The 239,497-nt window shown below is 40.3% G+C and overlaps 5 protein-coding genes and 1 long non-coding RNA gene across 13 annotated transcripts; 5 read left to right on the top strand and 1 right to left on the bottom strand.

Annotated features, from left to right (window-relative positions):
• The first annotated feature begins 392 nt into the window (after positions 1-392).
• On the top strand, positions 393-50,600 carry RFX7 (regulatory factor X7). Of its 2 annotated transcripts, XM_085070701.1 has the most exons (9): positions 393-720; positions 22,721-22,754; positions 29,902-29,984; positions 30,808-30,930; positions 37,006-37,126; positions 38,924-39,004; positions 39,651-39,858; positions 42,097-42,392; positions 43,296-50,600. In XM_085070701.1, exons 1-9 carry the CDS (start codon positions 572-574, stop codon positions 46,605-46,607), a joined length of 4,407 nt encoding a protein of 1,468 aa, XP_084926827.1. In that variant the 5' UTR covers positions 393-571; the 3' UTR covers positions 46,608-50,600. The 2 variants fall into 2 exon arrangements, with proteins under 2 accessions (XP_084926827.1, XP_084926828.1); XM_085070702.1 differs by lacking the exons at positions 393-720; positions 22,721-22,754; positions 29,902-29,984; positions 30,808-30,930 and adding an exon at positions 31,088-32,171.
• On the bottom strand, positions 50,193-59,930 carry LOC146432767 (uncharacterized). Its single transcript, XR_014854318.1, has 2 exons — positions 57,555-59,930; positions 50,193-55,505 (listed from the first exon to the last, which is right to left on the bottom strand). It is a non-coding gene; the product is annotated as an uncharacterized LOC146432767 (long non-coding RNA).
• Positions 59,931-60,092: 162 nt separating this feature from the next.
• NEDD4 (NEDD4 E3 ubiquitin protein ligase) lies at positions 60,093-110,632 on the top strand. Of its 3 annotated transcripts, none has more exons than XM_085070699.1 (29): positions 60,093-60,186; positions 70,138-70,211; positions 71,670-71,748; positions 72,854-72,892; positions 73,354-73,407; positions 91,597-91,647; positions 92,458-92,519; positions 92,839-92,941; positions 93,605-93,774; positions 94,291-94,408; positions 94,543-94,710; positions 96,494-96,559; positions 97,149-97,268; positions 97,706-97,912; positions 98,695-98,772; positions 99,034-99,088; positions 99,178-99,236; positions 100,082-100,147; positions 101,421-101,650; positions 102,211-102,332; positions 102,431-102,501; positions 103,518-103,613; positions 104,628-104,701; positions 104,850-104,910; positions 105,489-105,548; positions 105,648-105,755; positions 106,358-106,454; positions 108,653-108,725; positions 108,804-110,632. In XM_085070699.1, the coding sequence occupies exons 1-29, from the start codon at positions 60,142-60,144 to the stop codon at positions 108,904-108,906; spliced, it is 2,709 nt and encodes a 902-aa protein (XP_084926825.1). In that variant the 5' UTR covers positions 60,093-60,141; the 3' UTR covers positions 108,907-110,632. The 3 variants fall into 3 exon arrangements, with proteins under 3 accessions (XP_084926825.1, XP_084926824.1, XP_084926823.1); XM_085070698.1 differs by lacking the exon at positions 60,093-60,186 and adding an exon at positions 60,322-60,396; XM_085070697.1 differs by lacking the exons at positions 60,093-60,186; positions 70,138-70,211; positions 71,670-71,748; positions 72,854-72,892; positions 73,354-73,407 and adding an exon at positions 77,784-79,734.
• A 13,060-nt stretch (positions 110,633-123,692) lies between these two features.
• Positions 123,693-200,362, top strand: PRTG (protogenin). Its single transcript, XM_085070695.1, has 20 exons — positions 123,693-123,864; positions 124,456-124,758; positions 153,318-153,462; positions 154,423-154,556; positions 154,847-154,984; positions 156,101-156,259; positions 156,854-157,013; positions 157,620-157,867; positions 161,751-161,915; positions 162,947-163,252; positions 164,159-164,347; positions 188,521-188,616; positions 189,173-189,359; positions 190,998-191,125; positions 191,880-192,050; positions 195,637-195,819; positions 196,398-196,518; positions 197,450-197,615; positions 198,599-198,703; positions 199,815-200,362. The coding sequence occupies exons 1-20, from the start codon at positions 123,789-123,791 to the stop codon at positions 200,196-200,198; spliced, it is 3,564 nt and encodes a 1,187-aa protein (XP_084926821.1). The 5' UTR covers positions 123,693-123,788; the 3' UTR covers positions 200,199-200,362.
• A 14,277-nt stretch (positions 200,363-214,639) lies between these two features.
• Positions 214,640-227,977, top strand: PYGO1 (pygopus family PHD finger 1). Its single transcript, XM_085070687.1, has 3 exons — positions 214,640-214,794; positions 219,192-219,277; positions 221,038-227,977. Exons 1-3 carry the CDS (start codon positions 214,746-214,748, stop codon positions 222,157-222,159), a joined length of 1,257 nt encoding a protein of 418 aa, XP_084926813.1. The 5' UTR covers positions 214,640-214,745; the 3' UTR covers positions 222,160-227,977.
• A 91-nt stretch (positions 227,978-228,068) lies between these two features.
• On the top strand, positions 228,069-238,759 carry DNAAF4 (dynein axonemal assembly factor 4). 5 transcript variants are annotated; one of them, XR_014854315.1, is made up of 10 exons: positions 230,857-231,051; positions 231,613-231,760; positions 232,133-232,266; positions 232,697-232,937; positions 233,622-233,767; positions 234,361-234,470; positions 235,183-235,336; positions 236,310-236,415; positions 237,474-237,709; positions 238,032-238,759. XR_014854315.1 is itself a non-coding variant. In XM_085070686.1 (9 exons), the coding sequence occupies exons 2-9, from the start codon at positions 231,733-231,735 to the stop codon at positions 237,584-237,586; spliced, it is 1,032 nt and encodes a 343-aa protein (XP_084926812.1). In that variant the 5' UTR covers positions 228,069-229,392; positions 231,613-231,732; the 3' UTR covers positions 237,587-238,007. The 5 variants fall into 5 exon arrangements, 3 of the variants coding, with proteins under 3 accessions (XP_084926812.1, XP_084926809.1, XP_084926811.1); XR_014854316.1 differs by lacking the exon at positions 238,032-238,759 and adding an exon at positions 237,824-238,007; XM_085070686.1 differs by lacking the exons at positions 230,857-231,051; positions 238,032-238,759 and adding an exon at positions 228,069-229,392 and having other exon boundaries at positions 237,474-238,007.
• Positions 238,760-239,497: the final 738 nt, after the last annotated feature.

The following is a 239,497-nucleotide window of genomic DNA, read 5'->3' as shown; positions in this document are numbered from 1 at the left end:
GTGTGGCGCACGGCTGTGTGCGCCGTGACACGGGGACACGCGCGGGGACACACGCAGGGACACACACACACACGCAGAGGCACACACGGGGACGCGCACACACACACACGTGTTATTCGCGCCGCCGGGCCGCTCCGGGCGCAGTCCGCCCCCCTCCCCAGGGCGGCGGGGGTCCCGGGGCTGAGGGAGGGGCAGCCCCCCCGCTCCGCTGCGCTCGCCGCCCCCGGCCCCAGCGGCGGCCCCGTCCCCCTCGGCGGCGGCGGCGCGGGGCGGCCCGAGTGTCGGGCACGCCGAGCCTGCGCACTCGGCGGGCACGGCGGCGCGGGGCGAGGAGCGGCGCGGGGCGGGCCGGGCCGGGCCAGGTGCTGCTGCGGGGCGGGGGAGCGCGGAGCGACCCTGCGCGGGGGCGGCGGGGGCCGGGCGCCATGCGCCGAGCCGCGGGCCGGGCTCGCCATCCTGCGGCGTAGCGGCGGGACGGGTTCCGCCCGTGATGTCCCCCGGGCAGCGGGGGAAGGCGACTCACTCGAGCGCTGCGGCAGAGGCCTAGTGCGGCCAGCGCCGCTCGCGTCCCATGGCAGAGGAGCAGCAGCCGGAGGGGGGGCAGCCGCCGCGGCGGCTCGCCGGCACCCCCGCGCCCGGCGGGGCCCTGCCGGCCCTGGTGCCGGGGCTGCAGGGCGGCGAGGCCGGCGCGCTGCAGCACAAGATCCGCAGCTCCATCTGGTAAGGGCCGGGCCCCGGGCCGGGCGGCGGGGGAAGGGAAGGGCCGGGGGCTGCGCGGGCGCGGGGGGGGCGCGGCCCCTTTGTGCGGGCAGCGCGGAGCCGCGCGGCACACGCGTGTTCGCGGCGGGGGTCGCGGGCGGGCCGAGCCCGCGGGCGGTGCCCGGGCAGCGCAAACCGAGCGCCGGCCGCCAGCGGCGTGCCCGGCTGCGGTGGGCGCGGGTCACCTGCCGCGGGCGATGGAAGCGGCGCATCTTCCGCGGCCCTTCCGCCGCGCTGCCGGCCGGGTTTGTAGCACTCGAGCCCCCAGCACGGCGCTGGTGCAGCGGGGGATGCGGAGCCGGGCAGGAAGGCTGCGATTGTCCAGCCTCCTGTAAAACCCTGCTCCTCTGAGCTCCCCGTCAGTTCAAATGCAGTTTTGGCTGGAGCTTACCATGGTTTTCAAGTTTCTGCATAGGAATCCCGGTTTTTTTTTTTTTAATTTCATTTTTCCTAAAAATTAAAATTCATAGTAAAATAGCATTTTAATTAAGAATTTTATTTTTTGTGTATTGGGGGAACGAGGTGAGTCGAGTTTAGCTTTCTGCAAATAAAGCACTTTGTTGTTTTTTGGTTCTGTTTTTTTAATATCTGCAAGAAGCTGTCACCTGCAGCATTTGTATTTTATGTATGTTTTTAAAGCTGCTTTAGGCTGAGGGCACTGATAAGGAGTAGTGAAAGTTGGGAGCTGTAAATACAGGTTACTCTTATAATGTTTTCCTTTATATACACACACACACCATGTGTATTTTGTACATATACTCATCCCAATAAAAACATACTGATCTAGCTTGCATATTACGTCATATTACAGTTAGATTGTAAGGTTTGAATGGATGTCGCTAGAAAATAAAGAGAATCTAAATATAATTTTACCTTCAGATTCTTTTATTGTATGGCATACTGAAATTGCATTTATTATTGGGGTGGCAGTTGTTTTGTTTTAATTTATTTAAACAGTACATAGTAGTTAATTCTCCTTAATCCACACTTGCTACCTTTTGTTTTGGTTTTCTCTGCAATGTGACCTAGAGAAGGAATATGAACTGCAGAATTTTCTTTTTGGATCCTAAAATCTTCACACCCTCCTGATTTATTATGGTATTTAGTGATGGCCTTTTCATGTTTCCTTCTCTTTGCATGAACGTGCTGTTTGGAAATGAGCCTCAGAGAGCATGTTTACATTGCATTCAGATTAGGTATCATGTCCAAGTTGAAGACAAAATGGCTACTAAGTAAAACCTCTGCTTTTATGGTGGGTTTTCTTTTCAAGGAAAAAGAGCACGTATGGTAGTTTGTGAAATGAAAGCTGCTTGTTTGGTTCAGGTAAACTTGGTGAGTAGCCCGAGCCCACGTTGGGTACAAAGGAATGCTGCCTTTTGCCCGGGCTGAGTGGCTCGCCTGGTGCCAAGTGCCTGTGACCAGCAGAGGTTTTGCCAGCACCTTGCAGCCCTGTCTCTGGTACTTTCACAGGCGTCCCTCACCTTCACACGAGTGTTCCCTCCTGGCTACCTGCTTCCTGCACCGGGCTTCAACTTCCCTGCTGCTCTCAGGCAGCATCCGTTCCCTGCAGGTTGTGCTGTTGAAATGCACTATTTGAAGATAAGGTTTTTTTAAATAAGAAAACCTTTTCTTTTGATGTCTTCAAATCGTATGTTTCTCTCTATAGTGATCAAGCAGTCTTCATTTGAAGTTGGAGTTTAATGTTAATTTGCATCTTCCTGTAGATGCAGTGGTTCCTCTCTTGTGGAGCAGCAAGGATGAGGAGCATTGCTGGGGATCTTGTGCACACTGTGCCCCAGTAACCAATGAAAGTCTCCTTCTGTACTGGCAGTCTCGGCTCTGCTGCTCTGTTCAGTGGGTGCTGGTGATGGATAAACTGTGGGAGAGGTTGTGGAAGGCCGATTGTGAAAATGGCAGTGCACTGCTCTTAACAGAACTAGGTGTAATGTGTAGAGCAGAGCTTCCTCTTTTCTCCTTCTCTCCTCTTCCTCCCTTCTTCCTCTGCCGTGCCACTTGCATGTGCTGGCAGGTTGGTGCATTCATTTCCCCCTTTGGCTCCCAATGTGTTTAGTACATCCAGATCAGTACTCCTCTATGTTGTTTTCCCCCCACCTCCTTTTTTCCTACACGTGTTTGTGCATAGTGGATGGAGATTTTTAGTTGGTTGTGTTTGTTACAGGGTTTTTTTGTTTGTTTGGTCTTTTAAAAGGTTTCAGTCTTCAAATTGTATTGTCAATGAAAATAGTAGTGTAGCAAAATATAGCAGCTACTGAAATACTGGACTTGAGGATCACAAACAAGTCTATACTTGTCCCTTCACTTTACAGACAAATATAAATATAGAGAGTGATGCAGGCCACGAGTGGGACAATGAGCTATTCATTATCTCAACTAATTTTATTCTGTTTATTAAATTAAAATGTGGTTAAACAAAAACATATTAAGTAATTGTGTACATGTGGAGTCCCTTATATTGAAACAATAGGTTAAGTGCTGCTGGTTACATTTGCAGGCATGGTCAGTATAGGTACTGAAGACTTAGAAATATGCTTTCAAGGTGTCCAGTCTGTTGGGTTTTGGTTGTTGTCCAGTCTTTTTGGTTGGGCTGTTTTTTGGTTTATAAAGTGACCACTAGTTTGAGCTGAGGAGGAGAAGATAAAAGAGTGACTTAGCTGCGCTTAAAAACAAATCGGGAAGTATTTATTTGCATTACAACATCACATACAGGTATTTAACTGCTATTTGGTTACAGTAATTGAAGCTCATCACTGTCTCTCTGTGTCCTGCCTGCCCCACTTGAACACATGCAGCAAAGTGGTGTCTGGTTTTGTTTTGTGCTGCGTATGTGAGTTGCTGAGGCGGTTGGATGTGTTCTTACGGTGTGGGTGAAGCGGGCAGAAATAATACTGGATGTCTTTTCCCATTGACGGATTAGAAGTCTAGACAGAGAGAACACGTCTTTGGGAGCCCAGCCTGCCTGATTAGTGTCGGCATGGGCGGGTTTGTAAATTGCCCTGGTCTTCGCTGGACACTGGGCCTTAATCTGCCTGTTTTTATTTCTCTTCAGATTCATTAAAGCTTTCATATTAATAGCTTTTTGTCCAGACGTTAGAGCCCGAGGCGGGAAAACCTCCCTAGTCAGCTGTCTGAGCATATAGACTAATGGGGTTTCAATTATTTCTTCGGGTGAGGGTACTGTATGACCAAATGTGTGTTATTTGTATATGATGTTTCTGTACCCAAACATATGGTGGTGAAGACAGAGTCTACTCAGTATCACATTGACTTGCCAAGGAATATCGTACAGCTGAAGACAGCCAGCAAAGTATGGATGTAAAAGCAGCGTGGCACGAGGATTGAGATGTGGAGAAGGCCAAGGGAGGATGGTGTCAGCTGAGGGTCTGTCATCGCTGGCATAAAAGAAAAAGACCAACAGTTTTAGGCAATTTAATCCCTCCACTCACTGTATTAATCCAAAATCCAGTAGCTGTGAACATTGAAGGAACGGACAGGTTTGTTTTCTTGTTCACTGTTGCGAATAACTGGTGATGATTCTTCAATGAGCGCTTGTTTACTGTTGTAAATAGTAATCTGGTGCTTGCATCTGTGCATAGGCTGGCCCCAGCCTCTTTCACCTTGCCTATGTCTGGGTTCTTTTTGTCCTAAAGGCATCTGTTAGGATTTGAATATAGCAATTCTGCTCGAGAGATTAATTTCTCTCCTTCCCCGCCCCAGTGTCTCGAGTGTAAACCAAGCTGAGGACCAGGCAGTGTGGAGTGGCAAGCACAAAGCACTGTGCAGCCATTTCAGCTGGACGTGGGTGCAGGCTTCAGACCCGTAATTTTTGTCCTCAAATCGCTCTTCTAGCTAGAAGTTGTATTGGAAAACCACATGAGCGAGTCCAGGCAGTGCCGAAATTATATATCCTAAGGCCCAGTTTGTCTCATGTTGAAGAAGGAGTAGGAGGTGAATTGTGCCCTTGTAAGTTTTGGGCTCCCGGTATTGTGCTAGAAAACCAGATTAGCTGATGGTAACACCAGTGTTTTCCAATCTTTGGAAGGCTCCATTCTTTCTCACGACTTAAAACATTCCTGCTCCCTCCTGCAATTGCATCCATCACTCCTCATTAGGCATTGTCAGCAAGCGTGGATCGTCACTTAGCTGTTGGCAGAGCAAATGTTCTGCAACTTGGGAAATGCCATTGAGATTTTTCATAATAGGAATTGCTACTTATTTGTACAGTTAGGTCAGCAGAAAAAATGATTGACAGTCCTGATATTTTTAATAAAATGCCTGGCAATGAAGAGGGAAGCTTGAGGGGTATATGTTTCAGCAAATTTTATGTTTATATGTATATGTGTATGTTTTAGCAAATGCAGGTGCATATAGGTTTTTGGTAGTTTTCTTCTGCAGTTGAAATTCCTGTATGTACTTTTTTAAAACAAGTATTTCTTAAGTCAGGTTGGATTAATGTGTAAATCAATCCATCTATATTTTCTCTTTTTCTTGTAGCTTGGGAGAGGGAGACAGGAAATAAGAGAAAAAACCCCAACATAACCTTCAGTATTCTGTTAAGTAGCCTGCTGATAGCTATTGTAGTAGCCTAGAGAGAACTCAAAATTTCCTCTGATTACAGACTACTTGTGGTTATTCTGTGCCCCCAGCCCAAAAGGCAGTGGCCATCATTCCTTCCTTCACCCTGGTTAATTCGTTGTTGGATGTGGCACACATAAATTATAATTCTTCAATTACAGATTACTGATTTCTGTGAGGAAAATCAAATAATTATCATTGACAGGTGTACAGGCTGCACTCATTTCACTTAATGTATGCGACATCAGAAGTGTGTTTGCCTCCTTTGAAGAAGTACCTTGAGCCCCTCAGCTGAGAGATGTGTAAAACTGCAAAGATTTCTTGTCACTAACTCAGTTTTTGGTTCTACTGTTTCCAGGTGATGGTGAGGTTTGCCTGTCCTGAATGTAATTCCTGGTATGGTGTATAAGCAGTCAAATACATAGGAAAAATTGAACTGTGGACCATATTTTAGAGTAGTTCATGGTGATTTCAGGGAAGGTCACCCCTCCTTGGGCAAAGCATTTAGCAGCAAGTCATTCTCCTTCACACTCTGCTTCCCCAAATGGATAGGAACAGAAAGTGGAATTTGTTTCATTTCACTCCACCTGATTCTGTACAAATTCCCATGTAGTTATTGTGGAGGAAAAAAATGCATTTCTGAGGTGAGGGCCAGCTCCTAGGAAAGATGTGTCCATAAAACAATCCATCCGATCACTTCAGGTGCCTAATTCTCTTTGCAAACAAATTTTAAACCAGGGTGTAACTGTGTGTGTTGCAGAACTCATGAATTGGGCAAAATAAATCCTACACCACTTGTCACTTTTTCAGCTCGACTTCTTCTCCTGGAGATGTTCTCTGGGGGGTTGTTCTGAGACCTTCCACTCCTCTGAGCAAGGACCAGGTGCACCCTTTATCTGTTACTACACATTCCTGTGTACAGGAAGCTCTTCTTTTGTGGGGAAGCCATTCAAGAACATTTGCTATTCCCTGCTGAAATGCATCCCTGAGTGCCGGGAGCAGGCAGGTCAGCGGCGCAGCGATCAGTGCCAGGTCGGCGTGGGAGGAGAAGCAACTTTCCAAAACGGGGCACGGCCACCACAGTGGTGGAGTTTCTAGGTCAGCAGGTGTGGAAGCCAATTTGGTCTGCAGGCATTTTTACAAGGTTAGAAAATAAACCTGAGTAAAATGAATGGTGACCTTTATGTAACCTTTGGAGAATGGAGCTGAGGTTTTATTGAATATCCTGGCTCTGAGTTGGAGGGAATAGCTTTGCAGAAAAAAGGTCTTTATAAACTTGCTTTTAGGAAGAGTGGATTTTTCACTCTTGTTCATGTGTTTTGTTTGTCTTTGTTTCTTGAAACAATAGAATCTAAAAACTATATGGGGGTAAAAGCACTAGTCAAGTAATAAAGGATTTGGATAAGTTTTACTGCTGTACATTTGGAATGCATTGGAGTGCATGAAATTGTTGACTTCAGAACATCAAACATACGCAATTCCATGTTTCATAAACATTTTACTTTCCACTGCAGGAGTTTCTTCATTGAAGCGAGTCAGATGGTGTGACTTTGTGATTCAGAGCAGCAGTTCTAATGAGTCCTTGATAAGCGCAAAATTGCAGGATTGTCATCCCAGGCCTCTGTAGCTGGGTTGCTTGCCATTTGGGAGAGTTCTGTGTGATTTACACGTATCTGTATGCCACTGGCAAGTACGAATCCAAATCTCTGCATGAAGAGAACACTTGGAAACCCCTCCTGAAGGTTTCTGGATGCTGTATAAATTAAACAGAAAAAATCGTATAGTTGTGTGAGATGACAGTACTACTCAGGTTGGGGTGATGGGTCTTATACTGAAGCACTGATTACTCTTTTAATTAATTGGAGCTGGGGATGGTTTTGTTAGTCTTTTTCTGTGTGTGTGTGTGTGGTTTTGGGAGCAGGGGTTGAGCTTAATGTTTTTATACAGATCCCATAACTTATGTATGTTGCCTTCTCTTGTTACTCCACTCTGCCGCTTGCCAAACAGAAGTATTTGGAGAAGGGCCAGAGCTGCAAAATTCAGATCAGGATCCAAATTTGGATTTTTGGTTCAAGCCTTTCTAATATCTAATATTACAAAGCCTCATATACAAATAAGGAACTCTTTATTTTTAAACTGTGGCCATGAGGAGAGGGAGGTAGCTTTCTAGCTTCCCTCTGGAGCAGTCCAGGTAGAATGCTATACTGTATTTTGAAAAGCTATCAGCAGGTGCTTCAAAAGGTAAATTGAATAGATGAAAAAGCAATGAGTGCACTGTCACCCATAAAGAGCCTGAGCAAAAGGCCAGCACTAATTGTGCATTCAAGCCAGTAAGAAGAATCCCCTAAATTTAAAAATTCTGGAAGTGTGGGATGTTTTGCGGTGTTCCATTAGATCTTTGGGAATTTTGAGGGTTTGTTTTGTTTTGTTCTAAATGGAGTTAGCCAGTATCTCAATTTTAATGCTTTCTTGATTTAATGGAAAAAGGATTATCTCTCATCAAGTAGGATGCTTGTTATCGGCTGCTGTGCTATCAACAGGCTTTCAGTAAGCTGCCAAGTGTTTTGTGTTGTTGAATGTTTAATCATTAAGACAGTGGAAAAAAACATTCTAAACTTCCCAAATATTTTCCTTGTTGCTGTTTTTTAATTGCTTGTGGTTGCTGCGGTGATGTACCTGTGAAAGGGTGGGGAGGCTGGGCGTTGCTGCAGGCAGCACTGGGGATGGGGTGGCTCTGGGTGGTGGGACCTGCATCTGGTGCGAGGTGTGCTGTTTGTCACTCCGGCCATGTGAGCTGCTGTCCTTCCCAGCTGTAACCCACAGCCACCCTGCCCGGGCAGCGCTGGCTGTCACCAGGCCACGGCATGTGTCTGGGTTTCTGGGGCTGTGCTGCTTAGCTTTTCCCTGCAGCTGGCTGGGAGTGCTATCACTTGCCCATTGTCAGGTGCTTCACGTTTGGGAAGAAAATCTTGTTCCTGGGGAGAGCTTGTTTATTAAATGAGGCATACTTGTATCTCCCCCCGAGAGGAAGTTTGTGGTTAAATGTCAGGGTCTGTGATCGATGGCTGTCCTTTCTGATGGATGGCCTCACAGGCATGCAGGCAATCTGTATTTCGTAGTCAGAAATTCCTAAGTACCATTATAAGCTTCTTGGGACACCTGTGGGTGAAAAAGTTGGATTGCACTGGGCAGTAGGAATTGCAGTTCATTACTTTTACTGCCTATAAAGCAGTGAATTATACTGGTTTTAGAGTGGTCAGCCATACAAACTGTTGGAACTTTTTCTCAGCATGAGTGAGGTTGCCTGTAAGTGTCTACCACAAGCATCCTTTGGAGAAACAAGGATTAGTTTGTGAGCAAAGTGTGCTGGATAATAGGATGGGCAGTTTGTTCTCCTGTGTTTGCCTTACCACCTTCTTGCCCTTGCTTAGGAATCACTTCAGTTTAGAAAATACTTGGAGTAGTCTTTGGGACTTCAGTGAAAATATTCCTGTGTGCCCTCTCCCTTCTTCTTCATAACCACTGCCTCGTTAAAATACAAAATAACATGGAAAGGCAAAATAAAATGGAAAAAAAAATGGAAATAATGGAAAAAATAAAGTAAAAAAAAATTCCCAAAATAAAATGGAAAGGCAGTTATTCAGTACCACAAGTGGTAACTCTTTGAAGGCCTCTAAATTGAAATTGAATAGCTTTAACATTTATTTAATTTTTTTTTTTTCATAGGTGGAAATTTAGCCTTGTTTTTTAATCCACTCGGAAAAATGGTGACAGCTCCATCTTCCAGAACCACATGCTAGTTTTATTGCTAATTCAGGGGAGGAAGGTACTCAAGAGGCTTGGGTGCTTATTAAACCAGGGGGAGAATTGGGCAAGGGGATTCTTGATCCTTTGTGAATGTGGTGTCTGGAGGCAAATCTGAAATTGAGACTCAAGGCTTCTACTTCAGGGCTGGCCATCCTCTGGCAGGAGCAGTTAGTTGTGTGTGCTGAGGGTGTGCAGGCACTAGTTTCTTGGGAAGAACCTGCAGGATGCCCTGCCCAGGGGAGCTGTGCTCGGTGGTGCTTGGCATCACCCACTGAGAGCTCCCACACCGTGCTGGCTTCAGACGCTCTGTGCTTCGGTGCAAGGTCAGTGATTGCTCTGTGCTCTGTGCACTGGCTCTGTGGAAGTTGGTAGCTGTGGGTGAGGCATCTGTGAGGCTGTCCAGCCCTTGGTCAAAGCTGCAGCTCTTTCTGCTGTGATGGGACTGTCTGAAGAAAAGGCCAGAAGTAATTTTGAAATAATCTTGCAGGAGTCAGACTGTGCCACAGAAACCTTTTAGCCAAGCTCTGACAAAGTCTGACAAAATTGCTTTCATTAAGGGTGTATAAGAGCTTGGTCCATTTTCTTTATGGTTTGATTTTTTTAATGTATTAAGCCTTTTGGCATGATAAATGATGAGGGCCTACAGTTGCTCTTAGTGGTCATATAAACTAAATTAATTAGTTGATATTTAAAAGACAGTCAAATTACTCACTGGCAGTAATTGGAAGCTGCACACCTGGAACCACAGTTTGCTGAAGAGGTAAGCCAGCTTTTGGCTCCAAGAGCTTGCTCTGCAGCATTACCTTCATTATGCTTGATTCCAGTGGTATAGTTCAATCACTGACTCCTAAAAAGTTGAGAAATTAATTGGCAGCTGAGGGAAAAGTGTATTTGCCTCTTCCGTTCAAGAAGTGAGTGCAATGGGAATGATAGATACAGTTTTAAAACCATAGAAATATCCCTGTAAAAGGGTATTTTGAACATTATCCATCAGTTGTTGGTAGATAGCATGCTGAATCAAATAAAATATTTGGAAATGCTGGTGGTTTGTGTGTGTTTAATTACACTAGATAAAGGTTTGTCTGAATGCAGTTTATTGTGAATTTTCATTTAAAATTAATCTTGTACATCATTTTATCATGCAAAAAAATGCTAAAATGCTGACCCTTAAGATTTGGTAACCCATATAATGTCTTTGATCCATGAAGATATCCAGACACCTGTGTCTTATTGATTACTTCCAAGTAGAAGCCAGGTGTCTGATTACCCTGTAGATCCATGCCTGAATGTACTCTGAGTAGTCAGTTTTCAGTTAACAGCAGCTAAAAAATGGTAATAGTCTTGATCTCATAGGCTAGGAATAAAAATGAAACACAAAATACTTTGTCTTGTTTAGTACCAGTGACTTTAAGCAGTCCCCGTTTAGCTTTCACGGAACATATATGTATGGAGTGCATCTTTTTCTTGCTAGCAGCTTACTTCTCATGGAGGGGTTAAGAAAGAGGGTTCATATATCACCATGGTGTGTACAATCAAGCTGATGAAGCTTGTAACTTAATTGAAAAACAAAGTTTAAATTATGTCTACCAGGGTTCTGTGTGTGGAAGCCCCTCTGTGAACACTTAGTCACCCATGTATGCACTGGGATGCTGTCGGTGAGTTGCTCCACCTGTTCAGGGTGAAAATACTTGGAATGGGTGTTTGCAGTACAGAACTAATAACTGTTGTTTGTCACTTCACAGTGATTCCTGTCACTTTAGTAAAGTTCTTAATTACTGCTGAGTACTTATATGGCAGTATCTTTGTGGTAAGTGAGGCCCAGTGTAGGATCAGGAGATAGCTCAAGTGCGTTGAATTCAGGAATTTGTCAAACTCAGAAAGGTGAGTTACAGTTTTGGCTTGATTAGTTCAGCTGCTGAGCAAAGGAGTGGCAAAGCAGCATATAGTTCACCTTGAAAATTGAAATCAAACTGTGTTAATAATCAGGAAAGGACATTTTCATTCCCTTAATGCAGACATCTGCTCTCCCCCTGGAATGTTTACGCATGATGTGATTCACAGGAATGAAAATCCAGACCGATCAATTCTGTAGAGTGCTCTTAAACAATGTCTCCTTCTGGAAGGACCCATCAGACAAGTAATTGTGGGTAACATTAGCGTGAGACTTTCACAGAGACATAATTCTGTAAGTGAATTGTTAGATGCTGAAAACATGCTGTAGCCTACAGGTGGATGTTAGTGCAGTTACCTGGGTGAGTATTGCTTTAGAACTGTCTGCATACATTTTAAATATCATTCTCAGGTGTTATGATTTTTGGAAAGTCAGAAGTTCAGTGCAGCTTTTCTTAAGTCTGATCTAGATTTAATCAAGGACAGCCTTTTCTCATTTTGACCCTTTTACTATGTAAGTTGTGTTGTAACTGTGCAGTTCCCTGGGACATTTGGAATATACATACTATGAATAATGAATCCATGCAGGTGTCTGTAAATTGTCTGAATAGGGTGCTCAACTCAGCGACCTGCATGGCTGTGGCTTCAGTACTTTGTACTGGCACAGGCCACATGCCCTCTGCTGTGTTTTCAAAAGAAAACCATGACAATGTGAGAACTTCTGAAATAAATATCAAAATGCTTACGGATGATGCTGTGCCTGCAAAGCAGGTGTGTTATTTGAGGAGAAAATGGCTTAGTTGTCAGGGTTTTGGGTCCTGTCCCCCAGTCACCTGGAGAAGTAGGATGGTGAGGCAGCATACTGGCTGCACACGGTGTTCCCTGTTCTGAGGACACAGAACTGAGCCCTAAAGTTGTGGGGTATTAAATACTGATCAGATGCTTCCTGTTCATGATTTCCATTCATAAACGGGCTTTAGATGAAGCACTCTGATAGACTCACTTGTTCATTCATCACGGCAGCAGAGGCAGCCTGGCAGGGAAGGAGGCAGTGGGTGGAGTGGAGTGGATGGTGCTGGCCTGCAGTGCTGCAGGTTCTGCAGTGCTGCCCTGGAGCTCTGTGCTGCTGCTGTGCAGCTGGGCAAGCCTGAGGGTGGCAGCCCCAGAGCTGGCAAACATGATCCTGGTGGGAGCAGCCAGTCCTGCCGTGCAGGGCCACGTAGAGGGTACATGTTAGACCCTACATTGCCCTGCTACCACCTGGAAGTGAGTGCAGTTGTGTTTAAACTCGGCTTTGTAGGTGCACACTGAAATAGATGCATGCCCGTATGAACGTACACAGCTTTAGGTTAATTACATTTTGTGCAGCTTTAATTTTAAGCAAGTGCAGCTTACAGGTTTAGACAAGCTTTTGAGTCTGCGAGTAAACTAAAGTTTATCTAGTTTGTAGGCTAGGGAAACTCAAACATGTCAAAATAAATCCTTAGGAATTGGAGTAGCACGTGTTTGTAATGCTTCTGAAGGTCCTAGTTTAGGGTTTAAAACGATTTTAAAAGATGCCATATAGATGATTTTTTTCTGCCCCAGAAGCAGAGGATGGAAAGCCGATGAGTTAGGCTGCTTTAGCATTCAGTAAACTAACCTTTGAGGTAGGTAAGAGTCTTCTGGCTACTTGCAGCTTTTTATTTGCAGAGATGAGACAGTTTCTGTGGCTAGAGTGGGTTGAAGCTGATAAGCAGAGGTGAGTGAGAAATGCCTAGGTGCAGGTGCAAGATGAAGGATGGATGCCTGAAAGAACCTGTGGGAGCTGAACAAGGGGGAGAGAGGAGGCTGTATGGTCACCATCAGGCAGCAGTGCCATGTTCATCCTGCATATGCTCAGCTTTGAATTTTCAGCTGCCGAGAAAGTCAAGGACAGGAGAGGGTTCTGAGATGTGCCAGTGAGCAACGAGGCACACGTTGGAGAGAGAAGTTGCCTTTCCTGTGGCAGTGAAGCCATGTCCATCTAGCAGTTAAGAAGTGAGTAACCCTTCTAGTAGGCAGATGCTTGGAGGACGCATGTAGATATGCAGAGCATTACTCAGCACAGGGAAACCTAAGAGGTTGCAAGAATTGCATTCCGTGGGAGTCAGCAACTGGGTACAGGTTCCTCAAGTGGAAAAAAGGGGCAGAGGAGCTGTGTGGTGGGCAGCCAGGAGACAAATGGGAGCAAGGGGAAGGAGGAATGCACGTGTCCAGAAATCAGGGCAGAAGCAGGGGTAATAGGATGTTGCAAGCAGCACTGGGAGGAGAGGGCTAGATAAAAGCTGGATTTGTTTGCAGAAAAACAAGCTGGTGCCTGTGGGTGAGCTGTTCAGTGTGGAGGGGAGAGATGGGTATCTGTGGTGTGGAGGAGGGACAAAGAGTGTGCAGGGCAGCCCTGCGGGTTCAGCTGGGCCTCCTCAGAGCAATGGTTGTGAAAGGCCTGGGGCAGCCCCTGGCTTGTTTCTGCTCTTCCCTGCGTGTGCCTGGCCCGGGGAGCATCAAGGTGTCCTTCCCAGGGTGACAATGGGATGGATACCTGCAGCTGTTGGTCCTGCAGCTTTTGAGAGGGGATGGCTGTGTGTGGTGTCTCAGTGCTGCCTTGGCATGACTTGAGCGGCCTGTGGGGCTCAGCAGGACAGGAAGTCTGGTCTGCTCCTTCAGGATAAAGCCACAGAGACGGGACTGGGTTGTGGCACTGCAAACCAGATGACACCCCTCTGGATACGAAATGAATAGGGAAATAAAGAGGTGCAACCAGTAGCAGCAAATCTGTCTGATAATAGAACATAACTAGTATAGCTGTGGGTCATGAAAATGTTGAAGGAAATAAAGTGAAATGAAGAAGAAGAAACAGTTTTTATCAGCAGGTTTAAATCTGCCATCCAGGCACCTGCACCAGCATTGGAAAACGTGTGGTAGGAAAGCCTTGCTGCAGAGCTGCTGACACTGGAAGCTGTTCTGTTGGATTCAGCTGAGCTCTTGAGCTGTGTACAGTAAACACAGGCCTATGCAGACATGTACATTTATGGGTGTGTATTACATGTAAGCAGAGTGTAGAACTCTTCCTATTTTCTCACATGAATATTATTTTGCTTTGCCATCAGCTGTCTGTAGCCACCATTTCCCAAGGTGAAGGCAGTGGGTGACCAGGTCTGTGCCCTGTGGCAGGCTGTGATGCACAGCAAGATGCTGCCTTCCTCCTCCTCAGCTTGTGTCTCTGCAGGCATGGAAGGGAAACAATTTCGTGTACATGTTTTATAGGTCCACTTAATTTCCTGTTTGGTTTTTAAGTGCTGCTGAGGAGTGTCACCCCCCTTAGTTTCACTAGACATCCTTTCTGGGAGCCATGTGGGACAAAGGCTGGAGAAAAATCCCAGTGTCTCATAGTTGGCTTTACAGCACCTCCAGTTCAGACCCTTAAGTAATAATGTTGTGATGGAGCTTCTGCTGACCGTGGCTGAAAATAGCACAGCAGATCTCTTAGCTATCTATAGACTGGATTCTGAAGCGACCAAAGGTTGATTTGTTTTTTCATAATGAGTTTTAACCAAGCAGTTTTCATTGTGGAATACATGAATCGTTGCAATGATTTGCTGCTTAACCACAAACCTGCATGTCTGGCGAATGTTTCCATCTTTCTGCTTTCAGTGGGACATTCCTGAGATGAAATTTCTACTGAAACAATCTTTTTTCATGATGCCTTGTTGAGATCGTAGATTGTTAGTAATAAATATAGGATGTGACTCCTCTGAAGTCATATTATCTTCCCACATCCTGTACAGGGGGTATTGCATCCTTGGAACAGAATCTCCTGCCTGAATGTAACAATATGCACTGATTTTAATTCAGAGCAGTGCTAAAAGAACCAGGGTGAGAGCTGTGTAAAAGCATTTTCTTTGTTTCGTCTCAGAGTTCATTACAGTAACTTGTGGCAATATACTGAATTTAAATAAATGTAAAAAAAAAAAAAATCAAGCCAGCAACCCAGGAACTTAAATGACTGTCTTGTTGGAATGGAGCACCTGGCAGTGTGTGGTTGTTGCAAGTTCTTCCCAGTTATTTTAAGAATAGTGGAACAAGCCTTTAGTGTTGAATACAACCAGATTTCTTCAGAGAGCTGAAAGGGATGTTTATAGACCTAAATTTCAGATGTAGGTATTCTGATGTCTGCCGGCTAATTATTTCTTGGCAGTTCATTACAATGGGCTACATTTGAGACTTGGGCATTTCATTGGCAGCCTTATCTTCCTTCTTTGTTCAGCTGTTTGTATAGTTGGCATTATTTACACTCATAAAATGATCATAGTGTCAGAAATGGTGAAGGGATTAAATTTTTATCCTCTATGAACTATTTTAATTGCAGTTATTTTAGTAACAAGTATTGAAGTCATGCGTTTGACACATTTTAACCTGCATTAACTTCCCTACGTTTCTCAGCACTGTGACGTAGCATTGCTCCTTCTTATGTCTGATGGAAAACTGGTCTGGCTTATTTTGTCTGATGAGTGGAAGGAGGTGGATTAGGTTACAGGGAGGATGAAATAGTTGCAGCTCACCCTTCTTGTTTCACTCTTTTATTGGCACGCTGAGCTTTTGCTTCCTGATTTTGCTGAGAAGGGTGGTTTGCCTGGGATTGAGGAGGAACCTGCCTTCAAACTGAAAGAGACAATATTTACCAGTTGGTCAATACTTGCTTTGTTTGCTTTTTGAGGCCTGAGAGTTAGATACTTTTCTTCATTTCCAGTGGATACTATTCTATTTTTATACTTTAGGGAAATAATACTTTATGTGCTTCTGGGATGCAATTATGGTCCTTGTGGATTTTATATGGAATAAAAATATATCTGCATTTGAATTCTGCAAGACCTAGTTTATCTTGTATTAAATGTTTTGTCACTGTTTGGCTGTGTTTGTGCTAGGCTCAAGTGCCTGGTGTCTGGGGCATGACACTGGATTCTCCCGGGGGAGGGAGCAGTGCAGGCAGGGACAGAGCCCCTAGGTGGCATCAGAAGCCACCTGATTTTTGGCGCCTGCACGCCCGAGGGTGAGAGGTGCTGGTGGGAGGGCAGTCCTGGCCCCGGGGTGCAGGGCCATGCCCGGCTGGGTGTGCTTTCCTTTCTCAGTGCCCTGCGCTAAAGCTCTTACAGCATTAGCTGAGCAGTATGGATAGTCGTCATTTTGCTAATTCAAACATGTTTCAACCTTGTGCAGCTCTGCTTTCTAAATATTTAATTGAAATGCTTTTACAGCCATTTTACTTCTTTATCACCGTGAGCCAAGCCAGACAATGTAACATGGCATATGTTAAGATGTTAATTGAGTAGCAGTACACATAGGCGGCTGTTTCATAATTTTCTCCTTAGATGATCCTTGGCTCCAGTTTAACATTTCTTTGTGCTTCTGAGTGGAAGGTTATATAAAGATATATTTAGAGCTGTTAGTCTAAGAAAGAGAAGCATTAATTCAGTAAGATTAAGAATTAAGTGCTGATTCCTGCAGGCACTGCTGGGACACAGTGCTTGTCGTGGTAAGGATGTGATAATAGTACCTTTCTGATAGTACCACTTACTGTAATGGGGTTGGTAATCCTTTTATTGAGTGGTTCCTCACAGCATGCAGAGTAAATAGAGATTTTTTTTTTTTTTTTTTAAATGTCACCTGATGTCATCAGAGTTGTGGAATTCAGATTGAATCTTTCCAAAAGGATATATGGTCAGTTTAATAATTACCTTCCCTATTTTGACATGGCTTTCAGAAAGATGACTTTGCCAAAACTGTCACTCTGGGTATTTTGTCATGGAGTCTGACTTGCTTTCCTTGGGATCTTAAGTGGGTTTTTGCAAAAGGCAAAGAGGCAGCAGGACACTGCACAGGAGAAGCAGTTGCTGGATGCTGTCGACACCTGAATGCCTCCTGTGCCTGGGAGACACATGGCTGGCAGTGCTGCTCATGTGGCACAGGAGGAGCCTTTCCAGACTAGTCCTAAACCCTGTTGCTAAACAGTTTGACAAACAACCTGTGGGGATGGTAAGGGGGAACAGCTGATGCAGTGGGAAGTGGAGGCTTTTCAGATGTCAGTAATTTTTGAAAGGCCATGTGGCCAAGACAATCCTTCTTTGGCAGACAGCTGTAACTGCTGTCCCGGGTATCCTTCTCTTGTGGAAGGCTTGTTTTCAGATGTGAGTAAAATCCCAGGGCAGCAGCAGTGTCACCATGCAGTGTCAGGGTTGTGCGCACTGTGCCTGAGCCGCTCAGAGGTTTCCTGTGACCTGAACAGTTCTTGGTGGGGTGTTTTTGCTTCTGTTTTTTCCGTTTTTCCAAAGAAGGTTTGTTTTATAACTTTGTAAACCTCTTCTCTCTCAGATGGCTGAGAGGGTGGTTTGCAATCTGAGATGATAACTAGGTATCACACCAGTTAAACACTGGGGTTTTCCATTTTAGTTGCAACTTTTTTGCTATAGGTCCTGCATGTTGAGTAATAATGTAACTTAATACACCAGTACTGGAAATTGGGAACCCTGCAGAGGGGAACCTTTGTCATCTGGTTAGAAGTTATGCTCTGCCTTTGTGATGTATGGCTCAGCTATCAGCAGTGATGGAAAGTAGTTTGTTTTCATCAATTGCATTGTGGTTTGGCAAAAATAATGTTTTCTCTATGCTGTCCAGAAAGTGTCAAAGACATGAAACACAGCTTTACAGAGGCTGTTCTCAGGAGGATGTTTCATTTCATGCAAATATTAGCATCTTGGACTCAAGAGGATACAGAGTATTTGTGGCAATTTGACAGAATGCACCAAACTCTTAATAAAAAAATCACTCTGGGCTTCCCACATTTGAACCCCTAGTCCAACCGTTACTAAATCTTGCAAAATAAATTGTAGCTCCACATGTCTCTTGAGTTTGGTTGAACTGGATGACGTTGCTGACATCTTCCTCCATTTGAGGAATGAGTCCACTGCTTGTGCCTGAATGGTGACAGCCGTGTCCTGTGTGGCTTTTGGGGCTGGGAGGTGTCCCCTGACTGAGCAGAGCAGCGGTGTCCTGGAAGTGCTGCTGTCCTGCTTCTGCCAGGGAATCAGCCTGGAAGCCCTCTGACAGCATCCTGCTCTGCACAGTGTGTCCCAGGAGAGGGGCTGTGCTGTGGGGTGGCTGTTCAGAGTTCACTGTGCTCCCACAGTGTTGGTTGCACTGCTGCCTTTCATAGGGGCTGAATGCTCTCAACTGGAAAGCTGGTAAGGGTTAGTTTCAGTGCTGTGCTTTGGGAAGGCTCAGGGTTAACTGGGCAGCAGCTAATAAATTCAAGGGCTTTCTTTTACTTCTCCCAACCACCTCCCTTTTTCTGGTCTCATAGACATAAGGCTTCTCTTATCCCTTGTGGTTATATGGCTTCTACTATTCATAACATTAAGGAGGTACTTGGTGTGCTCAGAGCAACTGAATTCTGCCACTTTTGGTAACACAATAGTTCCATATTGCTCAGTGCAATTCAGCTGCCTATTCCTGAAAGTAAAGTATTGCTTAATTAGAAGCAGGTTGGCAGCATCTGGTTTTATGCCACTTGGAAAAAAAATTGCATCTCCTTGCCTTATCCTCCTGCTTTTTTCCCCTCTCTCCCTCAGTGCAAAGTAAACTCAGCTGCTCACCTGGGAAGAGAACACACTCCTTATTCTGCCCATGCCAAGTCAGGGCTATTCTGAGCAGAAATACATCAATAGGTCAGGGAAAACAGAAGTGCATACTTTGGCAGAAGATAGAAGAGCAGTTTGAGGAAATACTTTCATCTGATTTCTCCCCATCTCATTCTCCCAGAGATAATTTCAGGAGTTTGTCTTTAGCATTTAGAAGCTTCAATCCCTGCAGCCTTCAGAAGTTACCTTCAAGAATCCTTCAAAGGTCTTAGCCCTAAAAGTCAAAAGCTCAGACTGCTGAGGTGGGCTGGAAGCTTTCCTGTAAGGCTTTTTGCTGCAGACCCAAAGCAGCCAACACATGTTCCCTGGGAAATAGCAGGACTGGGGTTCTCCATGAAGCACAGCAGCTTTTGTGGGGAGCTGCCCTGCACTGCTTCTCCAAGCACAATCTAAGAAACCTACTTTTCTCTGCTGTTTTACTGATTAGTAGAAGCTGGGTGCATGTTTTTGAGTGGCTGATGGGTAGGTGACCAGACTGATCCACACTGGTGGTGTTCGGAGCAGAGTTGACATTTTTGAGGAGCATTGCTGAAGACAGTACAGTAGGATCCCTCTTGGGTCACTCAGTGTGCCTTAACTTGAAACACTCAGTAGGATGGTACCTACTGAATAAATGTCTCGTTAGTTGTGATAGTGTCTCTAATTTTTGGTTGGAGAGGAGCACCTACAAAGTTCTGATACAAAATTTTATGCCTCAAGGTCATTGGGCACAAGTTGGTAAATCCAAGGCAGCTGTAAAAGCAGCCACGTTTGTTATCACTCACAAGAGACAGCTACCTGTAGAATTAGAAACCTTGTCCTGGATAAAACTGCATTAAGTAGCCTGAATTAAGTTTTGGATCAAGTAAGTGAACTAGTTTAACTTCAGGGAGGCTGTCATCATGAAGGGCTAAGAAAGAGAGAGTAACATCAGCTGTGCTTCTAGATGGGGGTGAATCACAGTGAGCCCCCAGGAGCAGCTTCAGGAGGAGTAACGTTGGCTGTGGGCTTAAGGTGCAGCCTCTGAGTTTCCAATGGAATCAGGTTCCTAATAGATTCAAATGGCTATTTTCATTAGAAAGAACATAATTCCTGCTGCTCTACTGCAGTTACTCTTAGGCTTGCAGCTAAGTGTGTGGGTAATGGCCTCCAGATGTTCGAAATGGCTCTGTGTAGGGCCTGATTCAGCCTGGTTGTGGGGGTTGCTGGTTGCAGGCACGGTAATTGCAGTAGCAATTAGGTGATAGATGCACTTGGCAGAGACAGAAGCAGACTGACTTACTTGCAAATGAAACTTCAGCTTTCAAGCATGTATGCCCTGTTAGTGAAGAAGAAGCGAGGTAAAATAAATAAAGGTGGGAGGTGTAACTGGGATGGCTGTCCCTTTGCCACCTTTGCCACTTGTCCTTTTACCTCCTGATGCAATGGCGATGTGTCCTGCAGTGTCACCAAGTGGAGTGGTTCTGTGCAGTGCTCAGGACCGTGGGAAGGTCCCAGTACCATCTCAGTCAAAGGGCTCATTCCTCAGGGTTGCCACTGCTTGACTTTGATGTGAATCACCTCCACTGGAAGGGCAATAAGCATTTTTGTTGTTAGGCACAAGCTTAATAAAATAAGGCAATGTTAACCTGTACTCTGCTTAGAAAGAAAGAAACCTCAGTTTACCACTAGCAAATTTTAATTGTGTCCTCCCAGTATACTCAAGAGCATGGAGCAGGAGATGGAAAAAATTGCTTTTCAGATAGAGATCACGCTTATCCCTGCTGAAGCAGTGGGGTCTTTGCCTTTTAAAATGTCACAACATCTGCTTGCAGATCGGAGGACATGAACTTGACTGTCCTTTTTGTGCCACCAGTTGACGAAAAGGAACCATAGCAAAGCTGTGTTTACTGCTCCTCTGCTGCAGCTTCTCAACACTGTTGCTCGGTGCTGTAGGAGCAGAGGTCACAACTGGAAGAGCCTGAACTAAATTTGAGAGTTTACATTTCCTGACTTAGGCTGATATTTGGAGATAAAAGGACAGCTCTAGGGATCTCCTGCCCAGCTGCCTCCTGGCAACTTGCCTCTTTGTCTTTGCAGGAAGAAAATGTTAATGCAAATGGGCATGCTGATGCTCAGTTTGGCAGAAGGGAAGCTGTGCCGGCTGGAGTATGCTCTCCTGAAGAGCCCAGTGCATGGCGTTATCTGCAAGTCTGTAGAGGCTGTATTTGGGCTAAGGTTGCTGTGTCTGTATCCTGCATCCCCTTGCCCTTTTTGCACCCTTTTTGCATAAGCTGTCATGTGAAGCCGTTGAAGAGGTTTAGGTACAAGAATGGGTACATATGCCTGATTCCTGTTGCCTGCTGCTTTGTAGGAGAGGCTGTAGCAGCACAGGGACTGTGAGACCTTGCTAGGGGTTGGAGACAGTGGATAGGTGGAGTGTGGGGTGGAGAAGTGCTGCTGGAGCAGCTGTGTCTCCATGAATTTGGGTCAGACACGCTGGCAGCATTCAGCAGCGGCAGGTTTCCATGCTTGGTGTCTTTTGATTTTTCTGGTAAGATGTGGTTTTTGATGAGTGAGATGACATTTAGGTTCCTTCTTCAGTTGCTACAGTATATGTGAGCATCTTTCCCAAGGCAAGGAAAAGCTTCCATTTTACTGTCCTTAGCCTTCCCTGTCCTTAGAAATCCCCAGCAGCTCTGCTTTACTGTCTCCTTGGTGTTCTGAGTGTCTACCCACCTGATGGCTTCTCCTACACAAAGTCACTTGAAGTGGATGTCTGCTGATGGATCTACTGCAGTGAACTTGTCAAATATTCTTACCTGTTGAAATATTTTATTGTATTCTGTCATTAAAACGTGGGCAGTTCTTGTATGGGAGGGGACATCAGTATTAGCAGCCTCTACAAAACAGATTTTGTTTCAAAATGGAAGTGGTGTAACAAGCAGGACAACCAAACTCCTGCCTCTTTGAGCATCTGATGCAACAGTAGATGTTGGTTCCTATCACCATCAGACTACTAGAGACGTTTGTTTTGCTTGTTTCTTACTTATGGTTTTAGTAGATCCATCAGCTGCCTGACTTGGTCTAGCTTCATATGTGATAGCATCTGTACAAGAATAAAATAACTTCCATCAGGTGTTTTGTTGTGTGAGGCAATTGAATTATGTTTTATTTTACTAGGAAAAGAATTGCTCTCTGAAGTCAAAAAAATGGTTGTTTGATGCATGTTCAGTAGGTGTTCAAGAGAGGGGTTTTCTGTATGGGAAACCTCCTGCTCCTCTTCAGAGCAGTGGTAAAATGCCTTCAGCTAATCTGTCAGAGCAAGCATGTGAAGTACAGCGCCCTTAAGAAACACAAAAGCTGCTCATGGGTGTGTTTATAGGAAGTATAATGAGTTCCATACTGTTTGCCGCCTTGGCACATGCACTGAGGTCATTCCTGGCATATTTCAATTGAGTCTCCACCCAGTGTCATCTTAATAAGCCAACTGGGAGGTAGAGAGACTAACTTGGAAAACTCCAGAGTTGCCAGTGAAATAACAGTTGTGTGCCTTGTAGCAGCTCTTTGGAAAGCTGGAAATAAATGCCTTGAAGTGGTGGGATTTACTGAAGCATGGGGAGAGGGGGATGTTAATTGTGTTTACAGATAAACAAGTCAATTGCATCTGAATTGTGTAAGAGCTGCAATAAGAGTAGTGACATCCATCCTGGCTGCACTGCAGCTTGGGATAATAGCTCCCAGTTGCAATGGCATTTCATTAAAAAATACAGTTCTTATGTAAAAGAACAGAGCAGCAAGAATTCTAACAAGTGGTTAAGTTTGGGTGACTTTCTACGTAAAAATAGCTGACTGAGTATTATTCCATAGACTAGCAAGATATTTCAGAGCAAGAGAGAGAGCCTCTAGTGCACTGATAGAAATTCTAATATGTAATGTTTTTGTCATTGATTTTAGACTAATTCAATATTCCTTTTCTCTCTTTCTTCCCTCACATCTAGCAAAACTGTACAATCTAAAGTGGACTGCATTTTGGTAAGTACAACTCCAGAATACTTTTCAATATTTAATGAGCTGCAAGACCAAAATAGATGGCTCTGGAGACTGACAGCTATTATAAAGCCTTTCCTTAGCAGTACTTCAAGGTACTACCACTAAATGTGATCAAAATTAGTTACCATCTCAGGTACCTTCCCAGAAATGTGCAACTCTACAGGTCATGTTAGCTCTGCTGTGCTGCTTAGGGCAGAGAGATCATTTTTTGAAGAGGGAAAGGCCCTTGAATTGCAAAAACATCATCTTCATTTGTGCATTAAAATAACAGGATCTAGGCAGTGATAATAAATTATTTTTGGGAAGCACTAGTTCAGAAAGATTTTATTTGTTTTAATAGTGAGTAGGTTGTGAGTTTCTTTAAATCAGGGCTAACTCAAGAGTTTATAAATCTTAGGACTGGAAGGGACTGCTTATCCTGACTTTCTGCCTTCAGCACTTCATCCTGAAGTACCAGGGAATAAGAAAAAAATGATATGGACAACCATCTGGATACTATCAAATAGTATGGCTGAGCTAACTAAGAATACTCCTTGAAGTCACAATATCAGGCTAATTCATATGGTACTGAATTCTCTTGCCTTAGAGTGTCTTAATTTATTGTTGTATAAGGTTCAGAGCTATATTGTGTTGTAAACAAACTTTGGACCCCGTTTAACCTCTGTTGAAAAGTTCTTGGATGCTCCCAATGGAAATAGGGATTCAGAATGTAATTTTTGTCCACTTTATTCCTCACTGACATTTGTGATCACAAAGCAGGTGCTTGAAGATCCTAAGTGTTTTGTATATGAGTCTTCAGTGGTAAAAGGACAGATTGCAAAATTGCACTTGTAAAAACACTTTTAACACCAGGTATTTCTGTAGAAAAAAATGGGAGTTGGGGTAGGTGTTTTTAAGTAGCATTGAAGAGGGAGTAAATAAGTAGGAGGTTAACCAGTCCTCTGCTTTTGGCAATCTGTTTTAAGAAAATAGAATTACACTAGGACTATTTTTGCATTAAATTCTGCAGATTTATGGACTCTGTGTACTGAGGTAGGGATTTATCAGTTCATGTGAGGGTATTGGGTAGGTCTTATGAACTAGATTGACAAAGAAGTCTTGGACTCAAAGCAGTCTCCATGGCTTGACTTGGAACAGAGCAGCAGTGTCCTGATGGTCTAATTTTCTGTTCCAGATGCCTCCTTGTCTGTCCTGCTGATGAGTTCAGAGGAGTCGTGTCAACAGTGGAAAAGCCACTCTAGGTTAGCAAAGGTAGATCTAATGCTGTTCAGGTAGTTTAAAAAAGAAAAATCCAAGATCGGAATAGTTTGAGGAGATCAAAATTTAGCTGAATTCTGGCAAAATGGTGTCTGTGTTTCTAGGTGCTGTGAGCTGCAAGACAGAATCTAAAAGCATGTTGAACTAAAAGGCTGTGGCTGTGTAGCTCTGAATCCCTCCTTTGGTAGCACAGTCACAGCCCCAGTGTGCAGAGCCACACCCAGATGTTCGTAGGCTGCTGAGTTCAACACAGCTCAGCAAGAAGGAGAGAAGTAGGAAGAAACAGAGGTGATGGCAATGGTCTGTTGTGGAGGTGGCTCGTAGCAGAGGGCTGTGGAAAGCAGCCAGTGTAAGGGCACTGAGACTGCAACTGCTCATGCAAGAGTCCAGAGTTATCTGCCTTTAATTTGTGACACTGCACCACTCACATGCTGACATACTGTCAGTTTCTGGGAGATCATAAGAAAATCATTGTATACTGTGCAATCCAAAAAAGATAATTAGCAAGAATTGTGGTGTAAACAGTCATTAAAAATTCATTATAACATCTTTTTAACTGTAGTAAACATGTCTAGCAGTGGATTCTCTTATGACTTCGCTTGTTATATTTGTAGCCACATACTAAGTGAACTTTTGAACCCGATTTTTAAAATAGTTTGCTCCATATAATTGCTCATCAAGAAGGCCAAGGTTTCTTTCCTTAGTCCTCTGAAAAGAGGTCAGTGCTGGTGGAGAGTGCTAGATTGGTGGCCGTGGAAGCCAGAGCTGCTGCTGGTGTGAGGTGTATTGAGGCAGTGAAGGTGCCACTCGTCTGCTGGGCTCTACAGGAAACAGGCAGAAGCTCAATGAAGCCTTGGCAGCTGTGCTTGGGCACTGTCAGAACAAAGCTGCCATGTGTTTTTAGGGCTTGTTTGGAATGTTTAGCACCTGAAATATGTCCCCACTTCTGGTCAGGTAAAGCATATCAACTCTATTTATTAGCTGCTTTCTAGAATAAAAGGGTGTTTTCAGTATTAGTTATCTTCTGTCTTGGTAATAGTTCCAACAAACCATCTGACCTAGAGCAACTTATTTAACCTTTGCTTTTTGTTTCTCTATTCATAGAGTGGGGAGATGATTGCCTGACTACTTTGCTATTTTTAGTTCTGGTTGTTAAATAATAGATGTTTGTTCTGCTGAAGTATGACAAATTTTAGGGCCTTTCTGCAAGTAGGTGCAGGTTACATTGCCATTGGCACTGTCTTTTTTACTTTGATTAGAGTATAGTTGTCTATAAATACTCAAAATGTGGAAAGAAATATTGAGAGCAGTCCGGGCTTTCTAAAACAGGAGTCTTGCTTAAAGCTTGCAGAGTGCCCCTAGCCTTCAGCTCCCCTTTTCCAAACTCGAGGACAGAAATAGCCTGTAATTCTGCTTTCATTATGGAAATTTGAAATAGTTGCAATTTGAATGACATTTGCACTGTGTACATTACAGAAGTTGCAGTTCTTCTGATTGTTCCTTAGTATATTCTTCCTCTATCTTATTTAAAGTTTTGCCTGACTAGGTAAACAATCCAGAAAAAGCACATGCTTTTTTTGCTTGGAGTTTTCCTATGGTAATCCCTTTTGACAACTTTAGAATGAAGCTTGTCTAATGTTTGTGACCTGACAGTAGATCAGCAGTCAGAGAAAACCAGAAGGAGAAAACCAATACACCAAGGTCAGGAAACCTGAAAGATATTCTTTGATTTTTGGGGACTCATGTTCAAATCTCTAGGTTCTCTGGTTCAAGCAGAAACATGAATAAACTGTTTCCAAGAACACAGATTAAGTCCTTAACCTCATTCTATGCCGAATAGATCTTTGTCTCTTAGCGCTGCAGAAACTTGCAGTGGCAAGTTAGTGTCTCCCAGAACAGAAACAGATATCAAAACCTGCTATTTTCATTAAGGAAAAAACCCTACCCCACAACATAAATAAACAGGTCATCCTGGTTTATTTCACAGGTGTTTATTTTGCTCAATCAAAGTGCCTGTTAGAATGAAAAAGAAAGTTGCATCTGTTTCTATGAAAATCTTGTTCTGTGTCTGTCTTAGGCAGCAAAAGGACAGATTCATTTAGAGCAGATCTGTGTGGCCACTGATCTCTGGTTTAATTTGTTTGCTGCTTTTTTTGTGCCTTTCTGTAATTACCTGTCTATATTTGGTAACTGTCAAAACAGAAATAGCAGAGATTTCTGTTCCTTTATATGTTACTGAAAGTCTTTGCCTAGCTGTGACTTGAGGTTTCTAATTCTTTGTCCTTAGTTTTTCTGTCTCAGAATATAAGATCACTGAGATATTTTGAGTACTTGACAGATTTTTGGCTAAATTGAAGCCAGGTTGTGAAAATCAGTGTGAACACTGCCTGTTCCCATCTTCATTGAATCTTCCTTTGTTTTATATGGTTCCAGTTGCAGGAGATAAAGATAACATGTGAAGAGCAAGAGTACTAGAGGTGATGCTTTGTGCTGGCTTTACACTTCAGTCCTGCAAGCAGTTTAGCATGCTTATGCATTTTTCTAATGCAACTTCAAGAAATATGACTTATAAATAGCCTTTGGAGAATTAGACCATCTTCATCTGATGTGATAGAACCAGTCAATCAAGGTCAGGATACTTCAAGCAGGATTTTTGCTTAGATCCTTTTAAGTAGCAGAAAAGGATTCCCCAGACATTGCAGAGGCTCTGTGGTTTTTAGAACAACAGTAGCATAAGCTTTAACAGGCTGCACAAAGGGAAGTTTGTCCAAGATGGTGCCAACATCACATTCTTCCTTTTGATGCCATGACTCTCTTCCATTCTAATGACCTGTTTTTTCCACACTATGACCTATTTGGGGATTGGGGTGGGAATTTATAGTATATTTTGTGTTCTTGTTTCTTTTTATTTATTTCCATATACATCCAACCTAGGACAAAGAAAAACTCAGAATGAATGAACCTTTTTCTTCTTGGTCAGTTAGTATACCAGCTGAAGTGTTCCTCTAATTTCCCAAATTCTGTGTTTCTGATTGCATTTAAAAATTGGGAAGTTTTGATGCTTTGAACAATTGCATTAACAGTAACTGCAGTTATTACTGAATTCAGCAGACCTTTAGCATTGAGAACTGGTGGATGTCAGCTGAGATTGAAGAAGGGATTACCAAGACTGTAAGCAAGTTTTGAGGGTTTCAGAAACATGTAGAGAAAACAGCCTAAACAAAACAAGGTTTAACAAATTTTTAAACTAACCTAAATGCAGTCTTTCCTGAATCTACTTGCACTGACTGTCACACTCCATCTCCTTGCTGCCACTTCTTCAGTTTTAAGATGATTTTCTCTAAATAGATTCAGTCTCATCTAATAAGCTTAGGTTTATCTAATTATCACCCAGGTAGGATTACCTCTGTGAACTGCCTGTGGCTTCTTTTAACTCTCCCATTCTGAGGAGGTCCTCAGGGATTCCCTGAAACTGTTGCTGGAAGCTGAAGGAGTTGTGCAGAAGGTGCTGGCTAGGTCCAGGCATGGAGAGGCGTGGGGTTTGAGTGCAAACAGTGAGATAACATCACTGTCCAGCTGCCTCTGCTAAGGATGTGAGGAAGCCATAATCCTCAGCCCCCTCCACCTGTAGGGATGCAGTTTTGCTCCTGGGAGAGTCACCGGCTCCTTGCATCCTTTGGAAAAGATTCTGCTAACATAATCCCAGTTAGACTTTTTCCTTTGTTGTTGGGGCTTTTTCTTGTTTTGTTTTTCTTTAATTAGCGGGGTTAACAGGTGGGACCTGTGTAGCAGAGTGGCTCAGACAGGGCCCTTCCACACAGCCCCTTCACTCTGCCATGACGCAGAAATGGCTTCAACTGCAGCGGGCACTGAGTGTGCTGCAGTGTATCTTGATGAACGGTTTAATATTTCTTCTAAAACCTCACCTTCTGTGTTGCACTCAGGCACATTAGATTTGGGAGTGAGAACTTGTTTTCCACTTCAGTGTCAGAGTCACGGGGAGAGGAGGGGGGGCAGATTTATTTTGCCAGGGATGCTTGTGTCTCATGGATTGGTGCTTACCATGCTTACCCATGCAGACAGTGCCCTTTGGTGTGCTGCTTGGGCTTTTACCATGTAAAAAAAAAAAAAAAAAAAGAGCTAAGTTCCTTGGGCAAGAGGATGTCTAATAATGAAGTACAAATTTTCTTTTTAAATTTCTGTCTTCTCAAAAATGATTAATTTTCTCTAAATTTTCTCTTTGAAGAACATCGACTTTGCAATAATGGGTTTGCTAAAGGAAAACCCATCAGTTTAAATGCTGTGATTCCTACAGGATAGGAAGAACAGAGAATTTGACAAAAGGCACCCATTATGAAGAAATACCTCTCTGAATACTTGGTGGTTTGAGCACCACTGCTGCGTAAGCTGCTGTAGAGCCACACAGAAATTGGTGTCAGCAAATTTCAGGAGTTTGTCAGAGGAAAAAAACCCAACCAAATGTTGTGGTTTGCTGCAGCTATAAAAGCAACAAATCCAGTGTGTGTTACCTGTGTGCTGCTGGAAGTGTTTCTCTTGGCTCTGGGAAGATCTGTCGCATTGCTGGTGGCCCCATTCTGTGCGGCAGTTTTGCACTGGGGTTTGCTGGCTGGGATTATTGAGACCCTGGGCTCTCCCAGCACCCTTCCCTGGATAGTGTGTCCCACCAGTCCCTGCCCAGGGTCTGGGGTCAGGGAGGAGGAAGCAGGACCTTCCCTTTCTGGTGCTGCTGCCAGTTTTGTGCCAGCCAGGTTGGTCTGGACATGACTGGGTCTGGTAGGGAGCCCCAGTTCAAAGTGAAGTTCAGGTTTTTAGTTTCGCCACTCTCCATTCTGCTCACTGCTGAAGTGAGCCAGGTCTTCCTGCATGTTGCTCCCTCCTCTTTTCTCTGCCTTTTGGAAAGTGTTCCATTGGCAGTGAAACACCAGTAAAGACAAAGAGAATTAATCCAGAAGCTGCATTCAGACTTTAAAAAGGATCATGTCAGTCTCCAGCTCTGTACTGATGATGCTCCATCTCAGGCACTGCTTTCTGTAGCATCTTCCCAAAGGAAACTCCCTGTGCTCCTTGTTGCATGGCTTTCTTTGCACTGCTGCTGAGCAGGCCCTGAGCACATTACCACAACTGATTTTCCTTCTGTTCCTAAGTCTGTGTAGCTGATTTCAGACGACCAAAAGCTGGTCTCTGTGTAGCAATCACTGGCTGCATACACCAGGTAAAATTCCCCCACATGTCTGATCCTCAGCTGGTGTCCACTGGAGGAGTCTGGCATCACTGAGATGGATGTTAACAGAAGGGTTTTTGTGCAGTAACAGTTTCAATAACTGATTTCCAAAGGAAACAAAAAAATACATATGTATATAGATAGGGTTTAAAATTACTTCATTGAAATCTGTGACACTCAACTGTTAGTAAATATAGTGGACTGCAGGATCAGGTCTGGCATTCCGTGTTGTCACACTGTAGCTGGCTGTAATGCTGAATTCTTAGAGGTACTTCATGTGTACTCTGGCAAGACCAAATTTTCATATTACATCTGGTTACAGAAGTGGTCTGTTGTTGACATTTTTCCAGATTCTGTTTTTATTGCAAGTGAATTTTGTAATTGTAACAGGTGCTTTCTGGTGTGTGATGATGTGCAAATAAAATAGGAAATCACATTTCTAGACACATAGTGCTCACAGTCATGTTCTTTCACATAAATAAATATATTCTTGTTTGAAATTATATTATTTAGGAATACACTGTCAGATGACAGTTTTTAGCTGTCAAGCTCAACTATTCTTATTTGCTTTTTCCCCCCACCTCTCTCCACCTTTTTTTTCCCCCAAACCAAAACGCCTTTGTTATCTAGCAAGAAGTTGAGAAGTTTACAGACATAGAGAAACTCTACCTCTACCTTCAGCTGCCTTCGGGTCCCAACAATGGAGACAAAAGGTATGTGTGTGAGTGTGAAGGTGAGCAGCTAGTACTGAAAACTTGCTTTACTTCTTGTGGCACTTAACTGCCAAGGAATTGTTCACATGATTTTGGTAACAGAAGCAACCTTTATTAAACCTTAAGTACTCTTGTTTTCCTGAAGATCAGGTGTTTGTTTTTTTTTAACTTTAGCATCTTTTATTGCTTGAAAAGCTTGTAATTATAAATCTCCTAAAATGCAAAAGTCATCAGAGAAAGTGTTTCACAATCTAAGTGTAATTGTTCCTTCACTGTTTATGTATGAAGTCACAAAATAGCGACACAAATATGATGGTGGGTGAAAGAAAAAACTGATGGTATTTCTGGTAACACTTGTTTGACTAAAGGGAAACCAACCCGCAGATCACAGTGTCACAAAATAAACATGTGTTCCCTGTAGGATGGTTATAGGCAGGCAGGTGTCTATAGGAAGCCTGCTGAGCATCTGCTAGGAAAACTGGTTGTTTCCAAAGGACAGCTGGCAAACCAAGTAGGTAAAAGCTTAGAGGTGGCCAGTAAGGAATAATAAATATAAGAGGGGAGGAAGAACTCTTACCAGTCTCTGTGTACTCACAGTTGTGTATCAGACAAGAACTGGAGTGTGTAGTCTCTTTGTTAAATTGTGGATGAAAGAGGGAAAAACCACTGCCCACGGCTCAAGGAATAGGTGAATGCATGAGGTGCAGGCCGTCTTTATCTCTGATTATCTCTCCACCTGTGTAGGCAGACAGTTACTAAGTCTTGTAACTGAGGAGGAGCTGTAGAGCCATGTCTTCATGAGCACTGCTCTTTCTTTCCGCAGCGATCAGATCTCCATGTCCTCCAGCCGTGCCCAGCAGATGCACGCCTTCTCGTGGATACGCAACACCCTGGAGGAGCACCCCGAGACGTCCCTTCCCAAGCAGGAGGTTTATGATGAATACAAGTGAGTGCCATCCATGTGGCTTTAGCCAGTGCAGTGTTCTGTGTCTGACTCTGCAGGAGGTACCCCACTGGCGTGCATGGACACAAGCTGATGGACCGTGCTGCTGACCCAAGAATGCAGGAGCAACTCTGTGGCAAACTATATTCGTTGCTTCTGCCTCTGGAGATAAGACTCTGATGTTTAAATTGTGCATTACATGTACAATTGCTGAAGGAAAGGTGCAAGTATTTCTTAACAAGTAAATATCTGTGTGAATATGTTTTGTTTTGTTGGCAGAATAGCACCGGTAAAAAAGCATCAATTACTGCCTTAAAATGCATTGGTCTTCTTGTTTACATACATGTATGACTGCCTTAGCAAGGGTGAGGGGTTGAATTGTTCCCCATAGATGCAGCTATTTTGCACATACAATCTCGCCCATTGCACCTTTCTTTCTAGAATAATGCATAAATATTGGACCTTCCTGCAGCAAACCTGATTTCTACAGAGGCACAATATATCTGAATATGTATGAAACCAGTAACCAAGGCCACTGTGAGTCTGTGTTGTCAAGTCTCAAAGCTACCGTGTAATGAGAAAGCGATTAGAAGCAAGGGAGAGGGAGCTGTCTGATGAAAGTTGGATTTGAATTCATTTACAGAACATACCCCATGGGGGAGGGGGAAAGAAATAATCATCCTTAGCCCAGTTGCCTGAAGATGAATAACAGATTTATGATCTAGTATGAGTATTTCCATAATCTGAACGATTACAGTAATTTGCGCGGAGCTGAATCTCTTCACCTCCTAAGTGCCTACAGGATTCACCCCATAGTAATTGTTATTGCAGGGCTGCCTTCTGCAAATACCTCCTTTTAATTAACTCTCCGTGCTGAAGTGTTTTCCCGTGATTGAGCTGAAGCATGATGGCATTGGCTCGCCTGGGGTTGATAAACATGCACACACCTATTTGCGAGCTCGTGCCACGGCCGGCAGCGGTGACGCAGCCTGGCAGAGCAGCCAATGGCACCCACAAGCCGCCGTGGCCAATCCCCGAGCAGCAGCCGCTCGCGCAGACACAGCAACAGCGGCAGCTGCTGTGCGGGAGAGAGATGGGAGCCTTATTCTTAAATATATTTCTTATTAAATAATTTATGGCCTGCTTCAGCAACAAATCTGCTTGGCTTCCATGCTGTGCCAAGCTGCAGATGCCCGGAAATATCATCATCTACAGATTGTGGAGTGTGAAATTTGGATGGCTTTGTATGTAGCTGCATCAAGTATTTGTGTATTGTATTTTTTTCCCTAACAAAATAAGGGTGGTAAGCAAATATTCAGGAAAATATCAAATGTTTGGAATCTGTTCTCCTTTGAAAGCTTCTGTTCTGTTTTTAAAACATTCAGTTTCTTTGAATATTTTCATGAGCTATTCTTGCACACCAAAGGAGGAGTAGTCTTGGAGTAGGATGTGGGGAACAGGCATATAAATACATGAGAGTTAGTTTTGACAAGTCCTTTTTCTTTACCTAAGGGTGCTAAGAACCTCTCAAAACTCAGTTCTATTATATTCACCCATTACCATTTCTCTCTTCTGTATGCAGAGATGGATGTTGCATGAGCTCACAGTGAGCAATTTATGCACTTTGCATGTATAAATAAAAAGTACAAGGCTTCAGAAGAGTGCTGCATCATTCCTGCTGTAAATTTTGGTCAAAATAAATCTTGCAAAACTGCTGGCCTTCCACATCGCCTTCCATATGTTTTTTTTAAATGAAGAGGGAAAGACGAAAGCTTGCACTCCACATAAGTTCACCATTGGCAAGTGTTGATAGTGTTTTCAGCTCCCCCACGTTTCGGTAGCCTCTTCTCACTGGGCTTGTTCAATACAGTGACTCTTCATTCTGTTTTGTTACTCTTCAATTTAAGTGTGAATTCATATCTCTAACTGGATAAAAGTGAGTGGATTCATCTTTCTTTTGAAAGGGATAAAATAAATTTAAAATGCATCACAATACAAAGCAGTAGCACTTGGGAAGGCTGAGAGCTTGCAGCTGAATTTTAGAAAGGAGGTAGATGAGAGCAGATTCACCTCTTCTTGGTGCTGTGATGCTGCTTGCACTGACAGAATACATTGAGCTGGAAGAAGCTGGGTTTCTGTTGGGTGCTGAGAGTACCTCTGTCAGCTTCCTCTGGGAGTTATGTAGGAATACAGGCTGGAAAGTATGGGAGCTCAAGGGGAGGTGCCCAGCATGTTATCTAGCCTGCAGTGGATGGATGCTGCTTCCCATCAGATCCTTTCAATGTCTGCTTGTAAGTCAATTTTACTTGGGTATCTTGTCCCTATTAGAAAACACTGTTCTGCACACAGCCATGTATAGATTTAGCTGAGTTTAGAGAATTAGGATTTCAAGTCTAAATGCAGTCCTGCAGTACTTATGAAGGCAAAATCCCTGTTTGCCCACAAAACGATTTGTTGAGCCTTCAGTAAACAGTTGAGTCCTCTTATCTTACTTCTACTGTTGTGACGCAAGGGAAGAAAGTAATTCATATTTAAGTTTGGTGTCCTGAAGATTCACTTGATACGCCTAATATGGATTAGGAGGTCTTTGAGTCATCCTGTATCTCTTTCCTTTAGTCTGTAAATCATTAATCCTTGCTTTGCTGGATGCTGCTGGGCCACTTGGTGCCACCTGATGCATAGATTATGTGCACTGTTAAGAATATTAACCAACAAGTCAGAAGAATATTCAGAAGCTAAGACAGAAGAGAGGAGTAAGTAGAGGTACACCATGTCTGTTGAACACAGAAAGGACACAAGGCACATACTAATCTTGTTGGTTAGTGCTTATCCAGTGTTTTCATACAAAATTCCATGATAGGAATGGGATGGGACCTATTGTGTTGCAAAGTCTAGTCCCATCTCATAAGCAACTACCCATATATTCCTTTGAAAGCAAATCAAACTGCATCTAAACCAGTTTCCCACCTCTGCTGCTGCTCTTGGGAGTCTGACCTGCAATTTCATTTCTCTAATGGTTTTCAGACATCTGATTTCCATCCTACCTGATTGTTAGGACTCATTAATGCGCCAGCATTGTTTGTCAGCTTAATGAGAGCCTACCTCTGAGGTTCTTGACTCTAACCCATCTTTGAAGACCAGTTGTATTAGGAATTGGATAAACCAAGAACTCTCTTTTGTTTCATTGAATGGGTTCTTTATCATTTGCTGTTCATGCTGCTGATTTTTGCTGCCGAGGAAGCTGTGTAAGCTAGGCTGCATTGCCTGACTGTCTTCATTAGGTTTTTGGGGTTTTTGTTTGTTTGTTTGGGTTTTTTGGTTTTGTTTTTTTGGTTGTTTAATTCAGGTGCACTGCCAGTGTATTTTATGTCTGAAGTGCATTCAATTCAAAGATCTTACCGAAAAGGAAAAAAAAAGCCTTTTCTGCTTATCATGTAGGGGAGCTCTGTACAAAGGAACAAAGCAACCACGTGTCCATTGTCATTCCTGTCTCTGCTTAGACCTTCCCTGCCCCCATCTGTTTCCCACCCACCCTTCAAAGAGCAAAACAGCTCCTGGGCTCAGCGATGTGCCAAGAGTGCAAGTAGCAGAGAGAAGAGCTTCAGGGGAGAGACTCCTGGTATGTGTTGTCAAGTCAATGAGAGACCACAGATGGACATGGAGGGTTCTCAGCCAAGCCAGGAGGGGGAGGGGCCATGTGGGATGATCCGTCTGAAAACTGAAATTCCATGGTAATACTTAGAGCTCACAAACCACAAGCTGGCAGGAGCTGCCACTGTGGATACAAGGGGACCATGTAGACTGTGTGTTTTTGCTGCTACCAAGTGATTGTCTTAAACCAGATGTGCTAGACTTCAGGAATGGATAATTTTATTCCTTTTTGTTTATTAATTTTCTCCTAGGGAGGGAATAATTTTAACTCTGAAGTTAATAGATTGGTAGGTCCCTAATCCTGGTGTTTTGCTAGCTTGTTTTTTGTTTTTATTTTTTGGGGTTTTTTTTTACTTTATTTTGCTGGCATTGTTGAGTTTCAGTCAAAGATACTGCTGACTGTGGCAGAGAAATTCAGAGAGTCCTCCTCTGAATGCTATTTGAGCCTTAAAGTCTTGTAATCAGCATCAGTAAGCAACACAGACCCACCTTTCAGGAATTTTCAGACTAAAGTTTGAATCCATGGAGGCCTGGCAAGATGCAAGGGACAAAAAGCACACAGATCTATTTATTGCACATAAAGCAATGTCTGATTCCTATGAGGGTACAGTGAGGCAGGAAAAGAATTCCTTTGTAATAACTTCAAAGGGACATATCTAGAATCCAGCTTCTGTGAGTGACATACATTGAAATGAAATGTGTTGGTATATAAATTGGATATAAAGCTGCTTGATGTTCCACATAGAAGTGAGACTGATGCCTGACTCTGTACCAGGTTGTAGGCAACATCTCCTGGTTTGGGCAGAATGGCCCCAGACATGAGGGGAGGCTCTGCAGGGGAGTGTCAGTACCAAGGAACCTAAATGTTGCTGTTTGTCGTCATCAAAATCATTACATTGGTGGTGGTGCTTCCCAAGTGGAGGATACCAACATACTGCCAGGGTAAAAGCAGCAGATACTTGCTCTGTAATAACTATTATTTTTACTGAGAAAGTAAAGGCAGTGGAAGTATCTCAAGAAATACATACAGCTTTCTATAGAGCTACAGCTTGAAGACATTTTGACTGGCTCATTTGGATGCAGATTGTTACTAGGTGTTGCTGGGGATGAAGCATCTGTTTCAGACTGCTGCTTTTTCATTGCGTCTGCCTGACTTTCCAGGGCTTTGTTTTTGTGTATGTACCTGATTAGAGTAGCAGGCAAGTGTGGGGTGTGAAGTCATTGTTTTTCTGCTCTCCTGCTGATACCCACACTGGATCATGTACAGTCACCTTTTCAGAGACAGGTTGTTTTTGTGTATTGCTGGTAGGACTTCTCACGGGAAAGGAGGTCATTGCTATCTGGTGCTGATGCTGTGGCTGTTGGGAATCTCACTGAGAAGGTTTTACTGTACATTTTAGGCCACAGCACATCAACGTTTGTGCAACAGTGCAGGGCATTGCCGTCTTTGTGCAACCTTATGCACTGCTGTGCAGGTGAACCTTCCAGAGCAGGTCTTGGTTTTCTCCTTTGCTTTATGTTTCTGACTTTCTGGAACATTCACCTTTTGCAGCAAAATCAACAGTTCTTGTTACCTGCCTCAAGAATGTATTTCTTAAATGTCTCAGATGCTGAAACAAAATTCCTTCTATTTTTGAGAACTGAAGACAGATATCAGTGCTCATTTTACTAGAACAAGTAAAGTTGGTGAAATAATTACTTTTTGTTTCATTATTCCCCTATATATCATCACGTTTTATACTGAGTTGCATGATGATCTTCATTTGCAGCAGCAGTTGGAATCTCTGTTAACTTAGGACTGTTAAATAGGCTTGGATATAATCAAGCAGCTTTCCTAGTTCAGTAGGGCCACAGAGGTAGGAGGACTGGGTCCTCAGTAGGTGCTTATATTACACCTATAAAGCTGGTTCCCTGAGAAGGCATCTTTTACGTTTAGTTCTGTTAAGGTCTATTAAATTGAACTTATATATGCAAAATCTTTCTCTGGACACTGGCGCATCTCTTACCCACTGCTTTTCAAATATTCCTGCAGGACTTCAGGCCTTACCACACTCAAGCTGTGCTTCTGGCTAGAACAGGGTCTCTGCTTTATTGTGTCCTGAAATAAGTGAATTGAAACATATGCCTCAGACTGAGTTGTGGAGTAAATCTCAACTGTGCTCTAGATAATGCCACTACTTGTTATGTCTCCACATGACTTGTCTTTGAACTCAGTAGAGAACAAGGCAAAAACTATGATATTAATAGCTCTGTTTATACATTTTTAATGCATTCAATTCGTTGTGGATAGCTTCATTAATGTTAAATGTGGTTCTAAATATGGACGGGGATAAGTGTTTTCTTTTGAAAACCTTTGGAGTCTAGCATGTAGGCTGGCCTCTTGTATTAACTTCGATTCCATTCACGCTTTCTTTCTCTTTGTTGCAGGAGCTATTGTGACAATCTTGGCTACCACCCATTAAGTGCTGCTGACTTTGGAAAGATCATGAAAAATGTCTTTCCAAATATGAAGGCCCGTCGTCTAGGCACAAGAGGCAAATCAAAATATCCTTTGCTAGAATGCTTCTCAGTACTTGTTCTGCACTTGTGTGGAGAACATCTGTCGTTATGGCTTAACTACCAGCTAAATGTAGAAGTAATGTTGAATAAAAAATTCCAGCACTTTTCTAACGTTCTTTAAAAATTATTAATTGCAACAGTGTTAGGTTGCAAGATATAACTTTGGAAACAAGTACTTAAATTTAGGTTCTGACACTCAGTTGTCACAGCAGCGAGGCATCAAAGAAGTTTTATAATTTAGTGCAAAGAGGGCTATTGAAATAAAGGAGCCAAAACTGTTAGTGATTTTCAAATCAGTTTTTTCATCAGGAACAATTCTGTCTTTTCCAAGCTGAGAATTACCCCTTCCCATAAGAACCCTTAGAAGCCATGGTGAAGTAATGTGCTACCTGCTGTATTCCCCAGGGCTGGCTCTCCCTGCATCCTGACATGCTGGGTAGGCAAAGCCACTGCAGTAAGCAGGGGAGGGAAAGCATGGAAAGGCTAAAAGGCATTGAGGTGCTCGTAGGCTCTAATTAAAAACCACTCAAAAGAAGTAACAGTAATGATATGGATGTGCTGTAATACGGCCTTTGCCAGATCTCACTTGAAGCGTGCACTTAGAGAATTAAATGCTAGCAGGCAGCCCAGAATTGCTTGTCTTCCATTGAGGAAAAAACCTTCCATGTTCTAGTAAATGGAGAAGTTATGTGTCAGTTAAACTGTTTCATAAAATGCGATGTTGGATTATCTAGCAGTGAAATTCAAAACTTAGTATTCATGTTCAGGATAGAGGTAGAGAAGTGTTAAGGAAGAAATCTTACGGTGTAATTGTAGCTTCACCCAGGGGATCTCTTTAAGTTCCATTTCCACTGTTTCTAATTCAGAATGATTAAAATGTGACCTTGTTTCACACCTACTGTAATTCCCAGGGTCCTTAGATTTCTTTTACTGTAATTATGCTCCATCCAGGTTAATGTGAGCAATTGAAAATTCCATGATTTAGGAAAGAATACAGACATATTTACAGAATGTAGAAAATTAGTGATCCTGGAAAGGATTTGTGTGTCACAGAGAAAAGACACTGTATGAACTCCCAAAGTAATGCTGTGGAGAGGGGAAAGAAAGGCAAGGCTGATTTGATTTTTAGACCTATAAACAAGTGAGTACGAGTAATAAAGGGAGTATATTTTTGTGTATTGGTTTGGTGAGATCAGTGTAAGAAAAAGTCTGGGTCTTTGTGTCCATGTTTTTACAGAAAAATTATCACGGGTGAGGAGAGAGTGCCTCAAAAATTGTGTGAAGTCTTAGAAAAAATACATTCATCAGGCACTTTAACTTGTCCTGGGAAAAACTTCTGTTAGTGGAAGTCCTTTAGGAGAAGGAAATAAAGCAGAACCTAAATTTGAGAACACATTTTTTAATAGTGATTAACTTTTGGAAATCTATTCTCCCATCTTGTTTTAGAAAGAGAGTTTAGCCTAAAATTATGTTAATGATTTGAATATTGAGTAGCTAATTGAAACTGCTTGGCATGGTTTAGTGCTTGTTCTTAGTCATCAAATGAAATTCATCATACCCAGCAACTCTGCATAGATGGAGAAGCCCAATGACCTGGCCAAGAATGCAGCCCTTGATAGGCTTTTGATAGTGGCAGGCTGTCAGATCATGCTAATGACAGGAATTCTTAGATCTGTGTTGAGTTTGCTTTTAAAGCTTATGAGGGTTATCAGAGGAATTACTGCTCTTCTCTCCTATCCTCCAACTAACAAGCAGACAATTTAGACCTTAATTGTGGTTCACATATTGCTACAGTGGACTGAGGAAGAAGGCTTTTGTGCATATGCCAACACTGCCCAACCTTGACTTTCATAAAACTGGAGATGGGGTATGATATATATTTGCTTATTTATATATATTTCTGGAAGTTAACATTTATTATGCTGTTTTTCTGTCAGAACTTTTCAAAACAAAGTGAAGATCTGTGCAGCTTTTAAGAATTTTCTTTATGATTCTTATATTCTGAGGCATTGTTTGATGTTTTTTTCTGTGAAGTTTACAATGAATTGCAATTCTCTTAAACTAATTTAGAAGGTGGAGTTCGACAGTGTTCCTATCTACCATATACATGTTCTTAATTCTCATTCTGTTTGCTTTTACTGTATTTTTTTAAGTCAATGCTGGGGAACAGATACCCCAGTGAGAAAAGCAGTTCCTGGGTATCTCTTTACTCTGGATACAGGGATCATCAATTGTTGGTCATCCAAATATTAGGATTCTGTCTGTGATTTTCTTCCAGAAATATCAATTCCTTATAATGCCTTTGGAAACAACCCATAGATTATTGTTAAGACATTTGATTTTGAAAGATACTGATGTTGTGATCTCATTCTCATAACTTCATGTAAAACTGTGAACATACTACTCAACTTATTGTGTGATTCTGATAATAATTTGCTTTCTTTTTTTGTTTTTGTGCTGTAATGACCCTTGTTAATTAAAGTAACCTTTTCTCCTTTGTTTGTTTGGTTTAGTTGGATGGAGCAGAGCCATCTGGGCAGCTGCAAAGTGCTGATGAGGAAGTCGTCTCTGCAGCCTGCCGGCTTGTTTGTGAATGGGCCCAGAAAGTGCTGAGCCAGCCTTTTGATACAGTCTTGGAATTGGCTCGTTTCCTTGTCAAAAGTCATTATATTGGTACCAAGTCAATGGCAGCTTTAACAGTAATGGCAGGGGCACCAGCAGGTAATGAGATAATGCAGAATGTTGAAATGGGGGATCTTTGTACTGAGAGTACTAACAGCTTTGTTTGAGGAAGCACTTCTCTTGGGAGCAAACTTTAACACTGACTCTGAGCACTGAGCATTCATTTACCTGATTTTAGTCACATTGCTGCAAATTACTGTTCTTGCTGGTGGTCTTGGTAAAGATCTGAAAATCAGCACTGGTCTCAGGTTTAGTTGGTGATGCTCCCATTCCTCTGGTGAGGATCCTGGTCTTTTAAAGCACTTCAGGGTGTGTGAGCTTCAAGGCGTGTGGAGTACTTATGCTGAATTTATACACTTGGCTAGAACAGGAGTTTGGTGCTGCTACAATGCTGGTTTGTAGACAGGCTGCTGGTGAAGCTGTGTGTCTGTCTGATAACTTGCCCTAATTTGGAAACAATTGTCTTAATTTTCTGTCAAGAGCAGATTTTTTGTGCGGTTTCTTTCCTTCTGCATGCTCAAAATCAGTGACTTAATCATTTAAAGTGTGTTATGGTGGATAAAGTAAATTACAAAAAAGAAGGATGAGAAGGGAAATGCAGGTGCACAACATGCTCCCAGACTTGCCTCTGAGAAGTTCTGCCTAGGCCCATCAAGCAAAATGTGTTTGGATGAAGGCCAACCTCCTGATACAGGCAGTTTTAATGGGAAGCAGTGTTCAGGTGATCCCCTTCTGGATCATGTTCTTCTTCCAGCCCTTTCTTTATTCCAGCCTGGACCTGACAGGTGGCAGTGGTGGGTTTTGCCTGTATGCTCCGTTGTGACCTATTGCTTGGCTTTGTTGGTTCTGCTTGCCGTGCTCCTGGAAGGAACACTCACTGTATGGGCAGCTCTTGAATTCATGTAGCTTCTCCCCCTCACTTCCTTCAAGACAAGATGGTTTCCTTCAAGGAAAAGGGCATGCTTCTATGGCTTGGATAGTCATTTTAAACTCTTCTAAAAGAGTTCTTCCTAGCATGGCAAACAAAATGTTTCTGTTCTCTTGCAAGGAACTGTCTCTGCATTAACTGAGGAAAAAGCAGGCTTTTACCATCAAAGAAAAGGTTGAGGTTTTTTTTCTTATCGGTATTACTTACCCACATAGAAGTGTGTGCCAGTAATTGCACTATATTTGGGCATTTCACTGCTATGTGAAGAAGACATTGTGGAAGTGGAGATGTGTTGTGACATTCAACCTGTCGTGGTACGTGCAGACTGCTGCTGTGGGCTCCCAGACCACAGTTCCTAAGCTGGGCATCTAAACCCAAATACTTGCGTTTAGTATTGCAAAATTATTATCAGTAAAATAATGAAGGTAGTAAAATGGTGTCAATTAATTTATAATTAGGAGTTATTTTAAAACTGTATAATCTCAAAGTGTAAATGAAACTATGTTAAAGCATTTTAACAGGGCAGTTCAGCAAGGTTATTTGGTCTCTAAAGAGCACACTAATCCTCTTGACTGTTAATAAACAAAAGATCATAAATGTGATGTGATTTTTGTAAGGGAAATTAGTATCAGCTGCACAGAGGACACAAATTCTGTTTTCTCCTTGAAAGCAGCACTTTCTTGCTTTTGATCAGGGAAGTAATTTCTCCAGAAACAAATGTTCTCCCATTCTAATTTCCATCGTTTTTTCAACCTTTCCTTGTTACATTTCTTTTTATTTTTTTCCTGAGCATTTGTCCTTTTTTCACCATTATCCCTGATCACACAGAGGTTTTGATCCATTCTGATATTAGATGCACTGTATTTAATGCCTTGGCCATTAGATAACGTCGTCTGCTCAGAGCAGCCCCTCTGTGGCTCAGACTTACAGCTTTCTGGAAACGTTTTTCATTTAAAGCTGCCGTAGAACAGGTAACAAAACAAAACCACGGCAGATGATAGATTTTAAAGGCTCATCTGAAACGTACCCGCCGCCCTCTGCTGCTAGTTCAGTGAAGTGCACCGGGCTGAGATTGTGCAAACACACAAACGTTGCCATTTGACATTACTAGAAACAAGAGGCCCATACGGACTATTTTAGCAGCTAATGCCCAGCTTGTCTAGATTTTGTCACAAATGTGGAAATAACTGAAGTGCTGAATAGAGTTAAGCATGAGTAGATGGGAGCACCTCATGGAGGAGGTGTTCTCAGAATGGTTTTGGAGATGCCTGCCATATTCGATACAGAATTGGCACCACAGCAGGCAGGGTATGTTTGGTTGCAATTCGTTCTCCTTCTTTTGTTTTCAGGAATAAAAGGGATCCCCCAGCCCTCAGCTTTTATACCTACTGCTGAAAGTAATTCCTTTCAACCACAAGTAAAAACTCTGCCATCTCCTGTTGATGCTAAGCAGCAGCTGCAGCGTAAGATCCAGAAGAAGCAGCAAGAACAGAAACTGCAGTCTCCTTTGCCAGGAGAGTCTCCAGTAAAGAAAACAGAAGGCGCTGCAACCAACGGTGTGACCAGTATATCTAATGGAAGTCCTGCCATTCTGTCTCCTCCACCTATTGGCATTGTTGTGGCTGCTGTCCCCAGCCCCATACCGGTAATGCTCTCCAGCAATTCTCCACAGAATCCACCCTATGAGAAGGTTGTACATTGCCAGTGACTAAGCAGTGATGTCAGTGGGCTAGAAGAACAGTTTCCATTCAAAGGCTTGGGTGCCTTGATGCTTTTCTGTCTGGGCTGTGTTATACCACGTTAGTTACAGGGTTGATACAGAGGCAGCAGAATTCTGATCACATAGCATAGGCCAAGTTATCTCTGAAGTCGTTAAAGTGAACCTTGAGATGACGTTTAACCAGATGAGAGAGCTGACACCAGTTGTGTGGGTCACTGAGGCCCTAATATAGAATCTAAATTGCCTTTGATTGGCCCAGTGCATTTAGTGACAGGTGCAATTTTATTTTGAATGAATGTCCATAGTATGGAACATTTTTGTCTTTCAGCTGTATAAAATTGGACTGGGGAATACAGGAAGGTTATTTGATTTTAAAATATTCACTGTGCTGCTCATTTTGGTAGGTAAGCCAGTGTTTCTGCCTGATAGTGAATTTGTATTTAACTTGCTTTTGAAACCTTAACAATGAGCAGTATTTTGAAGACATCCTCTCCTCTTTAGCCTTTGTATGTCTGCCTTTTTGTCCCAGGTGGTGAAGGATTGTATGAGAATGACCCTTTCATTAGCAGAAGAGCAGATTAGAGTGTAGACCAGTACCTCATGTCTTAAAAATAGAAGGCATGTATCTGTCTACCAGTCCTTGGGCTGAGAAACAGAAATTGTCTTGGACAAGTAGGAGAGCTTGCTTTGTTTCAAGATGACATTCACTGGCTTTGGTGTACTGAGCTGTGTTGTCTTTCATCTTTGAAATGCTGGTGCTGAGGTGGTGTGTGGGCTTTGAGGACTTCTTGCTTTGTTGCTACACCTTTTCTTTTTCTCTATCTACAGGTGCCAAGGACCAGGCAGTTGGTGACATCTCCAAGTCCTGTGGGATCGTCTGATAGCAAGGTCCTGCCCCTCAATGTTCAGGTGGTCACTCAACACATGCAATCAGTCAAGCAGCCACCAAAGACTCCCCAGAACGTTCCCGCCAGCCCCGTGGGTGACCGCTCTGCCCGGCATCGCTACCCGCAGATCTTACCCAAGCCAGCAAACACCAGTGCTCTCACCATCCGTTCTCCCACGACGGTGCTATTTACCAGTAGCCCAATCAAGACTGTTGTGCCAGCTCCACATGTGAATTCCTTAAATGTGGTAAAAATGACAGCAATATCTCTTGCCCCAAGCAGCAGTAGTGTGCCCGTCAAACAGACGCCTTCAGTTAGCACTAGTGCAGGAGCAGTGGAAGAAGGGAGGACTGGTCCACAGATCAAAAATGGATCTGTTGTTTCACTTCAGTCTCCGGGATCCAAGCCTAGTACTGTTGTAGCTACACCTGCAGTCAAGATCAAAACAGAACCGGAAGCATTGCTGGATGAGAACTCGGTACAGGGCCAAGAGAGCTCTGACCTGTCTAAATCCATAAAGGCAACCCCTGACCTGCCTCCTGCACAGCTAATTAATTTTGAGGTTGCAGCCTTGAAGGTTTCAACGGATGATGTCATGGAGCTAAAACCAGGTAAGGGCTGTGATCAGGAAGCTGAAGAAGCAGGGACCAAGTATAAGACACAGTCTAATGAAATCACACCAGTTTCTTCAGCAGGCAATAATCAAAGCACTCTTAAGCCCACAGTTGCCAGTCAAAACTTGTCCAGCACCAGCATCAGTTCACCTCCTACTGGTGAGTCTATGATTAAAGACAAAACATGCACTAAAAGTCCAAGAAAGCGACAACCTTCCACACTTCAGGATTCCCAGTTGCCACCTGTAAAGAAACCACTAGTGGAGCAGTTTTCAGCTGGTAATGCTGTGGACAGTCAAAAAGCTAACAATGTTAAGAAGGTTCTGAAGGTTGGATCATTAGCTAACAGTGACAATACAGCAACACTTGCTCAAGTTCCCAGTAAGGTACCTGTGACGGTACCTATACCTTCTACAGCTGCAGCAAACTTAGCAACAGACCTTTCTTTGAACACCAATTTAAATGCCTGTGATCCTACTTTAGAACAGCAGCTTGCATCAGCATCATCTCCAGATATAAAAGTAAAATTGGAAGGAAACTTGTTTATCATAGAAAATGAGTCAAAATCTGATGGCAGCTTTAACCCAAATACATGGCACCATATCACCAAAAGCTCTGACTTTGCATCTGTGAATTGTGATCAGCAGCAAGATATCAGTGTTATGACTATTGCTGGGCACTCTGGTTCTAGTGACTTACAGGAATCTGCGTGGGAGCCGGTGCACTGTGAAGGGATACAGCAGGATGTGTACAGCCAGCAGTTACAGAGCCAGATCCAGGACTCCTTGGATCAAATACAAGCACAGTCTTCAAATCAGTTACCTCTGCAGTCTGAGCTGAAAGAATTTGAGCATACAGTCCCTCAGTCAAATGAAAACTTCTTTTCATTTGATGATGACCTTACCCAGGATAGCATTGTGGAGGAGCTGGTGCTCATGGAGGAGCAAATGTCCATGAATAATTCCCATCCTTATGGTGGTTGTCTAGGAATGGCACTTCAGAATCAGGCCGCAGCTCAAGGAGCTCCCGTGTCATCTCACCCAAGCAGCACGCACTTTTACCATTCGATCCATAACAACAGCACTCCGATTCACACTCCCACCCCCACGCCCACCCCGACTCCCACACCCACCCCAACTCCAACACCCACCTCCGAAATGATTGCTGGATCTCAGAACATGTCTCGAGAGAGCCCTTGTTCAAGGCTGGCTCAGACGACTCCTGTAGACAGTGCCCTAGGAAGCAGCCGGCACACGCCCATCGGCACACCCCATTCCAACTGCAGCAGCAGTGTCCCTCCAAGTCCTGTGGAATGCCGAAACCCGTTTGCATTTACTCCCATCAGCTCCAGTATGGCTTACCACGATGCCAGCATCATATCGAGTAGCCCTGTGAAGCCAATGCAGCGGCCTATGGCTACCCATCCCGACAAAACCAAGCTCGAGTGGATGAACAACGGCTACAGTGGGGTTAGTAATTCGTCGGTTGCAAACCACGGCATCCTTACGAGCTACCAGGAGCTGGTGGAAGATCGCTTCAGGAAACCTCACGCTTTTGCAGTTCCCGGCCAGTCATACCAGTCTCAGCCGCGCCACCACGACACTCACTTCGGTCGTGTGACTCCTGTTTCACCCGTGCAGCACCAGGCAGCCCCTGTCAGTAGCACTACCAAGCAGGAGGGCTTTGCTGTTCCTGCTCCTTTGGACAACAAAGGAACTGGTTCATCTCTCAACAACAGTCTGAGATGCCGGAGTGTGAGCCCTGCTGTCCATCGCCAGCGTAACCTCAGTGGAAGCACTGTTTACCCTGTGTCAAATATACCACGCTCTAATCTGACACCTTTTGGAAGTCCAGTGACTCCTGAAGTTCACAATGTATTTGCTAATATCCATGCAGACACCAGTGCCAATAACATAGCACAGAGAAGCCAGTCAGTCCCGTTGACTGTGATGATGCAGACGGCCTTCCCGTCTCTTCAGAAACAAACAAACACTAAAAAAATAACCAATGTGTTGTTAAACAAACTTGATTCTGATAGTGATGATGCAGTGAGAGGTTTGGGAATGAACAACATGCCCTCAAATTACACAGCCAGGATGAATCTCACTCAGATTTTGGAGACATCCACCGCTTTTCCTAGTGCCAACCCACAAAGTATGATCAATTCCAGCACTTCAGTTTATGAATTCCAAACACCAAATTACCTCACAAAAAACAGCAGCACCGATCAGATCAGTTTTTCTTCTGGAGATAACCAAGCACAATCAGACATCGGAGAGCAGCAATTAGATTTTAGCAGCACTGTAAAAGACCTTTTAGGGGAGGACAGTCTGCCAACAAACCAGCAGCTGGTGAATCAGGTGGCATCAGATCTCAATAATGTTGCATCTGTCTTTCCCAGCGACATCAGGTTGTCTTCCGAGCTCTCAGGCAGCATTAACGATCTGAACACTTTAGACACAAATCTGCTGTTTGATCCAGGTCGTCAGCAGGGACAAGACGATGATGCTACACTGGAGGAATTAAAAAATGACCCCTTGTTCCAGCAAATCTGCAATGAATCCATTAACTCAATGACTGCATCAGGTTTTGAGTGGATGGAGAGTAAGGATCATCCTGCTGTTGAAATGTTGGGTTAATCTTGTTTTATAATATGTATGTAGCACACTGTATCTAAAAGACAGACGTATTGTATTTGTCTTAATGGAAGTGCCTCCCGCAGCAGAAACACTTGCTATGTATTGTGGCATTTTTAAAAAAGTTTGCTGTACCTGTTGCTCATTCTTCAGTAAGGAAAAGTCAGTCTTACCAATTTTAAACAAATCTCTGAAGGTGATGGGCTATCAAAGAGCCAGTATTAAAATCTGAATTTTGGAGTGTTTCCCATTCAACATTTCTTGTTTTAGCAAATAAAGAAGTGGTTAATGGCAGCCAGCAATGACAGCTATGGTTGATGCTTTGGGAGGGTTTTAATTCAAGCTCCTTAGTAGGCTTTCCATACTTTGTATTGGTTGTTACTTCTTAGTAGGTGATCTTTACTGTCCTTTGTCATCCAGGTTTGACACCCAGGGTGCCTGCAGGTAGGTAGGTGGTGGGGGGTGGATACAAGTGGACCAGGTGACATGCAGATGCCTGATCATTGTGTAGCTGTCTGGAGCACTGGTCGATGGTGAACTTCAGGAAATCTCTGTAGCGCTGGTGCCATTGGCATCTCCAGTAAAACACAGAGATGGGAAAAGCTAACAGGAATGATCAAGGAAAAAGATGCACTAAATTTTTTTATTTAAGAGAAATAAATCTATGTAGTTCTTTTATCCATTAATATTCATGACATACTTGATATTTTAGTTCTCATGTCAATGTTTTTATATTAGGTAAAATTAATGCAAAAAGAGTTTGAGCACTGAGATTTAATCTAGGCATAACACCCTATTTCAAAGTGATAGGTACTGTTTATCAATGCTAGAGAAGGAACATTATATTTTCCTTCTTTTTTTTTTAATAGCTGCTGGAGCTCATTCAGTACTGTTTCTAAAGGTTCATTTTCTAAAGTTTGCTCTTTCCTAACCTAGTATAGGGCAGAGGAAGATGTTATTTTCTCTCTGTTTCAGTAGATTAAGCCTTTCTGTCTTTCCTGCTTGCTCTCTTTCTCTCAAAAAAAAAGATTATTAAAATATTAGAAAATGTGGTTGATCTAAAAATATTTCATATGGAGCCATAATACTGCCAGGCACTTTACAGATACACAGTAAGACATGTGATCTTTCTTTTGGTAAAACTTCTTTTAAAAGTACTTACTGTTTTAGAAGCCTGAATTCCATTTTCAAAAGTGATTTGACAGGGTTGATGAATCTAATTTTTTTTTTTTTTTTAAGAAAAAAAGCTGCCCCTCTGGAAAATGAGAATTAGACTTCTGCCTCACTCAAACCAAAAAGACATTTTATCAGCATGGCATGCATGAATCTCTCTAATGGTCAAAAAGGAGAGGTATTTAACGAGCTACAGCCTTGATCCTAGAAAGAGGACTTGCAGAGGCAGGTTTTTACAAAGGAAGTGGTGCACTGAGTATGCTACAATACCATCCCTTTAGCCTAGTATAAAATGGATTACTTTTCCAGTGACCTGACACAAAGCAGAAAATAGAGCAGGGGAAATTTTCTTTTTTTCCATTACTTTGAATGAGTGGTCTTGAATTTATGGGGGGGGAAGTGCAGTAAACCCCCACTAGATTTCTTTAAGGAGAAGATACCCAGATTTTTCATGTGATTAGTGTTTTTCTTTAAGTGTCTTGGTAGTCTTCTGTTTCTTCAGTTTTTGCAAATGACTCAAGATCCCAGTACTGGTCAATTTTTTTTGGCAGTGCTGATTCAACTTGTGCTGCTGCATTGGCACTGGACATGCTGGTATATCATGGCTTCTCGTGCCCTTGCCCCAGTTCATCACCAGTTTATGGCCTCTTCTGCAGGGACAAACAGTTGTGCCAAGCTATAGCACCTTATGGGGCCTGATTTCACTGTGCTTGCATCAGATGTTTTGCCACTTCATCAGGAACAAACTTGGAGAGTTCTGGTCCCTCCTTGAAGCACAAGGATGTCGCGATAATGTGGTTTGCTTTAAGACCAAGTGGCTCTTCCAAGACAATGGGGAGGAGACTAAAAGCTGCATAGTAACCTTCTGCTTGTTGCCCTGCCAGGTGACTGTCAAGTAAGACTTGAACCATTTTTCTTGTAGACAGAAGTTGCTGAAGGCAGGGCTTGAATCCTGTACTTGCCCATGGCCTTTTTTGACAGGGATGTGCTGAGCATCCACTCACCCTGGTGGGAGGATGGCTCTGAGAGACACTCAGCACTGTCCTGTTTCTGTTTCCTGACCCTGTGTGAAGTGCCAGCACTACTGTGAATAGGTGAAACTTGCTCGATGAAAGGGGGGAGGGTCCCTTCCAACTCAGTATTGTGTGACTGTGCCTCACCGCCAGCGCTGCGGGAGGAGCTGCCCGGGTGCTGCAGCAGCCCCTGTTCCGTGATGGGCTGGCCTCACCTCGGGTCACTGACAGTGACACTGAGGGGGGCTTGGGGGAAGGAAAGTTTAGCCTAACCACTAGTTCTTTTAAGAAGATTTCTCACACAAGCAAGAGTAGATTTAAAGTTGATTGCATTCTAAATTATGCAGCCATCACCAAAGGTTTTAAAAAGTGCATTTAAAATTATCTTTAAATGCAAATGTTACATTGGGCCTAACATGTGACTTAATTAGCAGAAGTATTCTATAATCAGTGAGTTTAAAGCAAATATGTTTAATTTTAAAAGTTTTAAATTCGATAAGAATTGTTTCAAGTAAAATCCAAGGCACAGGCACAGCTTTGTACATTGGTATGTATCATTTTAGAGATGTTTGTGTGTTGGTGTTATAATTAATGTTAGGTCCCTGTACTTAGTGCTAGTTAGTTCTTTATGATACATTGAGACAGAGCACTACTGCACACCAAAGTATGCAATACCCAAAGGAAAATTCTGTGATCCTAACAAATGGAAGCCTGTCTTTGTCAGATACTCCAAAACGATGAATTTGAGACAGTTCTGACCCCTTGTTTACATTATTGGCTTCCTACTAACATAAATAAATTATTTTGATAGCCGTTTTTGCTAAAGTATACAAACTAGTGAATTTGTACCCTGTGTACAGTATTGCAGCAAACACTTTAAATTTGATTGCTTGGTTAGTCCAGCAAACTTTCTGGGTTCATATATTGCACTAAAATTCTGTTGAACCTGTGGCAGGCACATTCCTTAGGATAAATGCAACAAATACGGCCCACAGATTAAAAAAAAGACAAAACAAAAAAAATCTTTTTAATGTGTTTCATTATAAAAAGGCAAAATGTCATTAAAAGTGACAGGTGAAATTGTCTTATGTAGCAATGTGCATTGATCTCAATGAGATATTTCTATTTTTGATTCTCTTACATGAGAATATTGCAGCAGGAAAAATTAAGTTTAGTTTGCTTCACCATGTTAATACATGATCACAAAACGTGCATGAGTGTTAATGACTTAATCTTGTACAGTACTAGATATATTCCTGTAACCACTTTTATTTTTTTTATTCTTTTGCTGTATTGAAGCTGGTTCAGTGTTAACCAGGTGAGCATAGTTATTCACAAGTTATTTACTTTTTTATGTTAACTAATTCAGCTTAGTTATTGTTGAATATGTTCCTTTCTTGGATTATTTTTTATTGTTCTGGTGTTGAAAAACATTTTTGCATCATTTTATCATGATAAGAATTCATGAAGTAAATATTTTGCAAATAATTGCAATAAGCACTGACTTCTGAACTGAAAAGAAGGAAAGCGTTTCTTGTGCAGTGCATCTGAGGATCATATAATAGTCTTGTACTATACTGTGCTTTATTTACTGCACCGTAAGGAAAGAAAAATCCCTGTTCCACATTTTCCTTTAGTGCAGGAAATCCAGTTTCTCTCCTCTTCCCCAGTGTTTTGTTGTCTGTTGTACTGCTGAAACTACAGTAGTTGAATATTGCAGTAGCATTTCAGTTATTTTTTTTATTGAAAGTGCTCAAAAATTGTTTTTTAAATGTTTTCAAAAACAATAAAACATTTTATATTAAAATTATTTCTGGAGTTTTTTCTTTATATGGAAGATGTGCTTTGGGGCTGACCTAAAATACAGAACTTTCTGGTTTGTGTGATGACAAATGACTGTTGCGCAGTTGACCCTTGCTGCAATTGCTGAGCGCAGTAAAGCTGAGTGTGAAGGTGAATGTTCCTTGCTGGGGTGCCTTGGTCAGTCTGTCTTACTTCAAGTCTTGGTGTCATGCCTGGGTGGTGGCTCTTGCTGTTGTCACATACAACATCCCGTTGCTGGCGTTGCCATCGACTGTGTCAGTGCTTGCCTGGTTTTGTTTTCCCATACTAGGAAGGCACTCCTACGAGATCGTGTTAGTGTGGCTTGACTTGCTGCCATAAAGGGGAGAATGTGTGCTTTGATCTATGGAGGCCTGTATTTGGATTGTAAAATTGCATGTGAACCCATCAGTGTACCCTGCACAGTCTGTGTGAACCGAATGGAAAGACATCTCCACAGAGCAGGAGCAGGCCATTAAAATATGAGAGAGGATGCATATGCCAAAGAGATAGCACTGGTTACAGACTACATCCCAGACTCCAGAGGTGCTGAGATGAGCTGGCAGGTGACAAGATTTGATCGTGGCACAAAATCACTTTAGGCTCATCAACAAAGAAAAAGAATTGTCAGACATGAGACAACATAAATGAAAGCAAATCAGAAAGACATGAATTTTAACACGTCAGTGGAGGAAATACTATTAATATATCTCACTGGATTCTAAGCGTGCTTTACAAAGAGTTCTCAATGAAAAATTGACAGACACTTTATGTTCCACAGTCATAAGAAATGCATATTAAAAACTTCCAAGGAATGAGATGGAATATAATGTAGGAGATGACAGAAGGATAGTTCAGATGAAGTAATAATGGGTTTTAATTGGAACCTTTCAGCTGTAAATTTGAAATAATTTGGCTAAATGGTTAATAAAAAGGATCAAAAGAAGAAAAAATCTGTGAATGGAAATGTCTTAAAAGATTTCAGAAGGTGGAAATGTTGGAACTGAAGTAATGAGCTTTTTAGGTTCAAATTACCAGATGCTTACATTGTTAATAAAGACATCCAGAGTAAGTCCTAAACAATTGCTTTCAAATATTTTTACATCTCCAGAAGTACAAATCTGTGTGTGTGAGTGCAGCTGGTTTTTTGGTAAGCAGAATTCCACCTCTGTGGTTCAGGATTGCTGTGTCAAATGAGGCAGTGGTTCATGTAGTCCATACAGTGTCTCTGGCAATACCACCATCTTCTCTGGAGAAGAAGACCTGCATTATTAGGTGGTCACAGAATAGATGGCCTCTGTGGAAGCTGTTCTAGACCGAAGAGACAGAAGCTCCATCTGAAGCTGGTGCATTAGAGCTGGAGAAGGGGGATGTGTTAGGAGACCTCTGGAGCTTCCTTACAACCTCACTTCAGCAGCATGTGCATCAATGCAAGAGGGTTGAATAAACCTAGGTAGATCTGACTGTGTAGCATGGCTGCTCTTAATCAGGTAAAGTTTAAGCATAATATTTGATGTTTATCAAATTCATTTGCAGTAAACTTGTAGTTATCTAAGCCTCCTGTGGTGCATTAAGTCAGTGTTAAACAATGCCTGGATCTTGCTGCCCTCCTTCCTCTCAAAAATCATAGAAGTTAAGCTTGGATAAGGAGACAACGTTGAAGAAAAATACATAGTGAGGCTACAAATTGGAACAACACTAGAAAGTTATTCCAAACTTAGAAGGGGCAGTGACTTGACTGTATGCTTAAGGTGTTTCTAAGTTGGGGATCCACATATTAGTTAACCATTAACCTGAATGTGCCCAGGCCTGGGCTATGCTGTCCCTGTGCTGTGTTGTTTGTCCTCTGGCTGCAGGGAAACCTTGGCCAGGTAGCCATAACAGAGGAGCCTGCAGGCAGCTCCCACTCAGTGCCAGCAATGAAGCTGCTTGTGTGTCCTTGCCTTTTATCTGAAAGTGCAGCTAGAAGTTCTCATGTGAACATCCTTTCTGCTGGACCTTTGAAATAATGAGCAGAATTGTTTTCTGGTAGGAAAATCCTGTAATAGCTCAAATAAGATGACCCTTCCACGGGCAAGATGTGGGTGTGGATTGGAGGCCCTTTCTGTGCTGCACACTTGGGAGATTGAAGGGATGTAAGACTGTGTCTACTCCAGTAAATGGCATTTTAAGTATTACTTCACAGGACCTGAGTGCCTTTATTACTGCAGTTGTAACAAACCAACACCTCCCAGTGCATAGTTAACATTACCTGATGAAATTGCAAATCTTTCAGTCTCTCTTGCTTTTCCTATCCAACTTGTTAGAAAAAAAGGTGAAATATAAACTCAGGAAAGCCAGATTAATTAAATCAGAAGTGAACTGAGGACATGGAAATATTGTTTAGAAAGCATTTAGTGCTAAAAAGACAGCTGTTTCTTGCAGATTACAGTGTTTAAATACCCCAATCAAAAGACCACCTTGATATAATGCAAAATACGTAACTGAATGATTATAGTTCGTGATAGGTCATAACATTTCTGCTCTGTGCTTTGGATATGTAGGAAATATGCTACTAGTGATGTAAATACTTGAGATGTGTTGGAACATTTGCATATCTATTCTCCCATGGCTTTGTCATGCCTCCTCCTGAGTCTGTTCTTCCTGGGCCTGCCTACCCATTTTCTATATCTGGTAATACCTCAGCTCTGAAATCATTAAAAGGGTCCTTTTTTGTCTCTGTGGATCATCTTTTCTCTGCTGTCAGCTTCCTTTTAAATAAACTGCTTCTATATGGATAATGATAAGTTATGTATCATTGGAACTTTGCCTATCCACACTACCTAATTAGATGATGCCTATTAGAATAAAATTTTCAGTGGGTCTCAAGCTGCTGGTTCAAGTAATGTTAGCAGTATGCTACTGATCCAAAGCATAAGGTGCTCTTTGTGTAGGGGGAGTTTGAGTCAAATGTTAAAATTGTGCTTGAAAAATTGTCCTAATGATGGAAATGAGCCTTAGCAAGCTTGTGAGTTTCATTTTAGCCTACCTATGCATACAAAGGGCCACTTTTTGATGGCACTGTTTTTAAAGTTGTGTATATATTATATCAAATAATCTAAACTTGCTTTTAAAGCTTTCATATGTGGTAAAGGTAGGAAGAAGAAGATGCATAGGAAGCTGAATACATTTTTATTTCCTCAGGGGTTAATAGCCTTATGTTCCCTTACAAACTTGTTGGTAGTGGATTTTTGTGATGACTAACCAGAACAGGGCATTACCTGACTGCTGCTGGGGCTGAGTCCATCTGTAGCCTCAGGCTTTTGAAGCACTGTGTGGAGAAGGTGGCTAGTAGGAATCAAGAGCAGCTGCCCCTATAGCCTTCTTCAGGTAGCCAACCTACCTATTGCTTCAAATCTCAGCATTCTTACTTCAGAGAGCTATTGAGCTCTTGTTTTGCAAATATTCTCCTTTTGTTTCTAGTATGGATGGGAAAACACAGCACTGTCATTTATACTACCTTATAAATTAACTGATTAGGACTTGGTCATCTCCTTTCCCTATCAAGAATACCCTTGAGTGTTCTATTTGCCTGCTCTGTATCAGTACTTCAAAAGGACACTTGTTCCAAGGGTTATGATAATAATTTCCCAGAGAGATCAAGACAAAGTCCTCCTTGCTCTGAGACAAGAAGAGGCTTTCTGAAATGTGTTGTTTAAAAAGCTGTGTATGAGCAATGATTATTTCTGACTGGAAAAAAATTCTCCTTAATTCTATTTGAAATTGCTTTGAAAAATTAAAACCATCTCTCCTGCTACATATGTAGAGATGAAAAGGATGATGAAGTGCCTATGTCCAAGAGGCCCTGCTCAAAGGTTCTTGGTTCTTGCACCAGTGGCATAACTAAAATCTGCTCTGACAAGGATTAGTTGTGAACAGCAAAACAACGCTGGGGCCTAAAATGGCTGTCTCTACCAAAGCAAAAGAGGAGATCTCAGTGCTTACTAATAATGAATTGCTGGAGACCTGTTATGCTGCACATACATCTAGAATTACTTTAGTGCTTTAGGAATTACCTGAGGTTACTTTTTTATCAAAAAAGGTAGCTGGATAATAACAAGAGGATATTTGCTTTTTCCTTTGCTTTTGGCAGAGGTAATACTCTTATCATAAATAAATATAATTTTACAGTATGTACAAAGTCCTACATTCTTGTCAGCCATCCTGGTTTTCAGGAGTACCTTCTTGTGGGATTACTTTCTATGCCAGCCAGACCCAAAGATATCTGGACATTTCTTGGATGGTGGGCTATTAAGCGCAGTTTGGCATTATCAGGAACTAATTCCCAGTGACAAAACTTTCAAGATCATTGGAAGTCAATCAGTGGACCAAGCATAACACATTGAAAATATGTGTACTTGAAAGTATTTGAACATTAAAACCACCTCAGAAGTAATTTAAACCAACTAATAATAGCAATTATTTACTATTCCCATTTTCCTAATGAAATAAGAGAAAAGCACTATAAGAGGGAGCATCTTGTGTCAAAATGAAATGTGGAAAGATGGGAGTGCATTAGTGATGCTCAGTTGCAATTCACATCAGAACATTGCTTCTCCTGGTCTTAGCAACATTTTAGGCACTGGCAAAGAGCATATAGCACATACTATTTCATACACATATGGAAAAGGATAATCTCAAGGTATTTAGAGAAGAAATGCCCAAATATGTAATCCCCGGAAAGTTCTTACTTCTCTAACACTATGATGGGTTGAGCTGTTAGCAAAAATATCCACAATTACCGTGTTAAACATGGGATCACTGGTGGATAATTAATCTGGGAACAGTGTGACAGCAGTTGACTGGAGCTCAGCACCTCCGGGTTTCTGTTCTGGCAGCTCTCCTCCCCCTCAAGCTGAAAATAGGGAGAGAAAGATGACATCTGAGTGGTGGTGATTCAGACAAGTGTTTACCATTTCATTCAAATGCATATGCACAAAATGAGTGTGACTTTCCACCTCCACTACAGTTGCTCTTCTTACTATGCAAGTTTGCTCATCAAGACAGAGATATTTCCAAAAGAAATTGCTTATAAACTGTTGTACTAGTCACAGAAATTAGGAAAAGCATTTTTTATATCTTTCTCTCTACCCTGTGAGCGCTGGAGATCTTGGCATCTTTCCTGGGAGACAGGGAAGATGGGAGCTAGCCCAGGGCAGGCATTGGTGCCTTGGGAACACAGGCCCACGCTTGGAGATCAGTGTGAAATTTTGTCTGTAGGTTGCCCTGGAAAGGAGCTACTTGAGTGGAGAATTTATGGTTCACATCTGGTCTGTCCCTGGGTGATGGTCACACCTTGCTGTCATCCTGCAGAAGTAAGTAGAGCTGCGGGGCTTGAGGCAGCTGGGGGTAGCAGCTTGGCTGCAGGCAACACAGAAAGCACATGTATCAAAACATGTGCTTTTAAACGAAAGAAGAAAAGCTAAGGAAAACAGAACCTGTGACTTTGGAGAACTGAGAGTGAAAAGGAGCAGGAAGGTGAAAACCTGAGCATGAGTTAATGGCAGCCCCACTTGCAATGCAATGCAGAGACAGGTGCCAGCCTGGACTGACTGCCAGACTGAAGTCTTGCTTACAAAATTTAAGCCTTCATGTTTGCATCAATTTTGCATCTTGCTATCATGGTGTTTGAAATGTAGTATTAACTGCCATGATCTAGCCCATATTTAACAGCAGAGCCAACAAGAGTTATTAAGTTTTGGGCTCTTAACTACATCTCTGCATTAGTTTGTTTACTGAGACATTGCCTTGCTAGTAAAGAAATTGAGATTATTAGGATACCAATAGGTACTTATTTCTTTTAGTCATAGCAGTGACTCATGACCAATATAATTTTTTTCTATTAATTCCCTATTGTACACAGTTTTCCATTTACCTGTCACTGTGACATTGTGAGTGGTTCATAACATTTTCTATTGTATGACTCAGTAGAAAAAAAAACAGTAGGACAAAAATCTGTTTCTGCCATTTGCCTCTGTTTTTTTGCTTAGTTGCAGTTAAAATGACTTCTATTCATTTGGTTTAAAGGAAGACTAGTGAAAATAATGTATCCAATTTGATTTAAAATCCTCTGTAGCAAAAGTGCATCCTTGATTTAGTAAGTTAAAATATACTTTGATGTTACTGGATGTCCTAGCTTTTATCACTTAACCATCACTATAGGTAACACATATTCTTGAATGAAAGACTATTTGTGATAAGCCTTTGGAATTTTGAAACAAATCTCCTTTTCCCATATAATTTTCTCTTTTAAAAACAAACACTGCTTTGTTGTTTTTGTTTTTTCAAAGTAGTTCAGTATAATGGTGTATAGATTCTCTTTGGCCTAGAAAAGCAGTTATGATAAAGGCAGACAAAAACCAAATACCATAAATGTATATAAAATTCAAACCACAAATTGGGTCTATCAGGATGAATGCCATCAGCTAAGAGATGGATTTTTTTTTAAACTTTGTAAATTTTTGATCCTTCATGGGACTGAAGGTTAATTTAGATGGTAAAAGAAGTCAAATTTGTTACCAGATAAGAACTCACAATTGGTATGGAGTAATGAAGTAAAATATTAACAGATTTTCAATGGTGTGGACATACAAAGTGTTCCACTGCACTCAGATGATCCAAATTCAGGTTATTCTATGCAACTGAAAATCAATTATTTGCTTTCAGAATAGCTCTTTTCCCCTAGTAGTTTGTAACAGCATAAGACCATAAAATATTAAATGCTGGACATATATATCTAACGTAAGAACAGAATGTTTGTTAATAAACATGTTGTGGTACATGTTCCCCTTACATGTTCCACTTACATTTTTAAGTAAAAGAGTAATTTGGATTAAGTGATAGATATCTTGCTGGAATATTGAAGATAACTATTGATCCCACTGAAAATGCACATAGACCTTACCTTAATATATGGATGCCTCTGGGTAAAAACCCAGAAACACAAGTTCTGTGTTTCAGACCTGTTCATAGCAGGCCATTTGGGCATTGACTTTGTTCTAACTCCTATTCTGGACAATCAGTGGCCTTTCCACACAAAAAAATTAGTCAGTGCTGTGTTACTCTGCTACTTAAAATACGTAATATAACAAAATTAGTATGTTAATGTCCTTTTGTAAACTTCAAAATGGCATTATTTTAAATTTCAAAGTTAATAAAATGACACATTACTTAAAATTTAATGTTTGAGTTTTGATGTCCTACAGAAAAGCCCAATAAATAATGTGCTAATAAAATATTCACAATGAAAACCTTTATTGAACAGGACTTTAGGATGATGCTTCTTATAGCCTTTCCTGTACAGAAAAGCTGAGACTGACTGCAGAAACCCTGAGAGTTCTGCCTAGTCACAGTAATGTGTACTAAGAGATTTATAGGGAGAAATAAAACAGCATCTTTTATTAGACTAACCAATACAATTCTGAAAGAAAAAATTAACAAAAAGCATCAGCCATGAGCTTTTGGGGCTCTGATGTTTTCTCTCTGACATGGTTTGTACACTCTAGCAGAGTATGAGAGACAGCCCTGCAAAACCCAGTGTTCATGTTTGACAGCCACAAACCCACATGCTTTTTCTAGCAAGCTGTAACAACAATTTGCTAATCATTGTTATATTAAATCCCAGAACAAACTGGACCTGGAAGTCATGCCTGCTATAACTTGGGCAGGTTTTCCTTCCTTGGCTGTCACCCAGAAAATTAAATTTGGACAAACCTCTTAACTTGTGCTGGAAGACTGCTGCAGGCAAAGCTGAGTGAAAGAAATTGGAAACTTTGGGTGTCCAGAGGGTCAATCCAGAAGCAGAAGAGGGCTGTTTATTTTGAAATACGCAAAAGCTTTTCTGCATTTTTTCCCCAAACGTTCTTGGTTGGTCTTTTAACAGTCACTGTTTCCCCAAGTAAATATACCAATTCATATGCAGCCACTTGCCCAAATGCCACTTTGTCTGTTTGTCAGACACTCATCTGAATTTTCACAGGTAATACTCTACATTGATTTTGGAACAGGCACAAATGGATCTTGATATTAAAACTGCCTCTCTTTGGAGCATCCAGTTCAACTCTGGGAGGAGAACATGAGTGTGTGTGATAATGGGCCCAGGTTTGCCTGAGCCCTTCTGAGGAGGTGTTACCTGGCTGTTCGGTGATCTGCTTGGGGCACAGTCCAAAGAGCTGAGCCTGGGTCTGTGTTTGTTTTGGAAAGCAAAGGGCTTCTCATCAGATGATGGTGGCAGAAGTAGGTCACCCAGGGCGTGAGGGGCCAGGTAGGATGAGTTGAAAGGTGACGAAAGACCCTGGTTCCTTGCCAGTACAGGTGCTGCTACATTTGTTCGTTGTTAGTGACCCATGATTTTCAACATGTTCATCCTAAGAGGGAGGTATGTTCTCTGCACTCCCAGACTGTGCATTGCCTGGAGGAGTTTGGCTATTCTTGTAGAAAGGCTCATGGCTACAAAGCTCAGACTAAACCACTCTATTTACAGCTTTTTTAGCACAGCTCTTGCTGTTTTCCTCTGCCTGCTGGAAAAGTGGGTGGGCAGGAAGGGACTCCTGAGGGATTGATTCACAGGCTTGAACGGGGTGTGAGGGCCAAGCAGATTTTTTTCTAGAGAAAAGTCTTGACAACATCGTTGTTTTGATTTCAGACATGGCTTTTAGAGTTTATTTTTTTCTGTCCTCTGGCATTCTCCCTGCTTGAGTGTTATGTCAGGTCATCTCCTCACACAGCTGAGACTTCCTTCCTCCCCACAGCACCCTGGAAGGCAGCACTGCCTCATCCTGGCGGGCAAAGTCCTTTTCTCCTCTCGGCTTTCCCCAGATTTTTGCAATTCCATGTTCCCTGAGTACGGGGTTAGGCAAGAGCTCCACAGCTTGGGCCTGGCTCTCAGAAGTGCAAAAACAAGCTGAGGCAGGGGAGGTCTAGATTGGACATTCGGAAGAATTTCTTCACACAAAAGGTGATTAGATATCGGAACAGGCTGCCCAGGGAGGTGGCAGAGTCCCGGCCCCTGGAGGTGTTTAGGAAGAGCCTGGACATTTGGTGCGATGGTCTAGTTGACACGGTGGTGTTCGGCCCTAGCTCGTACCCGATGACTTTAGGGGTCTTCCCCAACATAATCGATTCCCTGATTCTGTAAAGAAAGACGTCGACAATGTAAACCACCGGGAGAAAATTCAGACAGGCGGCATTATCCCGCCGAGGCCCTGGGTAGGGCTGCCCGCGGCAGGCAGGGCGGAGCACAGCGCGGCGCCCTGAGGGGCGGTGGGGCTGAGGGCGGCGGCCGCGCGCCCCCTCGGGCTGCCCGCGCGGCGCGTGTCTCCAGGCGGGGCGCGGAGCGAGACCCAATCGGAAGGCGCCGCTGACACTCGGGTGGGCGGGGCCGAGGACTGTCCCGCCAATCAGACGAGGGGAGAGGAGCGGGGCGGAGCGCGGGGCGGGCCCGGGGCGGGGCGGCGGTAAACACGGCGGCGGGGGGCGCGCGCCGCGCGGCTATGGCGGCGTCTCCTGCGGAGGTGCTCGGGCTGCCGGGCGAGGAGGTGAGCGAGGCCCCGGGTCCCCTCCCGCGCCTCCCGCCGCCCTTTTCGCGGAGAGCGGGCGGTGGCTTTTTCGCGGGGCCGAACCCCTTCGGGCGGGTGTTTTCTGCGGAGCCCGTGCGGTGTGGCGCGGCGCGGGCAGCGGGTGAGGTGATGAGGAGGGTCCCGGCGGGACGGGCGCTCCGCTGCCGCCTCCCCTCCGCCCGGGCCCCGGTAAGGTGGCGGCTGCCGTGCCGTCTAGCGCCGGCATTCCTGTCTCCTCCCGCTGGAAGCTGTGGAGCCTCCTGTATGGACGGAGGGATCCGCGTGCTCGCAACTTCCTCGTGACGGAGCGAAGCGGGATTTCTCCCCCCGCTCTCTCCCCGGTGCCGGAGAATCGCGGCTTTGTTCGGGCTTTGTCACGGGCGGTGTGACACAAGCGGTGCGTGGGTCAGAGCGGTACGGAAGGTAGCGCGGTGCCTGGGCGATGGTGCTCGTCCCAGCGTTGCCGTTAGCACGAGTGTGAATTGCTGTCTGCGTTTCAGCGTTTTGGGCGATAAAGCCGTGGGTGACTGGAAGTGATTCCTGCACGGCCTCTCTCCTGGGGTCGTAGTTCCTGAGCACGTGGGTCTGTGGAAGGTGGCTGAGGCTGGTGTAGCTGTTACTGTGTGTCAGTGGTACACAGGTGGGGTGGCTTCTGCTTTGTGACCGAGCCTTGTGCGTGGCGCAGAATATTATGGAATAGTTAACTTTAGCAAGAAGGAAAGTCAGTGGGTTTTTTTTTAATTGCAGATACAGGAAGACTAAAAGCAGTATTTCTCTGAAAGCTGTTTGGTGACCTGTGTGAAATGTCAGTAATGTTGTCTTTGAGCCAACAGGATATTTTACCAAGATTGTCTTTGATCAGCTTTTTTTGTGTGTTCAGGCAGTGATGATCTCTCTGTCAGTGCATACTTGTTGCATCCATAATAGGAATTCAGTTTGTTAAAGCTCTAAAATACTGTTCCTTGTCTTTTAGCATGACTGTTTCTCAAGTTGTGCTTTACTTCTGGAGAAGTAACTAAAAAGCTCTTAAAATATATTTTTTGTTCATCTTAGTATGCAAATTACATAGGATTTCTAATAGAAAATTAGCACTGCATACTGCAAGGGTTGCATAATACTTCCTATTGCAAGATCCTGTTTTCAGTTGCTAGTAACTTTTGGAGGTTATGTAGTTGGACTAAAAGATTCCATGCCTTAGGCTCTCTGTTTTAACTTTATTAAGCTTTGTTCAGTTTATCTGCTTCATAGCTTCCCTTGCTATGGGGAAAATATTTTGAAATCTGCTTAAAATGGAACAATTCTGATCTTCCCTCTATCTTGTTGAGCATAAATATGTTCCTTTGGAACAGCTGGGGGGAGGGGGAGAAAGCATGTAAAAAATCTATTTGATCCAACTTTTTCTGTTATTCAAAAGCTTAGCCAAACTTTTTGAAGTGACATATGTGAAAAATTCAGTTTGTTTATGTTCAGAGACTTTAATATTCAGTGAGTGTGTACTGATTCACATGTAAAGAACTTGCTCAGTTTTCTTCACAGTTTTCATGTGGAATTCTGCATGCACAAATGACAAAACAAATGATCTTAGGGTTAGCAGGAAAACTGCTCTGCTAGCTGCTTTTGCCTAGGATACTAGAAGGGAAAATAGCGTTCTCCCTCCTTGGATGGTCTTTTTCTGTATTCACAGAGTTTAAGTCTAGAAAATTGGATACACAGAAGCACAAGAAAAACATGGTCAGAAACCCAGGTCATATTGAAAGTGTCATCAAGGACTTCTCTGTTGTCCCTCCACGTTGTTTTGCAGTCTTGTCATAGTTTGTCTGCACACTGCTGCTTCCCCAGGGCTGCTCTGGGGCCTGTTCTGCAAGATGGATTTGTTTGGGGTACAAATCAGAATTGTCTGATAAAAGAAAGCAATGCTATAAGCAAAACCTCTTGTTGCAGCTTTTGGATATGAACCTATGGTAAATATAATAGGTATAAATAAATTGTTAATAAGGGAGGCAGGTGAGGAGAAATTGGTGTAATTGTTGAGACAGTTGAATGCACTGTTAGTGTGGATTCCACCACCACAACTCAAGTTAGATATTTATGGCAGATTTCTTGGTTAATGATGTATTAATCACTTGGTCTTAATACAGGATTGCTAATATGATGTTGGTGACACAAAAAGGAACCTGTAATTGAGGTTTTTGTGTGTGCAGTGGGTTCTTGTATATGCTGTATGTAGGTATCTGAGTTGCAGTGCCTGAATCCAGCAGATGCAGTTGTCCTTAATTTCTCTGGTTCAGTTTTTCTTCTGTAGAAGTATCCTGTCACCCACAGGACTTATGGCTTAGTTGAGTATTGAAATAATAAGCACTAGTAAGGTCAACAGGGAAAAAAACCAATAGTTCTGTATTCAGAACAGGGTCTCAGAAGTAGAAAAGTAGATCTCAAATGGTATGGAAATAAGAACTTGTTGCTGTTTACCCTCCTAGTAACTTTTTATAAAGGGAAAGGAATGCAATAAAGTGTACTTCCCCCTTCCCAGCAGGTCTCACAGCCTCCTCTCGCAGCACTATTTGCTGCAGGCTCCTTGGAGCCATCAGTGGGGAGCAATCCCTGCTGCAGCCCTTGGCGTGGCCTGTGCTGTGGGAGCTCTGCCTGCTCTTGCCATGCTCAGGATTCACCTTCCTTTGAATGCAGGGGCAGCTGTTGGTTCAGACCCACAGGAGCAGACTGACCCGACTGCTGCTGCCTTTCTTTGTCACAGCAGGGTTGTGGAAGAGGGGCTTTTTCAATACAAAACTTTGAAATTGTTAAGACTTGGATTTCTGTAGATGGAACATTTTGATCAAGCGTTTTCTGACAAGGTATTCACTTCCACTTGCTGTATTTTTGTGACAATTGACTGCAGTACTAAATATGGTATTTTCTAACAGTAAGTGTGGAATGCTCTTTCAAAGACTGAAGGAAGAATTGTTGATATCTTAGCTAGTGCAGTGTTATTTCTTTGGTTACAGAAGGAATTACATTTTTTTTCAGTGATTTGCTGTGTTAAAAATATAATTGCTATAGAGTTGTCTGGTATCTGTTTCTGTTTTCTATTGTAATACCTGCTTGCACTGTAGGGCTTTGGAATGGCATTCAGTAAAATTACACTGCTTGTCCTATATGCATGTCTTTCATAGCCAGTTTAATTTAAAAATGTCCATATGTCAGGGTTCTTACACTCCAGCCTGAATTAAAGACTTCTTATTTTGTTTAGCTCTTTTTATGTTGCATAAATAACATTCTAAGTTAGATAGATTTTTAGATCTTTTGTATCTATTTTGTTTGGTTGATTTCAGGGATGAAACTAGAAGTGGGAACGTCTCACAGGCAAAAATACACTTCCTACTTGGATGCATTTGCCATTTCAGCTTTCTCAGTCACTTGAGAACTGTCTTGTGTAGAGCAAGTGTTCTTGTTTACTGCAGGTCACCTAAGATTTCTCATAGGTATATGGTATTTCATTCTGGAAAACTTCAGATATATTTTTATATTCCTTTAGGATCCACTACTGGAGTAGGTTGTTTATGGTTATTTAGCTTGTATTTGGTGAACTGAATGTCTAGGATACATGGTTTGTATTCTTTACTTCTGCACACCTCACCCCACAACCCTTCTCATACTGCTGTCTTTTGGAGGTGTTGCAGATGAGTAGAAATGTTTCAGACATGACTTCAGAGACTGGCATTGACTAACCTTCCTCTGGATTGCTTCTGACAGTACCAGTAATGTCGTTTGGCTCATTTGTGCCTGAGCTTGAGGCAGCCCAGAGCTTCAGCTCCTGTTCAAAGTCTATGGTCCCGCTAGTGCCTCTGTACAAGATGTCTGCTCTGGCTGACTCTGTTCTTATACAGGCACTCAAACATGAAAAAACAGACGTGCATGTCTCTGTGCTTCAGCAGGAATCTCTTTTCTTTCTAGGCTCTGAAGGACTTCACTGTTGCAAGGCATGTCTTAGAATCCAGTTTATCTGGATCAGTCGAGACACTTGCTGAAATAGTGATGCTTGCTGACGTGTAGTCTTGAGAGGTTTCCTGATTTTGTTTTGGGTTTGTTTGGTGTCTGCTTTGGTTTTTCGAACAGCAGTGTAATTTGTGTAGATCTGGTGGTTTCCAGAAGCTATTTTATGTACCTGTGTTTGTTTGTTTTGTTTTAAAGCCTTTCTTTTACACTGAGCTAATAGGCACTGAGTGGGACTGTTACGGATACTAGGTTGCACATACTGAAAAACTGTTTGGTGGTTGGTTGGGTGGTTTTGGTTTTTTAAATTTTGTTGACATATTGGTAACTCCATTAGTGGACTTCCATTGTCTAGACTGTTTTCCTTAATGTGTAGTCAAATGCAGGTGCTAAATACAAGCTGTAGTAACAGCCAACATTTCTTGGTGGATGAGACCTTTGTATTTATGAGCACATAATGCTCATATGGTACAATTAAGTTCTTCTAGTGGGTTAGTAAGAGTGGTCTGTAATTGGCAGGAGGAAGTTAATGATTTTCATTGCTTTACTAGATCAATTAATGTAGTTTTATAATAGGAATCTTTCTGAATCTAAAACTTTGCTTATTTTGAAATAATTTCTTAAAAAAAATGGTCCAGCTCTGCTGGTGGTTGTAGAGGGGAGAGTGTTCTCTGGGTCTTGAAGCAATGGTCAAGATGGCAGTGTCTCCTTCCCATTTCCCATCTCCTGGTGAAATGAAGTGATAATGCTAAAAAAGACAATCATTTAGATGTCACCTAATGTGTATGGCTACCTCACCTGCAAGATCCGATTATTGCAGGAAGTACTTTTCTCCAGCTAAGGTTCCCCATTCTGAGGGAAATGCTTTCTTTCAAATGAGAACTGTATGCAGACAGGATAGAATTCTTAAGAAAACCTTAATATATAGTTCCTGTTACTGCCAGAATCTGTAAAGGGGATGCTGCTATACTGTTTTATTGTTGTGATAAACTTTGGTGCTCTTTTCTTGGCTTTAGTGATAGTTGATTCTTGACCTATCTAACTGGAACAAAAGAATAACAGGATGTTATTGCCTAGAGGAATTGTTTACTACCAAGTGTTCTCTGTTAGACTACTCAGTCATTTTTATATTGGCTTCCTCAGAAAAAGCTGTCTAGTAGTCCAGCAGATACTACCATTTAACGTTTTACATTACATTAACCAGCTTGGTTTTGGCTGCAGTCATCAAGAGGGCACCATTTCGTGATCTATGCCTTTTTTCTCACCCTTTCTTCCTGCTTCTGCTGCTTTCTTCATCTGTCTTCTGCTCTGTCTTGGATTTCTGTCACTAAGGCAGGACTCCTCTTTAGTGCTTTTTTCCTACCATGTGAATTTTGAAAAGGATGGGGGTGAGAATGGACAGTGTGTTAATACCTGTCCTTTGTGATTATTGACTGCAAACAACTGTAAGCCAGGCAAGACCATTCCATTCTCAAAGTTGTGAGCAAGTTTTGAACTCCTTATGAGGCTGAAATTTCTCTCCAGGTGCTGCATTCTTGCCCAAAATGTTCAAGAACTTCTCATCTTAATATGTATTCATTGACCATAGGTAGTTTCATAGAGACTTTTGTGGAAATGAAACTGTCTTCTCCAAGTGCTACTTTATTAGTTTGACAGTTGCTTTGCTGCTCTGAGAACACATTCTAACGCTATTTTAAGGCATACATAAAAAGGATTTCTGTTTTATTTTCAGTTCGAAGAATCACAAGCTGGAAAGCATTGCCTTTAAAACTTTACTGATTGTCAGCATACTGGCTCAGAAACCTTCTATTTCATCCCTTTTTTACACAGTATCTGTTAGGAAATAGATAATTTATTAGAGATGGTGAAAATGGCATAGTTTAGTAGTCCAGCTGTTTTGACCAGCTTCTTGAACATGTACTTTAGAATATACTAATATGATTAACAATAGAACAATGATAAAACCTGGAAGTTGATAATAAGGTAACTTTCTTGCTGACTCAACTCGGAAAAGGATGTTTTGTCTGACTTAACCAGACCAAGAAGTTTTGGATAGTTCAGTCTCTCTAATGTGTCATAGCCTTATTCCCCTACCCCATAGCTTTAAAGTACTGTATAACCCCTAAAAATAATTTAAGCTTGAATTCGTTGAGAGCAGATTTACTGATGTAAACGCTGTGTGCAGCCACTCCCTGGCACATTCACTAGTTTTAACAATGTTTCTTCTTCCATGCACTGTTTTTACCTGATTTATATGGGGTTACTTCCATTCTCTGAGGGAACAGCTTAACAGTTCAGTGATAACATAATTGTATTCTTTTTTTGTTTGTTTTTTGCCTTCAGCCTCTGGAATGGCTGGCAGTCAGAAGTTGTCAAAAGAAGCTGAATGTCCTTGTTCTATCTGTACAAACAATCCCTGTACAAGTCTGTGCCCAGAGCTGCTGCCTTTGGTGGGCTGTTGTGTGCATGTCTGTGTTACAGAGCAGCTGGCTACAAGGGCATTAAACCTGTAAGAGTCCCCATTTGTGCAAAGCAGCAGAGAATGCTCAGTTTCTTCAGCAGAATCAATTTTCTACAGGCAGAATAAATTCAGATTGACCCATTCAAGTTAATGTCAGGACTGCAGAAGCATGGGTAGACGTTTATATCCAGGAAGAGACTCTAGAGGAGATAGATTGGGCTCAGAGACCAGTCGCTTTAGACAAGCTGCAGTGCTGCTGGGCATAGCTGGTGTGTTCCTGTTTACTGGCTAGGTGCCTGTCCTGTCCTCTGCCATCAGAGCCACTGAAAGCATGGCAGTGGTGTAAAAGAATAGCAAGGCAAGCTTGAGAGTGTCTGTAGTCAATATGGAACAGTAAAAGAAGTACAGGCTGCAGCCTGTGTATTTTTGGACCACAAAAACACTCATGTTGCAGCTGCCTGTGGATCTACAGGAGTTACTGATCCACAATTTCTGGTATGTGGCTATGAAGGAGGCAAGTAACAATCTCCTGAGCAAGGTTAATGAAGAGGACAAGGTTCAAAATTGCCTTTCAAACCATGAAATTTTGATTTTTAATATCTTTGAATCTATTCCCTGTGGGTTCCAGAATCAAGTATCTGATGCTTTATCGCCATGCAGAGCTTTCATGGCCTAAATTTTGTCTGCATGAAATGAGCTTCAAATGGTCCTGGAGCTCTTTGGCCGTTCATTGCTTTCTGGGATCAGTGTGTTTGTGTCAGCTTTTTTGAGCTGTGGCAGCAGTTCCTCAGCAGTTGTGCCTGTCACCAGTGAGTGGGGACGAAAGGTCATATGGTCACAGCACAGCCCAGTAAGTATCCTGTCAGCAGGCTCTGCCTCTTCAGGATGTGCAGGGTCACAGCACAGTGGTCCTTCCAGTATTAGGTCCTTCTGACTGTTTGGATTGATCTGTCTGAATTTCCCCTGATGTTCTTTGCACATTGGTGTGACCAGAGAATGGGGAACCTCATCTGTTGTGATTATGTATTGCCCTTGTGTGTTAACATGGTTTTTTCCCTGAAGTTTCTAGTCTCCATAGCTTGGAAAAGGAAGAAGTGGACCCTTCAGTGTCACCTCTCAGTTTAAAATAACCCAAAAGAGCTCTGGTGGCTTTTGACGGTGAGAGCAGTTAGTCGAGAAAGTGAAAGTGAAAAAGGAGCTCTGTAGGGTAGATTGTTGTGAACAATTCAGGAATTTTTAAAATTATTTCTGTTAATCTGTAAAGGTATTTCTACATGACAGTTCGTCTGTGGATGGCACTTTGGTTAGTTATTCTGCTGGACTAACTAAAATGCTGTAGCTGTCCTAGTTTGGCACTGACCCCAAATAAATAATAACCTTTCTTTCAGCAAGGCATGTTTAAATCAACCTTCAGCACGCCAGTGTTGGGTTTGTGGCTTCTAGTTTCCTGAGGCTATGTGCAAAGCAATTTGTCTTTCTGAAAAATAGCTTTCATATCTCTATTATGATACAAGTAAACAAAGCCTGTGATTAAGCCAACTTTAAAATCTCAAGAGCACAGATCCTATTTCTGGGATCTCCCCCGTGTGGACTGCACTGATGCACTATTAAGCCTGACTCTGGGATGCCTGTGCCCAAAAGCATCTAACTGTCTTTGCTTTTCTCATGCTTGAATAATGGAGCAAATCTTGTGGTCTAAGCAACTAAGTGCAGATACAAGAAAACCTATTTGTTTTTTAGGGCTGTGTGTCCTACATCAGCATCTGCTCTTGGTCTTTTTCTGAGAAGATGGGGTTGTTTGTTGAGCTGATTTCTGTCTGTTGGGTCCCCTGGGCTGTGACTGAGGACCATCCTCCTGTCAGGAGCAGGTCGAGGTGCTCTGGGTAGAGTGCAGAGATGCTCAGGGAGAGGGGAAATGCACTCCTGGAACTCTTCAGCTTGAATCATTGCAGAAACTTGCTAATGTTGAATGTCACTGAAGCCAAGTAACTGATAGAAGATAAATTGGATGTTGTTTTAGAAAGTAAGAAGGGTGGATATGTTAGGATGTTTGTGATACATAAAAATATTAAAATAAAGCTCTTCTTAATTTGATGCCAGCATAGTTTTTTCTCATACTTTCTTAAATTTGGTCAGTTCTGTTGTTGTCATAAAACACATGATAATGTTATGTACCTTAAAAGCCTGATCATGACTAAGAATTTTTAAAACCTAGGCCACTTACTAGTGGTCAGTGCTGGGAGAGGATGTTTGTTAGGTCTTTCTTTTCTGAATTCTTAGTTTCTAGTAGGAGATAATTTTCTTTGAGTTGAAGGCAGAAAATAGACTTCTGATTTGGATGGAACTGGGTCAGACAATTGATTGTTTTGTCAGTAAGTGGACATTGTAGATGTTCATCTCAGTTCCCAGGTGGGTCACCTCTAACTGTAGAGGGTGGGAGAAACTTGCTTTATTTCTTGTTTTGTTTTTATTTAGTGGTCTCTTCTTAGTGTGACATTGTTAGGCAGTAGTTCCTGCCTCAGGATTAGAATGCAGTTCTCTCCATTAGCTTTAAGAACCATTCCAGTTGGGATTGCTTAGGGAGTCTGGCCCTGTGGTTGTATAGGACACCAATGATAAAGCATTCTGAGTGCTTCCTAGGAGTCTCCTTTAGAAAGCACTTTCAGTAGTATGTGGAGTTCAGAAAGGCCCCAGGGACAACATCTACTGCTTCACCCACTGCTCTTGGATCTGTTTAACTCCTTAACCTCCTTGATTGGATCAGCTTTCCTCACAAGTGTCTCTGGCTCACCATTGCCCACAAACAGCCCTTCAGCTGCAAAGCATTTTGCTTTCCAGAGAAACAATGCTCATTTTTCTTTCTCCTCTGATATGGTCACAGCTGTTGGGATTTTTTTTTCCCTGTTGAATTCAGTACTTTAGCAGATGAGCCATGTAAGACTGCAGCTGTATTAATTAACAGGAGAAGTGCAATTACTTATGTCACTCCTGTGAAGCTAATTTGTATAATGTGTAATTGAAATATTTTTTGGTTTCTTAAAAATATCATATCCTGCTGGCATGTCTTACCAGAAATCCTGGTATTTTGAGCATGACCTCTCTGTGCTGTTAACTAAAAATAGATGCAAGAGTTCTTTATTCTTGCATTTCTTTACAGAGTTTTTTACTGCTTTATTAATCTATTTTGATAAATTTGATAACCTTTTCATTCTGCCCAGGAAATAAATATTATCAGAGTCTATTTCACTCCCTCTGATGAATGCCAGGAAACCATTAGGTGAAAACTTGTGTAGTCCATGTGCACTTGTTTGTGTTACTGACAGAGCTATTTCTGTCAGACAAAGTAACTGCATCATTTAGTCTATAGTTTTCAGTGTAAATTCAAAATTATGCCAATAATTTCTTTTAGCTTTATTAATTGAAAATAGAGCTGAGAAATAAATCTGAATGTATCTTGAATATGTTACTTTGTTTTTAAGGAGAACACGCGAATTGTCAGAGTGAAGGTTATAGCTGGAATTGGCCTGGCCAAGAAGGATATCTTAGGAGCCAGGTAAGAATATGTTGTTGATGTATTAAGGGACAGCTGCTTCTTTATTTTCTTTCTACAACTGTTTAGTTCTGCTGTGCTTCTTGCAAACAACAAAAAAAAATCGGAAGTCTTTTCAACTGGTAACTGTATGAAATTATTAGAGACTATGTAAACATGAAGATATCTGTTTTCTTGTCCAAGAGTCACTTGGACAGACCTTATGTATTGGCAAAACAAAGTATAGGAATGTTTTATTCTCTGCATGCTAAAATAGCTCTGCCATGAAGGATAGATCCATATCTGTATTTTACTTCAGGTAGGCTGCAGCTGAAATAACTAGAGTTTAGTTACAGTCAAAATTCTCATCTGTGCTTGAAAGACTTGGAATGAACACAGTACTAAACACTGGTAGCTATAAGACTGTTTCCACTCAAATTATATGCAGAGGAACAGTGGCTTAACATTTAGCAAAGGAGAGATCAGACTTGAGAGCTGGTAATTGAAATGCTTTCAGGATCTTTTAGAGCTGGCAAGTGATAGAATACATTTTGTGCTAAAGCCACTTTTGCTTCTGGCCCTTGTACAGAGGGTCTGGAAAAGTATTGGTGGGTTTAGTACAAGTTCTGCTGTCAGCTGCTTTGGCATATGTGCAGGAATGTTGTTACTTTAGCACTAGCAAAGTTGCTATGTGTGACATCAGTTTAGCAATACAAAAATTTCTCTTGTGAAATTCATATTTTCCCTAAAGGCAGACAGTTCCCTTAAATTTTTTGTTCATGTAGAATTTTTTTATACTTCAAGCAAAAATAGATCAGCTTTTCTCATCATAACTTAAATACATGAAAACCGTATGCTCTTTTACTGTATGGCAGACAGTCTTGGTCAACTTTTCTTACTGCTCTGAGCAACTGAGTGCTTTGATTGTTCATGAAAAGTAGATATTCATATAATATGTTAGGTTTTAGTACCACAGGAAGGGAAAACAACAATATTAGTACATCTTCATTACAGAAAATTTCAGGTTAAATTCAGACTCTGTCAAAAGGATAGAACATTTAATAAAATTATGGCATGTTCAAGGAAGTGCCTCAAATTCCAGGTGTTCTAAAGTGTTAAAAACAAGATACTTCAAGCTTTTTCAGTCACAACTGATTTTTTTCATGCATGTCTTGTTGAAATGTGTGAGGATTTATTAAATCTTTTCTTCTGAAATAACTGTGAAAGAGAATGGAGAATCAAATTATACTGATAGACAGAATGGTATAGCTAATATGGTCATAATTACTAACAGTGTTTGTATTTTTCTCTCTAAAACCGTGTAGGAAATGATTGTAATTACAAATGTCTATGGTATTCATAAAGTAATTGTAACCCCTAGTTACATAGCTGCAGTTAATTTAAGCCTTTTAAAATTTGACTGCTAATAATGGTGACCAAAAAGGACGTAGGGCAGCATAATTTTTTTTTTTTCCCTCCCAGTGACCCATATGTGAAAGTGACATTGTATGATCCAGTGAATGGAGTCCTTACCAGTATTCAGACTAAAACTATTAGAAAGGTCAGTCGTCTTATCTTTGTGGGTGTGGTGGGTTTGTTTGGGGTTTGTGGTATTGTGTTGAGGTTTTTTTAAATCAGACTCCAGAGGAAAAGTTAAAACGGTAGGAAATACAAAAATTTATATGTTTGAGTCAATAGACGTGGGAAGGAATGTTCCATGGTCTGCTCAGTTTCTCTGTTCATGGCATTATTGTAGTATTTTCAGTAATTTTATTGAAAGGCAGAGGAAAAACTAAGTAATATAAAGTGAGTACTGATTCAAAACTACACCATTAATGGAAGTACTGGATTGTTCTGATTTTTCTGAAATCTTTAATGGTATATGAACCTTAGTTGTTGTACAACTTTTATGTTTTTTACGTTAAAAACACAAACACAATTTTGTTTAAACATCAAATTGCACCATTCACATGAATCACGATACTACTTGTTTTTCTAGAATACATGCAGGATAAAGTCAGTACTGCTAACTTAGTTTAACTAAAAATTAAGAACTATGTACATGACAGGGAAAGCACTCTTCCAGATTTTGTTCTTGGGTAATGGCTGTGATTTATGCAATGAGATCACTCATGCATTTTTCCTTCCATGTTCATAATTGTTACATTAAACTCTCCTTGTAGCTAAACTATCTCTAGTATTATTTAAAAATAATCATAATTCAAAGATGAGTTTAATTGAGTGAGTTATGCTGTTTTGGCCCATCCATGCCTGGTCTGTGTAGATTATGTTGCTTAAAGATTTGGCATTTGTTAAGAGGTGTTTGCATGTAAGTAATGTGGTTGTTGAACTGAGAAGAAGGCAGTGATTATTACTGAAGGGACATACTATATATTAACTCTTTTAAAGTGTCTAATGCACTTTCTCTGCATCTATGGCATCGTCAAAATCTGAGAATACCTGCAGATGTTGTCTCCATTCTGCACTGCTTTAAACAGTACAAGACTTCTTTGACTTTTACCAGCAATATCAAGGTTAAAGCTTTTGTACCTGTTTCTTAAGTGGATTGTTATATGGAAAAAAACGTGTAATACATCAAAAATTGTACAGAATTGTCAGTATAACTAATACTTTCTTCTTTTTTTTTTTTCTTCCTCTACATATAGTCCTTAAACCCAAAATGGAATGAAGAACTCTTATTTAGAGTAAGTGATTTTGTTTATAGCCTTATTACCTGTGGGATATTATGCTGACACATTGGGCAAAACTACTCACTACTCTCCCTACTTCAGAACTCTTCAGTAATTCAGAAATAACTGTACAATTTATGTTCTAAAAGGGTCACAAACTGCTTTCCTTAGAAATATATTTGTTATCTCTGGCACAAATGAAAATGTTACGTTTTCAGTCTTGATGTTGCCTTCTTTATTCTGGGAATGTTTAAAAGCTTCTACATGGATTCAGAAGCAGTTTGGGGTAGTACCAGTTACGGCTTACTGGTTCTAATAGAAATGCATTGCTTGTTAGAATGGCAGCAAGGTATGGATTGCAGTTTAACAGAGACCTTAGGTATTTCTTTCCTCCTGCAGAAACATGGGCATTTTACTGAAGACAAGTGCTGGAATTCAGTATATATTTTAATTATCACTGTATTTCTTTTTCATAGGTTAATCCTCAGAAACACAGACTCCTTTTTGAAGTATTTGATGAAAACCGTTTGGTAGGTCTTTTTGTGTTAATGTTGCAATGTATTAAAGATGTGAATGAAAGCAAGTCCATCAGGGTTCAGTGTGGACAAAAAACCCACACCAAACAACCTTAACTTCTGTAATGAAACCTAAGGCTAAAAGGCAGACCTTATTCGTTTGTTTGTCTGACATTACCACACTCTGAAGCTCTGAAGCAGTTACTTTATCTCTCTAAACTTCTAAGGTGATTTAACTCATGAAAGCTGTTCACATGATAGGGCCAAATTCTTTGGTGATATTGAAAGCTCTGCACTGGATGTTTATTTTTCCCTACCAACAAAGCAGTATTGATATGTGGTGTGAGAAGCTTCTTCAGTGTATGAGGAGTAGCATGAAAGAGTGTATGCATTTTCTTTGGAATGCTCAAGAAGTGAACAGTGGATTGTGATCTTGTAGAAAGGTCACTCTGAATGACAGGTCATTGGTGAGATAGGGGTAGCTTGTGCTTTTGAAATTGAAATTCCTCCTCTGACCCAAGCTATTATTTTGTGTCATGATGTCTAATTACCTATGTTTCTGTTGGTGTGTTTCATTGGGAGTAAGCTTGTAGCAGTACAATCATGACACTTGCATCCATTTCACTGACATTCCTTGTCATTTGAATATATATATATATATATACACACACACACACACACACACACACCCCTTTTCCTTCTGCAGGAGTTTGGAACTAATAGGGGGGATTGAGTGCTCTTGCACTCCAAACACAGTTTCATTCTGGATAAAGGATCTCTTTGTGCATTGTGCTTGAGTGGTGGGTTGGCAATGGAAAACATTATTTTTTTCTAAAGCTTTCTGCATGTGGTCAATAATCCATTGTGTCTTTTATCGAGGTGCTGCTCTCCTGAAGTTGGGAAGAGTGAAAATGTGTGTAAATATAAGTACAAACCACCTAGAAGAATGAGGTTTAAGGAGGAGGAGGCTTGTTTCTTGGTTATAGGCATTACACAGTCCCCAGACCATTTACTACTTAACTGGTGGTATTACCTGCCCCAAGTATTTCAAATATGGTATCTCTGATTTATTTAAAAGCAACGTTAAGGGGAATCACCAGTACTTGTTGCCTGCATGGGAGGTTAAATGTGATTTTTCAGGGTGCTCAGATTTTCATCTGGACATGATGTTATGGGCTACAGCAAATCCCTCATGAGGTCAAAGTGCTTTGTGCATTGCACATCACGTTAGAGCATTGCTGCCACCACCTGGAGGCCATGGGGCATGATGAGAAAGTAGCATTCTTGATTTTTTGGGAGAAGGCCATTGTTTTTTTGTGGTTTCCACCAAGAGAACTCCTTTGCATTCTTTCTCTAATCCAGAGTATATAAGTAGTTTGATCTGTTTGTGTATGGGAGAGGAACCAATTAACCATTTTGTTGGTATCGAGTAGAAAATCGTGCTTTTTTATATTTAGAGATCAAAGTATCATGACCTCATCAGTCACTGTATAGTTCTTCAATAAAACCCCCAATATTTTTCATTGTTTCCATCTCACTTGGTGAATGGAGCAGGCCATCTCCCTATTTCTCTTTAGCTTGCTCTCAGAAATAGTGTTTTCATCCCAGATGTCTTGAGTAGTTTTAAGTAAGACAAATTGTTGTCTTAGCTATGATTGTTGTTTAGCATTAAGTTCCCCAATTCTATTAATTCATTCATTCTTACATATCAAAAATCATAGGTGCCTTGCTAATCAGCTATGATCAAAAGGTGTGTATTCGTCTGTTATTTTAGTATTTTATTCTGTTATTTTCAGTATTCTTTCATCTACCTATTGGATGACTGTTTAAAGTCTAAATGTGAGCAAGCTGATGAAACTGAAATATTCTTACATTTGTGAGACTGTCCTCCCAATGGTTAATTTCCTCCTTACAAAGTTTTATCCCAAATGCTTTTATTCCCTTTAACTTTCAGGGATAAATGGAAGTCAGAAATACCTGCTTGTTTTTAAGGAATATATTCTTGAATACATTTCAAGAAAGCCTCAAAGCTTTTCTTCAGAGTTTAGCTTAAATTCCAGGTCTTGCTGAACTAGTTATATAACCAATAGTTGGAGTTTTGAAATCTTGCCATAGTAGCTTTAAAACTTTTCAAAGATCACTTTTCTTGAATTTGGTAAGGGAGTGCTAAATCTAGTTTATTCTTTGGACTTGCAAAACCTTAATAGAATAAAGGGCTTGAGCAGTTTGTGGAATCTTTAATTATGGTTGTCTTTAAAAGCACACTAGAAAAATGTGTCAAGAAGGACATTGAGATTGCTTAAGAGATGAATCAGTGAAGGGACCACACTTTTTGTTATCTGTCTTACAGTAATTTGTCACAATTTAAGTATATTGCAAACAAAGTGCCTAAACCTGTTACTGATACCAAAGAAATCAATGATGTTAAGTTTTGAATAGAACAATTGGTATTTTAAAAAAATACTCATTTTTAGTTAATTTTTATGTCAACTCTAATTCAGCAACATCGAATTTAGCATTTTAAAAGCCACTGTATGTGTTTTCATAAGGAAGCTGTACTTGTGTGGCAACACCTATGCAGGTATAGCTAAGGAAGAGTGACATGTTGAGAAATTTTGCTGGAGTCTTAAGCCTTGAGTTACCAGATTATGTCTGTTTATTGTTTTCTTAGGATTTCTGTAGTAAAATTGAAAAAATCATTTCAGATCATCCACTGAGGGAGAAAGTAATGCTTTTACTAACAGAAACCAGCACCTCCAATGGCTGCACTCTGTGTCATAGTAATGTTTTACAAACAGTGCCACTAATACATTTGTTCTTGGGGAGAGAAGAAGCCTTAAGAAATACATTTTTTACTCTTCACTCATGAAGCTTAGGGTCACTTGCTGAAGTTTTTTGGTTGGTGTTTGGATTTATGGGGTTTTTTTTACTATATTGCTTGAAGTTCAAAGGTAACTTTTTGAAACTGACCAAAAGAATCTTTTATGGTGTTTTCCTTTCCTCTTCTCTCCCTATCCCAGTCCCCCACCAATATATAACTTTAAAAGAAGTGCTGTTGGTTAAGCATAATGAAATAAATGAAGTGTTGTATTTGTTGGCTTTTTATGAATAAGCCAGTATTCATGTATTGCTGCATTCTAATAAAGGAATTCAGGTAATGGAGGTTAAGTAAGCCCTGGAGTATAATTAGAAAACAAATTTGTTGCTTGCAAACAAGGTACTGTGAATTTGATTCTTGGCTCTTTTTTGGGAAGGAGGTATAAATGTTAATTTTACTGCCTTCTAGCTTAAAATACAGTAAAGGTTAAATAAATATGAAGCAGAAAAAACTCCTAGTAGTATGACCTATAAAAGTATAAATGGCCTAGTGTTCTCTTCTGTTTGTGCTCTTTCAGCAGCACTAAGTAATTTCATGTTAGAGCAGTAGCATTCAGTACTGCATCATATATGGCTTATGTATTCAAAAGTATGTTCATAGCCAAAAGTTGGTGTTTTTCAAAAGAAAACCCACAACAAAAAAATCCCACTTAACAGTAAGACTCAAGGTTGTCTTTTGTCAAAAGTCCCACTAGGTGCCAGCAAAGGACCTCTTCAGATTATATGAGCCAGTGAAACATTTTGTAGGAATTCTCAATCCTGTTAATCTTGGAAGAACTGACAGTATATTAACTTCTTGACATGCTGATAATTCTATTTAAAAAATGAAAAATTAAAAAAAAGTACTAATTAGTCATGAATGTATGAGGCAGTTTGTGTATAATTATACAGGTTAGCTTTCTCCTGTAATTGTGTTTGGTAATGCTGTTTATCTTTGTGCATACTTAGCTCAGTGTTCTAAAGTTTGTGTAGCTGGTCATATATCTGCAAATCATATTGAACTCTAATGAATGTCTCCTTACTGTGGACTTTCAGCAAACAAGACGAGGTAGTTTCATTTGTAAGAATAATTTTGTTTCTTTCTACCATTAACAGCTGTAGTTAGAAAAGGTCAAACTAGAAATAAAAATAAATGCCAAATTATTAACCAGAAGAACTTTTTTTGGCTCCTTTTCACTTGCACCTCATTTAAAATTACGAATTAATAAACAGGAGAGGCTTCTACTATGTGCAGATCTTTAGAAAGTATGATTGCTTAGCAGCATGTGGATTGCAAGATAATGCCAGATTTCTTTCAAGTTTTATTTAAATAGTGCAGAAAAACATTTTCTTAAGGGAGAGGAGGCTTATTTCACTAGTTTATGCATAATTCAGACCTCAGCAGTTTGCTAGCATGGTTACTATTTGGAAATTCAATCCTGGACTTGATACTCAATTATATGGGACTTCATTCCTACCAACTTCCTGTAATTCTAAACCTATGGGTAAAAATATTAGTAGTCATACGCTGCTGCGGAAAGTACGGACACATTGACTCAGCTCGTGCAGCCGCAGCAGGCGTTGCTGTTTGAAACTTGCAAGTTCTGGAAGACTATTCTTGCATTCATTTATGCAAATTACAGAAGGTATAATTGAAACAAGGTCAGTAGTGTTTGCCAGTGTGTTGCAGCTGAGGTCCTTGGAACATAAGTGCTTTTTAAATGAAGGCTTTCTGACTGCAAGCAATCAACGAAGGTCCAGAAACTACAGTTCAAGGAATGGCTGACTTATTTCAAGAGGTACTTTTTTTTTTTTTTAAATGCTAGTATCTTGTAGAAATTAGGACAAAGACTGCAACTTTTATGGGCTTTCACTGTTGTGACGTATTAGCTCTGGGTTCTGTGCAGCTGCCTGTAGCCTTTCTGCTGAAGGATCTTTGTGGGTTTCATTTGCTAACATGCGTGGAAATGAGAACAAATGGCACGACGGTTAAGATTGCATTTTGCTACCCAAAGAAGCAACACAGATCCATTATCAGAAACCTCTGAAAATGTTTTGGATAGTAATAATTGTATGTACTTCAAAAAATCGCAGAATTCTGCACCTAGTGTTACACAAGTGAAACTAACTCCGAGACAAGCTGCTTATGCACCTGTAGTGCAACAAGTAGTTAATAAAGACATAACCACAGCTATTTCTTCATTGCAAATAAAAAAGAGCAGTTCACTGCACATTTCCCTGCAGTCTAGAAAGCAGAGTGGATGTGCTCGGTTTGGTGATGCCGTAGCTGCCGGTGAAGACACTTCATTCATTGGTATTGGTAGTGAAGGGAGTTGTTGCACTGGACCTGTGGCTGATCATCGATCTAATGATAGCCTTCTGAGCAATGCTGCTCTGGGCAAAGGCAGCCTCAGCAGCATTGCAGCAAGTGACAGTGGCTCGTTCAGCAGTGCTGGCAGTGACTATGGATCATGTGCAAGTACCACAAGTGATGGAGGTTCGTATAGTAACAGTGTCATCAGTGACAGTGGCAGTGGCACTCTTTGGACAAGTGACAGTACTTTCTGTAGTAGTGTTGCACATGGTGACTCTCCGTATAGAAACACTGCAAACAAATGTCATCCTTCCAGGAGCAACTCATCTCAGGAAACGCTTTATAGAAGTAATACTACTTTTGACCAAGATGCTTTGTCAGTGAGGAAGAAAACTAAAATTCCATTGCGACGTTGTTCATCACTGGTTATTTTTCCTAGGAGTCCTTCCAGTACTCCTCCAGCTTCTCCAGTAAGCTCAGGGCAACTACCACATAGAGGCACCTATCAAACATCTCATAAACTAATTATTTCTCCTAGCGAGCTGGCACAAAAAGATCAAACCATTTCCAAGGGATTCCTTTCAACAGCAGTCAATGGACTTAGACTGTCTAAAGCAGTTTGCTCTGCTGGTGAAGTGAGAGACATCCGACCGCTTTATTTGAATACATCATTACAGGACAAAAGTCAAAGTTTGAATGGTCCTCAGCAGGCAACTTGTGAAGAAGTACCTGATGGCTTCTCTTGTGTTTCAGTTCATCTCAGTCAAAGAACATTTGCATCAAGCAGTGAAATGGTTAATGGCTCTTGCAGTCCAGAATTAAATCTGAACTCTGGTGCAAAATACCCTCATTTAAAACTGGAACGTAGCACATCTGCATGTCTGCCCTCAAAAACAGGTTCAGAATATCAGATTAATATAAATGAACTAGAAAGACCAAATGCACAGATGAGCAAAACTCACCACGTTTTGCAAAGAAGTGTTTCCTTCGAAGGATCACGTCAAAAAGTTTCTTGCTGCTTATCCAGCCTTAAATACAAGTGTCATAGTGCAAGGACGTCTCAGTTGCACATACAGTTCAAAGCTGGGAATGAAGGAAAAACAACTGGTGTTAAGAAAAGATATGGAGCCTCCAGAAGGGAAATGTCTAGCACTTTGTGGAGGCCCCATAAGGTGAGTGTTGTGGTTCATACAAAAATATGATGGTATTTTACAGTTGAAATTTAGCTGGAAAATAGTAAGTTTGCAACCAAGACTTGAGTGCAGTGATTTCAGAGTTTGCTAATGGTGTCAAATTGTCACCATTAGGAAGGTAATTTTTTTATTATCTGTAACATTTGGGTTTTAGATTAATTTCTTAGGAAATGGTACATACAGTAGCATAGGTGAATAGGTCTTGCAGTGAGATACCTGTATTTAATATATTTTGAACAACAGTTTGCTGTTTACATTAACTTAGAGGGATTTTCTTGTCTAGTTATCTAGACATGGGAGTCATTTAAACTTCACATTAAATTTTGTAGTTTTGAACAGCTAACTTTGCAGTAAATTAATAGTAATTACTGAAGTTTGCATATAAAATGGGTAAAAATGAGTGGTCTTTTAGGTTTATCTCAGATAGTCTCTATTTTGCAGAACAGTTTGCTGTATGTTGAATTAAAGATAAGTAATATTTGAGCAGGGAAACTTTAAATACCATTTGTTTCTGTATACACCCTGAACCACAGGAATTTTCAGAGTTTCCTCTCCCTCTTTTTTTTCCTCCTTCCAACTACTATTTCAGCCTGAGCGGTGCAGTGTAACTTAATACCTCTCCTAACAACATTGCTGTTCAGATTATAGTACTTGCATCTAGAAGGCTTATGTTTAATATATATATTTTTTGTAATGAAATTCATGTCCAGCTAAACTGCAGAGGTGTTTATCCTTGTTAACTCTTGAGGCAGTTAACAAAGCATAGGCCACATGAAAGGTGGATTTTAAGATTTTTTAAAATAACATTGTAAGCACTTAAATTTTCTGGATATTTTTAATTCTGAATGCTGATGGAAGTGCAACAATTGACAATTACTAAAATTGTTTTAAGAACTCATTCTCTATGATTTGATGCTACTACCATATGACTAACATGGCTGTTTAAACAAAGGGCTTTTTGCCAAAGATCTTATAATTAAGACAATTCCTTTCTAAACTAGTAAGACAGTTACCTTGGAGATATTAGCCTGAAATTTTTAGTCTTTTGTTGCCCTTAGAGCAGTGCCTGATAAGTCTACATTTTTTGACTTCTTCAGAGTTTTTGGTTAGAGTTTGAAGAAAAATGCTCTTTCCTTCTTGGGAAACTGTGATTTATGATTAAGCTTCTTTATAAAACTCATAGTGGATCACAGGTAATCACTATATGTAAGTGTATATATTTTCTGGTGATTCTTCTTCCTGAAATCACGCTGTTAAGTGAGGGGTAAAATCCACAACAAGCACAAACAGATTGGCACATATTAAGTAGTTTAGATCTAGTTATTCTGAATGTATATTGTGTGAAAAATGTTGAATCATACACTTAAGTGCCTTTCTCATCAACTTGCACCGGTGGCCTTTGTGTTTAATGGGAGCTGAGACTCTTGGCTAATATTTCCAGAAAACCTCCTAGGACACTGGACTGGCAAGAGTTTGTTTCAGTTCCCAGGAGCAGTGTTTGCAGTGGATTGACACAAACACCAGGTACAGGAGCCTTTCAGTCCTTAAATGGCTTTTTTCAGTTTTTACGTAAAACTGGTAAATATGTAAATAATCTATAAAATAAGTTTTTTAAAAATGTGAGAGCTTCTCCCACTAAACCAAGCAAAAACCACAGCTGACTTTAGAGCAGTTCAGCAATTCACTGGAATAAAATAGATAAATACCATTGTATTTGCTACTAGTCTTTGTGACCAATATAACAGATTCTAGGGCAATTATTTAATTACATAGTCCAGTTAATTATCATGGTGTATTGTGACTCATTTAAAAATAAACAGCTCCCAAAATATTTCTTTTGACTCCAGTTAGTCTGGCCTAGTATATTGATATGCTGAGTCTGGGTTCAAATTTAACAAGTTGATACTGGAGTAGCATTTAGTAATGTCAGCTATCTGTGCAGAGCAGTCATGAAATCAAATCAGTGCTGTGGTCAGAGACTCCAGAGGCTGAAGCAGTGAAAGGTCTATGCATTCTTTTCTTTCGTGCCTTGCTACCAGCCTTCAGCCACCTTGGATCACATTTCCTGCTTTCCATAATCAACAGCTTGTTAAAGGCTGACTAAAAAAAAAAAAAAAAAATCATGACACCATTTCTATGACAACTGGCCTTGGATTATTTTTAATTAAGTTGCAAAATGGGTAATGGTGCTGGCCAGTGTTCTGCTGCTGGTTTTTACTGGAAACCTATTGAACAGGTTCTGTAGTAGATACTGGAATTTCATATATGAAGCAGGAGGAAGAAGTAGTTCATGGTTACAGCATTGAAAGCTGTCGTTGACTATATATTTCTGGTTTAATGTTTTCTTGTTGATTTTGGTTTGGTTTTTTTTTAGTGCATCTCTCTCTGCTTAGGGTAGAAATGAAAGCATTTTTACATCATAGGTGTGGATTGGGAGGGTGGGAGTGAGTAAGGAACAGGTTACTTGTTGTCGTACATACATTAACAAGAGGTACATAGGAAGGCAGAAGCAGTGAATACAGTTCCAGTTCTTGTAGAAAATAAACAGATTTCTAAAAAAATGAAAGCTCTGTTAATCTCTTCCACAAGTATAATACCATGTTGACATCTCTGTTGACATTAGCTGTTCCTTTCCTGTCAGTATCACTCTCTATTATATAATGTGAATATTGTAAATATACTTGCAAATCTGTTTCAGCAGCTGTATACCTTTAAAATAATTTCTTATACAATTAAGGGAATCAATTGTGTTATAGTCCTTTTGTTTACAAGTAATTTTGCTCGAGTTTGTCTCTAGTTACTGAAATTACCTGTTTTGAAGCAAAAAAACCCCTAACTTCAGAGATGGTGTAAAATAACCAAAATGTTTTTCTACTGTCAGATTCATGTAAGGAAACTTCTTAGTTGGAACTCTTGAGATTTTTTTTCACCAAACTCTGGAACTTTGCATTCATGAAAGGAGATGCTGTTTGAATCTTCCTGTACTACATTTAAATTTAGTAAAACAGTAATTTGAGGGGGCTGTGTGTGAGGATTTCTCTCTTGAATAACTTCCCAGCTGATCTGAACATGCTGAGGGGACCAGAACCTGTGTCTGGAAGATTGTGATTCCCTTGATAAATGCTGCTACACAAATTAGTTCTGAATAGTCTGAGGTTATCTTCTCTCTTGCATCCTCCTTAGGCGTAGAGATTCTGTCACAGCAAAACTCCCTCTCAGAAAATAGTGATCCAGCCAGGGAGGAGTGCCAAGAGGAGAGAAGGACAGCTGTGGCTTAGCTCCAGCTTTGCATATGGAGCAAAGGGGCTGCGTGTGTATGAGTGTCCCAAATCTGTGTGAGGAAGAGAGGTGGAAAAGGGACAGCAAAAGCAGAAGCTTATGGAGCTGATACGAGGCAAAGCACAAATTGGAGTCACTCTATGCTCCTGTGCTATGGTAACCTCATAATCTAGTAACTTTCCTGTTGTTCAGTGTTGCGTATCTTGAAGGATCACATTACAGGACCGTGTCTGGTGCACTGCTGTGTCATGGTCTGTCCGTTCAGTCAGGGAGAGTTGGGGTTGAAAGAAGGTGATGTCTTTCTGAGCAATCACAGGTATCACTACTTAAATCACAGAAGAGTATATGTGTTGTGTCTCAGACAAATTTTAGAAGTTGAAGTATAGACGAGTCCATTAAAGGGAAGACAGTGGAAACTGTAAATCACAATAATGAACAATTTATAATCAGTTGTAGGTGATTTCCTGCTTCTGTCCTTTAAGTAACAATGACCTGTAGTGCTTTAATAGTTGGTACTAATTTATTCTATGTTTCGTCTTGCTTAAATGCAAGTTTTGTTATTTTTCTCTGCCTTTCTTCATGCTTTAGCTTTTGATTAGCAATCCTTCTTCAGGGGGAGAAAAAGACGGCACACAAAAAATGGGATAAATCTTACAGCCTGACTATGAATGGTTGCTATGTGGATGCATTAGCAAAGGAAGTAATCAAATAATATTACTTGGTAATAGCTTGATTCCTGAAGTTTTTAATTGTCAGGTTTAGCAGGTTGTATTTGGCAACAATGAACCATAGGTAACTTCCAGAATATGACCATCCTGTAAGGAAGCTGATACTTGAATATACCAGTATATCAAAGCTCTAGCACTTTGTAGTCCTCAGCAAACATTGTATGTACATATTAAGGAGAAGTTTTATTTGATTGTGCTCTGCAGAGATTATGATTAGCCTAATTCTGTTTATAGTCTGCAGCTGAACAGAGTTTGGGCAGGTTTCTCATGCCAAAAAAAAAGGGGAAACTAAAACTGCAAAACCATGCAGAGCAGGCCTCCTGAAACAGCTTATGTAAATGTGTAATTATCCAGCCTGAAGGGTGATTCATGTCCTTTTAATCTACCATGAGAGAGTGGGAAGCGTTGATGCTGTGGCTTCTTTAATGTTCCCACAAGCTATGGTTATTCTGTTTTTTAAGACTTGGTATACCTACAAGAATGTACTAAAGTAAAACTTGTTCACAAGGCAAGCTGGAGACATTCTTCCTTTACTCCTCACTAGCCAAAGAACTTGCAGGCTTGCAAGTCAGTTCTCAGATACTAGATCATGATCATTGCTTTAATTTTAATTTTTTTTTTTCCAAATAGACAATTTGAAAATGAGATTTGAAAAATGCCGTGTATTGTACACATGAAAAGCAGCTAATGATGAACCCGTGGTGATGGACTCCTATACTGGTCAGGAAATATTTTATGTCATGAGGAAAGACTCCCTGAAAATGTCAGCTCACATCTTGTTGACAGTTTAAAGGCAAATGAAAGGTTAGGATTTATTAGGAAAGGAATAAACTAAGAAAACTTAAACCACCATTAGGGAATTGTACAAATCCACATAGGTGCATGGCATGCATATTTCTGGTCATCGTTTTTCGGGAAGCATGTATAACAGAACTAAAAAAAGAACGGTTGCAAGATTGAAGTAAGTTTTATGTGCTTAGACATATCTACTTAGACACTGAGTAGACTAGGGGATTTTCTGCTTTGGGGGAAACAAGCTGTATAGAGGGAGGTTATAAAGCTGAAGTGTAGGGCAGGTGAATTTGAACAGTTTCCATTCCACTTTTTTAAAAAAAAAAAGTTTTTTGTGTTTGCTGAGCTCCCTGTCTCAAGATCTGCATATCAAAAGTAGAAACAGATTATAAGAAGTTAGCTAAGTTGAAGAAAGGTGCATCAAAGGATATTACATTCTCAATATGTATTTTAACGTCAGGATCAAGAGGTCTATAAGCACTTACTCATTAGAACCCAGGGGTTATATCAAAGGAAGTACTGTTCTTAATTGCCACTATTACTATGCCTTAAGCATCTGCTCTTGGCCATTACATGGAAAGGATACAAGGGTAGGCAGAGTGTTAATCTGACCCCCAGGCTCTCTGGTGCCTGCTCAGTCCTTGCAGCCACAGAGGATCAAGTGGTAGAAATGCTGTCCCCTCACCCTTGGCAGAGGGATCTTCTGTGTGCTAACACGTGTTTTCTCATCTTCCAGAAGTGGATGAATTTCACAGATTGAGCAAGTAAGCAAAACTGAGTGGCCTTTTCAGTCAAGCCATTTGCTTATGACTTTCACCCTTGCCTGAAGGGGACTGCCCTGCATTTCTGTTAAGTGTCTCTGTTTCAAGTGAACTTTTTTCCTTACTCCCTGTGACAAACAGAACATGCTGATTTGGGAATGCAGCCAGCAAAATGTTTGTAGCTCATTGCAGTGTTAGTTTATGGATCTATAATCATCTCTGTTTCAAGAGAGTGCATCATTCTTTTTTTCTGTCATGATAGTTTACAATAAACTGAAAAGTCTACAGATAGATGCAATTATTGTTTGAGACCTTGGGCTGCTTATCAAGTGTAACACAAGCAAACAGAATTTAAGAAGGACATCAGCAAGTTCCTGGCTGAAATTACATACAAACTTGAATTGGAGTCATTGAAGTTAGGGTGTATTAAAATGCAAATGAGATACTACAGCTACTCAGTAAGGGGAATGTGGGAAGAAACACAGAACTGGATTCTTTCAGACCTAGATGACTTCTGTGGCAATCATTGATTTTCCTAGCATAAGGGAGATGGTCTGTTTGGTAACGTGAAAGCACAAGGGCTTTTTGAAGGAAAAGGAATTCCAGAATTTATTGTGAACGTTACTTGTTTTTCAATAGAGTTTCTACATTAGCCGGTTATTCTACTAATCATTGTTTCTGTTAAGTTCTATTTGGGACAAATATTTAGCTTATAAATGAGAAATCTAAAGTGGTTAACATATGGCAAATTATAGGCTAGTAAAACCGTGTCTGAGGTGGGAACTGTAATGTAACTTTAGTAGTTACATTGAGTTGTTGTTGACTTTGTCTGAAATAAATTGTAATACTGTTTTGTTGGAAAAGTAATTGTAGTTTGTTTGTGTTGTAGTCACCTCATGTCATTAGAAATTGAGACTTCCAAGGTCAGTTCATGCAGACTGGTTTTGGACAGGTGGGATTTATAGCTTGAACATAGCAGAGCTTAAGACAAACGAAACCACTGAGTTCTGCTCTAGCCAGGTCATGGGTCTGCCTTTGTGCCTGGCAACAGGAGATCTAGGCTTGGAGCTGGGAGAGGTCAATAGGTGGGGTTTGAGACTCCTGTTGAGCAGTGGCTCAGGACTAATGCTGAGTGTGGGAGAGCATGGAAAACTGCAGTGTGGCTGGCAGTGGCCACTAACTGTGTGCTGGTGCAAGGGCACAGGGAAGTCCTGAGTTAGTGTGGATGCTGCATTTGGATCAACAGTAGACTTAAGGATGCTGTTGAAAACTGATGGACTGACTTTAGAGCAGAGTGAGGTCATGCAGCCTGCATCCAGCCCTGCTCTAAGCTTGTTCTCTTAGATGTGGCCAGGTATCTGTGCAGCCCTGGCCAACTCATTTCATTTAGGGCCGAAAAGCAACTTCCAGGTTCAACCTGACTTTGTGTCTCTGTGCGATGCTGTACTGGACCAAGTGAACTTTACAGGAGTGAGACCATCATGCTCCAGTTATCTGTCCCCATTTGGGAGAAAAGTAGTTTGCCCTTTTTTAAAATTCTATTTCTTCCTTCTTGCTCTGAAAAGCAAGAAGTTGACTGACTGTATCAAGTCCTTCAGCTGAATGTGTTAATTAGTCAGTGTGGTAAACATCTGCAATATCTTGTTTATCCGTTGTTATTTCTGGGAGCAAATGACACATGCACTTTTAACATTTGATAGAGTTTTTAATTTTTGGGTTTTAAGCTTTATAGTGTTAAATGGTGATGGTAAAAGTGCACCTGGAATTGTTACTATGAGAGTTTGTTTTTCGAGCTTTATTTGATGTCTTAAGATTTGGAAGACAGAAAAGCTTTCACAAATAGATGCCAAAGTTTTATGTTTTTATACTATTATAAAGCTAACTGACTTGATGTCAGGAATGACTTGTTGAAATAATACCTAATTAAATATTTGGTACTATTTTCTGAATTTTTTGGTATGAGTATTGGCAAATTTAGCACAGGAGGACAAGTCTGGATTGGCTTTTGACTTTTCATAAAATGTAATACCTCTGCTTTTTATATGGTAGCTTGTTTGGCACATCTATACATCCCACCAAAGGAACTCAAAGTGTCCTGATGAATAAAATCAATGTGTTAATAATGTGACGTTCTCTGTTTATGTTGTGCTGAAATATGCTTTGGTTATATTAGGCAACTTGCCTTCCTGTGGCCTGTATTAAAAAAAAAGTTATCTTAAATTGCATTGTTAATGAACTTTTAAGGAGAAGTTCTCAAAGTATCATATATTGAATGGACTAATATATGAATGTAGCTGTAAAAGTGCTGTAAGCTAAATATGAGCTTTTAAGGAAGCTGTAAGATTTTGGTACCATATAAAATGTGTAGGCTATAAATGGAGAAACAGATGACACTTTTGCTCTGGTCTTTAGATAAGCAGTTGTCTGAAAATATCTTTGGAAGTGAGAGAGAATTAGTGCAAACAACCTCAGTGTCATTTCTAAATGCTGTGTGTTTAGCAGATGGTAGAACTGCTGAGGCATGTTGTGCTGACACCTTGCTGTTGAAACAGCCAGCAGGGCTGAATGTCCTGCAGGAACATATGTTGTGTAATAACCCTTGATCTAACAGTATGTATTCTCCCTATTTTGAAAATGCTGATAGGGTCTTATATCTCTGTACCATAGATGCCAGCTCAAATGAAATGCCTACGTGTCATTAAAAAAAAAAATCTCACCATCTACTGGTCCCCCTTAAAAATACAGGAGACTGGAACTGTAATGAATTTCATGCAACCAAGTATTTATTGCTTTGCAAGACAGAGAAAACATTACTTGTGGAATCCGTGAATTTTGTACAATCTTAATGTCATTATTGAATTTTGTTTTTTTGAAACTGTTACTTTCCTGTGATGAATAGCATATGCTGGCAGTGTTTTATGGAAGAAAAAAAGCTCACTTTTCTCAATTTAGAGTTTAAGAGAACCAAATAATACACTCAGCGCAGCATGAAAAGAAAAATACTTGAAGTTGCTAGTGTAGCTCGGGAAAGTTTTTTTATTCTCATCAAGCTTGTAACTAATGTTGATGTTTGGGTGTTTAAGCAAGAAGAATGTTGGTTTTATAAGGCATCTATTGAGCTCTTGTTTTCTTAAGCAGCGATAGTCCAGATCACTGTTTGTTTTCTCAATTTGAATTGATACTTATGTTCCCTCCAATAAAAGCTGTATGCTTTCTTGTTTTGCCATGCAGCTGTAGATTTCTGTGCAGAAACCAACCTGTGCACAACTAGCTGCCTGTTCAGCCAGAAAAAGACTGGGAGTATGCTGGATTCTAATTCATGCACTAATACCACTAAACATTTGTCACAAAAACTAGTAGAGAAAATACTTGTTATTTCAACACACTGGTCTTATGCAAGATCTGTTTCAAAAGGCTGTGTGGTGAATACAGCAATTAAGAAAGGCATTAAATTCAGTTATCTGTTTTCAAACCTGATAAATGATGGTTTATGTTCTCAGTACTGCTGTTAAACATGGGTCAGTCAGATAAGCATGCCTGTTTAAAATCTAAGTCAATTTCTGAAGGTAATTGCTGAAAGTCCAAAGCCTTAACTGTTAAAACCTATTAAGGATATATTCATAAAACAGATGAAAATGAGTTTTGAACAGAATTACTTTCTTTTGGTGCTTTTCTTTAAATGCTTTGGCATTGCACTGGAGTTCTTTAAATGTATTGTGTACAGCAGCTGTCTGTCCTCACCTGTTTTTAATAACTTTCTATAGACTAAACCAGTGAATCAGTAAAATACAAGGCCTCTCTGTTAGTGCAGTATATCATTAATTGAGGTTTGTGCACTTACGGTTTGGCAAGCAGAAAGTTTGAATTCTCTGGCTGTTAAGAAATTAGAAGCTGACAAGAACAACTGACCCACTTGTGTGTGTTGCCTGCTCTCATGAAACAGAGATCCAAACAGTTTCAGCTCCACTGGCATTTAGTTGTTCATGTGTGTGATGTCTGTTGCGAAGCTGCTTTGGCACCTCTTCGAAGGCAGTTAGTCAGCTTGTCAGAGTGGGGCACATTGCTGGAGATCATTCCTGCTCTCTGATTTATGTGTTAGTTGTTTGGAGGTCAACAAAAATCTCCACTGAGGGTTTTGCTTTCTAGCTGGAGGAGAAAGTACTGTTAGAGTTGGTTATTGAGGCTAACTCTGCTAAAAATAGCAGGAAGGCAGCAGAATAATAAATTGAATAACAGGAGCCTGTACTCACATTGTGCTGGTAACAAACACAATGTTCTGAGGTTTTCTAAAATAGAGCAAACTTTTGTCCCACATTCCAATAATTTATTTGGAAGGCATGTTCCACTTGAGGATTGCCAAGAACTTTACAAATACTAAGCCTTTTAACATATCTAAGGTATGTGCTGTGCCATTTTAAAAAGAACCTCATAGGCAAAAATGATAGCTATTTTTTTCCAGAAACCTGTGGTCTGTAATAGCACAGAAAGTTTTCCTTCAATAGTTCAGGGAAGCCTCTGACTCTTCAGGTGTGAAACCTGTTGTAGCTTTCTATCTCAAATGAGTATATAGACTAAAAGGGTGGGTATGTAATACATATTTTCACTTCTGTCCTCTTCAGATCTGAATGTGACCTCCACGCTGCAAACTGAATTTGAAGTGACATATGTAAATTTCTAGCATTTTATCACCTATGACAAACTCTGTGATCTAGTTGTGCCTTTTGCAGGTGTAAAAATTAGAGGCACATGTGAGACACTGATTCTCCATATACACGTATGATTTAAAGATTAAATGGATGAACTAAGGACAACAGAGCTAAGGGTAAAAGAATTATTAAGGCAAAAATAACTGCTTCAAGAAATACCTGTACTTCAATGCCAGAGGGAACAAGAAATAGATAGAATTGGACTGGAGTTTCAATATGGTAAAAGATTTCCAGTTGAAAGCTAATATAAGTTTTCCAGAAGAAAGTTGAAACACGTGGTTTTGCCCTGAGGTGAAGGGAATAGATGTCATCAAGATGCAGAGCCTTGTGGTGAGAAGTTCTATGGACAAACACCATTAAAGTTTTGGGGTGATGAGTTTGAGTAAAAGCTTGTGGTACACCAACAGATTTAGGAAAGAATAGGCACCCAATCTTTTGTTAGCTAGAAAAATCAGGAAGCCTAGAATTTCAGAGAATGCACAAGCCACACTTGAAGACTTTTACAGCTCCTTACTCAGTCTGTGCAAGGAAGTGTAGTCTTGTTACAATGTGGCTTTTTTTTTTTTCAAAAAGCCATAAGCTCATAATAACATACCTTCAAAAAATTTCATGCCTGAGTTTATTACACAGGCACTGCCATTTCTTCATGTTAAATGACCTTTATTATACATTTTTCTGCTTTTGTGGAGGTTTGCAAGGGTTTTCAAATCACAAATTAATTCGAAGCAACTTGGCACATGTTCCAGTAATCCAGCAAGAAGTCAAGTACTGCTGGTAGGGATTATTGGTGAATACTGAAATTACCCATGTAGATTACTGAAATTGCAATTTCTTTGGCAAGCAAAAATCCCTGATCGAAAGTCAGGTGTGCAGTGATACAGTGTATTTTCAGTGCCTGCCCTGATCTGACAGCTGCTGCATTCATAGTCTGGTCCTAGTTGGACAGTCCAGACATCCAAGTCACAGCAAAATCTTTCAGGCAGAAGTTGTTAAAACTAAACTCTGCAATATGTGTAAACAAAAGGTATTTTTTCATAGTTCTAACATTTTCATGCCAAGCTTAGGACCCCTGGAATTGCTGGAACTTCCAAAGCACTTACAACTGATCAAACTTACTTTTGCTTCATGTTATATTTGACAGTAGCTGTATTATTTGGAAAAGAAAAGATTGTTTTTACATGCCTATTTTAAATAGCTGCCTAGGTTCATGGAAATTGTTGGGTGCTCCTGGGAGGAGGCTCCTTTAGGACTGTTTCTACTGAGGATGCTGACAATCTCAGTCCTGATGCTGAACAACTCCCCTGTTTGATTAACATTAGTCTATATAATTTAGTAAGCAGTCTAAATCTCCACCTCCAGCTCCCTCAAACTTCATTTTGAGGAAGGCAGAACTGTCCAAGACTGAGTGCTGGGTCAATCGGAACTTGTTCTGTACAGAACAAGTTATTGGCTATAATTTAAAAGTACCTTCAGGTTTGTAGCAAGCATTGCTGTGCTCTCAGGGCATAGGAACAATGTCTTTAAAACACTTTGCAGCTTTCAACTTTTTGTGGTGTTTGTTTTTGTTTTCTGCAGACTCGAGATGATTTTCTTGGACAAGTGGATATTCCTCTTTATCAGTTACCGGTTTGTATTTTTTATTTGTTTTTAAGACTATGAAAGGAAAAAATATTTCTGTGTGCACTGTATTAGTCATCTTAGGAAGTTAACGTACTGATAATAAAGTGATTAAAATCTCCTGCTCTGTGGGTTCTTAGTTTTATTTTGTGGATCTGTTAGGGGTTTTTCTGTGCTGATATTTAAAAAACAATGTAGGTTACCTTGTTTTTAGATACTGGAGTGCCTTTAGCTTTTTCATAGATTTACAGTCTTTAAGAAGAGATTGTTATTTTCGTTGTGTCTTAAAGTATTTTCTTTAAAGTCTATGTATATTACAGAATGCAAGCATTACAACTGCTCTTGGGAAGGGTTTGCCATGGTTGCTATCCTGTCTTTAAGACAGTTTCTGATAAATCTGTTAGTATCTGCTGATGTTTTAAGATTTCAGAAGAAAATTAAAAAGCTTATTTCTTTCAATGTTCTTGGTGACATGTCTTTAAAACTAATTATGCACTCTGCAAAAGAAATACAAAAACTAGAAAAAATGTGACCAAAGCAACACTAGCTCTATTTCCTACTTACCCTCTTTTGTTTATGTGAAAAAGGAACATAAAAAGCAAGTTTATAGACATTGAAAGCTAATGGTTTTTTCTTGAACCAGAGTATTGGCCTTATTGCTAAGATTAAAGCTGCTATTGCCGTTGCTTTACCTGAGCCTGAAATTTAAGTTTTAAAATGTTATAAGGCCTTCAAAGAAAATAATTGTAAATTTCTGGTAGTTTTCTTTAGTTTCAAGTGCTTGATAAAGATTTTTCTTGAAAAAAATTCTTATTCCAGACAGAAAATCCAAGCATGGAGAGACCATATACATTTAAGGATTTTGTTCTTCATCCAAGAAGGTTAGTAAATACCACATGGAAATTCTAACTTTCATATCTAAACAATGCTCTTATGTAATTAGTTGTAAATACATCAATATTGTCTAAATTTTTCTGTTTCCATCGAAGAACTTTGAGTAGCCATTTCTAAGATATTGATGTTCTACTAAAAAGTTAGCATTGTTTTAAATACTTACTGTATTCTGAAGACTTAATGCCATTATAGAACTTATTCATTGTAGATGATAAAAAGGTGAGTTTGTGGTCCTCTAGCAGTGTTTTTTTTTGCTATTTTATTTTACAAGTGCACAGTAAGATCATTTTATTTTCTCTTCTGCAGCCATAAATCAAGAGTTAAAGGCCACCTTAGATTAAAAATGACATACTTACCTAAAAACAATGGGTCTGAAGAAGAAACCACAGAACAGGCTGAAGAATTAGAGGTGGGAAAAATGTATTTATTCTTGAAAAATGAATGTTAGGAATCACTAAGCTATAAATAGTGTTCTAGAAACAAAGCAGTTGAAAATGATTGCTTGTATCTTGCATACAATTTAAAGTGTTTAAGTTTCTGTTGTAGTTACTGTTTAATGTTGTTTGACCCCAGTCAGACACATCTCTCTGGTTTTAGAGTTTCAGCTCTCTCCAGTAGGGATATTTTGATCTTACCTACTTTATAGATGTAATCTTTCGTAAGGACATCCAATGTAGACTAATGGATTTCTTTTCCAGACTTAACTCTATTCAGCATTATCACCTTTGCTGTAATTAAACTTTGCTGCAAAAGGGTGTGTTCATCTGCCCCATACATTCCCAGCATATGTATGAAATGACAGTATTTAAGTTTTTAATGTATTCTGTGAATGCTCTTTATTTTCCTGGATTTAGTAACTACTGGTACTAATATGTTTAAGAAACTTGAGTTAAAAATAAGATTTCTGCATGCATAATATGTCTTTTTTTCAGAAACAAACACACTAAAACCAGAGTCAAATTTACTGGCTTAAGATGTAATGGAACTACACTTTAAAAGGGGGAGTGGCTTGATAAATTGAGATGTTTTTCAACATCTGTAGTATTAAAGGTAGTTATATTATGTCTCTTAGCCTGGCTGGATTATATTGGACCAACCAGAGGCTGCTAGCCAGCCGCAACAGCAGCAGCAGGAATCTCCTCCACTGCCTGCAGGCTGGGAAGAAAGGCAAGACATCCTCGGCAGGACCTACTATGTCAATCATGAATTCAGAAGAACACAGTGGAAAAGACCAACTGCACAGTACGTCTTTTAGCCTGAAAATTCAAATCTTATATTAGCTAGTGTAGTTCATGCTGGTTACATTGAAAGCAAGGAGAAATAAAAAGTGAACAGCTTGATAATTAGAAGACAGCTATCCTTAGCTTAGCTTTCAAGACCACATGCAGCAGTCACTGGCTAGTAGAAATTGATTGCATTTGGAGAGATAACAACTATAGTAATGGAAAAGAAATAATTTTTCAGTTTTCAGCCTGGTTTTTTTTCCCATCAGGGACTCTGTTAAATGGTCTGCCTTTTTTTTTTTTGTTGTTGTTTTTTTTTTTCCCCTGGAATGCTACCTGGTTCCTCAGCTTACACTTCACATTGACATGAATGCTTATTCATTTTAAACAGTTTGCATTAATTTATATACTCCAGACTGTTTCTTTTTCTTCTGCCAAAATGACTGTGGTGTATGTTTTTGCTGTTAGCCTGGCTTACTGTTGAAAGATAAACTCTGGCTGCTGTTTGCTGACTTCTCCCACTCTGCCTCACCAGGGACAGCGTGGCTGCTGCAGACCTGGGCAGTGTGCAGCTGGAGGCTCAGCACGTGTTCACTCACCGGCGACAGATATCAGAGGATACAGAAAACACAGACAACAGAGATTCCCCCGAGGTAAAAAAAGAGATCTTGAAGTGTTTCTGAAGTGCAATGATTTTTTAATTTGGTCTACTCAAAAAGCTTGTCTTAACTAATTGTAACTTGGAACTACTTTTTAAAATTGTTTTCCCTTTATTTTCATCTTAAAGAGCTGGGAAATTATAACTGAAGATGAGGCAACAATGTATAGCAGTCAGAATGTTCAAATACCTCTCTCGCAGAGTAGTTGTGATATACAGACTCACCTTGCAGAAGAATTGAGTAACAGACTTACTACCTCTGGAAGTTCAGCTGCTGGCCAGTCAACAGCCTATACTGTAAGTTACTTTTCTCATTGTTCTAATGTAGAAACATCTACAATATTTTGCACAAAAGTGCTACTATTAATAGAATTAGATCCATAAATGCTTCATTTAAGAATTATATTTTTAATTTCATCTCGAATGCAGAGACTTGAGGAATAGCCTTTTTACTGTAGAATCCCATCTAAGCAAGCATTTTCTTCCTCTATACTTTGCTTTTATGGATTTCTGCCTGAGGTAAAAACATACTTGCATGAACTATTTTTTAGTCTGAAAATCTACCTCTTAGTCCAGTGTCATAGAGTGCTGAAAATTACAAATGAAAAAAGCTGTCTGTATCCTGAAAACTTATTTCTAAGGGAGTTTGGCTATGTGAGTTACTTTTTCCACTAGAACAGATTTTAAGATAGACCATTTTACATTGTGAATATTGGGATAAGGTTTGATGATTGGGCTGCTTCCATCGCAGTGAAAACGGGAGCTTGCTCACCCACAGCTCCACAGCCCTTGTGTCAGTTGTGAAACTTGCCTGACCTCTTGGGTGAGTCTGTTCAGTTTGCTAACCCAGCAGAAAACTATTTTCTTTTCCCCAACTCTTTTTTTGCAGTTTTAGCAAGATGAAACAGCATACTAGGTCATCTAACAAATGCTACAGTGGCAAAGGGAAGCAGCAGGAATATGTAGCCAGGGTGAAACTTTTCTTTTTGGTGGTAGCAAGCAATTAAATAAGCTCAGCTGTCGTGTGAAACTCGAGCTCCACAAACAGTCTTGTAACCTGATATGTGATGTGAGAAATCCACTGTCCATTGAGGAAAGCCTATAGAGGTGACCCAGGCCATGTAGTCTGTTAGATTTTGGTATTGAAAAAATCAATACCAAATTAGTTTTTGTGGTGTTAGGAATGCCCTTCCAAATATAAATTTGGAATTGACAATGTTTATCCAAGTTTGTACAAATGTATCATTAGTGTTGCTGGAAACAGTCAAGTGAGAATAGCAAGACTTGACTTGATCTCTATTCAGCATCTGATAGCAAGAAAACTGTTATTTCAGCTTGCTTGGGTGGCCTGAGCAAAGAAAGAGGCAGATGTTCAAATGATTTGCAAGAGTCAGCTAGAATGACAGTCTTCCTTCACCTCCATTACATCCCACCTCACCACCAAACAAAAAAATTCTAACTTCATCATGCTTTTTCTTTGAAGTGCTCTAAAAGTATGTGGATAGGGAAAAATCCTTCAAATAGTCATGGAAATTCTGGAGCAAAATGAGATACAGTTGCTTAATTGGAGCAAATAAGATCTAGATGTGGCTTTAGGCAGGAAGGTGGACACTTTTGCAAAGTCCAGGGATTGAATTGCTCATCTCAGACTCTCATATCTTTTCATTATTGACTTAATCTACTCTCTGAAAAGTTGTGTTAGCGCTGATGTATCACAGACTTTACTGACAAGATAACACAGTAAGTTCTATACTTCTACAGTAACTATAATTGTAAAATTCTAATGTCACTATTTGTAATTAACTCTAATGTTTTACATGCCAAAACAGCTATTGCTTGGGTTTTCTGAACTTTCACAAGCCTCTGTCATTCTGTCTTAAAATTATAATAGACACTGTGAACTTAACGTTTCTAGCAGTATTAAAACAAGAGTTTCAAAAATATATTAAATCATGTTGCAAAACAAATGCAACACTTTGCTCAGGAAACTGTAATAGCTGGAAGTGCAATAACCACTGTTTGCTGCCATCCTTCAAGCTGCAGTACTAGCTAATGTGTCATTCCTCTCCACTCCTTCAAGAACCGTTCCAGCAGAAGAGATAGTCTGCAAACATACAGACTTGAAGAGCAGCCTGCACATCCAGTGGTAAGTCATTTTTCAAAAAACACAGGCTTTTAGCTGTGTTAGGTGCTGACATTTCAAGTGAGATTTGGCCTTCCTTGTCCAGCAGCTGTCCTGACAAAATGGCAATTATGGGTCTAGTTCAGCTGTAAAGCTTTCATGTTTCAGCTTTGTTTAGCATTAGCTTGATGCATAGCCTGCAGAAGGAAGTAGTCTTGCCCTGATGATAGTAATTTTTCAAATTGTTTGCCTTATAATTGTTTACTTCTAATTAAAAGCTATGCCACATTCCATTATGTTATCATGGTGACACTGCAAACTATGAACTCATAGCCAGAAGTACTAGGCTGGATCAGCCATGCCTAAAGCAGGTCTATAAATAAATCCTTTAACATAAGGAGTTTGAATGTTGTATAAATGAACAAATAAAAATCTGTTACTTCATACGATTCAGTAAGGACTTAAATACTTTTTGTCTGTTTTATCCAGTTCATAAAAATCATGAACCTTCTGGATTATAGTTCTGTTGTTTTAATTTGACAGAGGAAAACCTTTTCACAGTAAGTTTCATCGTTTCCTTAATTGTTTTTCATCTGTTTTCGCTAATATTTAGTTACTGCCTACTTCATCTGGATTACCCCCAGGCTGGGAAGAACGACAGGATGAGAAAGGAAGGTCATATTATATAGACCACAATTCTAGAACCACTACCTGGATAAAACCAGTTGTACAGGTACTCTCTGTCTTCAACCTAGTGATGTTTGTATTCACTGAACCTTTTAAACATCTCGAGTAATAGAAGTGAAGTTGGCTTTGAAATAGAACATGCAAAAGGCATAAACTGGTCAAGTATCGTGTAAAATACCTGAGAGATTGCATAGAGAGTGGAAACAGTAATATTTATGGCAAGTCACTCTACTGTGAATGTACCAAGGAAGCCTTCTTGAGAGTGATAGCTGACTGAAAAGGCTGGAAGACTTCTTTAAACCTTCAACACAATCAGTGGTTGTTAGTCCATGTTGTTGATATTAGACTAAACAAATGTATGTACTGTCAGACACTTGCTTTATGAATCTGCTTTCATGAGTCAAAGATGTAGGTTAATAGAAAAAATATATTGCTTTACAGGACTTTGAGTTGATAGAATTTTTTTTTGGTCATTTACCATAGATTGCTGTGGAAACAAGTCAGGTGTCAGCTGCACAAAGTACTTCTGTAGGAAGACAGCCACAAGCAACATCAAGTGATTCATCACAACAGTCTTCTCAGCAGCAGCCTGAAATGGAGCAAGGATGTCTCCCTAAAGGCTGGGAAGTCCGACATGCACCCAATGGGAGACCATTCTTTATTGACCACAACACCAAAACCACAACATGGGTAATGGAAAACTGCTCTCATGAGCTAAAATTCTTGTTCCTCTCGAGTTCAAACTTTGCTGCTTTCAGCAAGCTTCTGTATGTTTCCTTAGTGCCAAGGTAGCTGTGTCTGTGTGTTCAGGAGCATGGTCAGAGCATGGTGCTAATAAAGCCAAGGTGGGGAGTTCAATCCCTATATGGGCCATGCACTCAAGAGTTGGACTCCATGATCCTTATGGATCCCTTCCAGCCCAGAATATTCTGTGTGAGTCTGAGTGATATGTAATAAAAATGCCAAGTAATAGTACATGTCATGAGTAGAAGATGATCAGTTTTGCTAACTGTGTTAGTACTTGAAAGTTTAGCTTAGAAGGAAGAAAACAGGAATCTGCTTTGCAGATGTAAAGCACCTCCTGAATGGCATTGTGGAGCTGCGATAGCTTATAGAAGCTGTTAACAGAAATGAATTCTGTAAACATACCTTCAACAGGAAATCCGTTACCCTGAATTTACCACAGGGCACAACACAGATTTTTGTGAATACTTAGCAAAGTGGACCAGGTGCAACTGACTACTGTAAGGATGAGGGAGCTGTGCAGCTGCAGTTCCACAGAGTGGCACTGCACACCACTCGGCAGTGCTATTAATGGGCTTTAGCATCTCAAGAGTAAGTCAGTGTTATTGCCAGGTGAAAGGGAAAGGAAAATGCATATTCTTTACAAAACCATTAATAAAGACAAAAAAAAGAAAAGCAAAACAAGACAACAAAAGGATTTTAACATGCTGCTTGTTTTCTTTTCAAAGGAAGATCCAAGACTGAAAATTTCTGCTCATCCAAGGAGAAAGACTTCCCTAGATCCAGTAGACCTGGGCCCATTACCAGTAAGTAAACCATTCTGTACTTGCTTTGCAGATTAAATAATTTAACTATTTAAATTAGCACTGTTGAAATCTGCACATCAAAAAATGCAACCTGCTTTTTTCCTACAAAAAATACTCTGTTTTCAATTCCAGTGCTGACGGTAGGTGGAGGGGGAATGCCCACAGCTGCAGATCATGTTGACTTCTATGCAAATACTATGATCAGAAACTTAGAATAAAAATTTAATAAAAATTTGTAATGAAAATGTTGTCTTTTTACAGCCAGGGTGGGAAGAGAGAACTCACACAGATGGAAGAATATTCTTCATAAACCATAGTATGTACAATGTAGTATTCTTCCCTACTCATAATTTTATTTGTGAACATTATTTAAATTAATGGTACTAATTAAGAAATGTCTTACAGATACAAAGAGAACACAATGGGAGGATCCTCGACTGCAGAATGTGGCAATAACTGGACCAGTAAGCTTTCCTAATGTAGATTTTTGTATTTTTCAGAAATACTTTTAATGGAATCCAAACAAACTCCTGTCATCTATCAGTCAGTCTAGAAAGTGAAATTTCCAAGGTTTTTGAACAAAGCGTTTTTATTTCTTTTTAAAGATTGTTTAGAAGGCTTTCTGGGGAAACTATTTTTAAATGCAAAAGAGGAAAAGCAGTTCCCATGGTAGTAAGAAAATTTCCTTTTAGACTGGGGGGAGGGCTTTGAAGTGGGTGAGAAAGTTTATGTATTTTCTATCCACACTAGCTCAATTAATGAAGTAAACTTGAGAAAAAAAGAAGAAAAAAAGAAATCACTTAAAAAGGAATGAAATTAATTTTCAACTGAAAAATAATTATCTAGCCTTGATACTTAATCTGAAGTGCAAAATTACCAGAACTAATTGCAAAGATGGTCTGCATTATAATTATAGATGGGTTTTAGTGTTCAGCTGATATCTGTGTTTATTAATAGCCTGCGTGTGTAAACAACCTCTCTGTCCATGGAAAATAGAGGTGTTTGTAGCCAGGTCTCTCATGATACAGCAGGGAAAGACTACGTGTTATGTACGTCACCAAAGGCATTTTGGTCACTTTGATCTGGGCCACTCGGGGCTCTCAGGCAGTTACATCAGCTAATGGTGAGCTACAGGATAAATTCTGTGCATCTGATCTGAACAGAGAAGTGCTTTTCATCCCAGGTGTTTATAAATTGGAAGTCTCCCCTGCCACTCAGTAAAACACGTATTCCTGTTATCTCAGAATTTAAATGGGCTGTCTGTGTTCCACAAGATACACTAGACTTTTTTCTTTTTTTGCCCCCCAAGGCTGTGCCTTACTCCAGGGACTACAAGCGGAAGTATGAATTCTTCAGAAAGAAATTGAAGAAACAGGTTAGTCATCAGTAGGAATCCAGCAGAAGGTTATGAAACTTAGGCACCTAAACAAGGAAAGGCTTAGGTTACAGTGAAGGTAAATTTACTGTCTGATCACAAATAGATTTGTGAAGCACCAACTTGGTAACAATTAGCATTTAATCTAACAGCAAGGTTTGTGACTTTATGCACTGATGAGACTGCAGGCAATCTAATTGAAAAATAGAAATTCTCAAAGGTTAAAAGTCATGAACCTGACAGTAAGACTGGCAACAGAAAAGTTTGGAAATCACTGATCGAGCATAGAATAGTTTTTGAAACTCAGAATATGCAAAGTTCTCAGCATAGATTTTAGTCTGTTTATATAGAAATCTCTACTGTCATCATGATCAGGCTGGATGACTGCAATAAATTGTTATAGCCTTAAAATCTGAAGTTTATGAATCTCGTTTCCAAAGTCTAGTTTGAAGTGGCAGTGCCAGGTGTATTTATAACATCTAGCATAAAAGACTGTAAATAGCATCTGGACAGCCAGATAACAATGAGTCTCTGCACAAGTGCAGTCAAATTTTGCATCCTTGGGAGTTATTTTACATAGGTAATAACAGCCTTTGAGTTTAGATCCATGCTTCACCTTTTACCTGCCAAGTCTCCCTATGCATTTTGAGCTGACATGTAAATTGCACACAATTATATATGCACCTCAGTTTTTTTGTTCCTAATCGAGCAAGATTGGCATTCATTCAAATGTCAATATCTTAATCTGAGAATTGATAGAGAGCTCTGCCACAATATAATTGTGGTAATTTAAGAATTAAATACGACTGTCAATTTTGTCTTAAGTAAGAAAATGGAACATCTAGGCTCATAGTTAGAATATTGAACTAGAAAGTGAAATAAGTCAGGTAAAATGGTTCCAGATAATTTTATGTGTCAACTGTGAACTGTTTTTCAAGTGTGTAATATGATGAATGTTCAGTGTCAGAAGAGACTCCATGTCTTGCTGTATGCAGAGCAACTGCCCATGTGCTGTTACTAGTAAGAACTTACTTTAACGGTATTTTCTTAGCATGAAACAGAAGTTAGTTTTTGAAAATTCTGAAATTCTCTTTGCTAATTGAATTTTAGGTAAATGAGCCTCTTTTCAATCATATTCTGTTCTGTTTCCAAGTTATATAAGGAATGGGTTTCTGTGCCCTCTATGTCTGTGTACAGAATTTGCATACTCTGCAAAACTAAAAGATGCTGGTATTTGTTTTATTGTTCTGTGTTTTCATATTCTCTTTTTTAGAGTGATATTCCAAATAGGTTTGAAATGAAAATTCATCGCACAACAATTCTTGAAGATTCTTATAGAAGAATTATAGCTGTAAAGAGAGCAGATTTCCTTAAAGCAAGACTTTGGATTGAATTTGATGGTGAAAAAGGTTTAGACTATGGAGGAGTGGCCAGGGAATGGTTCTTCCTTCTCTCTAAAGAAATGTTTAATCCTTATTATGGATTGTTTGAATATTCAGCTACGTAAGTAATACCAGTCTGGAAGACATGAAAACTTTAAAAAAAGCAGATCAATTGTATTTCTCACACCTTCTTTAAAAATGGGATTCTTGCTCCCCCCCGCCCCATGGTGTGGGAGGGCTTAGCTGATAATAACTGCAATAGTCTGCACCTGGTTGTTTGACAGAAGTGTAATGTGGAGACTGTACTTGTATTTTTACTTTTTTTTTTTAAGACATTAGCCATGTCATTTTTGCATGGACAAGCATGTGCTTGCAACCATCTCCTGCTTACAGAAGAGGCAGTATTTAACCACAAATGCAGAGAATATTAGTCTGGCTACTTTAAAATTTCTGGGAGTTAATCCCTTCTCTTTGGTATATCTCTAACTTACAAAGGTAGCTCATGGTTGTTTCTGAAATGCTAACAGACTTGTATTGAGTGTTGTTCAATATTAGATATCATCATGAAAAGCAATAACTGATTTAACTAGTGATGTCTTTCAGATCTTCAAATGTGAGCCTGTTCCAGTAGTACAACATTTTGTTTTTCTTTTTCTTCCCTGCTTCCTCCTTCAACTTCAGAGATAACTATACTCTGCAGATCAATCCAAACTCTGGACTTTGCAATGAAGATCATCTCTCTTATTTCAAGTTTATAGGTCGTGTAGCTGGAATGGCTGTTTACCATGGCAAACTTTTGGATGGTTAGTATCTATCTTATGTAATGTGATATTCAGATTAATATTGTGCCTGTTTTGTATTCTAAGTTATATCTGTTCAATTTATTTCTTCTTCTTTAAAGCCTTTTTTATTCGTCCTTTTTACAAGATGATGCTTCAGAAGCCAATAACACTACATGATATGGAATCTGTGGTATGTAATTTGCTTTATCATTTAGATCAATTTCACGTTAATTTATATTTTTTATCTCTCTATATATATCTTTAGTGATATTTTGAAGGTTGAAAATGCTTTATTCAAAGTTAATTTAGGCTACATCTTTTATAAGTCTGTAAGTTGTATAGGAATTAAAACTTCCAATGAAAATCAAAGACCTAGACTCAGGTTTAAGTCAGTTAAGCTGTATTGGAAACTTGAACCTAAACTTTCTATGATGTTTTCTTAACATGTTTTGGGCACTGAGGTTGTTAAAATTAAATATGAATACCTTTAGGATTCCTATCTTAGCCTGTTTTTGAAATTAGTTTGTGTATTTGATTATTAAAATTAATAATTTCAGGGACAGAAAATATTTGAGTGATATAATGTAATATTTTTAGAGGCAAGCATGTCCCTTAGCCTTTTCTTGTTTGCTTGGTTCTCTGATAATGGCTTTTATCTAGAGTACTATAGGCAAAATGATTTTTATTCTATCTTTTTAATCTGTTACTGGTTTTGCTGCCCTTTAAGATTGTAGAATATAGTTCCTGTCTGTTTCTGAGTGATAGATTTGTACATGTACACTGCTGGTGGGGTCTCATGAGAGCTGAGCCACAGAATCACCTCCCTCAGCCTTCTGGTCACACTGCTTTGGATGTAGCCCAGGATGTGGTTGGCTTTATCTTAGTTTTCATTTCTTAAGGTTCTTGGTAGTAATGCCTGACAAAAAAAGAAGATAAATATAGGATGAGAGACGAGAAAAGAGTCTAAAATATATTACTTCAGATAATGTTATACCATCTTACCACCATTTGCTATGTGAGACATTTACATAGATTGCTGAACCTTTGGGTTTCAAAGGTCTTCAGAGCTTTGTACAGCTGCAATGTCTCTGTATCCAGTACAGGATTACCGTAGGTAGCAGTGTTCACTGGGCTGTCATGGAACCTTTTGCAGTTTATAAACTAAACACTCTATTTTGTTTTTACTATTTTGTTATTCTTTTTCAGGATAGTGAATACTACAATTCTCTGAGATGGATTCTTGAAAATGATCCAACAGAACTGGACCTCAGATTCATAGTTGATGAAGAACTTTTTGGTCAGGTTAGTATATTTATGTAAAATAGAATAGACAAAATATGAAAGAAAATATTTGATCTGTGAAATTAGGTGATTTTATCTGTATAATGTTAAGAAAACCCCTTTGCTCACTCAGCTGCTTTTCACTCATGCAGTGCTTTTACCCTGACTGTGATAAAGGACTAGGAAATAAGCAGAGCTTTAAAAAATTGCTTGTGCTTTTTGTTAAATATTACTTGCATTGAAATGGAGTGTTGCTGTGAAGGCAACCAAGACTAAGATATTCATAGTCCCATTACTTGATCTGGAGTAGAGGCTGGGTTTATGTGATTGGCTGGAAAAGATGAGCTCTTTTGGAAACTTACTGGAATCACTGGGAGATAACATGTTTTTCTTTTCTTTTAAGATGTACTAGAAACCTGTAGAATGAATAAGTTTCTTACTGTGTACAAAGCTATTTAACTCATGTAGAAATACCACAGGTCTTGAATAAAACTTCCAAAGTACAGGTGCCAACTAGATCTAAGTAGGATAATAACCTTTGTGGTCTTGTGTAATGACAGTGATCCTAAGAAAAAGCAATGAAAATGTACATCCATGATAACTGAAAATGAGATACTTGTCTCCTGAGGTTCTAGCAGTATAAGCCACTTTGTAAGAGATGCACAATGATTCACCTACTGGGATCACTGCTGAAATGGTTTCTGAAATTGTTTTTCCTTGAGATTTGGAGGCTGGGTCATGGAATATGCAGTTAGTGAAGTCAGCATTACTCTGAACTTGTGTGCAGTCTTGGATGGTGTGTTATAGCAGGTCAGAAAAAATGGAGGTTTCCCATTGCAGTCTAGCACCCCTCAATAATACTTTTTTTTTTTAATGTACCACATTCTATTTATTAGGTGACCTGTGTGACTGGATGTATTTCTTATAGATTTCAAATTCTGCAGTCTTCAAGAGTTGCATGAATTACTTGATATTAACATATGAATTCTGTTACTTACTCCCCTTGTTATGACCTGTTCTGTGCATTGCATTTAGACTCATCAACATGAACTGAAAAGTGGTGGATCAGAAATAGTTGTCACCAACAAGAACAAGAGAGACTACATTCAGTGAGTAGTGGCTGCTGTGTGCAATGTATCTCACTGGGTTGCCCCTCTAGTACAGGGGCTCTGTGTTAGCTTTATGTACCAAATTAAGCTGTTCCTTTGTATATAAGTCACTTTTATTTTAAATGTGGTTTTGTTTGGTTTTTTGCAGTCTTGTAATTCAGTGGAGATTCGTGAGCAGAGTACAGAAACAAATGACAGCCTTTAAAGAGGTATAATTTTAATTACAAAATAAGTTCTTCTAAGAGTGTGTTGCATCTGATACTAAGGTTTTTTTGGATATCCTGAAGACCCACAGATAATTTTGTAAAAGATGTAAAAAAAAGCAGTGATACTGTTTGTAGTGTCAGCTTTGAATTATTTCAGAGTTAAAAATATTTTGGTATGTTTTTACTGAGGTGTTTAGTTCATATTGAAAAATTTGTGCATTTCTCAATCCTGACTGACAGCTTTAGCTGTAGAGCAAACTATTTATTGACCTTTGCAGAAATTAAACTTAATTAAATTATATTAGTTTGATTCAAACCAGGTAATTTACCCTTATTTTTATACATTGTATTACATATACAATATGTGTACTTCCATACTCATCACTCAGTGTTGCACAATAAAGATGTGAGAAGTCAGTTAAAAGTACTGTAACAAAACTGGGGACTACTGGTGTCCAAACATCTGTATTTGATATATTGTTTTGGCTCTGTTTACCAAAGCCTCTAAATATCCTTCTCCATGGCTAAAAATGCTTAAATAATGCTGACTTGATTTTTACAAACTTCCCTCATCTTTTTAGGGCTTCTTTGAACTAATACCACAGGATCTGATTAAAATATTTGATGAAAATGAGCTAGAGGTAAGTGTATAATGGAAAAGAAGACAAATTATATTGAAATTTAAGTTTTTACTGACTTAAACTTTGATGTTGTTTGTTTGGGTTTTTTTATCTGTGTAGTTATTAATGTGTGGATTGGGAGATGTGGACGTGGCTGATTGGAAACTACATACAAAATACAAAAATGGCTACAACATAAACCATCAAGTAATACAGTGGTTCTGGAAGGTATTGTGAAATTCTAATGTTTTCTTATTGAAAATGTGTTCAAAAGCTGCTGCCTTTCTGCTATACTGTTTTATAGTGTGATTTATTAAAAGGTTAGGTAAATATTATTTGACCATTAAAATTCTTGAGAAAGTAAGGAAACTAAAGATGAGATGCATGGTAAGAATGCAAACGTAATACTGATGCTTGCTTTTTCAAAAAGAATCCATGTCTGACTGGGGTTAAAAATATTTGTGTAGGTTTTCCTGGCATGGTTACACTAAAGAGGTGTTAAACTCTTCTGTTTAATAAATTACAGGAATTTGGCTTCTAGTTCATAACATCAAGAAACTTCAAAGAAAGTAGGGGCCCAGATCTTCAAGGGAAGCATTTTAACAGTCTGCTAAGCCAGTAACCATACTCTTGTTACTGTGCCATTAAAAAATTGTTGACTTCATAGCTTTAAGCAATAAACAGAGAAGTAGACTGTGTATGTCACTAAAAAAATGCATATGTATATCAAAGATGATGATTTAGAGGTAGATACTATGTTGAATAAGTCTACTAGCTTAAAACCTTAATTTAAAAAATAAATCTTTAATTGTAATCATTATTATACCTAGGCAGTCTTAATGATGGACTCTGAAAAGAGAATAAGATTACTTCAGTTTGTTACTGGCACATCACGTGTTCCCATGAATGGGTTTGCTGAGCTGTATGGTGAGTACTTAAGATTATCTTCACAATTAAATAACAAAGAACCTGATACCAACATTGTCCTGATGTTTGACTCCAGACATTGGCAAATTATTTTCCAAATTCAGTTTTAAGAATTAGTATGTACTTGCCATTATAAGAAACAAAGTTAGAGAAGAGTCACATATATCACACATTTCCCATGTGTTAGAAATACTTTGTTTTATTTCTGGGTTTGGAAGTTTTTGAATTTATAGGACTTCTCAAATGAATGTGGATTTTTAAAGTTCTCAAGAGCTGCAAAAATCCCTGTTTAACACATGATTGAGCTTAAAGAAAATTCTCAGTTATCCAAGATCTGATTACAAAGACATGCTGGCATCAGCAGTTAACTTCAGTGCCCCAACTGCTTTTATCTGCTCACAAGCCACAGTTGTACAGATGCAATTGTTTGTAAGGATATACTCCAAAGGGGACCACTGAAATGACACGACTTAAACATAATGCCAGAAAAAAAGTAGTGAACCTACAACGCTGAGACTGAAACAAGCAGATGACAGCGGGGAGCAAATTTCAATAGCAAAGCCAGAAAAGCCACTGCAGGCAGAGCACAGGCTAGCAGATAGAGCAGCCCACTGAGGGTGAGGATGCTTGGCTTAGGGGAAGTCTGTTCTCAGCTGCCATCAGCTGTTGTGTTTTCTGCTAGACTACTTTATTAAGGTTAAAAGTGCTTGAGATGCTGTGCAGTTGACTGAATAGCCTAACTTGCTGCTTTGATTAAACATTTCCTTTTCTATAAACAAGACATTAATTTGTTTATAAAACAAAAGGATTGTGAACAAAACCACCCATCATGTGTTCCCTTTTCTCCATGTCTTCATTTTCATCATAAATAATTGGTTTATTTTCTGTTCCATCAGTAAATGAATTGTGAGTTCCAGTGTGAGGGACAGTGGCCTCAGCAGGCTTGAGCTATGTCTGCTGCTGCACCTGAACCTTGGCACTGTCGGTGTTAGGGCACATGCTCATTGCAGGGGAACCCAGTCAGAATTCTGCTGCCTCAGGAGTTCTGTTTTCTTTGTCTAAAAACACTGCTGGAGATGGAACTAAGAAGTCATACAGGGAAAGAAACTGCTGAAGTTCTTGACTTCTTTCTGGCCCGAGATCAGAGTATCCTTAGGCAGTCTTCTGTAGTTGTAGTCACTCACTCGTTAATGAAAAGTTCAACTAGCAGTTGTCTTGCACAGTGCTTTGTTTGTTTCTCTTACAGTTATTTCTGTGGCCAGCATGCCATCCTTACTAAACCCCAGTAACACTTATATTTCCTGTACCTTGTACTGGAAGAACTGTAGGTGGATTTTCAGTGTTCTGTGCTGGTCCTGGGTGCTTTGCTGCTGCCTGGCTGTTCCTTCCCAGCAGCCCTGGAGCTTCCTAGCGGAGATCTCCCTCTCGTGGCACAGACAGGCATTTCTGCTCCTCAAACCAGAGCAAACCCACCCACGCTGGACAACTAGGACACTGAACAGACATTCTCTGACAAGATAGTGGATTCTTTTTCTTTCTTTTTTTAAACTCCATGGTCTTCTCCAGACATACACAAAGGCTTAAGGAAACCATCACCAAATGCCCTTTTGCATCTACTTGGTGAGAGTTGAGGAGTCCAAGGAACTTTGAGATATGAGATACTGTAGGACAGTTGCTGAAGGGACAGAGGGAGCTGGGGCTGCCCTTGCTAGCAAAAAAATTGTTCTCTCAGGTACATAAGAACATCTAGGGAGTACACACGATTACAATGTTTCAGAAGTTCTCACACTGCTTTGTGTTGCACAGGTAAAGGTGGACATTGAATACTTTCTGCCAGGTTGTATAACTTGGCACATGGTGATAAACATGTAGAAGTTTTTACATGCAAAAGTTATCACGGTATAAAATTGTCTTGTCCATAAAATTTTCAGTGCCAGCTACTCTGTGTATGCATTTAGATCTTAGGCTTCTGAGCTTAAGGTGTAAAAGTCTCTTGAAATTAGGCATAGCTAGAAATAGTTAAAATACAAGTGAATTGGGATTATTGACCATTATGGAATATAGTTTGTATTTTATTCATATAGATAGCTCCTTCTAATGTCAGAACTGGATTACAAAACCCCCAAATATGTCATAATTTGAATTTCTGATTATAAAAGCATCTCATAAGGTGAAAATTGATGTGTTCTTTTCTGCAGGTTCAAATGGACCACAGTTGTTCACAGTTGAACAGTGGGGTACCCCTGAAAAACTGCCAAGAGCTCATACCTGGTGAGTATTTAATTTAGATAAAAATATGACCTTTAATAAGAGCAATAAAATACTTAAGAGTTTTCGTCTGTTTTTCAGCTTTAATCGCTTGGATTTGCCTCCATATGACTCATTTGAAGATTTATGGGATAAACTTCTTCTAGCGATTGAAAACACTCAGGGTTTTGATGGGGTTGATTGAGACACAGACATAAATTACATTGGTCCAGTGCTGCAATTTCATTTTAAGGGTTTACAAACAAATTTGACTTTTCCAGGGACTACCATTGTATTTAGTCACATGGCTATTGAATCTTCATAGTATCACATGTAAAATAACTAAGTATTAAAAATTACTAACTTTTGAAAATTCTGTCATTTCCATAGTTTCGTGTACTTTGCTAATACATGCAGTATACACATTGGATCAGCCAGTGCCAAGTAAGTCAAAAACGAAAATGTTTTTAGCAGTTGCCTCTTGTACAATATTTGAGACTGTCCTGCCGTAAACTACTGAAGTAAAGCTGTGAAGAAATCTTTGCAGAGGATTTAAATTGGATTTGCTGCTTTAAGAGGAACAACTGAAATTGTTAAATGGTTTTTAAAAAAACTCCAACAAAAAAAAAAAGCAACAAACCCAGCAAACTTCATGTACTACAATATGATAATCTATGCTGCTTCATGCTCTTTGCAACAGATCTGCCCAAAGCACCTTATAATTCAGCATATTAGGTAAAACATTGGAAAGCAGTTGTTTGCGTTATCAGCCATCAGTTTGGAGAACACTGACTTGCTGTCACAGTTGTTAGACTTCTGTTTCTAACTTGCTTTTGCTAAAACATTCTAACAAACCCAAGATTTTTATACAAAACAGATAAGCAGCATAAATCTGAGTTTTAATGAAAAATTATATCCTTTTTTTGTTTGAATTTGTATGCTAATGTTGGTTTATTGAGTGTTCATCACTTTTTTTGATAAATTTGTAGTTGAACAATGGATAATATTTTCAATTCAGTCTTTTGCAACAAATCAATCTTAAAGTGAAATTTATATGGATATCACTCAGTATTTAGTTACTGATAGTTAGAGGCCTTTATTATCCATTCTTGCAGTATTGCACTACATAACAATAAAGAACATGTTTACAGGGTTTTCTGGGCCAAATTCAGCAGTCTGTTATGTGCAAACTCCTCTGACCTGCATGGAGGTTATGCACATGTGGTCAGGTGCAGAATTTGGTTCTGTGATATGTTTACAGGTTGCTAGTTCCTACAGCTGCATTTTTATATTTTTTTCTCCACTGTTAGTCTAGAAACCAAATTTGTTAATACAGTATAACCAAAGTCATAACCAACAATGTGCAATTTATTGTAGATCAACTTGTCATATATAAATATTAGTTTGATTTCTTTTGTAAATGTGGGTATTTTTTGTATTAATGTTAACAATTTTTTTTGAGCAAGTGCTGGTTAAAATGATTAGTAAAGTTGATTCTGAAAGAAAACTGTTGGTTTGAATACCTGGCTTGCTTAAATTTTAACATTTTATTACCAATATGTTCTGAGGGAATGACAGTACCTAGCTTTGGCCAGCAAATTTCTGTTTAGTCACAGTCTTTATAAATATGCAAGAAGGAAGTGTAGCACATCTCTCTGAAGATATGTAAATTATGTAACAAATGTTAATGGGTCTTAAGGGATATTTAAAATCCCACTTTGTTTTATCCTTTGACTAGGTCATTAGGACTGAGAGTATTACATGTAAATAAAGGTAACTTATATAAATTTCCCAAATCTATATGCAGTTTTGTAAAACGTGAATGATATATCAGTAAATCTGTATAGATTTGAATGTAGCAGGTTTTGTTGCATACTTTAAAGCATAAAATAAGGATCCTGAGAGCAGTAAATAAAAGTTTATTCTAATAAGTTGTGATTCAGTTCTTTGAAGTGCAAATCAGCACTTGAAATGGCAAGAATTGAGTAATTTTTATACTCGTAGGTAGGCCATGGCAGTAGCTCCAGCACAACATGCTGCTACTCTTGCAGAGCAGTGAAGATACAGCAGTGCTGTTTCCTGGTGCTCTACTCCCAAGATATGCAGCCTTGCAAAAATGCACCTTGTGTTTTTCCAGAAGCTCTAGGTCGCTGTCAGCCTGCAGTGCACAGCCAGCCTAGGGACACTGAGGGCAGAGGAGCTCCTCAGCAACGCCGCTGACCAGGTGAGGCAGGGCCAGGCTCCTCCCTGCTCTGGGAACATCCCCAGCAGCTGCACAGCCAGCACACCTGGGTGGGGAGTGCCAGAGGGACCCTGAAACTGCACCAGCAGCAGGGAGTGCCCAGCAGCATGTCCCTTCTGTGGGCTTTAAACTAGGTTTGTTGGGGAATGGTGATAGCAGCTTGTGCTTAAGTAAAGGAGAGGTTGGTGGTGCTGAGTATCATAGAATGGCCTTGGTAGGAATGGGACCTTGAAGATCATCCAGTTCCAACCCTCATCATCCTCACAGTAAAGAAGTTTTTCCTAATATCTAATCTAAACCTACTCTTTCAGTTTGAACCCATTCCCCCTTGTTCTGTCTCTACATGCTTTGCCCCATCTGTCCTGTAAGCTCCCTTTAGTTATTGTAGAGCCAAAATTAGGTCACCCTGAAGCCTCTTTTCCAGAACAATCCCAATTCTCTCAGCCTTTCCTGAGAGGAGAGGTGTTCCTTCTCTCAGCTCAACTGGGGTACGGTGCTGGGAGTGAGGCAGCCTTTGTGGAGGATGCCACAGGCTGAAGGGGCCTGCCTTGTGTGCCTGAACACAGAGGCAGCTAGGGAAAAGCCAGGAGGAGTAGAAGATATGGCTTGTATGGCTGGATGCAGGGTGGACTGTGGAAGGGGCAGCAGGCAGGTACAGACCCTTGTGGGTCTGGGCCAGAGGAGACACCAGTCTAGGAAATATCCTGGTCAGTTCCCTGCTGTTTGTTGTGGCTTCTGCAGCTCCATGCTGATTCCAGGCATCTTGTATAGAACATGGAGACCCCAGTGGAGGCTCTGCCTGGGATTTGGACTCTTGGCTGGGCTGGGAGAGGCTGCAGGGCCTCCCTGGGTGCTGGAGACAGCAGGGCCAGGTTTCCCCGGGGGTTCACCCTGGCCTCCCGGGGTCAGTGGGTGATGGGACAGCACAGGGATGGGAGCTGCTGGCACAGCAGGGATGGGAGCTGCTGGCACAGCAGGGATAGGAGCTGCTGGCACAGGGACTTAGCTGTGTTAGGATGGTGTGAAACCTCCAGGAAACTTTTCAGGGGCTGAACTTCCCTAGGAGGTTAAACCATTCCTGTTGCGTGTTTAATAAGGATGGTGGTGGTGTTTATTTGTGTATTAATTATTGCAGTTATATAGGAAAGGGTGTTTCTAAATAAATAGTTATGATGTTTTTGAAGAAGTGAATTTATTTAGCCTAAAAAAGGTAAGTATATAGGTTAGCTGCAAGAAAGACTTGCAGTGTAAACTGTTCCTAATTCAAAGGTCTGCTTAGACTGCTGTGGCTGAGGCTTTCCTAGATTTTTCAGTCCGTGTCACTAATTTGATTTGTGTTGACTTAAAGGGTTTTGGTAAGAAATTGTCTTTCTCTAGAATTTCTCATTTACTCTGAAGGTTATCATGTCTGTGGAATTGCTCTGCAGTCTGGTGGTAGGGAAATGAGATTTTAGGCATGAACAAGATACATTCAACACTCACTTGGAAGTCTGGGGCAGCGGGGGCTGTAGTTTTTTCCCTTCAGAATTAGTTTCTTTCAACAGAGAGGTTTTTAGGCTGGGTGTTACTTGTATCAAGTCTCACTTCTCAAGGTGGTGCAGGTGATTCTTTAGAATTCTGGCTGCATCATGAGACAGAGCTGTGGGTTAAGAGGAATTTAAAACCAATAATTTTTACAGAAAGAGCCATTGAGTCTTCACTTATGCAGTTTGAAGGATACGTGACTTAAATTATTTTTAATTACTATTAAAAAATCACATCTGTAGCATATCAAGTTTTTTTAAATTAGAGACTAGGTTGAGTACTAGTGCATCAAACCTAGGCAAAATACCTAAGTGTAAATGACTAATTTTTTTTCTTTATCCTGTTTTTGTCTTTCTAACCTCACTATTCCATACATACACTTACTTTGTAAGCTGTCTAGTGCCTTGACATTTGATTTGTTCTGTAAATCCATAGCAGAGTTTGGTGCTATTTCACTAATTGATGACATCTTTACAAAAATCTGCACATCTCCTTGAAATCCACAGCTGCCTCTGGCGTACTGTCAATGTGGAACGTGTCCTGGATCAGCACAGATTTCCTTTTTTTTTCCCTCTCCTGTACTTTTTTCTGTGCAATTTCAGCATTACTCACCAAATACATGATACTCATCAATTCCCTAGGGTGGGTATTGCATTGTGACAATGGTAACATGCTGAAACACATATGAAATACTTAAAACTGAATATATGTACTTTTAAATATTGTCTTCATTTTACTCATTTCTTGTGTGGTCAAAAATGGTGTCAGTTGTTAGGAGATTGGACTCTTCTGTCTGTCATTTTTCATGCTATGTGTGTTTCCCTTTCTGTTTCTCATTAAATAGTTTGTTGTGGTGCTTGAGTTCTTCACGTAGGGTCTTATGATGGTATTTTCTTTGTATGAGATTCTGCTTTTCATCAGGCAGTTGGTTTTACTTTAATATGTCCCCTTTTAAATCAACTCTTTCTTTAAAAGAGTCAATGTGCAGTTCTTGTGATGTGAACTGAGAGGAATTAATTTATCTGCAGTTTGACCACCACCAAGGATCCATACCTCTGGTGTCATAGAAAAATGTTTTTGATATGTCTATACATTTAAAAGGCAACCAACACCTACCATCTTCCATGGTTATAAATGGGAATTAAGCATTTAACAGCTGCCATTTTGCTCTGTGGCATCACAGAATCAGTAGGAGATGCAAGCACAAGCTTTGGTGCTCTTGTACTAAATCATTTTTCTTTGAAGTGGAGACTTAATTGCTTTTTCTCTGTGGAACATATATCATTAGCACGCTAATCAGAATACAAACAGCTCACAAAGGGGATAATGAGGGAGAACTTCCATGAAATGCTTGGTTTATGTCCACGTGATTCTGTAAAAAAATGTTTTGTTTTGCTGAGCTGTCCTTAATTTGAGTTTTCTTGCTTAATGAGACTTCAAACAAATTTTACATTGTAGGTTTCAGGTTCTCATCCCAGAGAGAGGCTTGGGATTTTGGGGAGGGGGGAGGCCAAGCAGCTTGGAAAACCTAAACAGACATTAAGTAAGTGAGCCTGCCTCTTGAGGAAAGACAGATAAGGCAGCCTTCTCAAATGTGACAGAATGTAAAACTTTCTGTTGAAATACACTACAGTCTAAAAACATACATTACCATTTGTTTTTCTTAACCCCTTTTGAGTTTAATTTAATGGAAAATGTTTTCATAATTGTCTGATAGCTTTTCTGATATTTTCTACAAGCTGAAATATTTCTGATTGGGGTTTTGTTTTGAGGGCTGGGAAGTATGACCTTTTAGAGGCTGTGAATATACCTCCTTCTATGTGCTGCTGTTTGGGAGTATGCAAAACACTAGAGGTTTAAATCAAATTGCCCTGAGGACTGCTTACTGACCTTTTGAATGCAAAGCTGTCAAAACCTTCAACTAGACATCAGCTAGAGAAGGACACTTAAGGCAGATCAGTGCAAATAGAAAACAATGTGATTTTGACTTTTGGTAATTTCTAGTTTGTGAAAAACAGTTCCTGTGCTGCAAGAGCTGCTGGAAGCAAACCCACACTGCCAAGGAGTTGCTGTGAGTAACATGTAATAGTTGTTTTTCAGGGGAAACCTTTTATAAGCTACTTAAGAAATTTGAAGTTTTCATTAATTGCCAAATCCTGATACAGTTATCTGAGCAGGATGCTTCATTGACTTCAAAGGGATTTTTGTCTACTTAAGGAATGCAGGGTCAGGCCCTTAACCAGTGATAACTTTCTTCAGTGGGTTGTCAGATATGACAAACTATGCCACTTTAATAGAAGTTACCCTGGCCAGGCCATGCCATCCCTTTGTCTGGAAAATCTGCTTTCTTCCTTAAAGAAGAAAGTAAAGGAATTTCTCTATAGAAGAGATTAGAAATTACTCGCTAGCTGAAGCTGTGGTTTCTGTACAAATAGTTTATTTACTTTGAATAGCTGCAACACATTATTTTCTAGTTATGACAATTAGAAAATAAATTCAGTTTCACAAAGTGTTTGATGGAGTTATGAGCTCCCCATTCTGTGTATTGCTGCCCAGCAATTAATTGTCCATCCTTAATAGATTTATTCCTAATTAATTGTTCATGCACTATTGCTTGTTGTAGTGCAGCCTTTTAAATAAATGCCTGCCTTTCTATGTAGACCTGCAGAAATGGACCAAAACCTGGGGGACTGAGAAGCTGTTCATTCCTATGTTGGGTCCCAGCCCAATAGTTATAGGCATCCTGTGCTGAGGACTCACTGGAAATTATTTCACAGGCTAGTAAAAAGTAATTCTCTCTGCTTTATCAGAATGTTAAAAGTGCTTTTCTTAGTATAATTAAAGGTTAGCTATCAAAACATGAGGTGCTGCTTCATCCAATATAATATAATTGAGTTCTATTAACATGTAGCTAAAATTCTTTTGCAAATTAATTAATTTTGCTATTCTCCACACTGAGAATTTGGAGTCTGACCGTAAGCCTTTCTAAGATCAAATTTTCATTTATATAAAAGACTACAAGTTTGTAAAGATAAGAGGTGAAGCTGAAATTTTGTATGCTTGCATAGACCTGAATTAGAAAAGTGAACAACATTTTGGTCATGTAAATGCTTCTCTGTACTGGAAAAGGTCCAGCTACTTAATTGACTCTTAAGGTGCAAACAGGCTGGATCAGTTGATCTCTCACTGGAGAAAGAAATTAATCCTGATCCTGTAACTAACTGAAGCAGCTCAGTCAGTCAGTGTGGGGCTGCAGCTGCCGCAGGGCTGGGCTGTGGAGTGGGCTCAGGGTGTGACTGGGGACATCCTGCGCTGGATGTGTTAATGGGGGCAGCTCCTCCTGGAGCCAAAGTCGTTTGGACACTCGGCAGGATTTGGAGGGCTGCTGTCTGTATGTTGAAGGTTTGCTCTGTTAGGCATCATGCTTTGGGTGCTGCAGCTTGCTGAGGCTGGCTGGGATGTTCCCAGCCACTCCACGCAGGATTTCCACCAAGTGACTTGCACTGGCCTGGTCCTCAACTGAGCAGATGAGGGCAGTTTGACTCCCTGACTTGTCATAACCAATCTCTCCACACACCAGGTATATTTCTTCCCCCTGTTTCCTTAGCATGAACATTTTGTATTCCATATGTGTATTACTTAAACAATATAAGTTCTATCGTGTGCCAGCATTTGGCCACTGTGATCTTACAGAGGTATCTGATCGTAAATGACAGCAAAATGTTATTTAGCATTTAGCAAATGTAATCCTGAGCTAATGATTGGCAGCACAAAGAGCTGGGTAGCAGCACAGCTGAAACCAAGTTATACTACAAGCAGCTTTAACTGCTGGTTTAACTGCTGGTTGCTCTCCTGATGCATTAAGCAGACATACCTGTGCATGACACACACTAAATGGAACCAGAGAATAAATGCCAGCAAAACAAAAAAAAGTTGTAATTTATGGCCCCCCCAACATATTTTCATCAGAATTAGTTCTCTTGATTCCTCGCTTAGCCACACAACCTCTTTGCAGTGCCTGTGCTGGGTTGGGAAGTGCTAAATTGCATTAAACTGACGGCACCTGGGGCTGTGCTTCCAGCAGAGCTTCTGAGCTCCTCGTGCTCTGCTGTGGCTCAGCAGGGACTAGGTGGAGACCTAAACCAGGTTAGTAACAATGCAGGGGAAGGAGGAATTGGGGTGTGCTGCTTTGTTTCCCCACAGTCCCTTGGGCCACGCAGGGCACTGTGGTCCAGCTGTGTCTCTTGCCTTCGTAACTTGGCCAGCAGTGGGCAGACAGCTCTTCCAGAGCCTTTCAATAGGGGAGATCCCCATAGGGCCCCAAGAGACTCCTGCAGCCCAGCTGAGATAAAATCCCAGCAACTGCAGCTGAGGGAGGCAGTAATTTGGGCATCAAAAGAAATCACCCCTGCAATGCCCAGCTTTTGGCTCCCCTTGGTTCTCACCCCGTGGCTCGCTCCTTGCACCAGGGTGTTGCCTTTAGCGGGTTTGCCCGAATTCTTGGTAAAGCCGTTTTGGTGCAAGTCACAGCTTCATGTGGCCCTTCAAACATCTCGGGCTCCATCCCCAAAGCTGTGCTGTGCACAGGGGCATTTGCAGGCCGAGCCTGTGTGCGTGTGAGGGGGAGGAGGTGCTGGGAACATGCCTTGAAGGCTTCAAATCTGTTTATCTTCACACTCCTGAGAGGCGATCGCTCTCCCGTGACAGGGCAGTGCGCTGGAGGGAGCAGCGCTGGCAGCACCGAGATAAACCGATGGGGCACAGCCTGCTTTGGCCAAGTGGCCTCTCTCTGACCAGCAATTCCTTATGTCTCTGTGAGATGAAATGGGACAAGAGCAGCAGGAAGCCTCCTCCAATCCTTCTTTTTAATAGTTCCTTGGGATAAATTGTAGATAAGAGGAGAGACCACATTGTTAACATGCTGAGAATGCAAAGACAAAGGAAAGGCAATCTTTCACAGCAAAAAATAAATAGGTATCTGTAGCATGGTATATTCAGCAGTATGCCCAAATGCTAGCTAACCTCTGACTTGTCTTGTTTTTATTTTATTTCCAATATTTGTTTTATCATTGCAAACATATAAAGGAAAAGAGGAAGAAATTATTTGCCTGTTTCCTGTTGTAACAGCAGAATGGAGGTAACTTATATAGGGATGAAAGGAGACCATATTTCATGCCTCTTGCTAAACAAATAGCTGCAGAACAGTGGGTTATCATGATAAGCATGACAGACTAACAAAAAGCTGCCTCTGAGAGATTCCTTTATAGATGTAAACATAGAAAAGGGTAACCTGGGAGATATTTTCTTTCTGTTCAATTATTCTTGGTCTGATACTTATGGTATCGACCCAGTGCATAAACACTTTGATTTATGGAGGATACCCTCAGAGTACAGTGCTGCAGCATTTCCAGGATTTTGTTTGTTTCTGTATTGGAGAATGGGTTGAGAGAGTAGACTGTACTGAGCCAATTAAAAAATATATACATTGCAAATGCATTTTATGGGACAGCTCTTGTCCACTTGTTGGCCCTTCTTGTGCATTGCAATTTCTATGTATGCATAAACCCTTTTTGAAAATAGTCCATATATTTCAGTGTGCAGATTCCAGCTGCTGCCAGTCTGCTGTCACTTTGGTCCCATGCCAGCTGAGTGCTGAGGACTTTCCTCCCAGGAGTGCTGAGCACCCCTGAGCTCAGAGGAATTAAACTGTGCTCAGCTCCTTGTTTGAGAGCCCGAGGTGGCATGGCAGGAGTGTGCAGCTGCCTGGCCTGGGAAATGTTCGTGGTGGTTTGGCTGATCCAAGCTGCTGTCCCATGCTATTGCTGCTGCTCCTTGTTGCAACCCTTGGTGTTTCTACACCTAAGAGCCAGGCTAGGGAGATAAACCAGAAAACAAGCTCTACTGAAAAACAGAAAGGCTTTTCTAGCAGGTTATATGTCCAGAGAAGTTCACTGAAGCAGACGAGCATCAGCTGTGGCATGAAGGCTAGAAGAGAGAGTTTGGAGCTGCAGTAAATCCAAACTCCACACCATAAAGTCTTAACACTGTATGAGAGGGCAAGAGTGCATCTGGGACTAGGTATGCCCCTTTCTCTGTAGCTGTGTGGTTTGTTTAAAGTACCAACAAGATCTGGTGGCTTGCACTGGGGAAACAGCAGGCTGACTGACCAAAAATACTTAGGTATTTTTCACACCTTCCAGTAGCAGCAAATGGGCATGGAAGAGCCAGGGAATGCACTTTGCCAGATCCCTGTGAGGTTGCTCTTCCAAACTGCCTGTTGTTACCTCCAGGGGAAGGGGAGGATGTTGGGGTGTCATCCATCTCCTTCTGAAATTCATGGCAGGGTTCCTCTTCATTCTGGTGTGACAAACCTTCAGGGGTAGGGGTAAACATCTGGAGGCTGCCTCCAGGGCACTGTGAAACAACCTAGCAAAGGTGCACCACTGATTTGGGCCAGTGAAGCACTGGAAGGTAGCTGAAAGGGGGAAAAATGCTAATATAGCAAATAATTTTACTCCTTTCACTTTGGGGTTGTTTTATGACCAGATGAGATCTGTGTTAAAATCCCTTTTGTCAAGGTGTGCTTTTCCTGTACAGGAAGGCTCCCTGGAGAGAAAGTTCATTAGCATCCCAAGGGCTCAGCCCAAAGTGTGCTTGCCCATCTGCTCATGGAAGGAGTGAATCTCCTTTGAGAAGGCAATGGAGATGGTAACTGTACGCAGATTCCAAATGAAACAAGAATCTACTAAGTGACCAAATGTGCCAAAAGTAAACATTTTTTATGGTGGGTCTAATAGAGTTAGTGTAACACACTTAAAATCTGTGAATACAGTTGTAATTGGGTCAGGAGTTTGTCACGAGAAACAAGAAAGTGTCTAAACATGCTTACAGTGACACCAGATCAAAAACACTCCGAGCAAGAACTGTAAGGACAAAAGGGGCTTTCCTGAGAAGAGTTAATGACACCCTGCCAGGAGTGCAGCATCGTGGCAGCCCCTTAGCTGGGCTCTAGGGACTCTGTCTGAAGGCAGAGCTGGCCGCTGCAAATTGCTGTAATTCCCCTGCAGTTAATAGGTTTCTGGCAATTACCATTGCTCCCAGCCTGCCGTGGACTGCAGCTCCACTCCTGCTCCAGCCATGCTCAGCTGCCTGTGCTGCTGGTACCCTGCAGTGCCTGGAGCTCCAGCTTTCTCCACACCAGCAGTGACACCCAGCAGCTCCTACCAGCCGAGCTGGAGGATGATCTGGGACCTGGCACTGGCAGCAGGAAAGGGCTGAGCCTGTGGGGGACCAGGATAATGATTATATGCCCATTTGAGAATGGATTTGGGCTCCAGGACCCTACTGCCACCTCTTATGGGCTACAGCTAATTGATGATAGTGTTCTGACTGCACATATTCCAATGGAGACACTTTAAACTGCTGTAAATAACTCTTTCCCCACCTCTCCTGTTTCCCACCCAGAGGTGCTCATTCCTCTCCTTTTCTCTTCCATGATATTGTGATGTTAAAGCAGAGCCATGTGAAGCCAAAACAGGAGAATAGATCATGTGGGCAAAACCACATTCCCATTTCTGAGCTTGTTAGATCAGGTGGGATACAGCAGCATGTGGGAACCCAGCTCAAGCCATTTGTGGCCATGCCAAACACCATCTATGCTGCTCTGACAGCTTTTTCCAGACCACAGGGATGAAAGAGCTAACATGATGCTATAAATTTTCTCAGATAGGAGTGAAATGCTCAGTGCAAAACTCACCACAGACCAAACAGGACTGTTTCTGTTTTAAGCTAAAGGAGATGCAAATGTTCTTACACCAGAAAAATCTTATTCTAATGTGGAAAGAAACTGCATTCTCCATCCTGGGTTTGTGGCTGTGGTGATCTCATAAATACAGAGTTCACCTGGGGAAGGTCCAGTTACACTGAATTTTCAGTTTCTTTCCCTTTCCCAAGACTGTTACGTTCCATCCCAGGGAAGACTGCTGCCTATCAGTTTGCTTTCTAGAGATGTTGGTAACACTTGAGGCAAAGTGTATAAACACCACAGTCATGAGATTTCATTAATGTTTGGGAAATCCCTCTCTTTGGTTCATAATTGTACCAAAATTCTGGATTTTATAGCTCTAGCTCAGTTTAGCAGTCCTGGATGCATTGCCAGCTGCCCATGGAGGAGTAAAACCTCAAGTCAGATCTGTTCATGTCAATCTGATTTTTATAATCTTTCTTTCCTGGAAACATATAGATTGGTCTGGCCAGGGCTAAGGCTGAAATGCAGTATAAGGTAAATCAGGTTATTTACATACAGCAACATGGACAGCATGCTGTTGTTCCAGCCAGTGATAGCTCTTCAAAGAGAGCTCTTACTACTGGCTTGGGTTATAAGACATTGAAGTGCTGACTGCTCAAGTATTACAGGTTATTATTTTTTGAAAGCTGTGTGCAGCTTGTTTGCAGACTCAAAAATCTAAGCATAGAAAAGGGTTTATATGGATCTGAAAAGAATCCAAAAAAACTGGGGAAGTTTGGATAGCTCAAGTCAAGCAAAAAAAGTCTGTGTGGGTGACAGAAGAAAAATTGCTGCCCTGCAGCAAAGTAGGAATAGCTTTGTTTATGTTGGCTGGCAACATCTTGTACTCCTGCACTGCCTTTCTGTCTTTCTCAAGATAGTGCTTCTGAAATGGTTGGGCAAGTAGATAATTGTGTTCATTGGCTGCATATTTACTAATATGGTGTATTTGACAAAGTTACAATTGGCAGTGCCTTTAAACTGTGGTTCAGTGAGTTTATCAGTTATGTGTGAATTTAGATATGTTATCACAAGTCTGCGCTATCTCTAACCCAATTAATTACTGGGAAATGTGTTAAAATAATGAATCCTGACAAATTAAAGAGGGGGAGTTAATGCTCATCTAGCCATTGAACTGCTTAGTTCTAGAGGAATTTTATTACTTATTTTGTTAAATAGAAATGTGACAATGAAAATATTGGTATTTGTAGCTGCCCAGACCCAGGCACAAGGAGCATTCCAGAGGGAAGCATTTTCCTTGCTAAGCCATTTAAGACAAATATTGCATTTGATCTCATGAGACAAAATCTCCTGATGGCACAGTGTAGTCCAGGGAGATGTTAAAGCAGTTTCCCCATCACAGCAGAATACAGGAATGAGCACAGATGACACAGCTAGGGCAAAGCAGCCCACAAGCAGGACAGGACTACAACTTGCTCTCTCTCTGTTGGCGTTTTTTTGTCTCTTGGTCAACTCAGACCAACTCCTCCTTTAAAAAGAGCTAGTGAATTGAGCAAAGGAGGTGTTTCCCCTGGGACAAATGGGGTAGTGTCCAGTGCTGGGCAGTACAGCTCATGCCTGCAGGAAGCACTGCCAAGGTCTGCAGGGAAATGACCTTACATCTACCCAGGGACAGCTCCAGCCACTCCACCAACTGACCAAAGCATCTGGCATAGAAATGTTACTGGATACTGCATTCCCTGTTGTGCTGGTCTTCTAGGTGTGCTGAGCTGTAGGAAATCTCAAATTCAGTCTCACTGATGAACCAGAGTTTAGCAGGACAGAGTACAGTGCCAGCATGAGCTGCAGAGGAAAGTTGTGAGTTTACCATGTGAAAGAATGAACATTTAGTCATTAATGCTCAAAAATAATGTAAACAAAACTTTTGGTGATTTTTTTTTCTTTCATGGTTCACACCTTTTTTATTAGATAAATTAAAACACTGAGGAAAATTGAAAAATACTGGGTCAAGTGGATCCTGTTGCTGCATTTGGTCCTATTTGGACACCAAAGCAGTGCATGTGTAGTTCTGCTCTGCAAAATGACTGAAACTGTCTGGATGCCTTTTGGGTAGGTGATTTGCATGTAAAGCAAATATTTCCCAATTACCTTCCCTGAAAAGTCTGTCTGTGTATTTTTGACAGGTGAGGAAGGTGATGTACATCAAACTATGGCTTACATCACATTTTGGTAGTTCTGATTTTCTCCTGAAGACTTTCAGAGGAGTCACTGACTCAGGCTGTAAGGCAGTCCCGGTGATAATGCAGCAGAAGGGACTGGTTTGGCTGCCAGCTCTCAGCTCTGTGAGCTTTGCAGCGCTGGCAGGAACAAAAAGCAGTAAAAACTTGCCTGTCACTGAAGTCAGCAGCTCTCACAATGAATGCAAACATAGGGCAAATCTGCTGAGTAAGAAGATGCCTTCCTACACGGTAACTTTAGTAACTAGAAATCTGAACAGACAAAAAGAGAGATTAGAAATTGCTGGATGCAAGCACGGAGTAAAATCAGGGGTGGAACTGAAAGCTTAAATGATAGCGGCAGCATTTGATGGTATCTCCCATACACATTATCTAGAGGGTGGTGATAGCATGATTCTCAAGCCATGTTTGCAGTGTCAGTTGCATTTTTGCAAGCTAGAGGCAGATGTAAACTTAAGGTTGTTTTCTGAGGCAGTAAGTAAAGAGCAGCTCATCCTCGACAGCACAGCACTGTTCCACGTGGCCATGTGGAAGTGATTTTATTGGTGCTGTAGGATGGGCACGGGGAGAACCACTAACAAAATTGGCTTTTTATTTCTGATCAATGCCCATCTCCAACTCAAACATTTGTCTGCACGTGTGGGAAGGCCAGTTTTGTCTGGGTGTGAAGGTGCTGTGGCACACCTGGGCAGTGCTACACCTGGGCAGTGCTGCACCTGCGCGGGGCAGTGCGGGGTCCACCGCTCAGCACCTGCCCCGGTTCGGTGCTCGGGGCGGGCAGCTCTGGGCTTGGCACAGCCCTTCGGTAACGCCGCGCCAGGTCCAGCGCACGTGTTGCCGCTGCTCGCCGCGCCGGTGAGCCGCGCGGTGTCCGGGGAGGCATGGCCGGCAGCTCCCGCCGCGGCTGGGGGGCTCAGCCCGCCCGTTAGTACCGCGGCCGGCAGCGCCTGCCCGGGTCGGGGGTCGGCGGGAGCTGCTGTCGGGTCCCGGTGCTGCCCGGGAGGGGCCCCGTCTGCGGAGCCGCGCTCGGCCCAGATGGCGCCGCAGCCCGCGGCCCCTCGTGCTCGGGGCAGGCCGGCCAGCCCCGCCGCCCCGGCGCATTGTCCGCCGCGACCCCCCGCCCTGCGGCCCGCCCCGTCCAGCGGCGTCCCTCCCTCCCTCCTCCGGCCGGCCCTGCCCCTCGCCCCCTTCTCCCCAAAGGCCAATGGAGAAGAGATGCGGAGAGTAGGGCCGGGACGGGCGCGCCGGGGCCGCTCCGTCCGTCCGCAGTCTCCTCCTCTCGCCCGCTGACCGGTGTGTGGAGCGGCCGGCGGGGCATGCCAGCCGCGTCCCGCTGAATGGCGCCGCTCCGCCGCCGGCCGCTGCTGCGGACGCTGCTGCCGCTGCTGCTGCCGCTGCTGCTCCCGCTGCCAGGTGAGTCCGGCCGGCCCGCGCCCCATTGTCCGCCCCGGCCCCGCCGCACGTGGCTTTATTTAGCCGGCATCGGCGGGACCGGCCGGGGAGGGAGCGGGAACCGGCGGCGGCTCCGCGCTTTGTTCGCGCCGTGAGGGGAGCGGGCGGTGCGCGGCCCCTCCGCGCTCGGGGCTTTGCCTAACGATTCCTTGTAAAATCAGGTTTTTTACGACGCGCCCCGCTCCGGCTGCTTTGGCAGGCTTGTAAAATTAGCGAGCGGGCCGGCGGAGCGGTCGCACCTGTGTGGCCCCGGCGCTGCGCTCCCCGCACCCTGAGCCCCCCGCCCGGCCGTGGCGGTGCCCGGCCCGCTGGGGAAGGCGCTGCTTCTCCAGCTCCTTGGCTTTGTACAGCCTCGGGGCTTCGCGCCGCTTGGAGTCAGTACCAAGTTTCCGCAGAGTTGTGCGAGTTGGGAGCGCTCGGAGCGTGTGATAGCGATAGCTTCACCTCGTGCTGTGCGTTCCGCGGGATGACTCGCAGCGCGCTTGGTAAATTGCACGTCTCTGCTTACATGTCTTGGCCTTACAGGCAAAATGTGTTTTTCTTCTCTCTTAGGAGTGTGGTGCTTTAGTGAACTGTTTTTTGTGAAAGAGCCTCAGGACGTTACTGTCTCAAGGAAGGATCCGGTGGTTTTAGACTGCCAAGCCCGTGGTGAAGCTCCTATAACTATTACATGGCTGAAAAATGGAGGCAAAGTATCTGAAAATGAGCGGATCTACACTTTATCCAATGGCTCGTTGTATATCAGTGAGGTGGAAGGAAAGAAGGGAGAACTGTCTGATGAAGGATTTTACCAGTGCTTAGCTCTGAACAAATATGGGGCTATTCTCAGTCAAAAAAGCCACCTCACACTAGCAAGTAAGTCCCATCTCCTGTTTATTAACCTGCTCGTGAGTTTGTGACAGCAGTTCCCTGAAGAGCACACAACAACCTATTGTTTTGATTGTCTACCTGAAAAGTTAAAACGCAGAATTGTAGAGCAATTCTAGAGAACCTTTGTTTCTTTTAAAATGTTTAAAGATTATGGGAAAAACTTACGATGGTCCGTTTTTGAGTCCCTCATGTGGCAGAAGTGGTGCAGGCACCTGTGACACCTCTTGGGCAGTGGTGCCTTGTGTGGGTGGCTTATGTGTGTCACCAGTCTCTGGAGCAGGTGGTGATGCAGGGTCATGCTGGCTACAGAAGTCCTGGGTCTCATTTCTCAAGTGCTGTTCTAGCACCCTTAAAAGGGTTATCTACAGATCCAATTAAAAAAAAATAAAAAAGACTTTTTTCAGTGGGTTGATGTTGTGTTGTGCCATCTAGGGGCTGGGCAGAATGAAGAGGAAAGAGGGGAAGGGTTTTCTGGGCAGCTGTAAGGCCTTGCTGTTCTGACACGTGTTCAGGCAAGCAGATGTGGCTGCTGTCCCTTTTGGGATTCCCCTGGAACCTCCCATTAGGGCTTGTTCTGTGGTTCCACTAGGAAGTGAGAGCTGCATTTCTAAGGTGACTCCCTACTGCTGCATGAATGGTGAAGGAAATAGCTATGTCTAAGTGCCTCTATGGCTTTAACAAACTGACCCAGGGTGTTTGTTGCCCTCCATTCTCCTATCATCTTTAAACATTGGGCAAGAGATGTGTGAGGAACTGAATGCCGTGCCTTTCTCCATGGCAGTGCAGAGCTTTGCCACTAGACTGAATCTATAACATGATCTCCTTTTGCTTCCCAAAAGTACATGGGAATGTACTTTTCAAAGAAAAGTAAATTTTGGCAAAGTAAAGAAAACTTTCATTTCAAAGAAAGTATAACACAGAGAGTACACAGTTTATGTAGTCTTCTCATGTTCCCTCTATAATAGGACTTAACTGATGAACTTAATCTAATAGGAAAAGACTTCCTTTGACCTCTTCGACCCTGTTCTTAGTAGCAAGATGAATAAAACTGGTGCTGGTACCTCTGTGAAAACTTGACATTAGTTCTAAATTGCAACTTTTGCTAAATTCAATCTGAAACTAGTTATTAAAATTGGTACATTAGCTTACGTTAAAAAAATGTGTGAATGTCAACATTTGTTAGGTTTTTTTCTGTATGCTTCTGACCTGATTATAAAAACTGCCCAGAAGATCCCCCAGGAAGGTGTGAAAAGCCTTGTTCAGTGAGCCAGAGCATTGGGTGGTTCAAAACCATCCTGGAAGCAGGTGGCTCCAAGTGAGTGCTGAGTTTTCACGTGCTGTAAGAATGTGAAACTCTGAACTCTCCATTTCAAAAACCTGTCTACTTATTATTTCTTATGTAGCTCATACACAGGATTAATAGACGAAATAGTTCTTGTGTGCTTTTGGTAAAATGGTGAAGAATGAAGTATTACAATTTTTGACATTTAAATTTACCTCACTAAGTCTCAGAGTGTCAACATAATTAAAAATAAGAAAACCCCTCTTAAGAGGGTAGGTGGTTTTTTTTTGTTTGGTTGGTTGGTTTTTTGTTGTTGTTAACCAACATAAAGCTAAGCAGTTGGCTGATGGATTCTGTGTGCAGGACTAGAAAATTCAGGGCCACTTTAAATTGGAGACACTGCAGGATGAACTCTATGCTCAATATCAGAGAACTTCTGGAATAGTACAGAGCACTATAGTAGAATAGCCTGGTAATGCAACTGTAGTATCTGTTTTTATTCAGACAATACCGAACTTCTGTAAATGTTTGTTTCTTGCATACACATTATTTCATCAGAAAAGTGGTTTAATTTTGTTGATTTTCACCAAGAAAGACTTGTGAACCAACAGATTGTGTGCTGTGGAGTGAGATTCTTGTTTTGCAGCTCTTTTTTTCCTTCCCCCCCTTTAAGACTGTGACAAAAGGTTTCTTTTTCTTCTTTGAGTACTTGAAAGGCTTTCTATGGCTGTTGGAGAAAACTGGAAGAGATAGCGGATCCATAATGATCACAGTAGGTGTTGTTGACTTAGTGATTAAGTGGTTAACTAGTGGCCAAACATGAAGTTATCCTATGTAGCAGTCTCTTCTCCTTAGTCATGCACCAATCTGACTGGTTTCAGAATGTCATCTTTACTGTAAAGCTGTGAAATTGGGCAGTAATTTGTATTGTGATGATTTGGAGCCCATAAAACACGTGCAAAATTAGTTTTTTCTCTCATTTTCACAGTGTTTCTGCCTGCTACCATGAACTGATTGAACTTTGCAGACATTTTAAGTGAAATAAATGAAAGTTTTGTGGGGGATTTTGTAGCCTTACAATTTTTCTTTTTAGAAGCAGTTGTCGGTTGCTGCAAAGGCAAATTACCTTGTGGTCAGGGCACAGAAGGAACTATACATATTAAACAGGTGGAGAATAGGCATTAAATGGGCATTCTTTCTTTGGAGGAAAAAAGCAAATGCTCTCTTCAGTTACTGGTAGCAGCAGGGTGCGAGGATGTTCTTTTACTTTGCCTGGTCAGAGGTTTTGCCAATAAGCTTATCTTTTGCTTCAGAATTGTAATGTTTAGTGTTGCATTTGGAAATCAAAAACTTTAATCTGTCCAAGAGTTTAAGATCTGAACACACAAGGAGATCAGGTCTTGGTTTCTAAAGTTAGAAACTGGAAGCTGAAGGTTGCACTCTTGGCAAGAATTCCATTATTCATGTGCAAATTAAGAATTCACAGGGTTAAAAGGTTAGAAACTGGCCAGGATGAGGTTTACCCTTGTGATAAAGAGCAGATGACCCTCATTCATTGGCCAAAGCTTTCATGTAGCTCCTCTGCAAAGTTAGTGATTGCCATGAATTGTTCTTGAGGAATGCAGAAATTCAAATGTGAGCAGGCCTTTCCTTAAGTGTCACTATGGAGCCTTATCTCCCAAGCACATCAGAGTAGGTCTGCAGGGACAGGGTTCCTCCCCAGAGGCCCCAAGGCTTTGCTTTCCTGTTGTTCATCCATGCACAAAAGAATTTGACTAATTTAGGGCTTTTTTTTTTTTTTTTTGGTGAGATCCCCCTACTTTTTAAAAGGGAACTCTGGTCCTGAGGTAATGCTTAGGTAAAACTAAATATTAGTTTCAGTACATGCTTGTAGTTACTTCCAAAGCTGGCTGATTGATGTGGGGGCAGAGGAGGAGGTCCTGTCTGCTTCTTTGTGTGGCAACATTTGGGGGGAAAAATGGTACTACTTAAGAGTGTGACTTAATCAAAATTCAACTTTTGCCACTGCTGCTGAGAGAGTTCTCTTTTAACTGAATATGAAGGGAATGTAGACTTTGGAGAAAGTCCTTTTGGTAAAACTTTGGATTAGCCAAAAGTAAACAGGCTGAGATTTCTATTTTCCTGCATCTTAAAATTATGATGCTTTAACTACAGTTAACTAAGATTCTGTCTAAAAATAAAGCTAGACTTCCAATAAGATATTATTAAGGAAAAATGGAGAAGGTTGATCATGTTTTGAAGCTGGTTACATGGGCTCTGGGCAGTGATTGGATAGGTTGCTCGTTGGTAATTTCCTTTCCACAAAAAGTGGAAATGGAAGTCTTAAGATGGTTGGATTGTATATAAACAGCATAACTAGATAATCCTTTCTCCCTTGTAACTTGGCTGAATTGGTTTTAATGTTTGTGAATTACAAGAAATGTAAGCCTAATTCTTCTTGTGCAGGTTTGTACATTTCACGAGACTGAAAGGTTGTGCAAGCAGAAAGTTTCAGGGAACTTGCTCCTGGAGGGAAAGTGAGTTCCCACTGCACTGCAGTTTGGGAAATGCTGGCCCTTTACACATAGCAGGCTATACTTTGTGGAAAGTTCATAATTTTGCCTATGTGCTTGGGCAATGATGTGACTTCTGGTCCCACTATCCTGCTAATAATTGGCTGTATTTATGTTTTTATAGCCTAATAGCATCTTTTGCTCTGCTTTTAAATATTTGCACTGAAGAGTGCATCCAGTTGAGCCTCTTTCTGTACTGTAACAATCATGTTTTCTTAGCAGTTCCAGCTGTTTGTTCCCACTCTTGCATTGTCTTGTTCCTTGTGTGGGCACAGCTGCATGTGTAGCTAACTGAACAGGGAGCTGATCTGGGTTAAAATAATAGAATTAAAACACAAGATGATGTTTAACCCAGATGAGTTCCCTGATGTGGTTTGTCTTGGAGCCACTCACAGTGATTGCACTGGTGCAACTGAGAGGACTGATGTGGAGGTGGGAAGACTTAGTGGGGACAGGGGAAGGCTAATGAAACTTGGACTCATCAAACTCTGGTGTTTGTGAAACATGTATGTAAAAATTTTGCCCTTCTGCTACTGATTTTTTTAGAAAAAGATTTTGTATCTTGCCTTAAAATGACAGGATTAATAGCTGTGATCTAACAATATAGTTTTCATTTTCAATGGAAGCTGTCATCTCTGGTGTCTTCCAAATGCATATCGATATCAAAGGTATGTTTAATTACTTAAAGTAGTAATGGAGAGGGGCACGAATTCTGAGAAAGAAGGTGGTGTTAGGGGGCAGAAGTGGTTTTTCACTGAGGTGGAAGTGAAATGGCAAATGGCAGCTGCAGGCAATAGTCTTGTATTGAAAGAGATAGCAAAGTCTTAAGGCTGTAGAGCTGGTGTGGCTACAGACAGCTCAAGGAACCTGGTGGTCTAGGTTTTGATGCCCTACTGCTGTTGCTTTGATTAGTTGATTTGAATATCCTGAGAGGAGGATTTGTTTCTAAGCTGAGAATACACATGGCTGATTCTTAGTGCATTTAAATTCCAGTATTTTTAGGCAGGAAGATGAGGTTCCAATGTCTTAGTCAGCAATGTCAGTTGATAACGATGAAGAAAAACAGTAAGATTTTAGCTGAGATATCCTGAAGAAATAAGAAAACTGGGAAATATTTTCCTTCTTAACCCTTTTTATTGTAGGATTTTTCTCTACAACTCCCCAGGCATCTTTTAACTTCAAGTCCTGCACCACCTTGACAGAAGACCATTATCAGCATCCTTTTAAGACATAATGATTAGTTACTTTTTTTTGGTTGCTGTTGGTACTAGGGCATTCCCTCCTCTTTCAACAATGACTGGGCTGCCCTTGTAAGAGCTCTTCCACAGACTTAGGAATGGGCTTTTATATGTTACCAAGATAAAAAAAATGTATAAAACTTTGCTTAGTGCACATGAACAGTATTTGTTTCCACTACCACATTACTTGAGAAGTGAACTTTTTATGGGTTTCCTCAACACCTCAGTTTCAGATTCGTGTCAATCCTAATGCCAGACTGAGGCCTTCCATGCCCTTGCTTTTCTTCCTAGCTAGTAAGACCAAAGCTGTTAGGGTTTATTTACTAGTTTTTATCAATGTAACTTTACAACATATAAAGTTTTTATTAGCTTCTTTTTTAAAAGAATGCTCAGTCTTCTTGGTGGTGCACTCTGTAGCTAATAAAACCTTCACCTACATGAGAAATGTTGAAGGAAAACATGGTGCTGTGACCAAAAGCACTCACTTCTTACCTGGTGCAAGCTCTGTGTGTGCTGTGTGCACTAACCTATGGAGAGTTCTTTTCTACTTGCAAAGCAATGTATGGCAGCAAAAGATGCTGTTCTGTTCCTGCAGTGTGCTACTCCCCCCCACTGCTCCCTTTCTTCCCCCTCCCTTTTTCCCTGCTTTTCTTGGTGTAGAAATTGTTGAAAGGGCATTCAGTAAGGCCCCCTTTTGTCAGCCAGCTCTGATTATCCTAAAGAAAAGGATCTCACTCTGAGCAGTTGTTTGCCTAGAGACTTGTTGTCACGTCTTCACAATTTAACAGCTGTGGCTATTGATGGTGTGCAGAACAATTTAAGACAATGACAAAAGAGAATCTTGGAGGAAGAATTTAAAAGTTACTAAGCGTTTTCCTACAGAAATATGGTCATGCCCATTGTTGGACAAATCTGTGCTTAGTATTTGTTTGTTTTCTACAGGATTTTTTATTTTTTCCACACTTTATCTTCGAAATAGTGGACATAATCTTTATTTAGTTTTCCTTTTTTTTTTTTTGTTTTGTTTTTGTTTCATCAATAGGCCCAGCTGTTAAATTTGGATTGATTACTTCCAGTCTTTATAACTGGTAATCACCACCTAAGTGAAAAAGTAATCAACAATGTCAAGATTCCACATTTTGTTGAGTAAGTGTGGGTTGTATGGTCAACATTAGTTACTAAGGTCAACCTCTAGGTAGCTTTTAAGAAGCAGCATTTTAAGCAGTGTCTACATTTTAAAGTTGATGGTCTCAGCAATTGAGTTAGGTGGGAAAAAAATTGCACTAGATCATTTGTGTTGGGAGTTAGAAATCCATCTGGCAGCCTTCCAAAACCTACATCTGTAGTGGAAACAACTTTTGGTTGTATGGATTAAATGGTTACTTTTTGAAGACATAAACAGTGGACTTAGGAAAGAGATGGCTGTGAAACCACCTGAGTTTGGACAGTTTGCATATGATTTAGTGTATGGAATTATTGTAACCTCCTCCTCTACTTTTTCTCTATGTAAAAACTTTGGAGGGAGATGGCCTTCCTAATTTATTAGAGAAAAATATAGATAAGTATTTCAAGACACATTTTATTTTTCTGCTGCTTTTACTTTGTTTCATAATTCTCAACAATAATTCTATTGCTTTTGGGTTTGTTTTTTTTCCAATGAAATCAAATTTGGTCTTAGGTGAGTGGAAGTTCTTTTGTTAACAACATGAATGCCCCCAAAGCAAAATAAACTAAGTGGCATCTGGGTAATACAGTTAGCATCTCAAGGCCCTGTTCAGAGTGCTGTTTTCTTAAGTGCCCACCTCTTGTACTTCAGGTAGAGGTTTCTGACACATCAGTGCATCTGCAGCTTAGGGAAATAGGATCTAGATACCATTTTCCCCAGAGGAAGATAGGTCTGCTCCTGAAGTTCACTTAGATCCTTATTATCAAAAATGACAGAATGTGTAATCTTTGTATTTTATGGGGTAAAAATTTCAGGGTTCCAGAGTCTTCCTTTGCACTATTACACTAAACCACTTTTAAAACTCCCACTGTGGTCAGGGTATTTTCAGACTTTGGCTAATGAAAAAACTGTAAATTTTTCAGTACTTAAGCTTGAACAAGTTTTGTTTGCTTCTAGCCTGAACATTGTAGCAATCATATTCAGTAAGTACCTGCTTGTTTACTGGATGTCAGAGCAGGAGAATGCAACGTGAGAAATGAAATACTGAAAATGAACTTGTTATAAAAGACATAGGAATGCTGACAACAAGCTTTATATCCAAAGCTTTTATCAGGATTTAATAATTTGAGGCAAAAGTTGTAATGTCACAAGACACTACTTCACTATCTACTCCAGGGTTACTGGGAACGAAGAAAGTCAGCAAAGAGTGCAGTTATTTACCCTTCTGAATACTGCTGAGTGACTGACCCCTCCAGCCTTGAAGAAGTGTGTTGGGAAGCAGTGTCTGCTATCAGAGTCCTGGTGCAATTCTCCAGGACAGCAAGGAGTAAGATGGCTGTTGGTTTAGAATGGTGACAGAAATGTATTGTGAAAAACGTAAATTAACTGCAGAGAGGGTCTTAGATATATTTTCCCATCTACAGAATCTTAGGAAGAAAACTTGCTGTGTACTGACTGATAGGAGGGGACTGGTGGTAGGATGGGTTTTACTTTAAAACATTGCAATTCACTCTATTGTGTTCTGATGTGGAACATCTTTTTGCCGAGCACATGTTTAAAGTGATGTTCCATTATGTGCAAGAGTTTTGGAATTGCAGCTTTAGGTGGGAGAAACACTGTGGTTTTTAAAAGAAAAGTCTGTCTTTAGCTGCAAGCTGCTCTGAGTGGTGTATTGACGATAAAGCAGCAAAACTTACCTCATCTTAATTCACCAGCCTCAGAACATGCTAAAATTATGATTTTGAATTTAAAAATAGCAATAATTTACCTTGCCTTAGAAGTGCATTAGAAATTTTCTCTTTAACTCTGAGGTGTAGCAGTTTAATTTTGAAATTATTTGCTTATGAGAGTTTTAAAAGAAACTATTATCTGATTGACCAGGCCTATTACAAGGTACGTTACGACAAGTGGTAATAGGAGGTAAGTTATTACAAGCATTAAACATGTCATCTGGTGCTCTTTTAATACATAGCTGGGGGGAAGTTAAACTAAGACTTTACAGCTTGTGGTGTGCATCTTGTGTAGAGTGATGAATGGATGTTGGAAACTGGAGAGGAACCTATGAACAGAAGCAACTTTATACTTTCAGATTTGATTTTTAGTGTCTTCACGTAATAATCCTGATCACATTGATTGATTACATTGTTTGTTCTCATTTCAGTAGATCAGAATTTCTTGTGTAAAACCATCATGGTTTCTGGGATTTTCTTGGCTCTGCTTCGAGACATTTCAGATTAAAGTCCAAACAAGATAAGATTAGAAAACCAGTTTACATCTCAGCCTTTACAGCATGAGTTTCTCATGTGAAGTAGCAATGCTTGATCTTCTCCCTCTAAAATCATAAAAGTTATCTATCAGTGTATTTCACAAAGTGGATTTGTCAGCTCTTTTAAGCTGTATTGAGAGACACTTTCTGTAAACCTTAAAATGGAGGGGAAAACATATCAAATAGAAAAGCTTTTCATTTATTTGCTGATCTGTTCTAACGTCGAAAATCTTCTCATCGTTTGTGTTCTCTCCAATGTTGCCACTCTTTCTTCTTTCTCATGTCAGGTGCAGGCTGATTTTGCTGCATTTAGTCAGTTTTTGGTTTGTTCTTTTCTCTTATAAATTGTCACGTTGCCTTGGATCTGCAGAACTGCTTCTGGTGACCCCTCCTTCTTTATTGCTGCCTGATGACTGGAAGGAGATGCTGTTTTCCAGTGGAGCTTATTTTCACAGCTGTGGCAGAGGAGGGAAGTGTCATAAGATACTTTGAGGTCAGTTTTGACCCCAAATTTAGATGAGGTAAAAATGATTCTACAGAAGTATAATATCTTGTCTCAGGTGGTCTGTCTGTCACTTAAAATGAGACAATAATTATGATTAAGAAAAAGCTGTTGTAATAGCCATTGCAATAATGTACAATACAACCCAGCTCAGCGTTACACAGTATTGTTTTTTGCTTTACAACTTGTTACAACTGGAACTTTTCAAATAACCCGTTATCTTTTCGAGGAAACCTTAAAATTAAAACCTTTGAACATGCAGAAGAATTTTAAATGCTTACTCCTGCTTGTACAATCTTGAACATATTAATAAATTGCTTAGATGACTTATCAGCAAATTAACCAGTGTAAATTATTAAATTACCATTTCACCATCCACATCAAGATCTCTAGTAAACCTCTAATAACTGTAACATGTGCCTCAGGCAGAGCTGTGCATTATGTATGTTCTTTGTAACGAGAATTCGTTGACTTTATGAAGCCATTGACAGACATTTATCATTTTGTTCATTAAACTTGTCTGTGACATCCGGTAAATTGATGTTAACTGGAAATATTCTCTGGGAGTTCTGGCACGACTCTGTCATTTTGCCTGAGGAGAAACTTTGTACATAGCATGTCCCAAATTACAAGGGTGAAACTTCCTTCCCCCACCTCCCCTACAAAAGCCTAAGTGAGCATATGACCAGCTCTTTTTTCCCCTCTCTTGCTTTTAATGCTTATTTATGCAAACAGCCCTGTAGCCCACAGTTTGCAAGCAGATTTATCATTGATCTTCAATAGAGGTTGAAAGTGGATCCTGCTTTTATTCGTTCAGCCGGTCTGCGCCAGGAAGGCAGCTCAATTTTATCCCACAGCGTACAAGAAATTAACTGTGGGATTCTTGGGAGCATTGATGGGAGTTCTGTGACATTCCCAGCACGTGGCAGTTAGTGCTTGTTTTTAATGGTCATAATCTTTACCCAGTGTTGCTTACTGCTGATTGCCATAGTGTTTGGTAGGTAACAAAATGCCTTGCTGAAAGCCTTTATAGTAGTGTAGAGCAGTGCTTTGTTTAGTATTTTGAAATTACTTTGTTGGAATGATGAACAGTATTTCATTTTTTCTGCTCTTGAGCACCCAATGTGGAAAAAAAAAAGTACTTTTAACACCTGCCAGTGTCTGATTCCTGTGGGATAGCTTTCTCTGGTAATGGTAGAGATTGTTAATGGGATATCTGCCTGCCTTCTAGTGTTCCTGTTGTGCTACCTGAATCCAGCTGTATCAGGGATCTTTCAAACAGAAATGAATGGACTAACAAATTCTGCCATAACTGGCTAAAATATTTATTAAATGGATCTAAGATACCATAAAAAATTGAATATCCAAAAAGTCCATTACATAATATTTTTGTCTTTTGAGAGAAAGAGTAGAGCAGTTGGCTCTTGAAAATATATTGTGTCTCACTACATAATAGTTCACTGGATTAAATGAATTTATTGATTTCTGCTTCTTTACTGACACACATTTATGAGCAGTTTCTTTGGCACCATGGCCACATGTCAAAGGTCATAACTTTCCTTCACTGTGGAAGAATAAAAGCTTTCAGATGGTGAATCCCTGAAATCTAAACAGGGCTTTATCCTCCCTTCCCCCTCAATATAATTACTGGTATTGCATGGATTTATTTAAGATAAATACACAATAATAATAATAATAATTAAAACTATACATACTAAAAGAACCCCTACATTATGTACAATAAAACAGGAAACTATACATAAAAGGCAACATGTCTAATCTGCTAATAGGTATCATTATGGAGCACGTGGTAGTATATTAGACTCCTTTATGGTCAGAGATTTTACTGAAAATTGTCAGTTTTCAGAACAGAATAAATATTTTTCATGATGAATTTTATCACACTTTAGTTTAGAAATAGTATTTCTTTCCTTTTAGAGTTGTGTGTACTTTGTGAAACAGAGGAGAACCTAGAAGTACATCCTATGAGAGAACGAAGCACATTCAAAATCCATGCTTTGTGTTTAGATAAACGTTTATAATATTGACATTTTCTTTAATGACCTTCATTAGTACTAAGTAGCCTGTGGACTTTTTGGTGTGTACTAGATATGGAAGTCCAGTCATGATGTAAACACAAAGCTATTAAAAAAAGAAACCTCAATGAAAGATAAAGAAGTTTAATAGTCCACTAGTTTGCTAGAGGTATGTAGGCAGGAGTAGTGAGGCTTTGGGACTATCTGGGAAGAGCTTGTCTTCACTTTTTGGCAGCCACTAGTTGGTAGATTAGCTCTGACCATCTCAAAAAATAGCGGTGTGGAGGTAACCTCACACTGAAGTGTTACTTTGATTTAAAATAATTAAAATATTTGTGCTGGGTAAGTTGATTTAGATTTGAATTGTTAGCATGGCCTGGCTGTAGTCCTCTTATCAAGGATGTTTCTGAAGGAATAGCAGAGCCTAGAGCTCTATCAATGGGAAAAACACCCCATGACTTTCTAAGAGGGCAGCAAGTGTCCTCCCATCACCAGCCCCAAGAAAGAATTGGCTACCAGGCTTTATTTTTGCATTGTAGAGATTAAGTCTGTTGATGCCTTTAATCATGATTCTTGCAAAAAAAAAAATCAGTGGTAGACTTTTCTTCTACTCTGTTGTTTTTGTGTGTGTGTGTGCAAATGATGATTTTATTCCAAGGGGGCTAATGGCACTCTGCTCTTAAATTTACCAAATATTTATATTGTAGAACTGTCATTGCTAATTTTCTGACATGTTAACCTTTTGGATAGAAATTTGTCATGTCAGTATCCATCTCTTCGCTTTTGAATTTTTCTAATACAGTATATTTCATTAGGAATGTTTACCTGTTCCCTAGAGCAAATCTAAGATGAAACTGTTTTCTCTGTAATTTTTATTTTCACTAGGACAGCATGGGAATGTCGTAGGGAGCAGAGATGTGGAACTCCTTGGGGAAGTGGTCTCTGTGTCTGGACGTAGCTTTTGTTGTTGCTATGACTAGAATTGGTTGTCCTGTAAGTTCTGAGGAGAAATCTCAAACTTGATTTGTTTTTGGCTTATGTTCACACAGCCTCACTCAGCTTGACTAGCTAGAAACACAGAAGGTGCTGCTTGTGCTGAACATGTTGCTTGTGAACACCGAGCTGGGCTTTCCCTCTAAGCAGTGCTGGACAGATGTAGACTTGCTTTTCTTTCCTGTTCTGCATTAATGAGGAGCTGAAGTGTGATCTAACACTGCCTGGAGAAACCAGCTGGCATCGAAAGCTGGAAACAATGCTCTAATTACCTGGGGAGGAAGTTTGGGAGGGGAAGGGGGTGAGGTGGAGGTGTGAGTGGTCTCATGTGTCTAGAGGTCAGGAAGGGGATTGGTGGGAAGAGGCGAGTGCTGAGGGGAATCTTGTGGAGTGAGGGGACCTGGGCTTGGCTGGGTTTGGGATTGCCATGGGTACAGGTTTGGAGTGGAAGAGGACTGGGGATCTGGCAAAGAATGGCTCAGGAGAGTGTGCCCATCAGAGCAGCTGATCTTTCAGGACATGGAATGTGGACCCAGGAGGCCTGGACTTCCCTTGGGAACTTCAGAAAGACAAAGAGTAACCTCCTAGTCAGGGGATCTTTAGAGTATTAAATATAGATTGCTGCTTCAGCCAGAAGCTTCTGCAGTATGTGACATGAGCCCTCTTGTCCCTTCCCTTCGTGGGAGGTCTTTGATTGTGTGTTTCTTATTGCCTCAATATTTGCTACGAGGTTCTGAGGTTTGATCAGTTGGAGCTGCAGAAAGTTGGGGGAGCTGTCCATGATTGCAACACATGGAGTGCTGTGAAGGATCAGTGTCATATCTTGGATGCCTAAACTTAATGAATATTTCAGTCCGCCATGCAAATGTTTCTCCATACCCAGCAGTCAAATTAAGATAGTAATAGAATGTAATCTCAAGGTGTTGTGAAAGTAGATGCAGTAACATTTGTGAAGAGCTGCAGTGCAGAGCCCTGCAGGAGCATAGGGAGGTTGGTAAATGTTCAGGGCAGTGCTTAACAGAGTGTAATAAACAAGGAATGAGGCCACACACTGAACAGAGAGGAGAAAACAAAATATTGAATAGGTGCTCATTATGTGAGCACCATTCATTTGGTGCTGTGAATGGTGGGGGAAGTGTGATTGTGCAGTTGTATTGTTTCCTAAAGCATGTATATAAACAGTGCAAATCAGTTATATAAACAGCTTCATTTCTTCAGTTTCCCAACTTTGGCACATTTGGGTTTGGAAATTTTCATTGCATTTGTATACATACATGTAAGAGATATACATTGAATGTGTGAGTGGGAAAGTTTAGGGATTAGCTTAATTTATCTAATGATATATGTAATGCAAAAAAAAAAAAAAGAAATAAATATGCTCAAAAGTATTAGTGTTTTATATGGGCAGGATGTAATGAAAAAAAGATTTTAACAGAGGCTCTTGTGGCAACTTCTTAAACAAATAAGTTTGTCAGAACTTTCTGATTCAACCAAAACATGGGCTGGTATCTGAGTATGCATTTAGCAATAACTTTACCTTGATAATAATAATAATTCTCAAGTAATACTTTATATATATGTATATATTTATGCTCATCTGTACACTCTCAGGTATTTGTCAGTACAAAATTTACTCTTTCTGTCATCTGACTGAGATGAAATTGGGTTTATTGCTGGTGCAGATGAAAAGAGCTTTTCTGAGGTGCCAGGCAGCACTGTGTGCTCCACTGCCATGGAGCAGTTGGCACCTGTGGGTTTCACCTCCTCTTTCATCTGCTCTGTCTCCTCTCTCAAGTATTTCATCCCCCACATCGCCTAGACTACCACCTACTTGTTAGGCTACAGCTCTTACGTTGAGCCATAGGAAATACAGCCCTGCAGTCATGACTAGAGAAAAGCCCCAGTACTTGGGGTGGGATTTTTTTTTGTTTGGGTGGTTTGGGTTCCCCCCCCCCTTTTTTTTTCCTTTTGTTGTTTTTCCTGATACACGTATGTAAAGAATCTGAAAGGCAGTGAAGTATTCAAGACCTCGTGCCTTCAGTGCAATGTGTACACCTGGATCCTCCTGGGGATCTGTACCTCTGGATGCTGGGACCTTCTTTCTCTGAGGATGTTCCTCACAGGCCTGTTCAGAAGCTGGAGTTATGGGGAAGTGTAAAGCATTATTTTTATTTATATATCATTCCTTTCCTCACCATTTAGTTGCTGCCATGTTCACCATTGTCTTCCGTTTATCTAAATAATGGTTGCCTGGCCTTTCACAAACTTGCGATGGGGAAAGATGGTGACCACCTGAAACAATAATATCTGTGGCAGAATAGCCTGAGAACTTTAAATAACCAAAGGGGACCGTTTCCAAGGCAGCTAAGTGACCTTTGGATCCCAGGAGCAGACTATTCATAGAGGCAAAGCCTTTGTCCTGCTTTGACCAGTGGTCAGTGAACTCTGGCAGGCCCCTCGGCTCACCATCTTGGCCCTAGACTAGCAGCTGGTGATTGATTCATTTAACTGTCCAGATTCACATTCTTCTGTCAAGGACTTGTCAAGGAAGAAAAAGGTTCTATGGAGGGCTATTCATTTTGCTAAAAGGAAGGGGATGCATTATATGATTGAGTGGATTACTTTTGGGTCAGAAGAGTTCCTGCATTGCTCCATTTTAATTCGGCCTTCAATCAAAGAGAGATTTAGTTTATCAGTGCAGTGTGGTGCTCATGTAGAGGGACAGATAATTTCAATTCCATCAGTGCAATAGGGTTGTTTTGCTTTGTTTGGTTTTTGTTGTTTCCCCCATCCTTCCTGTGATTTGTCCACCCCACTATGTTTCTGCCAAAAAATCCATAGATTTTTGTGATTTGCTGATATGAAAGAGTTAAGAATATTAATTATTATTAATCTCACTCTTAGATTTAATGTGTGTGTTACATGGGTATTAATGTTCCTACTACCTCTCATATATGGTTTTAAACAATCCAGGAAAGCATCAACTAAGTAAAAAAATTAATGTGTTACCTCTGTTTTGGATGAAAAGTGAGAAGAGAATAAATTCTACAGGATCAAACTAATAAATTACTTTCCTCCAGATAACACAGGCAACGGTAAAGCTGAGGGTAGAACCTAGTACTTTCTATCTAGTCCCTGTTTTCACCTGGAATGGTGTTTTGTTGTACAAACTCAGCGTTTGCTAAATGCTCAGGAGAGCTGTTTTCTTCTGCTCTTTAGAGCCTCGTTGTAAAACGAGGAAGGTGTTTCCATGCATTATGAAACCTGAATCATGTTTTCAGTTTTACAGCTGATACATCCACAAAACCAACTTTGAGCTGCACTAGGGAGGTGTGTTTCAGCTTCCTTGTGTTGACAGGCTTCCCTGTCCATTTGCCCTCCAGCTGGGTTGTGTTTCCTTAGCATTAGGATTTTCTTGCTGGTCCTCTTCACGAAGTACTGAGCGAAGCACGTCATTGCTTAGCTCCTTCCACTGGAAATAACAGGCATTAAAGAGCAGATCCTGCCAGTTAACCTTCTGCCTCTGTTTGAATGAACATGATGAGCTGCAGCAGATGAAATACGACCTTCAAGTTTCTTTTCCCCACTCTCATAAGCTATGTATTGTTTTGATTTGGCTTATTGAACGTATTATGAGGGATTTCTGATTGGCTTCAGGCCAAGGAGTTATACTTCTGCTGATGGAAGTACAAGTACATAATTCAGAAGAAAATACAGTGAAGCTTAATCTGTTGTATTCTTTTATCTCCCTCTTTTTTTTGGGGGGGGGGAAGAAAGAATTTTGTATTTGTCAAGATAAAAGAATGGCTTAACTATCTTAAGAGCACAAAGGAAGATAGAAGTCAGAGATAATCTAACCTTGCTAACGCTTCTCTGTTATACACCTCTACACGTGTCAGAAATCTGGGATAAGTAAAACACCTGTTGAATAGGCAGCCTTCTCTCAAGGAGGCCTGGTGGTATTCCTTTCCTGCCAGCAGCTGCATTTCCCAGGGATCAGTCCCCTTTCTTGGGACTTGCTTGTTTCAGGCTGGAGTAGGATGTTTGAGATGGGGATACTGCCTTCTTTGGGCTCCAGATAATACTTTGCTCAGTGCTTCCCTGGTGGCTTTGATTCATGGCCTTGAGTTGGAGACAAATAATAAGCTTTTAAAAATCATGGAAAGGAAAAATGGGTTGTCATTGTGTACTGGGAAGTGTAAGTAATCTTATAACTAGATGTATTACCTCCTTAGTAGAGCATGACTGTTTGGTTGTGCTGTGACTGGGTAAACTGGAAATCCTACAGCCCAATGGTTGCCTCCCACCCACTCAGTCAATAGCCATAGCTATTCCTCTAAAGACATTGAAGGCAATACAATTTTTATTTGGAAGCTGCGCTTCTGATTTGTTTCATGTGAAAATTGCAGGAGTTGTAAATGCTTCCCCCTGCCTTCCCTCCAGAATTTTTCAGATAAACATCTGAATAGAGGATTTAAGTAGCTTCAATAAATAGGTAGTACTGACAGTCTTTTGTTACTCGTTTTTTTGTGTGTGAAGTTTGTATCTGGTTTTCTCCATGCTGCTCCCAAAGTTTAGGACATTCAGATTTTAGCTGTTAGTTACTACCCTGTGTTGAAAGACTGTTCTTGGGTGGGATCTCTGGGCTGTGTAATGCAGTAGTAGTGGGGCATTTGGTGACAGGGAAATGAGCTGCAGGCATTTGGCCCTTGAGAGTTGAGGCATTTCTTCTTTCCTTTCCCCGTGGGAATGACGAAATGTTGACATTTGGAGAGGGGGCTGAAGGGCTTGAATTCCCAGCACCCCTGCTCAGCGTTTTGCAGTGAAATCGTCTTTCATCCTGGGATGCTGATTCTGAAACGCTGTAAGCAAAAACTGGAGAGTGCTCCTATCTCTCAGGAATAGCACTTCTGACAGCCTGGAGACTTAACAGCACTGCCATATCACCTTACACTCATTCATACGGGGATGGTGTCCGTTTGCCACTGTATGAAATGAAAGCTCTTCCTCTGCCTTGCCCCAGATGTGAGGAAGGCGCAGAGGTGGGCGGTGCAGCACAGGAATGTGTGGGGCCCCACTCCTGCCTGGGATGTGCTCTGTGCTGCTTCCTCTGATTGATGAGCCAGGCAGGCTGAGGTGAAGAGTGGGCTTTGCATTCTACTTAGGGTCTAGTTTTATTTTAGCCGGGAATAGCATTTATTTATTTTTAGAGGTACAAGGCTGATAAATAGAGGTCTTACCCTTATGCTGGCATCTGCAGTGAAACTCACTGGTCAGAATGGGGCAGATTTATGCTTCCAGTGCTGCAGACTCTTGTTGTAAAGTGCTGAAATTGTCTTTTCTGTGTTGCACTGAGTGATTATTAAATTTTTCTTGTTCTTTGAGGGTCTTTAGAATCATAGCAGTCAATCTTTAAATCTTTAATATTCTGTTTTGATTTGTGTGGAGTTTTTTGGTTTTGCTGGTTTTGTTTTGTGGGGGGGTTGGTTTTGTAGGGTTTTGGGGGTTTTTTATGTTTTTTTCTTTTTGGATGCCAGATTAGGTTAGCTGTGAAGGGACATGTCTTTTGTTGCAAAATCCTTCTTGTGTTCTGATCCTTGTCTTCATGTTGTAAAGTGCAAAACTGTGCTGGATGTTCCCCATGCAACAGTTGGGCTATTAAGCAGAACTAATTCTTCACAGAATGGCAGCAACTCCAAAGAAAGGCATCTGTGGGATTAAGCGTAGATACTAGAAGGCAATCACTGGGCAAACTGCTGAAGGAAATCAGTCCTTGCAAGGGAGAAAGTGGTGTGTTCTTTCTCCTGAATGCATGCAGCCACACAAGTAGAACAGCTTTGAAGCTGGTTAATGTGGCTTACTGTGTGCCTTTTCTCTCCTATTTCCTATGCTTCTTGTCTGCAGAAGAGCAGAGGGGAATTCCTTGATAAGTGCATTAGCATTTATTGTGCCTTCTGTGGCCACACACTGTTGCCTGGATGATAGATAGGCTGAGAAGGGAAAACCCCAGCTGGGATGCCTTCAGAAGTGAAAAGATCAAATCTCTCATGCTTGTTTACATGGTTTGGTAAAGAATGTCAGTCACACCATCAATAAACTGTTGAATATATATTTCAAAGCCTCCAGCTTTTAATTCATTTGAAACAATGCTAGTGGTAACTCCTGAGGTGAAATGTTTGTCTGATTTTATTGGGAGGGGTGCTAGTGGTATATTTTTTGCCTCCTATTAAATGATTCAGGTGTAGTAAGGCAGTATGTGTGGTCATGTGAGTAGCTTGCTTGTAGCTGCAAGTGGTGTCGTTGCAATATCAGGAGCTGCTTAGACCAAAGTAAAATAGAAAGACCTAGGTGTATTATCCTGTACTTTCTTTCTCCACAGACTGGGAATTCTGGTGCATTGCAAGTCTGGATTCTCATCTCAGTGTGGTCTAAGAGCACCTGATGGGCAGGAGAACAAACTGTAAAATAAAGCATTCATGGGTTGGTAGTTTGTTGGTGAGGATCCTCCTGTTATTTTCTCTAGCACATTGCTGCTGCCCAGGATCCCTTTTATTGTCACAATTATGTTTTTATGCCATGGATAACAAGCTGTGTCTGTTCCAGTGGTTTGAAGGTGTGAGGAGGGAACAGTACAGACTAATAGCCACCTTGTCAAATAGTATCTCTTTGTTCCTGCATGTGCATTTCTGCATTGAAGAGAACTTTTTGGTGGGTGATTACCCACTTCTGAGGAGCCAATTTTATTCAGCTATTTTGACGTTTATTCATAACATACAGTGTGCATGCTAAGTTTGAGCTCTTTCTGTTGCTAAGGTTAACACTTTCCAAAATTTAGTGCTGCCTGTTTAGCAAAAGAAAAGAGCATCTTGCTTAAAGTACAGTATGTCCTGAGAAGAAATGATTGCTTTTATCCTTGGAAAAATTGATCAGTATCAGAGGGATTCCTGATGTATTGTGATGGTGTTGAGGTATTTTTTCTTCACTTTCAAGGTTTTTCTCCTTTCCTGTCAGCTGTCTTCAATGCATCCATTTGAGTCCTCTGCTCTTGATTTTCTGCACTGGAATAGATCAGAGACTTGCTCACATTAGTTTCCATTCTGTATGTGCATGTCATGGTTCTAAGCTGAATCCAGGGCAGTGGAGAAGACAATATATTTTTCCACTCTTTGAGAATACTCTAAGAATGAAGGAATAATGATACAGCATAGGAAGGAAAGGATTAATGAGCACATTTCCCTAAAAACACAGTCCACAGTCCAGAATAGCCTAGTTGGTTCTCAGGTTTTCAGGAAGAGAAAACACTGTATATGAAACTTCAGACTGGTGTTAACTTTGAGAAGCTGGTGGTGAAAACTGCCTGTGTGTGGCCATAAGCACTTTTATAGAATCTGGTCACAGACCAAACGATGGAGAGCTTAGTGATCTTCAGCGGATATATTCAGACTTGGTTATTCCTGTACAGGGATTTTTAAAATGATCATTTGTCAGCCACTGAATTGGGAGCTTTAAAGAAAGGAGCAGGGGGACCTGAAAGTGTTAGAGGAAACAAATGAGATTGCAGCTGACATCTCCAAGGGAACTTTTGTTCAAGGGTGCTCAGGCTGTTGACCTCTTTGCTTCTCCATTTCATTGCCTTTAGATTATAGCATTCTTCAGCACCAGAAAAGTAGTGGGTAGTTTGTGAATGGGCAATTTTTTTTTTTTTTTTTAAATGGGAGGCATTGGACATTGCTGTACAAATATTTTAATGTACAAAGAAAAAGTTTTGTGTGGTATTTTATAAATATGGGTTTTATGAGGCTAATTATTTCTTTTCTCTGTTCTTATCACAAATTGGAGAGTAATTCCTGGTGAGCTGCATCTTAGTTTGGAAACCATTGCTTAAACATTGCACTTCTCAGATACCTGCCAGCAAGCTGGCAAGAATATGAGAGAGGAGAGGAAAAATTAGAACATACCATTGTTTCTTCCTTTTCCCATTACTTTCTCTATTGCGTTTCTCTCCCATTGTTTAGTTTAGTGTGGAAGTAAGTATGTGGTAGGCTTGGAGTATATGTTTTGCAATAAGGTGACCATAAGTTTTAGCAGAGCAGTTTCCTCAATGTAATTGGCTGGCAGTATGTTGGAGTCAAACTGCAGTAAGCTGTGCAAAGGAGCTCAGCCTTTAGCTGAGCAGTCAGGGCCTTGGAGAAGATTTGTCCAGAGCAGAAGGAGTGAATTGAGAATAGCAGAAAGGGCAGATGGCCCAAATCCTCACTCATCACCTCATCTGGGATCTTCTTGGTATTTATCAGTGAAAGCTTGCTGTAATTACCCCTAAGAGCAGGGCATTTTCTGGTTCCTCCAAAACTCAGAATGAGATTTTGAAAGGGTTTTGTGGGCTAATGCCTCAGAAAAATTTGCTCCTCAGATACAACTGCCAGTGCTGTTCTGTGAACTGAAACGTGAGGAGCACGTGGTGTGAAGGATCAGTTTTGTCTAAAGGGAATGGCAATTTTCATGGCCAAACCTGGCTCATACTCTGTGCTTTTGTCTTTCACACTGTAGAAATGGGGTTTCTAATCTTGTTAGCTTTTTGCAATGTTTGGGCCATTTTATTTTTCTGGTTTTTTTATAATTATTGTTTAGGTTTGTGTTTTCAGTTAAATATTGGCTTATTTTCCACTCATATAATTTTTTTTTGGTAAAGATTAGTTAAAGAAACCAAAAGACCTCATATTCTAGTCTTCTTTCATTCCTCCTGATCTCAACAAAGCAATATGTGCCTGAGTTCTGGTGTAATGGACACATCATCTGGGGAACTGAGGAGGCACAGTATTTTCTCAATAAAGGGTCTCTTTCTCTCTAAGGTAAGGCCTTGTCTCAAAGCCTATTGAAATCAAGGCTAACACTCCTACTGACCAACAGGTTGGAAAAAATGAAGAAAAATGTGTCAGCAGCCTTGGATGCCTGGCTTTCGAACTCTCAGGATTTCTGAATATAAAGTGCATGGATGCCAGTAAGCTTCACCAGGAGTTCACAAAAAATCATCACATTTTGATAAAAACTGTCCTTTGGCCTAGGGGAAAAAAAAGGGGTAAGAAAGCCAGAGGAGCCCACAGCTAGCAGCTCATAAAAATGCAGTTCTGTAATTTCCCTCTGTGCAGGGTTTTCCAAAGCATCAAAACAATTGCTGTAGAATATCATTGCGTTATGTACAAACTGTAATTCTGATCCACCTTCTCTAAAATGTTAAAATGCCTGCTAGGAGATTCTAAATGGCAAATGGTTAAAGAAAATCTGTGGGATAGAGAGATTAAAAGGTGTCCCATATCAATTATTGATAGTGTCAAATCAATGTGGCAATTTCAGTCTCATTTAACCTCCCTATTATTTAATTGTAGGTAATAGTTTGAGTCTGGACTCCTTTTTCAAGTGAATTTTTAGTAACCAGCTTGATATAACAAAAGAAAGGCAGGAATCAAAGCTAAAATAGGAAGCTGGGAAATGAAACAGAAAAGTAAAATGAATGCCCTCTAGCAGGGATGACCACATTTCCAGGCAATTCAAGCGAATACTGATTTTAGAGTCATGTCTAACAGTTTAGTGTTAGTACCTCATTAAAATCCAAGGATTAATAGCAGCAATCTCCTTGTTGCACATTAAAAGGATTTAGTTTAATTTGGGATTAGAGAGTACAAGGTGCCATTCTAGCAAAGCTTTTCCCAAGGTATCAGTGAGGTGAAGCAGGATAGCTTAAAGACTGTGGTTTTTCTAACTGTTGCAGTTTTGCTATGCACACACACGTGTATGGATTTTAAAACTGTGCTGAGCTTGTTCGTTAATCCTTTAAAATGTATGCTACCTTTGGAAGTGAAATTGTCTGGAAAAGCTTGTTCGAAATGTAAAAAGAGACAGTTGGAGTTGTCTTTCTGGGACTGAAGGTGTGGTTGGGCCCAGCTTTGTTCAAGATCATTAAAATCTGTAGGTACTGGTGTGAGAGATTCAACCTAATCAAGACTTCCTCGTGCCTTAGATAAGGACAATGTGCAGTGCTCTGCTCCTCTCTCCTGCAGCTGCACAGGGGTTGGAACAGGATGGGTCATTGTTCTCCCCTTCTCCGTGCTACAGGTGTTCCTCAGCATGCAAGTGAGAAGAACAACCACCTTGAGAGCCTTAAGTTATTTCTGAGAAAAGGCATCTGAACATCACAGGCGCCTCCCTGCTCTTAGATTTTTGGGAGAAGGAAGGAATGGTTGTTTAGTTGTTTTATTGCTGTCAGTTGCTTTTTGTTAGGCTAACACAACTCATTAACATGTCAATGTGTGATAGCATTTACTGCCAGGGATTATTAATACAGAGGAAGAAAAATACAGCTTTAAAATTCCACTGTAATAAGTTAAGCACCTGGTATAGAATTCTCCAGAACTTTCATTGAGTTCTTAACATGTGAGCAGTGATGTCAGCAGCCTGTATGATTTATCAGATTATTTATTTATTTAGTGATGCATCTGATTTTCTTGGGGAAAAAAGCAACTAATTTTGTTCCAACTGAGTTTAAGTATCAGACTTTCAGCCTGGTTTGGTTATTAATTAAAACAAAGTATATTTAACTAAAATTTTAGCCAATAGTAGCACAAAAATGTGCAATTTCAGAATATCTCTTTAAAAACGCAAGGTTATAAAAAAAGTGTATTTTAGTTAAGCTTATTTTCCCAACCACTTTGGCAGAAATTAAAAATACCAGCCAACTTTAGTGAAAAAGCCCCGCTTGCAATTTATCAGAAGAGTCAAATCTCTGGTAATTTACAGGGATGCCATTACCAGTATGTTGTTTGAATTACAGTCTTTTATAACAGTCAGGATGAACTGACACTTTTCCTTTGTGCCCGAAAGGGCCAAATGTGTTCTGGATGATATCACTTCCTCTTACAGATTGGAACTCAGTTCCATCTCAGCTCAGTTGTTTGCCTCCAGTAACAGCCATTAGGGGAGGGAGATGTCAGTGCAGACAATGAGTGAGATGAAGTCTTTGCAGATGCAGTTGCCTCCCTTGCTTACCTGCTCCATGCCAATGCATTCCCATTCAGCCACCTCACCTGAGCTTCCCATGCTGCAGCTAAAACCTCTTCTTGCTTTTCCTGTTCTTAAAAATACAAAAAGAAGTTTTAGAGAGGACAGGGAGCAATGAGTGTCATTAATCAGTAAGACTATCGCTTCTCTCTTGAGTTTCCTTTCCCAGAGCTCTTCAGATCCCAGCTCTTTCAAACTTTCCTTACAGGCCAGGTTCTTTTTCCCCTGAAATCTCTCATTTTTATGCCTCACAATTTAAAAATAGTAATTCTAGGTAAAACAACACTTGAATAAAGTTTTAAGGGTGAGTGTGAGAAATCACTGTACTTGTGGTAGCACATACAGGATCCCCTTCCACAGTAATCCCTTTTCACTTACAGTTATGAAAATCTTTACCTATATTGCTGTATTTGTGTGACATTCACCTCTGAACTGTATGTAATAAGCAGAATGTGGGCTCCAAAATACTGAATTTTTACTAACATCTCTTGGGAAACTCAGGAAAGATTCACCCATTGTATCACTTGATGACAGTGCCAGCCAAGTGTACTCCAAATGCTTGTTCAGAAATGAGAAGAGCTGTGTGTCTGCAGCCTTGCCAAGTGTCTGGATCTGTCAGTATGCACTTGGATAAAGGTTGTTCCAAATCCAGATCCAAAGCAAAGTGTGCCATTTGAGTAGTAAATCATTGGAAATGTATGTCTATATAGCCACAAGGCATGGCAGAACTGCTTTTGTCTCTTTTAAGCCTCGTTCCTTCAAGAACTGAGAAACTGCAAAAACTCCAAGAAAATACTTGCAAATTTGCTTTGGTGTTAAAATGTAATATACCTGTATATTTGTTGGATTTTTTGACACTGTTTCAGAGAGAGTACATCACAGACACTAGTTCAAGAAGAGTTGTCATGTGCTGCCCTGAAATCCATTTCTTTGGAAAAGGCCATAGCTTCTCTTTAACAAACAAGTTTTTTTTTTTCTCAAATGAAACCTCTTCACCAGAGGGTTTAAAAAAATGGAAAGATTCTTGGTTTCACTTGAAGGGTTAGGGCTATTGTGAAATTCTCAGTAGCATTACAAATGGCATTATGCACTTTTGTTCTTTCCACCTGAGCAGTTCATCTCTCTGAGTGGCCATTATCTCTTGAGAAACACTTAGGCATCACTATCATGTGCTGCAGAGTTTCTCAATATTTGGTGCATTCTGGTTAGTTGAAAACTGTGCTACGTTTTCAGATCTAGGTTTATCTTTCATCCTTTCAGGTTTTTGATTTTACACTTGTAGTCCAGTCTTGGGCTAGAGTCTGCTGTGATGAAACAGTAATCAACATATAGGTTGTTGGAATTTCTTTTGTCTCTTAAGAAAGCTCATTCAGGAAATCATGTAATGACACAAAGTGTGTAAGTAGCAAGTGCAGCATGCGAGGGAACAGGTCACAGGATTTGTGTTGTAGCAAGCTTCAGGACTTCCTTTCAGGAGTGAATGAAGTGGGTGTTTGTTGTGCTTCCTTTTTACATGTTTTTTGGTCTTTACTTCTTATAATTAAAGTCAGTGAAGGACTGCTACTGCATTTAAACAAACAAACAAAAGATGTGAGGGATGAGCTTCTCAAGTTTTACTTTTTCTTACCTTGATAGTTAAATCTGTGTAAACCTGCTTAGGTACACAGAAAGCTTTTACATGCATGCAGGATACTATTCAGTTCATGCACATCAGCAGTGGTTCTCTAACACTTCACCAGCATGTCACAGCAAGCAATCATTTGGTTTTTGAACCTGTGGATATTTGACTCAATGGTAAATGAAGGAACTTGTACCAGAACTGAAGTCTGATTTCTCTCAGCATAGATAACATTGACGGCATAAATCATAAAGTTCTGCCCAGTAAAGATCTTCATACTCAGAAATCACTATACAGACACACATTCCTATCACATCAATTTCAGGAATTTATACAAGTAAATACAGTTTCTAGTTATTGTCTTCTGCTTCTGTAAGCAGCATTTGGTATCTTGCAAGTTAAAAAGGGTGGGAGCATCAGCTTCTCAGAGTAGCATTAATCATTTTCTTTTGGCTATAAATCTGGGAACAAAATGATTAAATAGACTGGAGAAGAGGGGGGGAAACACAAATAAAAAGGCACTTACATTTATTGCGTTGCAGGGTTGTTTTTGGGAGTAGGTTATGTCTCTTGAGACTTTGTTTCTTATCCATTTTATAGAGCTCTGGCCTCTTAACAGCACTGCTTTAATGACTTGTTCTTGGGGTTCTGAGTTGGAATCAGTGCTTGCTGGGAAAACAAGCCTGTTACAAAGAGGTCAGGTTTCATGAGACAGCAATAGACTTGTAAAAACAGATTTTACTGGAACAAATAAAGTCAGAACTAGGAAGAAACCAGAGATGTGAGTAAAGAAAAATACAGAAGGAGCAAGTATTGAGCTAAACTGATAAGCAATGTATAAATTTAGATGAGAGGTAAGCAAGGATTTTTTGTTTCTAAAATGGCATTTAGTGACATTATTAAGTTTTTCTGAAGATTTTGTGCAGTTCTTCATAGATGTGACTTTTGCTGTCTTTAAAGATGAGTTTTCAGGGGAAATTCATTGTTCCCGCTCAGGCTGAAAAATGTTCTTTACATACCTTACAGCTTCAATTAACAACTTGCACTGGACTTTCTGCATAATGTACTGAACCTGTTCTTGCTTGCTATTGTGATGGCATTTTGTATTCTGTGAAATAGTAATTGCCCTCAGTTTGCTTTGTAGTTCTTGAGAGTCTCACTTCTGCCTTTAATCTTCAGCTGTAATGTACTGAGTGCATGGAAATAAATCTTTTTATATACATAAATGAAAATCTAATATTATGTTTTTGTTGTCTCAATGTGTCCCTTTAAGTAATCATACCAATACAAGAAAATTCTGGGTGCAATTTTATAGTTCCAATGGAGATGAAACTTTTAGAGCTGTGAAAGAGCTTTGCTTCAAGAGGACTATATGATTCCCTTTCTGCCTTGTTGCAATGATCCTTTTTTATGCCACTGGCTGTGGTGCAGCTGCACTACAGGATGGCTCTGAAACTCACATTGTGTTAGTTTGAGCAGTTCTTATTATTTATGCATTCGTTACATTCCTAGAGATTTTATTTTGAAATGTGAGCAGACTTGTCTAGGTTGCTGCATCATACTTTCAGTAAATAAATGAAGAATGCTAGGCACTGTATTTTCTGTTAGAGAATCTGTTAAGAGCAGCACTTGATTAATACTATTCTTACTTCAGGTGAACACATGTCTGTGTTGGGAGAAATTAGAAGGAAGAAAGGGAAGGAAGTAGGATGAGCTTGGATTCCTTTTATTCCTCTTTCTTCTTTTTCCCCCCCTTTTTTGGTGGAAGGCTACAGCACAAAGCAAATCCAGGGAGTTGAGAGTTATGGGAACAACCTGCTGTATGTGCAGGTTATTTGCCTTGTGCTGAGTCTGTTTTGTGAAGCTGAGCTTTTATAGATAGTAAAAAAACTAAGTCTTTTTTTACTTCTGATGGTTCCTTTGCAATCAAAAGAAAATCCGTTTAAGGCAAGAACTGCTTTTGTGTCTCCCCCAACAGGCTTTAAATGTGAGAGTTCTGCTGTAACACCTTCATGCAAGTTGTGGGGGTTTTTATGTGTTTGTTCTTGAGCCTGGTGCTGCTCAAAAGTGAAAGAGCAAGAAGTGGAACCTAGTTCTGTTGGTGAGAGAGGATAGTTCTGTCTGCAGTGAAGGCAGGGAGGGGGCAGAACTCAAGAGTGTCTGGGGCTGTGCGGACCTGCTGCCAAAAGCCAGGTTTGGCTGTAAAAATGGGTACCAGGAGCATCTCTGCTGTGGTGTGCAGGGTGTCTGAGCCGCATCTGGGGTGCCAGACCTAGATTGCAGTGGTCACAGTGTTTGCATCATGTGGCTCCCACAGCTTTCAGGTGGTTTGGCTGTACAAGATGGTTCTGTTGTCTTGTTATTCACAGCCTTTGGGAGGTCTTTTCACAGATTTGCACCACTTGCACTGCTGGTATGACTAGGAACACTCATTCCTACAGTGCTGATGCAGCTGCAGGAATGCAGTGCAAAAAATGGGGATTTATTCACACCTGGGAAGTGAAGTAGGCATATGAGCAATAGGAATCTTTAAGTTGTGTAGTTGGGGCTGTGCTAGGAGTTAATTTGTGTGTGGAAGGGGAAGCACCCAGGTGAGTTTGCCTTGCCTGCACACTCCAATATTGCTCTCTCAGTGCTGTGCTGTACCATTACAATGACAGGGAGGGGGGCACTCCATAGAATGCCTGGACTGTCTGTGTTCTCCATGCAGAATTGCATTTTGGAGTAAATAAGGGGAAAAACCATTTCTGCTAATGAATTTGCAGGTAAAATAGAGAAATTATTTAAACAGAAAACTTGAATATTAAGCGGTGGGTAACTTTTTACCGTTGGTTTATCTGTTGCAATCATGTTTCTGTATCATTTGTACAAAAGTAGAAATTTAATTGGAATGTGATTAAAACAAACCAACAAAAAAAAGTACCATTGAGTTTACAGAGATTGTTCCCTCTGCAGTTACTGGGGGTGGAAACATGTGAAATTATTTGTGTTGAGTTCTCCAAAAGGAGTTGCTTCTGAAGAATTGCTCTCTTAGTTATGTTGTAAATAGCAGTAAATAAGTAATTAATTAGCAGGTTTTTTATTACTTTCCCTTATTTTTTGAGCAAGGAAATCCAGCTGCTGATCAATTTCTTAGCTGTCTATTAGCTTCAGGGTATCTATTGATCTGCCACTTCAGTTGGCTCAATATTGTGAACTCCTCAAGTTGTAGATGCTCAAAATGACATCGATGCTCTGTCCATCAGGCATCAGCTTGGTGACTGCTCTGACTGTTGGGATAAAAATGTTCTGACATGCTGAAACTCATTTTGAGATCTTATTTTGATTTTGATTGCCTTTTCCTGACCACACATGAATTTGTACAACTCTGCAAATGCTTTCTTTTATTAAAGTGAGTCAGAAATCAAATATTGTTTTGGGAATTCCCTATTGCAGTCAAATTTTTTAAGGCTAGGCCCAAACTAGTTGAATTGACTTGAACTTTGTTAGTCTAATAATTGATATGGTTTCCAGCTGCATGCCAGTCAATTTGTATGCTTAATTTTATTTGAGCGTGTCGTATTTATTTTCGTTGAAACATTTTTTTACTGAATTAGGTTAAAGCAAAGTTATTTTAAGTGAACCTTCAACCAGTGAAAACATGCTATTGAGCTAAGTTGACAAGGTAGCTAGATCTATCTTTCTTTGCACACAGAAATAAAAGGACTATTTGAAGTATTTCTGGGTATTTTTACAAGTTGATCTATGAATTAGAGTTTGATTTAACCAGGTATTTTTTCTCACTTTAGTCCATTAAAGTTTGTATTCTCTTATTTTTAGCCATTTCTGCATTTGAAGTCCAGCCACTTTCAACTGAAGTCCAAGAAGGTGGAGTAGCTCGATTTGCTTGTAAAATAACAGCAAACCCTCCTGCCACTGTGACATGGGAAGTGAACAGAACAACTTTACCTTTAGTAATGGAAAGGTATGTAGGATAACACCTTTTGAAATGTATTTTATTTCTTCTTGTCATTTTGATCCTGCTGCAAGAAGAAAATCTGAATACTTGCAATGCCATTACATGAAAAAGGTTCTATGTCAACTATTGAAATAGCTAGTCATAGTTATGTTGCTAATGAATTTTAACTAGGTGCTACGAGTGCAGGCCAGAGTCACCCACGATTATCTGCAGAGTAATCACTGATCTTTGATTTCTTATTGATGAATTTTGTGTGCAAGTCATCCTCAGGAACAGGCATTGAAGTGGGGAATGGAATGGGTGAACTTTGGCTCTGGGAGTAGTTTGAACTAGCAGGATTGCTTTTACTGAAGAATTGATGCTGAACTTGCTTTTCTTTAGAGGGACAATAAAGAATTATATATACAGAGAATTGAGTTAAAACACTTGATACCAGGAAGATTCTATGCAACGGCACTTCTCATGAACTGATTTTCTTGAAGAATACAGTCTGCTCCCTGCTAGATCTTTTCCTTGTCCAGTTTGTGTTCATTGAACTGACTCCTGTCCTTTTTGACCTGTAACTCCATTTGAAAGGGTCTAAGATACCCAGTATGAAAAGGAAGGAAAGAAGAGAAACTAAATTTCTGGAACTGTACTGCAGTTATGCCCATATTTCAGAAACTACTGAATACTATGAATGTAGTAGCAGGCTAAAGAAGGTTGGGATGGTTGATTCTGAGGGTGAGAAAGATCTGCTTGTTGAAAGTAAATTCCTCTGCTCTCATCGTGGTGCTGGGGGAATTTCGCCTGTAGTTCAGAAAGGCAGGAAGGTGAGTCATGTATTGGGAATGTTTTTGAGTCTCCAGCCTGCTGTTCCCAGGTCAGTGTAGCAATGGCTGTTTGTAAATCAAGTAGTTAATTCTACAATGCTGTTCACTTGCTGAATGTTTACCTACATTTCTTTTTTTTTGGTTTCTGTGGCAGGATAACTGCTCTGCCTACAGGAGTGCTTCAGATCTATGGTGTTGAGCAGAAGGATGCTGGTAATTACCGATGTGTTGCCACAACAGCAGCCAACAGACGTAAAAGCACTGAGGCAGTACTGAGTGTTATTCCAGGTATTTACCATGGGAGGTCTTTTCAATGGCATCATTCTCTTTTACATTACAGCAAAAAGATGTCTTGAAGAGCTGTAGGTGTCCCTGAACCACTAGTCCAAATAATTTTGCTTGCTTGTATCTTGTGCCTAAAATATTGTTCAATGTAAGTTTCCACAATTGCTGAAATCAGGCTTTGGTTTAAATGTAACTTTCAGTGTCCTTAAAAAAAAAATTTTATTTCATATTTATTAGAGTTTTTGTTCAACTGTGCTCACTTTTTATGTATTTTTTTTCCTATCTCTACAAAGCCTCCGACTTGAAGCCTTTTCACAAGCCATCTATAATAGCTGGTCCTCAAAACATTACAGCATCTCTTCATCAAACTGTCATACTGGAGTGTGTAGCCACAGGGAATCCAAAGCCAATCATCTCATGGAGCCGGTTAGGTAAGTCTTAAAATTGCAGCATGCGACCTTCAGCCTGTGGAGAGGAAGTAAAACTGGAAAGAAAGGATTTGAGCAATTAGGTTACTGTTCTGAGGCTTTGTGTAGTAGGTAACGATTAGTAGGTTAGGGTAGGATGAGTGAAACACTCTCAGTTCCATGCTTCAGTACTGCTGTCAAGAAGCCCCGAGGTTTTCTGAAGCTTTTGACTCCCTGTTTCTGCTGTCAATCCCACACTGCCCCCGGCACAGGGTGGGGACAGGGACAGGCAGGGTGGTGACCTCTGGGGAGTCTGTGGCTGGAGCAGAGTCAGTGGTGGGGGCAGGTTGGGGTGGCATGTCCATGAAACAGACCTGTGTTTCTCCACTCTTCTCAGAAGCCCTATGAGAATGTGATTTGCACCTTGTGTTAATGAGCCTTTTGGGCTATGAACAGGGATAGCAAATCCAGGATAGTCAGCCTGGGAGGGGAGAAGGAGGATTGCAGTAAAATAATGACATTGAGCAGCACATCATGTTTTTTTCATGAAAACTGCCTGTGTTTTCATTCTGACATGTACCTAAATGTGGAAGTCAGGACTGTACATGTAGAAGCAAATCATGAATAATTTTTCTACATTTCTAAAAGTGTAAGAAATAAACCTGTCTTTCCTGGTTGATTCAGTGGATCTTAGAGACAAACAAGTAAGAAAAAAATTCACCTAATAGTTGTAGAGCTGTGAAAAAAAGGAAAAAATACATGGTAATCAAATATACTAACTCTATCTGCAGCATAATTCAGGAGATGGATGATCACAGTTTGTAAAGGTGATGTGGATGTTGTAGTGATGAACTGAATCATAGTGCTAGGCAGCTGGGAAGTTAACTTTTAGCTGAGATGGTGAATTTCAGATATAAACCACTTAAGAAGTGGTGAGGCCCAACTATCTGAATGCTCAGGTAGTTGGTAAAGAGCAAAGTAAATGCTAGGTGCAAACCTCTGAAAGCTCCACTGTGATTTCCTTTGCATCTTTTGACTCTTATACTCTAATCTGTGCCACCATTGCCTGGACAACCCAGTTTAGGTAAGTCATTTAGATGCATTGACCAGCCTTGTAACCCACTGTGCTGTCTCCAACAGACCATAAGTCCATTGATGTGTTCAATACCCGTGTCCTCGGCAGCGGGAACCTGATGATCTCGGATGTGAAGGTGCAGCACGCAGGTGTCTACGTGTGCCGCGCCACAATCCCGGGCACTCGCAACTTCACCGTGGCGATGGCAACCCTCTCTGTGCTGGGTAAGCCTGCTGCACTGCCAGGGCTGAGCACCTTGGTCTGTCTGTCTGGGCTCTGCTATGTGCTGGGCTGGCATCTCATCTCAAACATCACGCACCAAGGACTGTAGGGAGGCTGCAGAGATTGAGCAGATCACAGAACTGTGGCTGCCTTCTTCTGTCTGTTGACTTAGATGAGAAGTGTCAGATACTCAAGATTGGAGTTGTGAACGAGCACTTGGACATACCCAGGTGCAATGTTTGCTCTGGGAAGACAGGCTCTCAGCACAGAAAAGGATCCTGTAACCAAGTAGAAATATGTAATGTGTATCTGTTCTTTGACAACAGTATGTCAGAGTCTGGAGTTTGATTTGTTTGTGTTCATAAATGCATGAACAAAAATTCTATCTGTGCAGATAGTCTATCTTTAAACAAATGTGCTTTGTTTACAAGAAATGTGCTTTCTGCATGTGTATATGTGTATTTGAATGGCTTGAGGAGAGAGGTTTTAATTTCGAAAATGTTATTATTACTATTTATTACTACTACTACTACTGTACTTGCATTTGTAGGGGCTTGATTTTTAATTTATTTTTTCCTCTTGTAACTTACCTGTAGCTCCACCTTCATTTGTGGAATGGCCAGAAAGCTTAACAAGGCCTCGAGCTGGTACTGCTCGTTTTGCTTGTCAAGCAGAAGGAAATCCTGCCCCCAAAATTTCATGGTTAAAGAATGGAAGGAGAATACACTCCAATGGTAGAATAAAAATGTACAACAGGTAAGATTGCAGTTGCTGTAGGAGAGCTGTGCTAGTGGTGTGCTACCAAGAGATGACATTCCAATAGCTAAATATAGCCAATTGAGATACAATTCATGTAAACCTGAAATTGGGCATTAAATGTAGTGATGGATGCAGATTAATCAATATCTAAAATTAGTGAAGCTTGGGTGATAATTGCCTTACCTGGCACAAAGGGTGGGCAGGACTGAACTGAAGAGTTTAGCCACAGAGTTACTTTAGACTTACAGAGTAGTAGAACCTTGATACTACTTCGGTTGAGGAAGCAGCTTATATTAAAGAGTTGGTTGAGGAAGTAAAAGCTTAAGGTTCTGATTTTTGCAGGGAGGGAATAGATGTGCAGCTTTGTTTTCACTGTGCCTGGCTTTGCAGGCACAAACAGAAGCATGTTAGGTTTTGCAGAGCACTTCAAGATGCTAAATTTCACTGCTGTGCATCCATTTCTAATAGGAGAATTTGTGGTGTGTAAGCCAGTTATACTAAAATTAGGAAGCAGAAGCAAACATAACTGTTGCTGCATTATGTGGAGCTATGTTTATCCAAGAGGTGAGCTTTTTTCCACCTTTTTCTTCCTTTTGCACCCAGTAAATTGGTGATTAACCAGATCATTCCTGAAGACGATGCCATTTATCAGTGCATGGCTGAGAACAGCCAGGGCTCCATCCTGTCCAGGGCCAGACTCACTGTGGTTATGTCAGAAGACAGGCCCAGTGCACCTTACAACGTCCATGCTGAAACCATGTCGAGCTCAGCAATCCTGCTGGCCTGGGAGAGGCCACTCTATAATTCAGACAAAGTGATTGCATACTCTGTGCATTACATGAAAGCAGAAGGTAAGCAGTTTGATTTAAATGCCATCTAATGATTTCTATGGGACAAGAACTTCAATGTCCTTGCAAAGACTGTCAAATCTGAGTGGTTGGTATCCAGGGCTGCATCAGAATGTCCCAGTGTATAAATGCATGCTGTAATCAACAGGCAGGTTTGGGGAAAAATGCTTTTGCCACATCATGTCATTTGTGGGACTGAGTGTTCTTCCAGCTTTCCTGTGTCTGATGGCTCCAGTGAGCAGATTTTGAAGTTAGGAGAAGGCTTTGGAACCTGGGGCTTCCACAGTGCTCTCTGGATTTCCTTCTGAACTCAACAGGAGCTTCTGCCTCTTCTCTTCTGTGTGTGCTTGGCAGGGAAGGACAGAGCATACAGCAGAGTCCTGGAGGCTTACAGAGTTGAACTTCTCCCCACAGACTGCTCTTTTGGCTAGATACCCAAATTCTTTTGACTTTACTGGCTTTCATGTGTTTTGGAATTGAATAGTTGATACTTTGACTTAACTCCCTTCTTTTAAAAGGAATATTGGCCAAATGGTAAACTCTTGTTTCACCCCATGGTCTCCTGTAATGAGAAAAGGCTACTCAAACACAAATGCTGAATGGCCATGAATGGCTTATCCCTGAAATTATATACAAGTTCCTGTATAGAAGGGAATGGATAGTTGTAATAAAAATGAGTAATCAGACATTTTAAAAGCCTTTAGTATTATGTAATTGCTTTAAGGTAATATAAGGTGGTAGGAAACAGCCATTTTTCAAAAGCAGGAGGTGATGGCTTAATGAGTTGAGAAATTGTTAGGTGAATGGCTTAGTTGCATTGCAGCTCTGTTTGCTAGGAGTGATTTCTGTTTCCATTTCTATTCAGTAAGTGGTTTATTCAAGGACAGGACTGCAGATGCTCAGCTGTGTGTGGAATACCAGCCTGCCATCTGCTAAGCAGAGGACAGGAAGGACAGCTTAATTACTCTAATACTGATGCAGGAATAGCCACATTTGCTTTTGCAAGTGGGATAGTTCAGGACACAGGAGAATTTTGTCTGAAGGAAGGAAGGAAGGAAAGAGTTTTAAAAGATAATGAGAACAAGAGATGTGGGAAATTACCCCCTACTCTTTCAGTCACTGAGGTATTGTGCTCACAATCCCCTCTTAAAGCTAATATGAATAAAGTCACACTGGATAGGTTTGCTGGATAACTGTAGAGAGTAGAGACCAGATAACTTCAAAGAAAACTGGAAAACTGTCCTTGGGGAAGTGTGTATTAGTGCAGGAAATACTCTTCCACAGTAGTAAAAGGAGGTATCTTCTGGAATATGTTTTTTGCAAAATCATTTTGCAGTCTCTGCCTTATTTGGTTGCTTATACAAAGGTTATATTTTATGAAGTGAAATTATAGCTTGACTTGGTTTAAAAAACAAAACAAATTTCAAACAAAAGCAAGCAACCAAACAGAAACCACGGATTTATTAGAACTTACTTTCTCAAATACCCATTCTTTCCATCTTTCCTGACTGTCTTGTGATATTTATTTTATTTAATGTAATGTTGTGCATCCTTTCACATTAGCGAAAAAATCCACCCAAGGAGAGTGGAGAGGGATGTGTAAAGAGGAATAATTACAATGGGGAGATTCAAAATGTAGGTGATCTGCATGCACTTTTGATTTTGTAACATGATTTCACAGTATCAGAAATTTGCGTCAGAACATAAACCCCACTTTTGTCTCATTTTATAGAAAAATGTTGAGCTTCAAAGGCTAGTGGACTGCACTTCTGTAAAAATAATGGCTTTCTAAATGATAGAGTGATAGCCTGTAAACCTTTCTGAGGATGTTACCCTCATATCAGAAGCATTATTGAAAGTCTAGGAAAATGCCTTTGTGAAAAATTATCACATCAGCTATCTCTCTAATGTAAATTTAGGAACAGCTACATTTAAAGAAAGGCAAATTAAATATTAAGGAAAATCTTTTAATGACATTCACACCATAGCAAGTCATAGAAGTGCTAACATAGACTGTTGACATTGTCAACATCTTATTTACTTTAAGAATTCTAGATAATTATGTATTAATGTAAATATTTTCTATGAATGCGTTGCCTTCATTATTCCTTTCAGCTTGTCTTTCCCCATTCCACCCTCACACCCTGTTTCTGATCCTAATGAAGGTTAAAAATTATCTCAGATATATCTGACTTTACTGGATTTTATCTTTTTTGAAGTTTCTTATGAACATAAATGTATAAACAAAAAAGCTATAGGCATATTGCTCTCTTGTTTTAGTTAGGAACCTCATTTGCAAGTGTGAGTAAAAAACATAGAATTGCCAAAGGAAAACAGTGCTTGCCAAGTCTCCTAAGTTGTACTGATGTTTATGATTCCATAAACTTTAAACAGAAAGCAAAACTGGGTAATGCATGAATCATTTGCAGTTTTAAAGAGGTTTTTTTGTAGACGTGACAATGTGGTAGGTGCTTTGAATACAAAAGATACCATCACTTATTGTTGCATTTCACAACTCAAGTATTCCAATGTTTCACTGTAAAAACAAGTTCATGTTCTTTTCCCTATATTAAAAAAAAAAGTGAGTGTTTTAATCAAGCTAGTTGAAGAAACTAACAGGTGTGGGTTTTCTGTGTTTGTTTTTTGTTTCTTTTAGCAGAATATTTCACATTCAAATCGGGGTCATAGTAGCAAGAAGAATAAGGGTCTGATGAGCCTGCATGTTGGAGTGTGTTAATTCCTTGTTAGTGATTTAGAAAAGGCACAAAGGGAACACTGATTGTGGTGGAAGGCAAGCCTTGTTCTCTATTATGGCTGTTTCATTAGGGCCTCTGCATGAGGCCTAGCAATCCATTCAATGAGAGAACAAGTCCTTTTAATTTGAGCTCAAGGATCTTGTTTAGCAGGTCAGAAATCGTGCCTTGCAATTCCTAATTAACAAGCCATTAACTAGTCTGTTGTGAGATGCTCGTAATCTTGTCTAATTAAAATGCTATCAAGTTAATTCATAAATGTGGGAAAACTTAATGGTGGAATTTGCCTTTCGTTTTGTTTATAAATTCAGTTGTGAAGAGGAGGAGCTGGCTCTCACAGAGTTTTGATTAAGTTGACATGCACTTGGTGTGAATTGTTCGTTAACACAGCAGCTTTCACCACACTTGGTCCACTTTATAGCCTTCCTCTATAGGAATAAAGCCCAACAAAGACAAGGACTGCTGCATGCATTGCTATGCATATTTTAGTGTGAATTGCTGACAATTTTTTTTTTTTCTTTTTTAACAACTCGCTAAGGAGCCAAACATTTTTAAAGCTTATTCTGGTCTGTTCTTATTGGCCTTTCTCCAAATTGAAATAAAAAACGTGTCAATCAAATGTAATAGAAGTTGCAGGACTAAAATGAGACCCTTTTGCTGAATAAATTCTTTCTGTTTGTTTCTTTTGGGGGGCAGGAGGGTGTTTGTTTTGTTTTTGATGGAGTGGAGCCCTCACATTCCTCACAGTCTGCTATAGAAAGGCTCTGTAAATAGGTTTTGAAAAAAACCCCTGGCTCTAAACAAATAGATTTAGAAGCTGGGTATGAATGATAAGGCTATTAGAGCTTGTCTGTTGTGTTACTGTACATGGGGCACAGTTTGTTGTGACTAATGCTAAATAGGGTTTAGAGTTTCATTCAGCATCCCTTATTGAGGTAAATCCTGAAACACCACAACCTACACTGCAGCAAGACACAGTTACTCCTGTGCATAAAAGAGCTTTTGCTTAATAGGGTGGAAAAAAATAGAGGTAGGCTGGGGAAGAATATGAAATTAACTTTATAAGATCTTAAAGCTGAGGTGCTAGAGGTTTTTCAGGAATTTTTGTTTGACTAACTCTTGTTTTATACCAGGTTTAAATAATGAAGAGTACCAAGTGGTGATTGGAAATGATACAACCCATTACATTATTGATGACTTGGAGCCAGCCAGCAACTACACCTTCTATATTGTAGCTTACATGCCTTTGGGAGCCAGTCAGATGTCAGACCATGTGACTCAGCACACCCTTGAAGATGGTAAGATAAATTATTTTGGTGAATGTTTTTATCTGCACTGGGCAGAATCGTGCAATCCAGTGGTAGCAGTTCTTGACGGTCTCAAATTTCTGTTGAGACCAGTGAGATTTCTGGATACCACAGTACAAGACAGCCAGCTCAGGAGAGGAGTGAGAATAAAATAACATTCTGCCAGGGCAGCAATGTGCATTACACACAGTCTTTTTCTATGTTGAAAGACATTTCATTAGATCATGTTAATAACTAATCTAGATCTTTAAGAACTCACTTGATGATGAGAATTTGACAGTAACCTAGGATTTAGTCTCTGTGACTCTCTCTTGGGCATCTGAAATGTGGATCAAGCCACACACCCACAGCATCTTTTGCAAATTTTGTAGGAAAATCTAAAATAAAAATTTGCTATACCGAAAAAATTTGACCTTTTTGGTTTTTTTGCATCTATGTGCCCTTCTTAGTAGAATCAGAACTTTGTAAAAGACCCTGCTGACTTATTTCTGTGCAGTGATTTAATTAGTCTGAACATCATGGCAACAACAAACTGTTTAGTGTAGATCATTAGAACTGATTAATAAAGTCTGACAGGGTTAAGCTTTGGCAGCATGGAACATTGCCATTTCTGGTCGTCTGCCTGTCCCTTTGTCAGCAGTTAGAGCCCTCATTACATGGCTGGAGAAGAAAACATGCACCAAGTGTTCAACAGTGCAGGTTGCTGTCTGGGCTCTGGGTTGGAGCTGCTGCATCTCACCTTGACAGACAGTCAGGGCAGTCAGGGGCTGATTGCCTTTGATTACTGCTGGCAGCAATGAAAGAAGAAAACATTGAGGGTCTTACAGAAAAAAGTTTGCTTAGGCTGTGCTGCATGCAGCAAGTGAGAAGTGTGAGAAGTGTCAAGTTATCCTTTAACAAGAATCTACAAAACTTGTTGGATTATTTAGTTTTACATTACTGGCATCTCATTGAAGGCTGAAGTATCAGACAAGAACTTCCCGTGTTTTCCCTGAGCTCAGATTCTCTCTTTGCCTTTTCAGTTCCCTTGAGAGCTCCTGAGATCAGTCTGACGAGCAGGAGTCCTACAGACATCCTCATCTCTTGGCTGCCAATTCCTGCCAAGTACAGGCGAGGCCAGGTGGTGCTGTACCGCCTGTCCTTCCGCCTCAGCACAGAGACCAAGATCCAGGTGCTGGAGCTGCCAGGCTCTGCCGATGAGTATCTCCTGGAGGGGCTGAAGCCTGACAGTGTTTACTTGGTTCGCATCACTGCTGCAACGAGGATTGGCTGGGGAGAGGCTTCTTTGTGGACCTCACACCGAACCCCCAAAGCTACGAGTGTGAAAGGTAATTCTGGACGTGCTTTGCACTGAACAACAGTGCCTTTTGGGGTTGTTGGATTTCTTAAATTTTCTTTTTCATTTATATTATATAGAATGGAAGAAAATGAGTCTGGATGCTAAAACATTTGAGCAGCCCACAAACAGATCTAGATTTTCTGTACTATTTTGTTCAGTGTAAAATACATTCCTGCAAACTGGGACACTACACATTAGCAGTGTAATGTGCTAATAAAGGATCTAAGTTAATGCATTATAAAAATGTTTTGTAAAATTAATGTATTTATTTATTGAGGTATTATAAAAAAAGTGTGTTTTGAATATGCAAATTGACTTGATATTTGGAGTCTAATTTGTTATAATTGAGTTTTGGATTTCATTATTATTCAGTAATGTCATGCAGAAGAGCATTGAACTTTGCAAAAAGAGCTTGGAAACTATGTAGATCTGAATTTTTAACTTTATTTCTTAGGTGTAGTTGACATCCTCCTGCTTTGCATTTAACTGAGTTTTGACTAATATAGTGAATTATTAATGCTTGATGAAGTGTGATGTTATTGTTAATATTTGCTCTGGCTCACTGTAAAATAGGAAGTAATTTTATAACTATCTTTGGAAATTTTTAATTTTTGCTCAAGAAAATGACCTCATAAATTCAATTATATATTTATTAAGATGCAGAATTAAAAACAGTTTCTATTCTGTTGTATTTTAAATTAAGTTGTTCGATTCAGGTTATAGGGAGTCAGACATCATAAGAAAGAATTATGTGAATACACAGATGAGTTAGAATCAAAGTGACTCAAACTTCACTTGAGTGAATTTTGGACTGATGGACATCCAGAGTTTTGCATGAAAGATAGCTCTTTCTAGGATATAAGATTATTATGGATGTATGTTTCTCTAAACGCAGCACCCAAGTCTCCCGAGCTGCGTTTGGAGCCCATGAACTGCACAACCATCACAGTGCAGTGGCAGCAGGACTCTGAGGACACTGCAGCTGTCCAGGGCTACAAACTCTACTACAAGGAGGAGGGGCAGCAGGAGAATGGACCAATTTTGCTGGATGCTGGTGACCTGGAATATACTGTCAGTGGTTTGGGTGAGTGGATAATATATTTCTCAAATCTTCTCTTTTGGAAGACAGTGATGGCTTAAATCATGAGGACTGCAAGGCAGCAGTGTTAGGTTTGGTCCCAGCAATGAGCTTTGAAAGTTAGGCTGCTGAGGGAATAATCCTCTCACAAAATATGTGTTGTACTACACTTAGATAACCAGATCTTGTAAGTCTTGTGTAAGTTGGAAGGACACCCAACTATTTATCATGAGATACAGAATGTAGTTAGTAAATACTGCTAGTAAATGACATGTCTTTTTTATATTCACTTTAATGTGCAGGCTTTTTCAGCTTTTTTGTATTTATGCCTGATCTAGGAAGAGTGAAAGATTAATACAAAACACCCAAGATTTTTCTCTGGTATTTTTAACGTATTTCTCTCTTATTTGTAGCCTTTGTCACAGCTGTACTGCTGGACAAGCACTGCTTGTTCAACATAGAAGCAAGTAGCCCTTGTGCATGTAATAATCCTGTTAATATTTTTAAGGATCATTGGTAAATATTTGCAGGAATGAGCACAAATATTGGGACACGGAGCTTGCTGAGTCCCACTGGAGTCTTTCCATAGATCACCTGATTCTTTTTCCTCCTGTAGCTCTTGCAATGTGTATTAGGACATATGAGTTGGGATCATCCCTAGGCAGAAGGTACTTCTATTTATGTATTGAACTGAGAATTTCTTTCATCAAAAGATGCAATCTGTCATGTAATCACAGAACTAATATAGGACTTGGCACTTGCTGTTTGAAATGTGTTGAAATAATTTACTTGGTGGTTTTGTGGAGAATTAATCTTGACTAAGTTATCAAAGTTGCCCTGCAGTCTCACTAGGTCAAATGGCTTCTTGACCATGTTCAGATATTCTCATCTGCTGCATGCAGTTGAGATACTTTTTTAGGGGAGACTTGAGAAGAGCATTCTGGTCTGTTAACTGGACAGCTGACCATCTGTGGCCATTTCTAGCCAGAGCATCTGGCAGTGGCTGCCTGTTTAACAGAGCTGCGAGACAAAGGAGCACTGGGGTGAAAGGATGTGGTGTCTGTGTGTCCTAGGACAGAAATGAATAATCTTTTTTTCTTTTCTTATTCTTCAAAACAAAGTTGTAATTTCAAACACGTGCAAACTTACTAACAATGTGGTCTACATGATGTGGATTTTCTCAGTACACTAATACTCCTCAGATGAAAATACTATTTTACAGAATTATATTAGAATGTGTATTATCTCTGCGTTTTTGTTGGATTTTCTTTCCAGTAAGCATGCAGACAGATGAGAAAATGAAAGAAAAGTGAGTTTGGGAAATTGCAACTTTCACAAGGTCAGAATTAATTGAATTGCAAGAAGGAAGAATTCATGTGCTTGAGTTAAACATTCAGTCATGGTGCATGTGATGTGTTGAGTGTTTATTCTTTATCATAATTCTCAGTATCTAAATATGGTGACCAAAACATGATACATTCCATATAATCTGATTGCTGTAATTTATATTTTCCACATCTACATAATTTGTGCTGACATAGACTAGCTTCACAGAAGAGTACTCTTTTCTAATAACTCCAGTAGAAGTAATCTTTTTTTTTTTTTAATGGGTTCTTTGAGTTATTTGAAGTGTATATCACATATGAGGAGTTTTCCTATGTAAGTTTCTTCGCTGGATTCCTTTTTTTTTCTTTTTTTGCTTTATAGCATTTACAGTAAAAGGCATTCATCACTACAGCTACAAAAGACTCAGCACAGGAAAATGGATTAGGTTGTGATTTTCCACTGCTAAGATGATTGCTTATGCTGCAGCTTGGAAAGTTCACCCAGACTTCTCACAGTGATAGTGCCTGTCTGACTGCTGTGTTTGCCCACTGCCAAACTGCCTGTTTGAAATACTTGTGCATGCCAAATTATTTCTTAGAAAACAGTGCACAGCCAATCTTCTGCCTCTGGCAGCTGCACACCTGGAGAATATAGCAGGTAGAATTGTATGCAATATATAAACCTGCAAAGATGAGAGCCACATCCACACATTAAAAAGGGATTGATTTGTTAATCTTTTTATTTCTTGTGAATAATCTGTGTAATTTGGACCAGTACATTTATTTATTTAGGCATTTAAAAATTAAAAATATTAGTTATTGGGATGTGGTCCTACCTGGTACAATTTGAGGTGAAACGAGGCAAGGCACCACACTGGGTTTTGTGACTATGGTAAACTGATTCCTCATGAACTGGACAGAAGCTTTGGAGACTGATGTTCTGTTATCCATTTGCCTCTCCTGAGGACACTAAACTACTGATTTATTGACAGAGTCCTTAAAATAAATGTCTTCATTATGAGCTACAGGAATTAAGAGAACACTGCAAGTGTGAAACTTGAAGGGGAAAGGTGTGTGTTAAGACTTCTGATTTCATGTAAATTGGGTACTATGGTCAAAAGGAAAAGTTATTCCTAATTTGGAAGAATATGCTCACAGTCCTAGATGCTTCCCAGTGGCAAAGAGGGAGCAGTTTCTCATGCATTATCTGTTGCCACTGAATTTACATGGCTTCCAAACACTCTCTCTTCATGCCTTTGTATGACCTAAGGCTGCCTTACCATTCCCTGTTCTTTTGCACAGTTAATAAACTGCAGATAGACTTCTAGTGACTTTTAGAGCATGTCAATATGTCTGTCCATGGAGCTTTCTGCAGATGTTGGTACAAATAAATGCCAGTTGTGCAACATCTGTGTATTTAAAGAAATTTTGCTTACCCTGTGGCAGTTGAAGTGCATCACAAAACAAGAATTCATGATGTCCTCCAATCAAAGAGAACATTGGCATTGTTATTACAAGCACTCTTGATTGCTTTGTTGTTGACAGCTTTGATGTAACTGCTGTAAATGATTGCAAATGTCTGCAGGACTCTCCATGGAAGGATAATTATGATAGGTAAAGCAGAATCAGCAATGCTAGCGTGAAATAGAGTACAATGACTGAACATGAAATGTGGCAATATGAATATGACGCTGCATGTTTTTAGTCTCTTGTTGGTTCCTACCTTGTTTTCTGAGAAGTGACCTCTCTTACTGCACTGTAAGTCTGCCCAGTTACTTCTGTGTACTTTTAAAGTGGATTATTTAACGTGATAGTCAACACGTAAATAGAATGAAATGATCTGACAATTTATTCTCAAAATAAATATCCACCGTTTCACATAGACATTTGTTTGTGTTAAAGGTCTTTGCATTTATTTTTCAATAGCAAGCCATTTCCTAGTCCAGTGTAAAATTCCATTATTACTTGAATTTGCCACAGGAGCAGACCCTTGGGTGCATACCATGCATTTTTGCCTTTATTTTTAATTCCTCCTTTGCTTCCTCCTTGTCTAGAAATTTTCCCCTCACAGAAAGTCTTTCATTGTGAGACTTGATAAGTCTGCTGGTAGAGGTTTTGTTTCTGTAATGGTTCAGAGTGTATGTTCAGTAGTTGAAGTGAGTTTTGCTGATGGAAGAGTTTGTTGGGGAACCTTCTCACTGTGGAACAAGAGAGGAATTGGCAAAACTTGAAAGTTAAAACGAAGAGAGTGTCCAGAGAAGCTCATCTCCCCATTTAAATGTGTTCAGATTATTTTTTTCAAAGAGTATTTTAAGCATGTGCATGTGCCTCTGTGCCTCCATGACATTGGTATCACTACTGTGCTGAGTGGAGTGTTTACCTGTCAGAACTCACTGTATTTGCAGCTGTAGCCCTGGTGGGAAAGTGGAGACTGTACAGGAATGGCAGTGACTCAGAAAAACCCATCTGAAGCTTATCTGGGAGGATAAAATCAAATTCAGCTTCTTGGTTAGCAGGCTCAAGAAAGCATGATCAATTCTGATGCTGTGACACAAAAACGGTTTTTAAGCTTCCTGGAAATCTTCATCTCTGAACTTCATTCCCCAGTTCTTATCGTGTTGGTAATTAATTAAATTAACGTCACTGGTGATGGGGGGTTGCAACATGTTTGTGTGCCTTTAGCCTCCAAGCCTTCTACACATGGAAGAAGGGAGGGAAGCAAGAACTCACTCTGCTAATTCCTTCTTCCCTGGCTGCTGTGTGGGATCTGTACCACCCTCAGTGCTGGCAGTTACAGTCAGGGTTTCAGAAAGTTGGACTTTGGTGACCAGGTGACAGAGGGTCTCAGTGAATGCACCCAAAACCCTGAGGCCAGGAGGTACTGGCAGAGATGTGCATGTGTTCTGTAGGTGCTCCTTTGGTTTTGCTGCATGATGATATCAGAGTAGCTTCTTTCACACAGACACCTTAGGGGATGGAAAAACGAGTCTGTTGGCTTTGGTGACCCATGTTCCTTGGCCTTTCCCTGGAGCAGGCTCCTCCCCAGTGGAGTGGAGTGTCCTGTGCTGGGAGCACTGCTCATTCCTCAGGGTCTGGGGCTGCAGGGCACTTGGCAGAAGCTGCCAAGTGATTGCATGGCCATGAAATAGAAGGGATCTGCATAAAATAAACTATTAGACTAATAAATTGGTTGGTGATTCCTGAGAGGCTTGGAGACGCTGCAAGCTTTCTCTTTGGGAACACTTCTCTTGTGCTGCTGGAGTCATCTAAACTGTTTAATGTGGGGTACTTGTCCTGTTATCCCAGTTTTACATTGCCCGTTGGCATTTTTCCAAGCCCCAATCTAGTACTTTTGGAAAAATAATTAGATTTGGTCAGATCCATGTATGTGATTTACTCCAGAATCAGAAAAGCTTCTGTGTCTGAAAGCTCTTCTGTGTCCTGCCTCTTCCCAGTCACAGAGAGCAGAAATAAAGCAAAGTGCATTTCCTGGTGTTCCTTGACTTGGGCAGTATTTCCAAGTGAAGAATTTGTCAAAGTCTAAATGACACAAAGGCACATTTTGTGACCCTGCATGGCACTTCCCTTTGGAAAGGGAGCTTCTACTGAAGAATTAGCCAGCTACCTACTGCACTTATGATTCCCCCAGAGACTTGGCCTTCAGTTGTTTAATTTCCCTGGGATCTATTTATATTGTGTTACAGCAATGACTGTAGCTAAGCTTTAGTCCAGGGCAGCAAAGATGACAAGGTCATTCAACAGTCTATAGAAATTGAATAAGGGTGTGTAAGAAGAGTCAGTGCAAAGAATTTCTCCAGTTAAGCTGCACCCCAGCTTCTCTTGTAATGATTCTGTGAAAGTACTTTAAAGTTTGGCAAAGCAGTTGATAGGATGGTCAGATAGGACATAGTAGTTTCATTTACACCATATTGCAAATGAATGTGCTGAAAAATGTAAGTTTTAAAAACTTAATGGCATCTTTGGCAGTGTTGATGCTATATTTGTTAAGAACTGCAAATGCTGAAGTATTGAGAAGGAATACTGTAAGTGCATTTCATATGTTAATGTAGTTATTTCTGAAACCTGGGGCTATATTTTCAGTTTTATCCCACGTTTTGTTGGTGTCAAAATGTAGGCTCACATATTTGTATCTGACAGTTCTGTAATACTGAAAATTGTGTATATGGGAATTGATACTGCTTTTTGTTTATTAGTTACTATGGAAATTCAGCTTGGAATTCCCATACAAATTCAAGGAGCCAGGCATTCCTACAGTTTCATGAAGTGATGTGAAAGAAACACAGGTCTTTCTTGAGAAACACCCATAAAAAAAAATCATTGTTAACTGTTCTCAAATGGCATTAAAGAAAATACAATTTGGTATAACAGATACACTTTTTTCTGGTTGAGGTATTTTACATCAGATCAGATATCCACAGTTAATAAAATGCTGATTTGAACAAAAGACACCTCTGTTAAAAAAAAAATCAGAAATTGCTTTAGTTTTTAATAAAGATCAACTGAAAGCTGTTTTCTTGCTTGGAAAACCAGATGATAGCACGGTCTGCTGTATATACTGTAGTCATTATATTTACATTGTTGCATAGTGGAAAGTGTGTAATAGCTCAGTAGGTGACCTGGACAAATATTATCATTTATTTCCACTGTTTACAGCTGGGTCAGTCTAGTGTTTACTCATGCTGATTACATCCTTAAACTAAACCTCTTATCTGTCAATTCTCCTGATTGTGTGTAACAGCCTTGCTACTACTACTTATCAGCTAAAACATAAGGGATTTGCTGAGAGAGGGGAGGAGGAATCGGTCAAATTGCACAGGAATAAAACCAAAAGCCCTAGAAGTAAACCGGGTATGTTTAAAATCAACCTCTTCCTCAGCTAACTGTGACCCCTTTCTCTTTCCCAGACATGGCAGATTATGTGTATTTGTGGTTAACAAACCCAAACTCTTGCCTAGTCCTGCTATCATAGTGCTTCCACGGCATGTCAATAAACAAGAGACACACATTCCTTGCTTCATAATCATGAAAGACAGACCTGTCACCACTCTAAATGAGTCTGTCTTCCAAATGCAGACGTGGCATATCTGCATATCATTTTTTCCCTTTTTTTCCCCCCCTTTCAGGTTTTGAAAGATAGATTATAGATTAGAAGAGACAACGGAGGGGGCTTTATTACCCTGTAATTTTTTAACTTTAAGATATCAAAGCAAATGCTGCTTTGATAAGCTTTTACCTCTTTTATATAAGGAGCCATATTGCATTTTACAGGCTGTAAATGTAAACAGAGGTCAGACTGGGTTTTCTGTTTTGTTGTGATTTACAAACTGTCACACCATGTTTTATTTCCAGTGTATGTCAGTGCTAGTAATTCCTCTAGGTCTGTCTGTAGCAGAGAGCTCCCTTTAGGCTCAGATTTACTGTCCGTGCTTGTGGAAGACCAGACTGAGTGGCAGAGGCAGGGAAGGCATCAAGCCTCTGTCCTGTGCAGCATTTCTGCTCAGGCACTTGTTGGCCATGTGCAGCTGGCTTGTGCTGGGGATATCAGGAGTCTGCACAGTGCAAATACACTGACAGGAGGTGAGCAGACACGCCGATCCCAGACTCACCCACTTGGTTCAGGCCTTCCTTGTGGAAGGAAAATACTACACTGCTCTGTTTAGGTGAGAAATCGCTTCACTAGGGTTGTAAATTGAATTCTTACTGGGCAAAACTGGAGCCAGTGTTGAACTCTGTGGCTCTTTGTTGGAGCTTGTTGGCCTGGCATCCATTACAGCAACTGTGTCTTGGGCAAAGCTTTATTTAAGCACTCTTGCACACGACTGAGTGGGAATCCCAGATAAATATCAGCTTGTTCTGAGCAGATTTGCTGGGGAGCAGCCAGTTAACTGTCAGCTGCTAATGCTGCATACCTTTTATGCAGTTCAAGTGACACATCTGTAAAAAACTGTAATGCCTTCCTTCCTGTGTAGTTCTGCCATTATTTGTTTTGCGTTGTGCAGTATTGCAGATTTGTATCATCATTGCATATTTTCACTTGAATTTTTGTTCTTAAAGAAAGATTGCTTTGTCATATATGTTTTCTGTCAGAATTTAAATCTACCTCTGTTAAAGAAATTTGATTTACGATTTTTTTTAAAATCACATCACAGTTACTTCTGCCCATGGTTTTGTTTTTGAAAGCAAACATTCCTTTCATACAGTTTATTTCTAGTGGAAAGCTTTAATTTTTAATTAATTTGTCAATTTTAAATTACACCATCAAGCCTCTCTAGGTTACCAATATAGCCAGTAATCAGCTTCAGCAGGCACTGCAATAGTGACATTTGTAACATCTGCAGTAGCAGCATAACCGGTTTTGGTGTTGATTAAAATGTTATGTGTGACAGACAAAGAGGAATCTCTAGGCTTTCTTTGAATTAACTGCAGAGTCATGGAATGGCCCTAAAACTCATGGAAAATGATTAATTTGTCAGCATGATAAGCACTTAATCTTGGGTCAGAAAGATTCATTCTTGCTCTCTTAATTAAGATCTTTCATAAACAGGTAGACTGTGTTTTGGAAGGATTTTCTAATATATTTTTATGTAACCTTCTGGAGCATGCCCTGGTCCAGTTTGAGCTCAGTTATCTGGGCAAATAGTCCTGACATCCTCATTTAAACATGCCTCATTTAAACTTTTAACTTCCCAAGCTAGTGGCTCTTTAGCGGGGAAGGACACAGTGAGGGAGCAGATTCTCAAATGCAGAATAAAGATTGAGTGTACTGTACTTCAAAAAATCAAAATGGAGTGCTAAGACAAGTTAAGCCCTGCTCTAAAGAGATACTGTGAGCTGTCAGGAGGAGGGAAGTGTCATTGTTTGGGACAATGCCTTGTAGCTGTGTTAAAGGTAATAATGTAAAGATCTGGGCTTTGTTAAGGCAACAGGAGAGATTATGTTCCATGGGCCCACTCCAGTAGCATGAAGGAGTTCTGCCTATTTTTGAGATACTTTTGCTCTTTATCAGCTGTCCCCATAACTGAGTTGGATGCATGTTTTTCTCAGGGCATCAGATTAATTCTGTCACAACTTGAAGGGCTGGAATCAAGGGTGCTTCAAAGCCTTCAAAGAGGGAGGATTTTTTGCACTCTGGCAAGATAACTTGCCAGTCTGTAGTAACGCAAAATGTGTTGTCTTCAGAGTGTTTAAAGGTAAACTTTTCGATGGTGGGAAAGCGATTAGAATCTTGCAGGAAATGCTCTCTGCTGCTCTGCATTCCTGGGGTAGAAATTCCACCATTTAGAGCTAAACCTGTGTGGGAATTCAGTTGGGAGATTGTGTCATGTTGATTGAGTAACAGTTAGGATGCATGCAAAGAGTGTTGCATTGTTCATTTGCTGGAGCTGGAGGTTAAAATTTGCTTCATGAAAAGGACATACTGATCACTTCTTACAACAAGAAAGTAGTAAATGACTTTAAACAAAAAAACTCAGAGTTGCTTTTAAATGTTTCTAAGTGTTACAAGGAATATGTAATAGATATGTTTTGATAGCTGTAAAGTAAAAGTGACCACTAAATAAAGGCTTTATTTCTTGAAACTGGAGATTAAGTTAAATGTGTACCCCCTGTTTAAAGCTAAAAATGAGCAAGCAGATAATGATGGCAGAATAACCAGATAAGTGATAAACTTTCTTAAACAAAACAACAAAATAAACCAAACCAAACAAAAGAACCCCAGAAAAACTGAACTACTATATACATTCCTGCTATACAACCTTTTCTAGATTTAAAGAGAACTTTAAATGCAGTGGGTGGGGGTTTTTTTTCCCCTTTTTTCTGGAATGAGAGGATTTGTCTCTGGGAGACAGCACTATTTAATTTGCTATTTATTGGATTTCATTAGTAAAATACTTAAGTCCTGGATTGCAAAGAAACTGCTCCTTGGAGAAAGCTTAGAGAAAACTCCTGTTATAGGAAATTAAATCAACATTGTCCATTAATCATACTGCATGTCAACCCCCAGACCTCTCTTGATTGTTCTTGGTGAATGTGAGGAACCATTAGATGTGTGAGGTCCTTAAAGGTCTGAGTAAGTCAAAGGGGAAGAGTTTAAAAAAATGCCACCATTAGCACATGAAAGAGACTTCAGAGTGGACAGAAGAAAACATTTGCTGTACAGGGCTAGTTACATTTCTTAATTTTTTCCCCCCTTTTTCTGTATTATTTTCTTCCATTGTTAAACAACAATCCAGATCTGATAAAAATGTTAATTTAATTCATCCTGAAGTTTTTTTTCATTAACTTTATTTGGGTCATGTTACCAGTTGTAGTTATATGAGAAAGGTAATAGTAGGGGATCTTTGTAATTTCTGTGGTAGTGATAAGTAAATGCACTTTTAAAGCCAAGCTGTTTTCTGGTAGCTTCCCTGCCTTGAGTAACACCTTGGTTATATATTTGCCATGAAGGCATTATTGCTAACAGAAGCACTTTTTCAGTTTTGGGGAAAGATGCAATTGTGGAAAATCGCATGTTTGTTTTTTTCAGGCTTCCTGGAGTCACACTTCTGTGGCAAATGAAGGGGGGGATGCAGGAAGTGGGGAAAAAAACAATCTTGTGTTGGAAGAAGCCACTCTTGCTGCAAAACTTCTCTTCCAAATCTGTAATTTTTTTTTTCTTTTTTCATCTGGGAAAAAGGTTTAGTATAAATAAGATTTGCATTAAAAGTTTATTTTGACATTTATATTCACTTTCACAGTCTTTTTTACCTTTACATAGCTGAATATTGTTACCCTTGCTCAAGCTGGTTATCATTACAAAGCAAAACTATTTGTTACTGCACATGCTTGTAGAAGCTGGGACAGGGAAACACATTCTCATCCTTTTGGCAGATCTGTTAAAGTTTTGAGTTTTCTGCCTCTTGTGGCATCCAGTTGTGCATGCTGGGGGTTTTTGTACAACTGGCACATTTGTATACTCAGACAAAGGGGGAGACATAAAATTCTGTATGCAAATGCACTTCAAAAATGTGGATTTTTTTTTTAAGGCAATTGAACTGGAGATGTTTTGGAGTGGTAGGTAGGATGGTGTATGTGGGGGCAGAGAGGCAGATAGGTAGATATAGCATGACCTGTGCTTTGTGTACATTTACCAACTTTCTCCTTTGTATATTCAAGGTGCAGGGAGGCTCACAGCCTTGTTGCCCAGCTCAGTATGTGTGTGTCTGCATTTGCATGTGTGTATAGACACTGTTGGGAGCAAAGTAGGATACCTTCTTGATCCTCTTTGTCTTAGTCTAGCCCAGCACTTCTCCATCACAAGCATACCTCGTAGTGTATTAGTCCTTTGTATTTATTTTTGTTTTCATGATAATTGCTAATGGCCTAATTTGGCCTTTTTTCTTCCTTCATGTCTTGGCTGCCTTCTTACAGCTTCTCACCTGCCCGTATTTAATTTCTCATGGTTTCCCATCAGCCCTTGTTGCCTTGGTGACAATCACTTGCCTTGCAAATCTGCCTCTGTAGCACTCCCTACCACTTATTCGTGCTGGAAAACTTTTCTCAGAGGTGGCTTGGATATATGAAGTCTGTGTTATCCAGGCAGAGGAGACAGGCAGGCATGGGCTGTGACTGATTATCACTGTCATATAGGCAGTGGTATTCATCCTTCTCCCTCAGAGCTGACAGCCAGATCATGCTTCCAGCCAATTCAATAAAATACCTGAAGAAAATCACCAAAGCACAGCCAAACTGTAGGACAGAAAAGTGAATTGCTTGGCATGATTCAGGTTGCAGGTACAAGTCCAGGGTATTCCAGCTGACCCAGCAGTGCCTACACCTTCCTCTTTTCCTTGAGCCTTCCTGTCAGAAGATCTGCCTCTCCAGCCTCATCTTCCCCCTTGCTGGAGCCTGGAGGAGTCTCCCAGTGGGGGCCCAGAGCCTCTTGTGCCCCTGTGCAGGGCACCTGAAAACTTCTGCCTGAAGCAGTGTGGCAAAAGTCCACTTTCAGCATTTATTCTTATTTCCCTTTCTGTAGTAACACAAGTTTAAATCAGTTACACATGCTGTGTTCTTCCAGCAGTTTGTAAGCATTCCCATGAGTTTCCCAGGTGAATGAGTGTTCGCTGTCACGTTACACACCAGGTACCTGAAACACAAGGAAGAGAAGGGCCATTTTCATGGGCTGCTCAGCTATTGATTGTTTAAACAGCATGATAATGACATCCCTGCAGTCAGTGACAGAGCTGAGCTGTAAATGTCCAGGTTTCCAGCTTTGGATTCAGTGTATTAGATAACAGCTCCCCCTTGAGGGAAATGTCTTTTGTTAATAAACCCATAACACGACTCTTGCATCAGTGGAGCTTTTTGGGTAGCTTTGAGGGTCACAGTTCCACCAGGCTGTGTCAAACAAAGCAGAGTCGTGGTGGCTGTGCTGTGTCCTGACCAGCTGCCAGGGCTTGCTCTGCTGCCTTGGGATGTTTAGCTCTCAGAATTCATCCAAGTGCAACTCAGAGCACAATAAAGTAGCAAAATCTGGCACTTCTGGAAGAAAACTCCCCACATTCTGTGCTATTACACTTCTGACACTTGTACTGGGGCACAGGGATGTGTGGCAAGTGGCAGAGCAGGGCAGGGGCAGCAGTGAGTGGCTGAAGGCTGGGGGAAGCAGGCTGGCTTCTTTCAGCAGCAGCACAGCTAATGCTGCTTTAAAACACTCATCAAACTGCAGGCTCCATGTAGCATTTGTAAAGCTGAATTAATGATGGGAAACCTTTTTAATTGTACAGAGGGAGATAGCTAGCTAAGAGTTAAGTAGCTGTGTGTTTATTTTACTTAAGCAATCAATCAGTCAGACTGCTTTCCACTTTCTAAGTGTTGTATAAACTTCATATGCAGAGGGATTACATCAAGATAATTTTCTTCTCCTTTTTTCAATCAAGATAGTGATATAGGTTGAATTTAAATCTTGAATGCATTAGGAAAGTTCACAAAAATAACCTTGTTTATTAATTGTATCCTAGTCTTCTGCTCTGTACCTTTCAGTTCATTAATACAATGCTTGACATGTATTAAATGCTTGTTCTTCACAAAACTATTAAAAATACAGTAGATAAGGCAGAAGATTTAAATTATGACTTGTTTGTGCTCAAACATTTGGACCACAGTAGCATTGCTTCCTATGAAAAGTGATTTTGTTTATTTTTTAAAAAGTTAAACATTTTTAAAGAAAAACTTAACCAGAAAAAATTCCCATGTATATAATTATGGAAAATACTTTACACATTTAAGAAACATTCTTGAAGAAAACACAATCAGTAAAATTCTACTGCAGTTTCTGCAGGGGTGTATTTTCTTTTCCATGTTGTTATTGTTATTCTGAGCATCCTTTAAAGTACTGTAGTTTTTACCTGTAGTAAATACTATCTACGTTAGAAACATGTAATGTTGTAACCCATTTCCATGTGGGGAAAGATATACTTTTGTCTTTACAAAATACTACAAAGTATAAAATACATAGTAGGTGCTCTGTTGTCAGCTGGACAGTCTGAACTACTCTGAGTAAAGGATTTGAGCTCCTGAGAATATTAGGTCCAAATTCAGATTGCACATGTTGACCTCTTTTACACTACCTGCAAGTTTTGTCTATGGTGCTTTCAGGAGTTGGTGTTTCAGAAATTTGGTCTTAATTAGTCTTCAAATAAACCATTAACATCTATTTAACTAAAAGCAACAACATCATTAACTTGCATAGCTGCTGCCACTAATATAGACTGAGTAATCCTCCTGATAGATTATCTTAGAAGTGCAGAGTCTTGGCCTGGAAAGAGATGGACATAAGATGTCATTGAAATACTGTTTTGGAAGGAATTGATGTGGAGATGAAAAGTTATTATAATCTTTACAGAGAAGCAGATCACCCTGGCCTTCTAGATGGGTATTTTCAGCAAATTTCAGCATACTGAAAGCATTCAGAAAGGAGTATGAGTATGTAGTATATCAGGCTTCATTGCCTGCTGACAAGCTGTCACTTACCGTGTTCTTTTAATAAACGTTTCTGTGCAAATTCATATCACAAAACTCATTATGAATAGCTCCTGCCAGTGTGCTGTTGGATATAACAGTGGTGAATATTACAGCCAAGGATGTTCTAGGGTCCTGGATACTTCTGTTATCATTACAAATGGAAATTTTCCTTAGGGCATGTTTTAGAAGTTCGGGATGTGCTGTATAAAAATGTAAAGTCTAAAAATAACACTGCTGTGCCAAACCATTAGGGAGGTGGTTCAGTATAATCTAAATGTAATTAAAATGAATACCCTTGCTAAATGTCAAAGATATGCAACCAGTCAGAGACACTTGTAGGGAATGAAGCCTCTAAGAAGATAGTGAGGGAAAAGTAACAGACATGTTCATGTATGGGGAGAAAACCTGCAATGCATTTCATGGCTGAGGAAACAGAGACCTGTGTCCTCGTGCCATCACACTTCAGGTGACATTACCTGCTGAGCTAAGGCCTTTGAGATGAACTCTTTACAAGTGATAGTAGCTGTCTTCCTTGCTTCCTGGTTTATTAACCTGTGAATTGGAAAGTATTTAGCATCATAGGATGGATTTTCAATGAATAATTTATATTAAAAGTAGTGTAGAAAAAGAAGCTCAATGCCAGCCCTTTTGCATGGTTTTTTTTTTAATGCATCTGGATTTAAGTTCAGCAAATGAAGAATGAGAGTTGTAATATTAGCAGTAAATGTATCAGTCTAGCTGGCAGCTCATGACAGATGGGTTGGTTTAGCAATTTCCCTGTAAAAGTTGTCAGCTCTCTAGGTTAGCTTGCCCCTCCATCCTGTGTTCAACAAATGAGTGCCAAATACTGAGTGTCATTAAGAGGCTGCTTTATTTCCATCTGCAGAGAGTCTGTTTGGTAGCAGCTCAGTGCCCACACAGCTGTGCATGCCCATGAGTGGGCACAGGGTGTCTGTCTGTCCTGCAGTGCCCCTTGGCTGCCTGCTGTCCCAGCAGTGAGAGGGAGCCCTGTGTGAGCAGAACAGGGCCCTTGACACCTGCAATAACAGAACATCCTGCTGGAGTTTGGTCCCTAATTATTGCAGATGCAACTGGATAGAGCCCATGCAGACAATATCTGCCTTAAGAAAAATATAGTGGTGGTTTCCCCTTATTTTGTTTGTTTTCCTGTCATGATTGACTTGTTTTATACCACCTAGCAAGCTGAATGTTTTTTAGTGCAGTTCCTTGTTACCCTCTGAAGAAAGAAAGAGCCAGACTGATTCTTAGTTGCCCTGCCTGAAACTTTTGCATCTTGCAGTCATGCTCGCAACAGCACAACTCCCAAAGCTTGAGATCTGAGTCACCAGACCACAGATGTTTTTGCAATGAAACCGTGCACCTCCTACAAAGTCACTGTGGTGCAAGTAATGATAGATAGTGTTTTCATTTTGCTGCACAAAAGGGTCAAAATGGCATGGGGAGTCTATGACAGACTAGCAGAAAATGTTGGTTCTGAAAGAAAATTTATATCATAGCTCTAGGGGAAAGTTTGGGCGCTGTGAACAGATTGCCTTTGTCATTGTGTGCAAATGTGTTGTTTGTAAGGTGATGCTGGATGTCAGGCAGTCAGTGCATATGTATGATAGAGCTTAGTGCCTGAACAGATGTTGAACCAAATTTGGTAGAGTGCTTACTGCATTGTGTTTAGGTGCATCTTCTGGAAGTATTCCTCTTAGCATGAAGGCGAGGCAAATTGTCTAAATTTTCTCCCTGCCTGCAGCCCAGAAATGTTACTCTCCACTGGAGAGATCATCTTTTCAGTCTCTTGCATCTTACAGAAAAGAACCTTTTACAGCATGCTCCGGTTTCGAGGCGTGTTTGTAGCAGCATTTCTGTGTGGGTTGTTTCTTTCCCTTTTTCCTGAGCTGCTGTTATAATGTTTGATTCACTCACAGTGTTCTGTCACTTGTGCATGGCTCACTGCTGTGTGTGAGGAACCTGTTGTGTGGGGTGGCACATCCTATTTGGACCACTGCATGAATTCTCAGTGGACATGTGTGTGTTAGTAACTGGGTAATTACAGCTCTGCTGGCTCCTTCGGACACTCTCCCTCCCCCCTCGCCCTTCCTTTCTTCTTCCAGAGATGGCCTCTCTACATAATTCCATTAAAGTGATTGTGCTCCGAGGGGTGGACTGAGGGGCAGTGCTCTCATCTTTCAAAGCAGGACCAATGAGCTATGTGCTTTCCACTGGGCAGCAACAAAAGAAAAGGTCTCTCAGAAGAAAAGACGAGCACAAAAGATCAAAATTAGGTGTTTGTCCAGGCCTCTGGTATTGCTTTCAAGTTAGCTTTTGAGGGCTCACTTTGAAAACGGTGAGCCAGGCTAGTTAACATAAGGGTGTCTGCTGGTTTAGAGAGCGTTGTTAGAATAATATTGGGGGAGAGCTTTTTGCTTGTGCAATTTAACAGTTCTCTGAAATGCAGGAGAAACACAGGCTGATAGCAGACCTTACAGGCATGGTGGGAATGCCCTACAACTATGAGGAAATTGAGCAAACAAAATCCTTGAGATTTGCTTCATTTATTTTAAAAGATGAGATTTTATTTTAAAGATTAGAAACATTTATATAGTTCTTTTTTCCGTGGGCTCCAAAAGGCTGAAATGCTGTGTGCTGGGAATCCATCCTGCCCTGCCAACCCTCCCCCAGCACGTTTTTGTATGAAGCTGCTATTGCTGATGGTGGGCAGTAGAAGAGGTGATGTTTTTACTGCAAGGGGGTGTGAGGTGGTGTTTGTCCTGGGGCCCTCTAAGGGGATAGTGCAAAGCTACAAAAGGGATACAGACCCTTTTCAGATTTAGACAAATAAGCGAGAGCCATCCAAAGCCAGGGAAAGCCAGACTGTTTAGCTGGATCAATTCACATGTGTCATATGTTCTAGTTTCTACCAAAATAAACTTTTACAATGTTGTACAAAGAACAAATTGCTTAGTTTCTACTTCAGTTATTTGGTTTGCAAAGGAAAACATGAGTATCACACACAGTCTTTGTTCCATCTAAATGTTTAAAGTTACCTTTAAATTGAAAAAGAAGTCATTAGATGTACAATAGTGGTGATTTGCAACTACCCAAACTATTTTAATCTGATATTAAAAGGTTGTTATCTAAAATGTGATCAATTCAGTTGTGCGACCAATTAAAATTCCAACTCCTTTAAAAATAAAAGAAATTAAATATTATTATTTGAAGCTAATAATGCTAGCAATTCCATATCCAAGATTAAAAAAACTGTAATAGAACAGCATTGCTTAGCTGGGTTTAATTGCTTAGTGATATGTATAAGCAAGGTAAAAGGGCATTTTTAGCAAAGTGAAATAAAATCCAATACTGAAAATTTGAGAGGGAATACCTGCTTCAGAGAGGAACAGACCTGAATTTGTATCATCCTCCTGCCTCCCAGCTTTATGTTACTGTTTGGCTTGATGCACTTCTCTCTGTCCTTTCCGTCTGGTGTATTTGAAATGTATTTGCTTATTTTCCTAATAAGTTTCTGCTGTATTTACATTACTTTGCTTCAAAAGTACATTTTTAAGGATAGTATTTCTCAGTGCTCTTCCTTTCCCACCCTTCCCCCTTAATAATTCCCCTGGACCTCTGTTGCTTGGAGCAGACTTTGGCTAGCCCCAGATTCGATGTCAAAGGCCGTGACCCGATGTCAGAGCAGCCCATGCTGCTGGCCTCTTCTTTGAATAATTATCTGGAGTTTATTGTGTTGAAGGGATGGGCTTGGGGGCAGCACAGTCACCCTGGCAAACCAGACCGATGAGCTATCCAGCCAGACCACTGCCCAACAATGGACCTGTGGGTTACACAAAAAATCCAGCAGCACAAAAGATTAAATTAAAAATGGACATTTGGGCACAGAAGTTTTGTCCTTAGAACAACTGTTTTTTCTGCCTTCTGAATGTTTGGTGGTTTTGATACCTTTAAGTGAAAGGAAAAAAGTACTATTTTAAACTTTGTATGTAAGCTAGAATAAAGTTGAAATATTTTTCTTTTCTCCTTCCCCAACTGTTAGAATTGCGATACTGACTGTAGCTTAAGAAGTTAATTATTGGTTTTTAGTCACTGAACTTGGCTCAAAACATCAAGACACCAAACCTTTCTTTTCTTCTAGAAAAGTGCAATACCAATTCTTTTAGAAACAAGAACAAAGCCCCCAGTAATTTCATTTCCATCAATATTTTCCTTTTAAACTGCTGAGAACAGGGATGTTGAAAACAGGCATGAAAGTGTGTTCCAACAGTAAATGATAGTAAAATGTCCATTTTCTTTCGTCTTCCTTATCTTTTCCTCCCCCCAAACAGGACTTAAAATGTCTGAAATCCAGATTGTGGGGTGCTGTCTCTTCTTATCAGGACTGAATGAAAGGTTGCTGGAGGTGGACTCACTGTTCTGGAGGGGTGGAAAAAAAAGAAGTTCTTTCATGGTCTGACCTCGGATTCTTTCTTAATTTTATCTAGCCCTGACCTGTTGGCTCTGCTCTGGCTCCTTTCAAGGCCTTCAGAGCTTCACAAACATGCAGCAGCTGAAAGAAACAATGACAGGGCTTTTAGGGGTTGCAATATTACACTCTCATGTAACCTTGGCTAAGTAGCCTGTAAACAGATGCTTTCTCTGAAGCATTTGCCAGAAAGCCAAAATTTTGGCTGTGTTGGTATCGGCAAACACTTTGTAACACTTTTGATTTAGGACTCCTCATTTTGTATTCAGTATAAGCTTCAGCTGAATGAGCAGTTAGCCAGAGTGTGTCTTGTGTGTACAATGGGGTTGTGGAACCTGCTGTTACAGGTTTTATATTTATCTTTATGCTGTAGATTTACCTGGAACAGAAGAATTGTATGAGGACAAATTATCTAAATCTAAATAGGGTAAGCTGATTTGAAGCTAGTGTTAATATGTAATCAGGACATTGGCATTTCTCTGTATTCTTTTGAGAAGGGAGGATGGAATTATACATAGATTAGGATTTTTCATTGGCTGTGTTGTTAGTGTCATGCTGCTTTAGTCTTAGAATGTTTTAATTATGTAATAAAATATTGAGAATTAAATTTTTGTTCATGTGAATGTGGAAGTGACTTTATTGTTCTTAGTAACGTTTTTGAAAAGTTTGGTTTGTGCACTCTTGGTAATTTAAGAATGAGGTAGTTGCATTATAAAGTGCTTCACCAGCTGCAAAGTGATTAGAAGCACGTTTCTGTTTTCAGTTGTTTAACTGTGAATACAGGCATTTAATCTTTGATGCCTCCAGTTTTTCCAGCTGTGTCCATTGGAAGTGCATGAGGACACCAGCTGGCTGCCATGAGGTATAACTCTGCCAGATGGAATGAACCCACTGTGGCTGGAGATGTTCCTTCCTCTCCCCAGGCCACCTTTACCACTTGGGAAATGGCTTCAAAACAGAGAACCTGGAGTTGCTTCTGCCTACCATTGTGTATATATTTACCAGACCATTTGTATTATCCCAAGCTTTGAAAACTGGGCTCTGAATGGTTAATCTGTGTTTAACTAATAGATGTGATTTGAAAATATTAAAATCTTAAATTTTGGGGGGAAAAGTGGGAATATCTGAATGTAAGTATTTCTGACTGACAGCTGTTTTGTAGTTGCAAGTTCTCCCCTTCCTGAAAGAAAAATGGAAGATTTACGTAGAAGCAAGGCTGATGGCAGGAGTAAAGAATACTGAATAATTGCAAGCTGGTGCAATAAAATGTAGATGTTCCAATGAGATGTAGAGCAACAGAACTGCTAATAAGTCAAGTCTCAGTTCTTTGTGATGTTTTTGCAGTTTCTCTGTTTCTCACATCCAGACAGATAAAGAGCTGTGGTTCTCCCTCCATGCTGGGAAATGAAATGACTTGACACAAACCCAGGGTCAGAACATCTGGGTGCACTGTAGTATTTTTCTTGAACAATCTGTTTGTATCTACTGTGAGCTCCCTGTCTCCTTTCTGACCAGCTAAATATGATCTCTAAGATTATATCTCAGGCATGTAGTGAAACAGTAAAATACACAAGTAAATAATTGTCATCTGAATTCTTACTGAAATTCAGCTGCTGTAAAGTTACAATCCATGTTTTAAATTATAGTTCAACTTTTTTTTCCCCTCATGTTTGCAGTATTTAACTTTGCACTGGTTTTACTCTGAGGTGTAAGATCCATTCATAGTCCTGCAAAACAAAGACAAGGCTCCCCCGTGTGTCTCTCTGCTGAAAAACCTACCAGGGTTGGGTCTGCAGGACTCACTGCAAATTCTTGTGGGAGAGTGAATGACAGGATGTGGGATTCCAGAATATCACCAGGGAGCAGTGACCTGCCTACAAAAACTGCCACAGGAAGATGAGGCTGATCTGACATAAACTGCAGACCAGTGATTTTTGGGACAGTATCTATTTTGATATTTGAAGTTAATCAACATAAGACATAAACAGAAGGCATAAGATACTTTTTCCTACTATTATTTTATAGGAGTAGTGTTACCAGAGGCAAAATTTGTGCCTGGGATGGAACTGTTCTTCACATGTTCTTAATGCTGATAGGTTTTGATTACATAAAAAGGTGTGTGCAGCAGATCCATTGAGCTGTGTGAAGCTGCTCCAACTTATCTCATCTAGCCTGTGATGTCTTTTACGACAGGCTCTGTGTGTCTCAAAGGCACTCGTGTAATAAAATTAATGAATTAGCTTTAGTGTTTCCATCAGCATCAGTGTCAACCCCCTGAACTGTACAAACAGTGTAGATTTTTGTCCTTTCCGCCAGCTGATTTAAGTAATGACAATAAAAATCCCTATGAAAGATCTGTAGGTGCTGTGACAATTTTAAAACAATCTAATACAAACAGCACAACCCCCCCCGCAATGATATTTAATAGAAACAAATTAACTTTAAAACATCCTACCAGTTGGTAAATAGATAAGGTACAAAATTGTTCCTGTTCTCCTTAGGGTTGGGAACAAGGCTTCAGCCTCTACAGAAATGCTGGCAATTGCAAAAGAATTAATTTAAACAATTCAGTGTTACCAGTTATTCAGAGAAATTTTGGAAATGCAGAGGTGAAATCTTGATGTGAGGTTTTTTTACTGAAGTTGAATTTACACTGAGTGGGCTGAGTAAATCACTGCACCTGATTTGTTTCTGAAGTGCAGTGATTTTCTGTGGAAAGATGTGTTACTCCTGGGTCTGTTGTGAGCATGACTGTTTCCTCCAAGCCTCCTGTGCATGGATGGTACACACTGAATTTGAGACTGTCAGTCCCCAGGTGGCCATGCTATCCCCAGTCTTTTATCAATGATTTATGTGTCAACTACTCAAGATACCTGTGCTGCTTAAAGATAAGAAAGATCCTGAAGTTTGTTTTCTCTCTGCGGATATGTCTGGCTTTGAATGTTTGATCCAGCTGATGAACTGCGAGATGAAAGTGTTTGTGCCAGGTGTGTGTTGGGATTGCCATTGAGGAGTAAATCATATCATAAGCCTGTAAATGAAATGTAAAGTTGTAAAAATTATTCTAAACAAAGTCTACTTCAGACAAAAAATATTTCCCACCACCTCATAAAACAAATAGCAAGCAAGTATCTGTTGGAACTGAGGCAGATCTTTGGCAGATCTTTGGTTACTGTGTTTGACACTTGGTGAAAAAATGATTAACATGGATCTGCATCTTGGTGCTGTTTTGAACTGCTCTTTGCTCATATTATGTGTGTATTCTGTGAAGCAAGTTTCACATCCATTTCTATTGCTGTTCAGTACACTGTCTTTAACTCATTTTTGTTCTCCTTTTTAGATGACATTTAGGCTTTCCTAGGCCAGTACATAAAGTACCTCTCCCTCCTCAGTTGCTATTTCAATTACAGAAACCAGCAGTTGTGTTTAACCATAGAAGCCCTAATGTGTGACAGGTTAAAAATTCTGACATCACTTTTGGCTTGAACTAGTCCTGCTACCAATTAAACCATGATAGCATGAAGTGGAAATAACCTTGTTTTTCAGATGGTAGGGACTAGTTGGGAGACTTTACTTTTAAGCAGGTTTTTCTATATAAAGATAATTCTGCTTGAAACTTCTTGTGTTATGCAGGAGTAAGAAGAATGGCATTCAACATTGTGCTTCTTCTACATGTAAAGTGTTAAGGATACTTAAAAGTAAGGTTTTAAAAGCATGTTTTTCTCAAAGACATTTGAATTTTTTTTTTGTGGGCGTTAGAATTGTTTTCCCTTTCTTCCACATCCCATTATTCTTCCTTTTCTCCTCCATCGAGTGTTAATGAGAAATTCAGTTAAAAAAAAAACGCGGTGAGGATAAACAGACCTCACAGGCTCCTCATTCAGCTCAGCAGGGCACTAGAGCTCAGCTATCCTTCATTTCACAGTGAAGATGATCAGTTCTGGGTGAGCACTTTCAAAGGGCAGGCAGTTTTTGAAGGTGCTCGGCAGGATGATGGATGGTGGTGCCTGTCACCCTGGGAGCTGCGGAAATGCAGCAGGGGGGCTGTGCTGGAGCTGTGAACAGAGGGGAGGCACACGGCAGCTGGGGCTGCTCGGGGCTGCTCAGCTCTCCTCCAGCTCCACTCTGCTCTAGGAATGCCTGGACAAGGGATTTTTTAATAACAGCCTCCAAAGCACAGTCCTAGTGAGATGGTGAAGATGTCTTGATGACCTCTGTTTTAAATTTTGGCTTTGTTTTTGAGTACTTGAGCTGCATGCTAATGTGTGTATTCCTACCACAGATTAAGAGGGCTGGGAAGGTACTTGTTCCTGCTTTTCTGAGATGTGTGCTGTAATTCCTCCACAAGGCACCATGACTTGATTTTGGTGTATTCAAACCACTTGGGACTTTTGAAATGTGTTTAGCATTCATACTTTTGATTGGGCCCAGTGTTTTTAATGCACCTTGTTTTCTTACAATTTTTAAAAAAGATTGCAATTTTTTGCAGATAACATCTTACCATTTTTCTGAATTTTCACTGTTAGAATTCCGTATTTTCTTTTTATCACTTGCTTAAGATTATTCTGTGTGTTTGTATCCATCTCCTTTTTTCTGATTTGTAATTTGTTGGCTAGGAGCAACTGATGTCATCTGTTGTAAAATTATTGTAAAGTGAAAAAAACCTTCAAAGCAAATGAGAATTTTACTCTAGTTTTAAGAAACCACTTTTTTTGGGTTTTTTTTCTTACATTTTGTTATTTGTATTGTCTGCTAGTGATGCTAAAATCTTCAAAAAATGGAAATGGCCTTCACTTGCCTATTCTACAATTAAGGTCAAACACATCATAGAAATACTTCAAATGTAATAATCCAAATACAGGAGCCCTTTTTCTTTTGCATGTGTATTTAGATTTTGGTAAAATAACCTTTCAAATATAAACATAAAATACATAGAGATGTTAACTCTACCTGGTGATATCTCATTTATCGCTGATATGTTTTACTACAGCACAAAAAAATTGTCTGTTTCAAAATAAATAGGAGAAGATTTTAGAAAGGGCATTATTAGGAAATTACTTTGCCATCTTTACAGAAACATTCAATCATTTTGCTTAGATGGTGTTGCTGGTGCAGTGACTGCAGAGGGAGCCAACGAACTGATGGAAAGAACGGTCCTAGTCCTGGTCAAGAAATGTCAGGAATTTGTGTTCCTGTTTATTTCACAGAGGCCACATCAAATCTCAGCTAAAAGGAGAAAGAGAGCAGCTTATTTTGAGAAGGGATAATATTATGGTATCTTAGGGCAAGGAAATAAGACATGTAACATGTGAACCTTCTGAAAACCGTAATTAAAAGAAATGGGTTCATGCCATTAGAAGGGGAGAATGTCCCACTCCCTGCATCAGTACTGGGGTGAAATTTAGCTCTTATGAATTGATAGCAAACACTGCCACCTTGCCAGTCATCACTGTGTGCACGGGGCTGGTTGCAAATGCAGTTGCAGCCATTCTGGTATCTGCACTCTGACCTGTGGGTGCCACATGCCATCACCACTTACAGAGAGCCCCAGGCCCCTTCCTAACCCATTTCACTATAACCATTTTGCCCTTGGATCAAGGCCACAGTATCATCAACAGAACGGAGAGTAGCAGCAAACTGCAGCATGGCCACCCAAAGGCTTGGGCAGAGAAAGGGAATGGGGAGATCCTTCCAGCTGGGAATGGTGACCCTCTAGGAGTGCCAGAATCACCTTTCAAGAAGACATACAGAGGCACAATTTCCTAGTCAAAGCATTAACAGTCCGTGTTGTTTCACAGTTTATCTGCTTTGAAACCTGGAACCAAAACATTTCCTATTTCTTTGCTGGGTCCTGTCTTGCCACTGCTTTGATTGCCCTCTTCCTTACAGCTTGTGTATCCAGAAATGAGTGTTGGTTCTGTGGACCTCCTGCTGTTTGTTTCAGCAAATCTGTATTAAAGGACTGAAAACACTTTCAATATGCTCAATCATACTATTAAATCTAGCTGTGTAGCTGTGATGGTGTGACTTTGTTACAGATAGAAAAGTGATATTTGTCGTACTCCCACTGATTCTGTTACAAACCTTTGTTCTAGGCTATTGTAAGTGAGACTGGGAGCTAACTGACTGCTTCTGGGCAAAGATTTGGGGGAATTCACAGGGCTGGAGTAAAGATAGGCTACCAGGGATCCAGCCCAGTCACCAGGGCTGCTGATTGTAGCAAAGAAGTTTTGAAACAAACTTGCAGAAGCATCAATTTGTCTCACTATCTGTGGAAGTCCAAATATGATTCCCCCCCCCGCTTTTTTTTTTCCTTATGCCTAATTGTTCCTTTGCTCTTTGTGCAGATCCTAGAAGAAAGTATCATGTGAGGCTGCTGGCATATAACAGTATGGAAGAAGGTTATCAGGCTGACCAAACAGTCAGCACTCCAGGATGTGTCTGTAAGTGTTGTAGATGCATGAAGAATTTATTGAGAGCTGAGCTGTTTCAGAGTTCCAGCAGCTTTGTGTTTTCAACCTATAAATAATAAATTAATTCAGTGTAGAAAGAGAACAAGAAAGATCATATCTGTGACAAATACTGCCCTAGTCATCCTGCAACTGAGACAGTGTCCTGTGTTCATGAAGTGCAGTTGAAGAAACAAGATAGCCCAAGCACATTGCCCTCCCCTGTTGGACTGGCTGCATCATCTATTGTGGGTCTTATTGTGGATCATATTGTGGACTTATTGTGGATCATATGAGGCATTTATCTCTCTCCCTTGCCTCTGTTGATAGTTCTGACTGTTTTTGAATAAACTAGTGGGACTGCAGAAATAATACGTGATTATATTAGGAGGGATCTCTTACAGCTTTAACCAGATTCCTGGGTCTGAATACTGGGTGGTGCTGGGTGAGGGCAGATTTGAATCCAAACTGTGGGCTCAGATCTCTAAATGTAACCAGTGTGTGTATACAGTGCAGTCAATAATTCCTGCTGCTGTTTTGTTCCAAACAGCTGTCCGTGATCGCATGGTGCCACCCCCACCACCTCCTCACCACCTCTATGCCAAGGCCAACACCTCATCTTCCATCTACCTGCACTGGGGAAAGCCTGCCTTCACCTCTGCTCAGCTCATCAACTACACAGTGCGCTGCAACCCCGTGGGGCTGCAGAATGCTTCCCTGGTTCTCTACCTCCAAACGTGAGTGCAGCACCGCTCAGGACTCCTGGTTTGCCAGTTCCAGATCCTTCCCACTCAGTTTCCACTCTTCCTGCTCTCTTTTAGTTGTCTTTTACTAGCAGCAGCTTTTATTTCCGCTAGAGGACTGTGTGTTTTGCTCATTGGCTGCTAGTTCAGTTTCTTGGGTTTTTAAAGATATATTCATAGAACAGCTTAATTCTCAACCAGTGATCCTTGTGTTGGATCACTGGGTTAGCTCTTGATTTTTTAATGTCTTTTCAGCTGTCTAGGTTGAATTTAATTTTAAGCTCTTCTTCAACCTATTTTATACGTAGCTTGTCTGGGCAAAGATGGAACATAGTCCAGTGTCTGATTTTAGGACTGAAAATGAGAATTTTTGAGGGGTTGAGCATTTAATTGTGGGAATGCCATGTTCCTGAGTGTGTGGCACCCTGCCAGGGGAAAACTGAGTAGGATTGCTTGATTGGCAGAGAATCAATGTGTGAGGGACAGAATGGCTGAACAGGGAAGGGAATCTGCCTTGGGTTGCTGTTCAGCCTCTGCCCAGGTGGTGTGGAGCAGAACTCTTTGCTCCATGCTGGGGTTTGTGGAGCTGTGGAGGGAATCCATGTGTGTAGCTGCCTCAAAACTTGTTTACTCGAGCCTCTAAATAAAAAAATGTTGTCTTAAAGGATAAATAGTTTCCATCCTAATATTCATGGTTTTCTCTTCCAAGAACACATCTGCTGCTGTATAACTCCCGGCTTAACGATTAGACACAGTATAATCACCATGTAAAGTTCTTAGTGTGCAATATGGAGCACAGCAATGAGTGCTGCTGTTTGTGATAGGATGAGGCTATTGCAAATACCAGTGACTGCCTCTGCAGTGTAGAAGATGAAAATACTAAATGAGATTTAATAAAGCAATATCTGTAGAGTATGACCAGTTTAAATTGAGATTTAATCTTGATTGGGGTATTATCACCCAGAATTAACCCTGGCATATATGAAAGATTTCTCTCTGTCCCCAGAATCAAAGTGAAGTAAAATGTCTACAATTGACTTTGTGATCAAATATTAAACTGCAGTATTATAATTAATATAATCGAATTTCCAATTAGTTTATTACTAAATATTACTACCAGATGAGTAGAGAGCATTCATATTGATCCCCTAAACAAGAGGTGTGGAGGCCATAAGTGGAAGGGGATGTTGCCCACACAGCCTTTGTGTGTCTGTGAACTGGGAAGCAGATCCAAGAGCCAACACCATTGCCTTGTCAGCTGTGATGCTGCAGTTTGTGACTACAGCTTGAAGCATAGTGTCCTATGGACAAGTGTTGAAAGGGCTGAGTTTGGGATACCTGCTGGTGATCCAGCCAATGATATTGCTTGTGCATCAGCTGTTCAAACAACCTTTACAAAAACTTGAGTTCAATTGACTGACAGCAGAGATAACATCCTCCCCAGAGCTCTAGGGTTGGCACAATTACATTTCCAGGTAGGCAGCACAGATGTGTCTGGCCTTGAACTGATTTGTCCTGTGTTGAACTGACAATGTGGATCTACTCAGGTGACTAAGAGATCTGATCATCTGAGTTTGGGATCTTCAAGTCAAGTGCTGCTGTTTAATGTATTTTATTCCTTCATCTATACAGGTCAGAGACTCATATGTTAGTTCAAGGTCTTGAGCCAAAAACCATGTATGAATTTGCAGTTCGATTGCACGTGGATCAGCTCTCCAGTCCTTGGAGTCCTGTAGTCTACCACACTACCCTCCCAGAAGGTAAGGAACCAGGGAAGGACCCAAAGGTTCTATAAAGAATGTTCTGTAAACCAAATGGCCTTATTATTAGTTTTAGGCTGTGTGTAGGAGAGGGAAATCCTTTCCTCTGAGGTACAGATACTACTCGACTTGGTAAGAGATAGAAGAATGCTATCAGGGAGATCCCTGTTTTGGAACTGTGAAATTCTTTTTCAAAATCCACCCCAAATCAGCACTGATTTTTATATAAAGTGTGATGTTTTCACTACTAGTAACCACTGAATAGAAATAACTTGAATAAAAACTTTAAAATATGTATTGAAAGGCCTGGCTCATTCATAGGCATTATGAAAATACATTTTAAGCCCCAAAAGTTTTGGAAACTGTAAGAATATTCCACATCTACTGCTTTAGCTGTTGGTTTGCTTTACTATCAGCTTGGTTGGGGAAAATCCAAACCTGCAGTTTCAGATTCTCACCAGTGTAATAAGTATTGGGAAGTATCTGTTCACAGGGTAATGAAGTGGGGCTTTGTCAGTAATGGTTTCTTTCTGGAGCTGAAGGAAAAATATGAAATTTGCTTTTACAGAATCTAAGCCGTTGACTGGCTCAGAGTTAACAGGAGATTGTCTCTCAAGGAGCAGTATGTGTTTGTTTCAATGTGGTTTCTGGGATGTAGCAGTGGCCAATAGGTCTGCACATCAGGTTCTTTCTGAGCAATTTAATTGCATGTAAATTGGGTTAGCCTAATAGCATTGTGTTACTGTTCTCACAGCACCATCTGGCCCTCCAGTAGGAGTGAAGGTGACTTTGATAGAGGATAATACTGCTTTGGTTTCCTGGAAGCCACCTGATGGTCCTGAAACAGTTGTTACACGTTACACTATCCTCTATGCATCTAGGAAGTCTTGGATTGCTGGGGAATGGCAAGTGTTGCACAGAGAAGGTAAAGTAAAATCATGAACCTACAAACTGGACAAACAATGATGCTACTTATGAGATGCTTTGTTACTTTCAGCCACCTTGGACTACAATAAGAGATAAATTCATATACATGTTCACATGAAAGCCCTAATTAGTTTAGAATTATTGCCATGGGAAAATGTATTTAAAACAAGTTCATATTCAGAAGGTGAGGGGACAAAGGGCTGTCTGGTGTTGCTTTGGAGCTCAGTGTGTGCATGTAAACCAAAATGTCTTGTAAATGCAATTACATCCCTCTTAACCATCTTGTAACTGTGATTGTGATGGTTTCATTCTGTAAATGCACTCTTTCAAATCTGAAGTCTCTGAGATGCCTTGCTCTCCAGAAATAAATGTTTAAGTGTGGCTGTGTGAGTTTATATGTTTGTGTCGATCACTGCCAATCCAGTTAGCTCAGTTTGCCTAATGAACTTTCTCCTACTCCCAGTAAATCACTCTGCAAATTCAATTTAGCTCTCTGGCTCTGTTCTGCTGCTGAGCCCCAGCTAGTCTAACAGTACCTTGGGTATGGTGACATGAGCTGCAGAGTCACATCTCTGTGATTAAATGTAGAGATTGTATCAATTTCTGTAGGCACTTTTCAGAATAACACTAGGATTCGAAGAGCTGAATCAAGAATAGATTTCTACTGTAACAAGGAAAAAGGAAAAAGCCATTTATTATTCCATTGGTACTCAAAATAGAGGCAGTTCAGAATAGATAATGTTCTAACAATGTCTTAAACCAGAGAGGAAAGCTGAGTGTTGCAGAGTAAAGTCATGTGCTTGAGGAGCCTATTTAAGAGGACTGCCCTGGAAGAGTTACTGTTTTGTTGTTCTGTGTTGCTACCTGGCTGAAAGCTCAGCTGTCAGCAGCGAGTGAGGCTGTAAATTTTCTGTGGAGATAATTCCAAAACCTTAATGAGTGTGCTCTCACAGAGGATAATTCACTTCACAGTCATGGAGAGTGAGCTGTTCTAGTTCAAAGCTGGTGGTTGTCCTTCGTGCTGCTCCTGAAGAGGGGATGAAGGACCAAGAGCCCTTCTGAAAGGTGGCAGAGCCACTTTGTCTGCTGCAGCACAATGGTATTTGTCAGGCTGGCCTCAAATAGAATGGGCAGCTGTGAAGAGTAACAGGATAATGACTATTGAACTAAATTTGTGAAAAATAACTAGTTTCTGAAATATCAGTCAGGTCTGACTATAGGGGGAAGATTGAACCCATGGGTTTTCACTACTAAAATTGCTCAACGAAACAGTAATTTAAATAAAGTTGTCCAATTAAATTGTTGGAAGAAACAGCGATATAAAGTTATCATATTATAGGACAAATTTACTAATTATTTTTACTCAGCATAAACCCCAGCAGATTTAAATTCACAGAGAGCTTATATTTGAAGACTAAATCTTGTCATTCTGCTGATGATACCCTGTATTTGCTGCATGCAGCAAAGTGGCTGAATTGCTTTCAGATACATCCTTCAGCTCAGTCATGCCTGTGTAACTGAACAGCATCTCTGATTGTATTTCACCAGAGATTTCGGATGACGGGATGGCAATAACAGTAAACATTTTCATGTGCTCCCATACTGAAAGTGTTGGAGGGAATGAGCAAATGGAGAGCTATAAATCTTGGTGTATTACTATGTCCATCAATGCTAGAGCCACAAATATTGTATTTTGACATATATATTAGGGTTTGAGGCATGGTATGGAATTCAGGCACACTAGGACAATCTGTTATGCTCTTAGTTAAAGCATGGGTGAAAAAGTCTGTGAGAGAAAATTGGTATGTAGAGCTAAAATTGGGCAAATACAGTGATCAGCCCTGTGACAGGCCTTGCATAGGTAATTTGAGGTACAAGCAGGGTTTGGGGGGTTTTATGCACTTATTCTGATTAGATCAGTTAATCCTGTGCAACAAATAGTGTTGTTTTGTCTTCACGCTAAACTTGTTCTGCAGAAGATTTGTGAAATCTTGACCACATTCCATTCTCACACCTCCAGAGAAATCCCCTCAAATAAAAAAATATATTTTAAAAAACACCAAACCAAAGACTTGCCACAAACCAACCCTGCCACCTATAAAAGTCTTTGCATGGGCTTTAATTTTCTACCAATCCACCCCCTAATTTGACTGAGCTTGTGTTAGACATGGCAAACCCACAAATTATAATTGCATTTTGGTGCTAATCCATGATGTGAGTTATCTTCCAGCCACCTTCTCCTTCTTCCCTAATTCTCTTCAAGTGGATCAGAAGTTACAGCCCTTGCACACTTGGTGTGCAGTAAATCAGTACAAAGTGCTCACTTGCTTCAGCAATGCAGCAGATTGGGAAGGAGCTGGTGGGAAAGAGCCTGTGATATTGAAATGTGACCTTTCACTCTTGCTGGTGCTAAATATTACAGCTCCTTTGGTTACAGATACCTCACATTTTACTTCAAATGCTTTCAGCTAATGGTTTTTTTATGGAAGAACTGAAATAGCTTTTGAAGTAGCTTCCTTTTTGCCAAATGTATAATCTTTTCTGTCAACAAAACAACCTTATATTTTATAGGCTCCCATGATACTGTAAGTTTTGACTTCTCAAACTGATTAAAAGAGTTAAAATTTGACTTAAGTCTGAGAAAGTGAATGGATAATGTGAAAGAGAACAACAGATAGATTTAGTGCTGTAACTGGCACTATTTAGGGAAAGAAAAGTAGTATATTTTTATGGTAGCAAGAAACACAGGCGTTTTAGAAATGAATTGGAATTCTAAGCAGTAGTTGCAGTCCTTGGGCAGGCAAAGCTCTCATTGACTTTGATAGGAGTTTTGCCTGTCAAAGGACAATGCTAGTGAATCCTATTTATGTTCTTAATCTTTTTTCCTGCCTTCAGGGACTTTTGGAAATGAATCCCTAGCATATGAAAAAGACATTTTCTGTAATATTCTTAGTAGCACAGCTTAGATGCACAGTAATCAAGGAAGCCTACACAAATCTAAATAGGGTTTAATTTTATTTTAAAATCATGGTATAATGTGCTCTTGCAAAGCTGTCCTGTTCATTTAACTAACTAGACCTGAAATTTGATAAACTGAACCTGGATTCTTTTGTTATGTTGATTTTCACTCGTGTTCATGGTACAGTGGGTGGAGGAGAGGCACATACATTGTGTGTAAGAGAGGTTTAACATTCTGGTTTCACTGCCTGAGAGCCTGGTTAACGCTGCATGCATCTCACAGATGTGATCACAACATAAAGGCTGTCACATTGAAATGCAGCTGGTGCTAGATTTAGGTTCAGTGTGCTGTGTAGCCAATGTTTGAGTCTTGGTTTTGAACTATACTGGCCCTTCACATTGTCCTGTGTTCCAGTAGAATGGAGAGAAAGGAAACAAAGGATGAGAAGGCAAGCCCATTTCATTCTGTAGCTGGTCTATGCAGGGTAGAATGTATCAAAGTGATCACAGTCCTCAAGGAAGATTTAGAGGTGGTATTGGAGAATAAGTGTAGGTTCCAGTGTCTAAATGTCAGTCTGTTCCCAAAATTTCATCTAACTGGAACTGTCTATCATATCTTTTCACAGGAGCAATGACCATGGCTTTGCTGGAAAACCTCGTAGCAGGAAACATCTACTTGGTTAAAATAGCAGCCTCCAATGAAGTGGGAGAAGGACCCTTCTCAAATGCAGTGGAATTTGCTGTCCTGCCAAAAGAGACATCAGAGTCTAACCAGAGACCTAAACGCTTGGATTCTGGAGATCCCACAAGTCAGTAGCAATGTTTTGATTGCTCTGTCACAAGTGCTGGGGAGAAAAGATCCCTGTTTGTTTTAGCTGTAACAACTTTCTGAGTAAACCATTCTGTTTTATGTGAGGCAGTCCTAACAGTGTAGCATTTTCTTCTTCTAAATTCAACAATTTTGGAATTTTTATCTCAGTTCAACTCAGAACTGGTCTAATTCTCTTGATCAGAAACTGAAGGTTTGCCTTTCAAATGAGAATACATAACTGGTTTGAATTTTACATCAGTAACTTTGCAGCCACTCTCCTAAGGCATTTCCTTTAAGTCCTTTATCTGGCTTGAGATACCAGTAGCACTGGGTCTGTCCCACGAGGCAATCTCTTCCTCCCCTCCCACACCAGGACTGCACTGACCAGACACTCCTCTGGTCTACAAGTTTTATTTTCAAAAGTATAAAAATGTGTGACAGAAAAGGCCTGGAAATCTCATTAGAAGGAAGCATTTGTCTCTGTGGTTGTAACTGTAACCCTATTAATTTCCTGACAGGGAGCAGGGGTTAACTCTTCTTATTTACTGAGCCTTTCTATGTTCCTTTTTGATACAGCTTATTCTGACTATTACCATCTGGACCAGAAATCAATGACTGGCATTGTTGTTGGGGTTTGCATAGCCTTGACCTGCATCCTTATCTGCATCCTGATCTTAATTTATCGCAGTAAAGCCAGGTATGTTTTTGCTCTTGAAGATGGAACTCTTTTTCAATGCACTCATTCTTGGGATGTGTCTGCTCCTCCAAGAGGGCTAAGTTCTCTGAAGTACTCTGTCTCTTCACCTGTTTCTACCAGCATTGGAAACAAAACACTTTGTTGGCTCTTCCTACTCTGCCTGAGCCCCTTCTCCAATGAAAAGGAGGAAGAACTCACAGAGTGAGTCAGTGGTGGTGCTTTGACATCTAAGTATGAGGCATGTTTCCAGCTGACCCCCTGTTTTAAGTCAGATAAGCATGCTGCTGTACATCATCTGCTCTTCCTGCTTGACCCTGCAGCCTGCCCAGACCTGGCTTGCAAGGCTTTAACCCCCTGGGTGTTGCTGGACAAGAGGAACTCTGACATAAAGGAGTTCCATGATGCAGATTTTAAAGCAGATTCATGATGCAATTTCTGTCTGTCTGTCTGTCATCAGCTGCTAGAAGGTATAAACTGGCCCAGTGACTCTGCCCAAAACTTCGGGATCAGAACAAGTCACTTGAAATAATAAATTAAAAAACTATCCGAAAGTGTTTTTCAGGAACAAGGGCTTTTTAGCATACATGCAGGAAAAAATATGGACTGGGAGACAGTCTCTGTGTAGCATTGTAGAAAGGTCTTAATGTCATTAGTGGTTACTTCCTCCAAGTAATATTGCTAATCATGACAATTCCTGTCTGCACATAAGCTTGTAGCCTACTGTGTATGATTAACTGGAAGCAGATGTTATTTTTATCACAAGCAATAACATTTAAATTCCACGTGAGTTAGCAGTATCATATAACAAAATGTAAATGCCAAGAATATACCAGGATTACTTGATTAATAATAGCTTTGAAGTTTATCCTTTTTTTTTTTTTTTGTATTGTATTCCTGTGGGTCAATTTTATTCCTACTTAACATTGTGTAGGAAAACATCTGCTCCTAAGCCTGTGCAGCAAAGCACTGACCAGCTGTCACGTACCAGCATCTCATTAGCCAGTCCTAATGAGGTGGAGAAGAACATTGAAGGAATTGCAGAGAATGAAGAATCTTTATTGCCAATGATAGTGGGAGATAACTTCATCGATGCGAAGGTACTGTGAGCTTTACTGACACCCAGATCAGAAATCTTTCTTCAGAATTCATTGTTACAACATCAGAGTCCTTATCAAGAGTAAAATATGTATACTACAAACCTCCAGGAGGTTTGTTGGTTTTTTTTTTTTTTTAATGGGACAAGCACAACTTGGCAGTCCAGGCTTAAATTTTCAAGACCTATCTGAAAGTTCAGCTGGAGATCCGTTTCAGTGCATTTGTCTTTGACTGCACTCTGCAGATTGCAGAGTCTGGCTCTGGCACAGCATCAAAGGATAAAGGCTCTGCAGATTCAGGGCTGCTCTGTGGCTTCTGCTGACCCAAGGAGATAAGTGAGAGTCCTTGTCAGCACGTAGCTGATTAAGTGCCTGTGCACAGTCTAGTCAACTACGGCACTAAGCAGGTGTTAAAAAACCTGGTTTTCCGTATATTTACTGGTAAGACAATGTTGCAGTTCATAAACTCATTATTAACCTAGATGGCAGAATGTATCAGTGGGTGTGGAGAATCTTCAGTCCAGCAGTCCAGTGTGACAGCACCTCAGTGGCCTTCCTTTCACATGCAGGCATACTGAGTTAAGGCTTGTTCTGTTCACACTGCAAACTTGAGTGCTGCTGCTCCCCGGGGAGCTGAGAAATGGAAAGCTGAGAAATGGAAATGGAGCCCAGTAGAGGCACAGACACTATGCCTATGAATGGCCACTTTCAAAGTACTAGAGCAAGAGCAGCAGCTGGAATATTTTGCTGTGTGTCTGCAGTATTGCAGCTTTGGGTCTGGACAGAAAGCTTGCCGGATACAGTGAGTCTGTTCTTGACTTGTCTCGAGCAGATGGGTACCATACCACAAAAATGTGACTCACCTCTGAGGCTTCATTTGTCTTCATTTTCAGTATGGAGTCAAAAGGTAGAAACAGAAAAATATTTTCAAGTGTCTTAGAAATTTACTTAATTAGAATAAATATCTGCACCTTCCTCTCTTGTAGGGAGGATCTGATCTGATTATTAACAGCTATGGGCCTGTCACAAAGACTAACAGCAAGAAAAGGTGGCTGTTTTTCCAAGATGCTAAGAAGGTGAAGACTGAGGAGGTAATTGCTCTAATGAGCAGAGATGCACAATCTTTACTGTAATACCCTGTTTGCAAAGGAAGACACGTAGTTTTCTATTTATGGAAAAACATATTTAGTGGTCTTAGTATTTATTGGATAGTTTCAGTTGTGTAAGGTTGATGGTGTTCTATCTCACCATTGTAAAGTCTTATGGAAATTTCATTTTCTGACAGCTATTGTTGCCAGGGCACTTGTGACTCTTTACAGTTGTCAGACACTGTAACTCTGCAGTTAACTGATTACTTACTTGCCTTTGCCTTAGTACCTGTGAGCAGAAGGATTTCTGAGTACTGAGTCTTTGCATCGCATATCTTACTTCTGCAGAGACTCTGTGTAAATATAAATACAAATGAAATATATATTTAGAAACAAAAATAATATTAAAAAAGAAAGAATACTCTCCTACACTGGCAGCTAAAGTTTTTGTTGGCTGAAGAGAAACAAAAGAGAGAAACTAAGTAATATACCCAGAGTACTGAGAAGATGGAGAAACTGGATAGAACTGTCTGGCTTCTGAAATTGTTGGTCTGGAGACATTTGCTATTTGGCTGAGAAAAAGAAACATTTAAAACTGAAGTGTAAAACTAAATCTGGAACATTATTATGCAAATTCACACCTATGGAGCATATAACTATTCTTTATTGCATTTTAACTTGTATTGTGCTCTTGTGTGTTTAAGAATTAGAAAGTCTTGATATCCGTGTTGTAAATTCATATTGAAAAATATTTCCACAAGCAGCTGTATATTTCTGATGCCTCTATATGAAAAATATTTGCTATCACCCAAGGAGTAATGCTTAAAGAATATGCATGAAGGGATGGGAGGGAGGTCTCCCAAGTGTGTTTTTAAAATACTCTTCAGTCTCTCCAGTGAAATAATTTTTGATTAGCCATGCTTATCTAGAAGGATTATTTAATCTACAGTGGAAAAGTATGATCAAGACTTGAGATTGATTATTTTTAAACTCCTGTAGGAAAGCCCTGAGAGAAGCATTCTGGTGGAATAGGAGACAGGAAATGTGGTAAAAATTCAAATTATGGCTCAGCTTTTCGGAGGCTCACCGACCCTTTTCTGTGTGTTTGTTGCAGCCCCAGCGGAGGTTCGTGCAGGCAGTGTGTCTGTACCAGCCAAGCCCCACCGTGCTGCTCAGCTCCCGTGGCTCCCTCAGCTCCCCTGGCCAGCAGCCCAGCTTCCAGGTGCCCTTCGTGGGTGACACGGAGCATTCGGCCAACAGCGAGGGAAGCCACGAGACCGGCGACTCCGGCAGGTTTTCTCACGAGTCCAACGACGAGATCCACCTGTCCTCTGTGCCGAGTGCCACCCCTCCTGGCAGCAGTCCTCTGGCAAGCAGTGACCCGGCTGTGACCGCGGGGAGCCTGGCCAGGAAGGGCTGCACAGAGACCTCGCTGCTGTTTGCTGCTGACCACAGTGCCAGCTGCCCCCTGCAGCTACACCCTGCAGTGCCCAACTGACAGCCCGGGGCCACGGCGGACATTCGCAGTGTGTCTGTTCGAAGGACAATGAACAGGGAGCCAAAGTTCTATTGTGGAAAGCCTGACTAACCTAGCAGGTGATCCATAGTTCTGTTGAATGTTGGGGTTTTTTTTTTCCTTTGTTTTGGTTTGTTTTTTTAAAGCTCGCTTGTCGCTGTTGAGCAGCTAGCAGAGTAATGAATGCATCGGTTCTCAGTGGCAAGAAGGAATGACCTTTATTGTTTTGATTTCATCACATTTATAGAGTTCTCAAAAGTCACCCAGATTGGTCAGTCAGAAGCCTTCCCCCAGGCCTGATTGGCCAGGCCTGCACTGCCCAAGTTCTGGGACACTGTTCCAAAACATCCAAACTTTATCTTTATTTACAAAACACAAGAAAACCTCTCATGGGAAAAACTGTGCTAGCCACACTCGCTCATTTTGAATGTTCAGTGGTCAAAAAATGTGAAAGGAGTGAAGATTTCTGACTAAAGTTAAAAATATGTCACTGGAGCAAAGGGAAGGCTGTTGGCCCTTTTGCTGACTATCTACCTCAGTTTGCCGAGAGGTGAACTCTGAATGACGACTGCTTTACCTCATTTGTGTTCTAGTTGGTGTCAGCTATGGAACTGATGTTACTTCCTAGTAGTGTTGTTTTATTTTGGGGTTTTTTGTTTTCTTTTTTTTCCCCTCCCCTAGTTGTGTGGAGAGAGAGAGAAAGAGAGAGTGTGTGTGTATGTGTGTGCGTGCTCAGTGATCAGGGAGTTGTATAGGTTGGTAGACAAGATTGTTTAGCTGAAGCTCTGTCTTTAAAAAAAAGGAAACCTCAGAGTATAAAATGTTGTAATTTAATGTGGTTGACACAAAGTATGTTAAAAACTGGGAGAACTGGAACTTCCATGTGTACAGCCACATGAAATCTTTTATACCTCGTGATTTCTTAGACCCTCAGTAAGCCTAGGACAGTGCCTTTTCCCCAGAAACCTGTGCCAGCAACTGCTGGCAGCATATTTTCTATATCCTTAGGGCTCTGGGACATGGTGGATTCCCCACAGTGTGACAAATGGTGCCCCTGTATTCACAGCTAAGGCTAAAAATCATAGCAAAATGAAGAAGTACTCAGCATTTTCAAACAGTTTGGCTTTGCGTGAGAGTTATGGAATGCATAACAATGCTGAATATTCCAGTATCACAGTACTTCATAGCAATGGTGCCTTGCATTATATATTATGAAATTACTGATTTGCCTTATTCCCTTTTAGTATTCATAAAGTTGCTTTGGAGTACAGAAAGATGCCTTAAATGCTTCTTAGATGTTTTAAGCAAACTGTAACATGAGTTTATAGTTCATTTTTTACCCATCTTGGAGTGCTGATAAGCAGTGCTAGCATTGTAGTATATCTCAGAACAGTTGCTAGGATGCAACCCTGCTCCTTGCCTTCACCTAGTGTGCTATTAGCCAGGAATTTTAGCTCAGGGAGTGATTTTACCTATATGCCAATCTAAAACTCTGATTAGGCTGCCATGAGAAATAAAAAAGCCAGAGCTTTAGTTGAAGAGTCTGTTGAAAGAGGTGAGTACTGCTACTGCCTCGAACCCATGCAATTCCTGTTTTATACTACCTCCTTTAAAAATTATTGTAGTGTTTTTTTGGGTTTTGTTGTTGTTTTTTCCTGTACTCAGGGAACAGTTTGTTACTTTTAAGCTGCCTCACGGAAACGTGGAGCAAACTGACAGGGTATCGCTTTGTTTTTTAATAGGAGAGAGAGAGACAGGGAGGAGGCTGGAATCATCCAATGTTATAAACTTGCCTGTATCTATATCCAGTCCTCTTCTTACTCTTCCTCTTTCCCTGTTTTACTTAAAAAAAAAAGAAAGAAAAGGAAAAAAAAAATTAGGCATATGTTTTTACTTAAAGAAAATGTTTAAAATTTAATGTTGTGAGAAATCAACCATAGGAACTCCTGGCTCTATTTAAGTCTGTCAGAACTCTCACTGACTTTACTGGGGCTGAGATGTCACCCTCCAGGTGTGCCAGGCTGACTCCTGTGTTGCTCCTCAGTATCAGTAGGTGGTCAGAAGTTGTGGGCAAGCCCTACCCTTGTGGCTGGGTTATGCTGAGGGATTGGGCTCTGGTTCCAGGAGTTCTTTCCTGTGGAACTGTTGCCAGTCCCAAAGCACACAAGTACACATTCACCTCTCCCTAACAGTGCTGATTCAAATGCTTGAAGAATGATCTTGTACCAAAGACTTTTCTGTAGAAGAGAAGCCACATATTGTCCAAAAGGAGTTGAACTAGTTAAAAAGCTATAGGTTTGAAGAGCTGAATACATTTTATTGCATAAGTAGTTACTAACAAAAACCAATAGGGCTTCTTGATTGTAGTAGCCGATTGCATAGGTGAGTTGTATGCTTCAACAACTTTAACTACCTTGTTGTTACAAGAGCCTTTAAAGAAAGTTATAATGCCAGCAGATATCTCCAAAGAATTTCAAGTGTAATTTTTTTCTCCAGCATGTAGCTGATGAACAGTACAGTATTAAGAAAAAATATTTTTGAACAGTTTTTTATCTACTTGCTGAAGAAAAAGAAAACCTTTTCACCAAAGATTTATTTTTGGTCTTGTCAGGCAGAATGTGTAGTGTACAGCAGAATACTGTTTTTAGTTAGGTAAAGTGTGAATTAATCAAAACTAGAGTAAGAATGTGTAACTGTAGCATGAAGTTTCACACTTCATCTTTCAGAGTAGCCTCTTGTGTTAGTTGCATTCAGAAAGAGCTGATATGCAGGTGGTAACTGCTTCTCCAAAGACTTGTTTGCTGTAAGAACTGGTAATGGGATGTAACTTTATGACTCTCGTTGCAGGTAAATGCTATAAATCCTAAACTTTTCCTTCCAAAGACCCATTCTGTAGTTTAACCTATGGATAATCTGAGGGAAACGGACTTCATATAAAATCTGCCAATTTTACATAGATGCTTTAAGTTCAATAGCCAAAGAATTGAAAATACTCAGTGTATCAGAGAGCAGTGCATCCAGAACTGTATTCATCACTTAATGTTCTGTCAAGGTACTTCTTATCAGCAAATAAAGAAAACCAAAGATATTTAAGGTTACCTCAGCATATAGGCAAGCTTAGTTAGGCATTAATTATTCTGTCTTTTTCTTTATTTTTATGTTAACCAAATATGAAATACTTCTCCAGAACCCAGTTTACATTCATGTGCTTCCCTTTGGCACAGTCATGATTTCTACAGAACAAAAAACATCCTCTCCTCAAAATTCATGGCCTAGTACTAATATATCACAAGAATTTGTGAGAGAAAATTTGTGTTATGATTGAAAACTCCAACAAGGTAAGCAAAGGAATATCCACAAAAATTGTGTAGAAATTGATGATATCTTTATTGAACTCAATAGCAGAACCAACCCTTCATGGTTGTAACAGTGCAAAAATTAAAAGTTTAAATGCTTCATAGCCTTGAAGCCAATGCATGTAATTATAAATGCGATATTACAGATATATTTTTTTTTATGTTTATACCTGTGGCTGTCTAAGGGAATGAGTTTTTCACTTTGCTCGTTCCATTTGCCTAGAAAGAGCTGGCAGAACACAGAAGACAGACTGGTTCAGGTTTTCCAGGTTTTTCTTCTAGTTTATGTCTGTAGAAACTGGGTCCTGGAGAAAAAAAAATATAATTTCTTAATTATGAATTTTACTAAAGATGTTCTGGAAGATGAACATAAATGTGGAATTTAGTGTTACACTATGTGAATTGATTTTGTTTAAGTGTAGTAAGAACTAAGGAGCCGTGGCAGGTGTAATGAGTGTATGTGCAACCCTTGTGTTTTTAAAAAAACGCAAAAATATTACAGTTGTTGTGACTTGAAAAGCATCAAAATTTACAGAGGAAACCTTGAAACTGACTGACCATGGTGATGGTGTTTCTAAGGGAGGATTCTGCCCTTCAGCTGCCACAGCAAGGCCTGTTCTGCAGGACCTGCAGCCAAACCGAAATGCTCAATCTGCCCACAGCTACACTTGTGTATTTGATTCATATTTAACAAATACAAAGTGCTCATCTTGCAGGAGTTGTCCAGAATTGGGAATTTCTGTGCTGTGCAGAACAGGGCATATTGGTTTGTTATTTTTTAATAGCTCTGCTATTTTAAGAGAAACCTGAAAAATCTACGTTATCATTGTCAGTAATTTCCTATATTAGCTCTGCATTTTTTGTATCACTGATGAGATTTTTAACAGAAAAGAGTATCAAGAGATTGCTTTGCCTGTTTTTAATTATTCTTATAGTTCATTCCCTCTCAGAGTTTAATCCCATGCTTTAGATATGAGCTTCATCTTATTTGCCTTATTCAAATCAGGGTCCTCATCCTGTTTCTTTTTAAGACAACAGGATAATTAATTTGTATTTCAGTTTGCATAGTCTGGACAGACAAAATAAGCTTTTGTTTGTTTGTTTTTTAAATCTTCACAGTACTATTATTTTAAAAGGACAGAGTTCTTTGATGGTTGAAACTCCCATTGGCAAATGGATTTTTGGAAGATAACAAGTCACCATGTATCAGAGGTCCTCTGAAACCTCTCCATTAATCCAGTATTAGCCTGTAGTGAATACTGAGTATTTCAAGTCAGTTTACCTCTTTTTCATAGCAAATCAAGTCAATTTGAAGGACTTCTCATTTGCTGCAGCCTGGGTATACACAAGCATAGTCACTGCTGGCTCTTAGTAAAATGTTACTCTGAGAAAACTCAAAGCTCTTGTTCATTTTATTCATTACAGAATGAAGTTCATGCAGGGAAAAGTCCATCTCCTAACATGGGAAACATTGGTAGGTTTTGAAGGGCACTCCTTATTCAGCCAAAAATCCTACTCATGGCAACCAAAGAGAGCTGCACAGGTGTAATGCTGGTGGTATTTCACAGGAATCAATTTACTGACATTATTCACATAAAACTGAAAGCAGAATTACACAATAATTGCTGAAGTGGTCATTCTTAGCTTGAACAATTGTTACACACTTTCTGGTTGCTGCAACTGCAGCTCTGCTAATGGCAGGCAATCTCCAAGCAGAGGGATTTGACTGCAGGAAACACTGAGTGTTTCCTGTTATAACACTATGTAGTATTTTGGAACAGTTTCAAAACCCACTGTTCTTCAATACCAGTCCAAACCCAAACCACTTTCTGTTAACAGAGAAAAGAAGACAAATTCAGTTTGACTCAAATGTAAGTTTATTTCATTGGAATTCCTCTAGATTTATGCTGAGCCTGGTTCTGACTGACTCAGAAGAGATGTAAAAACATGCTTAAGGCTTTGCTGTGTTGGGCCCTCTGGTTCCATAGGGCTCCTCCAAAAACAAGGGGTTTCAGCTTTTCACGGTTGCATATACTCACGCTACATCTGCCTGGTGTGTTTTCAGTGAAGACTGACTGTATATGAAAAACTGACTTATACAAATGTTGTTTTTTGATTGTTTGGGTTATTTTTTTTTCTTTTTTTTTTTTCTTTTTTTTTTTAAGTTGTGAATGACTTGCCAGTGTAGGAGCCAGGTGTGTATCTCACATTGTGGTGTTCTGGATCCTTTCACTCCATGTGCCATTTTCTTCTAAGGGCAGCAATGGCTGACTGGCTAATGGAGGATGGAGCTGAATTGTATTAATTTTATATTTGTCTCAGGGGATCAGCTCCATGAATTCCATTGCATGAGGGAAGCTAATGTTTGCCCTGATTTGAATGTAACTTTTTAATGTCTTTTAAGAACTATTTTGTTTAATAATGTGGATTTGTTTTTCTTTTTCTAGCATTCTAGTAAATGTTACTTAGTGTGTTGGTTCATTTTTCCCCTCCAGGGTTGTTTATATACTACCCCAAGGTCATGCCAAAAAGTAATAGAAGTTTAAATGCCAAATGTTTATGAAACTGCTGTCTAAATACTGATTGATTGCACAGTTGAAATAAAAGTTTTCCTTAGTAAAAGTGCAACTTGATACTTTATTTCTCAGTGTCTCAGAGAAGTGGCTCGAAACAAGGAAGAAAAGGACGGCAGCACCTCATTTCAGGCTGAGCAGATAAGGAGATTGTTGGCACTTGAAGTCATAAAAAGAGATAAAGAGTAAACTGCACATGCCTTATCATTGAAATTCATAGAACTTTCCCAACCATGAATTCATTTATCATTTATGTACCTGGAATTATTTCCCACCTAAAACCTCTGTGTCCCACTACTGAACAGCCAGGCAAGGTCTCTGTTCTGCTTTATTTGCAAGGGGTGTGAAAGATGTGGTTCTTGGTGCAGTTGTTCTCAAAAGCCTGGGAAGCTGCTGACAAAGCTGCACTACTGAGTTTTCCCAGCATGTTTCATGTTTACACCTGTTGAACCTGGTATTCAATGTATGACAAAACCATGAAAATGCAGCTGCTGTTGGTCAGAAGGCAAACTGCTGTTCTTACAAAGGACTGCATTCTAGATGAAAGTCTGTCAAGTCAAATTAGTGAGGAAGTTATGTTTTGGATGGATCGAATAGTTTCTGTTCTAGAAGGCTGATCACTGATTGCCACCTGAAAGCAATGACAGGTGAGTGCTGTGGGCCACTTACACTGAAAGGCCACATTCATTGAAATTATAGCCTTGCTATTCCTTGTTTAGTTTATCAGTCACAACAATCTACAGTCTTTGCTTATCTGTTTTTTGGATAAAAGGATCAATGCCTTGGAATATGAAGGCCAGCTGGGCTAAGAACCTCCTTTGCATTTAAAGCCAGACTTCACAACTTGTTATATATGAAGAAAGACCTCTTCTTTCCTTTCATTTATTCTTTAAGTTACTTCTCTGAATATTTACAAGTAAGTCCAGTTGGGTTTTCTGTTAGGGGATGCATAAGCATTTGTTAGCAGTAGGATTAAACTATGCCATATCTTATTTCTAGTACATGTTAGCACTTTGAAGCCCAGCCTGTTTTCCTTTCTTCCTTCATCTGTAGTCAGGGCTCAGCATTGGTTGCTGGACAGCAAAACTTATCCTCTGTCAGTAAGAGGGAAGCTGTAGGTGCTGATTTTGCTGCTATGTTGCAGCATCCTACTCTTCCTATAGCTCATGTATTAAGGCTTGGTTCACCTTTTCCTCCCCACACAGCAAAATAGATGGGATTTGAACCCCTCTCTCATGACATATGTGCATGTTAGAGCCCCAGGTAAACACATTCAGATTTACAGAGATATTAAATTATTTTACCTGAAAGTAGAGTGGAGGCTTTATTTAAACCCCATAGTTTAAATCCTATTTACACAGGAATGCATCATTAAGACATAGAGAAAATTTAAATAATTCAGGATCTAGTTGTGCCTCAGTGACAGAGGTGCTGTGCATGGATATCCCTAGTCCGTAGGATCTCCTTTGGCTGGCAATTGAGGCTTGGGCTCTGACACACCTCTGAGAGACTCCTGCCAATCCTGGTGGATGTGAGTCTCCTTCTGGTCTGCAAGAACCAGCTGAGATGATTTTTCTGGCAGTGCTGCCAAGTGACTCAAGTTCCTCAGGGTTTCTCTGGAGAGATGGCTCAAGTATCACTGGAAGTTGACCAAGATTCCAGGTGGGTCCAGGGGATGCTGGATACTGTAATCATCCACAGTTTTGAAGGGTGAAAGTGAATTTCTGTGGGTGATGGAAGATAATGTTTCCTATTGTACTCCTCCATGGGACGTTTTAAATCACTGCCCAAAACACTGGATTCTACTTTAGCTGGAAATTAAATGGGGACTCCCCAGAGCTCATGTTAATAGAGTGGTTTCGAATTTCCTTTTATCTGCATGGCAATACACTGGGAAAAAAAGATTTTCATGAGTAAAGCAGCAGATTTCTGGCTAGGCTGCCAGGCGATTGCACCACATGAAAGCAGGAAAAGTGTTGCATACACTACAGCTCACTACAGCCTTTTAACAATTTGCATTTTGGTGTGCTGGTCTAGGAGATTAACTCCTCTGGTTTGCTGAAAGCTATCACCAGGGGATGAATGACAGAGCTCAATCTATGCTGCCTCCTCACTTTTTGCAGTTTACAGACATCATAACTTAAAAAATCCCAATGAACTACTTGCTCATAGCCTCCCTTGTGATAGGTTGTGCAACTAAAGTTGGAAGTAAGATAGTTTACAGCACAGACTGTAAAATAATAACAATAAAAAAATCCATTAAAATTATTCATGTTAGCAACCATCCTGCTTTGGAATAGATCCTGAATATTTAAAAGTCAGTAACAGCTTGCTCGGTCTCTACCAAATAAAACAATCTGGCTTTGCTTTACACAAAACCCACAGTCAAGGCAGAATGAATCCCTTGAGATCGAGAATTCCAGCTTCAAAGGATAAGTAAACTCCAAGCTTGAGTTCTAAGTATTTCAATTAAAATTCTGCTGCTAAATCAAAAGCAAGACAACCTCTAGTTCATAATAGGAAGAATTCTGGCTTTTAAAACACTTTACAGAAAAATGGCTATATTAAAGAGGAAAGCACTAATTTTTTACAAACTGCATCTCCACCTTTGTGATGTACCCAGGATAAGATAAAATCAGTGAAGAAGCTCAGCATGCTAGAAGCCATTGTAGCACAGCTGACAATCACAGTCAGTCCCCACGAGTTCACCTGCGCTGGGAGAGGCTCAGAGGTTACTCCATGCTGAGCTGTTGAGCACTGCCCAGGGATGGGAGTGCCCTGGCACCCTTCAGTGCTGGCTGCTGCCACAGCCTGGGGTTTGGAGGTCTCAGACCAAGGGAGGAGGTTGCCATTTTTTGTTGGGATGACTGGAAATAGCTTTTTAATGCGAGCACTTTGCAACTTGGTTTAGCATTCAGCAAGGTTTTAAGAGTATGATGATGTTTCTTTTTGGTAGCTCAGTTGGGCCAAAATGTAGAGCCCAACCTGCAGTTGCAGATAACTAAATGACAGGATCCCCAGAGGAACAGCTGTGTAGCATCCTAAAACCTCTGCCTCTAAATTTCAGATTTGGAATTGTCCCATAGACATAATACATGCCAAGTAATTTAATCCAGTTTGGGGTTTGCAGACAGATAGTGCATATATTTTAAATAATTCTACATTCTTTTCTTGAAAGCCTGGATTTCATGTGAATTTTAGCCTGGGGATTAGGGAAGCTCCTCTCAGATGTAATGGGTGAGTGCAGCATCTATGTAACTAGGTCATGGTGTACTTAGGCGTATTTAGTTATCTGTTCTTGTGTTCTTCCCTACTTTAGTGGCACAATAAACAAAAGAGGGAACTAAGTTGGATTTGTTATCTCCTCTCAAAGGATAGCAGAAGAAATTCCATAGTGATGTTTTGTGGGTGCGTATTTTAACAATGCTTGTGATATGGGGGTTTTTTTGCATTTTTCATTTTGTAAGCAATGAAGTGCAGGAATTAAATGTTCCCCTTTCTTTTCATCAGACCTTGATAAAGAGGAAAATACATAGGATTCAACACAATGATCCAGAAAGAGCACGAAATTGCATTTCTTTCCTTTCCCCACAGAGTGTCCCCATTTCACTATTCGTTGCTCAACAGGCGACCACCTCTGAGTAGGCAGAAGTCCATTTTGCAGAGAAACCCACAAAGGTTTCTTAAACATGTATTTGTCCTTTCTAAAATGTATTATATTGCAGTTAATGAGGCAAACTGACAGTTCTCTTTTACTTACCATAGAGAATGTATGTATCTTGGTGTCTTGAAGATCAAATGAGGTTTTTTGATGCATGCGTATACACAGACACTGGATTTCTTGTCAAAACTTTTGTTCTTTGGTGTATATATAGATGTAAATACCATAATTAAGTTCTCAGATAATCACTATCATCTTTATATTTTAATTGTTTAAGTACTAATTAATTTTTATATATTGGATAGAAAATTTTATCATTTAAAACTATTGGAAAATTGTAGGTTTTAACTATATAAGTCGTGTTGTTGGCAAGAGTATCTGAGTGTATGGAAGCTGCTTTTTTTCTGAGATACTTGAGCATATACATGTTTTAGATGTAAGCTGAAAAAATAAATATGCACTCAAAAAAAAAAATTAGTCTCACTAGGTTTCATAACTACAAGCTTACTTTGAACTTTAAAAATTTTGTTCCAGTATAGCTATGACACTAGAGCACCCTTTGTACATCTGAGACATTTTTTGATCAGTTCACTAATAACTTGTCTTGCAAAGCTTAGAAAAATGTGTTTCATCAGCCAACGATTTGCAATGTGATTAGACAAAGGCATGATCATTCTCAGATTTGTGTCATATGGGAGAAAACTAATGCAATGGGCTACAGAAAAAAGCTTACATACTTTCATGGATCAATTAATAAACCAATATATTTTGCACTTTTTTCCTAGAAACAGTTTTGTATTCATTTCAGATTGAAGTTGAAACATGAATGAACGATTAATTAGATTTTGTTTTGTACTTTATATTATGTGGCTGAGTGGCTAGTGCAGAAGTTTAGACAGTCTTAATTTTTGCTGATTAAAAGCAGAAACGAAACAGACGTGGGCTGGTGAGGCCTGGTTTACATCACTAGAACAGATGTAGCATTCAGCAGCAGGCAGAGCAGTTTGCACTGAAATGGCTTCAATGACTTTTGCTCAAACTGTTTCGGTTACAGTTACAACCCCTCAGATCGGCAGAGATGCTCTACATCTGACAGACCCAGAACAAACCTGCTTAACACATTTTCCCAGAGTAGTATCAGATGCATAACCAGCCAGACTAAAAAGCATAAAAAGCACATCTTGGTGTAACTTATAAACATGCATGTGTTCAGTTTTACTACAACAAAGAGAGGTGTGGAGGAGGAGAACAAATGAGTCTGGAGCAGAGGTGTAACTCCAGCAGAACAACAAACCCAGATTTTTTGTGTTGTCTCAGGCCTGACAGAAACCCCCTCCAGCCTTGATGAACAGTCCTGTTTATCACAGCATGTACAAGGTTGTAGAATTAGCACTTAATTTTGTATAACATGAAAACTGGCCTTTTAGAAAAATTAATTACTGTATTTTTTCCCCTCATGGCAAGTAGGGAGAATCAAATCTACTGATGCTGCAAGCTGTTACAAGCTAAGACTATTGCAATCCGAATTTCCTTAAATATGTCCCCTTTTTTTCCAGCTCAACACTTTCTGTTCAGGTGGGAGAGAGTACTAGCTCCTCGACTTGTGTGTCCATGTATCAGAAAACCTGCCCAGGTGCTGCCAGATGTTGTACCTTGGCACTGCCCTTCTGCAGGAGCCTGCTGGTCTCCATTGTACAGGGATCAATTTCTCTCTTGCTGTGTAGGAAATCTGCAATGAGATAGTAAATCAGAGTAAAGCTCTGTGTGATTTATTTTAGAACATACATCACTTATGTGAGAGAAAAATGTGTATTTTCCCCTGGCACTGGAAGTGGCAGAGTTACACAATTTAGCCAGTGTCTGGGGTTTTTTCCTTCTGATGTCATGCTTTCGTTTTTTCTTTCCTAATTTTATTCCTCCAAGATAGTATCCTGGCCCCCATAAAATGAAACAGAACAAATCTTTCACTTCTTCCTTTCTGGAATTCCTTAAAGATCAGTAAATTTCTCTAAGGTGTTTTTATTTTTTCCACTAGCACATTTGCATACATTCATATGTTGTCAAAATGGGCTTCTATGCTTTGCTACTCTCTGCTCCTGAGATATGCAATAGATACATGTTAAAAAGTACTATAAAAAGCTATTTTGCATCCAAGTCTCATTGATATTTCTTTACTGAAACTATTAGGAAGTGTTGAATGTTCAGAAGCTATGACAACAATTAGTAAAAATACTTCCTTTGCCTACTAGTATTTTGCACAGACAGGCTCTTTTAGTAGCCTTATTTTTAACGTGAATTCAGAGGGAAAAGAACCCAGAAGTTATCAAACCAGCTCCTCTATATTTAATAACATTTTTATTGTCACATGGTTGAAGTTACCCTTATCGCACCAAAGCCACCCTTTTCACAGTCAGGATGAGTTATACTCAACAACAGTACTTATTCACAGCTGAGTACTCTGGCAGGGAGGAAGAGCTTTCTGTGTGTTTGGTTATTGTTAAAAAGAAGAAAATTATTTCAGAATGACAGAGTCATTATAGTTCAAAAGCACTTTGGCAGTGTTGACCTTGAGCCCAGCCTCTTGCACAAAGCAAGTTTAATGCTGAACTTGGGCCAGACTGTTCTGGATTTTGCCTCATTGGAAACTCATTTCTAATTATGTGTCTAATTTTTCTGTCACACTCTTCTGTGAAGAGCTTTGTCTCTCTTTTCTTGGCAACTTCCACTTAGGTGTTGGAAGGTTGTGAACTAGCTACCCTCTAAGCCTTCTTAATTAATGCCAGCTTTTGAGAGGAAGAAATGTTGGAGTAACCAATGAGCAGTGAGGCTTACCAGGCAGTGAAGAGCATGTCATAATGAGAATTTGCATAGATTTTTGGGGAATATTTGAGATGCTGGTGTAGCAGGCACCTGAGCCAGTGAATAAGTTCCTCTCAGACACCACATCAGCTGTTTTCAGTGAGAGTTTAGATGTGTAAAGTCAGTCCAACAGGATTCTCACAAACTGCTCACAAAAGACCTGAGCCAGTTAAAAGCTGAATTTGGACGAACAGCAAAACAGACATAATTTTTTGCAACTCGAGCACTGGGTTAGATCTGAATTCCCAGCTCCCATTTCTGATGCAGACAATCTCCCCGTAGGAACCTTTATAGACTCAGTGACATCAATCTGCGCATTCATAATTACAGTCTACATGCCATTACACGGCAGCCGTGCACAGAGCTGGTGGAGCCCTGGGAGAATCAGCTGGGCCTGCAGCAAGCTCTGTCACAGAAAATGCAAATCTCTTCACAGATAAGGCACATCTTCCTCCAAATATAGACAAGCTCACACCCACCCTGCTAATAACAGGCTCTAGTTCTCTTCAGTAGGATTACACACAATCAAGCAGCACATCCCACGAGAATAGTGGTATCTGCTGTACTCCGAGGTACTCATATCTGGGATCACTGCAAACTAAGAGACTGTGGACAAATAAAAATGATGTCTAGGGAAGGACAAAAATCCACACAAAATGAATCACTTTCTCCACTTTACTTTTGCATTTTGTATGTCTAACTAAATGATAGTCACACCAATACCTTAACTTTCACACAGCTATGATTTTTTCCCCTCAGAAAGTGTTCCAAATACTGGAAAAGTCCCAACTATCCATCTAACAAGAAGGTACACAAAGAAATAGCACTGCCAGGTATTGTGAAGTCAGGCATGTGAGCAAACCCCATCCTATACAGCCGGGCATTTAAAAATACCGTTTAAGGGAAAATAAATAATTATTCAAATGGTACTTTTAATACAGTTGATTAACAGTTTTGATCTAGACCAAGAACTCCATATGTAATACTTCTAAACGCAGCCACTTCAGAAGACAAGAAACTGAGGCAGAATGTGTTTCCACAAAATTACAGCGACAGCGATTTACGTGTCACCGTGTGTTTTCCCAGGGCTGCGCAGGGTTTACCCGTGACGCTGTGAGGACACCAGCGGTTTGTGTGGTACCCCAGGCCCGAGCCCCGGCTGGCGGTGACACCTGTGTGTGGGGAGCCCTGCGTGCGGAAGGTGTCCCGCCTGCCCGGGAGGAGCGCGGAGCTCCAGCCCTCACACACCGCCCGCGAGGCTGCGAGAGCGGGAGCCGCAGCCGGAGGCGGGAAGCGGCCGTGAGGCACGTGCCGCCCCGGAGCCGAGCCGTGGCACCCCTGCCGGCCCGAGAGCGCGGCCCAGACCCGGACCGGCCCGCGACTCCCCAGCACGGGCCCTGCCCCGCTCCTGCCGCAGCCCGCGCTCAGGGACACTGCCGGTCCCGGCCCTCCCGCGGCTGTCCCGCGGCCAGACCGAGCCCCGGCGGTGGCTGAGCGGAGGGTAGTGGCACCGGCGGAGCCGCCTCAGCGCGGCGCCTTTGTTCCGAGAGGAGGCGCGGCCGGGGCCGGCGGTCCCGCCGCGCTCATGGCGGGAGCAGGGGGAGCCCCGCGGAGCGCCCCGCGGGCGCTGCCGCCCCTGCGCTCCCGGGAGCCGGCGGGCAGCGGGGGCTCGGCGCGCTGAGCAGCGCCGTGTCCGGCGGGGGCGCTGCGCGGGACCCGGCAACCCCGGCGGCGGGGGCCGGGCGAGGCGGGCGCCCGCAGCCTGCGGGGGCCCTGGCCGGCGCGGCTCGGCGCTCCGCGGACCCCCGGGCGCCCCGCGGGCAGCGGCGTTCCGCTCGCCGGACCCCGCCCGGCCTGGCCCCCGCCACGGGCTGCAGCGGAGCCCTCCCGCGCCCAAACTTTGCAAAGTCTCGTAGCTCCGCTACTGGGGCGGCGGCGGCTACGGCAGCGGCGGGCGGGGGCGGCGGCGGAGGAGGCGGGGGCGGAGGGGGCGGGGTGCGGGCCGGCGGCGGCGGCGGCGGCAGCAGCATCAAAGAGCCCCGATTCCTGCCGCCCTGGGAGCCATGCGCTGCTGTCTGTAATGTCAGCGGAACAGGAGAAGGACCCCATCGCGCTGAAGAGATCCCGAGGTACGGGCAGGGCCGGGCCGGGCCCGGGGGCGGCCGCCGCTGGGGCCTGGCTCCCGTGCGGAGCTCCGGCCGAGCCGCGGGATGCGCGCACCGCCCGCGCCGCCGTGCCCGCCGGGCTCCCGCTGCCGCCGCCGCGCAGCGCAGCGCGGGCCGGGCCGCCCCCGCCGCGGTCTCTCCCTGCGGCTGCGGCGGGGCTGGCGGCGCGGGGGCCGCTCGAAGTTTGCTCGGTGGGGCCCGGCCGGGCCCCGCGGGCTCCCGCAGCCTCCGGGCCTTGAAAAGCAGCCCCGAGGCTCCCCGTTCGCGCAGGTGTGCCCCGCAGGGGAGGGCGGCGTGCGGTCTTGGCTCTTGTGTGTCTGGGGATGTGCAGCACATTAGTATGCAGCGAGCATACTGCTGGTGCAAGGGAATACGGCGGCAGTGCCACATGTCCGAGTTCGTGCTGATGCAGAGCCCATAAATTACACTTGAGTGTTCGCTCTCCTGCCCCATTCTTGGCTCCTGTGCTTGAGTCTAGTTGGGGTTTTGTATTTCCTTTTTCGGGAAATGAAAAAAAAAATCGAAATATTCTTCTTTATTAATAGCACTGGTGTATGGCTCTGGTGAGGTTTGAAGTACGCGTTTCTTTGAAAGGTGTAGGGAGAAGGGTAGAAATGCAGTGTCTCCTCCGACTTCGGCAGTGCAGCTGACTTTAATGGCAGTGGCACATCAGCCTGCGTAGTGCTAGTTGTGTCCTTATAGTCCTTAGACAGAGAAATGCCTTTCTGAATGAAATCATCAAATGCAGCAGGATGGGTGACTTAAGTTGGGTGAAAATCATGGCAAAATTATAGAATTTGCAATTTAGTGCTTCTCTTTTTCCTGCCTCCTGTTTTGCCCCTGTAATTTTATTGTTCTGGATATTTTAAGCTTTTTTCTGGTTGGATAAGTGGGAAAAGGTGTGGATTCCACGATGCATATTGTCATTGATTTACAGTTTGCTTTTCTAAAACTGTTATAGTAACAGCTGGATTGCAACCTTGAAAATGCGAGAATGAAAACACTCAGCAGCCTTACAAAGGAGACTGGGATTCATTAGACTCCTCCACTCTCAAGCCCTGATTCTGCAAATATTTAAGCATATATGGTTTCACATGCCTGAGTTACCCACCAAGTTCCACCCGATTACAGCTTCATATCAAAACTGTTTACAGTCTCTGGGCCACAGAATAGGCTCCAAATCTGGTTGAAATTAGACTATTTTTAGTCTTCTGTCTATAATGAAAAGTTTATTCATCCTTTTATGTTTCTTGGGCAAATGTTCTTACTGAGATAAAGCGCTGTTTAAAAAGACTCTGGCATCTGTCCTCTAAAAACCTAGACAGGGATTTGTCAGTGAGTATGAAAATATTCCATAGTATTTGCAGTATGTTAAGTATGGCATAAATTACATGCAAAATCAAAATCCCTTAATGTGTAAACAAAACCACAACTTGCAGTTCTCCTGACTAACACTGAAAATGTCCATCTTGTGTAATTATGAAGTAAAGGAGAATATGAAGCTTATCTCTTCTCCTTTGCCCAAATGTGAATGGCTGAAATAAATTTTACCTGGGGTTTAATAGGGGAATAGTTATCAGATATGTATTTTTATATTTAGATCCATTAGACAGATGATATCCCAGTCAAAAGGATTGTATTTTTGCCTGAAAAATTAGTCTCAGACAATGAATAATTTTTCATTAGTGCAGCATTCCAAAATTCTTGGTACACCTTTAATGAAAGTCTGTGTGGTAGGTACCAAAAGTGACTTGTGGAAAGTTTATTTTGGCTGCATGAAAATGAGCCTTATTCACTCTTTTTTTGGAGGTATGCTAGGACTAACATTCTGTTTCCTTTCATGTATAAATTAAATCATTATAGAACCCACAGGGAAAATATAAATTCTTAGGGCTGAATTAAATCATTGGCCTCACACAGTGAGAACTGAAAATACAAAAACTTTGTGCATTTTCAGACACAGGACTCCCTTCTGTAAACTGAGGCATGTGAATGGCTTTGCCTATGAAAGTAATTCAGGTAGAAACTGATGGAACTTGTCACTGGAGTTCTAATGTTCATGTGCTTATGCTTTTGAAGAATGATGTCCCAGAGAGGGAATTTCTACATAGTTTTATAAAGTTTTAACTTAGGCTACTGTAAACCAGCACTTATGTATGACCCTCAATATTCTACTTGATCACAAATTATTGATGTCTGTGCTGCTAGTTGGTAAATTTATTAAAAGAAATCTGGATATCTGTAATATTTTGCTATCAGTCATTAACATAATTTATATTTTAGGAGTACAGGGACATGAATGGAAGCATGTTTTATGCAGTGGTGAAGGTTAGTGTTCACAGTACAATCTTACACTGTATTTAGTATAAACTTCTAGGAGTGCTGGAGAAGAAGCCAATAGAAAGTGCAGGGACAGTATTGACAAAATAGATTATCAAGAAGATGATTTATAGCATTGAAATTTAAGGGAAATTTTACAACTTTACTCTGTAATCATTTAGTATATACAGGTAGTGCAGTGGTAGTGCTTCAGAGCACACTATGTATATCCAGGAGTTTTTATTCTAAATAAAGGCAAAAAGGACTCTTTTTTAAAACAGTAATCCCTAGTTTCTCTGATGGTAGCTTGGACCATGATATGCTGTGTGCAGGCATGAGTTTGAGAACTTGATTGTGACATCATGCCCTCATCTTTGAAATTCAGACTTAAAATTTAATAGGTGTTGATCTGGGATATCCATGTATCTTCCTTATGTGTAATGAAAATGAAATCAAATTTCTGCAGTGACAGCTAAAGCCAAAAGGAAGTAATTAAAGTAGAGGCAGAACTGGGTTCTTACTTGAAGCAGGACTGGTAAATTCCCTGAAACCTCAAAAAAAGGAGGCAGGGAGGAAGGAAGTGCTAGGAATGAAAATTTGTCAGACCTCCTTGGATCAGGAGTATTTGAAATAAGTTGGATATTTTGGTCTGTGTACAGTAGGTCTGTTGCTTCCCTGTGAGAAGAGATTTTTTTGTTATATACTGAATAGTCCTGAAGCTGGTTTACCTGTCTGTTGGGAACACTTGTCTAACAGAGCAGTGTAATGTCATACATTATGGTCCTTTGCATAATACTGCTGATAACTCACAGTTATCTCCAGGTTGTCTTTGGTAATGAAGACCTGTGTGTTCAGCTGGATGCTTGCATCTTGATAAAGTTTACTTGTATTCTGCATATGAATTTTAAACAAACCACAGTACAATTTTTTGGTTGGATTGCCTATGTTCTATGCCTTACTGTTCTATGCTGTCACTATATATTTATATAAAAGAGTAAATAAGCTATTTTCTTAATGGACCTGGAAAAAAATTTAATATAGTTTCTTAATGTAATGATGTTAGTACTTTAACGTGTTGCTCCCGTATCACCAGAAAATGCTTCTCACACTTCAGCTCAGGGTTTTCTTTGCATTCCCATATTGTGGCTATTTCACTTGAGCCCCATGAAGACAGACTGACTGGAATAATAAGGAGTGTTCTAGGTTTATTTTTCATCTATGGTTTAACTAGGGTTTAAAAAATGAAAGCCACAATTTATACAGCTTTGAGAGCTTGTCCCACTGTTGTGAAAGGTGAAGAAGAATCCCAGGTGAAGTACAGATATCTCTTTGTTTTGCCCAGGGTCAAGTCTGATTGAGTAACCAATGAAATGAGCATTCTTAACTTCTTTTGGTGCCAGAACAGCCTTGCTTAGTTTTTCTATGAGGTTTCTGCAGAGGTGGGCTGGTTCACTTGTTTTTGGCAGGTTTCTTTTTGTTTGATCAAGTCTTGCATTTAGTGAAATTTAGATCTGATACACAGGAGATTTGTCTAAACAACATGGCAGGTTTTCAGTGGTTTTTGTTCACGGATCTGCTAGTGTTTGCTTTTCCTTCATGGTGGATTGTAACACTCCCTTGTATATTGCTGCAGAGAGCTTGATAGATGCTGTGTCTATGTGAATTAAATAAGAGGTGAGTCTTAGGCATGGTTTTTTGCAGTTATTTTGAAAGTTTTATGAGTTATGCAAACAAGAAATACTTCTAACTGGTGACATGGAGATGTTAAGAATCAAGGGACAGATAAAAAATTTGGAAATGTTTATTTCAATGGGAATGAGCACAAATGGGACATTAAAGTGGCAGTAGACTAAGACTGGTGTAGGAGGTGTGTTAACTTATCTCCAGATGTGTGCTCCTTAAGGACGTGCAACACAAGGCACCAGAGTCAATGCAAGTTCAGTATTTGCAACAGGAATCTGTTGCTGTGGCAGTTACAGGCAGACTTACAATACAGCCTGTAAGAAAACTAATGCACTATTGCACTGATTGACATTTTGTAGGTGGTGACAGTGGATTGGATGGGTTAGGAGGACCAGGAGTTCAACTTGGAAGCCCTGATAAGAAAAAGCGCAAAGCCAATACACAGGTAAATTCTTTTTGCTCCCTTTGAATTCTTAATAAACAGTGCACTCAAATGTTGTTTGCTGCTATGGCTGTCTCTCATTGTTCAGAATAGCAGTTTGTTGTCACAAATAGCAGCTACATACCAAATACTTCAGTTTTACTGTGAAGTTGAAATCTTCCTAATACTAGTTATTTGCACAGAAGTTATTTTAATCCTTGTAAGTTGCCAAAGACATATAAAGAGTGAGACTGAAACAACTTGTATTTTTACCATATGGATTTGATTCTGAGACAGACTTTTTATAATGACTTTGTAGCCATTGGTAGAAATCTGTACAGCACGAGTAGTTGCCATGAGACTACTTCTCTCCTTACTTTCATTCCTATATGTGTAGGTTTGTGGGCTAATGAATCAGTATAGTTTGTTAATGCTTTAACCAAACTCTTGGCATACTCCCCAAGTGATTTTCAAGCAAAAGCTGTGAGGCAGGTACAGCTCCTTTCCAGTGAATACCTGCAATCTGACATTTATATGCAGTTTTTCTTTCCGGAAAAGAAAGCCTCAATACAAAACATCTTAAGCAATTGGATATCTATAGTGCAGAGTTTTCCTCTGTGTGTTCATTCATCTTTGAGTGAGAGTATCTGTTAATTTGGTACTGCCCAGTGGGAATAACTTTATTTTTGTAGGTAAAGCAATCACTTTCTGTTAGGTGTATGCAGAGTCCATTGAGATGTGGATCTGTTTCCTTCATTTTTGTTTTGTTTTAAAGTAGTGATGGTGAAATCTGCTCTGAGAAATATTCAGCTACTTTACAAGGTCTCCCACCTCTTTCTTGGTGGAGTTTCTTTGTGTTCTAGAATGGTAATAACTCTAGAGGAAATTCAGATTAGCTTCTGTTCCTTTTGTTCTTTTCTTACCAGGTGCAAAATTTGCACCACAGCAATTTTTTTTTTTTTAATAAATCTTCAGTCTTAGTTTATTAGTACTTAGGGGGAAATGCTTTCTGTGAGCACAGTTAGTGTGAGCATGAACCCAGTAGATGTTCCCTACAGGCTAGTCTAGAATGAATTTCTGTTGTGTAACTGCACTGGTGACATTTAAGCAGACTCTGGGCTTCATTAAACACTTGATTGTGCTCTGTAACGAGAGCATAATCCTTGTATTTTGTACCTACTGACTATGCTTTGCTGACTGTCCACAATTACTGAATGCTCATAAGGGATAGCTCTGTTTGGTGTAGAAATGTACGGAATAGAATATTCCACACACTATAGGAAATACCAGTCTGCTATATTCTATATGCCTTTTTTAGGGTTATAGTACCATTAGGTTTGTATATCCTCATAGGAGTGGGGTGTCTTAAAAGATGTATATTCTGTAATGTGAACCTAAAATGAAATTAAGGAAATGCTTCAAATCTCCTCTTCAACATTTGGAAATACTTTGTGTATGTGTTTGTGACAGTTGGATTTCTGTATTGTTACTTGTCTTTTGTAAAAGATTATGAAATAGAAGTAACATATCAAGTAGTATTTTCAACTGCAAGTTTTTTAAAGACTGAGACTACTATAAATCACCACATTATCTGGAGCCCAAGCTTCTCTCCTGCCTCTGTACTGAAATTTCAGACAGCCTGGCAGAGTACAGTGGGCAAATTTTACACAACAGCTGAACAGTTCTTTCAGCAGTCGTATTGCTAATCCAGGGCCTTTGTGGTTGGTCTGTCTTGCAGGGAATTACTAAAACTAATTAAAATATTCTATTTAAAATATTTGTAGGGGTCATCATTTCCTCCTCCATCTGAATATGCTCCACCACCGAACCCAAGCTCTGATCACCTTGTAGCTGCAAATCCGTTTGATGACAACTATAATACTGTGTCTTACAAACCACTTCCTTCAGGAAATCCATATTTTAGTAATCCTGGTTATCCTGGATTTGGAGGCTATAATACTTTCAGAATGCCACCTCACATGCTGCCCAGAGTGTCATCACCATATGGTGGTTCTTACTCCCTCAGAAACCAGCCACACCCTCTTCCTCAAAACCCTGTGGGCATGGGTTTTAGTCGACCCCACTCTTTCAGCTTTGGTCCACATGATAACCCAGGTTTTGGGAATCAACCACCTTATAGCAGTGGTCAGATAAATCAAAATGTCAATATGCCTGCTCAGCATTTCAGGCCAAATCCTGGGGAGAACTTTGGCCATTCTGGTCAGATACCTCACCCTGATGTGCCAACTAACTTTGGTCCTGGAAACAATCCAAATTTTCCAAATTCTCAGCTAGAGTCAAACCATTCTTTTGTTCCTCCACCAAACACGTACAACCAGACAAAATCATCAGCACAAAAGCAAGACTTTAGTCAAGGTGCAAGCAAAGCATCCAGCCAGAACACTGCTGCTCATCAGCATCATCACAGGACAGAGGACATTGTGAGTCAAGGTAACAGTGACCTAAAAAACGTTACTCGAAACAATGTGGTAAATCAGGATAACAGCCATTCTAATAGCGCTGATAACACCAATGCTGGCCACTCAAATGGGACTCAGAGCAAGTCCCGCCAGCCTCGAGGTACTGCTGAAGGATGCAACTCTGAAAAGAGCAGCAAAACACCCCTCCATCCCAGTCGTCATGGACATTCGTCCTCTGAACCCGTCTATCCATGTGGAATTTGTACACATGAAGTTAATGATGACCAGGATGCCATCCTGTGTGAAGCCTCTTGTCAAAAATGGTTCCATCGGATCTGTACAGGCATGACAGAGTCAGCTTATGGCCTTCTCACAGCAGAGGCATCAGCGGTGTGGGGCTGTGACACTTGCATGGCTGACAAGGATGTGCAGTTAATGCGCACCAGAGAGACTGCAGGACCACCTGCACTGAACACAGAAGGCTGACAGCCTGAGTTGGTGCTAGTGGAGGAAATACTTGCTATGAAAATTCGGTTACAAATTGGGTACTTCGCTTTCTGCAGACAATCAATTGTGTTTGATTGCTGTCATCTTTTTTTCCTTAATCTGTTTTCATTCAAAAACTTCCATCTCAGTTTTTGTACTCCTAGTTTTATGTGTGCAAATGTTTTGCAGGATGGAATATTTTTTTATTTCTGATTAAACTGTAACTGACAATTGATCGGAAGTAGGACGAGCATTGACAATATTATTGAATGAAAAAATGTGCCTGTATGAATAGCCCTGATTTGCTAGTGTGTATTAATGTGTTAGCTAACACTAGCATTTAGTGCTTGGTTTTAATGGTACTATATTTGCAAGTACTCATTACTTTGTTTTTTTCTTTTGGCGTGACTGTCTGTCATTGATGTTCTTGCTAGCCTTTCTTTGAATATAGTGGAGATGACATGGAGGAATGTGCAGTACTAATAGTTGTTATTTTAGGGTAAATACAGAGAATTTTGTATGTGCTTTTTCCTATTTTTGAAGTAAAGCATTAATGTGCTATTCAAAAATCATGAATTCATGCTTAGTAACACAATGAAACCCACTAACTATTATGCATTTCTATTTCCTTGGAAAGGCAATAATCTCTTTTGACTTCTCAGCAATTACTTGCTGAAGGCTCTTGCTAGGTCTTGCATTATTTGGAAATTGTTGCAAAATAGGATTAAATTGGAAAAAGAACACATCAAGTTGATGAAGTCCACTGCTTTAAATCTAGAGAATGCCAAAACTAGGGTTGCACATGTAACCTTAATTCATTTATCTTGAGGACATACCTTGGGATACAGTCTCTGCATCTGTCACAGTTGTGCAGTCATGCACCTCTCTCTCATTCTTTCTCACTGGTGGTTCAACAGTCTCTTGCTTCAGTGCTGCCTGAGAACTGTGAATGAACTAGTGCATGGAAAATCCTGCCTGGCTTCTAAGGCTGTCAGCTACAGCCTGCTCAGTCACCCTGAGCTTACACAGTCCACTTGGCATGAAGAAGGGGGCAAGGCAATGGAGTGTGCTCTGCACAGGCTCTGAATTGCATGATAATTTGGCAAGCAAAGTCTTTAAACTAAGTTCCCACCACTGCCTCAGCCAGTTTTGCAGTGAAGGGGTGGGAGATCTAAGGTGTAGAAAAAAAATACAGCTGTCATATCAGGTGAGTTTAGCTCACATCAGGAGTAAGTAGTCAGAAGTTTAGCTTCTTTGCTAAACCTGATATGCTACTGACAAGTATGAATGGCACTAGGGCTTCATGTGTGATGCTAAGAAATTCTATTTTAATAAGGGTAATTTGATCTTATTCTTGATTTCAAAAATAACTCCCCTTCTTTTTTGAATGTTGGGAAGCATCTAGCCTTGGACAGTTCAGCCTTAGCAGTGTGATAAAGTTGCATGTGCAATTGAAAGTTTCTTTAGAGAGAAACGTTTTGAATTAATAAAAGAAGGCTCTATAATAACACATTCTGCTTGTAATATGTACCACAGTGCTGGAAACAGTCTTTAAACAGCAATTAAATCTCATGTCAAGCTTACAGGTACTAGTCATGTTCCTTAATGTGATAAATTTTTCGGGTCTGCGATGAGTGATGTAGGAGTTTGCAGAGAATATAGTCATCTAATAAAGAAGTAGTTTTTATGGTAAACCATGCTAATTAGTGAAAGTAAGGCCTGTTTGATAGTTCACCATCTTGTGTGCTTTTAAATGGGCTCTACTGTGGTACATTCCTGGAAGATGCTGTGCAGATCCACACAACAGTTCTTGTTTTATTTTAAAAGTGAAAAGTTCTGCTGGATAAGTGCAGTATTGCCCTTTTTTTTGGTTTTTTTTTTTGCTTTCCTATCATCAGGAAAAATAAAAGAATGTAAATGGCATATTTCATATCTTGAGAATTCTCATGTATGGAGAGGTAAAGTGTAAGATAGATCCAGAGAGCTTCTGTTTTCATCACTAGTTGCTTTAATTTGGTATGTTAACTAGACTTAATCTTGTTTTGTTAGAGGTGTGATCTGAAAACTAACAACAAAAAACCAAACAAGCAACAACCTCTGTTAGAGAGATTTATTCTTCAGTAGTTTTCCTAATGACTGACAGACTGTTTGAATTTGCTTTTGGTACCTGAAGTAGCAATTAAACCAAACCTTGTTTAGATAGATTTGTTCCTCTGGGAATCAGTTTAATCTCTGCAACAATATGCACTGTAAGCTTAATGGAGCTGGTTCACACCTACAGTAATGTAAATGAAATAAAAATTTTGCTAAGTGAAAATTCAACTAAAGCTCCAGTGATGATATTGTTACCTTTCCCGCTCCCACACCCCATGCCTCTTGAGAGAAGATTTTTGGGGCATTTGTTCCCAGAAGTCCAATTAACGTTTTAACATTTTAGAGCAGACATTGTATTTAAAATAGCTATGTATTTCTTAATCTCTTCCTCAACCCAACATGAAGTTAGGCAACTATTTTCTAGATTAGCTATCAGAACATTAGTATTTAAATACAGTGTTCTTAAAAACTTAAAATCAACTGGAATATCACTTTATAAGGCCTTAAACTGTGTACTTGTGAAACTTATTCTAACAATTTATTTTAGGTTTTTCTAAACTGGTATTATATTGGGTTTGTAACCCTGTAAATTTTCTGCATTTATTAACCTGAAAGTTCAAGGCATTAGCAAATGTCAATTATATCAAAAACAAATGAACAACCTATCCCACACTTGTTAGCACACTGATCCTAGAGATTGACAAGGATCTCCAGAAGTCATCCAGCCAATATGCTTGCCCTACTGATATGCTCTTGGCATACTTGAACTCTTTATCTAGAGAGCAGTTGTATTTTGGTTTTCTCTGCATGTGTTGACTAGTAGTAGTTCAAGTATGCAAGGAAAAACAGCAATCATGTTTAATTAGTAAAGTACTAGGAAAATGTCAGCTGATTAGCATTAGAAGTTAGTTCTAGAATGATGGGTGGGAAGGGAGGGTGGGAGGGTTGACTAGAATAGGTGAGGTTTTTTGTAATACTCTCCATGAAGCAATTTGTATTGAACTCTCATGTGCTTCTTTCATTACTGGTGATTTAGACTGTACTGGTGCTGCACACCAAAAATATTGCAAAGATTTTGTAAGTCTTGCAAACCTTAACATTTTTATGGGAAATGCCTGTGTCTTTTCTAAATAGTTTCTGGTCATGGTCAGAAATGCAGCCTTATATTGCCCCCAAATTCTTTTTACCCCCCCAGGCTGAAATAAATAGGTATAATTTGGATTGTACTGTCCTTAATACTTTTTTACCAGTGACCAATATTAAATGAGAAAACACGGAATTTTCTCTTAAAAACATTTGTTATATTGGTGAAAGGGTAAGTGACAGTGCTGTATACAGACTAGACAGCAAGTAGCAAAAATCCTGTTTCTTGCTGTTTTAGTTATTCCTTCTACAACTTGAAACAAACAGGTTAACTGTGCTTGTCTCTTCTTTCAGAAGATGGGACTGATGCTTACTTCCAAAGGTTGTTTAGAAGCCTAGTTATTATTTGAGATCTTCAGATGAAAGAAGCTAGAGAAAAGTAATGAAGTTTGCTCTACTTAAAACAAAAATATAATTTTGGGGGCTGCTCAAAGAAGATTATACTTTGTGACCTCTGAAGTTTTTAATCTAAGAACCAGTTTTGTAATCACATTTTTCAAGCTTAATTTCAAGCATGTGAGAATTAACGGAGTCGGTGGAACTGCATGCACAGAATCAAGAATGTTTTAAAGTGTTTGCAGTTCGGGGGTCTGTGATATTTGCAAGTGAAATGCTTTTATGGTTTGAGATTTTTACAAAATCAGTGGTGTTCAAATGTAGCACCTTTTTAACATTTGTCTTTATTCCCACTTAATACAGTAACACATCTGCATTAAATATATCCCTTTCATTTTATAAATAAACATTGCCTGGCAGTAAAAGTATTGGTGTAACATTTTTAAAAAAGGAAGTCATGCTTCTTATCATGTTGTATGTGACTTAAATGACTGTTTCATATTAAAACTAATCTTTCCTTATGTACTGCTTAAATATACCTGTTTTGGGATATCAGTTCAGTACTTTTTATACAATCTTGAATGTGTTCCACATTGGTGACATGTATTTTTGCAACAACCTTTTTGTTTTGATTTTAAATTAGAGCATGTCTGATGTAATACATGCATTAGTGCTGTGGTGTGTGACAAAGTTAATGTATGTAATTCAAATTGGAAAAGTTTCCAGACTTTGTCCAACATTAACCCTGTGGCCAGGGATTAAATTACTATGTAATACAAATTATTTCATACCATGATGTGTTTTAAGCTACTCTATGAAGTATGTGAAACATTATTGTTTATGGATTGGTAGCTGGTGTGGTATCTTGCATAGAATGAGGTATGATAGATGGTAGCAATTCATGATAATTAAAACTGAGTACCTTTCAGAACACAGCACTGATATGCATAATCATCTCGTTGCCATAACTTAATATGAATTTCTTAATATAATCCACTGATAAATAGGTGAACATTTGGCAATCAGCTCTTGGGTGTGAAAATTCTATTCTAATACTCTTAACTTGCTTTACAAAACATATAATTTTTTTCGTTTTTTGGCATAGAGGGCATGTAGTTTTTTTGTCTGTTGGATGTGATTAGATATATGCAGGAGGATGTAGAACTGGATGTATTTTAAAGGTATTCTGCAATTGCTAAGTTTTGTCAGAAGCTTTCTATATTAGAATAGACTATTCCCTAAAATTGGAAACTAAGTGTACTTAGCAGAACTCTTTAAGGCAATATAACTGTCCTACACTACACCTTGAGTTATGCACATTCACTTCTTTATGGGAAAGTGATAACTTTATATAGAAGAAAAGGGTCTCTTTAGTGGCCTAGTGCTGTGGTCATGAGTTCTGGAGTAATTAATTCTGAATGGTGTTCAGGCCCTTAGAGGTGCTGCCTCTAGCTTCAAGTATTCAGTATCACCCTTGGTCTCCTGATTTAGAAATGGCTTATCCCAGCACCATAGGGAGTACCTATTTCTGCATTGTTTGCCATACATGATTAATTTTCCTTTTCATGTTCAAACAGTCTCAAAAGATTTTTTGATCCAACCCCGCCTTTTTACTTGGAGATTTGTGCACTGTATTTCAGGAATTGCTGTACTGGAGACATTTTGGGATTGGAGTTATGAGGGATGTTGTGTCTGTTCCTAGACACTCATCTTTTCCTCTACAGAATGGTTTAAATTTGAACTTCCATATAACTTAAGAAGGGCAAGCTCTTAATATACTTTTTTTTCTTTCTTTCTTGGCAGGTTGTTTTTGGTTTGTGTTTTTTTTCTGAAATGTGAAATAATACAAAGTTGTTAGGCATATTTATTTAAAATGTTGTCTTTCCTCCAAGCTTGTGTTTGTGGCCTTTAGAGCTGGCACTGTGCTCTTTAGGGCCTTCTGACGTGGAATTTTTTGTCCACGTTCTCCTTTTAGAGCTAAAAGTGAGTAGAAAAAGGCAAGTTACCAATCTACTGCCATCCAAACAACGCAAAATATAAGCTGATTAAGATTGTTGACATTTAATTTTTTTTTGTTAATAATGATGTGATATTTTTACCTTTTAGAAGAACATGTATCAGAATCTGATTCAAGTGTTCTTGAAAAATGTATATGGTAGACTTTGTCCAGCACTGTATGTAACTTTGTTGCTTTCTGTTGTCTGGTTTCAATTTCTTTTAAAATAAAGATAATTTTTGCGGGGAATTTGCCTTTTGACTTTATGAAGATGATGTAATGCCTAGAGTGACTCTTCTAATGTTTTTCCTGTGAGAATGCATTTAGATTAGGTGTAATCCTGCAAGTGGCATGAGGTCATATGGATCAGAAAATACAGCTCCTGCCTCTCTTGGGGATCTCCACTGTTCTGTAAAGGTGTTAATCTGCAGTAACTTCAAAGCACATGAGAAGGGGTCTTGTGCCTTCAGTCCCATTTCTTTTCTTACAGGGTGGGAGGGAAGGCTCAAGCACCACTTGTCTGAAGAAATATTTTTTTAAAAAACCTTTCTGCACTTGGGAAGTGATTATACAAAGAATTATTTATTCCAATATATAAAATTACTACTAAGCTCTTCCTGTTAGTTAAAACGTCAGAATTAACACATACTAAATCACTGCCTTACCAATAATTTTTAACCTGATATAGGTGGTCCCAAGCCACATATGCACAACTGCTGGAATAACCAGTCTCATAAAATGTTTCTGCTTTTTGTAAAAGATATGGAGGGATAAGGGAAATGAGAATTTAGAAAGGATGGGAGGAAAAAGGTTAATAATTAAAGATAAGAAAATGTAAACTATTTAGAGGAATTTTTTTCCTCCTATATATTAAAACTTCTGAAGCCATTAAAAGTGAAATGACCTCAGAAAAGACATATGTGTGTATTGGCAGCTGGAAGGTCCTGAATATCAATATTATTAAGGTTTGTCTGGAATATAAATCTCCATCCTTCATAGCACAGGAAATGGGAATTTATGAATCAGATTTTAAATGGAAAAAGTTATTTTCTTGTGCTACAAACTTTTCACTGCAAACTTTTGACTGATAAAAGTGCCAGCAGAAGAACCATCCTGCAAGGGTGTCTCTTGTTCATTTTGCAAGTGTGCCTAGCGAGGATGCAGCAGCTTGTCCAGGTAAGGCTGTGGTGTGGAGTGTGTGGGACAGAGGTGGTGGTTCTGTACATACACATCAATTCAAAAGTTTCAAGGTTGATCCAAGACCCTTTTGTGTCCTTTAGCAGCTAAATCTGCTACTTTGACTAAAATGTGTTAGTGATATTTACTGTGTCTCCTACAAGCTTTGCATTGCAGATCTAGCTTTTACGTAAAAAGATTTTTTGGTTTATGTGTTGGAGCTCTTTTGTGTAATTTGAGAAGACCGAATACTGGTAACCACACCTGTGTCCTTGTCTTGTAAACTATGTATGCATAGTATAGGCCTTCTAACAGGAATAAATAATAAGCTGCTTCATTTCAGTATATTCTCTGTGATTAAACTAAAAGTGTCACCCCGGTGAACAAGGCAGAAGACCTGCACTCAAATAGTCAGACTTACTGTCTGTGAATGAACTCTCCACGACTGAAGGATGCTTTCTGGATGACTACAGCTGCATTCTGGAGTGGTAGGAGATTTTTAGTTACTATTATATTATAATCATTCTAGCTGCTGCTGCTATGTACTTTGAATGTTCATGGCAAGAGGAATTTATTCAATTCTCAGATTCCAGTCTGAGAATTGAATAAATCTCTCAATATCAATCAATATCTCAATATCAATCACTCTTCCAGATGATATTGATGTGGGTGAGTGAGGATGGAGAATAACCCAGAAATCGTATGAGTTATGATGGATTTCTTGTTCTGAAAAAGTTTTAAATCTCTATGATACCTAGTTTTATATATGTAGAGAACTTTAAAGTAACCTTTACTACTTGAGCATTGCTGTGTATTATAGGTAATAGAACATAAAAATTAAATCTTTACTGATACTCATCAGAAATCCTAGCTAATGTGTGCCATGTTAAATTCCATTTTTCTTGGTCATATTTTAAATGAAAGAGGGAAAACTAGACATTTTAATTCTGGATTTTTCTTAATAGTTCGAGATAATGCTATACTTTTGAGGAACTTAAACGTACCTGAATTTTTATCCAGCTGTGTTTGGCTTGTGTTTCAGGCCATATTCTCCAGAAGCAGTTGCTTTCAATATACTAGACTTTATTTTGGCAGATACCGTGTTCAGTTTATTTGAGAAACATGGAGCAGTAATGTACAAATTACCTCCTGAGCTTTTGACAGAGACAGTACAACAGACAATACTGCTCAGCAATAGCATGGGGCTGCCAGTACGAGCCATTTATTCTTAGGGGACTTGTGGAAGTTTCAGTGCCAGCATTGCCAGAGTAGGTCAAGGAAGGGGATTCTGCCCCTCTGCTGAGCTGTGGTGAGGCCACACTTGGATATTGTGTGCAGTTCTGGGCTTCTAGAACAGGAGCCATGGAGCTCCTGGAGCAGGTCCAGCAGAGAAATAGCAAGCTGATCAAGGGTCTGGAGAACCTCTTACAGGGACAGGCTGAGGGAGTTGGGTCTGTTTAGCCTCAAGAAGAGGTGACTGGGGGGGACCTCATCAATGTGTATAAATATGTGAAGGCAGGTGCCCGAAGATGGATCCAGGCTCTGTGGTTCTGAGCAACAGAGTAATAGACAACAGGCAGAAACTGATGCTCAACAAGTTCCACCGAAACTGAGGAAGTACCTCTGTGGATACAGGCTGCCCAGAGAGGGTGTGGAGTCTTCCTCCCTGGAGGTATTCCAGAGCCATCTGTACACAATCCCGTGCCATGAGTTCAGGGATGACCCTACTTGACCAGGGAGGCTGGACCAGACGGACCCACTGTGCTCCCTTCCAGCCCGACCCGTTCTGTGGTTCTGTGTATCAGTCAAATCCATCCTGAGCTTTTGATAGGTTTTTGCCATAAATCCCGCACTAACAGCAGTTTGTCTCTGTATAGAAATGCCCGTGGACGATCCGAGCTGCATTCCTTCCTGCCCTGCCGAGGTTTGGGTGCTGGCAGCCCGCCGCCCTCAGCCCCTCGGGACTACAGCTCCCGGCGGGCACCGCGGCTGAGGCGGGCAGCGCTCCCGGAGAGGCGGCGGCGATGCCGGTGTGGCTGCGGGAGCACAGCTGGCGGCAGACCCTCTCCGCCGTGTACCTCTCGCTGCCCTTGCGCGGCGCCCGGGCCACCCCCGCCAGCATCTTCTGCGGCGAGCAGTACCTGAAGGTGGGCGCCGCGCCCCGCTCGCCTCACGGGCTCCTGCCGCTCCGGGCCGCGGCCGGGCTTACTTCATAACCCTAGCATACACCATGGCAACGCTTGGAGTGCTTAACCCTTCATCTTTGCTAATCCACCTCGCCGTGCTGCAGGCTGCTAATCGCCCGTCCTGCGGCACATAATGGCTTTAGCACTGCTCCATCTCTGCTAATGCTCTTGCTACTCAACAGGTGCCAGCTGCCTTTGCTCTCATCAATGGACTGAATTATACACTTTTGCTTATACTGTGATAACAATTCTAAATTTGACATCCATTGTTGCAGTGCTGAAGAACCGACCTTTTCAATCTCGTTAATAAAATATGTAACCTGGTGATGAACCACCCTTAAGGGGAAGGAAGCACCTGCTCTGGGCCTCTGCAAACCTCCACAAAAACAAAGCATACAAAGCAAATTAGTTCTGTCAATATATCTATTACTTGAGGTTTACGGTATGCTTGTACTGAGTGTTTTGAATCTGCGAGAGTTAATTTAAAATAGTCAATATTAGTACAAATTATATTTTTTATAGGTAAGCATCCCACCCTTTTTATTTGAAGCCATTTTATATGCTCCTATTGATGACACAAACAGCACAGCAAAGATTGGAAATGGAAGCATTTTCTTCACCTTGTATAAAAAAGAACCGGCCATGTGGGATTCCCTGACTCTGGCAAATGGTAAGTTCTCTACTCTGAAAATTAGACTGCGTGTAAGAAACCCATAGTGTGAAACTTTGGCTGGTAGATATCGGCTGAGTTAAACCTTGTTGTTGGTTATTAAAAATAGAAAGTGTGTGAGAACAAAGAACATCTGCTGGTTCTAGCGTGTATGAAACAGAACAATGTTTCTTGTAAAACTCACATTTTGTGTGTAAGCAAATATTAATTTTTCTCTTTCAGAGATGGGCTTGGTAAACACTGCTTTGTGGAATTGTAACCATGTTGCATTTTGCCAAAGTAGCAGAAGAAATCATGTTTTCATTAGCATGATACATACCAGTAGAACTCCAGGTCTAAATGACGAAAATAGTTTTTGTTTATTTTTTTAAGCTGACAAGGAGAAACTACAATATCTAAGAGAGAATGCTGTCCTAAAAGCCCAAGAAAAGGCAAAAGAGGAGACAGAAGCAAAAAAGATTACAAAACAGGAACACAAAAAGTATGCTTTGGAGGCCACAATGAAGGTAGGTTTGGAAGGAGTTCTACAAGACATACCAGTAAACAACTACCCATAAATCTCACAGATGCTTGGTTAAATATACCTTAAAAAATATGAAAAGTACTAATTTTTATTGTAGTGGTGGTGAACCTTGTTATTTTTTTGCACTTAAAACATATTACTGAATATGAAAACGATACTTATTTTGCAATGTACCTAGATAGTACCTTTGGGTTGTTAGCAAAATAGTTTAAAGATGAGATTTCTAAAAAATAATTAGAAATCTTTACTCTCACAGTCATTTTTAAGCATCTTAACTAACTCTGCTTGTGTGGTCACATTGTTGGTTATGCTATGCTTGAGATATGAGACTGGGAAAATAATGGTAACTTTTACTTAGTCATGTTAGTATTATCAGATGTTATGTATCTCATAGGGGTTTTTTGTTCAAATAGCTAGAGGAAGCAGAAAGAAAAAGAATTGAAGATCTGAAAGAAAAGGAGCGGCAGAAGGTTGCTAAAGAGTTGGAGTTATGGAAAAAACAACAAAAAGATGCTGATAAATACAAGAGCATACAAAAAAGAGGGGAATTACATCAAGAAATAGAGCCATTAAAAGAGAGAAAAAAAGAAAAAATTAACAAAACTGGGATTTCTAATGAAGGAATTTCTAAGACCAGACTCAAATCCACAAAAGGTTGTAGAATTGAACTGTACTTTATAATTCTTTAAAGTGTGGGTATAACTGTATTCCTAGATGTTTCTAATTCATCATTTGTCTTTGTCTCCACCGTACTAAACCAGTTCTTTTAGTTTGCAGTTATTTTAAAATTGTTATTTTCAGGCAATTTATTGAGCTAAAGCACATGAGTTCTTAGCCCTTGTTTAAGTCTTTGGAAATACAAGGGTAGGTTTTGTTCTAAGCTTTGGAAAAGTAAATCAGAAAGCCTTTCTGACAATGTAATGCAGACCTTCTGGGGGTGGGGTAGAAGAATTCAATGTCCTTTTGCTCTTTCTGTCCTGTCCCTTGGCTCTATGGAGAGCCAATTCAGGGAACTAAACCAACAGAAGACATTTAATTTCTTATTTGTTTGCTTTGATAGATTAGTTTAATCTCCTGTTGTTGCCCTGTCACAGCATCATACAAGCAACAGAGAGAGGTGTAAGAGGAGTTTAAGTTCATTTGTGAGGGATGCTCTATCATTCCATTTATTTGCTGGCTACATTAAGAAGAAACATTGTTTGAAACTTTCTCAAGCTGTTAGAGGTTTAATTCTAATGTGCCATATTTCTAAATCAGGTGTACTTTGGACTTCTGGTAGAAAACCAGAAAAATGTTTTGCTTCATTTTTCATTTCCAGTGCTCTAACTCTTCTCATAGGTCATGGTTCCTGTAGAATGTTTTCACAAAATTTAAAGGAAGAACAGTTACCAGCTCCCCGTTCTGCTGCTACAATTAAAGTCAACTTTACACCACGAGTTTTTCCCACAGCTCTGCGAGAATCTCGCGTTGCAGAAGAGGAGGAGGTAGGCTGGGGAATTATTTATTGTGTATTAAGTAAGTTGATAAAAATCTGTGCCAATGAATGTTACCTGAGCAATGTCCTTATCTTCCAAGGAAGGCAGCTTTATTTAAATTAAGATATAAAGAACAATTTTATATATAAATTGTTTTCACCATGTGGTTGTGCAGATTAATAAATAACACGTTCCTTTGGGGGAGGAAGAAAAGCAGCAATATTAATTTAATTCCTTGAAGTACCAAATTTGAAATGTCCTAATTCTTATATTTAAGATCCTTTAAGTTCTGTCTTAAAGGAAGCTCATAGTTAGCTTTTTTGAGCTTGATTGAATAAACACTAAGTAATTTTGAAAGATCAAAACAGACAAGTAAACAAAAATGTATTAGGGATGTGGTAACCTGACTTCTCTTGGTAATAACATATTTGGGGAAACATTGAAGATTTTCATGTTGGACATTATAAAATATTTTCCTGTGTCCGAAATATGTGGTTAATAGAATTCTTTTGATAAGTATGAGTGAAGAGATGAAAATAAAATCCTTCTTTGGATTTGAATTTTTGCTTCAGAAATAATACTTGCACATTTTGTGTTTACAGTGGCTACATAAACAAGCAGAAGCTCGAAAAATAATAAATTCTGATTTATCTGAGCTGGAAGATTTAAAAGAAGAGGAGAAGAATCCAGATTGGTTAAAGGACAAGGGAAAGTAAGTTACATTACACTTGAAGATGTATTAAAAATCAATTAGTTATATGGTGTTTGTCCACTGTTTGGTTTTGGTATATTCTATTTATCCTAGACACAGATGGTAAATGTCTACATTAGTCATAGTAGTTGTACTAGAGATCTTATTGACAGCTTATGGGGTTAGAATCTGATAAATCATGAGATGCAATTGTTGAAGCTGATGATGAACAAAATCATTGTAAACACATTCTGCATATCCTTCTTTGAAGACAGTTGAGTCAGTGCAGTTATACCTAAGTGGATTTGATTTTATTTTACTTTTTTAGTGAGAGGTAAAACATCTGTCTAAAACAAACTTTAGGAATTTGATACAAATATTGGTTTATTTATATAGCTGTGTTATACAGAAAGGTTTGATTAGGCAATCGTAATCAGATATACAAAGCTTTCAAAACTAATCCTCTGTCTACATAAATGTGTCCACCTCTAACAGTTCTTCATTGCTTGTAAGCAGTGACTGTTTTTGTTGTGTGTCTCTAAGCTGTATTGTCAGCATCAAGGTGCACTGAACTTCAGCTGTGTTGTTCTCAGAAAAGCCTATCAAGGGACATTTCAAACGAAAAGATGGTAAAACTTCAAAATTTTGAAAATGAGTTAACAATAAGTAGGTGTTTATTTTGTATTTATCACCTTCTTTAAAGTGCATTTTTCACTTTTTGTTCAACATTTAGCAAAATGTTTGCAATGGGAAACTACCTTGGGGCTGTAAATGCGTATAACCTTGCAGTGAGGCTGAACAATAAACTGCCCCTGCTGTACCTGAACCGTGCTGCTTGCCACCTTAAACTGAGAAATTTACACAAAGCTATCGAAGATTCCTCTAAGGTATGAAAATCCAGGAGCTCAGGTTGTCATCCTATACATTAATGTGATTTATAGCTGTGATGGTTCTGTTTTAAGCAGATCTGTAAATACATACTAATGCGATTCAAAATTTATATAATGAAGCTGTGGTGAAATATTTAAATTTGATAGTAATTAATGAATTTTAGGAAATCTAAACCAAAATAACAATAAAATAAGCCCTAAACCAGGTTTCCACACACTTGTGACAAATGGCCATATGTTGGCTAGTATGTTCTTTTACAGATAAAAATACTATAGCAATGTATACACTTGAAAAGACCCACAACTTGGAGCAGAGAAAAACAAAACCAAAATACACACAAATATTTTCTGTTATGCTGTGGTGTGCTTCATTTGGTTGGAAGGAAAAAAAAAGTGGGGGGATGAGCAGGATACCTTAAAAAACTTTCAACAAATGAAACATTTTAAAGAAAGGCTGTATTGTCCTGATGCTTTAGCAGCCGTTATTTGTGCAACGAGAGAAATTATCTCAAATGGCACCTGAATAATGTGGAGAATTATTATTTTTTGAATTAATAAGTACTTGAGTCTTGAAACTTGGGGTTTTTTTTGGGTTTTTTTTTGTAGTAACTACTACTAAAACGTGCTTTTTCAGTACTACTTTTTTTTTTGATTGCATGGGATGTAATATATATGAAAACAGAACACATTATTTGACTGCAATAAACATTTTACATGGTATTTGTCAGTTTTTTAGGCATGGCAATGTAACTGTAGCTGGCAAACAGGGGTGATGGATACAAATCTTAATGACTATATTCACAAGCCATTATAGTTAAATTTGAATAGCTATTTTCTATTTCTGCTTGAATAGTTACTATGCTACTGCATAATAATAGTAATTAGGTGAGAGAAGTGTTTGGAAATCAGAAAAAACCCCAAGTTATAGAAAATCTATTTATAAATACGTTGGGTGTTCTCATTTGTAAAGGCACTGGAACTGTTGACACCACCTGTTCCTGATAATGAGAACGCTCGAGTAAAAGCCCATGTGAGACGTGGAACAGCATTTTGTCAGCTGGAATTATACACTGAAGGTGAGGCCTTGGTTTTGTGAAAACATGCACAGGAATTTGTAGCAAGTAACTCTTTTTAGCTCAGTGAGGCTGCTCACACCATTATGTTTTCAAGACTGACTTTGAAAGAGGCATATACAATCTATGTCTATTTGTTACAAACCTTTGTACCCCATTCTTTATTTTTTTTTCTTTTAATTTACTGGATTATTCCAATTCCACTTGAAAAACCTTTACAAGTTTGAGAAAATGGATTGCATTCCTAGTTTAAGGAGCTTTGCCATTGAAGAAATTAAAATAACCTGAAATATTTCTAAAATACTTGTGAAGTGCTTAGTTACATGTTTGTAAAATGAGGTGAGAAACCCGTATGGATGAGCAAAATGATTCATCAAGTACATGTGATTTATGTGAAAATACCTGAATTTAGTGTCCCTATTGAATTCCTCAAGAGTATCACATTAGTTTTGTAAAGCAAATTTACAAGTGAAAGCTGCTAATAGAAATTGAAGACTATTCACAATGTCACTGTTGAAGTACTAAGCTTTGGCCATTGTTTACCTTTTTCTACTTATGAATCACTTTGTCATTCATTTCCTTACAGCTTCATTTGCACTTCAAAACTTTATAAAAGAGACTTAAGCAAGATTTTACTTCCTGTATTCATGATTTGTTTTTCCCCCCAAGCTCTAGTTTTCATAGTTCATATACTTTTTTCTTATTTTCACAGTTTCATTTTCTCTCTTCTGCAGAACACTTTAGAACAGTCTTGTCATGTACACACATACATATAGGTATATATGTACGTGAATGAAGAGGTTTATTTTCATGTTTCAAAACGTGAAAATGTTTATGTAGTAGAGTGTTTCCACTAAAATGTTTTGTAAAACAAGATAAAGAAAATATAAGTTTATTTACTGATAAAAGTTAAACTAATGTCATTCTGATTCCATCTTACTCAAGAATAAGCCTCAAGATCAATACCTTATGCACATGACTAGGGAACAGTTATTTCCAGTTAGTTGCTAAAGAGGATGCTCTTGTATTATTGATTTTTTAAATTTATGTATCTATATTAGGTCTCCAGGATTATGAAGCAGCTCTCAAGATTAATCCTAAAAATGAAAATATAGAAAAAGATGCTGAAAAGATTCGACATCTAATTCAAGGAACAATGCAAAGTTCGAATTAAAAAAAACCCATAAAAAAAAAGAAACTCTTTGATGCCTTTGAAGACATCAGAAGGAATCTTATTTCTCTTCAGTGTATGTTAACTAGACATTTTTCTGCTTCACTTGGAACACCTACAGAACTGGTAAAAGAATGGATATAGTAATTACCATTATTGGAAAGTATAATATAAACATTATTAGATACATTTTATATCATTTTGATACAAAAGTTGTAGTATTTTTTTCTCATTTTTTAGCATCTGTATTACTCTGACAATCTTGGACTTGAAGTGGTTCCTTTTTGTTAAGTTCAGACCATTTCAACTACACTGCCTGCAGTGGCAGTTTTAGCAGACTTTCTAAAATTTCTACATCTCTTTCCTGAATAGGATTTGTGACTGATTTCTGTCTTTATAATAAAGTATGTATTATGCAGATATATATTATTGTGTGCAAATTTTAGAGTTTTGGAACAGGGAGAAGGTGGCAGGCATTGCTTCCAGCTGTTTTACTTAGAGCCTTGAGAGGAGTGCTGAGGTGAGTCAGAAATGTCTGGGGTAGCTGCTGCCCCTGCTTTCCTTCAGATAGCTACTGCATTGCACTGGAAGGGACCAAAAATACTTTTTTATAGCAGCTGGAAGGAGGGAAGTGCAGCAGTTTGAGAGCCTCAGTTGAGTGTAATGCTATACTTGCTAAGATATGGCTATTTTCTTTTATATAATTACTGAGGGGAAGTCAGGGCTAAGAAGGAGAGACACTGGCAAAGGGAGAAAGATACCTCTTATTCAACCTATTTTAGTCAGCCTTTCAACAAACAGGGCAAAGCATTTCAAATTTGTTAACTGTTTGTGGTCAGAGCGAATATTGCTCAAGATGTGTATTGAAATACATGCATGGTGGAGAGTGAGGAACTTAACACTTTGACCTTATTTAGTAAACTGTGGACAGTGATAAGTTGACTCATAATGACTATGGAGGTTAATAAAATTTGAGAGTTACATAGATTTCTGCATTAGTGATAATCTTGAGCATAGAAAATATCTCAATAGGTGTGGGAGAAATAATTAGTATGGATAATAAAAATATGAATGAGAGTAAGAATATAGTGAGACTTTGTGGGTGATTTGTTTTAGTTTTGACTTTTTTTTTCTGAGATACAGGAATATGAACAAATAGAGCCCTAAAGAAATGTCCAGTTGAGTGTGCTTGCTCACTCGTGTTCACATGGATGCATTTTTATTTTTATTTTTATTTTTTTCTCCTGTTTGGTGTGAGTTAACATATGACAAATAATTCTTGGTCTGTTTATGGCAAGTGCTCTAGTGCTGTGTTGATGAGCCTGCGGTAAAACTGCTCTGAGTCAGGTACCTCCCTTACTGCTGCTGAGCAAGCCAATTACAACCTGCTGTTCTTCAGAGGTTCAAGTGAAATCTTTCTTGTTTCTCAGTCATGTAAGACGTGAAGCAGACATTTAAGTTGCTTAGATAAAACTCAAGTAAGACATTGACTTTATTAATGAGGCCTGTAGTCATCTCCCATTCATTTTTTGTCCAGTATGAGGCCCCTGTTAGGGTCTGAGTCTCTGGATTTTGGATCTGCTCTGTTTGTGCAGTGCCTGTTGATGAGACGTGCTCTAGTAACATGGTAGGGGTAGCAGCTGCCTTACCCCAGTCCGAATGGCTATTGGGACAGTTTCTCCTGAAGCACCATGGCCTGTGCTTCGGAGAGACTTTCCGTATTTATTAATTCCCAGCCATCAGAGTTTTCCCACCAGTCTGAGACTAGAAGAACTGAAGATTTGTTGTCCATATAGAGCACTTTTTTTTGACGGCGGGGAGTGGGGTGGGGGGTGAGTGAGGAGAAGCATCTTTTGGGGTATTATTTGGTGGGGCTTTTTGTTTGTTTGTTTGTTTGGTGAGAGTGTGGGTGCA

Source organism: Lichenostomus cassidix, chromosome 10, assembly GCF_008360975.1.
Source record: "Lichenostomus cassidix isolate B80296 chromosome 10, HeHo_3.0, whole genome shotgun sequence".
Classification (NCBI taxonomy): Eukaryota; Metazoa; Chordata; class Aves; order Passeriformes; family Meliphagidae; genus Lichenostomus; species Lichenostomus cassidix.
The sequence above is the reverse complement of the archived record's forward strand: the minus strand, read 5'-3'. Positions and strand labels throughout refer to the sequence as shown.

What these genes read in the sequence shown, in the direction of transcription:
- PYGO1 (XM_085070687.1), top strand. Translation starts at nt 214,746, where the DNA reads ATGTCAGCGGAACAGGAGAAGGACCCCATCGCGCTGAAGAGATCCCGA. An exon ending in CGCGCTGAAGAGATCCCGAG is followed by an intron (nt 214,795 to 219,191) that starts GTACGGGCAGGG and finishes GACATTTTGTAG; the next exon opens with GTGGTGACAGTGGATTGGAT. An exon ending in AGCGCAAAGCCAATACACAG is followed by an intron (nt 219,278 to 221,037) that starts GTAAATTCTTTT and finishes AAATATTTGTAG; the next exon opens with GGGTCATCATTTCCTCCTCC.
- NEDD4 (XM_085070697.1), top strand. Translation starts at nt 78,226, where the DNA reads ATGGCACGACGGTTAAGATTGCATTTTGCTACCCAAAGAAGCAACACA. An exon ending in CCATGGCAAACTTTTGGATG is followed by an intron (nt 102,333 to 102,430) that starts GTTAGTATCTAT and finishes TCTTCTTTAAAG; the next exon opens with CCTTTTTTATTCGTCCTTTT. An exon ending in AAATGACAGCCTTTAAAGAG is followed by an intron (nt 104,911 to 105,488) that starts GTATAATTTTAA and finishes TCATCTTTTTAG; the next exon opens with GGCTTCTTTGAACTAATACC.
- PRTG (XM_085070695.1), top strand. Translation starts at nt 123,789, where the DNA reads ATGGCGCCGCTCCGCCGCCGGCCGCTGCTGCGGACGCTGCTGCCGCTG. An exon ending in GCATTACATGAAAGCAGAAG is followed by an intron (nt 157,868 to 161,750) that starts GTAAGCAGTTTG and finishes GTTTTATACCAG; the next exon opens with GTTTAAATAATGAAGAGTAC. An exon ending in CCACACTACCCTCCCAGAAG is followed by an intron (nt 191,126 to 191,879) that starts GTAAGGAACCAG and finishes CTGTTCTCACAG; the next exon opens with CACCATCTGGCCCTCCAGTA.
- DNAAF4 (XM_085070683.1), top strand. Translation starts at nt 230,929, where the DNA reads ATGCCGGTGTGGCTGCGGGAGCACAGCTGGCGGCAGACCCTCTCCGCC. An exon ending in TGGTTAAAGGACAAGGGAAA is followed by an intron (nt 234,471 to 235,182) that starts GTAAGTTACATT and finishes TTCAACATTTAG; the next exon opens with CAAAATGTTTGCAATGGGAA. An exon ending in GCTGGAATTATACACTGAAG is followed by an intron (nt 236,416 to 237,473) that starts GTGAGGCCTTGG and finishes TATCTATATTAG; the next exon opens with GTCTCCAGGATTATGAAGCA.
- RFX7 (XM_085070701.1), top strand. Translation starts at nt 572, where the DNA reads ATGGCAGAGGAGCAGCAGCCGGAGGGGGGGCAGCCGCCGCGGCGGCTC. An exon ending in AAGATCCGCAGCTCCATCTG is followed by an intron (nt 721 to 22,720) that starts GTAAGGGCCGGG and finishes CCTCACATCTAG; the next exon opens with CAAAACTGTACAATCTAAAG. An exon ending in AATGGCAGGGGCACCAGCAG is followed by an intron (nt 39,859 to 42,096) that starts GTAATGAGATAA and finishes TTTTGTTTTCAG; the next exon opens with GAATAAAAGGGATCCCCCAG.